Below are 288,358 nucleotides of genomic sequence, written 5' to 3'. Positions count from 1 at the left end.
CATTTATCGCAGATGGTGGATTACGGCATGGGACAGTATGTTGGACAGGTGAGAGATGGTTGTTTTTCAGTTTTGCTATTTACATGAGACCAGAGTTTCAATTTAATTGGCATTAGGTAAGAATTTTTATTGGTTATTATTCTATATTTTTTACAGGGGATGAGGGCTTCAATAGAATGGGTTTTAGGTGAGTATAACTGTGTTTGTTATATTTAAATAAAGTAAAACCGTATGTCTTTTTATTTTGCATAAAGCTCTTTTTTCTTGCTGTGTGTTTATTTACAACATGACCAAAGGATTAGTATGGAGAGGTGTCTTATAGATGCCTTATGGTGTCTTATTACTAACTGTACAAAGGTGACATCAATCTCACAATTATTAACCCCACTTGCCACCGCCACTGGGCAAGTGGGAAGAGCCAGACAAAGCACCAGAATTGGCACATGGATGCACCTTTTCGGGGGCGGCTGTGGGATGCTATTTTTAGGCTGGGGAGGAAAGATCCATAGTCCCTTAATAGCCTGAGAATACCAGCACCAGCTGTCAGCTTTAGCTTGGCTGGTTGTGGAAAAAAGGGGGGAACCCCACTCCATTTTTTAAAATTATTTATTTCAATAATTAAAAAAAAAATGCTTGGGATCCCCACTATTCTTGATAACCAGCCATGCTACAGCTGACAGTTAAGCGTTGCAGCCCGCAGCTGTCAGTTTTTCCTTGCTGTTTATCATAATACTGGGGAACCCATATCATTTATTTAAATTTCTTTATAGCGCAGGCACTGGCTGATGAATACTCTCATCAGCTAGCGCCTGCTCTCACTATTATTAGTGGCAGCAGGCATAAGCTGATGGGATTAGTAGTCCCATCAGTCGACACATGTGACCGGAGGTAAACTTTTTACCTCTGGTTGGGGCCGCCATTATGGTTTTACTACCCTTACTGGTGCATGAAGCCCATGAGCTGGAGGGGCCCAGTATCAGCATTTTCATAAACATGAGTGGTGTGTGTAGGGAGCAGTATGAGGAGCGTCATTGTGACAGACAGCTGGGAGACAGTCAGTGCTGAGCCACAGGAGGGTGGGACTTTCCACCATCCAATCCCTGCTGAGCTCACGCTCCTGCAGTATTATCTCCAGTTAGTCATCACAGAGCAACAGGAGCAGCCCTCGCTGGGTGAGTGCCTGTGCTGGTGGATGGTGTCCTGATAGGCTCCAGTCCAGTCCCTGCACCAGACGCATCATAAGTGATTAAGCTGGGGTGCTCAGTGACAGCGTCAACCATACTATCAGCACAGCAGCTGGCTCACTGAGGACGCTGCTATGTCCCTGTTTTGTCTGTCAGCTAGAGATCCTAAGAGCACAGCGGGGTCTGTGCTGGTGACCCCTCCACCCCCAACCTCCTGCAGAGGATAATGCTGGTGGAGTGCCCCGGCCAGGGCTATCGGGGTACTTGGCACCGGGCCCATTGATCTCAATGGGAGTTGTCACAGAAGCTGTCACCCGGCCCGTGGCCCTGGGGCTCCATGGCAAAAAGGGGGGTGCAAGAACAATGAAGTAGAATTGATGAATAGTTCGTGACACCACCTGTGGTGCTCGGCAAGGGAGATGTTAAGCCGACGCTGCATTCAGATCCTCTGGGACTGGTGGTGTGCTGCAGCCAAGATGGTGAAGCTCCCCACAGGTGGAGCTGTAGTCCCAGGGCAGTGTGGATGTAGGGGTAGCTGAGAGGTGCGGGCAGTGTAGAAGCTGGTACCCAGATGTAGCGGTACCAGGTGTGTTGGCGCAGGAATGAATGGAGGACACCGGGGCTTGTAGTCCAAAGCTTTACTCACAGTCTGTTGTACACACCGGTGCCTGCCTCCGTGCCGTGTCCTCCGGGTCAGAGGCTCAATCAACCTCCAGGCCAGATGGAATGCTCCCTTCCAACGCTCCGCCAACATGTACCTTTCTGAACGTCTCCTCTTATAGCACCTTTAAGTGTGAAGATCTCCTAGTACAGAGTTACACTGGAGTTCCTCCTGACAGATGTTCCCCAGAACTCTACTTGTACGACACACAGCTGTAGCCTGCTTCGGGGACTCCTTACTCCTGAATCCCGGCTCATTATCAATGTTGCTGTTGTGCCCCCAAGTCTTAGATGGGAGTAGTGCATTTACAGCCCACTACTCCACCGGTGTCTGCTGCAGAACCATTAGTGTCCATACAACCTCGGGGACTGGGCCCCAGCCTTGCGCTTAGAACTTCTAGGCAGGGTTCTTCCTCTAACCCACGTCCTCTGTTCCCATTTACTCCTATGTTCCGTACTAGTCTTTCCTTCTTATGGAAGATCAGGTTTCTGTTCAACGTTTTTCTCCTTCTTTCCTTTCCTGTGCCAGCTGGCTCAGATCACTGAGGCAGCTGCAGCACTCCTTCCTCCATCACTCTCTCCGGAATCTTCTTTCCTCACTCCTCTCTGAGTGACTCCCCGACTGACTGACCTGAAATCCTACACCTTCCCGCTCTTTTATGTATTCTAAACTCCACCCGCCTCCCAGCATGTTTCGTGTTCCAAGCAGGGAGCCACCAAAGGTGCTCTGCTACACTCCAAGCAGGGAGCCGCAATGTGGCTTTGCTGAACTGTGTTGTGTGGGATGCGAGTGTTGGAGCATGGTTAGGAGCCTCCAACTCACCTGGATGGTGGGGTACCACACCTCAGGAGGAGGTGCAGTACCTCTGTGACAACAGAACCTTCAGGGGGCCACACTGGCTGTGGCCAATCTTCCCCCTGACAGGACACAGAAGCCCTCCTCTCAAGATTCCCACAGGTGTACTCTCCAAACTGCTCTATAAAACTTCAGTTTTCAGAACTGAGCTGCTGTGTCCTGTCAGGGGGCAGATAGGGGACAGCAGCCTTATCCTTCTCTGGAGGAGAGTAGGGGTCACCAGGATGCTGCTCATCAGGATTTATAGCTGAGTAATACACTCACCTTCCAGAGATGTCATGTAACAGAAACACACACTATATATGTATAGTGTACACATATCACAAGTACAGTATATGTAGAAATATGCGAAAATTTGACAGTATTGCAAAAAAAGTAATTGAGGCCAGACTTCAGCTTGAAAGGCTAATTGGAGAAGATCTGGAGGGGGAATAAATGGTCTTACCTCGCTCACACAAGCGTATAACATGGCCGTGTGCTATCTGATGTTTTAGCTGATAACACTCGGCACAGTGTTATACTACAGGGCAGCACAGATCTGTGATTTTTTTCACAGACCGACTTGGTCAGATCACACTAAGATGACAGTCTCATGAGAGTTTGAGCCAAATGTCAGTAGCCTAATTGAGCCTATTCTCTCGCATGAGAGAATTATCACCAGGGCCGCCATCAGGGCATTACTCCCCTGACTGGCGTTTGGGACCCGCTGAGCAGAGGGGGGCCCGCATCAGGCCCCCTCTGTTCTGCTCACCGGGCACCAATGGCAGGATTCTGCCAGTGCAGGTTCAGTTAAACTCTATTGCCGTGTGACAATGGTGCAGGATCATGTGGCAGGATGGAGGCAGATGGGGCACGATGGTGACACATGCTGCAAGATCATGGGGCAGGATGGAGACAGATGAGGCATGATGGAAACACATGGTGCAAGATGGAGACATGGGGCAGGATAGAGACAGATGGTGCAGGATCATGGGCAGGATGGAGACATGGGGCAAGATCGAGAAAGATGGTGCATGATCATGGCCCAAGATGGGGACAGATGGTGCTGGATCATGGAGCAGGATGGAGACAGATAGGACAGGATGGAGACAGATGGGGCAGGAACATTCCAAAAGGGTTAAAATCACTAATATTGTCCGTCAGGTTATTTTATTCTTGGATCTATTTGTTTTCCCACCTGTATATGGCAGGGGAACATAGGGGAGAGAGGGTCAGCCGCAGTTGAATAGAGGCGCCACATCTTGAACTCTATAGGGTGTCAACCTCTGCTGTCAAGTAGAAGTAGTCCAGGGATACACTTAGGGATCTTATAGGTCTTTCTTCTAATTTTGTCCAAGTATATTATAAAAATATATGCTATCATGCATGGTCTGATCATCTAGCTGTTATTTGTCAGAGTAATCTCATTTTTTTAGTGTTTGTTCACACTGGGTTTTGTTGTTTTTTATACAATATTAATAAAAATTATCATTTTAAGGGACTGCATGTTCACCCACGACTACTTATTCCCCTGCTTTATGACATATGGACTATAAGACTCGCCACCATTTTATTAAAAAATCGCATTTTCCTCTCCAAAATTTGGGGTGCGTCTTATGGTCCGGAGCGTCTTATAGTCCGCAAAATACGGTACATCTTCTGCACTGAAAGTATTTGATGTTAGAATCTGTTTCGTTTGTGACTATCCACCATTTTCTTGTGGTGTTCTGGCTGCTGGTCTTTATCATCTGGTGCTGGGTTTGTCTTGGGTCAGGTGATTGTATCACTCTTTATTACCCAGCACCTGCCTCCCGGCCCTTGCTGGACAACAGTGTTAATCCGCTTGAGTTCTGGCTTGGTGCTTTGCCTTCTGTGTAATTTGTGCAGTGCTGGGACCTCTGGTTCTGCTAGTCTTTGTTTCTGTATTCCGTTGGTTTCTGCAGCCTTCTTTGTGCTATTAGGAGGTCACCCATTTTGTGCCCAGTCCTTAGATCATTCAGGGACCCCCTTTCCCCATATATAGGTCTTCGCTTGAGATTAACCTAGGATCGTCGGTGGGTCTATTCACAAGGAATGGGTCACCTACTCCATCGTAGGGTATCAGCCTAGTCATAGTGCAGGGTCAGTTTTCCCCCATCTTACCCTAGTCATGTGCTGCAGATCCATAACATTTGATTTATTTCAATGGCATCAGGAATTTTTCTTTGTTGCTTGAAATGTGATAAATCTCTATTCCAACATTCCCCGTTCGCTAACCAGGATAGCAATACAATATCATTTAAACAAATGTAGTTCTTATTCAATGGCTTTCAAACAATTTATTCTTTTGGCATTGAATTATTTATGGAGTCACAAATTTTTTTGATGTTTGACTAGGAGTTTTTTCTCCAAACACTGGGTGCCCCGGTTTGTAATAAATTCTCTCCATCTTTAGAGATTTCATGTCATGGTGGGAGGAATTTCATATTTTTTTCTGATAACAAGCCTTTCTTTTCCCATATAGTAAGGGTATGGAAGATATGTGAATGATTTATTGTTGATCCGGAAAGTAGATGTATCTGTGGCGCCCCTGAGGCTCAGTCGCCACAGAGGTACTACACCTCCTCCTGAGGTGTGGTGCCCCACCATCCAGGTGAGTTGGAGGCTCCTGACCACGCTCCAACACCTGCATCCCACACAACACGGTAGTTCAGCAAAGCCACATTGCGGCTCCCTGCTTGGAGTGTAACAGAGCACCTTTGGTGGCTCCCTGCTTGCGCCAACACACTCAGCACCACTACATCTGGGTACCAGTTTCTACACCGCTCGTGCTTCTCCTCTACCCCTACATCTACAATGCCCTGGGGCTACAGCTCTACCTGTGGGGAGCGTCACCATCTTGGCTGCAACACACCACCAGCCCCAGAGGATCTGCACGCAGCGTCGGCTCAACATCTCACTTGCCGAACACCACAGGTGGCGTCATGAACTATTCCATTAATTACATTCCACCATTCAAACTTCCCCTGTTAATTTGGCGCCCAGGGCCACGGACCGGGTCACCGCTGCTGTGACACATCCCGCCGACGCCCCTGGGAGGGTGACCCATATCACTCGTTTTGGACTTTGTACAATATTTGAATTCAAATGAATGCAATCTGGGTTTTACCTTCAATCACCCTTCTAATCAGCTCCTCTTTTTAGATGTATTATTATTATTGGCAAGTCGATTCTACATAAAGTTGAGCCTTCTCCCTTTAGGAAACACAATTCTACTTTCTACTAGCTCTCATCCACGACACACCATTTTAGCTACCCCTCGTGGTGAATTTACAAGGTATAGGCGATAATATTTTTCTTAAGAAAGGTGCAATCATAAAAGGGTTTATAATAAACTCAGCATCAAACCTGAATTTAAAGATACAATAAAAAAATTGATGCATGATTTATTATATAAACAAAAAAGCGGCATTAATTTCTCCAATCGTTTCTTCTCAGTTACATTTTCGACAGCATGTAACCCGCAATTTAAAGGGAATCTGTCACCTCAGTTTTGCTCTATGAGATGCTGCCACCGCCATCAGGGGCTTATCTACAGCATTCTGTATTGCTGTAGATAAGCCCCCAATGTAACCTGAAAGATAAGAAAAACGAGTTAGATTTTATTCACCCCGGGGTCTGATCCAGTTCCGGCGCATGCGTACTTTATCTGCCCTGTTGAGGGCAGAGTAAAGTACTGCAGTGCGCAGGCACCGGACCTCTCTAACCTTTCCCGGCGCCTGCCACTGCAGTACTTTACTCTGCCCTCAACAGGGCAGATAAAGTACGCATGCGCCGGAGCTGCTGCAGAAGTAAGAAGGAGGACGTCATCGCTAGAAGATGGGAGGCGCCGGACCGGACCACGACACCCATCAGACCGGACCAGACCCCGGGGTGAGTATAATATAACTCGTTTTTCTTATCTTTCAGGTTATTTTGGGGGCTTATCTACAGCATTACAGAATGCTGTAGATAAGCCCCTGATGGCGGTGGCTGCATCTCATATTCGAAAAAAGGGGTGACAGATTCCCTTTAATGAAATAATGGAGATTCCTTTAAAATACCTACCTATTGTTAGACAAGAAAATATAAAATCTTTCATGAATTGTGACTCTTATAATGTAGTTTATTGCATAGAATGCCGAACATGCAATTTACGGTATATATGTTGCACAAGAAGGAAATTGAAGAAAAGAATTGCTGAGCATGTTGTCAACATCAATAGCAACAATAGTGGCTGCTCAGGCGCGATAAAACACTTCTCCACGGTGCATAGGGGAGACATGTCACATTTTTCCTTCCATGGTATTGAAAGGGTTACCCGCCCAGTATATGAAGGTGATTGGTAAAAGAATCTTGCCTTTGCGCTAAGCCTTTTGGATCTTACAACTACAGGGTGGGCCATTTATATGGATACACCCAAATAAAGTGGGAATAGTTGGGGATATCAACTTCCTGTTTGTGGCACATTAGTATATGGGAGGGGGGAAACATTTCAAGATGGGTGGTGACCATGGTGGCTATTTTGAAGTCGGCCATTTTGAATCCAACTTTTTTTTCAATGGGAAGAGGGTCATGTGACACATCAAACTTATTGAGAATTTCACAAGAAAGACAATGGTGTGCTTGGTTTGAGCGTAACTTTATTCTTTCATGAGTTATTTACAAGTTTATGACCACTTATAAAATGTGTTCAAAGTGCTGCCAATGTGTTGGTTTGTCAATGCAACCCTCTTCTCCCACTCTTTACACACTGATAGCAACACCTGCTAGCACAGGCTTCCAGTATCCATTGTTTCAGATGCTGCACATCTCGTATCTTCACAGCATAGACAATTGCCTTCAGATGACCCCCAAAGATTAAAGTCTAAGGGTGTCAGATCAGGAGACCTTGGTGGCCATTCAACTGGCCCACGATGACCAATCCACTTTCCAGGAAACTGCTCATGTAGGAATGATCGGACCTGACACCCATAATTGATGGTATGGTGTGGTATATGGGGTACAAAGATAGTGGGGCCATTCTTCATCAATGGAAACCTCAATGCTGCTGGAGTGGGAGGCGAAGGTTTTTCTTGTGAAATTCTCAATAAGTTTGATGTGTCACATGACCCTCTTCCCATTGAAAAAAATAAAGTTAGATTTAAAGCGGCCAACTTCAAAATGGCCGCCATGGTCACCACCCATCTTGAAAAGTTTTCCCCCTCCATACACTAATGTGCCACAAACAGGAAGTTGATATCACCAACCACTCCCATTTTATTTAGGTGTATCCATATAAATGGCCCACCCTGTACACGTGAAGATAAAAAAAATTGTAATATATCATATCAGAGAAATCAACTTCTATCTCCTCCTGGCCTGACATCTCATTCTAAAAATTCTCAATGCACGGGTAAAATCCCATTACTGAGATAAGGGATGGCTATTGGTGCTCATAAAGCTCTATGGAGAACTGTAACTGTCATTTCAGGAGAACTGGCAGCAAAATGTCTGCGTCTGCCTCTCGCTCTTCCCTCCCACTACATAAAACTTCATGAGCACCAACTGTCATCTCCGATCTCAGTAATGGGAAATTGGGAATATTGAAAATGAAAGATCAGTCCAGGAAAAGAAAGAATTTATCTGATAAGATATATTACAACGTTTCTTATTTGTACTATTGATTTACGAATACACATTAAAGAAAACAATAATTATTCTTTAAGAATTGTCAAAGACGTGTTTTGTCACTAATCTCTTTTTCTAGTTAGCAGAGATTCCCTAGTGCAATATGTGGAGATAGGTTAGTCAGACTAATTAGCATTTTATCGCAGCCATTGCTATATATCAGATGATGAGTACTAAAAGAAAATAATTATATTTTTAATAATTTCCCATAAAAATATTCCCAGGTCACATGTCCTCTGGTGGGGAGGTCACCTAATGAATCGACATTGCTATAAACAGAGCAGATTCCCGGTCTCTCCCGGCTGCACAAGGAGCTGCTGCCACACAACAGCAACAGGCATCAAATCCCCGGAATTTCCATCAGGGCGTTTTCACAAAATGAGTATTTACTGCGTATCTTCCGCACGATCAGGAAAAGCTGAAACCTTAGAAATCCCAAATTCTCATACCAAAATTCAATTGGAACCGGCCGGTCCTTACAGCGATCACCATGGGTAGTGGAGAGGTAATAGCCATGAATGATGATTCCTTAAGGGAAGGTTCACACCACACTATGGAAAACTGGTCACAGTTTCATCCTGAAAAGTAGGCGGAGGGTTTTCCCGCTGTCCATGCATTTATTTCAAAAGCTGCAGCTATAAATCATATACAGGAGCACTGGCAGCTTCCTATGTGGCTCTGTATGGCAGACAATCTGTATCCAGGTCATTGTATGTTAGCAATCATAGGATAGTTACATCTGACAGTTTTCTATTAACACTGAACACAAACTGAAATATCTATCATCTATCTATCTATTATCTATCATCTATCTACCTATTATCTATCATCTATCTATCATCTATCTATCATCTATCTATCATCTACTGTATCTATCTATTATCTATCTATTATCTATCATCTATCTATATCTATCTATTATCTACTGTATCTATCTATCTATCTATCATCTATCTATTATCTATGTCACGCTCGCGCCTTGGCTGAATGGCGTGAGCTGGGGGGTTGTGGCCCCACTGTGCCACAAACCAGACTACCCTGGAAGGGGCGTAACTACGGCAGCTTCCTTGGTCTTCACTGGAGCCTCTGATGGTGAGGTTAGGCTTGTGCGGCAGGTAGCTGCCGGGTGCCACTCCAGGGTGGTGTCTGGCTGTGGCTGCTGATCCCACTCGGGAACAGGACACCTTGACAGAGGCTATAGACAGGCAGGCAGGTGGACACGACAGGCACGGCTGAGACACAGGGCTGGCGGGCACGGCTTGGAGACACAGGACAGGCGGGCACGGCTTGGAGACACCGGACAGGCGGGCACGGCTTGGAGACACCGGACAGGCGGGCACGGCTTGGAGACACCGGACAGGCGGGCACGGCTTGGAGACACCGGACAGGCGGGCACGGCTTGGAGACACCGGACAGATTGGTGTGGTATGAGAAGGAGCAGGTAGGGACCTGTTCACACAGCAGATGTAGGCAGGAGGGAGTGGTGTATGCTGGAACAGGATCTGGACCTGTTCACACAGGAGGTACAGGTATGGATCTAGGCAGGAAGGAATGGAATATGAAGGAACAGGTTTGGGCCTGTTCACACAGGAGGTGTAGGCAGGAGGGAGTGGTGTATGCTGGAACAGGATCTGGACCTGTTCACACAGGAGGTACAGGTATGGATATAGGCAGGAAGGAATGGAGTATGAAGGAACAGGTTTGGGCCTGTTCACACAGGAGGTGCAGGTAGACAGAGCCGCAGGAGTGCGGAGCAGGCGGAGCCGCAGGAGTGCGGAGCAGGCGGAGCCGCAGGAGTGCGGAGCAGGCGGAGCCGCAGGAGTGCAGGAGTGCAGAGCAGGCAGAGCCGCAGGAGTGCAGAGCAGGCAGAGTCGCAGGAGTGCAGACCAGGCAGAGCCGCAGGAGTGCAGAGCAGGCAGAGCCGCAGGAGTGCAGAGCAGGCAGAGCCGCAGGAGAGCGGAGCAGGCAGAGCCGCAGGAGAGCGGAGCAGGCAGAGCGGCTAGGGAGCTGTGCAGACAGAGCGGCTAGAGTGCAGATGCACAGATAAAGAGGACACAAGGAAAGACACCGCAGAGAAGGAACCACAAACAAGGAGACTGACAGACAGAGGTAAGACTGAGTTCAGACAGAGGCACAGGGACAAAGACACTAGGACCAGGATATTCAGCCTCCTGGCAGGCAGACAGGGTACAAAGCAAGACTAGAGTAATCCTCCAGAGAAGGAGACACACAGAACAGGGCCTGGCTTCCTCAGCAGCGAGATACTAACTGAGTATAGACATTGCTCAGGCAATGTTTCAGTGGGAGTGGCGAAACTAAATAGTCAAGGGCTCCAGCTGGTTGGTCAGGGACAGATTACCCAGGTGCACCCAAACTGCATAAGAACCAGAGAGTTCAGGCGCCGCCCCCCTATACACACAGTCAGGAAACATGGAGAGCAAGCAGGAAAACAAGAGGCATAGCACATGGAGCTCAGGGCTGGCAACAGACAGATTTCACAGCATGGTTTGAAGGAGAAAGTAAGTTGGTGCGCGAGGGATGGGAGGCCATGCAGTGATGCCAGCAGGGTTGTTACAATCTATTATCTATCTATTATCTATCTATTATATATCTATCTATCTATTAATCTATCTATTATCTATCATCTATCTATTATCTATCTATTATCTATCTATTATCTAGCATCTATCATCTATCTATCATCTATATATCTATCTATTAACTATCATCTATCTATCATCTATCTATCTATTATCTATCTATCCATCTATTATCTATCATCTATCTATGTATCTATCTATCTATCATCTATCTATTATCTATCTATTATCTATCTATTATCTATCTATCATATATCTGTCTATCTATTATATTATCTATTATCTATCTATTATCTATCTGTCATCTATCTATTATCCATCTATCATCTATCTATAATCTATTATCTATCTATCTATCATCTATTATCTATCTATTACACTGTGCAACAAAGTTCAGGGAAGTTCTTGTCTCCTGAGAAAATGTTATTGTATCCTATAGATTTTGATATGCTGAACATGAATATGTGCTCCAAACGTCTGTATCACGTAAGGTTTTTAAGAAACAACAGTTTATAGTCTACATTATGAGCATTATATTAGGTCCATTATTCTGTATGGAGCGCCACACGGGATCCATTATTCGGAGTGGCTCTGTAAGAAGCATTTCAAGGTCCTGGAGTGGCTTAGCCGGTCGTCAGACCTGAACCCAACAGAAAATCTTCGGAGGAGCTGAAACTCCAATTAGATCAATGACAGCCCCGAAACCTGAGAGATCTGGAGACAATCTGTATGGAGGAGCAGGACAAGAACTACAGGAAACGTCTGAGCTCTGTAACTGTAAGCAAAAGGTTTCTGTACTAAATATTAAGCTCTGTTATTCTATTATATCACTTAATTCATGAAATAAAGAGTAAATTAATTATGTCAAAATCATACAATGTTATTTAGTATTATAGTAGTTATATTCTTGAACATAAGAGGCAGTATTATTGTCGCTTTATTCTTTCACTTAGGAGCAGAATTATAGTAGTTATAAATTCATGTACATAGTGGCAGATTTTTCATAGTTATATTCTTGTACATGGGGGTCATATTATAGTAGTTATATTTATATATAGTCAGTGTTATAGTATTTATTTTATTTTACTCATTTATAGTAGTTATATTCTTGTACATAGAGGGAGTATTATAGTAGTTATATTCTTGTATATAGGAGCAGTATTATAGTAGTTACATTCTTGTACATAGGGACAGTATTATAGTAGTTATATTCTTGTACATAGGGGCAGTATTATAGTAGTTATATTCTTGTATATAGGAGCAGTATTATAGTAGTTATATTCTTGTATATAGGAGGTAGTATTATAGTAGTTATATTCTTGTACATAGGGGCAGTATTATAGTAGTTATATTCTTGTATATAGGAGGCAGTATTATAGTAGTTATATTCTTGTACACAGGGGGCAGTATTATAGTAGTTATATTCTTGTATATAGGAGGTAGTATTATAGTAGTTATATTCTTGTATATAGGAGGTAGTATTATAGTAGTTATATTCTTGTACATAGGGGCAGTATTATAGTAGTTATATTCTTGTACACAGGGGGAAGTATTATAGTAGTTATATTCTTGTATATAGGAGGCAGTATTATAGTAGTTATATTCCTGTACATAGGGGCAGTATTATAGTAGTTATATTCTTGTATATAGGAGGTAGTATTATAGTAGTTATATTCTTGTACACAGGGGGCAGTATTATAGTAGTTATATTCTTGTATATAGGAGGCAGTATTATAGTAGTTATATTCCTGTACATAGGGGCAGTATTATAGTAGTTATATTCTTGTATATAGGAGGTAGTATTATAGTAGTTATATTCTTGTATACAGGGGGCAGTATTACAGTAGTTATATTCTTGTATATAGGAGGCAGTATTATAGTAGTTATATTCTTGTACATAGTGGCAGTATTATAGTAGTTATATTCTTGTATATAGGAGGTAGTATTATAGTAGTTATATTCTTGTACATAGGGGCAGTATTATAGTAGTTATATTCTTGTACATAGGGGCAGTATTATAGTAGTTATATTCTTGTATATAGGAGGCAGTATTATAGTAGTTATATTCTTGTACATAGGGGCAGTATTATAGTAGTTATATTCTTGTACATAGGGGCAGTATTATAGTAGTTATATTCTTGCACATAGGGGCAGTATTATAGTAGTTATATTCTTGTACATAGTGGCAGTATTATAGTAGTTATATTCTTGTATATAGGAGGTAGTATTATAGTAGTTATATTCTTGTACACAGGGGGCAGTATTATTAGTAGTTATATTCTTGTATATAGGAGGTAGTATTATAGTAGTTATATTCTTGTACACAGGGGGCAGTATTATAGTAGTTATATTCTTATATATAGGAGGCAGTATTATAGTAGTTATATTCTTGTACATAGGGGCAGTATTATAGTAGTTATATTCTTGTATATAGGAGCAGTATTATAGTAGTTATATTCTTGTACATGGGAGCAGTATTATAGTAGTTATATTCTTGTACATAGGGGCAGTATTATAGTAGTTATATTCTTCTAGATAGGGGCAGTATTATAGTAGTTATATTCTTGTACATAGGGGCAGTATTATAGTAGTTATATTCTTGTATATAGGAGGCAGTATTATAGTAGTTATATTCTTGTACATAGGGGCAGTATTATAGTAGTTATATTCTTGTATATAGGAGCAGTATTATAGTAGTTATATTCTTGTACATGGGAGCAGTATTATAGTAGTTATATTCTTGTACATAGGGGCAGTATTATAGTAGTTCTATTCTTCTAGATAGGGGCAGTATTATAGTAGTTATATTCTTGTACATAGGAGCAGTATTATAGTAGTTATTTTCTTGTACATAGGGGCAGTATTATAGTAGTTATATTCTTCTAGATAGGGGCAGTATTATAGTAGTTATATTCTTGTACATAGGGGCAGTATTATAGTAGTTATATTCTTGTACATGGGAGCAGTATTATAGTAGTTATATTCTTGTACATGGGAGCAGTATTATAGTAGTTATATTCATGTACATAGTGGCAGATTTTTCATAGTTATATTCTTGTACATGGGGGTCATATTATAGTAGTTATATTTATATATAGTCAGTGTTATAGTATTTATTCTATTTTACTCATTTATAGTAATTATATTATTGTAAATTTGAGGCAGTATTATAGTAGTTATATTTTTGTACTTATGGCAGTATTATAGTAGCTATATTATTCTACATGAGGACAGTATTATAATAGTTATGTTATTCTACATAGGAAGTAGTATTATAATTGTTAATTCTTGTACATAGCGGCAGTATTATACTAGTTATATTCTTGTACATAGGAGGCAATATTATAGGAGTTATATTCTTGAACTTATGGGACAGTTTTATAGTAATGTTCTTGTTCATATAGGAGCAGTATTATGGTAGTCATATTCTTGTACATATAGGAGAGTATTATGGTAGTCATATTCTTGTACATAGGGGACAGTATTATATTAGGTATATTCTTGTACATAGATGGGCAGTTTTTCGAATTATAACAGAATGTTATAATGTTTCGTATCATTTCTTAAAAACCTTATGTGATAAGAAAAATCGGAAGTCATTTCTGAAATCAGCATGAAAAAATCTATCAGGAACACTCAAAATTGTCCGAGGGACAAAACCTTCGTAACACAGTATTATCTATCTATCTATCTATCTATCTATCTATCTATCTATCTATCTATCTATCTATCTTTCACATTACTATTTGTATAATCAGTATGTAATAGATGGAATTACAGGTACATATCTCTGTATGTGTCATTATCGGTTCCTCCGTGTTCTTATTTCCTTACCTGGCTGTGACCCGGTGTCAGTAACCAGATTTTGAGGGTTCTGGAGAAGGCCGGTGTTTCTTGTTCCGCTGGCACACTGTGTGACTTTACCACCTTTCTGTCTGTATTTATATTGCATCTCCCCGTGGTAACCGGCTGACACAATGAGCGCTTCATCTCATTCATGGAATTTGCCATTGTCATAGTACGTCTGACGTCTACCTGCTGTTATTCCAGTAACAAACTTACAATTAATTTTTTTGCAACAAGCGTCCTCAGTGCACAATGACCAGTGATTCCCCTCTACTAATGCTCACAGCTAAAACCGATCCATGGAGCTTCATGAATGAAGGCAAAACGAGCCAAGAAGGGGAATCTTATCCCAATACCATCGGCGATGTCAGTGTGTAATCTGATGGGAAGGTCTATGTGCTACATCAAAGTCATCAGATTATCCATCGGTATAAATAAAGCAGGACCAAGGGATGGGTCACACCCATGTCCTGAAAAGTGATGTCCGTCCAGCCCAGGTGTGGAGACAAGTAGATTAAATTATATGTGATACTTGGGGTTTCTGTTATAGATTTGGGTCTCAGAAACTTAAAGCAGGATTCCCATAAATAAATATGATCACTGGGAGCACAAGCGCTTGGACCCCCAACATTCACAAGTACTTGGATCCCATAACACACGTGTGAATGTAGCAGTAAACGGCACTGTATTCACTTCTCTAGATCTATGGACATGGTACTGCGCTTGTGTGACTACCCCTTCCATAAAAAGTGAATGGAGGATTGATCTTGCATGTGCACTATTGCACCACTGAGAATGATGGTCTCAAAGTCATAAATGTGAATGGAGTGGTAGTGAGCATGTGTGACCACTATTCAATTCACTGACACACATGCTCACTATCACTTCATTTCCACTCATAGTAACATAGTAATCAAGGCCAAAAAAAAACATTAGTCCATCCAGTTCAGCATATATTCCATCAGAGTAAATCCCCAGATCTACGTCCTTCTAAAGAACCTAATAACTGTAAGATACAATATTGTTACTCTCCAGGAAGACATCCAGGCCTCTCTTGAACCCTTCGACTGAGTTCGCCATCACCACCTCCTCAGGCAGGGAATTCCAGATTCTCACTGCCCTAACAGTAAAGAATCCTCTTCTATGTTGGTGGAAAAACCTTCTCTCCTCCAGACGCAGAGAATGCCCCCTTGTGACCGTCATCTTCCTTGGTATAAACAGATCCTCGGAGAGATATTTGTATTGTCCCCTTATATACTTACACATGGTTATTAGCTCGCCCCTCAGTCGTCTTTTTTTCTAGACTAAATAATCCTAATTTTGCTAATCTCTCTGGGTATTGTAGTTCCCCCATCCCCTTTATTTATTTTTGTTGCCCTCCTTTGTACTTGCTCTAGTTCCATTATATCCTTCCTGAGCACCGGTGCCCAAAACTGTACACAGTACTCCATGTGCGGTCTAACCAGAGATTTGCACAGAGGCAGTATAATGCTCTCATCATGTGAATCCAGACCTCTTTTCATTGTCCTGTTACATGATCCAGTTTCAACCAATTCTCGATTACTTTGGTATTCAGAGGACTTCATATGTAGGGGGTAGAAGAAGACATTGAGTCAAAAAAAGTTAATGTGAAAAGTGATTGTGACGACATGGAGACATGGGCAATTGTTCGTATGAGTCTGAACTTTTACTCTTGAATTGATGTGGTTTTCTTCGGTGGATCAAGAGACATAGGCCACATGCACACATCCAGTGTTTGGTGAGTTTTTTACGCCAGTATTTGTAAGCCAAAACCAGGAGTGGAAAGGTCAGAGGAAAAACATAATAGAAACATTTGCACCACTTCTGTATTTATCACCCACTCCTGGTTTTTGCTTACAAATACTGGGGTAAAAAACTCACCAAATACTGGATGTGTGCATGTGGCCATAGACTATTGTTCATATAAGTCTGAATGTTGATTCTTGTTGATTGATTTGATGTTTGTGAATTGTTCAACATCTGCTGTTTACCAATGATATCAGCTACTATATGTTATTGTGTTGCTATCTTTGGAGGACATGGACGCATGGAAATTGAACAATCGATGTTTGCTAATATGTTAACCATTGTATAAGTCCATGTAGCTTGATGACCTGCAATCAGTGAAGGACAAACTGTGCAGATTCATTAAATACTCAAACAATGATAGTTAACTTTATCCCACCTTCCCCTTAACCTGTGGATGATGGCCTGGAGGGCAGCTGTGGGTATAAAAAGGAATCTCCCCTATTTCATCATAGATTGTAAGCTTTTGAGCAGGGTCCTTATTCCTCTTGGTATCTGGTGTTTTATGAGACTATGGTTATTCTGTAATGTCTTTTATTGTCTGTACAAGTCCCCTCTAAAATGTAAAGTGCTGCAGAATATGTTGGAGCTATAGAAATAAAATTATTATTATCTCTATCTGTGAAGAATATTGGAGATACTGTATAAGTCCATGTCAATCATTTGTATCCTATTTGGCATGGGATTATAAAAACTCCTTCAGTGTGCAGCTGTAACAGAATTCCAAGCAACTGCAGTGGGGGTTGAGAGTCAGACAGAACTCATACCTTGACCAGCTCAGAGCAGAACAAAAGGCTTGCTGCCATGTGGAGACCATGCAGTCAAAATTGCGTTAAGACCACTGTGATTCCATAGGTCCAGCCCAGAGGGCAGGAGGGGAGTGACTCAGAAGTGCTAAATGCTTGTGTAAAGCATGGCCTACTGATTTTCTTCTGGGGAGATTGCTAAGACATATTGTATGGGAAGACGTCAAGGAACAGAGGGGAACACAAACCTCCTATGTGGCAGTCCCTCCCCTGCAAGTCAGGCCTTTCATCTACTGGTAATGGACCCATATATCCTGCTTACATCTTTTGTACTATACCCTGTATTTGCATATCTGCCCTTTATATATGTATAACCATTGGGTACAGTTGTACATACCCCGGCAGAATTTTTGCTTTCTTGGCCTTTTTGTCAGAGAATATGAATGATAACACCAAAACTTTTTCTCTACTCATGGTTAGTGGTTGGGTGAAGCCATTTATTGTCAGACTACTGTGTTTTCTCTTTTTAAATCATAATGACAACCCAAAACATCTCAATGACCCTGATTAAAAGTTTACATACCCCATTTCTTAATACTATGTATTGCCCCCTCTAACATCAATGACAGCTTGAAATCTTTTATGCATGATTTAAGCAATTGCATCATCAAAAAAAGAATACCGTATTTTTCGGACTATAAGACACACTTTTACTATAAGACGCACCTAGGTTTTAGAGGAGGAAATTAGAAAATATTGTAGCAAAAAATGTGGTCAATTATGTACTAATAACCCTTATCCTGGTATATATGGTCCCCTCATCCCCATCCTGGTATGGGTGACCCCCTCATTCCTACCCTGGTATGCATGGCCTTCTCCACCCTATCCTGGTATGCATGGCCCCCTCATCCCTATCCTCGTATACATGGTCTCCTCCACCCTATCCTGGTATGCTTGGTTCCCTAATTCCTAGCCTGGTATGCATGGCCCCCTTCTCCCCCAGCCTGGTATGCCCCCTCATCCCCATCCTGGTATGCATGGTCCCCCTCATCCCAATCCTGGTATGCATGACCCCCTCATTCCTATCCTAGTATGCATGGCCCCCTCATCCTTATTCTGGTAGGCATGGTCCCCCTCATCCCTATCCTGGTAGGCATGGTCCTGCTCATCCCTATCCTGGCATGCAATGCACCCATCTCCATCCTGGTATGCATGGCCCCATCCTTATCCTGGTGTGATTGGCTCCCCTCACCATCCTGGTATGCATAGCCCCATCATAAAAACATAAAAAAACATAAACCATTGTACTTACCTTCCTGCGCAGCTTTCTGTTTTGATGCCATGATTTATGCTTGTAAGCAGTGCATGGCAGGGACGTCATGCGCCGCTTACAAGTCGAAGACAGCTGCCGGAATACTCATAGCTCCCCACGCCGGGACTATGCGTGTGGACAGCAGCGAGTATTCATTGTCCGCTATTAAAGAAAAATGAATATTCACTGCTTTCCACTCCCATGGGCATAGAATGCAGTGAATATTCATTTCTCTTCAGCAACAGGAGTTAGCCACAGCCGCTGGCTCCTGCTGCCTGTGACCCGCTGCTCCACAGCTGCCGCTCCCCCTACTCCCCACCACAGCCAGAGCAGGTACATCCGGACTATAAGACGCACCCCCAATTTTCCTCCACATTTTAGAAGAAAAAAAGTGCTTCTTATAGTCTGAAAAATATGGTATTTAACTGATGACAACTTTTCATCCACTAAGTCATTTATTAACTGTTTCTGAGGGAATGACAAATGATGCATTAAATGAAACTCACCTGGCTGTATTTTGGGGACAGTGCCTAATGGTAACAACCTAAAATTTCTGGAGGGAAGGGAACTAAAAGAACAATCAATCTTACGTTCAGACAATTCTTTCTGTAGTTTTACACCAACTCTAAAAAATTTCTCACTCAGATGGCAAATTATCTATCCAACAACAGCCTACCCTTTCAAGTCTGGGAATTAAAAAAAATGTAAAAAACTTGTAAAGATGTTAAACAGTAGCTCTGCCATTGATCTGTCTTAGTATTCCTCCAGCCATGGAAACATTCATCCCAGCATCACTGGGGTTTGTGCTCCTTTGAATCAATTGTCTTGAGATACTTGAGGATTGTTTTCTAAAAAGTAAGGGATGTGGGCCACCACAGAAAGATCATTTGTGGTGATAATGACAGTTATTGAGCCACTTACAGTCATGGCCAAAAGTTTTGAGAATGACACAAATATTAATTTTACAAAGTCTACTGCTTCATTTTTTCTTATGGCAATTTGCATATACTCCAGAATGTTATAAAGAGTGATCAGCTTAACAGCAATTACTTGCAAAGTCAATATTTGCCTAGAAAATGAACTTTATCCCCCAAAACACATATCAACATCATTGCAGCCCTGCCTTAAAAGGACCAGCTAAGGCTAATTTCACACTTGCTTTCTTTTGCAGCGCGTTTTTCCCGCAAAAAAACGCATTGAAAAAACGCATACAAAAGCATACAACTGCTGCGTTTTTTTCAAGCATTTTTATGAGCATGCATGAAAAAAACGCAGCGTTTTTATGCGTTTGTATGCGTTTTTAGTGCGTTTTTACCGCGTTTGCGTTTTTTGCAAACATTAGGTGGCCCCTCACACTAACCCAAACCATGACTTTACTAACCCTAACCCTAACCCTGACCCTAACCCTAACCCTGACCCTAACCCTGACCCTAACCCTGACCCTAACCCTAACCCTGACCCTAACCCTGACCCTGACCCTAACCCTGACCCTAACCCTAACCCTGACCCTAACCCTAACCCTGACCCTAACCCTTAACCAAACCATACTTAACCCTAACCCAAACCCTAACTAACCCTAACCCTGACCCTAACCCTAACCCTGACCCTGACCCTAACCCTGACCCTAAACCCCCTTAACTAACCCTAACTCTAACCCAAACCCCTAAATTCCATGGTTAACAAAAAAAACGCATGTGCAAAAAAACGCATACATAAGCATGCCAATGCGCACATATGCGCACCCATAGACTTATAATGGGTGTCTTGCTGTAAAAACGCATACAAACGCGTGTGTATGCGCACATAAGCGCATCCCATGCAAAGTATAGGGAAAAAAAAGCATGCGTTTTTTAGCGCTAAAATCCCGCGAAAAAAAACGCAAGTGTGAAACCAGCCTAGCATCGTTTCAGTGATTGCTCCATTAACACAGGTGTGGGTGTTGATGAGGACAGGGCTGGAGATCAATCTGTCATGATTAAGTAAGAATGACACCACTGGACACTTTAAAAGGAGGCTGGTGCTTGGCATCATTGTTTCTCTTCTGTTAACCATGGTTATCTCTAAAGAAAAACGTGTAGTCATCATTGCACTGCAAAAAAATGGCCTAACAGGGAAGAGTATCGCAGCTAGAAAGATTGCACCTCAGTCAACAATCTATCGCATCATCAAGAACTTCAAGGAGAGAGGTTCCCTTGTTGCCAGGCTCCAGGGCGCCCAAAAAAGACCAGCAAGCGCCAGGACCGTCTCTTAAAAGTGTTTCAGCTGCGGGATCGGGCTACCAGCAGTGCAGAGCTTGCTCAGGAATGGCAGCAGGCAGGTGTGAGTGCATCTGCATGCACTGTGAGGCGGAGACTCTTGGAGCAAGGCCTGGTCTCAAGGAGGGCAGCAAAGAAGCCACTTCTCTCCAGGAAAAACATCATGGACAGACTGATATTATGCAAGAGGTACAGGGAGTGGACTGCTGAGGACTGGGGTAAAGTCATTTTCTCTGATGAATCCCCTTTTCGATTGTTTGGGACATCTGGAAAACGGATTATTCGGAGAAGACCAGGTGAGCGCTACCACCAGTCTTGTCTCATGCCAACTGTCAAGCATCCTGAAACCATTCATGTGTGGGGTTGCTTCTCAGCCAAGGGAATGGGCTCTCTCTCAGTCTTGCCTAAAAACACAGCCATGAATAAAGAATGGTACCAGAATGTCCTCCAAGAGCAACTTCTCCCAACCGTCCAAGAGCAGTTTGGCGATCAACAATGCCTTTTTCAACATGATGGAGCACCTTGCCATAAAGCAAAGGTGATAACTAAATGGCTCAGGGAACAAAACATAGAGATTTTGGGACCATGGCCTGGAAACTCCCCAGATCTTAATCCCATTGAGAACTTGTGGTCAATCATCAAGAGACGGGTGGACAAACAAAAACCTTCAAATTCAGACAAAATAAAAGCATTGATTTTGCAAGAATGGACTGCTATCAGTCAGGATTTGATCCAGAAGTTGATTGAGAGCATGCCAGGGAGAATTGCTGAGGTCCTGAAGAAGAAGGGTCAACACTGCAAATATTGACTTGCTGCATTAACTCATTCTAACTGTCAATATAACCTTTTGTTACTTATAATATGATTGCAATTATATGTCTGTATGTGATAAAAACATCTGACTGTTAGCGTGGGTGGTCAGGAGCGGGAGCTCCGAGAGTGGACCCTCTGGACCGTGGCACCGAGGGACCCCGGGCGAGCTGCCAGGTGGAACCGACCCCTATACAGGGACCGTTAGGAGCAGGCCCAGGGGTTCGAGTACCACGGTAGCCGGTACCGAGAGGGGCGGCTCAGGATGGACCGGAGTAAGACTGAGACTGGAGTAGGACGGCAGGAGCACTGAAGGCAGGACTGGAGTAGGACGGCAGGAACACAAGGCAGGACTGGAGTAGGACGGCAGGAACACGAGTCAGGACTGGAGTAGGACGGCAGGAACACGGGTAGCAGGACTGAGAAGCTGCTGTGAGGAGCAGCCGAGACAGGAACTGCAGGAGCAGAGTGTGCACGATGGAGCGAGGCCAGAGTGTCAGGAAACACACGATCAGGCGCCTCCCTCAGGGGGAAGCGGCCTGATATGGCCCCGTCTGGTCAGCCATTGGTCCAAATGTGCTTCCGGGTCAGGGCACAGCCGGAGCATAAGAAGCAGGAAGGAGGCGCGGCCGCGGCCTATGGCGCATGCGCATAGCATGCAGGGAAGGCATCGGTCGCGGGTCTGTCTCAGGTGACCGCCGCGGCCGTCGGGTGGAGAGAGGCTGCGGCGTGGGAGCGGAGGGCGACTGCGGCGTGGGAGCGGAGGCCGGGTGAGTATGGCGGAGCGGTGTAACAGTACCCCCTCCCCTAAGCCGCCCCCCCCGGAGATTAACAAGAAACCTCTTGAGGATACGGGGAGCATTAATATTCTCCCGAGGCTCCCAGGATCTCTCCTCAGGACCAAAGCCCTTCCAATCAACGAGAAAGAAAGTCCTACCTCTAACCCTTTTCACAGCGAGGATGTCCTGCACTTCAAAAACGTCGTCGGCACCCACCGGCTGAGGACCAAGATCAAGCGAGGAATGGAAACGATTCAGCACCACAGGCTTCAGGAGAGAGACGTGAAAGGTGTTCGGGATCCGGAGCGAAGCAGGCAACCTCAATTTGTAGGCAACTTCGTTAATACGTCCCAGAATTTCAAACGGACCGATGTAGCGTGGACCCAACTTGTAGGAGGGCAGTTTTAGTCGGACGAATTTGGAGGAGAGCCAGACCTTGTCGCCAACACGATATGGAGGAGAATCCAACCTCTTTTTGTCTGCATAGTTCTTCATCTGATCAGCGGATCTCTTGAGTGATGTGTTGGTCTCAGCCCAAATCTTAGAAAATTCCGAGGACAAGGCATTGGCCGCGGGTACCTCAGAGGCAGGGGTTATCGGAAGAGGGACACCAGGATGTCTGCCAAAAACAATGAAAAACGGAGACTTGGCCGAAGACTCACCAGCATGGTTGTTATAAGCGAACTCTGCCCAGGGGAGTAAGCTGACCCAATCGTTCTGGTGGGCGTTAGAGAAGTGGCGTAAGTATCCCGTAAGCGTCTGGTTGGTACGCTCTACTTGTCCGTTGGACTGTGGATGGTAGGCCGAGGAGAAGTCGAGGGAAACGTTCATAAGCTTACAAAGCGAACGCCAGAACTTGGAGGTAAACTGAACCCCTCGGTCAGACACAATGCGTCGAGGTAGTCCATGAAGCCTGAAGACTTGATGAATGAAGATCTCGGCCAGCTCCGGCGCTGAGGGAAGACCGGGCAGAGGGATGAAGTGAGCCATCTTGGAAAAACGATCCACCACCACCAGAATGACTGAGCAGCCCGCAGAGCAGGGTAGGTCGGTGATGAAATCCATGGCGATGTTCTCCCAAGGAACCGTAGGGACAGGCAACGGAAGCAACAAGCCAGACGGAGATCTCCGTGGTACCTTGTTCTTTGCACAGGATGGACAAGAAGCCACAAAATCGAGTACATCTTGGCGAAGTGAGGACCACCAGTAGTGACGTTTGATAAGATCAAGGGTCTTCTTAGTTCCGGCATGGCCGGCCAGTTTGGAGGAGTGCCCCCATAGAAGAACCTTTTGCTTGAGATTCTCTGGCACAAGGGTCTTGCCAGGCGGAGGAGTAAGCCAGTTCACTGGAGCCACGGTGATGATCCTAGTGGGATCAATGATATGTGACGGTTCCTCCGTGGATTCGTGTGGTTGGAAGACCCTGGACAGGGCGTCGGCTTTGGAATTCTTGCTGCCGGGACGGAATCGGAGCTCGAAATCAAATCGGGCAAAAAATAAAGACCATCTGGCCTGGCGAGGGTTTAGTCTCTGGGCAGACTGGAGATAGGCCAGATTCTTGTGGTCCGAGAAGATGACAAAAGGATGGACAGCTCCTTCCAGGAGGTGGCGCCATTCCTCCAAGGCCAACTTGATGGCCAAAAGTTCCCGGTCACCGATCGAGTAGTTACACTCGGATGGAGAAAAGGCCTTCGAGAAGAAGCCACAAGGGTGCAGGCGACCGGAGGCGGTTCTCTGGGACAGCACCGCCCCGGCACCAGTCGAGGAAGCGTCCACCTCGAGTACAAAAGGTCGATCGCTCTCAGGGCGATGCAGGACCGGAGCCGTGGAGAAAGCCCGTTTTAGGGACAGAAAGGCCTCCTCTGCCTCAGGAGACCAATCCTTGGAAGTAGACCCTTTACGGGTGAGCACAGAAATGGGTCTTGTGATCGCGGAGAAGTGGGAGACAAATTGCCGGTAATAGTTGGCGAACCCGAGGAATCGTTGTATCGCCTTTAATCCGACGGGGCGAGGCCATTTGAGGATGGCAGACAACTTCTCGGGATCCATCCTTAGACCAGCGTCGGAGATAATGTATCCCAGAAATGGCAGAGAGGTCTGTTCGAAGAGACATTTCTCGATCTTTGCATACAGACGGTTCTCCCGAAGATGCTGAAGCACCAGGCGGACACTCTTTCTGTGAGATGAGAGGTCCGGCGAGAAGACGAGGATGTCGTCTAAGTACACGACCACACAGGAGTACAAGAGATCCCGGAAGATCTCGTTGACGAACTCTTGAAAGACTGCAGGAGCATTGCAAAGACCGAAGGGCATGACCAGGTACTCGTAATGGCCATCTCGAGTGTTGAAAGCGGTCTTCCACTCGTCACCTGCACGGATACGGACCAGATTGTAGGCTCCTCTGAGGTCCAGCTTGGTAAAGACCCGAGCCCCTCTGAGACGGTCAAACAGTTCCGGAATGAGTGGAAGAGGGTACCTGTTCTTGATGGTAATCTCATTCAAGCCCCTATAGTCAATGCATGGCCGTAGAGTCCCGTCCTTCTTTTTGACGAAGAAGAACCCGGCTCCCGCGGGCGAAGAGGACTTCCGTATAAAGCCTTTGGCGAGGTTCTCTCGGACGTACTCGGACATGGCGGTGGTCTCCACGGGAGACAGAGGGTAGATTCTGCCCCTTGGGGGGGTTGAACCAGAAACAAGTTCAATTGGGCAGTCAAACGGCCGGTGTGGAGGGAGGACCTCTGCTTCCTTCTTATCGAAAACATCGGCGTAGGAGCTGTAAGCTGGAGGAAGACCCGGGAGGTCTGGAGGTGACCGTGGAGCGGCCGCCAGGCGGACAGGAGTCAGACAGCAAGCTTGGCACGGGTGCCCCCAGCGGAGTATCTCCCCAGAAGACCAGTCGAGAACAGGCTGATGAGTCCTTAACCATGGAAGACCGAGTAGAATGGCGTGAGAGAGCTTAGGTAAAACGTAAAAGGCTATCTTCTCTCGATGTAAGGCTCCGATTTGCAATTCCACCTCTTCAGTGACCAAGGTGACGGTCACCTGTAGCGGTTTGCCATCCACGGTGGCAATCTGAATTGGGTTAGATAGAGTGACTACAGGAATTTGGTATTTGTCTACCTCTTCCGGCCGAATGAAGTTACCCGCTGAGCCCGAATCCACGTAGGCCACCTCGGAACCACGCCTCCCTCCTGAAACCAAAAGCACAGAAATCGTAAGGGGTTGAGAGGAATCATCATCATCACCTAGGAAGGCCTCTCTTACCTGACCTAGGTGGAGTCGTTTCCCTGTCTCTTAGGACAGGTGCGGATATAGTGTGACGAATGACCGCAATAGAGGCACAGACCTTGTGCCCGTCTCTCTCTCTGACGTAACTCGGCCAACCTGAGATGATCTATCTGCATGGGCTCACCCGAAGAGAGGGAAGAAGATCCGACTGAACGTGAGCTGGCCGACTGAGTGAAAGGAGGAACTGACCTGGAGGAGCGCCTGTCTCTCACTGACTCCCGAGCGCGCTCCAGGAAGCGCAGGTCAATGCGGGTAGCCAGCGAGATAAGGTCCTCTAAGGTGGACGGGGTATCTCGACCAGCGAGTTCATCCTTTATTTTACTAGAAAGACCGCGCCAGAATGCCCCCACCAAAGCTGCGTTATTCCAGCCGAGCTCAGAGGAAATAGTGCGAAAGCGAATAGCGTACTGTCCGACCGTGAGAGAGCCCTGGTGTAAGTTAAAGAGTGACTCAGTGAGAGAGGCTAACCGGCCCGGCTCATCGAAAACCTTACGAAACGTATCCAGGAAAACCGGGAGACTCGAAACGACCGGGTCGTCACGTTCCCAGAGCGGGTTTACCCAAGAAAGGGCCTCTCCCTCCAGATGGGACATGATGAAGGCCACTTTGGCCCGGTCCGAGGGATATTGCTGCGGCAGCCATTCAAAGTGGAGACTACACTGATTTAAGAACCCCCTACAGAGCTTGGGATCCCCGGTGAAACGAGGCGGCTTGGCGAGGCGGGGCGTCGGATGAGCAGCAGACGCAGGGGGAGGAGTCGGCACTGCAGCGGCAGCCTGGAGGGCCGACAAGCGACTATCAAAGGAGGCCATGTAGGACAAAATGTGGGTTTGAGTATCTTGCTGCTGGCCCAGCTCCTGTTGGAGACTGGCCAGCTGAGTGGCATTTCCAGGATCGGCCACCTGTAAGGCCGACAAACGGGTGTCCATCGACTTCCTGATTGACATAATGCGCCCCTGATTCTCCCGTAGGAATAGCAACTCTTTCTGGGTAGCAGCCGTAGTACCGGCGGAGTCCATGGCCTGATCGTACTGTTAGCGTGGGTGGTCAGGAGCGGGAGCTCCGAGAGTGGACCCTCTGGACCGTGGCACCGAGGGACCCCGGGCGAGCTGCCAGGTGGAACCGACCCCTATACAGGGACCGTTAGGAGCAGGCCCAGGGGTTCGAGTACCACGGTAGCCGGTACCGAGAGGGGCGGCTCAGGATGGACCGGAGTAAGACTGAGACTGGAGTAGGACGGCAGGAGCACTGAAGACAGGACTGGAGTAGGACGGCAGGAACACAAGGCAGGACTGGAGTAGGACGGCAGGAACAGTGAAGGCAGGACTGGAGTAGGACGGCAGGAACACAAGGCAGGACTGGAGTAGGACGGCAGGAACACGAGGCAGGACTGGAGTAGGACGGCAGGAACACGGGTAGCAGGACTGAGAAGCTGCTGTGAGGAGCAGCCGAGACAAGAACTGCAGGAGCAGAGTGTGCACGATGGAGCGAGGCCAGAGTGTCAGGAAACACACGATCAGGCGCCTCCCTCAGGGGGAAGCGGCCTGATATGGCCCCGTCTGGTCAGCCATTGGTCCAAATGTGCTTCCGGGTCAGGGCACAGCCAGAGCATAAGAAGCAGGAAGGAGGCGCGGCCGCGGCCTATGGCGCATGCGCATAGCATGCAGGGAAGGCATCGGTCGCGGGTCTGTCTCAGGTGACCGCCGCGGCCGTCGGGTGGAGAGAGGCTGCGGCGTGGGAGCGGAGGGCGACTGCGGCGTGGGAGCGGAGGCCGGGTGAGTATGGCGGAGCGGTGTAACACTGACAAACACACATAAAAACCAGAGGCCAGCAGATCATGTGAAAATATAAAATTTGTGTCATTCTCAAAACTTTTGGCCATGACTGTACATTGACTCTGATTATATACAAAGCATATACCTTCCTCGTGGAGTTTTGAGAAGAAGCAGCTTGCTTCGGAACATGCCCAGACCTCAGAGACATCATAAGACTTTGCCAAAGTCCTATATTTTTGAACCCTCATTTTACGATGGTTTGAACCATTTTTTGTCTGAAGACTTCATCATATTGAAATCAAGTGTGGCCACTGAAAATATGGTATGCTCCCAAAGTAACATCAACATAGTGGAATAAACCAGAGGATGTTGGCGGTCACCTCAATAAATCACACTAGTGCAGTACAAGAGCCCAATGCCTGAACATATAAATTGAAAGAACAGCGTATATGTCCGGCTGTAGAGCTCTCGTACTGCGCTGCGCTCAAAGGTCCTCTTCGATAGTACACACCATCACTACTTACAGTGGGGAAAAAAGTATTTAGTCAGTCAGCAATAGTGCAAGTTCCACCACTTAAAAAGATGAGAGGCGTCTGTAATTTACATCATAGGTAGACCTCAACTATGGGAGACAAACTGAGAAAAAAAAAATCCAGAAAATCACATTGTCTGTTTTTTTTTCATTTTATTTGCATATTATGGTGGAAAATAAGTATTTGGTCAGAAACAAAATTTCATCTCAATACTTTGTGATATATCCTTTGTTGGCAATGACAGAGGTCAAACGTTTTCTGTAAGTCTTCACAAGGTTGCCACACACTGTTGTTGGTATGTTGGCCCATTCCTCCATGCAGATCTCCTCTAGAGCAGTGATGTTTTTGGCTTTTCGCTTGGCAACACGGACTTTCAACTCCCTCCAAAGATTTTCTATAGGGTTGAGATCTGGAGACTGGCTAGGCCACTCCAGGACCTTGAAATGCTTCTTACGAAGCCACTCCTTCGTTGCCCTGGCGGTGTGCTTTGGATCATTGTCATGTTGAAAGACCCAGCCACGTTTCATCTTCAATGCCCTTGCTGATGGAAGGAGGTTTGCACTCAAAATCTCACGATACATGGCCCCATTCATTCTTTCATGTACCCGGATCAGTCGTCCTGGCCCCTTTGCAGAGAAACAGCCCCAAAGCATGATGTTTCCACCACCATGCTTTACAGTAGGTATGGTGTTTGATGGATGCAACTCAGTATTCTTTTTCCTCCAAAAACGACAAGTTGTGTTTCTGCCAAACAGTTCCAGTTTGGTTTCATCAGACCATAGGACATTCTCCCAAAACTCCTCTGGATCATCCAAATGCTCTCTAGCAAACTTCAGACGGGCCCGGACATGTACAGGCTTAAGCAGTGGGACACGCCTGGCACTGCAGGATCTGAGTCCATGGTGGCGTAGTGTGTTACTTATGGTAGGCCTTGTTACATTGGTCCCAGCTCTCTGCAGTTCATTCACTAGGTCCCCCCGCGTGATTCTGGGATTTTTGCTCACCGTTCTTGTGATCATTCTGACCCCACGGGGTGGGATTTTGCGTGGAGCACCAGATCGAGGGAGATTATCAGTGGTCTTGTATGTCTTCCATTTTCTAATTATTGCTCCCACAGTTGATTTCTTCACTCCAAGCTGGTTGGCTATTGCAGATTCAGTCTTCCCAGCCTGGTGCAGGGCTACAATTTTGTTTCTGGTGTCCTTTGACAGCTCTTTGGTCTTCACCATAGTGGAGTTTGGAGTCAGACTGTTTGAGGGTGTGCACAGGTGTCTTTTTATACTGATAACAAGTTTAAACAGGTGCCATTACTACAGGTAATGAGTGGAGGAAAGAGGAGACTCTTAAAGAAGAAGTTACAGGTCTGTGAGAGCCAGAAATCTTGATTGCTTGTTTCTGACCAAATACTTATTTTCCACCATAATATGCAAATAAAATGAAAAAAAAACAGACAATGTGATTTTCTGGATTTTTTTTTCTCAGTTTGTCTCCCATAGTTGAGGTCTACCTATGATATAAATTACAGACGCCTCTCATCTTTTTAAGTGGTGGAACTTGCACTATTGCTGACTGACTAAATACTTTTTTTCCCCACTGTATATGCAAGGAAAAGGCAGAGAAGAGTAACGTCATAACGTATAGAGGAAACTTGTTCAGAGAACATTTACTTATTTTCCCTCCTTCCTTTTGTGTGCTGACCAGCAGCTAAAGTCCCTCACCATGGTCAGGCAGAAGCCATTACTCAGGATACAGTATGGGCCAAAGTACCAGCGTTTCTTTACACAGCAAAATTATTTTAAAACACATCAAATCGCTAAAACATTTCATTTTCCATCATCTATCAATTAAACAGCCCTTTCAATTATGGGACAACCCCTGCATACAAATGAATGCCCTCATCCTCTCCCGCCTTGACTTCTGCAACACTCTCCTCTGTGGCCTCCCTGCTAACTCTCTTGCACCACTCCAGTCTGTCCTCAACTCTGCTACCCGACTAATCCACCTCTCTCCTCGCTACTCCCCTGTCTCTCCCCTCTGCAAATCCCTCCACTGGCTCCCAGTTCCCCAACGAATCCAGTTCAAACTACTAACACTGACCTACAAAGCCATCCACAACCTGTCCCCTCCCTATATCCCTGAACTAATCTTCCACTATCTTCCCTCATGTAATCTTTAATCCTCCCAAGACCTCCTACTCTCCCCCACAATTATTCATTCCTCACACAACCGCCTCCAAGATTTCTCCCGAATATCCCCCATCCTCTGGAATTCCATGCCTCAACACGTCCGGTTATCCACCACCCTCGGATCCTTCAAATGAAACCTGAAAACCCATCTTTTCAGGAAAGCTTACAGCCTGCAATAACCATTCTGCCGCCTCACCACCGCCTGAGCTGCCGCCTCATCACCACCAGAGCTGCTGCACCCCCGACCTTCTGTCTCGTCCCCACTATCCCGTAGAATGTAAGACCACAAGGACAGGGCCCTCTCCCCTCTGTACCAGTCTGTCATTGTAAATTTGTTTACTGTTAACGATATCTATAACTTGGTATGTAACCCCTTCTCATGTACAGCACCATGGAATTAATGGTGCTATATAATTAAATAATAATAATACTATATACAAAGAATGGTTGAACTCTATCATGCTAAGGCATGTCAATGTGGAATATGTGTAATTAGAATTGCAATACAGCTTTAGAATTATAGAAAAAATATATGAGACTCTTAGCATAAAATTTGGCCAAATATTATCTGCCCACCAGCCAACGTCAAGGCGGCCTCAAATCTGATGGGTACCTACCAGTAGCATAGCTACCAGGGGGGCAGAGGGGGCGGTCGCCCCGGGCCCCGAGCTCTGAGGGGCCCACTGAGCTACGCTACTGTAACTGTATCGGCATGCACAGCGCACCCATAGTTACATTCTGCGGCAGAGCAGGGAGAATCGATCTGTGTGGGCTCAGGATTGGTTTACAGGGTGGATGTAGCAGAGCTGTGTGTGTATGAGGTGTACAGAGTGGAGCCGTGTGTGTAGATGGTGTACGGAGCAGAGATATGCATGTATGAGGTGTACAAAGGAGCGGAGCCGTGTGTGTATGGGGTGAGCGGAGCCGTGTGTACGGGGTGTACAGAGCAGAGCCGTGTGTGTACGGGGTGTACAGAGCAGAGCTATGTGTGCGGCGTGTATGGAGTGGAGCCGTGTGTGCAAGGTGTACGGATTTGAGCCGTATGTGTACGAGGTGTATGGTGCGGAGCCGCGTGTTTACGGGGTGTGCGGAGCAGAGCCGTGTGTGTAAAAGTTGTACAGAGCGGAGCCAGGTGTGTACAAGGTGTACGGAGCGGAGCCGCATGTGTACAGCGTGTACAGAGCAGAGCCGTGTGTGTATAGGGGGTGTGGAGCAGATCCGTGTGTGTATAGGGGGTGTGGAGCAGATCCGTGTGTGTATAGGGGGTATCAGGTGCTGTAATAGGGACACATAAGGCAGCAGAGGCTCAGTATTGGGGTATCAGGTGCAGTAATAGGGACACATAAGGCAGCAGAGGCTCAGTATTGGGGTATCAGGTGCAGTAAAAGGGACACATACGGCAGCAGTGGCTCAGTATTGGGGTATCAGGTGCAGTAATAAGGACACATACGGCAGCAGAGGCTCAGTATTGGGGTATCAGGTGCAGTAATAGAGACACATACAGCAGCAGCGGCTCAGTATTGGGGTATCAGGTGCAGTAATAAGCACACATACGGCAGCAGAGGCTCAGTATTGGGGTATCAGGTGCAGTAATAAGGACACATATGGCAGCAGAGGCTCAGTATTGGGGTATCAGATGCAGTAATAAGGACACATACGGCAGCAGAGGCTCAGTATTGGGGTATCAGGTGCAGTAATAGGGACACATACAGCAGCAGCGGCTCAGCATTGGGGTATCAGGTGCAGTAATAAGGACACATATGGCAGCAGAGGCTCAGTATTGGGGTATCAGGTGCAGTAATAAGGACACATACGGCAGCAGAGGCTCAGTATTGGGGTAGCAGGTGCAGTAAAAGGGACACATACGGCAGCAGCGGCTCAGTATTGGGGTAGCAGGTGCAGTAATAGGGACACATACGGCAGCAGAGGCTCAGTATTGGGGTATCAGGTGCAGTAATAGGGACACATACGGCAGCAGAGGCTCAGTATTGGGGTATCAGGTGCAGTAATAGGGACACATACGGCAGCAGAGGCTCAGTATTGGGGTATCAGGTGCAGTAATAAGGACACATATGGCAGCAAAGGCTCAGTATTGGGGTATCAGGTGCAGTAATAGAGACACATACGGCAGCAGAGGCTCAGCATTGGGGTATCAGGTGCAGTAATAAGGACACATATGGCAGCAGAGGCTCAGTATTGGGGTATCAGGTGCAGTAATAAGGACACATACGGCAGCAGCTCAGTATTGGGGTATCAGGTGCAGTAATAGGGACACATACGGCAGCAGAGGCTCAGTATTGGGGTATCAGGTGCAGTAATAAGGACACATACGGCAGCAGAGGCTCAGTATTGGGGTATCAGGTGCAGTAATAGGGATATATACGGCAGCAGCGGCTCAGTATTGGGGTATCAGGTGCAGTAATAAGGACACATACGGCAGCAGCGGCTCAGTATTGGGGTATCAGGTGCAGTAATAAGGACACATACGGCAGCAGAGGCTCAGTATTGGGGTATCAGGTGCAGTAATAGGGACACATACGGCAGCAGCGGCTCAGCATTGGGGTATCAGCAGGATGAGGGGTTTGTGCAGGTTGGGGATACATGGTGATGGGGCTGGAATGAGAAGTGAAATGTGTCATTGTTGTATTCTCTGTAGCCGAGTCCTGGCTGGAGGAGTTGTCATGTCGGTCTGGGCCAGATGGAAAAGACGTGAAAAGTGACCGATTCCATCAGAAAGAACGTCAGCGGTAAGGCCTCTTTCACACTTCAGTTATTTGCATCAGTTAAAATCCGCCAAAAAGGCAGACAAGCGGATCCGTTCTGAACTGATGTGAACGGATGGCACAGGATCCGTTTTTAGAGGGATCCTGAAAATGAGGAAATTTAAAGGAACTGCTGGCCGGGAAGAGGAGAGAGAGAGAGAGAGAGAGAGAGAGAGAGAGAGAGAGATTGTATGTTAGCTTACTGACCGAGCACTCTGCCCACCATGTGGTGATTTAATCATAGCAGGTCCCTACTTACCCATAAATGCAGGCATTGCTGACAGAGGTGTCCAAATTCACCCCGGAATTCAGACATCAGCCTTAGGCCTCATACTCACTGGCGATAAAATCGGACGATTGCAATCCGATTTTTAATCGGATTGCACTCTGACCCATGTTAGTGAATGGGTGACATCTCACTTGTGATTTTTTTCTCAGCCAAAATCGGTCTGAGAAAAAAAATCGCAGCATGCTGCGATTTGCAACAATTTTTAACAATAGAAGTCAATGGGTGCGATTAAAAAACGGACCAAAAACGGACCATCCGTTTTCCGTCCGTTTTTAACAGTTACATCACCATTCTGTGGTATAGAACATTGTAAATGGTCCTGTAAATGACTGTAGAAAAAGAGTGGCTGGGGAAAAAAACGGATGAAAAACGGATGGAAAACAGATGGAAAAATAAAAAATCGCATAGAAATCGCATGACACTGGCATAACACTCCACCCTTTTTTCCAGTCCAGAAATCGGACCGTTTTTGTAATCGCCAATGGGTATGAGGCCTTAGAGAGCTATTCACACAGTGTAGGTATCCATCAGATTTGAGGCCGCCTTGACGTTGGCTGGTGGGCAGATAATATTTGGCCAAATTTTATGCTAAGAGTCTCATATATTTTTTCTATACTTCTAAAGCTGTATTGCAATTCTAATTATATATATTCCACATTGACATGCCTTAGCATGATAGAGTGCAACCATTCTTTGTATATTGTATATGGGGGTAGCTCCTCTTGGTATGCACCTATTCACATTAGTTTGGATGTGCCAGTTTTTTTTTTTGGTCAATAATAATACTACAGTAATAATAATATCAGACATAGCCCATTGGCAAGGGTGGAGCTGTTTCTGGAAGAAAGCAACAATTATATTTCAATGACACGCAACCCACTTTCAGCATACTGTACTGACCCCGGAAGATGTAGCTAACACACCTAAAACAATAGTGGACTTACCATACGTTTCCTTGACTGTGTCTTTCCAACAAGTCCAGTTATGTACTTGCTTTGTTTAAAGAATATAATAATATCCCATGTACAGTACAAAGTAATTGGGTTGCTAAGCACCCCTACCTGTAGGGAAAGAGTGATAAAGTAAAAGATAAAAGTAACCAATAGGTGCTTGACCGGAACGAACCCAACATATAGGGGCACACATAATGCTATGCATACAGAAGAAAATAAACTCCATTGTGTGACGTGACCTTCTGAAATTCTGAAATGTGTTGCATACAGTGCTCAAGATAAATGAGTACACCCCAACAGATTTGTCAGAAGACCTTTTAGTTTCCTTTTAGAATCCACAGTTTCTATGGAATAAGCATATTACAAAATACTCCCACAAATGTAGGCTATTGATTGCAAGCAAGATTTGTTATTCTACAAACCCAAAAAGTAACTTTCTCTAACAAATTCATTCAAGATCATGATGCAAATTTATACCCTGATGAACGTTTTAGAAGAAAACTTAAAGTTTAGGCTACTAGAAGACAAGATAGGAGAGCGCGCTCCATGGTGAAGTCCTAGTGATACGAAACGGCAAAGAGTAGATTGAATCTGCCCATCTGGTGGAGTTGTGCAGGTCAGGCACAACTCTGATGAGAGTAACAGTGAAGTGATATTCCTCGTATCGACTGCTGCTTCACCTGTTGAAGCCGACAGAACGGTTGATTAAAACAATTGCAAGTCAAAAATTAAGAAAAAAAGTGGTAACTAATGACAAGGATGAGAAGGTATAGAAAAACAATGACCATTCATGAAGGCTAGTTTCACACTAGCGTTTATTCGGCGCAGCACATGGCGCCACTAAGCCCCGCCCCCTGCCGGCTCCCTGCCCGCCCCATCCGGTCATCGCCGCCTACTATCGCACATGGACGCTTGCCGTACGCTAGTAGGATTTTGGCGTGCTCTGCGCACTTTTGAAGGTGTGCCGTGCGCGCCGAAATGCAACATGCTGCGTTCGGCACGCACGGGCGCACCTTCAAAAGTGCGCAGCACACGCCAAAATCCTACTAGCGCACAACCAGCGCACGATCTGCGCACCCTATGCTAAAGATAGGGTGCGCAGATCGCAAGCGTCCGTTTGTGATAGTAGGCGGCGATGACCGGATGGGGCGGGCAGGGAGCCGGCAGGGGGCGGGGCTTAGCGGCGCCGTGAGCTGCGTCGAATAAACGCTAGTGTGAAACTAGCCTTAGACGGCATTTCTTCCTAAGCCTAGCCTGAGGAACAAATCAGATCGATTTTGAAATACTTTGCTGTTTTTTAATAATTGTCCTTTGATTTTCTACACCTTCTCATCCTCGTCTTCATCATGACAGTGCCCACCATAATGTTTGTTTTTCTTATTTCTTTAGTTTAGACTACAAAATTCTAATTAATAAGAATTCAACCACAGGTAAGTCTAATTATTCATTAAACAGGTGTCCAGTTGACTATAAAAGGCCACTACTTAAAGAAAACCAATTCATATTTTGTGCTGTCAGCAATGGCACCACATGGAAGAGAAATGTCACAAGACTTGAGAAATAAAATATTTTCTATACACCAGTAAGGTGAAGGCTTTAAGAACAGCAAAGCTTTACTTATCAGTCCGAATACTGCTGAGAAAGTGATACAAAAGTGTAACAAAGATGGAACTGTGACCATCTCACAGAGACATCCATAAGTTATCACCTAAACAGGAGCGTCTGCTGATGAGAGGTTCCCTGCAATTAGTTAAATAAGTAGAAAGTCAAACCGGGGCGAGTGTTTCCCATTATACAATATGAGAAGGGTTGCCATCTTGACTTTTTCCAAAAGGTAATGTGATTGGTGAAAAAAACAAACACTAGCAATATACTGCAATTATAAATAAAACTTTTTTTTTTTATTTTTGACAAAAATATACAAAGATTACAAATTATACCATACGATTTAAAAACGTAACACAAATTGTAAACATAGGTATTCACAAGAAGAATTAGGTCATATAATTTATCCATCAATTAGTATCCATGAAGATGAGACACATGCATGTGTCCGGATCTGGTGCTAATCCAATTGGATGTCTTCATACAGAATTGAGGGACAATGGAATGAATTATGACAAAGGGGAGGGGGAAGGAAAATGGAGAAAACAAAATCATTTAGTATTTTCAATATATTCAGTCCATCAGGAATCAAAGTGGCCAATTTGAAAATCCAATAAGACTCCCTAATTGATGAGTCTCTGATATGTATTGGGAATGTGGGTATCTGTTCTAACAGGATTAATGTCAGATTAGTAGGGTTCTTATGGTGCCAAAATACGAAATGCCTATAAAGAGTATGATTAGTCAGCCCATTCCGGAAATTGTGACAATGTTTATTTATAGGATAAATAGGATAAATAAATTTCATTTCAAAATTAGCCTAATTGCTGACGATATTTTGCTGACTTTAGTGAATCTGTTGGACTCTATCATTGAGACTCAAATTTTATTGGACAACTTTTCTAGGGCCTCCTAGTTTAAAATTAATGCAAACAAATCGAATATTCTACCCTTTAAAATAGATAATTCATTAATAAATAACAAAAAAAATATATCTTCTTTCAATTGGGTCGACGACTCTATATCATATTTGGGGACTCTCCTTAAAAAGAATCTTAAAATGACTATTATGCTCAATACAAACATGATTATAGACTCCACCTTCAAAGATTTTAATAATTTAGGAAAGTCTGAATTAACTTGTTTGGGGTGAAATTATGGCATTTTAAATGTTTACACTCCCGAAGATTCGTCACTTTTTTAGGACCATTCCCCTCCCATTTACGGTTACTTTTTTAACAAAACTTCAATCAATATTAAATAATTTTGTTTGGAATAATAAAAAGGCCCGGATTACAAAAGGGCATTCTATAGAAAAACAAGGCTAGAGGGGGTTTGGGTCTCCACAACTCATCTAGCTATTAACACTAATCTTATAAAACAAAGTAAACTCTAGTTAAAAGATGATATCTCAAATGCATGGTTGGATCTTGAGTTGACATCCAATGAGTATGCCCAGTTTCAAGAAACACTTATTTAGCTTCTAATTAACCCCACTCTTTTAGAGCATTCCAATGTTATTTTTCAAGCTACTATTCTGGAGTGGAAATGATTCACCTCTTTATTAACGGAGGGTTGTTTGCACCTTCCTGACCGGGCCAATTTTTACAATTGTGACCGCTGTCATTTTATGAGGTAATAACTCTTGAACGCTTCAACGGATCCCGGTGATTTTGAGATTGTTAGATTGTTTTTTCGTGACATATTGTACTTCATGATAGTGGTAAAATTTATTCGGTATGACTTGGCTTAGTTGTGAAAAAAAAAAGGAAATTTGGCAAAAATTTGGAAAATTTTGCAATTTTCCAAATTTGAATTTTAATGCCCCTAAATCACAGAGATATGTCACCCAAAATAGTTAATAAAAAACATACCTCACATGTTTACTTTACAGCAGTACAATTTTGGAACCAAATTTTTTTTTTTGTTAGGAAAAGGTTGAACAGCGATTTTTCATTTTTCCAGCAAAACTTACAAAACCATTTTTTTAGGGACCACATGAAGAAGATACCAAAAACTGACACCATTCTAAAAACTGTACTCCTCAAGGTGCTCAAAACCACATTCAAGTAGTTTATTAGGTGCTTCACAGGAATTTTTTGAAAAAATAAATTAATTAACATTTAACTTTTTTTTCACCAAAAATTGACTTCAGATCCATTTTTTTTTTAATTTTAACAAGGGTATCAAATAGACCCCAAAATTTGTTGTGCAATTTCTCCTGAGAATGCCGATACCCCATATGAGGGAGAAAACCACTCTTTGGGAGCAAGATAGAGCTCAAAAGAGAAGGAGCGCCATTTGACTTTTTGAATGCAAAATTTGCTAGAACAATTTACGGATGCCTTGTCGCGTTTGGAGAACCCCTGATGTGCCTAAACAATGAAAATCACTAACATGTGACTCCATTTTGGAAACTAGACCCCTCAGGGAACTGATCTAGATGTATGGGGAGCACATTAGACCCTCAGGTGCTTCACAGAAGTTGATAACGTGGAGCCGTAAAAATAAAAAAAATCATATTTTCCCCACAAATATGTTTTTAGCACAAAATATTGCATTTTCATAAGGATAATGTCATGGAGTGACTTGCCCAGTGTGACTCGACCCAACGATTGGTCGGTCACCAAACAACACAGTGCCGATGGAATAGGGGAGAGTGAGGGCCTGACAATAGGGAATCTGGAACAGTTGCCTCCTGAGCTCCAACCTGAGCCTGTCCCTGATCTCATCTAACACCCTATGCAGGTCCGTTCTCCTGCCGACGTCAGGATACCTTTGCCCTAAACTGTCACCTTAAACTGCCCTCGATAGTGCACTGGCCGTCATAGGACGCTAGCCTAGCCAATACTGATAAGAAACACAGGGAGAGGGGAACACAGAAGGGACGAGGTAACAAAAATAAAACACTTAGCTTATATGCACCGCTGCAAACCTCCACAATGCAGATATCACCAGCAACAGGACTTTTAACACCAAAAGTGGTAGACACCAGAGAGCTGCTCCTGCTAGGTTGATCTCCAGAAACAACCTGTATAACCAACAGTCAGTTGATGCATCAGGTGACCTTTTAAAGGATGTGGGAGAGGTCAGCAAACCAATTACACCAACAGGCCAGTGGGGGGTAAAACTGACATTAACCCCCGATGGCCTGAAAGGAAAAGAGTTTTAAACTGAGAGGAACCAGAGCTGCCACAAATACAAACATGGATCGTGACAGATAACAGGAGAACTGCACCATACAATTTGTTGTGCAATTTCTCCTAAGCACACCAATACCCAATACGAGGGAGAAAACTACTGTTTGGGTGCACAGCAGGTCTCGTGGAAGGAGCGTCTTTTTTTTTTAATGTAAAATTTTCTGGAATCATTAGCGGACTTCATATCCCATTTGGAGAGACCCTGATGTGCCTAAACAGTGGAACAGTGGCAACCCCCCACATGTGACTCTATTTTGTAAACTAGGCCCCTCAAGGAATGTATTTTGATGTGTGATGAGCACCTTGAACCCCCAGGTGCTTCACAGAAGTTTATAACATTGAGCCATGAAAATAATGAAATTAAATTTTCCTCTCAAAAATTATATTTTAGCCCCAAATTTTGCATTTTCATAAGGGTGACAGGATAAATTGCACATACAATTTGTAGTGCAATTTCTCATGAGTTGGCAGATACCCCATATGAGGGAGAAAACAACTGTTTGGGCGCACGGCAGGGCTCTGAAGGGAAGGAGCGTCATTTGACTTTTTGAATGTAAAATTTCCTGGGATCATTAGTGGATGTCATGTCCCATTTGGAGAGCCCCTGATGTGCCTAAACAGTGGAAATCCCCCACAAGTGACCCCATTTTGGAAACGAGACCCCACAAGGAATGAACTCAAATGCGTGGTGAGCACCTTGAACCCCCAGGTGCTTCACAGACGTTTATAACATTGAGCCGTGAAAATAAAAAAATTACATTTTCCCCACAATAGTGTTATTTTGGCCCCAAATTTAGCATTTTCATAAGGGTAAAAGGAGAAAATGTTCCATACAGTTTGTAGGTGCCATGACCCACGGGGAAATTTTGTTTTAGCCCCAGGTGGGTAAAAATGGCACCGAAATTTGTCTCACAATTTCTACTGAACATGGCAATACCTCATATGTGGCTGTAGAGTAGTACAGTACTGCTTAGGCCTGTTTCACACTTCCGTTTGTCACCATCAGTCAAAATCTGCCTTTTTGCAAAAAAAACGGACACGCCATTTTGCTTGGCGGATCCGTTTTTTTCCTCATTGAGTTGCATTACCGGCGGATCCGCCAAATTTTTGCCGTCCACTGAGATCATCGAACGGAGCCTGTAAATTTTTTTGCCTTGCGGATCCGCATTTTCCCTTTTTAACCCTGAATCTTTTCTGGCTGCTGGAAAATTCTCTCTCTCTCTCCTTCCCCAGGCGCGGTTCCTTTAAATTTTTACCTTCGGCGGATCCGTACATCCACCAATCCGTTCACCCCCGTTTCTGTCAGTCCGCCTGCGGATCCGTTTTCCGGATCCGTTTTCCGCTATTTTGGTGGATTTTGGCTGACAGAAAAAACTGAAGTGTGAAACAGGCCTTAGCCATACGGAGAAACTCAGGAGGAATGGAGAGCTATTTGCCTTCTGAAGCGATTTTCCTAGAACAGTTTGCGGGCTCCATATACAGAGCCCCTAATTGCTAGAAGAGCAGAATCCCCTCTCAAGTGACCCCATTTTGGAAACTATACCCCTTGGGAATTTATCTACAGGTGTAGTGACGATTTTGACTCCATGGTTATTTTACAGAAACAAGCAGCAATGAATGTTGCTTATTGAAAATTGCAAACTGCTGTTGTAGTGACCAGTATGTTGCAGTCACCAGTACATTATGCCCAGTACATGCTTATGGAGGCATGCACCCAGTAAGGCGAGCTCTCATCTCTTCAGAAATGCCAAATATGGATGCATTATATGGTTTAGGTACACTGTGGGGCTCATAAGAGAGGGGGCATTTGGATTTGAGAGCGCAGAATTTGCTGTATTTCTTTTGGCGGGTGAGGAGCCATTTAGCTTTTCCAGAGCCTTTGTACTACCAGTATTGTGGAAGCCCCCTATATTTCCATTAACAGATGACAGAGATGGGGGTGACTTGCTTTTTTTGTGGATTAAGTTGAAGCTTCCATTGGGAACATTTTATATAACGTTTGGGATCACATTATCCAGTGCTCTACGCTGACCACTTTATAGAAGTGCACAAAACTGTGGCCGACAGCACTTTTATGCAATCCTAAAAAGATGGACACCGCCGGATCACAGGACAGACGGCACCCATAATGCCTCCATCTGCCTCATTTCAGGGAAACTTCCACCAGAGGTTCTGTCTGATTCACGTATTTCAGAGATTTACATGGAAATCCCAGTGTTAGTGTTTAGTGTAGAGCTCAGGATAAATGTGCGCCGAGCCTTACTGCGATCTTTGGGAGGCAGAATGAAAAAAATCAACAGCATGTGAAGAATTAGTTTTATTTTTTAAGCCATTCCTCGTGCAGTATAAGTGATTAGGTGACATTATTCTTCGGGTCGGTGCAATTACAGCAATACCAGATTTATAGCGGATTTTTATGTTTAGTTTCTGTCACACACTAAAAGACACTTTTTATTGCAAAAACAAGCATCACCATATTTTGAGAGCTAGAATGTTTCCATATTTTGGCCCACAGAGTCATGTGAGGGCTTGTTTTTATTGGTACCATTTTCGGTTACATTACATTTTTTGATCGCTTTCTATTCTGATTTTTGGGAGGCAGAATGAACAAAAGCCAGCAATTCAGGAAATTTTTTTTTTTGGTGGGGGGAGAGAGGTTTATGCCATTCCGTATGTAGTAAAATTGATAAGGCAGTTTTATTCTTCAGGTCAGTAAGATTACAGCGATACCCCATTTATATCTTTTTTTATGCTTTGGCGCTTTTACACAATAAAAACTACTTTATAGACAAAATAATTATTTTTGCATCATTTTATACTGAGAGTTATAACGTTTTTTATTTTTTTGCTGACAGAGCTGTTTGACAGCTTGTTTTTTTCTGGACAAGATGACGTTTTCAGCGGCATTATGTTTATTTATATCTGTCTTTTTGATCGCGTTTTATTCCACTTTTTGTTCTTATTATTATCTTATTATTTTTTTGCCTTGTTTTTTATTTAGTTTTTATGGTGTCCACTAAAGGGGTTAAATAGTTGGACAGGTTTATAGGTCACGCCGCGGGGTCTCCGATTCAAAGGCAGAGGGGCTGTCAACTCTCTGCTGGCTTTTGATCTCAGCATTTAGGTGTGTGACTGCTTCTGGCACTTAGTGCCGGGTGTCAGCTGTCAGAATCAGCTGACATCCAGAGCTGATCGCCAATGCACAGCCCGTGTGCGCAGGCAATCGCAATATCATAATAATACGTCCCTGATCAGATAGGCCCAGGGCACAGGAACAGATTATTACAACAAAGGTCAGAAAGGGGTTAATGAAACCCTACCAAAAATCACAAAAATTTGATCAAATATTTTTTTCCCCTTTCTTTTATTAACCTTTTGGGCAAAGGAAAAGTCCCTACATATTGGGTCTCTTTAGGAATCAAAAAGATTAAGGATCTTTATGACGGGGAGAGTTTTATTCCTTTTCGAATCCTTAAATCAAAATAATATTTACCTAGTATGGAATTTCTTCATTTCTTTACTGCTAAAGAAGAAATCAAAATTCTTTTAAACAGTAAATATCCTCTTCCCGAGATTATTGGTTTATTGATTGGAAACCTAAATAATAATTTTTTATGGGATACTAACAATTTATATAATCATCTCAATAATGCCACCTGTTTGTAAAAAAACCTCTCATATGATAAAATGGGAATCAGATCTGAAAAAGTCCTTCTCATCAGACCAGTGGGAAAAAGCTTTAATCCCTTTACCACCTTCAACATATAAGTGTCACAATCCATTTTTTGGATCTGTCAAATTCAGGATTCTCTGATATAACCTTTTTTCCTTTCAGGCCCATCGAGGGTTAATGTTAGTTTTTGCCCCTGGTGGGCGCTGGTGTTACTACAACTGTAGTCGCTCTGCTGCTGGTTTTCCCCCCGTTGGCCACTGGTGTTACTAGATGTTTAATTAGCCAGCAGGTGGTGACCTCCCCCCTCCTTCCTATAAAAGGTCATCAGCTGCTGCTGCTTCCTGTTGGTAATACTGGTAATTTGCTTACCAACCTTGGTGAAGACTGGACCTACCTGGTGGAGAGGGGGTTCAGCTTATTTGGAGCAGTGGTGATGCTGCTGGATGCTGATCGGGTGCCTTCCTTTGCTGCTTGGAGCATTAGTAGCAGATAAAGCTAAGTTTGGGTTTTTAGTTGCTTTAACCCTGTGGTGTCTGTTTTATTTTCCCTTGTGTGTTATTTGGTGCAGTTCACTTTATTCCCTGTCTCACCTCCTGGGGAGGGAGTTGTGGGTTAGCTCAGGGCTAAACAGGAGATAGGGACAGGTCAGGGACTTGGGCCTCACTACCATCAAGTGTACCCCCAAGTTAAGGAAAGTCAGGGCACCTCCTTAGCCTGAGGGGAAGTTCAGGGGCCCAGGTTTCACGTCTCCTGTTTTCACACTGCTGCCCCGTGACATTATTACCAACCGACACTTTTTCTTTCTGGTGAGCCATGGCCCAAATGCAGACCTGTGTCGAATTGCTGCAGACCCTCACCGAGGAGCGTGGGGTGCTGCGTGGTGTGGTGAAGCTCAGGGCTAAACAGGAGATAGGGACAGGACTTGGACCTCACTATCATCAAGTGTACCCCCAAGTTAAGGAAAGTCAGAGCACCTTCTTAGCCTGAGGGGCAGTTCAGAGGCCCAGGTTCCACGTCTCCTGTTTTCACACTGCTGCCCCGTGACAATAGGTATGTCAAAGGTGGGTTCCCAGTTTGCTGTCGGCTCCGGCGATGAGCCCATAACTTTTCCGGCACATGTCAGCTGATTTGAACTGATGACACGTGCCCTTAACAGCCGCAGGTGGAATCAAGATCCATCCGTGGCTGCTAACATGTTAAATGATGCTGTCTCTGACAGCGGCATTTAACATGATCTTGCCAGAAGAGCATCACTATTCCCTCCCATCGGCACCTGTGTCAACCAAATGGGTTGGCATGACAACTTAACATCTGCAGGAGACTCCTGTGATTGTCTTTGCCGAATAGCTATGAGCGTCTAATAGAAAACTGATTTTGTCACCTCAAATGACCCTTCTCTCTTGATATGGAAAATCTTATGCCTTCTTCGAGATCTATTATAATACATGTTTTCCTTGTTGTGAAAAACTTGATTGCAGCTTTGTGGGAAAAAAACAGTACCCCCAACTATGTTGATATCGTAGAGAAAATATCGCTGAAAATTTGCTATTGTGAATAATATATTTGAAAATTTCCATAAAAATGGGATCTTTGGAACCAAAGTATTTCATTAAGCTGCCTATTTTAGGTGGTCATTCTGTTATTAATGCTTGCAGCCGTGAAAAACTGTAATATTTTCATATGTATATTTATATTCTTTGTATTAAGGTGTGCTACAATGGCTATATACCGTGATCTGAGTTCTCCTAATTTCTTTCCTCTTCCTTTTACCTTGATTTACCCATGTTTTCCCTCCTTAATAAATATCCCCTTCCCTTTATTTCCCTTTTTTTCCTTCCCTATGTAAAAATGTAAATACACAATAAAAATTATTGAAACACAAATACTGATGAAACACAGTATACTGACGAAATACTGAACGTGTGAACGTGGCCTTAGTTTTATTTTCACTCCCCCTAAAAAAGATGTAAAAACAATGATTTTGTATTTAAATCTTTTAGCCTTTTTAATTTTCACCTTAGGCGCAAAACAATAACAAATACAATAAATCTAATCTAAAGTCAAAATGGCTAAACAAGCACTTAACTGGATGAATCTGGCAGAATTTTTTCCGGTATGGCCATCAAATGACAATCAACATAGTGGCTCAGTGGTTAACACTTGTAACATCCAGGTGAGTGTCTCTGTTTTTCAGTGTTTTAAACCTCTGAACCTCTGACTCTCACTGCCAATTAAATATATTTTCTGGCTCTATCTTGTGCTTTCTTTCCCTGCTTTGCTTCTTAAATTCCTGTCGTCTAACTGCGGTCTTTTTCTCCACCATTCTTTATATGCTGACTTTGTACCTTTGTTGCCCTTCTGGTTCTCACTGTGGCCTGTTTCCTGGCCATTCTTAGTCTTCTGATAATATGCCTTGACTGCCCTCCTGGTTCTGACCTGGCAGGCTACGTTGACTTCTCTCACCCTTGGTTCACTCCTCCAGCCAGTTGCCCTTGTGTGGAAGCAATCTAGTGGACCCCATCTTAAAACCAGACACCTGTGCAAGAGTTAGAGGGCAAAAGCTGGGGTTCCACTGGAATTTGCCTGATGGATAGGCAAGTGCCAGATCTGGCCGAGGTAGCCTTTTTGAGCCTACAGTCTCTAACAGACGTTACAGATCAACTGGCCTACTAAATTATTGATCCCCTCCTTGCAGTGGTGGATCAAATGTAATAGATGGTCCAACTTGTCCAGCATCTTGCCTCTGACAGAAGTTACAACACTACGGACTAGCAGAGCTGGGGTCTTGGGTTAAATACCACTTAGGGCAACATCTGAATGGAGCTTGTACAACATGTTCTGTTTCCTTGTGGGGATATGAAACTCTATATACATAGTTATTGATGGCTATACTCTAAAACAAAGGATCCCGTCAGCTTACAACTGTGACTGCCATTATCCTGTCTATAACTTCATGTCAGTTATCTTTTCAGTACAGGCAGCACTTATACATTTATTGTCAGCGTGTTACCCGCTCTGCTGTACATAATGATAACTTACATTAACAATTCGCGTAGTTTAGGGGCTTAGTAAGAAGTATAATTATCTTACATGATTGGTTTCTGTATGTCGCTTTCAGTTATGTTACGACATAAATGTTTTTGGTTTTTCTGCCATATCTGCAGCTAACAATTCGAATCATGATCAGGACCGGAGGCGAAGCTAAATAATTTTACAGCTATGAGCTACGGTGCTTTGAATTATTCATACTCCGCGAACTTTTCCATGATACACCTACAAATTCAAAATGTATTTTATTTGGATTTTATTTGATATACAGTGGGTATGGAAAGTATTCAAACCCCTTTACATTTTTCACTTGGTTTCATTGCAGCCATTTGGTAAATTCAAAAAAGATCATTTTTTTTCTCTTTAATGTACACTCTGCACCCCATCTTGATTGAAAAAAACATGTAGAAATTTTTGCAAATTTATTAAAAAAAGAAAACCTGAAATATCACATGGTCATAAGTATTCAGACCCTTTGCTCAGACATTCATATTTAACTCACATGCTGTCCATTTCCTTGTGATCCTCCTTGAGATGCTTCTATTCCATCATTGGAGTCCAGCTGTGTTTAATTAAACTGATAGGACTTGATTTGTAAAGGCGCACACCTGTCTATATAAGACCTCACAGCTCACAGTGCAGATCAGACCAGATGAGAATCATGAGGTCAAAGGAACTGGCCAAGGAGCTCAGAGATAGAATTGTGCCAAGGCACAGATCTGGCCAAGGTTACAAAACATTTTCTACAGAACTCAAGGTTCCTAAGAGCCCAGTGGCCTCCATAATCCTTAAACGGAAGAAGTTTGGGACCACCAGACCTGGCCATCCAGCCAAACTGAGCAATAGTGGGAGAAGAGCCTTGGTGAGAGAGGTAATGAAGAACCCAAAGATCACTGTGGCTGAGCTCCACAGATGCTGTAGGGAGATGGGAGAAAGTTCCACAAAGTCAACTATCACTGCAGCCCTCCACCAGTCGGGCCTCTATGGCAGAATGGCCCGACGGAAGCCTCTCCTCAGTGCAAGACATATATGAAAGCTTGCATAGAGTTTGCTAAAAAAAAACACGAAGGACTCCCAGACTATGAGAAATAAGATTCTCTGGTCTGATGAGACGAAGATAGAACTTTTTGGTGATAATTGTAAGCGGTACGTGAGGACAAAACCAGGCATTGCTCATCCCCTGCCCAACACAATCCCAACAGTGAAACATGGTGGTAGCAACATCATGCTATGGGGGTGTTTTTCAGATGCAGGGACAGGACGACTGATTGCAATTGAAGGAAACATGAATGCGGCCAAGTACAGAGATATCCTGGATGAAAACCTCTTCCAGAGTGCTGTGGACCTCAGACTTGGCCGAAGGTACACCTTCCAACAAGATAATGACCCTAAGCACACAGCTAAAATACCAAAGGAGTGGCTTCAGAAAAACTCTGTGACCATTCTTGACTGGCCCAGCCAGAGCCCTGACCTAAACCCAATTGAGCATCTCCGGAGAGACCAGAAAATGGCTGTTCACCAACGTTCACCATCCAACCTGACAGAACTGGATAGGATCTGCAAGGAAGAATGGCAGAGGATCCCCAAATCCAGGGGTGAAAAACATGTTGCATCATTCCCAAGAAGACTTATGGTTGTACTAACTCAAAAGGGTGCTTCTACTCAATACTGAGTAAAGTGTCTGAATACTTATGACCATGTGATATTTCAGTTTTTGTTTTTTAATAAATTTGGAAAAATTTCTACATTTGTTTTTTTCAGTCAAGATGGGGTGCAGAGTGTACATTAATGAGAAAAAAAATGAACATTTTTGAATTTACCAAATGGCTGCAATGAAACAAAGAGTGAAAAATTTAAAGCGGTCTGAATACTTTCCGTACCCACTGTACATTATGGCAACACCTTTTGCTGCAATTACTGCTGCTAGTCTTTTGGGGTCTATCTCTACCAGTTTTGCACATCTTGAGGCTGACATTTTTGCCCTTTTTCTTTACCAACTAGCCCTAGCTCAGTAAAATTGGATGAAAACATCTGTGAACAGCAATCTTCAAGTCTTCCTACAGATTCTCAATGATATAGGTCTGGACTATGACTGGACCATTCACACATGAATATGATTTGATCCAGACCATCCATTGTATTCTATGACAATATGTTTAGGGTCGATTTCCAGGTGGAAGGCGAACCTACGTCCCAGTCTCAGCCTCTAACAGGTTTTAGTCCAGGATTGTCCTATATATACTGTAGCTCCATTCGTCTTCCCATCAACTGTAACCAGCATGATGCTGCCACCAGCATCTTTAACGGTGGAGATTGTGTTTTCTGAGTGTCATGCTGTTAGTTTTCTGCTACACATAATGTTTTGCATTTAGCCCAAAAAGTTATACTTATTCTGACCATAGCACATTCTTCCACATGCTCGCTGTGTCACCTACATGTATAATTTAAAACTGCAAATGGAACTTCTAATGATTTGTTTTCAAAAATGGCTTTCTTCTTGCCTCTCTTACCCAAAGGCCAAATTTGTGGAGTATTTCTCTACTATTTGTCTTGTGGACAGATTCTCCCACCAAAGCTGTAGACCTCTGCAACTACTCCAGAGTCACCATGGGCCTCTTGGCTGATTCTCTAATTAGTGCTCTCCTTGCTAAGGATGTCAATTTATGTGGACGGCTAGGTCTTGGTAGGTTTACAGTTCTGCCACACTGCTTCCGTTTTTGGAATATGGATTGAACAGTGCTCCAAGAGATGTTCAGAGCTTAGGCTATTTATTATTTTATAAGCTAACCCTGCTTTACTCTTCTCCACAACTTTATCCCTGGCCTGTCTGGTGTGTTCCTTGGTTTTCATGCTGCCATTTGATCCTTCATGTTCTCAGACAAACCTCTGTGGTCTTCTGAGGTCTTCACACAAAAAAATTAAGTACACCCCATGAATCAATTACTTGTAGAAACAACTTTTGCAGCAATAACTTGAAGTACTTGTTTGCTGTATGACTATCAATTGCTAACATTGTTTTGGAGGAATTTTGGCCAAGTCTTCTCTACAATGTGACTTAGGTTCACTGCATTCATGTGTGCACAACAGTTTAATTGGATTGAGGTCTAGATTTTCACTCAGCCATTGCAAGACCTTGATTCTTTTCTTTTTCAGCCATTCTGATATAAAATTGCTTGGGATCAACGTCATGTTGCATGACCCAGATTTGGCCATCCTTTATCTTTTGGACTGATGGACTCAAATTTGGCTCTAGAATACTTTGGTACACTGAGAAATTCAGTCAACTCAATGACTGCAATGTGCCAAGGTCCTATAGTTGCAAAATAAGCCCAAATAATCTGCCCTTCACCATCGTGCTTGACAGTAGTTGGTTTGAGGTGTTGGTGCTGATACGCTGTGCTTGTTTTTTGCCAAACATTTCACAGGGCATTATGGGCAAAGCATCTGCACTTTCATCTTGTTTAACCAAAGCACATCATTCTATAAGACTTGTGGATTGTCATATGACACTTTTCAAAATGTCAGCAGCTCTGCATCCTTCCGAACAAGTCATAATAGTTCACTATTTTATATAACATGCTAACTTAGGCCTTCAGACTCAGAGCCTAAGCTGTATCTCATGTTGTTTTTTTTTTTTTTGCAGTTTTTTTGAGCATTGCATACAGAGACCTTGAGGAGAATTTGCCAGGATGTCCACTCCTGGAAAGAGTGCCAGTTGTCTTGAATATTTTCTTCTTGTGAATTGTTTTCCTCATTGTACAATGATGCACTCCAAATTGTTTGGAAATGGCCTAATAACTTCTCCCAGATTTATGAGCAACAACAATTACTTCTCTAATATCATTGATGATCTTTTTTTTTTTTATCTTTGGCATTGTGGTAACACAGGCTTGAATGCTGCAAACTATCAAAACTGCTGCTTTTATATAGCAGGTCACATTTGCTGACAATCAAGGCCACATAATAATCAGCACCTTGCTCTCTTAATTTTTATGGAAGCAGGAAAGGAGTACTTAATTTTTCACATACGTCCTCTTCATTTTGGTCTAGTTTTTGTTAAATTAATGATAATGTAAATCGTTATATGTTAATAATAATTTTATTTCTATAGCGCCGACATATTCCGCAGCACTTTACATTTCAGAGGGGATTTGTACAGACAATAGACATTACAGCATAACAATAATCACAAAGATTATAACATACCAAGAGGAATGAGGGCCCTGCTCGCAAGCTTACAATCTATGAGGAAAAATTGGAGACACGAAAGGTGGGTGGTAACAATTGCCCTGACTGTATGGACCAGCCAAAATGTTAAGTGTGTAACAGTACAGACACAGAGGGCTAATGGATGCATAAAGCATGTGGGAACATGATGCGGGGAACCTGGTTATGGTAAAACTTTTGGCTGTGCCACACAGGGATAGATTAGGTTAATGTGTTGAGGCGATAGGCCAGTCTGAATAAATGCATTTTCAGGGCATGCTTAAAAATGTAGGGATTGGGGACTAATCGTATTGACCTGGGAAGTGCATTCCAAAGAACTGGCGCAGCACGTGTGAAGTCTTGGAGACGGGAGTGGGAGGGCACGGGTAGGGTGATAGACTGAAACAAGGGAGGAGATGTAGGGTGGTGCTGAGCCATGGAGAACTTTGTGGGTGAGGGAAATAACATTTTCCTGGATTCTGGAGTGGATGGGTAGCCAGTGTAATGACTGGCACAAGCTAGAGGCATCAGTGTAACAATTGGCAATATGATCCTGGCTGCAGCATTCAAGACAGATTGGAGGGGGGAGAGTTTTGTAAGAGGGAGACCAATCAGAAGAGAGTTACAATAGTCCAGACGAGAATTAATAGGAAAAACAGTAAGACTGGTTTCACATTAGCGTTTTTTAGTGCAGCGCATCGTGCGCGTCCACGCACATGCGCTCCTGTTTGACATGGCAGGCGCCTGGTCTTGTGCTTGCACGCGTTCGTATGCGTTTTCGTGCGCATGCTTTTTTTGTAGTGTGAGCCTAGGCGCACCAGATGCAACCTGTTGCACTTTTGGGTCCGTCCAACAGCGTCAAAAAAACGCATGCGCACGGAATAGGACAAAATAACGCATTAGTCTATGGGAACGCAGACGTGCGCATGGATATGCGCACGCCTGTGTTTAAAATCACATGCGTTTTAAGGGTTAACATGGCTAGAAACTAGTTAAAACGCATGCGCCTAAAAAACGCAAACGCATGCAAAACGCATGATGCGTTTTTTGCATGCGTTTCTATTGTGCACGAAGCGCAACGCTAGAAAACGCTAATGTGAAAGTAGCCTAAGAGTTTTTGCGGAATCAAAAGTAAGAAAAGGTCGAATTCTAGAAATGTTTTTGAGGTGCAGATAACAAGAGCGCGCCAGTGATCGGATGTGGGGGGGCGAATGAAAGTTCGGAGTCAAGTATGACCCCCAAGACAGCGGGCATGTTGCTGGGGAGTGATAGTGGAACCACACACAGAAATGGCAATGTCGGGTATAGGTACATTAGTAGCTGGAGGAAACACAAGGAGTTCAGTCTTTGACAGGTTCAGTTTCAGATATAGTGAGGACATGATATTAGACAATGTTGTTTTTCATCTGAGGTTGCATTTACCTAATTTTAACACCTTCCAAGCATCAATTTTTTATTTCCTGATACTTAAAAGCAGAGAATTCATAGAAAGTGTACTTCATTTTACTCATTACAGTAAGTGGAAAAATAAAAGACAATGCCTCTCGGAAGGAAGGGCTGAAAAGAGAAAGTTAAAAAAAAAAAAAAATTGCGGAAGAGGTGCAATTAATCCTATGTGAGGTCGTAGTAACTGCCCAGTCAAGAGGCTGAACAGTGGACTTAGAAATTTGCTTGAAATTTGCCCCAACGCATCCTAAAATAAGATAATTGATGTTTCCATTAAGAATTTGGCTAACTCATAACCTAAACAGGCTTGTTAATTTTAACATATGTTCTTTCTTCTCCGCACATTTTACTGTTCCTACCAAGATACGCCTGACCTGACAATAATTTTGCTTCAGCTGCCATCAAGCCTTTCACACTTGACAACTGGATCTTCAGGATTCCTGGACCTGGAAACTATTTTATCAATATTCCAGAGCCACTGTCTTACACCACAGTGTTTATCTTTGACACGTCTGAACTTTTCAGTTTCGCTCTAATTTTAGTTTTGACTTCTTACACAACTTACCAACATATACCAGCAAGACATGTTTTGTTTCTTTGAACCTTTGTATAGATGACATATAAAAGGAATTGTATAAATAATACAGAAACACAAGTGCCTCTCACTAAATTTGATCATCAAAAAGTTAATTCATTTCAGTTCATCAATACAAAAAGTGAAACTGATATACAGTTATGCTCAAAAGTATACACACCCCGGCAGAATTTTAGTTTTCTTGGCCTTTTTTCAGAGAATATGAAAGATAACACCAAAACTTTTTCTCCACTCCTGGTTAGTGGTCGGGTGAAGCCATTTATTATCAAACTACTGTTTTCTTTTTCAATCATAATGACAACCCAAAACATCCAAATGACCCTGATCAAAAGTTTACATACCCTGGTGATTTTGGCCTGATAACATGCACAGAAGTTGACACAAATGGGGATGAATGGCTACTAAAGGTAACATCCTCACCTGTGATCTGTTTGCTTGTAATCAGTGTGTGCGCGCATAAAAGCTGAGTGAGTTTCTGGGATCCACACAGACTCTAGCATTTTTCATCCAGCCACTGATGTTTCTGGATTGTGAGTCATGGGGAAAGCAAAAGATTTGTCAATGGATCTATGGGAAAAGGTAGTTGATCTGTATGAAACAGGAGAAGGATACAAAACAATATCCAAGGAATTGATAATGCCAGTCAGCAGCATTCAAACTGTGATTAACAAATGGAAAATCAGGGGCTCTGTAAAAACAAAATACAAAACCACGGTCAGGTAAACCAACAAAAATTTCATCCGCAACTGCCAGGAAAATTGTTCGGGATGCAAAGAACCCACAAATAACATCAGCTGAAATAATGTACTCTCTGTAAACTAGTGGTGTGGCTGTTTCAAGAGCAAGAAAAATATACATTTCTGATGAGTACATAATATACTCATGTGTTTGCTTAGAAATTACAAGTGATCACATTTTTAGAAAAATGGGCTAATTTAATTATAAATTATGCAGACAAAGGGGTTAGAAAGTCCCGCGAATACTATGTGAAAGAATCTACTCCTACATATGACAAAACTACAAGACCCCGGACAGGATCATTTATGGGTAAATTACAGTTTTTGTTGTAGGTGCATGTGGAGAAAGGGGTTTTCTGAAAGAAGTTTGCTGAGATAGTATTACCTTAAAGAAAGCCCCATGAAACTATATTGAAACTTTCTGCACAAAGTCAGTCAGGGCTCCCGATTATCACTGGGATTACCGGTAATTCATCAGCTGAGTCTTTGTCCTAGGTTCCTTGTTGGTTCTTGAAACCACTATTGAAAATGTGTTCCTTCTTATCGTATGGATGCTATTGATTTTTGGCCACTGATTGAAGTCCTTTAACTGGGAGATAGGTTATAGTTTAGCGAAAATAGAGCCAGGTGTTACGGTGTGGGAAATAAAGGAGGAACCTGGAGGTGGACCCTCTGGATCACGGCTCCAGAGCCCCCGAGGGCGAGCTGACCAGGTGAAACCCACCCCCTATACAGGGAGCGTTAGGAGCAGGCCCCCGAGGGATGGAACCGTAACAGCCGGAGCCAAAGGGACGACCAGGGCTAGAAATATGAGAGTCTGTGGTGAGGAGGGACAGAGTCCAGGCGCACAGAGGGACTGCCGGAACTAGGGAGACATAGAGACAAGCAGAACCGGGAGCATTAGCGGCAGACGGAGGCTGGTGACTGTGGGCGAGAGAGGAAGGAAAGCCAGGTACGGACAACACACAGAGAGGCAGAACGGATAGCAAAGGGTAATGGACCAGAGAGGCACTAGGGACAAGACAGACACTGGGCAGGGCAGGTGGAGCCACAGAGCAGAGAAGCTACCGGAGGCAGCGCAAAGAGAACAGCAGGATAGCGCAGAGGATACAGGGACCTGAGAGGAGCGGAAACGCTAGCGCAGGAACAGCGTCACCGCAGAAGATAATCAGGCATCTTACATGACAAGAGGCCTTGCTGAAATAGCCGGTGGGTGCCGCCATGTTGTGGGCGGAGCCACAGCGTCACTGCTCCCAGAGGTCCGAGCGCCCAGGGAATAGACCGGCGCAGGCGCGCAGGAACGACGACGTGGAGTCCGGATGTCTGGAGCGGGGACGCGACGTGGAGCAGGAGCGCACCGGGAGGCGTGCAGGAGAGCAGCGGGGCCGCGCTGGTAAGTATGGCCCGTAGGGGGCATGACACCGGTAGGGGGCATGACAGTACCCCCCCTTTACTCCCCCTCTTTCTAACGCCGGAGAGAAATCTTTTCATAATACGAGGAGCATCAATATTCTCTCGGGGTTCCCAAGATCTCTCCTCAGGACCAAAACCCCTCCAATCGACCAAAAACAAAGTTTTTCCCCTAACCGTCTTCATAGCAAGTATATCCTTCACCTCAAAGGTGTTGTCAGCACTATTTGGCAGGGGGGTGAGGGATGGAGCTGAGTGGAAACAATTAAACACTGCTGGTTTGAGGAGTGATACGTGAAAGACATCAGGGATATGCAGAGTGGCAGGCAATTTCAATTTGTAGGCCACGTCGTTGATGCGTTTTACAATTTCCAAGGGGCCAATGTAACGTGGACCTAACTTATAGGACGGGATTTTTAGTCTGATGTATCGTGAGGACAGCCAAACCTTATCTCCTGGGCGGTACGGAGGAGCGTCTAAACGTTTTTTGTCGGCATACTGCTTCATTTTGCAACTGGCAGCCTCAAGAGCCCCCTTAGTCTCTCTCCAAATCTGAGAGAAGTCCGCGGTCACGGAGTCCGCCGCCGGCACGCCAGAGGTGGGGGAAACGGGAAGAGGAATGCCGGGATGTTGTCCAAAAACTATAAAAAAAGGAGACTTGGAAGAGGCTTCACTGGGATGATTATTGAAGGCGAATTCGGCCCAGGGCAGAAGAGAAACCCAGTCGTCCTGGTGGGCGTTGGAAAAATGCCGGACATAGGAAGTTAGAGTTTGGTTGACTCGTTCAACTTGCCCATTCGACTGCGGATGATAAGCCGAGGAGAAATCTAGAGTGATCTTCATTAATCTGCAGAGAGCTCGCCAAAAGCGGGAGGTAAACTGGACTCCTCAGTCCGAGACAATATGTTGAGGAAAACCATGGAGGCGGAAGATGTGGAGCAAGAAAATCTTCGCCAACTCGGGGGCCGTAGGCAGACCAGGTAAGGGAATGAAATGGGCCATTTTAGAAAACCGATCTACGACCACCAGGATCACAGAGCACTTAGAGGACGAAGGTAAATCGGTAATAAAGTCCATAGCAATGTGGGTCCATGGGACCGAAGGCACAGGCAACGGGTGTAGGAGACCAGAAGGACGTTGTCTAGGGACTTTGTTTCTAGCGCAGGAGGGACAGGAGGCGAAGTCCACTACGTCTTGGTGAAGCGAGGGCCACCAATAGTGGCGGGAGACGAGAGAGAGGGTCTTCTTGGTTCCAGCATGCCCGGAAAATTTCGAGGAATGGCTCCATCGTAGGACCTTCTGCCTGTCCCCACTTGACACAAAGGTTTTGCCCGGTGGTGGAGTGGCTAGGCTTAGCGGGGCCACGGTGAGAATCTTGGCCGGGTTAATAATATGTGTAGGTTCATCCTCGCTGTCCATGGGCAAAAATGACCGGGATAGGGCGTCAGCCTTGATGTTCTTGTCCCCCGGTCGGAAGTGGAGTTCAAAATCGAATCGCCCGAAGAACAAAGACCACCTGGCCTGCCGTGGATTGAGTCTTTGGGCGGACTGAACATACTCCAAATTTTTGTGATCCGTGAAGATGATGAACGGATGAACTGCCCCTTCGAGGAGATAGCGCCACTCCTCGAGGGCTAGCTTAATGGCCAGCAACTCTCTAACCCCAATGGAGTAATTTCGTTCCGGAGCGGAAAAGGCTTTAGGGAAGAATCCGCAGGTGACTAAGCGACCAGAGGAGGATTTCTGCAAAAGAACCGCTCCTGCTCCAACTGAAGATGCGTCTACCTCGAGGATGAACGGCCTATTGGCATCAGGGCGGTGGAGCACAGGAGATTTTGCGAATTCTTGTTTCAGAGCCTCGAAGGCGACCTCTGCGTCCGTTGGCCAGTGGTTGGGATTGGCCCCCTTGCAGACCAGAGCAGAAATGGGCTTAGTCAGAGTCGAAAAATGGGGGATAAATTGCCTATAATAATTGGCAAATCCCAAAAAACGCTGGATTGCCTTCACCCCAAGTGGACGTGGCCAATCGAGAACCGCAGAAACCTTCTCAGGATCCATCTCCAACCTGGAGCTCGAGACGATGTACCCAAGAAAGGGCAGTGATGATTGCTCAAAAATGCACTTCTCCAATTTGGCAAAAAGGAGATTTTCCCTGAGGCGTTGGAGAACCTGGCAGACATCTCGGCGATGAGTGGATAGATCTGGGGAGAAGATCAAGATGTCGTCTAGGTAGACTACGACACAGGAGTATAGGAGGTCTCGGAAGATATCGTTAACGAGCTCCTGGAAGACTGCTGGCGCGTTACAGAGGCCAAAAGGCATGACTAAATATTCATAGTGGCCATCTCGCGTGTTGAATGCGGTCTTCCACTCGTCTCCTGATCGTATGCGAACAAGGTTGTAGGCTCCTCGAAGGTCCAGCTTGGTAAAGACTCTTGCTCCCCTCAAGCGGTCAAAAAGCTCCGAGATAAGCGGCAGTGGATATTTGTTCTTCACTGTAATGCGGTTCAGGCCACGATAATCGATACATGGACGAAGAGACCCATCCTTCTTTTTTACAAAGAAGCAGCCTGCTCCCGCAGGGGACGAGGATTTCCGAATGAAGCCTCGGGCTAGGTTTTCTTGAACATATTCGGACATGGCCAGAGACTCCGCAGGAGAGAGAGGGTAAATCCTACCACGAGGAGGCATAGTACCAGGAATGAGCTCAATGGGGCAATCGTAGGAACGGTGAGGAGGAAGGACTTCCGCTTCTTTCTTGCTGAAGACATCCGAGAAGGAACTGTACGCGGACGGCAGCCCGGAGAGGACAGGGAGGGAAAGGGGAATACCTACTGGACGAACCGGCAGCAGACACCGAGCACGACAAGACTCCCCCCCAGCAAAGAACATTGCCATTACGCCAATCCAAGGTGGGCTCGTGGAGCTGCAGCCAAGGAAGGCCGAGAAGGACGGGATGCGAAATACCAGCCAAAACATAGAACGAAATTCTCTCCTTGTGCAAGGCCCCTACCTGTAACTCTACCTCCTGTGTTACCAACGTAACGGTCTCTAGCAAAGGTCTGCCATCCACAGAGGCGAGGACCTGAGGCTTTTCGAGGGTCCTAACGGGGATAGACAATTTGGTGACCTCATCGAGCCTGATAAAATTTCCAGCAGCACCCGAATCCACATAGGCCATCAAAGAAACCCGCTTACCACCGACATGCAGGAGGACCGACAAAGTAAGGGGTTGAGCGGTATCTTGACCACCTAGGGAGGCCTCCCTTACCTGACCTAGGCGGAGAAGCTCCAGAACGGGATTGGAGGTAGAAACCCTGGGTCGGGGACTGGGTGATCTGCGGGCGGATGGCATTGGACGAGAAAGTCGTCTCTCGCGGGACCGCTCTTGAAACCGGAGGTCAATCCGCATGGCTAGAGAAATTAGATCCTCCAGAGCGGTGGGGTTATCGCGACCAGCGAATTCGTCCTTTATACGACCCGAGAGCCCCCGCCAAAAGGCTCCTACCAAAGCCTCATTGTTCCACCCTAAGTCGGACGACAGGGTCCAAAATTGGATGGCATACTGACTCACGGTTTGTGAACCCTGAGAAAGGCTGAACAGGGACTCCGTAGTGGAGGCTAGACGACCTGGTTCGTCGAACACTCGCCGAAAAGTGTCCAGAAAGAGGGCCAGCTGGGAAACTATGAGATCGTCACGCTCCCAAAGGGGATTCACCCACGCCAAAGCGTCCTCCTCTAAATGAGAAACAATAAAGGCCACCTTGGACCGGTCAGTGGGATACTGTTGGGGCAACAGTTCAAAATGGAGACTACATTGGTTCAGGAAACCCCGGCATAGTTTATCACCACCATACCGGTGCGGTTTGGCCAAGCGAGGCAGAGGGTGAGAAAGCGCAATGGGAGGAGACGCTGAGGCAGCCGACTGCAAGGAGAGCAATCGAGTGTCCACAGAGGCCATGTAGCTAAGAAAATGCGTTTGGTTGTCTCGCTGCTGGGCCAACTCCTGCTGCAAACCCACCAGCTGAGAAGCATTCCCTGGATCAGAGGATTGGAGAGCAGAAAAGCGCGAGTCCAAAGATTTAATTAAGGACATTATGCGTACTTGATTCTCCCGTAAAGACACTAACTCCTTCTGAGTAACCAAGGCTCCAGCGGGATCCATGGCCTGATTATGCTGTTACGGTGTGGGAAATAAAGGAGGAACCTGGAGGTGGACCCTCTGGATCACGGCTCCAGAGCCCCCGAGGGCGAGCTGACCAGGTGAAACCCACCCCCTATACAGGGAGCGTTAGGAGCAGGCCCCCGAGGGATGGAACCGTAACAGCCGGAGCCAAAGGGACGACCAGGGCTAGAAATATGAGAGTCTGTGGCGAGGAGGGACAGAGTCCAGGCGCACAGAGGGACTGCCGGAACTAGGGAGACATAGAGACAAGCAGAACCGGGAGCATTAGCGGCAGACGGAGGCTGGTGACTGTGCGCGAGAGAGGAAGGAAAGCCAGGTACGGACAACACACAGAGAGGCAGAACGGATAGCAAAGGGTAACGGACCAGAGAGGCACTAGGGACAAGACAGACACTGGGCAGGGCAGGTGGAGCCACGGAGCAGAGAAGCTACCGGAGGCAGCGCAAAGAGAACAGCAGGATAGCGCAGAAGATACAGGGACCTGAGAGGAGCGGAAACGCTAGCGCAGGAACAGCGTCACCGCAGAAGATAATCAGGCATCTTACCTGACAAGACGCCTTGCAGAAATAGCCGGTGGGCGCCGCCATGTTGTGGGCGGAGCCACAGCGTCACTGCTCCCAGAGGTCCGAGCGCCCAGGGAATAGACCGGCGCAGGTGCGCAGGAACGACGACGTGGAGTCCGGATGTCTGGAGCGGGGACGCAACGTGGAGCAGGAGCGCGCCGGGAGGCGTGCAGGAGAGCAGCGGGGCCGCGCTGGTAAGTATGGCCCGTAGGGGGCATGATACCGGTAGGAGGCATGACACCAGGTTTCTACACTTGGATTCCACAAGATCAAACGGTACAGATGGTTAAGAATGTCCTGCATAGAAACACCAAGGATGAACAATGTATGATGTTGTTGTGTGATGCCTTTCAGTTTGTTCTCTCCCACAATGCATTTCAATTCAATCAATAATTGTTTCATCAGCTGTCAAGAACAGTAATGGGGTCTCTGGCCGCAAAAGGAGTTTACAAACCCTTTGGATGGAAAGAACTACACCATAGAACAATTTTTTAACCGACATATAGAACCATAGAATGTTAGAGATGGAAGGGACCTCCTGGGTCATCTGGTCCAACCCCCTGCTCAATGCAGGATTCACTAAACCATCTCAGACAATGTCTGTCCAACCTCTGTCTGAAGACTTCCATTGAAGAACTCACCTCCTCTCGTGACAGCCTGCTCCACTCATTAATCACCATCACTGTCAAAAAATTTTTTAATATCTAATCTGTATCTTCTTCCTTTCAGTTTCATCCCATTGCTTCTCGTGTTTCCATGTGCAAATGAGAATAAGGATGATCCCTCTACACTGTGACAGCCCTTCAGATATTTGTAGACAGCTATTAAGTTTCCTCTTGACCTTTTTTTCAAGCTAAACATTCCCAGATCCTTTAACCGTTCCTTGTAGGACATACATTGCAGTCCGCTCACCATCCTAGTAGTTCTTCTTTGAACTTGCTCCAGTATTTCAATGTCTTTTTAAAAATTTGGTGCCCAGAACTGGACACAGTATTCCAGATGAGGCCTGACCAAGGAGAAGTAGAGGGGGCTAATTACTTCATGTGATCTAGATTCTACACTTCTCACTTTACATTCCAGAACTGTTTGCCTTTTTTTGCTGCTGCATCACACTGTTGACTCATGTGCAGTCTGTGATCTGTTAGTATACCCAAGGGGGAACTAAGAACTGGTACTAAGGGAGGAAGTGTACACTGGCATGTAAACAATTGGGATTTCCTGATCAAAATTACTGTTATTGAGAATGTAAGCAAGTTGAAGATGAAATGATCTCTAAAAGTCCTAAAGTTAAATACGACACATTTATTTTGCAGGTGCAGACGCTGCCCCTTTAAGAGCAAGGGAGTGCGCACTGATAGAAGCCTGTGCAGCAGGAGATGGAGACAGAGGAGCACGAGAACGCTGATGTGGCGTTAAGTATATAGGCGTCCCCGCATGGAAAGAGAAGGGAACCATGCAGGAGGCGCCGGCAGTAGGTGTTAAGAGATGGCAAATTACAAGAAGCAGAATTTACAATTAAGGTGGTACAGACATCACTAGTGCACGCTGTATACGGGAGTATTACTATAATGACTCATTATACTATGTACGGTATACAGTTTACTGTTGGAGGTCATTGCCGACATCAGGTTACTATGCAATTATGTGATCGCATGACATGTACTGAATGCATTACAATCGGGTATTTCATTATTTCAGGTCACATACTCATTCTGATTATCTCATACTTGTTCCTGGAAAATGTGCAGATAGCATCATTCCATTTACAGGATTTTATGTTCCCTTTATGACTTCTTATACATGTATATAATGTGTATGTATATAGTGTACCAAGTCAACCACTCTCCAGACTCAAGAATAAAATATGAACTGAAGAGCATTAGTAATGGACCACTCTGAGCAACACACAGAAAGGCAGAATCCACAAAGGCAATATGTGCACTAATCGGTGCAGACACCGCTGTTTCCGCTGATGCATTGCACGCTACACAGAGTTATCAGGTCTCCCCAATCAGGAAGAAAACTGTCCATCTGATGTCTAACACAAACCCTGGGATGGAGAAGATAACCAGATTTGCCCAGAGATGAAGGAATTCTAGGACTCTTATGTAGATTTATTCCTTTCCTCTACTGGTTAAAGATTCTCCCCCCCCCCACCCCCGAGTTAGGAAAGTCCTGTAAATATACTTTCTAGATAAAAGTATTGGGAAACCTCATAATTAATGTTTTTCATTCAGCATCATTACTATAGAAGTATGACTTTCGCTCCCCTGGCCATGCCGTCTGCCTGTACCATCGTGGGAGAGAATGGCCGGTGGAGCGGAGCTCACAATACTAATCTAGTCCACTTGTCCCTCCTGTAATAATCTTCTCCAGTGAGGACTGGAGTTTGGGAAACACTGATGTAGAATATCACTGGTAGAGGTAAAATTGGATCATGTTAAAGTGATCAGAATCAGCGGATCTGTAAGTGCATTGAGGAAAGAATAAATTACAAATTTGTATAACTGTGGTTATAATTGTTATAGGGAAAAATTTAAATCTATAAAGACATCTCCAGAGAGTGGAAATATCACCCTCACATAGAACATATATGACCAATTATAACTATTGAAGTAGGGACCTCCTTCAGTGACTAGGTACTCACAACAGGATACCGGCTCTGGGAAACAGCCACAAAAGCTGGGATTTGTTTATTCAGAAGCGGAGAAGTACAGGGGATTCCGCTGATCAAACCACTGTTTTGTGACTTTTTGGAGCCAGTGGTCAGTGATGAATAATTGCATCAATCCGATATTTATTGGAGATGTATTTTCGTTGTCGTAGTAAAGGGACGAATATAATGCATTCACATGAACGGGAGGCCTTTCTAACCCCTCCAACTTAATATCTGATGGATGATGCTATCCCTGCCACGTTTCATCACGTTTAGAAAGGTAAAAATCGCAATAGGAAACCTGACAATATCTGCTGCCTGGGACCTCCACGGGCAAAGATGTCCTGTAAGCTTGGGATCTCAATCTACTAAAGCACATCCCACAACTATCCCCATATGAGCTCATCAATGGGAGGTATGTGGGCATAACCTTGAGCTAATAAAACCCAGAGTTTGGGTCTCTGTTCTTGTTCATTCTGGAAGACATAGTTCCCTGTGAGTGTTCCATTTTCCCCAATCAGGACACTTTTCGCCATAACAGATAAGAGCCATTCCTGCATCATCAGGATTAGTACTTGTTCTTTTGTTATTTCTTTTACTAATTGTATACATCACATTGCTTTGTTACCATTTTGTATCATATTCGCATATTTTTTCTTTGTTTTATAAACACTGCCTACCTTTCCGGATTAAATATATAAAATGTAATAGCGCCGTTCCTCTTGCTCTGTAAACCGCACCCCTGAAGCCATACGCTACCTGTAAGGGGTGTCCAATCGGCTTGCATAAACAATTAGGGTGGCAGATAGCAGTTCCCTTTTGTGGAGTTGGCAGTGACCATACCGGGGTATATATATTCTATGCGCTCACTGCGAGTTCCCCAATAAATGGCCTAGTAGTTGAAGCAGCCGAGGCCATCATTTGCCAGTCAACTGCATAATTGTCCCGACGATTGAAGGCAGTGGAGATGGGTTCCCTGAAAAACTAGTGGCAGCTGTGAGATATGCGTGACTCCCCTTTGTTTCCTCCATGACATTGATTATTTTAAAGTATTAAGTCCCTCAAACCGCCTTTACATTTTCTACTCGCGAGTGGACGGTCTCTTCTAGGAAGATCAAATCTTCTATCAAAAATGAAAGACTGATCATTTCACTCACCGACATCAGTGACCTCAAAATCATGCCCTTATGTTTTGAGCAGAGTTTACAATTTGAAAGCAGCGTATTTGTTTGGCAACGTTTTATTTGGTCAAGACATGATACAAATTATGTAATAAAAAAAAAGCTCGAAACTGAAGAACAAATTGTGCAAAAAAACCTCCACGTATCACATTAGAAAAGAAAATAGGCAAATGAAGTTAAAGACTGGCATGCTGGGCCAGGAAAGCCCTTATCCTCTGTAACAGCTCTTTCTTCACACTGTCAGGCACCAAGGCTGGAGAAAAAAAGGGAACAATGATTAGACTGATGCTTGTCTGCAAACATGGAAAATATTCATTCATTGAAAAAAAAAAAAAAAAAAAAAAGAATTTCAGCGATCAGCTCCACTTCCAACTTGTGATGGGCACAGCAGAAAGTTTACTGTGTGGGCATGTCATCAACGCTGTGTGTGAATGGGGCTGGCTGACTGCTTGTTTCAATAGCTAAACTGTCTCGCAGAGAAGGGGCTGACCCGACTGTTGAGTCAGTCAGCCTAAAGTGGAGCTGCCTTACCCATCACAGACACGTGTGTTTCGGACTGTCACATTTAGGCTAAGTGCACTCAGAGACTTTTTTGCTGAGTTTTAAGAGCACAAGCTCAAAAGTTTGAGGAGTTTTGAGAGTTTATGCACAAAGCCTTAACAATTCTTTAGTTTCTCTACCAGAGGAGGAAGATGAGCGGCTGCAGATCTAATCTGCCCCTGATAAGGACTTGTGCCGACTCAAATATTCACAACCGTCTGTATAGGAACGGGAATGGCGCCTACAGGAGCTTAAGGTAACCAATGGGCTGGTTTATTCCTCCATATATTACATTGCACGTCAGAAATGTCGACAGTAAGTCTCCCCTTTTAGCCCTTCAAGTGACAGTCTATTTGCTGCCTTTAGGACAAAGCATTTTTATCATTTTCTTGTCGCACTCCAACAAAGCTTGATTTTTGTGTGATGAGATGTATTTCCCAGTGCCGATATTTAGAGGCACAAACAGTGCCTTGCGAAAGTATTTAACTCCCTGGAACTTTTCCCACATATCGTGCTTCAAACAAAGATACCAAATGTAAATTTTTGGTGAAGAATCAACAACAAGTTGGACACAATTGTGAAGCTGAACGAAATTGGTTATTTTAAATTTTTGTGGAAATTCAAAACCTGAAAAGTGGGGTGAGCAATATTATTCGGCCCCTTTACTTTAAGTGCAGCAGACTCACTCCAGAAGTTCATTGTGGATCTCTGAATGATCCAATATTGTCCTAAATGACTAATGATGATAAATATAATCCACCTGTGCGTAATCAAGTCTCCGCATAAAAGCACCTGCTCTGTGATAGTCTCAGGGTTCTGTTTGAAGCACAGAGAGCATCATTAAGACCAAGGAACGTATGATATATCTCATTAACTCAAATATATATATTATGTCTATATACATAGACATCTATCTCTCTCTCTCTCTATAATATATATATATATATATATATATATATATATATATATATATATATATATATATATTTACACACACACACACTCACTGGCCACTTTATTAGGTACACCTGTCCAACTGTGTGTTAAGACTTAATTTCTAATCAGCCAATCACATGGCGGCAACTCAGTGCATTTAGGCATGTAGACATGGTCAAGACAATCTCCTGCAGTTCAAACCGAGCATCAGTATGGGGAAGAAAGGTGATTTGAGTGCCTTTGAACGTGGCAAGATTGTTGGTGCCAGAAGGGCTGGTCTGAGAATTTCAGAAACTGCTGATCTACTGGGATTTTCACGCACAACCATCTCTAGGGTTTACAGAGAATGGTCCGAAAAAGAAAAAAAATCCAGTGAGCGGCAGTTCTGTGGCCGGAAATGCCATGTTGATGCCAGAGGTCAGAGGAGAATGGGCAGACTGGTTCGAGCTGATAGAAAGGCAACAGTGACTCAAATTGCCACCCGTTACAACCAAGGTAGGCAGAAGAGCATCTCTGAACGCACAGTGCGTCGAACTTTGAGGCAGATGGGCTACAGCAGCAGAAGACCACACTGGGTACCACTCCTCTCAGCTAAGAACAGGAAACTGAGGCTACAATTTGCACAAGCTCATCGAAATTGGACAGCAGAAGATTGGAAAAACGTTGCCTGGTCTGATGAGTCTCGATTTCTGCTGCGACATTCGGATGGTAGGGTCAGAATTTGGCGTAAACAACATGAAAGCATGGATCCATCCTGCCTTGTATCAACGGTTCAGGCTGGTGGTGGTGGTGTCATGGTGTGGGGAATTTTTTCTGGGCACTCTTTTTGCCCCTTGGTACCAATTGAGCATCGTTGCAACGCCACAGCCTACCTGAGTATTGTTGCTGACCATGTCCATCCCTTTATGACCACAATGTACCCAACATCTGATGGCTACTTTCAGCAGGATAATGCGCCATGTCATAAAGCTCGAATCATCTCAGATTGGTTTCTTGAACATGACAATGAGTTTACTGTACTCAAATGGCCTCCTCAGTCACCAGATCTCAATCCAATAGAGCATCTTTGGGATGTGGTGGAACGGGAGATTCGCATCAGGGATGTGCAGCCGACAAATCTGCGCCAACTGTGTGATGCCATCATGTCAATATGGTCCAAAATCTCTGAGGAATGCTTCCAGCACCTTGTTGAATCTCTGCCACGAAGAATTGAGGCAGTTCTGAAGGCAAAAGGGGGTCCAACCCCTTACTAGCATGGTGTACCTAATAAAGTGGCCAGTGAGTGTGTATATATATATATATATATATATATATATATATATATATATATACACATACATACACACACACGCACGCGCGCGCGCCTGGGATCACACTTGGCTGCAATGCTGCACGTTGCAGTGTGAACACGGCTGTACATAGCAGTCAGTTACCGCTGCAGACGGCACAGATCCTAAACCTGCTCCACCAACACGATGTACATGTACATATTGGAACAGAAAATAACACTTTACCGCATTGTGATGGGGAAATTGGTTAAAGAAAGATTTGTCTCGTGCTTCGCTATAGGCATCTATACAAATACCAAAAATGATTAATGATACATCTGGAAAATTACTGTAAACAGTAACACAATGAGACGAACATGTGAGATGAGCACTTCTTCCTTCAATTTTTCTTGGTCCAGTAGTTAAAGAGTTATTTCCCATCTTCAAGATCCGATCCCAATATGTAGTAGATGTAATAATAATATTAGCAAATAACTCCAATTAGAAATGTAGTATAGTTCTTCTAATTCACTGTTCTTTACATTACAGGACATTGCAGTAGCTTAGGTATCCATGGTTACAACCACTAATATAATGACAAAGTATCACTCTGTAGATCTTTAGCATGGAAACATGAAATGTATCAAATTGGAATTGCATTACTGCACTAAAAATAAGAAAAACTGAAGATACTTAGCGCCTACATTGGCCAATTCATGTGTGCCCAGCAGCAACAATAAGGCGATCCTCTTTGCTGGGAACCTATCTAATGCGAATCCTCTCCTGGGCTGATAGTCTACATGTATATGGGTAGGTAGGATCCGGCTGTGATTAAAACCACCACTAGCTGATGAGTGGAGAGCTCGATCAGAGAGCCCATGTGTAAATATACTTACCTAAAATTGTCCGTCATCCACGTCCAGCCGCTCGAATTCCACAATCCACTGCGCCGCACCAGAAGTACGCCGACCGCCATAATGGAATACCCAAGTGATGACCCCCCGCCGGATCCCGCCGCTGTCTGCCCACCCACCTCCGTGCAGTTACAGCCGGCAGGAAAGACAACGGCTTGCGGCCTGTGCTGGAGATGGGGTGCAGGCACCCTCTGTAACAGCGGTGGGACACACACCCCACATACACACTGCCCTCCTGATGCGATAGCATCGGTCCCTCATCTAGTGTATAAATAAAAGACTGACTGTTGCTTACGAACAGAAAACTTGTGTGTACAGGTGCATGGTAAGAGTAGTCATCTCTATTCATACACATATATATATATATATATATATATATATATATATATATATATATATATACATACACACACACACACATATAAACTAGTGTGTGTGTGTGTGTGTGTGTGTGTGTGTGTGTGTGTGTGTAAAGCCACGCCCACTCCACATAGCCACGCTCACTCCACACACAATGCCCCATATATCTAATAAATATACATTTCATAGGCACATCTTCTTGACCACAACAGGTTACACTTGCCTGTGTTGCCCATAGCAACCAATCACTAAACATCTTTCATTTCACCAAGCCTGTTTAAAAGATGAAAGCTGAGCTGTGATTGGTTGCTATGAGCAAGTTTTCCCGCTCCACAACACCTCAGCAGACACTGACCAGGTGGGAGAAATCTAGCATCCCCGGGATCATAAGCTCCCAGCCATTGTCTGCCCCCCAGAAAGGAGAAGAGAGTACATGACAGAAATGAATCCCCCTCCTCTATTACTGCCGCGCTCTATTGTTACTGGTGTAGAAAATCGCATCATCAGCGGCCGCACACAGAACCACACTGCCAGGTTACATTACAGCACACCTCCAGGAACTCCCTGCTCGGGCCTATGGGATGGAGGATATGTATGATGGGTATATGGGCACGGGACTATGGGATGGAGGATATGTATGATGGGTATATGGGCACGGGCCTATGGGATGGAGGATGTGTGATGGGTATATGGGCACTGGACTATGGGATGGAGGATATGTATGATGGGTATATGGGCACTGGACTATGGGATGGAGGATATGTATGATGGGTATATGGGCATGGGACTATGGGATGGAGGATGTGTGATGGGTATATGGGCATGGGACTATGGGATGGAGGATGTGTGATGGGTATATGGGCACGGGACTATGGGATGGAGGATGTGTGATGGGTATATGGGCACTGGACTATGGGATGGAGGATATGTATGATGGGTATATGGGCACTGGACTATGGGATGGAGGATATGTATGATGGGTATATGGGCACGGGCCTATGGGATGGAGGATATGTATGATGGGTATATGGGCATGGGACTATGGGATGGAGGATGTGTGATGGGTATATGGGCACTGGACTATGGGATGGAGGATATGTATGATGGGTATATGGGCACGGGACTATGGGATGGAGGATGTGTGATGGGTATATGGGCACTGGACTATGGGATGGAGGATATGTATGATGGGTATATGGGCACTGGACTATGGGATGGAGGATGTGTGATGGGTACATGGGCACGGGACTATGGGATGGAGGATATGTATGATGGGTATATGGGCACGGGCCTATGGGATGGAGGATGTGTGATGGGTATATGGGCACTGGACTATGGGATGGAGGATATGTATGATGGGTATATGGGCATGGGACTATGGGATGGAGGATGTGTGATGGGTATATGGGCACTGGACTATGGGATGGAGGATATGTATGATGGGTATATGGGCACGGGACTATGGGATGGAGGAAGTGTGATGGGTATATGGGCACTGGACTATGGGATGGAGGATATGTATGATGGGTATATGGGCACGGGACTATGGGATGGAGGATATGTATATGGGCACGGGACTATGGGATGGAGGATAATCATTATAATTTGGTATAACTAACCACAGTTAGTTACTATGCCTGGGTAACGCCGGGCTCTTCAGCTAGTAACAAATAAAGTATTACTTAGTAGCACTAGAATTCATGTTTGCATGCTATAAAGTGCATTACTGCTAGGAGAGGAATCATACTAGATTGTGAGCCCTCGCGGGCAGGGCTCTCTTCTCCTGTACCAGTCGTGACTTGTATTGTTAAGATTACTATACTTGTTTTTATTATGCATACTCCTCCTCACATGTAAAGCGTCATGGAATAAATGGAGCTATAATAATAAATAATAATAAGATTTCCAAAAAGTGGATCGCCTTGTCATGGCTGTTGGCCACACATGAATTGGCCAATTTATATGCTAAGTATCTTCATTTTTCCCTATTATCTAAAGCAGTAATGCAATTCCAGTTTCATGTTTACATGCTATAGTGCTACAGTGTGCAACTTTATTTGTTGGTTCTATATGGAGAGGTCTACTCTTCGTGTGCACCTGTTCACGCTCGTTTTCTGTTTGGAAGGGACGGTCAGTCTTTTGATATTCATATAATGACAGTTAGCTGTTAGTGGTCGTAACCATGGATATGTAAGCTACAACAATGCCCTGCACATGGGGTAAAGACATAGAGAATCAGTAGAACTATACTACATTTGGTATTAATATTATTACACCCACTGCATATTGGGATAGGATCTTGGAGACGGGAATACCCATTTACCTTTTCTCTACTGCAAAAAAAAAAATTGTACGTTTCTGGTCGGCCACAGAACAGTCAATTGTTATCACTCACCTCTGCCCTTGGGAGTAATTTCTGCAACCAGATCATCCACAGTGACGTGCTCAAGTCCTTTCTCATTAATGACATCTAGAACATGAACACACTTGTTAGAGGATCCGGCTGAGCGCAATAGGAAAGAACAACCATAAAGGGACTAAACAGCGCAAATCTCACAGGCAGAAATTTTCTTGACTAGTGGATATGTGAAGGATCAGGTAATGAAACGACATCCATGACATATTACTTGGCATTTCTGTTATTTTTGAAGCCAGAGCTGCAGACGAGGCTATTCTTGCTGTAAAAAATACCATAAAGTCAAAAGTGCAAACACAAACAGAGACCTAAATATATTCAGTGATCTACAGATCAGTCTATAAAAATTGGGGAAGGAGACGGTAAAACGGTAAATTATTTGCTGTTAAAGCAGCAATTTCTAATTTTGCCTATATAGTATTACATAGGCAGGTATTAAAGAATAATGTAATGGTTTTGGAGTATGCCTTGAGTACCCGTTTTGGCTGGGCTGTCTACCATATTGATTCTCTTAATGCAGACTGCGCTCTCCATGATGCCTCTGATGCGGACGTGGGATGTCACATTGCACTTTGCTCAGGATGGAGCCCTGTCTAAGGGCAGCAGTAACAGATCAGTGACATGGGACTGCTGCCCCCTCACACTTTAGACACTCCGTGCATCCTATTGTGAGACATTACATTGACGGTAATTTCTATTTGTATAACTGATTATACAGGGTGTATATATTGGAATATACATGAAAGAAGGGGTTTTCCCCATGAACAAGATTAATTTTACTCAATAGATCTTGGACTAATAATAAGATCCATTATTGGATGTATTTAATTAAAATGTTCCTGTGCCCCTGCCGTGTCCTGTGTAATGGCTGTGTCTGACGATACAGGAACATGGTCTGATCATACTACAGCTCCTGGGCTGGGGAGGAAACAAAAAAGTACACTGCCATTACAGCTGGGGATCGCACCTGATTCTTCAGAGGTAAAACATTATTTTAAAAAGAATCATTTGTGATCCCATGCTGTCCGGTCTGTATGTTCAGTTACTTCCTCCCCTGCCCAGGAGCCGTGGTATGATCAGACCTTATTCCTGCATGGCCTCGCTCAGTTTGTCTAGTCTGAATGTGGCCGGAAGTTTACAAGTCACACACTTGCCCGTCGCCTGACTGCCTGCTCTCGCCTCCGACATTGGAGAACCCTGAGAGCGCACAGGGCGCACGGTGTGGGGATTCCGAAGTCTGCAGTCACAGAGTGCCTACAAACTTTCAGGACAAACCAAAAGTATGAAGAGTGGCTCTCTCGCAAAATGAACTTAGAAGTAGCTACACTTTAAGTCAACATCTGACACTGTTAAGAAGCCTTGCAATATGACCAGGGATAAGTGCCAAGGCAGAAACTAAAGCGGTTTCAGGGCCTTTGCCCATCATCAGTACACGGCAGAAAGTGCGAAGCCCTAAAGGCAAAGTGAGGGAAACTTTTCTACCAGGTAAGAAAAAAAAAAGTTACAAAATTCATCAGAGTTCAGGTATATACACAAAATATAAAACAAACTGCTAAAGAGACAGGAAAACACATCCATTAAGAAGCCGGTATGGAGGCATGAATAGGGCTCAGCTTACTAATAAAGTCCAGCTAAGCCAGTAACAGGAAGCAACACAATATGGTCAGGTAGTAACCAGTGCTGAATCATACAGGCGAGAAAAATCCCATATGTAGCAATAGTACGGACTCCAGCCCTCAGGGGGTGTAATACAATGGGGCTGACATACAAGTACAGGTGCTGTATGAGTTACTATAGTACCAGAGGCTCCAGCGGACTCCACTGCTACATAAGAGATAAATATTACTACATTATGGTTGCTAGCTGTTCACGTAGATACTATTGTGATGTGACCCAGCTCCTCACACTTACAGAATTCTGATGTGTCATTTCGGTTTGCACCACTTTTTTTTTTTTTTTTAAAAAGGGTAATTTTAACCTTCTATTCAAAAACGTGGCGATCTCAACCCTGGGCCTCCACCATCAGCCAATTACTGGGGCAGCGCTCAGCTTTTGGGTGTTAGTGGCATCACCTGATATTGAAGCGCAGTCCTACGTACATGAATGTGCCTGAGAAAATAAGTGAGGGACGCAGCACTCGCTGGAGCACAGGGACCCCTTATATAACAAAACAGACCAAAAAAAAGGGATTTTCTCGCATTAGTTTCAGATTGGGGTAAATCTGTTTTTGGGACAAGCGGGGCTGCAGAGACCGCGCCAGGAAGGGGGTAAGTATATGCGATATTCACCTGTCCCCATTCCACCACTGCGCGCCGCTCTGTCTTCTGGGTCCCTCTGTCAGTGACTGTTCAGGCATCATCGCGCCCTATGACCTGAATGTCACAGACAGAGGACGCAGAGGGCAGAGCCGCACGCAGCGGTGGAACGGGGACAGGTGAATATCGCATATACTTACCCCCTTCCTGGCGCGGTCTCTGCAGCCCCGCTTCTCCCACAGTCTCCAGCAGCTATTCCTTCCTTCAGTGGTCACCTGGTACCTCTCATTAAAGTCATGAATATGCACATATTCATGACTTTAATGAGTGGTACCACGTGACCGCTGAAGCAATGTGCCGGAGACCGTGGGAGAAGCAGGGGGGCTGCAGAGACGCGCTGGGGGGGGGGTAATTATGATCTGACACCCCCGCCGACCCCCTGGCATATAAGACTCGCGTATAAGCCGAGAGGGGGACTTTCAGACCCAAAAAAATGGGCTGAAAATCTCGGCTTATACTCGAGTATATACGGCAGTGTTCCCCAACTCCAGTCCTCAAGAGCCACCAATGGTTCATGTTTTCAGGATTTCATTAGCATTGCCCAGGTGATGGAATTATTGCCTGTGTAGGTACTGCAATTATCACCAGGGCCATACTAAGGAAATCCTGAAAACATGAACTGTTGGTGGCTCTTGAGGACTGGAGTTGGGGGAACACTGATATACGGTATTTATCACCACATGTATCACTGTTAAACGTCATTCAGACCTCTGTGATTTCTCACATACACAAAAAAAGGTCAGTGTCAGTAGTGTTTTTCATCAGTATGATCGGTGTTTGCACCATGTGTCAGTTTTTACCATCAGCGATTTTCAGATATGAAAAATAAATTAATAATAATAATCTTTATTTATATAGTGCCAACATATTCCGCAGCGCTTTACAGTTTATCAGTTTCAAAACACAAGTCATAAGTAACAACGTTAACAATACAATAATTAAAGCAAAATAAGACGAAATAAGACGACCCTGCTCGTGAGAGCTTACAATCTACAATGAGGTGGGGGAGATACAGAGTACAGGTGTGTATTTACAATGGTGGATTTACAATGAAGGTCCAGCCATCTTGAGGGAGTGAGGGATGGATGGATATAGTGAATGGGCTACACAAGCACACTTACACATAGAATGACTTTGATTAGTGAACGTGATAGGCCGCTCTGAACAAATGTGTTTTGAGGGAGCGCCTAAAACTATGCAAATTGTGGTTAGTCCTAATTTCTTGGGGTACAGCATTCCAGGGGATAGGAGCAGCACGGGAGAAGTCTTGGAGTCGGGGGCGGGAGGTACGGATAAGTGCAGAGGTTAGTCGAAAGTCGTTTGCAGAGCGCAGCGATCGGCTAGGCTGATAGACAGAAATGAGGGAGGAGATGTAGGGGGGTGCCGCACTGTGGAGAGCTTTGTGGGTGAGAACAAGTACTATGAATTGGATCCTGTAATGGGCAGCCAGTGTAATGACTGACGAAGAGCGGACACGTCCGAGTACCGATTAGCCAGATGGACGACTCTGGCTGCTGCATTAAGTATGTGTTAGGAACAACGGAAAGCACAAAATAAAAATATAAATAAAGTGCGTTTGCCGCTCGGGGTCCACCGTGCGGTAGGTGGTATAACCGCTGCTAGACGGTGGCAGAGCAATATGGCGGAGGTGCGCACGGGGTTAGCCTTCACCCTGGTGCGCAAAGCAATCGGTTTAGTCACAGAGATGGCAAAAACAAAGTACTGAGCCTGTTAGGGGCACAGGAGCTCAGAGCAATAACACACACGGGAAGCGGTCACAGGAATAGCTCAAGATGGCGGCACTAAGTCCTTCTAGACCTACTGTGTGTGTCCGAGTATATAGCGTCGCAGCCGCGAACGCTCAAGTGGGTTGCTACTGCAGCGCGGCGTGAATACTGCCGCTCAACGACACTGCTATTGCGCAGGCGCAATGTCAGACACTAGCAGCCGAGTATGGAGCAATAGCGCGCTGGCACTGGTAGTAACTCAATCCCTCACACAAGCGTATTATCAAAGGGAAGGGGTTTCAAATGAGTCGTTCACCAGATCATGCATCCATCAAACATTCACTCAGCAGCAAGCATGTCTATACTAGCGCATGGCGGAACAGCCATGCGCGCCTTTTATAGCAGCCGGGACCTTCCGCACACCTCCAGATCTCTGAGATGGACAAATGAGATTTGGAGCAGGACCTGAACACGACTCCCAATCTCCAATGGGAGATCGTCCCATGAGCATGCTCAGCAAGAGGATAGAAGGACTTCGCCTCAGGAGAGATTTGCTGCAAGGCAATCTCCTCTGCAGTGGATAAAGAGCAGGAGACAGCAGAATGTGAGGGTCTGGATTCCTGCATAGCGACCGCAGAAACCTGACTCCTAACAGTATGGACTGGAGAGGGGATAGTCGAGTGACGGGGAGGCCAATTAACAGAGCGTTGCAGTAATCCAGGCGGGAGTGGATCAATGCTACAGTGAGGGTTTTTGTTATTTCCATGGTGAGAAAAGGGCGGATTGTAGAGATGTTCTTTAGGTGTAAGCGGCAAGAGCGGGCAAGAGATTGTATATGGGATGTGAAGGAGAGATTGGCGTCAAACATAACACCCAGATAGCGCGCCTGCTGCCGGGGTGTTATTGTGGTACCCCCCACGGAGAGGGAAATGTCAGATTTAGGGAGGTTAGTAGACGGCGGGAGCAAAAGAAGTTCAGTTTTGGAGAGGTTGAGTTTCAGATAGAGAGTGGACATGATGTTGGAGACTGCGGACAGACAGTCACTGGCGTTCTGTAGTACAGCGAGGGTAAGGTTGGGGGAAGACGTATATAGTTGTGTGTCATCAGCATAAAGATGGTACCGAAAGCCAAATCTGCTGATGATATGTCCAATTAAGGCCGTGTAGAGAGAGAAAAGAAAGGGGCCAAGGACTGAGCCCTGAGGTACCCCGACAGCAAGAGGAAGAGGAGATGACGTGGAACCAGAGAACAAAACACTGAAGGAGCGGTCAGAGAGATAGGAAGAGAACCAGGAGAGAGCAGTGTGCTTAATGCCTAGTGACTGGAGCCTAGAGAGTAGGAGATGGTGGTCAACAGTATCAAAAGCTGCAGATAGGTCAAGAAGAATGAGCAGAGAGTGGTCACCGTTATGTTTTGCTGTCAGAAGGTCATTGGTCACTTTGATGAGTGCAGTTTCAGTCGAATGTAGGGGGCGGAAGCCGGACTGTGAAGGGTCTAGAAGGGAGTGAGTGGAGAGGTAACGGGTAAGGCGGGAGTAAACTAGGCGCTCCAAAAGTTTAGAGATGAAGGGGAGATTGGAGACTGGTCTGTAGTTGTTTGCGCAGGATGGGTCGAGAGCGGGTATCTTTAGTAATGGAGTAATGATGGCATGTTTGAAGGAGAATGGGAAAATGCCCGAGGAGAGGGAGAGATTAAAGATTGCAGTTAGGTGGGTTGTGACGACTGAAGAGAGAGACTGGAGGAGATGTGAGGGAATGGGGTCGGTAGTGCATGTAGTCGGACGAGAAGAAGAGAGAAGTCTGGAGACTTCTTCTTCTGTGAGGGGATCAAATGTGGAAAGTGAGCAAGGGGAGATGCAGGAAGGGATGGGAGTCACAGCACTTGGTGGTTGGGAGCAGATTTCCTGACGGATATTATCTATTTTTTCTGTAAAGTGGGAGGCCAGGTCATCAGCACAAATGTCTGTGATAGGGGCTTGTGCTTTTGGCCTGAGGAGGGAGTGAAAAGTGTCAAAAAGTTTCTTGGGGTTGTTGGCTAGTGAGGAGATCAGGGTGGTGAAGTAGGTCTGTTTGGTGAGGTGAAGGGCAACGTTATAGGTTCTTAACATAAATTTGAAATGGATGAAGTCTTCTGGTGTGCGGGTTTTTCTCCATAGGCATTCAGCACTCCTAGAGCATCGCTGGAGAAGTTGAGTTTGCGATGTGAGCCAGGGCTGTTTTACTCTGTGCTTGGAGGTTCTGAGGGTGAGGGGAGCTACTTGGTCAAGGGTGCTTCTAAGAGTGTCATTGTAGTGATGAACAGCCAGATTAGGACAGGAAAAAGAGGAGATTGGGGACAGTGATGAGTGTAGGGAGTCTGAAAGTGTCTGAGGGTTAATGGCTTGTAGATTTCTGACTGTGTGTAGGTAGGAGTGAGCTGGGGTGGGCGAGGATTTGTGAGTGTGAAGGCGAGAATGTTGTGGTCAGAGAGTGGAAGCGGTGAGTTATTTAGGTGGGAGATTGAAAAGAGCCGGCCGAAGACCAGATCAAGGGTGTTACCGTCCTTGTGTGTCTCAGAGGTTGAAAGCTGCGAGAGGCCTAAAGAGGTGGTTAGTGATAGAAGCTGGGATGCAGATGTGGAAGTAGGGCTGTTAATGGGGATGTTGAAGTCTCCCAGGATAAGGGTTGGAAGTTCTGAGGACATGAAGTGCGGCAGCCAGGCAGAAAAGTGGTCAAGGAAGTGGGTGGGTGAGCCTGGGGGGCGGTATATGACCGCTACTCTGAGGTAGAGGGGACGGAAGAGCCTGATGGTGTGGACCTCAAAAGAAGGGAATAAGAGTGATGGAACTGCGGTGGGGACAGGAGTATGCCGACTCCACCACCACGTCTGTTTGTGGGTCTCGGGGAGTGAGAGAATTGTAAGCCACCGTAGAAAATGGCAGCAGGAGAGACAGTGTCAGAATCCTAAATCCAGGTTTCAGTGAGGGCCAACAGATCAAGAGAGTTGTTCAGAAAGTAGTTGTGTAGGAAAGGAACTTGTTACAAGCAGACCGTGGACTCCAGAGGGCAAAATTAAAAGATGGAGATGAGGGAGTGCAAGTAATATTAATAAGATTATTATGGTTTCGATATGAGGTAAGGTAGGGGTTGAGGTTGGGGGATGGTGGACCAGGGTTGGGGGAGATGTCCCCTGAAATCAGTAGGAGTAGGAAGATAAAGAGCAAATAGTTGTTGGAATTGTAAGTAGTTTTTTTCTGCAATGTGTTTGGGCAAGATGGGCTGAGGATTCTCAGGAATGTGAGGAGTGCATGGGAGCTGTACATGGGAGAGGGAAGTATAGAGGGGCTGATGTGTATGAGTCGTGATGGAGGGGGGATAGGGTGGTGAATGTGGATGGCAGGGGAACACAGGAGGATAAAAATAAAGCACATGGTTAAAGGGGAGAGCAAAGTGTGGGTTACCTGACTCCTGCCCTGATTAACTGCCATGTATAACTGCCGTTTTCCTGATGCTTAGCTTCTGCGATGATTTGATTCTGTGATGCTTTGCTTATGGGATGCTTGCGTGCTGCACCCCACACTGCATGCTTCCCCTTAGGAACTACTATTTACATAGGCCACACTACAGGGTCAGGAGAGAGGGATTGTGGGAGCTGGTTGGGTATAATTTGGTAGCTGGGGCCAGCACACCAGGGGATGGTTAGATGATCAAAGGCACTAGACCAGGCTGTGTCTATATGCTATAGCACCTTCCACCTGATAAGATTTAGAGAGGCCCCAGTCAAGGATCTAAAGCAGTAAAGGGCCCGTTACCCTGCCAGGTATCACTGATCGTGTCGGATCGTCCTAGGCCATTTTTTCATCGCTGGTCTCCCGCTGGCCAGCGCGCATCGCTGTGTGTGGCAGCAGGAGCCAGCGATGAGCGACGCTGCACGCTGGTTGCCAATGTAAACATCGGGTTTCTAAGGGCTGCGGGGCCCTTAGAAACCCAATGTTTACCCTAGATACCAGCGTGCACTGCAGGCAGGGCGGGAGGTGGAGGCAGAGCGGCGCACAGACCGGAGTAGCTCTGCTATCTGCTACTCCAGTCTGTCAGACCGGAGTAGCAGATAGCAGAGCTACGCCGGTCTGTCTGTTCCGTCCTGACTGCAGTGCACGCTGGTATCTAGGGTAAACATCGGGTTTCTAAGGGCCCTGCAGCCCTTAGAAACCCGATGTTTACGTTGGTAACCAGCGTGCTCGCTGGTCCTGATCGCTGGAGGGGCTGTCTATGTGACAGCTCACCAGCGATCAGCTAACAATGTCCCAGCGATCTCATCCACGTCGGATCGTGGGTGGGATAGCTGGGACATCGTTATGTGTAACGGTACCCTAAGTATTACATACAGTGCAACAAATGAATTATAACAAAGCTTTAGCAAGCACATTAAAATATGCAGCAAAATGGTAAAGCAGCACAAGTATGGAGTTGTACCATTTGGATATATTGCAGCAGAAAATAGAAGCAGCAGAGGTGGGAAGTGGTACCATTCAGGCTGCTTGCTAGCAGTGAATGGAGTAAATACATGCAGGGTGGCTCAGTTGATTACCATTCAGGCTGCTTGCTAGCAGTGAATGGAGTAAATACATGCAGGGTGGCTCAGTTGATTACCATTTGGATATAATTGCAGAAGAAAATAGAGGCAGCAGAGGTTGTACCATTCAGGCTGCTTGCTAGCAGTGAATGGAGTAAATACATGCAATGGAGTAAATACATGCAATTGCCAAGCTTCCACTAAACTCTACATTACTTATCACGGACAGCACACCCAATGTCTGATTTTTCCATAGACTTGTATGGTGAATCTTCATCTGACGTGTCTGATTGTTTTGCGGTTACTGTTCACAAAATACATGGACATGTGACTGACACCATAGACTCAGGTGGGTACGTATTTTATCGGTAAAAGCCATGGACAGAACACATATGGAAAAAAATGGGACATGAATGAATGAGGCTTAATACATATGATGTTGGTGAGGGCTGAGTCTTCAGAACTAATCACTTGTGAGAACAAAAGGATCATGCATATCCTAATCCAACATGCCTGACCCTTCTTCAACTAAAGTTTGGGTGGGTAGGGTTGACATTCATCCAATATCTATGCCCACCTTTAGTCCTACAGCTCATTCAGATAAAGGAAACTACCTTTGCAGTGCGCCTTCAGCTGGTCTCTCCATCCGCACTCGATAAGTTTTGCTCTTAACAGATCTTTAAGGCTTTGAATGAAGAAAAAATAATACATTAGAGATGAAACGTAGATTGTAACAATAACGCATTATAGTTTTTAGTCACTTGGTGCTTACTAGTGATCAGTGAACATGTTGGGATAAGGTGCTGTCCGCCATGTTCGTGTTCTAACCGAGTGCCTTCAGCGTGCTCGAATAATATGTTCGAGTCCCCGCGGCTGCATGTCTCGCGGCTGTTCAACAGCTGCAACACATGCAGGGATTGTCTGTTTGTTAGGTAATCCCAGTATGTGTTGCAGCTGTTGACCAACCGTGAGACATGCAGCCGCAGGGACTCGAATATAATATTCGAGCACCCCGAAGACACTCGGTTAGCACACGAGCATGGCGGATAACACCTTATCTGAGCACGTTCGCTGATCACTAGTGCCTACCGATCACATCTGCCACAAATGCCTATTCTCATATCTACCATTTAACAGTGGAACTTAAAGCGGTTGTGTCGACATCGATCGGCGCTCATTTATTGGGAGAAAACAGGATTTTTGGTTGCTTACTGTAAAATCTGTTTCTCGGAGTCTTCACTGGGAGACACAAGAACCATGAGTGTGTGCTACAGCCACTAGGTGGTTGATACTATGCCGTAAAAAAAAATGTTAACTCCGCCTCCGCAGTATACACCCTTCCGACCGGCTGTAGGACAATTAGTTAGTGAGAAAGCAGTAGGAGAAATCATATAAGCCAATCAAATACTCATAACAAGTAATCTAAACATGGGAGGGTGCTGTGTTCCCCAATGATGACTCAGAGAAACAGATTAGACAGTAAGCAACCAAAAATCCTGTTTTCTCTATCGCTTCATTGGGGGACACAGGAACCATGGGATGTCCTAAAGCAGTCCCTGGGAGGGAGAAAACAAAAGCTTCATTCAGGCTGGAGAGCTCACCACTGCCGCCTGCTAAATTCTTCTGCCTAGGCTGGCTTCCGCTGAAGCATAGGTATGGACCTTATAGAACCTTGAAAAGGTAAGAACAGACAACCAGGTAGCCGCCTTGCACATTTATATGGCTGATGCCCTATAGTGCACTGCCCAGGAGGCGCCCACCGCCTTGGTAGAGTGAGCCTTAACCCCAGTAGGAGGCACCTTGTTCAAAACCCGGTAGGCCTCCAGAATTGCCATTCTGATCCAGCGGGTGATTGTTGCCTTAGAGCCCAGCAGGCCTCTTCTCACACCATTAGGAATTACAAAGAGTGAGTTTGTCTTCCTGAAAGGGCAGTCCTAGCCAGATAGACCCTTATCGCTCTGCTCAGGTCTAGCTTATTCAAAGAGCGCTCCAGAGGATGAGTTGGAGAAATTCGGCGGCCTTGTTTTCTATGCCGGGGATGTGAATTGCCGATATAGCCGGAATCAATGCTTCTGCCCAGCTGAAGATTTTGGATACCTCGGCCAGTGCCCGGGAGCTCTGAGTCCCCCCCTGGTGGTTGATGTATGCCACTGCTGTGACATTTTCCGTTTGAATCTGGACTGGCTGTTCCTTGAGGAGTCCTTCCCAATGAAGTAGGGATAGGAGCATTGCCCTCAGCTCAAGAACGCTGATCGACAGCGAAGATTCTCGAGTCGACCAATGTCCCTGGACCGTCAAGTGACGGAATACCGCCGCCCAGCCTAGGAGGCTGTGAAAAATGAGGATGAATGACCTCATGGAGATCAACATCCAACACTGCGGAGACACCATCACATGTTTCTCAATGCAGTGATGCTAGAGCAATGCCCCCATCCCTTATGGGAAATATGCAAAAACATGTAAATCAAAAGCCGCGGAGACACCATCACATGTTTCTAAACGCAAGCAATGACTAGCCAGGTCTTTCACCGGGAAGGAACAACCACGGGAAGGGCAGTCTCCAATGAAGGAAACCACCTATGCCAAAACATGATATCCATCCACAGACAGCTGTTTTGGGGTATTGCCCCTCATCAGTGTGGAGTAGGAAACTGGCTAGTAGGAGCAATGCCTAGTAAAAGACTGTGAAAAATGAGGATGGTGTCTCAGCGGCTTTTGATTTACATGTTTCAGCCTAGGAGGTTGGCATGCGTAGTTATCACCTGCCAGTGGATGGGAAGAAAAGCCCGACCCAGATGAGCAAGATGGGAGGTTAGCCACCACCTGAGGGACTGCTTGGCCTGAATAGAAGGGCAAAAAGGGCGATCCAGAGAAAGGATGAACCTGTCCCACTGAAGGAGAATGTCTCTCTGAAGTATCCTGGAACAGAACAGGGCAAAGGGGATTGCTTCTGAGGTTTCTACCATCCACCCCAGGACACTCATAGCTGGGCGAAATGACAGAAGTCGGGATTCTAGCACCAAGAGAATTCCCTGCTGGAGAGTTGTCTTTTTCCCTTTGGGGAGAAAAATCCTTTACCGACTGGTGTCGAATAGCATGCCTATGAACTCTAGGGTTGCGTTGGCATAAGGCAGGATTTTTCCCTGTTGATGAGCCAACCAAACCGGGACAGAGTGTCGAGGACCACGGATATGTTTTCCTGGGCATGGGTGAAGGACGGTGCTTTGACGAGAATACCATCGAGATACGGGACTAACACTATGCCCTTGACCCTTAAAATGGCTACCAGTGCTGCCATAATCTTCGTAAAAACTCTGGGGGCTGTGGCCAGCCCAAATGGTAGGGCCACAAACTTGGAATGATCCTGCTGGATAGCGAAGAGCAGGAATTTCTGATGTCCCGGAAAAATAGGAACGTGCAGGTAGGCGTCCCAAATGTCTATGGAGCACAGGAATTCCAGATCCTCCATAGAATAAATCACTGAACGAATTGACTCCATCCTGAAGTGACGCAGACAAACCCATTTGTTTAGCATCTTGAGGTCTAGTATCGGCCGAACTGAACCATCCATTTTTGGTATCACAAACAGTTTTGAGTAAAAACCTGTGAAACGCTCTTGTTCGGGAACGGGGCTGATTACTCCCGAGCTGAGGAGGGAGTCGAAAAAACCCGAAGCCAGGGAAGCGTCTCTTTGCGGTTGAGATACGAAAAAACAGTCTCGCAGAAGCGAGTTGAAGTCTGAAGAGAAGACTACCTCCTAGCTTGGGAAAAAAGCTGGGATCCCTGCAAGAGTCAGGCTGAAAAGGATCTACCTGGCCCCGTCCTGATAGAACTGCTGTGGGAACGCCATGAAGGGGCGGCTCAAAAAGATACTTTCTTTTTATCCTTAGGCACCTGCGTTCTCTGCGAGCCCTGGGCATAAGCGTCTGTCGTCGGGAATATGACGAAGGGAACGAAAGGGTTGAGCCTTTCGTTTCGAGGGGTATCGGCAAGTCTTAGACTGAGGAAGAAGAGAGCTTGTGCCCCCCGGTCGCGTCTTTAATGATCTGGTCCAACATTAGACCAAAGAGGTGGGAACCCTGAAAGGGAAGACCAGTCAGGGATTTTTTTGTGGATAAGTCAGCTTGCCAGGCCTTGAGCCAGACCGTCCGCCGGACAGCTACTATGTTACTGGACGCCAGAGCTGCGCAAGACGCGGCGTCAAAGGCTGCTGATACCATATACCTCCCTGCCTGTGAGATCTGGTCCGCGAGATCTGCTAGTTCAGTCGGTGGAGCCCCGGCCAAAATGCCCTGTCTAAGCTGTTTGGCCCACTCTGTAAAGGTACTTTCACATTAGCGTTTTTTTTTTCCACGTTGCGCATGCAAAAAAAACTGCATCATGTGTTTTGCATGCGATTGCGTTTTTTAGGCGCATGCGGTTTAACCAGTTTCTAGCCATGTTAACTCTTAAAACGCATGCGATTTTAAACGCAGGTGTGCGCATGTCTATGCACATGCCTGCGCTCCCATACACTGTAATGTGTTATTTTTTCGCATTCCGTGAGCATGCGTTTTTTGACACAGTTGGACGCACCCAAAAATGCAACAGGTTGCGTCTGGTGCGCCTAGGCGCACAATACAAAATAACCTCATGCGCACGAAAACGCATACGAACGCGTGCAAACGCTAGACCATGCGCCTGCCATGTTAAACATAGGAGCGCATGCACTAAAAAACTCTAATGTGAAACCAGCCTAACAGATTTAGCCACCAAACCTGAGGAAAAGGCCGGACACAATATCACGGCCGCTGCTTCGAAGGCAGATTTTGTCAAGGATTCCACCATCCTGTCATTAGGATCCCTAAGTGGTGCCCCACTGGCAAGTGGAAGGACTGTATTGGTAGATAGTCTTGACACTGGCGGATCCAACGCAGGGGAGGCAGTCCAGTTGGCGTTGAGTTCCGGAGGGAAGGGATATAGGATCCCAAACCAGCTTCCTCTCTGAAACCACCTGGTCGGTTTCTCCTTCTCCCTGGCCAATACTTCCTCAAAATCTCAGTGGGAAGTGAAGATTTTGGAGAGGGACTTGTGCCACTTAAAACGAAAATGCCTGATCATCGAGTTTTGATGAGGAGTCCTTAATGTTAAACTGTGGCAATGAGGCCCTGGACCATATCCTTGATGTCCTGGGACCGCTCTGGTCCGTACCTCATCTGAGTGCGTCTCTGATAACACCTCGCCTGATTCCGGGGAGGAGGATCGGGACGAGGCAGACTGCCAGACAAACTCTGGCGGTGAGATGGAGCGAGAAGGAGACCTGGGCTGGTGGTCCTGTCTGAACTTTTTACGGCCTCTAGAAGACCCAAAACAGGACTCCTTCGGCGTGCCGGAAGCCACTGGAGTCTTAAGTGGCAATTTGTCGAATACCATTACCATGGTCTGTGATACCTTGGGTAAGCTCGGCAACGGATTTAGACAAGGAAGAGGCCCAACCTGGGCAAGGAGTTTCACTGTCCCATGAGGCAAAGGATGCTCGCTGGGCGGCAGGCTAGGCAGCTTCATCAGGCTCCTGGGATAATGCAGGGGTTCTGGCAGGTAGGGCTACTCCTGCTTTCCTGCGTAGGTGATACAGTGGGTTTACTACAGTCCAGGCACAGAGGGGAGGACTGACTAGAAGGAAGCCTGCCATTACATAGGGTACATACAAAATATTTAACCATGCTAGCCGATGAAGAGGAGGAACGAGACCACCCTGTCACGAGCCATTTTTGGATCTGTGTCAGATTCTGGATTCTCTTATATAAACTTTTTTCCTTTCAGGCCATTGGGGGTTAATATTAGTTTTTGCCCCCCCGTGGCCGCTGGTGTTACTACAAGTTTAGTTAGTCTGCTGGTGGGTTTTTGCCCCCGGTGGCTGCTGATGTTACTACAAGTTTAGTTAGTCAGCAGGTGGTGACCACTCCCTCCTTCCTATAAAAGGTCGCCTGAGGCATCAGCTGGTGTTGGTGATACATGTCCTTTTGTTACCAAACGTAGTGAAGATTGAAGCTACCTGGTGCACTGGTGGTTCAGCTTATCAGGAGCAGTGGTGCTTCAGCTGAATGCTGATCTGGTGCCTTACTCTGCTGCTCGGAGCATTGGCAGCAGAGAAAGCTAAGTTTTGTTTTTCAGTTTATTTAACCCCGAGGTGTCTGTTTTATCTTTCCTTAGTTTTTGGTGCAGTTCACTTTTTTCCCTGTCTCACCTCCTGGGGAGGGGGTTGGGGGTTTAGCTCAGGGCTAAACAGGAGATAGGGACAGGTCGGTGACTTGGGCCTCACTACTATCAAGTGTACCCCCAAGTTAAGGAAAGTCAGGGGCAGTTCAGAGGCCCAGGTTCCTTGTCCCGTTTTCCCACTACTGCCCCGTTCCACACCCTCCCTTGGGCATACTGACGGACCCCTAACCGATGCCGGCCGTCAGGGGTTATAGAGCGGTGTGGAGAAAGTAACCGCTGTACTGTAGCGCAGCAACTCACGGTACCGGTGTTCCCGATACCACCGTTAGGAAGATCAGCTGAGTCCCGCTTCAGAGAAAGCACCGCCAACCCGGAGAGAGAGGTGCCCCTACCATGGGGCTTCGGTGCCTGACCTGCTCCAAAGAAAAAGAGGTAAACCTTAATAGCTGTCTACAAATATCTAAAGGGCTGTCACATTGTAGAAGGATCAACTTTATTCTCATTTGCACAAGGAAAGACTAGAAGCAATGGGATGAAACTGAATGGGAGGAGACACAGATTAGATATTAGAAAAAACTTTTTGACAGTTAGAGTGATCAATGAGTGGACAAGCTGCCACGAGAAGTGGTGAGTTCTCCTTCAATGGAAGTCTTCAAACAGAGGCTGGACAGACATCTGACTGGGATGATTTATCGAATCCTGCTTTGAGCAGGGGGTTGGACCAGATGGCCCAGGATGTCCTTTCCAACTCTACGATTCTATGACGTGGACAGCATATGCTGCTGTCCAGAAGCTTTCATATAGACCCCGGAAGCCGGTGGGCGGAACAGGCTCCAGGACTCCTGGAGTCCCAAAAGAAGACGCTAGGGGGCGGAGCCTACCCCGGAAGTTGCTTTTGCTCGAGAGACGCCGGGTACTTGCTGCTGGGCGTGCGCTGGACCCAGTGTGACGCTGTAGCCTAGCGCCGCCAAAGCCCAGTAAAAACAGCGCCGCCGCCCGGAAAAAGGGAGAGGGGGACAGCACCGGAAAGCGGCACTCTGTGGTTTGCTGGAAGGAAGCGCTGGGCTCTGCACGGAGCCAGGATCTCTGGTGCCCCTACCATGGGGCTTCGGTGCCTGACCTGCTCCAAAGAAAAAGAGGTAAACCTATTTTCTTCTTCCTCCCACCTGTGGCTTAAAAATAAAAAGGAGCAAAAGATTTAAAATGCAAAATTCAGAATGCACAATGTAAAATGCTGCAGTCCCTTGCCTCCTTCACACCCTATGAAAGGGAGCAGTTTTTACCTGGAAGAAAAATGATTGCTGCCCTAAATCTGTTCTGCAGGGCGTCTCCCTCAATCATCAGGCTCTGGTGGGCGAGTGATGGAGGACGGAGGTCAGGACCGGGTCCGATCACCTAAACACGGTTCCGTGTTAGGCGTTAAGGTCCTGCCTATGGGAACTATGAAGATACGGGGTGGCAGTACACGCTGTACTCAGCCCCTGTGCGGGACTACAGTAGTAACAGATCTACTCTGTATCCCTCCAATGGTTACCTGAAAAGGAACAATGCACATTTAAGTTGGCATGGGTTTGGCAAGAAACCCCTGTCCTCCTCCTGCTGACACTAAGCAAAACTGATTGTCCTACAGCTGGTCGGAGGGGTGTATTCCGCAGAGTTAACATTTTTTTCACGGCATAGTGTCAACCTCCTAGTGGCAGCAGCACACACCAATGGTTCCTGTGTCCCCCAATGAAGCGATAGAGAAATCTGGTCGTCCTTTAGTGCTCATTGTGTCCGTGCACTTAGCTGAACACATGCGGTGATGTCACTACCTGAAATGTCCGCGTGCACTTCACCTTACTCTACACTTTAAATGTGGATAGTATTCTTAACTTCTGTCCTTTCCGGAATAAAACGTTACTATACCAACATTTCTAGAAAACCTTTCCATGATGTTACATGAAATGTTCAGATCGTGGTTACAGACAGCTCAACTTTCACCCATGAACCAGGAAAGATTGCAGGTGTTATCATAGGGAATAATAGGTTGTCACCGCTCCGGCTGATGCACAGAGATAAGACAAATCACATTTCTCACAGCTACAAAGGTTCCACAGAAATCCTTGTAAGTCATGTAAATCACAGCAAATATCAGATTCACGCTCGCGGGACAGCAAATGGAAGGCATGATAAGTATGTGTGTGATGGGGGCCGGAGAACGACTCCTCACAATGCCAAGATGTCGCCTCGTTCATTCAGGCTCAGAGGGATCATTATTTCTGCACTTACAACATGATGAGAGCAATCAAAGTGTTCCCACCCCATAGATAGCGAGCCTAACTCAGGGCACACCCCTACTCACATGCACTGGACGGTTTCTATACGGCTCTTTGGATGTGGGTGGGAAAAAAAAAAAAAAAAGAGCCCGAAAACGTGTATAAAAAATATATATATATATATATATATATATATATATATATATATATATATATATATTTTGATAGTTTTTTTTAAATAATCTCATTTGAACATTAGGTCATTTCCTGATGATAGCTTCCCTTTAAGGCGACTATATGTTTCCATTACAGATGGAAATCCAGCATGTTTTTTCCAAGATTAAACTGCGAGAATTAGCCCCATTGTTTTTTTTTTTTTTCCCAACCGCATCCAAAGAGCCGTATTTTCATCATTTGCCCCTTGGGCTTCTTTAGACTTCCTGTTTCAGGAAACAACACATGAACCTAGCCACAATGCTCGGACCTATCTTTTGTATTGAAGCATCTAATGAGTGTGCTGCAAAGGTCATTGTGAAAGGAAGGGGGACCTGTGACATTGACTATTGTGATTGGTGAATCCTGCGTTATCAGCTCAGTATTGCCATCCTGCCCCTGATAACGAGCCTGCTAAAAACTTCCTGAAAAGGGCAGGATGTACGAGTCTAAAAAAAATCCCCAGTGGCCAGTGTGAGAACTGCAAGATTATTATTTTCTTTTTCTATATAAAAACATAGCCAATTTAAAAAAAAACCAAAAAAAAAACAACAAAGCAACAGGTCATTATTTTATGATTGCATCCCTTTAAAAAAGTTTTCCAAGGTTTTAACAGTATGCAATGGTACAAAAAAAACCTAAGGAGCTGCAGTTCTTTATCAATCTCCTGTGAGGACATTTCCCTGGCGCCCCACTGGTCTAGATTTACTGGGCAGAAGCCGGTGGAACTGTGACCAGAAGGGGACAAGGAAGCACTGGTAAAGTATTACTCCTTTTATTATTTTACACCATTGTCAGCTGTTTGTAGAAAAAAAAAAAAATCCAGGGGGCCGAAAACCCCTCTTTAATGGTCTCATGAAACATCTCATCCCCTGCTCGGTCAGCACAATAAGCAGGAATTGGATAGTTTGTGAATGTCTCAAAAATATAAAGATTTTGCAAGAAAACTGCTCATTTTTCTTGTCAAAAATAAAAAAGGGGGAAAAAAAATACACAGGTATAGTTTTTAGAAGAACCTAAAAATAGTTGATCAAAATCCCCCACACGAGCCAACAGAGCCTGAACGATATGGCATAAAAGGATGAGGAGCCGATGACAGAAGAATGGACAGAAGGAATGTGACGAGATCTGAGCTCTGATAAGTCCTCCGATATGTGCTGCAGTGACGTCACCTCCCGCCTGTCCCCAAACCCGACCAAGCGGCACATTGCTCACATTCTATGGATGACCTTGTAGTCAGGTACATAGTATTGCTCAAAAAAGGCAGAAATCGGCAGCGAGAGCCAGAAGACTTTGTCGTGGGACAAGTCACCTTCATACACGATGCAGACTGTACAATGGCAGCTACTAGGTAACCCAGCGATGTGATCATGGGGCACTGGTGGGGTGCCCAGCATCACGGTCTAACCTCTGTCTTATCACATAGACGGTGGTTGTTAGATGTTAGTTGGTAGTTGTTATATGTCCAGGATCAGTTGTCTCAGAATATGACTGGTACAACACGAGTGCTCATACGAGTGCAGCCACCGAGCCCCGCGATCACAGCGCTCTAAAATATTTAGCTCTAGGCAATGTATATTAGTAGAGTTGGAGGGCTTCAAGTCACAGGACTCAGTCCATCAGCCACTTCAGCAACCTGTGGCTGCTAGATGGGACCACAGCGAGCCGACCCCTACATAATGAAACGATTCGCAACACCTTCAATTGCTACCTTTACCCGCAGTATAATGTGAGTGTACGTAGGCTGCCGAATGCTGAGAGTTTGGAAGTTTGGAATATACTCCTGGTCAGCATTCTGCATGATGTCCGAGATATCACACTTAGTCATGTGAGCAGCTCTCTCCTGATTCTGGAGGAGCTGCTCACTCACAACCTAGAGTTTTCCGGTCAGGCTCAGACAGGCCATAACTGCCTCCAGTCTCTTCCAGACCCTCCACCTCCTCTCCAGCCTCCCGCTGCAACACACAGTGGGAGGCAGCAGGGGAAGGACTCAGCTGATTGGATGACACAGGAAGAAAAAGGCTTCTACATAGGCGACTATAATGTGATGTGAGCAACCATCCCTCCACAGATCACTATAGACTGAGGTTCTGCAGCAGCTGAAGTGTATTATGTGGTATACAGTGCCTACAAGTAGTATTCAACCCCCTGCAGATTTAGCAGGTTTACACATTCAGAATTAACTTGGCATTGAGACATTTGGACTGTAGATCAGCCTGGAAGTGTGAAATGCACTGCAGCAAAAAAGAATGTTATTTCTTTTATTATTTTTTTTTTTAAATTGTGAAAAGTTTATTCAGAGGGTCATTTATTATTCAACCCCTCAAACCACAAGAATTCTGTTTGGTTCCCCTAAAGTATTAAGAAGTATTTCCGGCACAAAGAACAATGAGCTTCACATGTTTGGATTAATTATCTCTTTTTCCAGCCTTTTATAAGACCCTCCCCAAACTTGCGAACAGCACTCATACTTGGTCAACATGGGAAAGACAAAGGAGCATTCCAAGGCCATCAGAGACAAGATCGTGAAGGGTCACAAGGCTGGCAAGGGGTACAAAACCCTTTCCAAGGAGTTGGGCCTACCTGTCTCCACTGTTGGGAGCATCATCCGGAAGTGGAAGGCTTATGGAACTACTGTTAGCCTTCCACGGCCTGGACAGCCTTTGAAAGTTTCCACCCGTGCCGAGGCCAGGCTTGTCCGAAGAGTCAAGGCTAACCCAAGGACAACAAGGAAGGAGCTCCGGGAAGATCTCATGGCAGTGGGGACATTGGTTTCAGTCAATACCATAAGTAACGTACTCCACCGCAATGGTCTCCGTTCCAGACGAGCCCGTAATGTACCTTTACTTTCAAAGCGTCATGTCAAGGCTCGTCTACAGTTTGCTCATGATCACTTGGAGGACTCTGAGACAGACTGGTTCAAGGTTCTCTGGTCTGATGAGACCAAGATCGAGATCTTTGGTGCCAACCACACACGTGACGTTTGGAGACTGGATGGCACTGCATACGACCCCAAGAATACCATCCCTACAGTCAAGAATGGTGGTGGCAGCATCATGCTGTGGGGCTGTTTCTCAGCCAAGGGGCCTGGCCATCTTGTCCGCATCCATGGGAAGATGGATAGCACGGCCTACCTGGAGATTTTGGCCAAGAACCTCCGCACCTCCATCATGGATCTTAAGATGGGTCGTCATTTTATCTTCCAACAAGACAACGACCCAAAGCACACAGCCAAGAAAACCAAGGCCTGGTTCCAGAGGGAAAAAATCAAGGTGTTGCTGTGGCCTAGTCAGTCTCCTGACCTTAACCCAATTGAAAACTTGTGGAAGGAGCTCAAGATTAAAGTCCACATGAGACACCCAAAGAACCTAGATAACTTGGAGAAGATCTGCATGGAGGAGTGGGCCAAGATAACTCCAGAGACCTGTGCCAGCCTGATCAGGTCTTATAAAAGACGATTATTAGCTGTAATTGCAAACAAGGGTTATTCCACAAAATATTAAACCTAGGGGTTGAATAATAATTGACCCACACTTTTATATTGAAAATTTATTAAAATTTAACTGAGCAACATAACTTGTTGGTTTGTAAGATTTATGCATCTGTTAATAAATCCTGCTTTTGTTTGAAGTTTGCAGACTCTAACTTATTTGCATCTTATCAAACCTGCTAAATCTGCAGGGGGTTGAATACTACTTGTAGGCACTGTATATGAAGATATAGACATCACTATAGACTCTTCACAATACTCGTATGTCAGGGTTAATATGGAGACATGTGGATATGATGTGGGGACTTGTGAAGCTCTATCACCACTGTGGATGTGATGTGAGGACATGTGACGCTCTCTCACCACTGTGGATGTGATGTGGAGACATGTGACGCTCTCTCAGCACTGTGGATGTGATGTGAGGACATGCAACGCTCTCTCACCACTGTGGATGTGATGTGGAGACATGTGACGCTCTCTCACCACTGTGGATGTGATGTGGGGACATGTGAAGCTCTCTCACCACTGTGGATGTGATGTGGGGACATGTGAAGCTCTCTCACCACTGTGGATGTGATGTGGGGACATGTGAAGCTCTCTCACCACTGTGGATGTGATGTGGGGACATGTGAAGCTCTCTCACCACTGTGGATGTGATGTGGGGACATGTGAAGCTCTCTCACCACTGTGGATGTGATGTGGGGACTTGTGACGCTCTCTCACCACTGTGGATGTGATGTGGAGACATGTGACGCTCTCTCACCACTGTGGATGTGATGTGAGGACATGTGACGCTCTCTCACCACTGTGGATGTGATGTGGGGACTTGTGAAGCTCTATCACCACTGTGGATGTGATGTGAGGACATGTGACGCTCTCTCACCACTGTGGATGTGATGACATGTGACGCTCTCTCACCACTGTGGATGTGATGTGAGGACATGTGATGCTCTCTGATCACTGTGGATGTGATGTGGAGACATGTGACGCTCTCTCACCATTGTGGATGTGATGTGAGGACATGTGATGCTCTCTGATCACTGTGGATGTGATGTGGAGACATGTGACGCTCTCTCACCATTGTGGATGTGATGTGAGGACATGTGATGCTCTCTGATCACTGTGGATGTGATGTGGAGACATGTGACGCTCTCTCACCATTGTGGATGTGATGTGAGGACATGTGATGCTCTCTGATCACTGTGGATGTGATGTGAGGACATGTATGAAACCAGCCGCCTGTAGTCACCTCCATGCTTACTGACTCCATACTTACCGCTCCCTCTCCCCTGTTTCGATGAGCTTCTGGTTGATCACCGCTCTCATCTGAGCATCTTTATTCATGGTGAAGACACTTGGAGGGAGAAAGAAAAAAAAATTCTGAAAACTGACACAAAGAAAACTGTAATCATGCCAATAACATTGCTGTGTACATTCACCTATAGGTCTCTTTCATGCACACAATTCTCTCTGCGTTTCAAAAAAATCTGAGAATTTTTTTTTTCCAAGCAATTTTGGATGCTATTTTTTTTGCATGTGCTTTCTACAAGTCAAATACAGGGGAGCGCTACTTTATTGCTGAAAAATGGGACTTGTCAGGAGCACTCAAGGCAGGAGGGTCTGCAGTGCCAAGATAAAAATGAGTGCTGCCTGCTTTGTGTGCACCTGACCAGCCCCATTTTTCAGAGATAACGAACGACTTCCATGAATATTATTTTTCATTAAATGTTTGTGTATATGGCATGAAATGCAATGTGACTGTATTAATATAGTCACCTACCGCCGTCTTCTCCGAGATCCATCACCGTTCAGCTCCTCTTCTCAGTGACATCACCGCTCTTCAGAGTTTCCCCCGCACTCTGTGTGTGAGCGGGAAATCTCTATTACCATGAGAGTCTATGGAGCCGGGTTCCGATGCTCCTTAGGCCTCTTTCACACTTCCGTTTTTTTACAATCAGTCAAAATCCGCCAGGTTTTGAAAAAAACGGATCCGCAATTTTTTTTTGCGGATCAGTTTTTTTCCCCATTGACTTTCATTATTGGCGGATCTTGACGGATTGCTGTCCGTTGCATCCGTTTTTGTGCGGATCCGCCATAATGTTGCTGTCCGTCAACATCCTCAAAGATTTCCAAACGGAGCTTGCAATGTTTTTTTTGCCGGGGGATCCTCCATACACTGATTTAACCCCAAATTCTGGCTGGCTGGCGGAAAAAAAACCAAAAACAATTCATTCTCTCTCTCGGCCAGCGGTTCTTTTATATTTCCTCATTTTCCGGATCCGTCAAAAAACGAATCCTGTGGCATCCGATCACATCAGTTAAGAACGGATCCACTTGTCCACCTTTTTGGCGGATTTTAACTGACACAAAAAACTGAAGTGTGAAAGAGGCCTTAAGCCCCCGTTACACACTGCGATATCGCTAGCAATATCGCTGTAAAGTCACCGATTTTGTGACGTTGCAGCGATATTGCTAGCGATATCGCTGCATGTGATACCTCCGACCGGCTCCCCCGCTGGTTATCGCTAATCGCGCGAGAAGCTGCTGGACCATTCCTTGTCGGCCACTTCCTGCAGCTCTTCCTGCGACGCGTGGAGTCGGGCGGGAGGACGCAGGATCGCCGCGTCTGACAGGTAAGTAGCGATCCCTGTCCCCAGCGATGTCGCTGGTGAGATCTGCCTGTGTGGCAGCTCACTAGCAACCACCTAGCGATGCACCAGCGATCCTGACCGCGTCATATCGCTGGTGCATCGCTAGGTGTAACGGTACCCTTAGACTCGCATTGTACGAGCCACCTGGGAGGTCTTCTTTACTGTCTCAGACCTCTGCTGGACATCAGCTGACTGATAAGTGTGGAAAATAGCACAGACTTCCAGCACAGCTCTGCTATCCTGTGCTCAGCTGCGTTCACCACGGATAGTAGGTGTATCATCAAGCAAAACTTCAAGGAGATGGAAGGGGGCGCACACCGTCCTATAAACACGTCTTATTGCCGTATCACTAATACAATGGATGCAGGTGCAAGAGACAGCTGATGGACGTTTCGCACACAATGGTGCTTCAAAGGGTCCAAATACAGCTGTGCTTGGACCTGTTGAAGCACTGTTGTGTGTGAAACAGCTGTAGTGCGTCCCTTGCACCTGCATTCTCCTACATCCATTTTTTTAATGATTCTGCAATAAAAGACGTTTTTATAGGACAGAGAGTGCCGCCTTTCTTCTCTGAAGTTTCACAAAAATCGTTCTTTTTGTGTAGCACCCGGGAGTTCCCGAATAGTCACGAGGTGTGTGCTTTCAAGTCGTCTGAGTTACGAATAGTGACTTCTTTTGTAACTATCATCAAGCTAATCTTAATGTTTACAAGAAACCGCCCCAAAAGAGGATTATCCAAGCCTAGAAGACACCATGTCAGTGCTGGGAGGCAGCACTCCCCGGGCATGAGTGACCAGGAGCACCGGTACCCCTGGAGGGGCATCCTAAACAGCGTGGCATTAGCAAAACATGGCCTATTTAACAGTGTCACACCGGCATCAATAAATAACTACGCATGTATAGTATTAGAAGATCATATTGTGATTTGCGGAACAACGCTTTAAAGGGAACTTGTCATTTCGCCAAACATGAGCACCTGGCAGATATTTATTTTACTCATTTATATAGCGCTATTAATGCCACAGAGCTTTACAGACATATATAGAGTTAATCTGCACGTTAGCAGTGTTACAATGCAGTTCGGCCGCCGCACTGAAAGTAAGAAAATCAACTTTATTCAAATTCACTGCTAAATAAATTGAATCAGTATCTCCAAAATGAATTGACTAATCTAAATAAAATGTCACTTTTAATGTGTAGCTTTAAAATTAACATTTATCACTATCTTAACAATTTTATCTCCATCAAAATCAACCCACTAAAGAATGGGGCGGAGCGGCTACAGCCACCGCTCAGTGACCAGAGGCTGTAAGCAGAGAGTGTATTGAGCCGTCGGTCACAGCGCCGGGGGTGGAGCGCCGTCGGTCACAGCGCCATTGGTCACAGCGCCGGGGGAGGAGGGCCGTCGGTCACAGCGCCGGGGGTGGAGGGACGTCGGTCACAGCGCCGGGGGTGGAGGGACGTCGGTCACAGCGCCGGGGGTGGAGGGACGTCGGTCACAGCGCCGGGGGTGGAGGGACGTCGGTCACAGCGCCGGGGGTGGAGGGACGTCGGTCACAGCGCCGGGGGTGGAGGGACGTCGGTCACAGCGCCGGGGGTGGAGGGACGTCGGTCACAGCGCCGGGGGAGGAGGGACGTCGGTCACAGCGCCGGGGGAGGAGGGACGTCGGTCACAGCGCCGGGGGAGGAGGGACGTCGGTCACAGCGCCGGGGGTGGAGGGACGTCGGTCACAGCGCCGGGGGAGGAGGGACGTCGGTCACAGCGCCGGGGGAGGAGGGACGTCGGTCACAGCGCCGGGGGAGGAGGGACGTCGGTCACAGCGCCGGGGGAGGAGGGACGTCGGTCACAGCGCCGGGGGAGGAGGGACGTCGGTCACAGCGCCGGGGGTGGAGGGACGTCGGTCACAGCGCCGGGGGAGGAGGGACGTCGGTCACAGCGCCGGGGGAGGAGGGACGTCGGTCACAGCGCCGGGGGAGGAGGGACGTCGGTCACAGCGCCGGGGGAGGAGGGACGTCGGTCACAGCGCCGGGGGTGGAGGGACGTCGGTCACAGCGCCGGGGGAGGAGCGCTGTGTGCGGTGACTGTAGTCGCCAATGCTCCGCCATGACAAAGCCAGCGGCTCCCTGGAGGAATGAAGCTCAGTGCTGGACTGTTAGCACAGCAGCCGAGAAGCATCCGGACACCATTAACCTAAAGATTAACCCTACAGCTGCCAGTTAATGTTTGGGGACGTGACCGGGTCCCTTTAATTTCGAGAAAGAGTAATAAGAATGAACCAGTAGGCGGATTTATGCTGCGGAAACAACAATACTCCGCCACAATGCCGCCCCGTCTGTACAGCACACATGGCGGCGGTTTTCTCCGGTGCTCACAGTCCCCTCATCACTCCTATATCGCACATTACCGCACACACACACTCCTCACCAGGCCTCACACCAACTCACCGCCAAGTCCGTCAGCCGGAAGTCCCCTCCTGTTGCTTGGCAACCATCTCTAAAGCGGTGCGTTACGTCCCCGGAAGTCGCTCTTGTCACGTGACCGCACACTTCTTGTTTGTCCGTAGCAGGAACGCAAAAATCTTCTATTGTTCTGACTAATGGACGAGCTATACAATCTCTCCACCCCAGAGAGTGATGGGGATAGTTAAAAAAATCACAAAGGTTCAAAAACCGTCTGAGCTTAAAAAGAAACAAACTACAATTCCCGTCATGCTTAGTTCCTGTGGTCCTGCAGGGAATGAGACGCTTCCGGTTGTAGCCACAGTGAACGTGGTGTAAAGGTTCCGGCTCCCTCAGGGCTGGTGACAAGGCAGACTGGGACAATATCATGGAAGCGGCCAACTGTTCCCTGCGGGTGAACCGGCTCCTGCTGGACCCCAAGTTCGAGAGCTACAAGCTGTCACTGGAGCCGCTGCCGTGTTACAGCGTGGAGCTGGACGCTGGTGAGTGGCGCTGACACGTGTGGTCCGGGGGACAGCCTGCTGCCGGGCACCAGGGGTCTCTGAGCGGCACTGACTCATAGCGGAGACTCTGGGGGGGCTGAATCCTGCAGCTTGTAATGTGTGACTGACCAGAAGTGTCGGGCTGTGTGCACACGCTGCGGATTCTGCTGCGGTGTACAGTACCATTATTCCCTATGGGAATAAAAAACCGCAGTGCAGACGGTGCGGATTTTTCCGCGTGGTTTTTCTGCGGTTTTGAAACCGCAGAAAGAATTGACATGTCAATTCTTTCCGCTGCGGTTTGCCATCTCCTCCATTGAGATGTAAAACCGCAGAGCAATCCGCAGGTGAAACCGCAGAGCAATCCGCAGGTGAAACCGCAGAGCAATCCGCAGGTGAAACCGCAGAGCAATCCGCAGGTGAAACCGCAGAGCAATCCGCAGGTGAAACCGCAGAGCAATCCGCAGGTGAAACCGCAGAGCAATCCGCAGGTGAAACCGCAGAGCAATCCGCAGGTGAAACCGCAGGTCTTTTGACCTGCAGATTTACCTGCGGACTTTACAAAATCCGCGCGGCCAAATCCGCACCCCAATCTGCAGCGTGTGAACGTAGCCTCAGACATCCCCGGTGCAGCCCACCTGTCACTCATGGCGGAGCCCACATTACCAGGTTGTGACAGGAACTGAGGCGCCACCGGCGCGTGACCCTGCGAAGCGAGGAGATGCCGTTTGTAGGTATTGCTGTGGAGTAGATGAGGCAAGGAGAGGAGCTGAGCGCTGTCCCGGCTGGCGACAGGCGCTCCATGTGGCTCTACCGGGCAGGCGTGGATGTTCAGGTGCTGCGGTCGAGTCCTGTGGTAGGATGGTGACCGGAGATTGCAGGTACGAGTCTCCGTAAGGACCAAACTTATCCTACACGTTTCGGAAATCAGTGGTTTCCGTCATTTATTTATTTATTTTTTGTTAAAGATTTGTTTGAGAGCCAGATGCAGCCATCAAAAGAGCCACAACTGGCTCCCGAGCCATAGGTTTCCTACCCCTGTGTTAGATGGGAGTGAAGATGTTGCTACTTGCAACTACTTTTCCTGACTTGCATAGGACTACAGCGCAATTACCTCTTTGTGTTAAGTTTTGTAAAGCACTGGCAGCAGTATAGGAGGCACATCCCGCGGGAGGCGCTGGGGCTGGAGCGTAGGCATCCCGCGGGAGGCGCTGGGGCTGGAGCGTAGGCATCCCGCGGGAGGCGCTGGGGCTGCAGTATGCTGTTGCCCACTAAACCTCCACCCTCTTATTCTGCCCCCCAAAGCACCGTTGTCTGACTCGGAATTGTCCCTCTGCTTTCTGACGATAGATATCCTGCTGCTGACTGCACATTTTGGCAGGTGATGGCGTGACTGACCCTTTAAGGTCGAGTTAACACGTCGGATATTGTGTGCAGATTCCACTTGTAGATTTCCAAACTGAAATCCGCATCATTTCTGCATCTACAACCTGCACATATTCTCCGCACTGTTTTGTGCTTTTTTTTTTTTTTTTGTTGCAGAAAATAACTAAAATTCTTAAAAACAATGCTGGGCCAGCGGCATAACCTGCGGATGTAAAGGGAACTTGTACCCAAACGCTATTAACTTGCAGATATAGGGTTAATCTGCAGTTACTTTGGGCTGACCGGCTGCTGAACCTGAAGAACCTAAAAACGTGAATGGGATTTGAGTTGAAACTCGCCCCCTTTGCTGGTTCTGTAAAATCCGCAACAATTCTGCAACGTGTGAAGCAGCAAAAGGACACGTGCACGCAGAGGATTTTGGGAAGTTTTTCTAGATATGTGTTCAGGATTTTGACTTTTTTTTCCCACTTTGGGTTTTGAAAACAACCTGGTGGAAGAAAAGAGCATGTCACGTGTCCAGAGAGCACCCCAAACTAGGCACCGTCCAGTCATAAGACTAAACCAAGCTCCAGGAAAACAAAACTCTCTGACAAGGCTCTATAGACTCTTCACAACTGCTTCAGGAAATGGAGACGGTCCTCCAAAATCTAGTCAAAGAAATGGCATTTCCTGACATTTTAAAAACTCATAGTTTTTTGATCTCCGTGAAAAATTTCGGTGTGCACATTACCTAACGCAATGATGGCGAACAGAGACAGAGTGCCCAAACTTCAACCCAAAAGTGAAACTGTATCCCAAAACCCCCTTATGATCGCAAAGTGCCAAGCAAATTAATCTGAGTACTGAGGTTTAAACAGGAATTCCCTGTATCCTGACTCCTTGGCTCCAGCACAAGTCACTCTGGGGATCTCCTACTAGGTAGGGAGCAATAACCTCTCATTCTTTGGCCATTTGACTACTGAGGCCGGTTACAGGTCATCAGCAGAAGCCTATCTGGTGATGTTTTGTTCTAGTCACCTGAAGTCTTAGTGGTCAGGTGATTAAAGAATGAGAAGTCATTCCTTCCTGCCCTGCCAGAGACCAATATCTTGTGCTGCAGCAGGGGTGAGGAATCAAGAGCCGTTTGGATAGTTATAACTATATTATCAACTTGAAAATGATCCTTTTATATTTGGTAACATTAACTCACACCGAATGTGATGGCTGGAAGTACTTCTCTTTTGTGCGGCTGTGATGTTAGATGGTAGTGAAGATGTTGCTACTTGCAACTACTTTTCCTGACTTGCATAGGTCTACAGCACAATTGCCTCTTTGTGTTGGTAAATTTTGTAAAGAACTGGCAGCAGTATAGGAGACACATCCCATAGGAGACACTGGGGCTGGAGCATATACATCGCATAGGAGACACTGGAGCATATACATTGCATAGGAGACACTGGTCCTGGAGCATATACATCGCATAGGAGGCACTGGGGCTGGAGCATATACATCCCATAGGAGGCCCTGGGGCATATACATCACATATCAGACACTGGGGGTGGGGCATATACATCACATAGCAGACACTGGGGGTGGGCATATACATCACATAGCAGACACTGGGGGGTGGGCATATACATCACATAGCAGACACTGAGGGTGGGGCATATACATCACATAGCAGACACTGAGGGTGGGGCATATACATCACATAGCAGACACTGGGGGTGGGGCATATACATCACATAGCAGACACTGGGGGTGGGGCATACACATCACATAGCAGACACTGGGGGTGGGGCATACACATCACATAGCAGACACTGGGGGTGGGGCATACACATCACATAGCAGACACTGGGGGTGGGGCATACACATCACATAGCAGACACTGGGGGTGGGGCATACACATCACATAGCAGACACTGGGGGTGGGGCATACACATCACATAGCAGACACTGGGGGTGGGGCATACACATCACATAGCAGACACTGGGGGTGGGGCATACACATCACATAGCAGACACTGGGGGTGGGGCATACACATCACATAGCAGACACTGGGGGTGGGGCATACACATCACATAGCAGACACTGGGGGTGGGGCATACACATCACATAGCAGACACTGGGGGTGGGGCATACACATCACATAGCAGACACTGGGGGTGGGGCATACACATCACATAGCAGACACTGGGGGTGGGGCATACACATCACATAGCAGACACTGGGGGTGGGGCATACACATCACATAGCAGACACTGGGGGTGGGGCATACACATCACATAGCAGACACTGGGGGTGGGGCATACACATCACATAGCAGACACTGGGGGTGGGGCATACACATCACATAGCAGACACTGGGGGTGGGGCATATACATCACATAGGAGGCTCTGGGGGTGGGGCATATACATCACATAGGAGACACTGGGGCCGGGGCATATACATCCCATAGGAGACACTGGGGCATATACATCACATGGCAGACACTGGGGCATATACATCACATGGCAGACACTGGGGGTGGGGCATATACATCACATAGCAGACACTGGGGGTGGGGCATATACATCACATAGCAGACACTGGGGGTGGGGCATACACATCACATAGCAGACACTGGGGGTGGGGCATACACATCACATAGCAGACACTGGGGGTGGGGCATACACATCACATAGCAGACACTGGGGGTGGGGCATACACATCACATAGCAGACACTGGGGGTGGGGCATACACATCACATAGCAGACACTGGGGGTGGGGCATACACATCACATAGCAGACACTGGGGGTGGGGCATACACATCACATAGCAGACACTGGGGGTGGGGCATACACATCACATAGCAGACACTGGGGGTGGGGCATACACATCACATAGCAGACACTGGGGGTGGGGCATACACATCACATAGCAGACACTGGGGGTGGGGCATACACATCACATAGCAGACACTGGGGGTGGGGCATACACATCACATAGCAGACACTGGGGGTGGGGCATACACATCACATAGCAGACACTGGGGGTGGGGCATATACATCACATAGCAGACACTGGGGGTGGGGCATATACATCACATAGGAGGCTCTGGGGGTGGGGCATATACATCACATAGGAGACACTGGGGCCGGGGCATATACATCCCATAGGAGACACTGGGGCATATACATCACATGGCAGACACTGGGGCATATACATCACATGGCAGACACTGGGGGTGGGGCATATACTTCACATGGCAGACACTGGGGGTGGGGCATATATATCACATAGCAGACACTGGGGGTGGGGCATATACATCACATAGGAGGCACTGAGGCTGGGGCATGTACATCACATAGGAGGCACTGGGGCTGGAGCATATACATCGCATAGGAGACACTGAGGCCGGAGTATATACATCCTGTAGGAGGCACTGGAGTATATAGCATAGGTGACACGTGCTGGCATATATACATCACAGAATACATTGCGACTGGAGCACATACATCACAGGAGACATTTGGGTCTGGTGCTACAGTTAGTATTGACACCTCTGCAATTCTGTCAGATAATACTCAGTTTCTTCCTGAAAATGATTGCAAACACAAATTCTTTGTTATTATTATCTACATTTAATTTGTCTTAAATGAAAAAACACAAAAAGAATTGTCCTAAAGCCAAATTGGATATAATTCCACACCAAACATAAAAAAGAGGGTGGACAAAAGTATTGGCACTGTGCGAAAAATCATGAGATGCTTCTCTAATTTGTGTAATTAACAGCACCTGTAACTTACCTGTGGCACCTAACAGGTGTTGGCAATAACTAAATCACACTTGCAGCTGTTGACATGGATTAAAGTTGACTCAACCTCTGTCCTGTGTCCTTGTGTGTACCACATTGAGCATGGAGAAAAGAAAGAAGACCAAAGAACTGTCTGAGGACTTGAGAAACCAAATTGTGAGGAAGCATGAGCAATCTCAAGGCTATAAGTCCCTCTCCAAAGACCTGAATGTTCCTGTGTCTACCGTGTGCAGTGTCATCAAGAAGTTTAAAGCCCATGGCACTGTGGCTAACCGCCCTAGATGTGGACGGAAAAGAAAAATTGACAAGAGATTTCAACGCAAGATTGTGCAGATGTTGGCTAAAGAACCTCGACTAACATCCAAACAAGTTCAAGCTGCCCTGCAGTCCGAGGGTACAACAGTGTCAACCCGTACTATCCGTCGGTGTCTGAATGAAAAGGGACTGTATGGTAGGAGACCCAGGAAGACCCCACTTCTCACCCCGAGACATAAAAAAGCCAGGCTGGAGTTTGCCAAAACTTACCTGAAAAAGCCTAAAACGTTTTGGAAGAATGTTCTCTGGTCAGATGAGACAAAAGTAGAGCTTTTTGGGCAAATGCATCAACATAGAATTTACAGGAGAAAAAAAGAGGCATTCAAAAAAAAAGAGCACGGTCCCTACAGTCAAACATGGTGGAGGTTCCCTGATGTTTTGGGGTTGCTTTGCTGCCTCTGGCACTGGACTGCTTGACCATGTGCATGGCATTATGAAGTCTGAAGACTACCATCAAATTTTGCAGCATAATGTAGGGCCCAGTGTGAGAAAGCTGGGTCTCCCTCAGAGGTCATGGGTCTTCCAGCAGGACAATGACCCAAAACACACTTCAAAAAGCACTAGAAAATGGTTTGAGAGAAAGCACTGGAGACTTCTAAGGTGGCCAGCAATGAGTCCAGACCTGAATCCCATAGAACACCTGTGGAGAGATCTAAAAATGGCAGTTTGGAGAAGGCACCCTTCAAATATCGGGACCTGGAGCAGTTTGCCAAAGAAGAATGGTCTAAAATTCCAGCAGAGCATTGTAAGAAACTCATTGATGGTTACCGGAAGCGGTTGGTCGCAGTTATTTTGGCTAAAGGTTGTGCAACCAAGTATTAGGCTGAGGGTGCCAATACTTTTGTCCAGCCCATTTTTGGAGTTTTGTGTGAAATGATCAATGTTTTGCTTTTTGCTTCATTCTCTTTTGCGTTTTTTCATTTAAGACAATTTAAATGAAGATAATAACACCAAAGAATTTGTGTTTGCAATCATTTTCAGGAAGAAACTGAGTATTATCTGACAGAATTGCAGGGGTGTCAATACTTTTGGCCATAACTGTATAATGGGTGGCCCGTTATACTGTATGGAGCTCTATGTGGGGCCCATTATACTCTGTAGGGATCACAGCTGGGGAAACATGTTGTGTTGCTGTCACTATACTTAACTGGTGGTACAGTAGGGTCATCATACCGTGTGTGTGGAGAATACTGTGGCGTATCATACAGTATTTGGGGGGCACTTTTGTTGCCACCATAGTTTATTATCTGTATTATTTATTCAAGTTTTTTTTTTTTTGCTTTATTTCATATTTAAATTAGGCCATTGTGCCGTATGCATTCTACTGCTCTTACATAACTGAAGTTATTGCACTATGCCTCTGTCATGATCCAGGACGGGGTTTTGTTTTTATTCCGTCCTGGTCAGACAGGGGTTAATTGTAACTGCCTCTCTCTGGTGTTTAGGCGGCTAAGCACCTAGGTCCGGCGTCGGTGATAGTTCCGGTCCCTCGGCTAGAGCAGCTGACCTAGGTTACTCTATTGTAATCGTGTTTCTCTGTATGCGTGCCCGCTATGTGTGTATGACCCGGCTTGTTCCCTGACCTGAGTTTCTGTCATTTTGGTGCTGTTTGGCTTGCTCTGGTTTCTGATCCCGTGGCTTGTCTCTGATTACTCTTCCGTTTTCCCCCCCTGTACCGCGCGCCCGTCTGGTTTTGACCTATTGGCTTGTTCCTGACCACGCGCTTGCTGTGACCTCTGGTACTTCGTATGACTGCTTGTTTGACATTTTTGCTGCCACCTGGTGGTCTTTTTGGCTGCTGCGGTGCAGGCCTGCCCTGGGAGTGTGCTATCCCTCTGCCCTTCTGTTGCCAGCAGGTGGCGCACACACACAGCCTGCATTGCAGCTGCATGACAGCCCCATCTGTGATTGTGTTTCTTTTAGTCTGATGTCTATTAGTTACAATGTGCTTTGTCAGCAGGACAGCCCAATTAAGTCTATTTCCGTATGAGAAGATTCGTTATATTTGATGATAAAGGAAAACTTCCTCAATTGTGGACAAATACCGAGGTCGACCTGCTACCTTGTCCAAGTTTTTACTTCTTTCCCTCTGTGTCTTCGCGTCTGATGTCCCTGATCTATATATCGTTCTCCAGCATCCACAGCTTTTAGTCCTCCTGTGGTCGTAGCCATGACGCCTTGTTTTTCTCTGTTCTTCTTTTGTTTTCTTCTTTTTCGCACTTTCGCTGTGCCGGTGCTATTACTGTCTATGTTGGTGCGTATGCCCAAATCTCGACGGCGCCCTCAAACGGGTGTCAGAACCCAGTGTGAAGGCAGCCTTACTATTGTGCCCTTTCTCATGGTTTCTCCATGCAGAGCCGGGTGTGTGACCCTTTAGGGTCTCTGCTGTGTCCCCCATAAGGGTAAAGGGCTTCTCCGCTGTGCGTTCAGCTGAACAGGGAAAAACCTGATAACAAATCTGTGCTATCGTTTAGCATGTTTAGATGAAGAAGGTAATGTTTTGTTTCTTTACTATTGCTCTTACTCAGTGAGTTTTCTTTAGCTGACTCACGCTCTTGTAATGTCATTTTTTTGTAGGAGATAATATATATTTTTATGATGCAGCGGCAGTACTAATTTTTCACCACCAGGTGGCAGTAAAGGACCAACTACTCTTTTCTAGCCTTGGCTGAATTTTCCGAAGTTAGGCGAGTTCTCAGGGAAGGAAGGTAACACAAGGACCGCAAGAGAGGTGGCTATCCTACAGCTCAAAGTGCGACGCTTTATCTCCTTCATGATCGAGGAATTATTAATTTTTGCACTTTGATTTTTTTTTTTTTTTTCTTCCCTTCTTACATGAGCCAAAACTTAATTTATTTTACTTTTCTGACCATGAAGTTATATGAGAGCTTATGTTTTTTATGGCATAAATTGTACCTGTCAACATAATTCTGCAGGTCAGTACGATAACAGAGATATCATGCTTGCAAATATTTTATTATTAATTCAAAACATTGAAAGAAAAAAACCAAAACAAACTTCTTTTGCTGTTTCACCATTTTCTGAGATCCGTAACTTTGAATTTTCACCAGTGGAGACTTGTGACGGCTTGTTGTTCTTTAAGTGGAGAGCTGATGTTTTTATTGGTACCGTTTTGATCACCTTTTATTGTGTGTGTGTGTGTGTGTGTGTGTGTGTGTGTGTGTGTGTGTGTGTGTATATATATATATATATATATATATATATATATATATATATATATATACACACAGTTGAAACCAGAAGTTTACATTCACTATATATAAAGACACAAATTCATGTTTTTCTCAATATCTGACATGAAATCAGAATAAGCTTTTACCATTTTAGGTCGCTTGGGATTACCATAATTTTTAACATTTGCCACATGCCTGAATAGTGAGAGAGAGAATGTTTTAAGGCATTTTTATTACTTACTGCAAAGTCAAAAGTTTACATACATTTCGTTGGTATTTGGTACCATTGCCCTTAAACCCATGTTGATGCAGTACTCGTTTTACTGTGGATAATGACACAATCTTACCAGCTTCCACCATCATCCTCACAAGGTCTTTTGCTTTGTCCTTGGGTTGATATGCACATGTCGGACCAAAGCACGTTCATCTCTGGGACACAAAACCAGGCTCCTTCCTGAGCTGTATGATGGCTGGGCATTCCCATCTTGTTTGTACCTGCATATAACATATAAACCCAGGTATAAGCCGAGGCTTCATATTAAAATATGCCCCATATGCCGCTGCTGCGATAAAAAATGACATACCTCTTATTGTTGGGGGCCAGGTGCCGGTGTCCTGAGCAGGCGGGGACATCGGCACACTATGGGGGCTAGGTGCCGCCGCTGGCCAGGCCCCCGGCCCCGGCTATCTTCACCTGTCCCCGTTCCACCGCCGCGCGCTGCTCTGTCTTCCAGGTCTCTGCAGTGACTGTTCAGGCCGCGCACTAAACATGTCATTGCGCCCTCTGACCTGAACGTCACAGCCAGAGGACCCGGAAGACACAGCCCGGCGGTGGAAAGGGGACAGGTGAATATCGCATTGCTCACCCTCCCCCAGTCCTATTCACCCTCCTGGCGCGGCTACATTTCAGTCTGGGATGGGCGCCGGCATCTGTCTTCCTGTCTTCATTCCATTGCTGAGCGGTCACATGGTACCGCTCATTAATGTAATGAATATGCGCTCCACGCCTAAAAATGTGCTGAAAATCTCGGCTTATACACGAGTATATACAGTAATTATTTGTACAGATGAACAAGGCACCTTCAGGCATCTTGAAGCCCAGACTTGTGCAAGTCCACAATTGTCTTCCTGCTCATATCTTGGCTGATTTCTTTAGACTTTCCCGTGATGCTACTCACAGACGCAGTGTGTTTCTCACCTGTGGATGTGTCTCTAATTAACTTCGGGGATTTTTGATGTTTTTGTTTATGGCTCGTTGACTAGATTTCGTCCTTGAGTCTGGTGGCGGTGGTCGAGCGTGCACAGCTCTTACAAGCTCATTCTACTAGGTCTTATAAGCGCTGATTTAAATCAGCTTGCACGATCCCGGCAAGATTTGTGCCACTTTGCTCCTCCTCCAGTGCAAAGCTGCCCCTGCCTGCAGCATTGTAGAGCGCACCGCTCCGTCCAGCAGCAATGCCGCTAGCCCGAACTGTTAACTTTTAGGAACGCACCTCCCAAACCCCATGACAATCAGGAAGTTGGGAGGCAAGATGGCACACTTAAAAGGAATCGTGAGAAAGGTGGCGGGTGTCCATTCTGCTTACAGAGAGGGGGTCCCGAACAGACGGACCCCATTCTGTGATGTTCACGTGTCCTTATAGGGCCTAAACACAAAAGGAAAAAACGTTATTTCCATAAGGTGTTAACCCTTACTGGTTAACCCTTTACTGATGGACGTTAGCTTTGATTTTCCTTGCAGCTTTCTTCTTGCTGCCAAAACTGCCGACTTTGCTGATCTGGAGCAAGAGACCGTGCCCCTTTATCAGGACGGAGTCTCTACTGACAGCAAGCAGAGATCTTGTTAATGCCGAGGTCATGTTTGCATTATATCAGCAGTGTATAGAGCCAGTTCTGTAACCCTCTGGGCGCTGTAGAGCAGTATACGGCACGTTGGCTGCACGCTTCGTCTCAGCCGTTCAGTTGTCACCACCTGCGGCACTCCGGTACGGTACTTTTATTTGGATAAAAAAAATGTCCCCCTCGAGGCTGACTCTGATTGTTACTGGACCCGGTCACGTAATTAGTGGGAATGTCTGCGCATCCCCTTCTGCATGATCTACCGTGACCCAGGGCTGATTGGAAGCGTTAGCTGCAGACATCAGCGACTCTTTCTTTTCCCGGGCGAATCATTATCTTGGCGAGTTTCCATGGTAACTGATTGCCATCTGCAGATGATAATGTGTAATTCTGGTTACTAATGTTTAATAAAGTTCTCAGGAAATTGGAACTATATCCGTCCCGGACACCAGGCCGCGACCAAAGGGGGTGTGGCTTCACCCGGACCCCGGAGTATGGACGGGTGCTCGGCACAATATGAGGAGCCCATGACCACAAATCACCTGACGGCTCCACACTTATCACCATTGTCGATGCAAGTTAGGGTTTTGGCCGGACATTTTTTCAGGAATCTAGTATTTATTTTTGGTAAGTGGGCAGCATTGGTTTACAGTAATCTATGAAAGGTCTGTAGCGGGGCTCTCCAGAGAACCAAAAAGGGTCATGGCCGGGGCCTCAGACACCCTCTCCAGCGTCACAGGGTAGTGATGGCATATTCTTTAGATGGCAGGAGAACCTTTTACGTGTATCGTTTCTCCTCAGAATAGGTTGGCATTTGATGAGCGGTGGGTGTTAGACCACTGGGATCCGGTACGATTAGCGGGACGGAGCGCTGTTATACCTGTGAGCATGGAGCTGCTGTGCACACGCCTGACCGCCGCTCCAGTAACTGGGGCTGCTGAGCGCTCTGCTCGCCTTTTACCGGCAGCCCATTAGAGAAGCAATATTGTTTGGTCCCATCAGTCGGACCCCCACCGATCAGTGAGTTATCACCTATCCAGGGGATAGGTGATAGTTTGTTTTCACTAGACTCCCCCTTTAAGTGTCAAGCATTTTTTTTTTTTAACCAGAAAATCTGCCCCACAAATTTGAGTCGCTTTTGGTACTTTAACGGTTTGTGCACACGACACCTTTTTAGCCGCCGGCGTACGTCTTTTGCCGCTGCATTTTTAAAAAATTCATTGTGATGGCTTTTGCATGAAGAATGGTCGGGTGACATCTCTTGATCTCAAAGAATGAAGCTGTGAAGGCCACGTGCACACGTTGAGTATTCGGGGGAGTTGACCTCAGTATTTGGAAATCGAGAACAAAACGTGGATTTTCGGCACTGCTGATGAGTAAGTAATGAAGGCCAGGATACAAGAACCTTACTAAATGCGTTTTTTTATTACCAACGCCTTTCGATCCTTCCTAAGGAATAAGTATGTCTACTTTGAAACGTGTGTGCACATACCTCTAAAATACTTTTTTTTTTTTTTTCTGCCTTCTGTGGCCAAATTTGTACCCTTTTTTTCCCCAGACAGAAAGGCCTTCTTTTTACGTGACTTCTGAAGACGATCCACTTCAAAATCCACATTAGAGAGTATGAAGAGTATGTAAAGCTGGTTTTCCTGTGGATTTTGAAGTGGATCCACTTCAAAAACCAAATAATGATGAGATGACTCTGAAGAATGTCTCAGTCTACACGGTAAAGCTGAACAAAAAAAAAAAAATGAAATGGAAAACAAAACAAATATGGAAATGTCAGACTCTCTGGATGTTCTGGTAACTTGTATTTAGAATTAAAATATTTTGTGTTCTGTTTGAAAAGCCACAAACTTAGTAAATTATCCTTTTGGTTATAATGGTTTTTTTTTTTTTTAAAAAAACTATAACTTTTTTATTGGAGTTGACGTCTGTAAGATTTGTCCAGTTGACCTTATTCTGGTTTATTATTACATTTCTGGACCCTGGGAAGATAAAAGGTTATTGAGATGAACTTGTTAAATTGAGTCTGCCTTCCAATTTGTATTCCCGACTTGAATGATGCGACTCTGTCGCGCACCCTGGTATATAGTGTAATCCAGCGTCTCAGCTCCTGCCGCCGCAGTGGATTGAACAGCAGGAAAATCCATTATAAAGATAATTTACAAAGTTTCCAGGCAAGATAAAAAAAAAAAAAAATACTGTATAAAAATAAATGGATTAAAAAAAAAAAAAATGTCTTCTCTTATGTTCCAGTAGTGGCAGAAGTGAAGCTCCGGGAGGATCAGTACACGCTGGACCACATGCGCGCCTACGGCATGTATAATTACCTGCACTGTGACGCGTGGTCCTCCGATAGCGTCTTCTATGTGGATCAGCTTGGCAGAGTCATGAACATCCATGTGACACTGGTAGGAATGATACAACCTTTGCATTATGTTAGTAGTTTAAGGTCTGACTTCAAATCGTTTCCTCCCCTGAATTATATGTTATCACCGTTAAATTAATAAGCACACACCCCGAGGTACCAGAGTAACAGATTACTGTAATCAAAATGTATCACAGTCACACATCACTGGAATCAGGGTATCTGCCCTTACATCGTGCTGCTCTCAGATTACATAGAAGAAACCTGCTGACAGATAATTCCCTTTTACCCCTTACCGACATACGATGTTACCATCATATGCCAGCTCCCTCACTTTGATGCAGGCTCTTTCCCTGCACATGATGGCTGATTTAATCAGCCATCATGTGCCTCTGACAGCCACGGGTGGAGTGGAGCTTTGCCCGAAGCTGCTTACCTGTTAAAGCCCTCTGTCAATGTCTGATAGCGGCACCCAACACGAGCCGACAGGGGGCCAGTCATTCCACGCTCTCATTTGATCGCTGGGCCCAGGGGTCTGCTGAATCCCCCTTCGTCCGTCATTATGATCATCCTGTGAAAGCCAGCATTCATAGGAAATTGTGATTTTCGCTACTGCTATGTACAAAGCAAGCGATCAGGCAATAGCAGCTTCAAGCCCTCTGGGGGGACTATTAAATACAGTAAAAAGTAGAACAAAAAGCGTTTAAAATATGAAAAAAGTACATTAAAGTCTGATCTATCAAAATATGCAACAAGATAATCCGATCGCTAAACGACGTAATGAGAAAAAAAAAATCCAAACCGAAGAATTATCAGGAATCGGCATTCATAGGATTACTCTTTTTCCAGATACCGTATTTTTGGATTATAAGACGCACTTTTTTTCCAATCATAATTTGGGGGGGAAAATGGGGGTGCTTCTTATAATGTGTACATACCTTATCGGCATGCTGGTGCTGCGCTGTGTCCCCGGTGGCGGTGCTGCGCTGTGTCCCCGGTGGCGGTGCTGCACTGAGATGAGATTTCAGCACTGAGGTCTCCTCTCCCGAGATCTCGGTGCCGAGATCTCCATCTGCACGTGCGCCGCCTCCCGGCTGCCATTTTCCCAGAGTCCACCGCACAGGAAACCATGGAAGAACTGACGGGGGCTCTGGCCTTTCACAAAATGTCAGCAGAGAACCCTGCAGCACCGGGGACACAGCTCAGCACCGCAGCAACACCGGAGACCTACAGCGGCGCGCCGCACACCGGAACACCCCCTCATCCCAGCCTGCGTCCTGCAGAAACGCTCCACTCTTGCCTCCTCCAGCAGCGACATTGGGAACCCGCTTCACTGCAGCCACCACCATTTTATTAAAAAAAAGCTTTTTTCCTATTTTTCTCCTCAAAATTTGGGGTGCGTCTTATAATCCAAAAAATACGGGTAATTGTGCAGTGTGAACAAGGTGCTGCTCGCCCAATGAACAAGAAAAATGTTCGTTCATCAAGTGAAATGACCTTTTGAATGTCTTTAAAAAAAAAAGAAAAACACTGGCAAAAAGATCCATTTCTGATTACGTGCACATCGTTAACGTGGTCGGCCGGTCTCAACAGAATATTAAACGACCAACGACCAGCTTCTATGTAGCTGAATGGTGATAATTTTCAGACACCAATTGTATAGTAAATGATGTGAATAAAAATGGCGTAATTGTGTTTTTGTTTTTTTTTTTTTTGTTTTTTTCCATTTTCTGTATAATAAAAGATAATGTAGAAATATAACCCTTGCACGGTGGGTTTTCTAAAAAAAAAAATGGGTTGGCTTTTAGTTGTTCCTTTACCTTAAGTGAAGAATTGCAGGAAAATCTATGCCACTTAGTGATGTTTTTTACCTGTGCGTGTAAGACTTTGCTCCAAGCTGCATGGCTCTGTATGTGTGTGTGTGCTGTACTTGTGTAATATGCATGTAATGGGTATGGGCATATTTTATATATGTGTGTGGAATGTGGAAAACTGTTCGCTAACTGACATTTGTAGAGTGACTCTGCTGCATTCTGAGGCCACCTTTGATGGAACATCGCAGAACTCCCTCACCACTGCCTTTGTCAGCTGACAACCACTTTCCTTTATGACCATGAGAAACCTGAGAGCCCGGCTATCTGAGGTGGCGTCTGTCACCAGGTTTTTGCTATGCAATCTGAGAGCAGCATAATATAGTGCAAGAGAGCCTGATTCCAGGGATGTGTCACTTATTAGGTTGTTTGTTGTAGTTTTGATACAATCAGTGTTTTATCAGCAGGAGATTATGACCGATGATTGGCAGTGCACACAGGCAGCTGACAATCAGAGGTGTGGGCAGGGTTATACACAGTTCAACATTCTGAGCACTACTACATTTATAACAGATATTCTTTCAGACTGCATCAACTAGTCCAGTAAAAGATTAATCACTGGATTCAGGCTCTGTTCCCCTACATTATCGCACCAGAAAAAATTCCTCACAAATAACTAAGATCCCTTCAAAAGTTAAATGACCCAAAAAGAGCAAATTGAACGACAAGGATCAATATATAAAATCGCAAATTTTATTATGTCACATATAAAAACTACATAGAACAACACAGTAGTCTGAAGTACCATATAATAAGGGCCGATATACAGAGAAGCATACAGGGGGTGTAGCCCGAGTAAGGTTATATACAAAGGTATGTGCCAAAATTTAGACTGCATAAATACCTAAGTTGCCCCATAAGCATACAAAGGGATATAAGGTATACCTCAAAAAGCATTCGTCAAAAGAAATGAATAGCTGTGGCATCTAGTTCGAATGAAAAAACGCCATGAAATAGAACAATGTGAATGCGATATCCCTAAGATAACCTATGTCCATAGCTGCTTAAAGTATCATATCACAGTATATCAAAAGGATGTTTACCTACAGTCATGGTGCCAATATGGGATGACCGCCTGTGAGAACACACCTCTCTTCCCCTACACTATGCTGCTTTCAGATTACATAGCAAAGCCCTGCTGACATATTCCCTTTAAGATGCTATTCCTATCTTCTTAATCCTCCTTGTAGAGCTAGCTCATTGAAATATAATAGATTCAACCATTTTATTCCTATTCCCAATGCTCCCTGTTATAGATCTAATGGTGAAATGGGATACAAATCCATAAAGTCATCTCTTAAGAAGGGATGTGTCCCCCTCACATTGTGCACTGACACATCAATTAGCTATAACTTGGGAAAGGAACAAGAGCTAGCACTTCATCTGCTTTATGGCCTCCTGCTGTGAACAGGTAATTGAAGTGGGTTATCTGCTGGAGAGCCCCTGTGCTCAGTGTATATAAGAGGCTGGGACGTGGGACTTTTCTCGCCGGGGGGAAATAAGTTTCCTCTCTCCAAAGCCATAAAGAATATTAGACACTAGGGCTCCGAGATCCAGGTATGAATATTCCCTTTTTATGTGTACGGCATAGGTCCTACAGTTATAGGAGACTTATTTTGGGCGTCGTGACAAAGTGGCGTAACAGATATCTTATGAAAGTATAAAATTGTTTAACACCTATAATAAACAGAATAAAGGAAAAAAAAAATTCAGATTCCAGCATTGCTATTTTTCGGTAAAAATTTCACCGCTTACAAAAATGCAATAAAAAGAATAAGTTATCAAAATATAGTATATACTCTACATGGGGCAAACTCCCTCTCGCCACACAAGAAATAATCCCTCATGCAGCTTCATGAACAAATAAATAAAAGAGCAGTTGCAGGTCTCAGAAAATGGCGGCAGAAGCCAAATTCGTTTTTTCTTTTTTTTTTTATAACCACTAAAACAGGAAACACAGTCTTCAGATTTGGTCTCGCTGTAATCGCACTAATCCAAAAAACCACAAAGTGAACACCAGAAAAAAAAAACCTAAAAACAATGCAGAAATTGCTTTTTTTTTTCTCCACTTGGTATTACCACGTTTTGGAATTTTCCCCCCCCCCCCCCCCCATTTTTCAGTAAATCGTATGGTAAAATAATTGGTGTCGTTCAAAACTGCAACTAGCGTTGAAAATGCCTAGCCCCTGACACAGCTGCACACACTAAATAAAAAGGTTAGGACTCTTGAAAGAAGGACTGGAGCAAAGAAAAAAAGTGCAAAAGCGAAGAATTCTAAACAAATGAAAGCACTCCAGCCTCATCAGGTCTAATGGATCTGTTTCATTATTTTCACTAAGTATAGTAAAATCTACTGACAGATCTGCTATGGGGGAGGATAGCGGGAGTCTGTTTTTATGTTGCGCCGTCACTTTAAGGCATGCAGCCCGAGCAAAATAACATGTTTGTTTTTCCTAATAATTGGAAGACTAAGCGTAACATATCTATGGGCAGAAAGGATGTACTCGAGAGTAAGGCTGCTGAAGGGTCTTAAAAGCCAGCACTTGATGCGCACTCTCGTTTCCCCTCGGCAATAATCTTGCCTATTTTGTGCTCCTTGTTTTGTGCTGCCTCCCGGTATCGCGCAGCGGAGATGTAGCGTGCCTACCGTAATACAGGTTCGGATGTTCTCATAGAGATGAGACTCCCGGCTAATGGGGTTTTTTTTTTTTTTTCCCTGTAAATGTACTAGTAGATGTGCAGAGCGTGTGCCGTAAGCGAGTCCCGGTGACTCTACTCTCGGTGGTCATTAGACGATAATCAATCTTTTACCGTCTCTTCCTCACTTTGTTGCAGATCTTGCGTTACAAAAAAAAAATGTTTTTGTTTTTCTTGTTTTTTTTTTTCCTCATCATTGCGTAGAGCTTCTAACACACTATCAAGAAAATATTGTTTGTTGGTCTTTGGCCGCTAGATTTGAGATTTTAGAAAAACTAATTGTTGACCTCGTATCGAAAGCTCCTCAAGAAAACGTGGAAAAATAGAATTTATTGTGCAGGATTTTTTTTTTAGTTTTAGTTCATCCTTTAATTCGACCTGAAATTTTCTCAACGGGCGAAACATTGTAGAGTGGACCCAACTTCGAGGTGTTCTTTTCCTGCTAAATAGCTCATTGGTGTTTTTTTTTTTTTTTTTTTTTTTTTTTTCTTTTTTGTCATGCCGAACAACTTGAACAATTGGGCAGAGGGGAACGGTAATTTGTAAAGTGTCGCCTGTAAAGACAATGCTCTTCTTTAGAAGTTTCTATTCTTTAAAGAGCTTGTTTCCAAGACTCGTCCTCTTCCAGCCTTCTCCTTTGAGCTTGAATGTTCTCTTAGACCTAGTCCTTCCAGTAGCGTGCCAAGAGGTTGACACTGAGGAAAGTTTTAGGAATTTGGCCACGTGTGGACTGAGACAGAAATGCAGCTAAAGAAAAGGCCAGGGGTCAGTCAATATTGGGGTTGGAACAACTTCCACAAGATAAGACAGGTTTGTAATGAAGGTGTGACCCTCACCCACAAAGCCCTCCATGGCTCAGCACCACCCTACATCTCCTCCCTTGTTTCAGTATACCACCCTACCCGCGCCCTCCGTTCTGCTGATGACCTGAGGTTAGCATCCTCAATAATCAGAACCTCCCACTCCCGTCTCCAAGACTTCACACGTGCTGCGACAATTCTTTGGAATGCACTTCCCAGGTCAATACGATTAGTCCCCAATCCTCACAATTTTAAGCGTGCCCTGAAAACGCATTTATTCAGACTGGCCTATCGTCTCAACACATTAACCTAATCTATCCCTGTGTGGCACAGCCAAAAGTTTTACCCTAACCATGTTCCCCGCATCATGTTCCCTCATGCTTTATACATCCATTAGCCCTCTGTGTCTGTACTGTTACACACCTAACATTATGGCTGGTCCATACAATCAGGGCAACTGTTACCACCCACCTTTCGTGTCTCCCTCTTTCCTCAAAGACTGTAAGCTTGTGAGCAGGACCCTCACTCCTCTTGGTATTTGTTATAATCTACTGTATGTGATTATTGTTATGCTGTAATGTATATTTTCTGTACAAATCCCCTCTGAAATGTAAAGTGCTGCGGAATATGTCGGCGCTATAAAAATAACATTTATTATTATTATTAATCCAAGGTCAAAGTCAAGATCAGAAGCAAAATAAAAATGAATAGTAATTATAGCCAAATCAAAGGGTGGAACCTTAGTTGAGATACCATGTGAAAAGCTGGAGTCCCTTTTTTTTATAGATTACCAGGATTGGCACCAATCGAACACAATGGTTGCTTTGGCAACCTGAGGCAACTTGCCTTACAGAGGAGGAAAACCACAACTGGCTCCAGCAAGGCACGCCATAGAACATAATACATCGCCAGAGTGAAGGCCAAGGTGTAGCAGGTGCTGGTGGAGATCAGCCGTTGTAACGACGCAAGGCGATCAATACATTGACTTGAATCAGAGTGCAGCTACCCGTATGCTGTCGATGGCGATTGGCTGAACCATCGTTCGGCTGTCCGCTATGTATCCCGCCTCCACCATACACAGGAATGCTGAATTTTGCAACGCTCCTGTGTTCTCTATGAGAGATCACATTCATGAGTCATCTGGAAATCCCTGATCTCCCCTGCAAATAAATAGGATCGGGTGATTGATTTCCAGCCGCCAGCTCCTTTTGTTCTCGACATAACTAAATGCTCAGATGATCATGCCGAAATCGCCGGCTTCATGCAGCATTTTTCTAATTCTCACTACACTTTATAAGCTGTGCAGCCCCTTGAACTTCCCTTTTGATGGTCTATGATGGCGCCCTGGAAGACCACACACTAGTAATCAATGGAGAATGACGGAAATATAAAAAAAAAAAATTTCTAGCCAAATATTCTGTATCTGAAAAGTGTTAAGTTTATTTATAGTTTTGTTATTATCTGGTACAATGACCCGTCCATATGCAGCGTTTTGTGTGCATCTGCGTTCTGCTCGGCATGAGAGCCTATCATGGAAGCGATGCTTCAGAGCGTGTGCAGTACAGGGCAGCGCGAGCGTCTCCGGAGCCATATGCGTCTGCAGCGGACGATGAAGAGCTGCTGACAGCTTGGGCTCGTTTGCCATCCTTATCTTTTTCTGGCTATGTGGCTTTTTGTTTATTGTGATGTGACTTGGAGCTTATGAATATTCAGACGTCATCTTCTGTGTGCAAAGCTTTGTTTTTCTTCCAGTTAGAGGTCCATATTAACTCACAGTGGTCTAGGCTTTCTGGTTTTAAATCTGATTTTTTCTGTTAAAGGAACATGTTGATCCCTTTTGGAATTTGGCCACTTACCTTTAAAAGTAAATAGATATGAGGTATTATGTGGTCTTTGCCCGGTGTAAACCTGCAAGTTTAAATGTTTTTCCACAATTAGAAGCAGAAATTTGTGATACTTCTGAAGCAGCGCTGCCTCTTGTATTAGATCAGATGGATGGGGTGGACAGAGGCGTAGGCAGACTCTTCTCACCTTAGCAATCCTGGTATCTCCAGTATTACATCAGAAAGACAGGATGGACAGCAGTGTGAGCAGCCTCTTCTTACCTAATCACCCCTGGCATCTTCAGATCAAATAGATATGGTGAACAGCAGTGTAAGCAGCGGCTTGGCTCAGCACTCCTGGTATCTTCAGTATTAGATCACAGAAACAAGGTAGGCAGCAGTGGAAGCAGTCTCTTCTTACCACAATACCTCAGTTTTCTCAGGTATTAGATCAGAATTTCCACAGGGAGTACATTTTCAGACACATGAACTTAGGGGGCTAAGATTCCTACTACACATTGTATTTCTAGAACAAGAGCCTCCTCTCCTGTTTTTCTCTCTTTAACTCTCTTCTTCCTCTTTATCTCCTTCCTCTCTCGCCCTCTCTCTCGCGCTCGCTCTCCTTCCTCTCTCGCGCTCGCTCTCCTTCCTCTCTCGCGCTCGCTCTCCTTCCTCTCTCGCGCTCGCTCTCCTTCCTCTCTCGCGCTCGCTCTCCTTCCCCTCTCGCGCTCGCTCTCCTTCCCCTCTCGCGCTCGCTCTCCTTCCCCTCTCGCGCTCGCTCTCCTTCCCCTCTCGCGCTCGCTCTCCTTCCCCTCTCGCGCTCGCTCTCCTTCCCCTCTCGCGCTCGCTCTCCTTCCCCTCTCGCGCTCGCTCTCCTTCCCCTCTCGCGCTCGCTCTCCTTCCTCTCTCGCGCTCGCTCTCCTTCCTCTCTCGCGCTCGCTCTCCTTCCTCTCTCGCGCTCGCTCTCCTTCCTCTCTCGCGCTCGCTCTCCTTCCTCTCTCGCGCTCGCTCTCCTTCCTCTCTCGCGCTCGCTCTCCTTCCTCTCTCGCGCTCGCTCTCCTTCCTCTCTCGCGCTCGCTCTCCTTCCTCTCTCGCGCTCGCTCTCCTTCCTCTCTCGCGCTCGCTCTCCTTCCTCTCTCGCGCTCGCTCTCCTTCCTCTCTCGCGCTCGCTCTCCTTCCTCTCTCGCGCTCGCTCTCCTTCCTCTCTCGCGCTCGCGCTCTCTAAGCTTATGTCAACCCCTGAAGAAGAAGTGGTTCACACTTTGAAACGCGTAGGAAATTAAATGGTCAAATTTCTCACATTGTGGTGATTTCATTCCGGTCAAGCAGCGCACAGCAAGCCCGAGAATAACTTTATATCCTTAAGGATTTGCATTGGAGGTTACGCAGTGGACCTTCGGGCGTGCAGCAAGCTGACGGCGAGTCTATATGCTTATACCTCTCCTGGAAAGGGTGAGTAGACTTTTTTCATATCTATTCCATTTATCACCAGATAAGACCCTATTGCGCTCTTTTGTTTCCTAGTTTCATTATATTAGTCCTTCCTCTCTCGCGCGCTCTCTCTCCCTCCTCTCTCGCGCGCTCTCTCTCCCTCCTCTCTCGCGCGCTCTCTCTCCCTCCTCTCTCGCGCGCTCTCTCTCCCTCCTCTCTCGCGCGCTCTCTCTCCCTCCTCTCTCGCGCGCTCTCTCTCCCTCCTCTCTCGCGCGCTCTCTCTCCCTCCTCTCTCGCGCGCTCTCTCTCCCTCCTCTCTCGCGCGCTCTCTCTCCCTCCTCTCTCGCGCGCTCTCTCTCCCTCCTCTCTCGCGCGCTCTCTCTCCCTCCTCTCTCGCGCGCTCTCTCTCCCTCCTCTCTCGCGCGCTCTCTTTCCTTCCTCTCTGGCGCGCTCTCTTTCCTTCCTCTCTGGCGCGCTCTCTTTCCTTCCTCTCTGGCGCGCTCTCTTTCCTTCCTCTCTGGCGCGCTCTCTTTCCTTCCTCTCTGGCGCGCTCTCTTTCCTTCCTCTCTGGCGCGCTCTCTCTCCTTCCTCTCTGGCGCGCTCTCTCTCTCTCCTTCCTCTCTTGCGCGCTCTCTCTCTCTCCTTCCTCTCTTGCGCGCTCTCTCTCTCTCCTTCCTCTCTTGCGCGCTCTCTCTCTCTCCTTCCTCTCTTGCGCGCTCTCTCTCTCTCCTTCCTCTCTTGCGCGCTCTCTCTCTCTCCTTCCTCTCTTGCGCGCTCTCTCTCTCTCCTTCCTCTCTTGCGCGCTCTCTCTCTCTCCTTCCTCTCTTGCGCGCTCTCTCTCTCTCCTTCCTCTCTTGCGCGCTCTCTCTCTCTCCTTCCTCTCTTGCGCGCTCTCTCTCTCTCCTTCCTCTCTTGCGCGCTCTCTCTCTCTCCTTCCTCTCTTGCGCGCTCTCTCTCTCTCCTTCCTCTCTTGCGCGCTCTCTCTCTCTCCTTCCTCTCTTGCGCGCTCTCTCTCTCTCCTTCCTCTCTCGCGCGCTCTCTCTCTCTCCTTCCTCTCTTTTTATGTCTGTACAAAAGGTGAAAGTCACTAGTAATTTGATTTTTATTTTACTTTTTTTTTCTATTCTTGTTTAATGCAAGTTTCATGTTTGGAAAAGTCAATAATGGCGTTTATGTCAGCTCCTCATGAGAGGACCAGAATGATTGATTCTGTTACAGGTGACATGATGTCTTTCTGCAAATGTTTAAAACCTGTTTTGTGCTCCCATATCGGGTCAGCGAGCACGGGGTCCTTCTGGTGGATTACACATGGTGACGTGTAGCCATTGCGGCTGAGAGGACTCCTATTGTTAATTCCCGGCTGACCACTGCGCTATTGATTTGTCAGACAATCTTGGAACTGTTTAAGAGCCGCGGAGAGAGAAAGTTTTGCCTGTCATCATTTTGCATTTAGAGATGCCCCCGCTCATCCACAGCTGGGGCGAGCGACTAATGGGTCACAGAATGGATTGGGGAACATTAAGGCTTATGTGCACACGCTGCGGTTCCGCTGCGGTTTTGGCTGCAGCAGTTCTGCAGACAGTGTACAGTAGCATGTTATCCTATGGGATTTACATTCTGCTGTGCACATGCCGTGGATTTTTATCTGCGGAAAAGCTGCGGTTTTGAATCCGCAGAAAGAAATAACATGTCACTTCTTTTCTGCGGATTCTGCTGCGGTTTCCTATCTCCTCCATTGTAGGGGTGATAAACAGCAGGGAAAACCGCAGCCTTAATAGCCAGCACTTTCTATGGCCCGGCATGTGAATACTTATAAAGCCCAAGTTTGCCTTTTTGCTTATCTCATTTTTAAGGGATTTATTTTTTTTGGGGGGGGGCTACTAAAACCAGTGTTCTGTGTAGGAAAGGAAAAAGAAGTTCCAGCGCCAGGAATGGAAAATTAAAAATCCATTCTATTGTGCCATTGCATATTAAAATTCCAGCAGGTACAGCATATCTGTCAGATGACTACAGAACAACGCGTTTCGACGCCTCAGGTCTTAAGATAATAAAATGGATTTTTAATTTTCCATTCCTGGCGCTGGAACTTCTTTTTTCTTTCCTATTATTGATTGACTGCCTAGTCAAATCCGTGCGCAGGATCTGGATCCTACCAGCAAGGCAGTGCGGTGAGCTGGATTAATTTCTCTTTTTTTATTTATAGTGTTCTGTGTAGGTGTAGCAGACATTATTTTTTTATTTTAGATTTTGTAGCTCAAAAAATGCCAGGGATTATCAGAGTTTACAGAGCAAGGATCAGACTGCGCTCATACTCTATATTGTGCGTAGCGTTCCCAGTCTTGGGGACCATGATGGACGGACTTGTCAGATTACCTAATTTCACTTAGTCACCTTAATTTTGGATTTTTTTCACCCTGTGAGCCACAACCCCTTTACCACCTACCCACAGGATAGGCGATAACTAGTGGTGAGTGAACGTGCTGGGGTAAGGTGTTATCCGCCATGTTCGGGTACCAACAGAGTGACTTCGGCGTGCTCGAAAAATATGTTTGAGTCCCCGCGGCTGCATGTCACGCAGCTGTCAACCAGCCAGATCTCTCTTATCCCTGTCTATCCATATGTAAAACAGGTGGCATACAGACCGCACATGGACCAATATAAGTCAAAGTGGTTTACATGGACTTTTTTTACACACTGACCAATGGAAATAAATCGCAGCTTGTATTGCTTTGAACAGTTTATTTCAGATCCGATTTCTCCCATTCTAAGTCAATGGGTGCCCAAAAAATGGATCCCACATACAGGTCACCATCCGTATGGCATGCGCACTTCTGCTCCATTTTAAAGGGGATAAAAGTGCCCTGTTGGGAATAAAAATTCCCAATTCTTCCAATTGGTGAATTAGACTGCCACGATCAATAAATAATCCTGCGGATAGGGACCTGGTCTGATCATCTCCTGGCGGGGAGTATACAGACATTACAGCACGGGATCACTAGTGATTCTTTCTTTGAGGTAAAACATTGTTTAAAAAATAGTCATGGAAATGTTTTACCTCCCATGAAGAATCTGCTGTGATCCCGGCTGTCCTGTCTGTATACTCTCTTTTCCTTCCTCCCCTCCCCAGGAGCTGTGGTATGATCAGACCAGGTTCCCATACGGTCAGACACGGCCATTACACAGGACACAGCAGGGACACATTTATAAGATTATCTCGGCACAGGAACATTTTATTTAAACACATCCAAGTGTGGAAATTTATTATTATTCCATGATCTATTGAGTAACATGAACTTTTGTTTGTGTGAAAACCCCTTGAAGTTATTACATTGCGCCAGCAGTGCTCAGCTCCCTACACTTCACACACTGGAGCAGCACAGCGGAGGAGCGGGGCTAGGTGGATAGCTTTATTTTTTTTTAAAGTGTCAGTACTTATTGGAAACTATGGGCACATCATACTGTGGAAGGAGAGAGGGTGGCTCTGCGAGGACATCATGTGGTTTGGAATGGCTGGGAGGAGACATCATGTTGTGTGGGACCATCATACTGCATGTGTGGGGTTATCACACTGTGGGGGGCTTTGTGAGGACATCATGTGGTTTGGAATGGCTGGGAGGAGACATCATGTTGTGTGGGACCATCATACTGCGTAGAGGGGCTGTGTTGGGTTATCACACTGTGGGAGGCTTTGTGAGGACATCATGCTGCGTGGGGGGCTTTGTGAGGACATCATGCTGCGTGGGGGGCTTTGTGAGGACATCATGCTGCGTGGGGGGGCTGTGTGAGGTTATCACACTGTGGGAGGCTTTGTGAGGACATCATGCTGCGTGGGGGGCTTTGTGAGGACATCATGCTGCGTGGGGGGCTTTGTGAGGACATCATGCTGCGTGGGGGGCTGTGTGAGGTTATCACACTGTGGGAGGCTTTGTGAGGACATCATGCTGCGTGGGGGGGCTGTGTGAGGTTATCACACTGTGGGAGGCTTTGTGAGGACATCATGCTGCGTGGGGGGCTTTGTGAGGACATCATGCTGTGTGGGGGGGCTGTGTGAGGTTATCACACTGTGGGGGGCTTTGTGAGGACATCTTGCTGTGTAGGGGGGCTGTGTGACGTTATCACACTGTGGGGGGCTTTGTGAGGACATCATGCTGTGTGGGGGGGCTGTGTGACGTTATCACACTGTGGGGGGCTTTGTGAGGTCATCATGCTGCGTGGGGGCTTTGTGAGGACATCATGCTGTGTGGGGGGCTGTGTGAGGTTATCACACTGTGGGGGGCTTTGTGAGGTCATCATGCTGCGTGGGGGCTTTGTGAGGATATCATGCTGTGTGGGGGGCTTTGTGAGGTCATCATGCTGATTGTGAGGACATCATGCTGCATGTTGGGCTTTGTGAGGTCATCATGCTGCGTTGGGGCTTTATGGGGGCATAATACTGCATTGGAGAGGCTGTATAGGGACATTTTACTGCGTGGGGTCACGTATGGTGACACACTGTATGGGGACATCATACTGTGTGGGAACGCCAAATTTTGTGGGGACATCATACTGCATGGGGGAGGCTGTTTGCACACCATAAGGTGTAGATTATATTGTGTCGGTGCGCTGTGTGGGACATCATACTTTTTGTGAGGTCATCATGCTGCGTGGGGGGGCTTATCATACTGCATTGGAGAGGCTGTATAGGGACATTTTGCTGCGTGGGGGGCCGTATGGTGACACACTGGATGGGAGAAGCTGTGTGGGGACACAGTAATGCGTTGGGGGCTGTATGGGGACATCATACCGCATGGTGAGGCTGTGTGCACACCATAAGGTGTGAGATACTTTGTGTAGATCATCCTGTGTGGTGGGCGGAGGGGAACATCGTACTTTTTGTGGGGACTTCATTCTGTGGAAGCTGCTTTATGAGGACGTCATAGTGCATGGCGGCTGTGCGGGGACATTGTGATGTTTGAGATATTGTGTTGGGAGCCGTTGATCAAGTTTCAAGAGTTTAATAATGGGAGATTATGATTTATAAACTTTACTAAAAATCATTAAATTATATGGTGTTTTATTATGGTTAAATGTAAGACTACGGTTACCATAAGCTGCATTGTGACATGCATTAGCAATAGCGGCGAGTCCTCAGAACTAATGCTGCTCAATGTGTAAATGAATATGAAACAACAATAATAATGATTATAATAATAGAATATAATAAATCTGCCGTCGGCTTGTCCCTTCTTCGGCAGTCACTGTTTCTCCCGTAGGCCCTTGGGACGATTAATGACCCCCGCCTCTATTTAGAGGGGTTGTCCAGGCCTACAGTATTGATGATATCGTTTGGGGACGCCGGTTGTCTGCCCCCCTCCGATCAGTTGGTGGCTATATGTAGAGTATACGGGGCGGGAACATCGCAGCGCCGTTCTATCGGCAGTGTCTGTTTCCGGTTCACTACCATGACACTTATGCGAGACTCTTCTCGGCAGAATCTGTGAGATGAATGACTATTTTTTTTTTTTTTTTTCTATGCCAAATACAAAAAAGTGAGGGAGAAAAAAAAGGAACAAGAACTATTGCACTTGCAGATTTTCTGAAACTGTCTAATTCCGATGACAGCGGAGGTTATAATCCGCCTCTGGGGACAGCTACTTCGTGTCCGTGCCCCTGGGTTAGGACTATGGGTATTATGTAATGGTCGTGCTGCGATCTCTGTGCAGTGACTTATTGATTTGCTCCTGTCTGGAAGACCCTTTATTATCTGTATCCTGAAATCGTCTTATCTGCCATCCTGAGATACAGAAGGCGATGGAGGGGAATTGAGACGCACACACCTCTATGATCCTTCAGATTCTATTACCTTCTCCTACCTTCCTTGCTTTTTTTTAACCTGAACATAAGTCACAGAAGCGTAGTCATTGTGCTTACCATGAAATAATTTTGCTTCTTGTACAATTTTAAGGATACAGCTTTGGGGAAACCAATAGAAGTCTTCAGATTTCCGAGTGACGTAAGCTCCTGCGACCAGCGACTTTGCTCCTCCATGCATTTCACGTCGCCCGATTGGGTGACCCTTTCTGATGGCACGGGAACCTTATATGTCATCCGCAATTCCAGGAATGATGAATGCGCCTCGGTAAAATGGGAAGTGAGTATTCTCCTCCATGTACAAGATGTCTGGTTACATAAAATACAGCCCTCGGGGTGTCCTGATCCCACAAAACTGCCCCCAAGAAAATTTTTCCAAACTATTTGATCATCATGCAACTTAGATAAGAACTTCAGATGCTCACGCCAGGCGAGTATCATTATCAGTCGACTAATGCGAGTGTCCAGCTCAAATGAAAATTCTTAAGATTGGAGTAAAATAACTAGTTGTACAGGTTACTAACATATTTTAAAATCAGAGTATCCCCAGTCTAAAGATATTGGCGCTTTCCTGGCTCTGTAGTTTCGGGTTTGATACAGAGTTATTTCTGTGCCTCAATTTACCAATTCTGTGGATGAAGGGGGCTGGCTGACTGCTCACTTACATAGCTGTAAATAGCCGTTCCTACGGTAGAAAAGAAAGTTGGCTTAGGCTACTTTCAGATTTCCGGATTTTAAATCCGGCGGGCTGCGGCGAAAAGTTGTCAAACTGGATCCGGTAGAAGTCGCAGCCCGCCGGATCATCTGTTTTTGCCGGATACAGTGCAGGAGAGGGAGAAAGAGTCTTCGCGCATGCACTCTGCAAAAAAGCGGTCCGGCGCTGTCAAAAAACGTTGCATGGAACGTTTTTTTGCAGACGCCGGACAGGCATTTTTTGCTGTTTCCGGCAAAAGCCAGACACGCCGCATGGCCATCAGGCGCAGTGCGGTGATAATGTAAGTCTATGGGGAAAAAGCCGGATCCGGTGGCAACAGGCGCCGGATCCGGTTTTTACATTTTTCGCCGCATCGCGCCTGATGCTTCAAAACGGAAATCTGAAAGTAGCCTTAGCTATTCCTATGAGCGCAGTCAGCCAGCCCCCTTCACACACCACACTGGTCATGTGCTGACGTATGTTCTCTCCGATGTTAGGCACAAACCAGTAGTAGGGCTGTCAAAACCCAAGACTTCTTTATATAGCTTATGTAGCCCAGTGGCTTTGCAAAAATGTTACAAATTCTTCATAGTTCCCGGTTCTGATGGCTCTTTCTGCTCTAGTTCTTGTTTTAGAAATGTCTGCAAGGAAGGTGGAGGGAGTTGTACATGGATTTCTACAGCATGGGGAGTAGAGAAAGCGTGTACAGTCTTGGGGAGGGTGCAGAAAACCAGCTACAGAAAAGGAGGAAGGCACAAGGAGAGGAAATGGAGCTGTGCTGATACATGCAAGTGAAGCCCGCAGCATTCTAGATACGCATAGTGCTTACTTCCAGCCTATATTACTGGGAGAGACAATCTGACGAGAAAAATTTGAAACTTGGATCTTGCTGCAAACTAGTGATAACCAGTAATATATTCATATGAAATCTGCATATTGCCAACTCTACTTTCTCTAAAAGCGTAATTCAATATGGGATGGGTCTTTATTTGCATAGGACTAACCTTGCCGTTAAGATAAGCATCTGCTGATCACGCCTCTGGTCACCACGCAGTACATTGTATTAGCCTTCACATTGATGACTATTGTCTCATTCTTTTATTTTCACGTTCATTGCAGCTGAAGTTTAATGAGGAGCTGGGGGACCCGTTCATCGTTCTTCACAGTATTGTGTACGCCCGGGATGAGGTGCAGATCATCGATACTCTAGTATTGTCTATTGAGAGAGATGAGCTGGATGATAAAGGCAGCGGTTTCCATGTCTCCTTGGAGTGGATATCTATAGTGTGCGGCCAAAATATCGGTAACTACTTCTCCTTCTGTAAAGCAGATATATCTTTCTTTAGTTTTGGAGCTTCTGTGGCCTTGTGTTCTCAATGTTTAAAAGGGTATTACCTAGATTGAAAATGGGTAAGGGATAATTTGCCAATTTCTGGGGATCTCTCTGCTGGGTCCCCAACGAGAGCGGGACTCTGGATCCTGCAGAACCCTGTCTCTGTGAAGCAGAGATGTAATGGCACAACGGCTATTCCTTTCATTGTTTATGGGGCCTCTGGAGAAAGCGGACTTCATCACTTTTCTGTTTTCGTTGAAAAGAGAGGGTAGGGAGCACCACTACCGGGCAGGAGAATAACCAATTCCACAATATAATATACAAGGGGTGCTGCACAATGCACAGGGGGGGGGACAATAATCAAAAAAAGAAAAAAGACCAAGCATATTAGGTGCACACCCAAAACAATAAGAATATATGTACAAATATATATAAATTTTATTGAAAGACAGAAAAAACTCACAATATAAACATTTAAAAGGCAAAGCACACCCCTAATTGTCCCAAATGAGTCTAACAATAGATACTAGTAGACAAGAACCAGGTAGATAAATAATGACCCACACTGCCTTCTGATCTGAGAAGAAAGTCCAAGGACGGGAGGGTTGGCTCCACTTTCTGTTGCATTGTACATCAGCCTTATTGGGGCTCACAATTTAGATTCCCTATCAGTAGGTCTTTAGAGTGTGAGAGGAAACCGGCGGAGAACCCGGAGGAAACCCCCACAAACACAGAGGTAACATACCAACTCCTTGCAGACGTTGTCCAATTTGAATCCAAGACCCCAGCGCTGTAAGACTACCGTGCTAACCACTGAGCCATCGTGATGATTTTGTGAAGTAAGGTGGCGGATTTCGCCGATATCAACTGGTTTAGCTCAGTGACTAATGTGTATGGGTGTCTGTTGTCTGATGATCGGGAGAGATGTCGATCACGCGTGTCCAATGTCAGACTGCAGATTGCATGGTTTTTCTGGAGATAAGCGGCCGGCCAATGTGTCAGCTTTCAGGTTTCTCATAGAAAGCACAAGCGCTCTGCTGAACGAGCATTACTGTGTATGGGACAGTTGGCTGAGATGGATGTTGGCTGAAGAATCTTAGACTCATGGAATCATAGAATGTTAGGGTTGGAAGGGACCTCCTGGGTCATCCCGCTGCTTAATGCAGGATTCACTAAACCATCTCAAACAGATGTCTGTCCAGCCTCTGCTTGAAGACTTCCATTGAGGGAGAACTCACTACCTCTCGTGGCAGCCTGCTCCACTCATTGATGATCCTCCCTCTCAAAATGTTTTTTAAACTATCTAATCTGTATCTTCTCCCTTTCAGTCTCATTCCATTGCTTCTCGTGTTTCCATGTACAAATGAGAATAATGATGATCCCTCTACAATATGACAGCCCTTCAGATGTTTGTAGACCACTATTAAGACTCCTCTTAGCCTTCTTTTTTTGTAAGCTAAACATTCTCAAATCCTTTAACCATTCCTCATAGGACATACTTTGCAGTCCGCTCACCATCCTGGTAGCTCTTCTCTGAAATTGTGCCAGTTTTTCAATCTATCTGCCAATAGCCTTCTAATGTGTATGGTCAGCCTTAGTGAGTAGCTTACAGCCATGTTTTGAATATAAAGTATATGTTTATAGTGAAAAATCATATTTGTACTTCATCATGATTTCTTTCAACCTTATTTTCTCCTTTACTCAGCAGAGGAATCTCCTCTACAAGTGTAGCGCTAAGTGATCTTATGCGTAGGGCCTCGTATTTCACAGCACTTGGTGATTCTGGAGAGTACAGACCCATACGTGCTTTTCTAATTTATCTCATGTATCTGTTCATAGATTCCTCCACATTTGACAGCAAAAATATCACTGTGTGGCATGTAGTCAGAAATCATCACCTCTCTGGATGTAAGCTTTTTATTGCCAAATGTCCAACTAATGAAACAATTTAGTTTGTGCTAAAAGTCTGCAGTGACTCCGACTATTTTTGTTTTTTAAGTCACCACCAGTACTCTCCTGTCCCCTAGCATTTACCATTCTTGGGCTGCTTCACTTATGCACTCACTGGTTGTATTCTAGAGAAGAAGCTAGCTGGTAGAATTGCTGCTGCTGTGCAGCTCCTCTTCCCAGATTCTCTCGGGTGCAGCCACTCAGTGCATGGCTGGAGGTACTCTAGTACAGTCAATGTTTTAATTGCTTTTTATATTTTTGGGGGAGGGCTCGGTGGGAAAAAAAAAATTGTCCGTTTAGAGTTGGGGAAAAAAATGTCCTAATCTATAGAATCAGGCTTTGGTACACAAAACGCAGCAAAACCTGATACCTGCATTTTTCACCACACATTCATTTCAGTGGATGAAAAACGCTGAAAAAATGCTGAAAGAAGTGACATGCTCCATTATGCAAAATGTCATGCAAAGCACAAAATCCTGATGACCAAAAATCCAAGCTGTGTGCATGAGATTTCTGAAATCTCATAGGCTTTGCTGGTACTGTAAAACGCAGCTGAAAATTTGCATTAAAAAAGCAGCAAAAATGCCCAGTGTGAACTTAGCCTTAACCTGTGATTTGTGATCTGTTGTGCAATATACTAGAAGAGTTAAAGGTAACCGGTCACCAGGTCTTCTCAATATAAACTCCGGCCGCCACTTTTGCAACAGTCTAGTAACCTGGATATAAACCCCCAATCCCTCTGCATATCCCAAAGAATCCTAAAATACCACATTTTTTCCCCCTGTGTGCAAAGTCACCAATTACCATGTAACGCTAGTTGCATATGCATAGGTCATGTTAATAATAGCAGTGCACACCTATTGCTGATAGGTGTTAGTCTACATAAGCCCAAGTAAACAATAAAATGTTATTTACCCATTTGAAGTCCCAGGAGCATGCCAGTATTTATCCCCAACGCGCGTTTCGCCTGTGTAGCTTCCTCAGGGGGAAATGGCAGCTGCTACTGATCAGATTCTATGTAGATAGAAGATGGAGGAGTTGGAGCCCTGCCTTCTTCTAGCTACTTAGACTCTCATCAGTAGCAGCTGTCATCTATCTCAGTGATGGTAAAGTCTGTCAAGAATCTTGAGAATGACCGTTCAGTCCTGGCAGAGAAAGAAGCAGATTTCTATGGTAAGATATATTACAAAGTTGCTTATTTTCACGTGTTTTATTGATTTGTGAAATAAAAAAGTTAAACGGTGGTTACCCTTTAAGTACTGTACTCCTGCTGTGTGTAGAGCAGGCTCAGCTTCTGAGCCCCCTGCATAAGCGCGCACTCGACATACGCCCGCACCCGAAATACATTTGCTGCATGTTTTGGGTAAGGGTTAAAAGACAGACAGATTTGCTAACATATGAAGGTGATGAGCAATTTCTCAGTATTCCCCTGCATTAATCTCCGGTGTTTCTCTGCTCTGTGCCCTGACCCAACCCACGGCAGATGCAACTTCAGCTTATTCTCCCACTAAACCGTCTTTCTTTCTCAGTAACTTTCCCGTGAGTCATCCGTGTCTCATCCCTCTATTTTCCTCCCACGCGTTCGCTTGCTTAAATAGTAATCCAGTGCGCTTACCTGCAGTCATATCTTTCAGCCTCGCTCGCTATTCTAAGATGAAGTAGAAAAAAATGATCAGCTTTTTCCTTTAGTTTCTGGAGAATATTATTCTCTGCAGGTACAACGCGTTTCACGGTTAAAAGAAGAGTGACAGAACTCTATAAATGTACAATATGTGCCGACTAATGGACACATCTGATAATGGAGACAAAAGCGCAGCTTTTCTTTCTTTTCTTTTTGATTTATTAAATATTTGCAACATGGAGCCATCATTTTTCTCCCATAAATCTTTGGTGCATTAATAGGTAATCCGCTTTGTACTATATCTAACTAAAGAAAAATCCCTGCCTCTATATGTACAAGCACTGCACTGTAACTGTGGGGTCAAAGAAGCTCTGCACTACTCACAGGTCCCCTATATACTGCACCACACGGGACACTTCCCTTATATACTGCACTGCATGGGACACATCCTCTCTATAGTATACCAGATGGGACACATCCCCTATATACTGCACCACACGGGACATGTCCTCTATATACTGCACCACACGAGACACTTCCCCTATATACTGCACTACATGGGACACATCCTCTCTATGGTATACCAGATGGGACACATCCCCTATATACTACTCCACATGGGACATGTCCTCTATATACTGCACCACACGGGACACTTCCCTTATATACTGCACTGCATGGGACACATCCTCTCTATAGTATACCAGATGGGGCACATCCACTATATACTGCACCACACGGGACACTTCCCCTATGTACTGCACTACATGGGACACATCCTCTCTATAGTATACCAGATGGGACACATCCCGTATATACTACTCCACACGGGACATGTCCTCTATATACTGCACCACACGAGACACATCCCCTATGTGCTGCACCTCACAAGACAGATCCTCTATGTACCACACCACACAGGAGAGCTGACGGAGAGTAGTCAATTCACAGCTGCCGTCATTTATCGTACAGTGATTCTGATTAACCCCATATAAAGTTGTTGCTCATATAGTAGTTTGATATTAACATTGACTTTACCTAGAACTGGAAGTCTCTAAACAATTGATGAAAAGACAAGAAGAGAATTGATCCAATAGGTTGGTAAGAGGCCTACAGGAACATTAATGCAGCTGCAGGAATTTCTGTCAAGTAATGGTTCCATACTGTATAACAATCTTATGTATACTTCATATCTGTGGCCTGCGAAATAGGGTGACAAGACAGAAGCTTTTTCTTACAAAAAAACAAACATCTAAGCTTGGTTATATTTTGCCAAAACCTACATCAAGTCTGACAAAAGCATGTGGGAAAATGTGTTTTGGTCTGATGAGACCAAGGTTGTCATTTTTGACCATAATTTCAAAAGGTATGTTTAGTGCAAAACCAAAACTACCAAAAGAACTACATACCCACAGTGAAGCATGGTGGAGACATGCTTCTTTTCATCAGCTGAAACTGGGGCTTTAGTCAACGTGGAGGGAATTATGAAGACTTCCATATATCAGTAAATTTTTCATCAAAACCTTCAGGTCACTAATAAAAAGCTGAAGACGAAAAGGAATTTCATGTTTCAGTACGACAATAACCCAAATCATGCCTCCAAAATAATGCCTTGGCTGGCAGAAGGTCAAAGTTTTGTAATTGCCCTGCTACAGCCCATATCTGAATACAGCTGGAAATCTGTGGGTGACCTAAAGAGGGCGCTGTACACAGGAGGTGCCCTAAAAATCTGACAGATGTGGAGCCACTTTAAGAAAGAGGGCGGCAAAGAGTGCTAATTCTAGATGTGCCATGCTGATTGACTCCTACCCAAGAAGACTGAATGCTGTGATGTCTGACCTCCTATCTGTTGTGAATGTGTTCATGTTGGCTATGTAGCTGGGCACAACGGACTTGGAGCAGGAGTCTTCAGCCTACGCTCAGGGCTGGAGGTCAGCAAAATACAAAAGTGGTACTTCTATTCTATCTAACATGACAAATGAAATGTTTGCTTATATTATTTATTTTTATATCGTCTGTATGAAGCAAAAATAAATAAAAGGACATTCTTACATAGCCCGCATTGCACATTAATACGAGCTCTGTCGGGTTGAAACCTCTTCTTCCGGCTGCTATTTTCTGCAGTTCTAAAGCAGTTTAGAAAACTTCTTACAGACAGAAATCTCTTTTGCATCTACCCCGGTAGTCTTTCTTTTTATTCCTATTACAGAAGCTTCTTGGTTTATGTTCCGCGAATAGCAGTAACCTAAAAAACGATTGCGTGATCAGAACATGCGGCTCAGAAGTTTGGTGTGGAGGAGTCGGCACACTAAATAATCTTTATACCATTTACTTAGTCTTGTTTCTTAGTATAATGTTTTTTTTTTTCTGAATTTAGCTAGCTATCCATTCTACATCACCCTCTGAGCTCTGTTATCTGGGTTCCCTAGAATACCCTAATATTAGACCCTTTTATTCAGGAATGGACCTAAACCCTTCTGAGCTTTGAAACGTTGGGACAATTCAATTTCCTTTTCTTAGACCAGTTCTGAAGATGTTTTGAAGGCGTCACCTAGAATCTGGGGTACAGTGGTAGACCACCTGAGCATTGTCAAGTCGGTGTATCATATACTGTCATAATGTGACATGGCCCATGAGGTGCAGGTGGCAATAAACCACACTTGGAGCTGGCATGAATAGGAATCGTCTTTTAAGTTTCTAGATAAATAATCTTAAGGGAATCTGTCAACAGGTTTTTTTTTTTTTTGTGTATTCTAAGAGCAGCATAATATAGGGCAAGAGACCCTGATTCCAGTGATGTGTCACTTACTGGACTGCATGGTGTAGTTTTGATAGAATTCATGTTTTATTTGTTGTGGATGCAGCAGTGAATCAGAGTGCTGAGTATAACCCCGTCCACACCACTGATAGTTTCTTGTGTAGTTTCCAATCAGTGGTGGGGGCGGAGGTACACAGGCTGGCCTGACTGGCCTGCACATGACACCTAGTCAGGCAGTGATAATCTCCTGCTCATAAAATACTGATTGTATTAAAACTACTACAAACAGTCTATTAAGTGATACATCCCTGGAATCAGGATACCTTGCTCTATATAATGCTGCCCTCAGATTAAATGGCAAACAGCTACTGACTGATTCCCTTTAAGAGATAAGCGTTCCCCTAGTCAATTCTTGACAACCCCTCACCTGTCCTTATTGTTATAGTGGCTGCTACACGGAGTGCAGTTGATGAAAATCTGGATCCACATCAGTTTCCAGATGTTGGAATGTGAATTTCTTGTCTCCTTGTGACCAATATTTACTACCTACAGCAAGTCTCTTCTGAAGTGGTGAGCTGCACTTCTATTTGCCATACAGTACACTTCCTCAACATGCTTCTTTTTAGGTCCCTTGTTTCACAGATGACAAATTTACAATAAGCGGAATTGCTACATGATCACGGCTGATGTGGGTGTGTTTCAAGCATGCTTCAGACTCACACCAATATTAGCCATTTCCTCGGTAGCGTAGCCAGAGTCCAGTGGGATCCAGGTAATTTGGATCTGGGTCATCGACTGCCACAAGGCGGTTGCTTAGATGCATGGGCACACGTGGCGTTGCTTTGGGTCTATAAATTTATATTGACCTTTTCAAAATAAATGATAGTTTACCTGTGAATAACACAAGCATTCAGTTAACAAAAAACAAATATCACAATACTGTTACTAAGCATAACACCAATATAGCCAATAATATGACAAGGCGGCCTAAGGTGCCCCTATTTTTGTGCCCTTATTAGAATCATAGAATCGTAGAGTTGGAAGGGACCTCCTGGGCCATCTGGTCCAACCCCCTGCTCAAAGCAGGATTCGCTAAATCATCAAATATTGAATGATACTAGAACACATTGTGGCCACCTTACAGTACTGATGGCTCCATATAGTAATATTCTTTACGTACACTAGTCTTCTAGTTAATATCTTGCACATTTTAGTGCTTTGGTAAATCTTTGTACTCTCCAAATTTAAAGGGGTTGTGTGGGTGAAAACAAGGTATACACCTGTCTGCAAGATGATCGGTGGGATTCCGGCTTCTAGGACCCGCAACGATCAGCAGAACAGGGAACTTGTGTTTTGATTACAAAATGGAGACAGGTCAGATGCCCGACTACCACTCCTTTCATTCTCTGTGGGGCTGCCGAGTGTGGCACTTGACTTTTGGTTGAGTTGTGGAGTGGTGGTTGGGCATCCAACCTGCCGCTTCCTTTTATAAAGGGTGTACAAATTGCTCAATTGGTTCTGGTCCCACCACTCGGAACCCCACCAGTAAGTAAATTATGACCGATCCTACAGTAAGATGAGGACTTGTTTTAACGGACTACTTTTAATGGTGCCCTCTACACAGTGGTCTTATTTGTCCACCCCTTCATCAATAATTCCGCCAAACCAGTGCCCCATTTATCTTACTAATAAAGAGAAAAAATGAATCCCCGCTCAAATGTTGAACGCTAGATCATCTTCCTTTCTGTGGTGCAGGCAACGCAATTTCGTTCTTGCTCTGCCTGCAACAGGATGTTGATGTCCTCGGCCGTGGTCCTCCGTGGAAGTCTTCTCCGTTATAGTTTTCAACTAAATCTATGTCCTGCGGACGGAGATGCAGATGAAAATGGCCTGAGCCACCATAGGGCACCTCTCCTTTCCAGGCCCAGTTGTGGTCTCCTCCTCATGTGATCATGACTCCCTACACTCATGATTGTCATACAATGGTTCTAGTCCTCTGCTTATCTGATCACTCCACTGCACTTGGGTTTCATTAACTTCTTCACTCCGAAGCCTGTTTTCACCTTCCTGACCAGGCCAAATTTTACAATTCTGACCAGTGTCACTTTATGTGGTAATAACTCTGGAACTCTTCAACGGATCCCACTGATTCTGAGTTTTTTTCGTGACATTTAAGGAAGTTAGAAGAGTTAAAAATGTATCAGCAATTTCTAATTTTTCTAACAGAATTTACCAAACCAATTTTTGTAGGGACCACGTCACATTTGAAATGACTTCGAGGGGCCTATGTGACAAAAAATACCCTATTGTGACATCATTCTTAAAACTGCACCCCTCATAGTGCTCAAAACCTGACTTAAGAAGTTTATTAATTCTTTAGGTGCTTCACAGAAATTAAAGCAATGTGGAATGAAAATTTTACTTTTTCCCTCAAAATATTGCTTTAGTTTCAAATCGTGCATTTTCATATCAGTAGTAGTAGAACATGGACCATACAATTTGTGCAAATTCTCCTAAGTATGCCAATACCCCATATGCGGGGGGAAAACTACTGTTTGGGTGCACGGAAGGGCTTGAAAGGAAAGAAGTGCCATTTGAATTTTGGAACGCAGAATTGGCTGGAATCGAGAGCGGATGCCATTTCGCATTTGAAGAGCCTGTGATGTACCTAAACAATGAAAACCCCTCACAAGTAACCCCATTTTGGAAACTAGACCACTCAAGACTTTATCTAGATGTATTGTGAGCACCTAGAACCCCCTGATGCTTCACGGAATTTTATAACATTGAGCCGTGACAATGTACACATTTTTCCCACAAAAATATTGCTTTAGCCTTAAATTTTTTCATTTTATTCGGTCGTCCATGACAGCACCACCTGAGAGAGAGGGATCCGCCCTTCCTAGGAACAGGAAAACCTACAGATACAAAAGGGCGGCATCTCTCCCACGCATCAGTTGGTTTCCTGTTCCTAACAAGGACAGAACTCCCTACAGATCGTCCGTCATGGATAACCGAATTCCCAGGCCAGCGGACCGACTCAGGTAGCGAGGGGTTCTCCTACCTCGGTCTCGCTGGGGGCCCTGGATGCGCCACGGTGGGTCCGGGTAGGATTTCCACGGCAGTGGTAAGAGCAGGCGGAGACAGGGTCCGGTGGGCGCCTTCTCCATGGGGCCGGTGAGGTAAGCGGTGTCCCCCTGTGTCTCCTTCCCCCGGGGGTGCGGCCCATTCGGGCGGGCGCCGCCGGCGGTGTCCCACAAAGGGAGCGGCGGTTCCGAGCCAGCGGCGCAGTGCTAGCCCCTTGCCGCGCGTCCCCGTGGCCTCTGTCGCGCGGCGGAAGTGACGCGGCGGAGGGGGCGGGGCCTAGCGCCGAAACCGGAAGTCGGATGCCGGTCGACTTCCGGTTGTTGTGGACACGCGCCGATGCGCGCCCGCCGCCTGAGGGGGCCGGGCAGGCCTGAAGGGGAGGGGGAGGATCGCGAGGAGCGGTCCAATGGGGGGCCCGAACACCGGACGGAGTTCCTGCTGATCCGGAGGGGAAGCCTTCTTAAGACAGAAGGCATTGCTGCTGAGGTGCTTCTGGAGGCCCAGCGATGGACACAACAGAAGCCCCCATGGACCCACAAGAGGTGCAGCCCGTGGCAAAGCACCCCAGTGACCAGCCTAAGAGGCGGAAGGAGGTACGTTCGAGTGGACAGAGCCACAGTAGTTCCTCTAGGCCAAAGGATCCTCCTGCAGCCCCCCATGATCCGGTACCTGTCCTCATCTGCAAGGGTAAGAGATCTGCGAGAATGTACCCTAATGCAGTGTCCCCTTATGTGTTTGATTCTCAGGGGAAGAAGGCCACAGGGAAGCAGAAGCACAAGGAATGTGCCCTCTGTAGTTGCCCCTTACCAGATGGCCACCCTAAGAGATTGTGTCAGTCTTGCGTGAGACAGACGGTAGGGACGGAGATGAGGGGTAGAACGTGAGTGGAGTATCAGACTCTTACACTCTTCCCTATTTATGCAGGTAGCGGAAGAAGCTCCAAGCTTCGCTACAGACCTGAGACAATTAATCAGGACTGAAATAAAAGCCCTATCAAAACAAGATTCTTCTAAAAGAAGACGGGCTAGTGTTTCAGGCTCAGAATCTTCAGTCGGCCCTAGGAGGGAAGATATCTCCTCAGAGTCCTCGGCCTCCTCTTCTTCTTCCGAAGAGGATTCCAGCCGGTTCTGTTTTCCCTTGGACCAAATGGATAAATTAATTAAAACCATAAGGTCAACCATGGGGGTAGAAGAAAAAAAGACAGAACTGTCTGCTCAGGACATTATGTTCGGGGGTCTAGACCCCAGAAAGCAAAGGACTTTTCCATTAAACGAAAGAGTCCAGAGCCTGGTAGACAGGGAGTGGAAAAAAAACGGAAAAAAGGGGTTCTATGCCGCCTGCTTTCAAGCGAAGATACCCCTTTGAGGACCCAATAGTAAGTCGATGGGATAAGGCCCCCAAGCTGGATGCAGCGGTAGCTAAGGCCTCCAAAAAGTCATCTATACCCTTCGACGATATGGCCTCCCTTAAAGACCCCCTAGATAAAAAGGCAGATTCCTTTTTAAAGGGCACATGGGAGATGTCAGCAGGCGCCCTAAGGCCAGCAATAGCAGCCACGTGCGCAGCCAGATCCATGATGGTTTGGCTGGATCAATTGGACTCCCAGCTAAAGGATGGAACCTCGCGAGCTTCCATCCGTAAGTCTCTTCCAATTATCCAGAATGCTGCTGCCTTTCTGGCAGATGCCTCGGCAGACTCAGTAAGAATGGCGGCCAGGTCTGCAAGTTTGTCTAATTCGGCCCGAAGAGCCCTCTGGTTAAAATGCTGGCCGGGAGATATCCAAGCCAGGTCCCGTCTCTGTTCTATCCCCTGTGAGGGTGAATACTTGTTCGGCCCCGTCCTAGACGAACTGTTAGAGAAAGCCGGGGATGAGAAAAAGAAATTTCCGAGTCTGCCGAATACATCCTGGAGACGTCCCTTTTCTAGGAAAGGGTATTCCCGCAGGAGGCAGGCCAGAGATCAGAACAGATGGGACAACAAGAAAACCAGAGGTACGGGCTTCATGTTCGGAGGAGGGGGGCGCCAAGAAGGTCCATCACGGGATAATAAGAAGCCGCCCCAATGACTAGTGGCTCCGGTAGGAGGAAGATTATCTGCCTTCTACCCGGCCTGGGCCAGAATCTCAAATAGCAGCTGGATACTGGGGGTGATAGCTACAGAACTGCACCTAGAGTTCTCCTGCGTTCCCCAAGATCGGTTCAGGGTAACTCCGCTCAAATCTTCCCCGCTAGAACAAGCTGCCCTGGAGACCGAGGTCCTCGAGCTACTGGACAAAAAAGTCCTGACGAGAGTTCCAGAGGAAGAGAGGGGGAAAGGCTTCTATTCCCCCCTGTTCTTGGTCCGTAAACCGGACGACTCATTTAGGGCTATATTTAACCTCAAAGCCCTCAATAAATTCCTGGTCGTACGTCCGTTTAAAATGGAAACAATTAACACCGCAATAAAGATGCTGTTTCAAAACTGCTTCATGGTGGTCCTAGATCTGAAAGACGCTTACTACCATATACCCATATGTCTAGCACACCAACCTTTCCTTAGACTGGCGGTTCAGTTGGAGGGGTCGATCCAGCACTTCCAGTACGCGGCCTTACCCTTCGGGGTGGCAGTTGCGCCCCGAGTATTCACCAAAGTGATGGCAGAGGTGATGGCCCATCTGCGCGAGCTAAACATTCTAGTCGTTCCCTATCTAGATGACCTCCTTATAATAGGCAGTTCAGCCGAGCAGTGTTTAGAACAATTACAGAAAACAACGGCGGCTCTAGAGCGGTTGGGATGGCTACTTAATATCAAAAAATCCCGTTTGCAGCCATTAAAAATTCAACAATTTTTAGGCCTAACCCTAGATTCTAAAAAGCAGGAATGCCGTCTGCCCCCAGAGAAGCTGCTGCACCTGCATGGCCGGGTCCTGAACGCTTCCAACAACCCCTCCATGTCCCTCAGGAAAGCCATGTCCCTGTTGGGTTCCCTCTCATCCTGCATTCCCGCGGTCCAGTGGGCCCAAGTTCATACGAGAACTCTACAGGGCGAAGTTTTATGGTATCAGAGGATTCTTGGGGGTAACTTAGAAGGTCGACTGACCTTATCCAGAAACACAATAAAGTCCCTGGAGTGGTGGCTAGAAAGAAATAACTTGTCTAGAGGGGTCCCTTGGGAGTATAACATTACCCGCGTGGTCACCACGGATGCAAGTCCTTCCGGTTGGGGGGCGTATATGGAGGAAATTCTGGTCCAGGGCCTATGGGAACGGGATCAGATACAAATGTCTTCTAATTTGAAAGAATTGACAGCGGTAGTACACGCAGCTAAAGAGCTCCTTATGTATCTACAGGGCCATCACGTATGAGTTCTCTCGGACAATCGAGTGGCCGTGGCCTATATCAACCACCAAGGCGGAACTCGATCCAAAACTCTGATGAATGTGGCAGGACAGTTGTTCCAGCTAGCAGAGCGGCATTTTTTATCTCTCACGGCTCTTCACATAAGAGGAAAAGAGAACGTCGCGGCAGATTTCCTAAGCCGCAATCTGTTAAAACAAGGAGAGTGGGCCTTAAACACCTCCATTTTCGTTCAGATCGTGCAGAGATGGGGTCAACCAGAGGTGGATCTATTCGCCACCAAGGAGAACTCGAAAACGAGACAGTTTTGCTCCCTAAATCCCAGGGAGACTCCTCTGGCAGTAGATGCGCTACTGATAAAATGGGACTTCAGGCTAGCCTACGCCTTTCCTCCCCTAGCTCTACTTCCTCTGGTGTTGAGGAAGATCAGGAAGGACAGGGCAAGGGTCATAGTCATCGCCCCGTTCTGGCCCAGAAGAGCATGGTTCTCGAACCTCAGGATCATGTCGGTAGACGATCCTTGGGTTCTCCCGGACATCCCGGACCTTCTGTCCCAAGGCCCGGTCTTCCACCCTCAGGTGGCTGGCCTACATCTCACGGCGTGGAATTTGAGCGGTCACTGCTAAAAAGTAAAGGCTTCTCCCCAGACCTAATTGACACTCTACTAAAAAGTAGGAAAGTGGTGACAACTAAGATTTACGTCAGAATTTGGAAAAGATTCCTCCAAAGCTCAAATATAAATACTGATGATTCCGTCCCTATAGGCCAGATCTTGGAATTTTTACAAAAAGGGCTGGACCTGGGTCTCTCCACCAGTACCCTTAAAGTACAGGTATCCGCCTTAGGGGCTCTCTTTAGCTGCAACATCGCGGCTAATTACTGGGTCAATAGGTTTATCAAAGCAGCGAGTAGATCCAGACCAATAGTAAAGAATAGACTCACGCCATGGGATTTGAACCTAGTCCTCACAGCTATGACAGAAGTGCCATTTGAACCCATCTCGTCAGCCTCTATTAGGAGCCTGTCCCTCAAGATAGCTTTCCTGATAGCCATAACGTCAGCCCGTAGGGTAAGCGACATTCAGGCATTGTCTAGGCGCCCACCTTTTCTTCAGGTAAAAGAGGATAGGGTAATACTTAGACCTGACCCAGCGTATTTACCAAAAGTAGCCTCCAGCTTTCACAGGTCGCAGGAAATAGTCCTTCCATCCTTCCTCCCTAAACCAACTAATGAGAAAGAGGAGAAGCTACACACTTTAGATGTTAGGAGATGCCTCTTGGAGTATCTAGCGGCTACCGATCCCTGGAAGAAGGACAATGCCCTCTTTGTCTCCTACCAAGGCCCTAGGAAAGGTCTTAGGGTGTCCAAAAGTACACTAGCCAGATGGATTAGAGAAGCAATCTCGTTAGCTTATACCTCAAAAGGTAGAGTAGCTCCGGAGAAATTGAAGGCGCATTCCACCAGAGCCGTGGCGACCTCGTGGGCCGAGAGATCGGAAGTCTCCATCGACCAGATTTGTAAGGCGGCCACTTGGTCCTCTCCGAGCACTTTTTATAGTCATTATAGGCTAGACTTGGGTGCTTCTGCAGACCTCTCCTTCGGTATCAGGGTTCTGCAGGCTGTAGTCCCCCCCCCCTAAAGTAGTGATTACTCTCTGTAATTCTCTCAGGTGGTGCTGTCATGGACGACCGAATAAAGTCTTAGTTACTCACCGGTTAACTGTATTTTTCGGAGTCCATGACAGCACCCATAGATTCCCTTCCCTTAGTCAATTTGGGTGTGCACGTCTTCCCTTTGTACATATCCACGGGTGATAAAAATTTAAGTATTAATATTGTTGTACATATAATCATGCATTAACCTTGGAGGTCCTCTTTTATGCTCTGTAATCCAACTGATGCGTGGGAGAGGTGCCGCCCTTTTGTATCTGTAGGTTTTCCTGTTCCTAGGAAGGGCAGATCCCTCTCTCTCAGGTGGTGCTGTCATGGACTCCGAAAAATACCGTTAACCGGTGAGTAACTAAGACTTTCACAAGCATAGCTGGAGAAAATGGCCCCCCAAAATCATTGCGCAATTTCTTCTGAGTATGCCGATACCCCGTATGTGATGGTAAACTACTGTTAGGACACATTGCTAAGCTCTGAAAGGAATGAGTGACATTTTGGAACACAGACTTTGATGGAATAGTGTACTGACGCTATGTCGTGTTTGGAGAGCCCCTAATGTGCCTAAACAATGGAAACCCCCCCCCCTACAAGTGACTCCATTTTGGAAATTAGTCTCAAGGAATTTATCTAGAGGCATAGTCTTAGTTGTGATAATGACGCTTTTGGTTTTACTGGTGCATGAATTTATATTGTGGTTGTATGTGTAAGTTGTGCTGAGTACATCTAGAACTATATAAAAGGGTGTTATTTTAAAGGGTTAATCCAGAACCCAAAAGTAAATTAATAAATCTTTAAAAACTAATATATTCTGTAATTTGTCATGTTAAAATTCAATACCATTCATTCTGTACTGCAACTTGGGGCTCTGTTTATGTTGCCCACCTGCTATGATGATTCGTTTGAGTATCAGGATGCATGAAGGGATGCTCAAACAAATTTTCATATGCTAGCTGAAGCTGCTGTCACTCCCCTTTGCGCCCTGAAACAGTGTCATCAGGGGGAGGGCGGTAGCTGGGACATCCCGACACTCCCCTTGCTTCGTTTTCCGCTTTGCAGGCACATTGTTGTTTTTTTAACTTTATTGTTAAAATGCCATGATTGGCTGATTAGAATTGATTGGCCAATCAAATCAATGGCCGACGCGTTAAAGCCCCCCCAGGGGCACTGTGTAGGGAGCGTCTGCTGTCCGGGACAGGAGTCACCTTAACTCTGTCACCCCATGGTTCAGTGCGGTGAACGGAACTAGCTGCACGCCGCACACGTACGGTGGACAATGTGAAAGTGTTAAGTTTTGCACCATATTTAATGTGTGGAGGACATGATTTGTGGCACGTACTATCATACAAGTAGGACAGGTTCTCCTCCTACACTTCTTACTGCAGCTTTCCTCACAGACTCCACAAGTCTCCAGTCCATAAAATGGCAGCTAGTGGAGTCCAAACCTGTCCTTCAGTTTCTTCCAGTAGAAAACCTCATCTGAGAAAACTGCTTCTCTATAGAAGGAGACTGATGGACAGGTCTTGTCTTATGCTCCTCCACTAGCAGCCATTTTTGGACTGGAATTGGTTTCTGCACTTGAAAGATGACAGTCCTGTGTGGAAACACATTATGGAATAAAAAACACATCTTTATATTATTGGATCAAGGCGTTTCATTTCTGATAACTTGGCCCAAAACCATGAATTGCCGTTTCTTTGTCTGGTGATGGTCAACTTTTTGGGAAGCATCAACCACAGCCTCCCACACACTGTTCAGAGAGGTGACTGTTTTCCTTCACTGTAAATCTCGTTTAAAAAGAGCCCGCAAGTTCTCAGTAGGGTGTAGGTCTGGTGAGGAAGAGGCCGTGTCATTATTCTGTCATCTGTATGAACTTTACTGGCAGCCGAACAGTGGAGACTTCGATGCTGCGATTGAGCACTGTCGTACAGAAAAATAATGGCTTTCTTGAAAGATGCAGACTTTTTCTGGTACCACTTCTTGAACAAAATATCTTCTAAAAACTTGCAGTAGGTTTGGAAATTTGCATTAGAGTCCACCTTGAATCAAAAAGATTCAGCTAGTTCATATTTAATACCAGACCCCACCACCTTGTTGGCATCTGAGTGGAAGTGAAGGTCTGTGCTCGTTACCGAACCAACCATGGGCTTATTCATCTGGTCTGTCAGAGTCTCTCTCATCAGTCCATAAAACCTTCTTAAAATCTGTCTTCTGATATTTGTTGGCCCAGACTTGATGTTTCCACTCATAAGTTTTGCTCAGTGGTGGTTGAGTTCAGTTTCCCTCACCTCGGCCGTGTCGCTGAGCACCTTGTACTTCTGTGTCTTGCTCGGTGGTGGTCGGTCTCGGCCTTCTCACCTTGCCTGTGTGTCTGAGCACTAAACACCTTGTACTTCTGTGTCTTGCTCGGTGGTGGTCGGTCTCAGCCTTCTCACCTTGCCTGTGTATCTGAGCACTGAATACCTTGTATTCTGTGTCTTGCTCGGTGGTGGTCGGTCTCAGCCTTCTCACCTTGCCTGTGTATCTGAGCACTGAACACCTTGTACTTCTGTGTCTTGCTCGGTGGTGGTCGGTCTCAGCCTTCTCACCTTGCCTGTGTATCTGAGCACTGAACACCTTGTACTTCTGTGTCTTGCTCGGTGGTGGTCGGTCTCAGCCTTCTCACCTTGCCTGTGTATCTGAGCACTGAATACCTTGTACTTCTGTGTCTTGCTCGGTGGTGGTCGGTCTCAGCCTTCTCACCTTGCCTGTGTATCTGAGCACTGAATACCTTGTACTTCTGTGTCTTGCTCGGTGGTGGTCGGTCTCAGCCTTCTCACCTTTCCTGTGTATATGAGCACTGAATACCTTGTACTTCTGTGTCTTGCTCGGTGGTGGTCGGTCTCAGCCTTCTCACCTTGCCTGTGTGTCTGAGCACTAAACACCTTGTACTTCTGTGTCTTGGTCGGTCTCAGCCTTCTCACCTTTCCTGTGTATCTGAGCACTGAATACCTTGTACTTCTGTGTCTTGCTTGGTGGTGGTCGGTCTCAGCCTTCTCTCCTTGCCTGTGTATCTGAGCACTGAACACCTTGTACTTCTGTGTCTTGCTCGGTGGTGGTCGGTCTCAGCCTTCTCACCTTGCCTGTGTGTCTGAGCACTAAACACCTTGTACTTCTGTGTCTTGGTCGGTCTCAGTCTTCTCACCTTTCCTGTGTATCTGAGCACTGAATACCTTGTACTTCTGTGTGTTGCTCGGTGGTGGTCGGTCTCAGCCTTCTCTCCTTGCCTGTGTATCTGAGCACTGAACACCTTGTACTTCTGTGTCTTGCTTGGTGGTGGTCTCAGCCTTCTCTACTTGCCTGTGTGTCTGGGCAATAAACACCTTGTACTTCTGTGTCTTGGTCGGTCTCAGTCTTCTCACCTTTCCTGTGTATCTGAGCACTGAATACCTTGTACTTCTGTGTCTTGCTCGGTGGTGGTCGGTCTCAGCCTTCTCACCTTGCCTGTGTGTCTGAGCACTAAACACCTTGTACTTCTGTGTCTTGGTCGGTCTCAGCCTTCTCACCTTTCCTGTGTATCTGAGCACTGAATACCTTGTACTTCTGTGTCTTGCTCGGTGGTGGTCGGTCTCAGCCTTCTCACCTTGCCTGTGTGTCTGAGCACTAAACACCTTGTACTTCTGTGTCTTGGTCGGTCTCAGCCTTCTCACCTTTCCTGTGTATCTGAGCACTGAATACCTTGTACTTCTGTGTCTTGCTCGGTGGTGGTCGGTCTCAGCCTTCTCTCCTTGCCTGTGTATCTGAGCACTAAACACCTTGTACTTCTGTGTCTTGGTCGGTCTCAGCCTTCTCACGTTTCCTGTGTATCTGAGCACTGAATACCTTGTACTTCTGTTTGTTGCTCGGTGGTGGTCGGTCTCAGCCTTCTCTCCTTGCCTGTGTATCTGAGCACTGAACACCTTGTACTTCTGTGTCTTGCTCGGTGGTGGTCGGTCTCAGCCTTCTCTACTTGCCTGTGTGTCTGGGCAGTAAACACCTTGTACTTCTGTGTCTTGGTCGGTCTCAGTCTTCTCACCTTTCCTGTGTATCTGAGCACTGAATACCTTGTACTTCTGTGTCTTGCTCGGTGGTGGTCGGTCTCACCCTTCTCACCTTGCCTGTGTGTCTGAGCACTGAATACCTTGTACTTCTGTGTCTTGCTCGGTGGTGGTCGGTCTCACCCTTCTCACCTTGCCTGTGTCTGAGCACTGAATACCTTGTACTTCTGTGTCTTGCTCGGTGGTGGTCGGTCTCACCCTTCTCACCTTGCCTGTGTGTCTGAGCACTAAACACCTTGTACTTCTGTGTCTTGGTCGGTCTCAGCCTTCTCACCTTTCCTGTGTATCTGAGCACTGAATACCTTGTACTTCTGTGTCTTGCTCGGTGGTGGTCGGTCTCAGCCTTCTCTCCTTGCCTGTGTATCTGAGCACTGAATACCTTGTACTTCTGTGTCTTGCTCGGTGGTGGTCGGTCTCAGCCTTCTCACCTTGCCTGTGTGTCTGAGCACTAAACACCTTGTACTTCTGTGTCTTGGTCGGTCTCAGCCTTCTCACCTTTCCTGTGTATCTGATCACTGAATACCTTGTACTTCTGTGTCTTGCTCGGTGGTGGTCGGTCTCAGCCTTCTCTCCTTGCCTGTGTATCTGAGCACTGAATACCTTGTACTTCTGTGTCTTGCTCGGTGGTGGTCGGTCTCAGCCTTCTCACCTTGCCTGTGTATCTGAGCACTGAACACCTTGTACTTCTGTGTCTTGCTCGGTGGTGGTCGGTCTCGGCCTTCTCACCTTGCCTGTGTATCTGAGCACTGAACACCTTGTACTTCTGTGTCTTGCTCGGTGGTGGTCGGTCTCAGCCTTCTCACCTTGCCTGTGTATCTGAGCACTGAATACCTTTTACTTCTGTGTCTTGCTCGGTGGTGGTCGGTCTCAGCCTTCTCACCTTGCCTGTGTGTCTGAGCACTAAACACCTTGTACTTCTGTGTCTTGGTCGGTCTCAGCCTTCTCACCTTTCCTGTGTATCTGAGCACTGAATACCTTGTACTTCTGTGTCTTGCTCGGTGGTGGTCGATCTCAGCCTTCTCACCTTGCCTGTGTATCTGAGCACTGAACACCTTGTACTGCTGGGCGGCCTCCAGGAAGGTCGCAGTTCTGGAATATGACATTACTGGAGGATAATGGCTTCCTGGTCCCTTCACGTTTGATTCTTCTCAAATATTTGGTAGTTTGTGGCTTTTTTTCGTCAACCCTTTTTTCTTACCCTGTTCATTATTTGCAGTAAAAATGTTAATGGATCTGTTATCAATGTCTTAGAAATTTAAGACTTCTGCATCCCTCTGTAAGACTTGTACCAATTTTTGACTTTTCAAAATAAAATCTTTTTTAAGCCCATTTTGCCTGCGGAAAACAAGCTGCCTAATAATTCTGCGCACGTTGATAAGGGGCGTTGTATTCTCAGGTCGCACCCTCCTCATTACACACATACACGACACCTAATCTGCTCCATCCAATAAGCATAAAACGTTCTACAGCGCGGAGTGGGAAAATCTTAGAAAAATGATGGTATGGTCTAAATACTCGTCTAATAATTCTGCACTCGGTATATAGGGATTAGCTGTATGGAGCATGAGTAGAACATTTGATACAGCAAATTACGAAAGTGGTTAGGGATGAAAAATAGATTCTTATACAGGCCATTTTAGGTATCAGACAACCTCTTTAATTTATTCTACAGGTCAAAATGGTTATGGTGATCCTAAAAATTAAATCACTTGCTTTTGTGTTGCCATACCCTGGGAGACAAAAGTTAATCAGTTTTCCATCAACTTACGTAATATGAAGACTATTTTTTTTCTTTTTTGCGGGTCAAGCTGTTTTTATGGTTATCATCTTTGGGTATATACAGCGCCTTGATCACTTTTAATTGCAATTTTTTTTTTTTGGAAGAGATAAAAAAAACAGCAATTCTGGCATTCTTTTCATTTTTTTTTTTTTTTTTTTTTGGGGGGGAGCTGTTTAAAGTGCAGAATAAAGATATGAATCTTCTGTCTTTCAGAATGTTGCTCAAGATTACTTTTCAATTAATGATGATTAATTTTTGCAGCTCGTTTCCAACCACCTCCATATTTTTCAAGTTACAGTCTAGTGGTCGAGAGGTGTAATATGTTCAGTAGGTATTTTCTACCTCCCGTTACTGATTTCTGAGGATTCTACTGTGTATAATATTCACAGAAAGAGGAAAAATGACGGCACTCCAAAAGTAGAAAAATAAAGTTTATTTGGCAAATCAAGCCATATTAAAAACAGGAAGCCTGACGCGTATCGAGTGCGTCACATGCACTCTTAGTCATGACTAAGAGTGTTTTGACGCACTCGAAATGCGTCAGGCTTCTTGATTTTAATATGGTTTGTTTTGCCAAATAAACTTTTTTATTTTTCTACTTTGGAGTGCCGTCATTTTTCCTCTTTCTGTGATTGCTACACTTACTAGTTTGGATGTACACCCTCCTGTCTCGTGTTTTGGCTCAAACAATTTGGACATATGGACTGACTTCGTAGCGGCTCCAAGTCTCCCTTCCTTGGGTATAATATTAATCATTTTCAGTGTTGTCTTAACATGCTTTACCCATTCCATTTAAGGATGGTCTTGAATGCCTCCACAATAGGAGATGCTACCGGCAATTATGGGGCAAACAGCAATTTTCCTACAATCTTTATGCGAAATGAGTTTTGCTTCTAGCATAGGTGTCGTAATTGAGCAACATACCTAAACCTTGTGCGGCTGTAATCGGTTCTTTAGTATGATATGAATGTCTATAGAAGATATTGCTTTTTTTTTTTTGTGTTCACAGATGAATGTAAAATCTTGAAACGTAGGAAGCTTCATGGCAAATCTGTCCCGCATTATGCGGCTATTGAACCGGCGGGAAATGGTTTGACGATTATCTCTTACAAACCCTTCAGATTCATTGTAGATGAGGAAAATCAACCAGAAGAGGAGAGAATGGAAGAAGAGAAGAAAGGTAATGTTGACACCGGTGTTCCCTTGATCCAATTTCCTTCTAATGTGAAAATTTGCATGTGAAATACAATTTATTTTTTCCCTGCACCCACAGAAATAACTTGTAGAGAGAAGGAAGATCCGGCACTGGAGACTTAGTAAAATCCACGATAAGTTTTATTCACATAATTTCATGATAAAACCATAAAGGGGAAAACAGACCCCCCACGCCTGACGCGTTTCGAACCTTACACCAGGTTCTTCCTCAGAATGTCTCTGAGGAAGAACCTGGTGTAAGGTTCGAAACGCGTCAGGCGTGGGGGGTCTGTTTTCCCCTTTATGGTTTTATCATGAAATTATGTGAATAAAACTTATCGTGGATTTTATTAAGTCTCCAGTGCCGGATCTTCCTTCTCTCTTCATGTTTGCAACACATGGTGGTCAGCCATTTGATCCCTAGGCACGACCGGCTTACAGGACTATTTTGGTGAGCACAAATTTCCCTTTCCCCTTCCTAATTTTAGAAATAACTTGTGGCAGTAGCGGTTTATCACACAATAAAAGTAATAAAATATTTTTATGGAGCAGAATTTGTAACAGGTAAAAATATTTTAGAATGGAAACAGCTTTTCATGCAAATATAAATATAATATTCTGCATTTCAAATATATGTTGTATGCCACATTTTATTTTTTCTTTATCTGGAAGTTTACATAGCAGAAAATGAGGATAAAGTTTGCAGAATTTCTTCCGCATAAAGTATAATCACCAAAATTAAATAACTTTAACAGATGGGTATATACAAATTAGTACCGTACATTTTATTCCTGGTGGGTTGTGTAGTGAAGGAGTTGCTTACATTTTCCTGGTAGTCTTGACTTGGAGACTAAGAACTTACTGTCTCCAGATCATAGCAGCCACTGTGCATTCAGAAACACAGGGTGGACAGCAGTATGAGCAGTCTGTTTTTTATTTCAGCACCCTTGGTATCTCCAGAATTAGATTAGATAGGGTGGACAGCAGTGTGAGCAGCCTCTCTTAAGCCCCCATTACACACTGCGATATCGCTAGCAATATCGCTGTAAAGTCACCGATTTTGTGACGTTGCAGCGATATTGTTAGCGATACCGCTACATGTGATACTTGCGTCCGACCGGCTCCCCCGCTGGTTATCGCTGATCGCGCGAGAAGCTCCTGGACCATTCCTCGTCGGCCACTTCCTGCTGGGCTTCCTGCTGTGACGACGAGCGACGCGTGGAGCCGGGCGGGAGGAAGCAGGATCGCCCCGTCTGACAGGTAAGTAGCGATCCCCGACCCCAGCGATGTCGCTAGTGAGATCTGCCTGTGTGGCAGCTCACTAGCGACCACCTAGCGATGCACCAGTGATCCTGACCGCGTCATATCGCTGGTCGGGATCGCTGGTGCATCGCTAGGTGTAACGGTACCCTTACATCCGTACCCCTGATATCTCCAGTATTAGATCAGACAGACATGGTGGAGAGCAGTGTGAGCAGCCTGTTCCTACCACAGCACCCTGTTATTTCTGGTATTAGATCAGGTAGAGAGGGTGGACACCAGTGTGAGCAGCCTTTTCTGACTTCAAAACTCCTGGTATCTCCAGTATTAGATCAGATAGACGTGGTGGATAGAAGTGTGAGCAGCTTCTTCTTACCATAGCACCACTGATAACTCCAGTATTAGATCAGATTCGCAGGGCATACAGCAGTTTGATCAGCTTCTATTTACTTCAGCAGTATTAAATTAGATATATATGATGTACTGCAGTGTGAGCAGCTTCTTCTTAACACTGCATATTTGGTATCTCCAGTATTAGATTAGAATATCCACTGGGAGCCCATCTTCCTACACATGAAAAGGAGCAGATCTTCCTACTACACATGCTCATAGGCACTAGTTCTGTTAACATTATATGACAGGTCTTTGTCAGGGCAGAAAGACAGCAGCCAATTTAATACCCAGTGAACAATGACAAATTGAGTTTGCAAATTTAAAGATATTTAGAAATTTATTTGTAATGACATTTTCTTTCATTCTTTTTTTTTTTCCATTTCCTGAACACCTTTAAATACACAGTATACACAATACCTCTTATTGTTTTGAAATATACAGTATATTGAGGCTTGTTTGTATTTTACAAGTTCAAAGTTTATTCTAATATGTAAAATTAAAAACACACAAAGGGTTCACGCTATAATGAATTTTTTTTTTTAATATACAGTACAAGCACAACATAACCTTTCTTTGTCTTTTTTTTTTTCCATCTCATTCTGCCCCTCTTTGCATCCAGCTTCATAGAGTTGGGCAGCCTGTCCTAAGTGTATCTGCTAAAACTACATTTCCCAGCAGCACCCTGCTTCTCTGCAGTGCTCCAGGCACCTACCTCTGCTTTTTCCACACTGACAGAGATAGATGGATCTCAATATGGGAACTTTTTATTTTCAGATTAAGTCACAAATGATGATTTTGAATGTAGTGACTGACCCACTACTTGACTAACATTGATTACTGTATACAAGCTCTACATGCCATTAGCGGATCATAAGGATCTTCAGAGTGTGATCATGTTTTCCACTGTATGCGTAGCAGAGCTGAGCATAGAATAACTGAGCTGTGATATAACATGGTTGTTAGGGCTATGAGGATGTCATAACAGTGTCCTATGTTTTATTAGACAGGTGTCTAGGATGCAGTTGCTGACAGCTCAGCCGTCCAATCAGGTACAGGGGCATGCTGAAGCTCTCAGTACTTTGACAGCTCATTTGTCCAGTATGGCGCAAGGGCATGTGAGCTGTTGGTGTTTTGATTGACAGGTCGGCCGTCCAGTTTGAGACTGGGAAGTGCTGGGCTGTCTTCAGGAGTTTCCTGCTCCAGGTGATTGCCCGGCTACTCAGCTGGGCGGTCAGTCTCAGAACTCTGCCAGACGTAGCTTCAACTAAGTGTGGTTGGTTTTCTATGTGCCTAGTGTTTTGCTTGATCACTTTTTTCTGCCTTACCTTTGACCTTGTTTTGACCTTCCATCTGTTTAACCACTTTGCTTTGATTTGCTATCCTGGTATTCTAATGTTAAACCCCTTACCTTACTACGCCTGTCTCTTCCCTCCATTTATGACATACCCTCCTGGCTTTTGACCTCAGACTCCTTAACTATTTTGACTCGCTGCTTGCCCGTGAGAAGTGACTCCGCATCAGATAATGTGTGGCCTGATTTTTATGAAGGGTAGGAAAGAAGCCACTTCTCTCTAAGAAAAAAAGAGCAGGACAGACTTACATTCTGCAGGAAGTCCAGGTAATGGACCGCATATAGCTGGTGTACAGTTGTGTGTGTGTGTGTGTGTATATATATATATATATATATATATATATATATATATATATAGACCATGGCGGCGACTCCCTCAAAATTTTGCCTAAGAATTTGGCCATGAATAAAGAATGGGGTCTAAATATCCTCCAAGAGCAGCTTCACCCAACCATCCAGGATCAATTTAGTGACGAACAATGCTTTTTCCACCATGATGGAGACTATGTTGTGACCCCATTTTTTTTTTTTTATTCATGGCCGAGTTCTTAGGCAATATTGTGAGTGAGCTCCTTCCATGGATGAAAAGCAACATGACACATGCATGGTCTCAGGATGCTTTACTGTTGGCATGATATAAACCTCCTGGTAGCGCTCACTTTTTACTCTTTGTTCAATAATTCTTCCAGATGTGCCAAACAGTCTGAAGGGGGCTTTATAAAAATACTAAAAAAAACTTTCATGTCCTATGCGGTCTAATCCCTGTACTTCCTGCAGAATTTCAGTCTGTCCTGTTCTTCTTATTTTTCTTAAAGAGAAGTGGCTTCTTTGCTACCTTTCTTGCCACCGGGCCGGACGAAATGGGACACTGAGTCACTTCTCATGAACAAGCCATGAGTCAGGATAGTCAAGGAGTCCATGGTCAAAAGGCTGGAGTGTGTCATAAGTAGAAGGAAGAGACAAAGGCTTAGTCAGGTAATGGTCTGAAGTCAAAATACCAGGAGGAAAGGGGATCAGAGCAAAGGGATTAAACAGACGGGAGGTCCAAGGTCAGGCAACGAAAGATCACTAAGCACAGAGAGAAAACCAACCACGCTAAACCTATGTCTGGCAGACATCTTAGACTGACAGCCCTGCTTAGCTGGGCAATCACCAGGGACAGAGAACACCTGAAGACAGCCCAGCACCTTCCAGTCTCTGATATGACGGCTGTGCTGTTAAACAAAACACTGACCGTTTCAGCATGCTACTGCACCAGATGGAACTGCTGTACCTTCAGTAACTGCATCCCAGACACACTGAGGAGTGGAATAATGACAACAGGTTCATAGGTGCATCATAATTTTATGAATTAGACTGGATCAGTTGGTGCTAAAGCATCTGATATAGATAAAATTATCAACATAGCATAGCTGAGCTGTACTACACCACAGCTAACAGCTGATGGTTTTTAAGTACATCTGAACATGCTCAACCAGCAGCATTAGAACTACTGGAGGATGCATCCTGTAGCAGCAGAGAGTGAAGAGAGCATGGGGGGGACAACATTAGAGGGGTGATGACTGCAAATACGTTCAGAAATAAAAATAGGCTGCATTGGCACATGTGATTAATACTATGTATACAAAAAGCAGAGAACACCTTATGATTTTACTAATAACCCTTTACAAACCTTCCCATCCTCTCCCACCACGACCATTAGCTCACCACATGCTGCTGAGTACTCCATAAATGTGTACACTTGTGCAGTTTTCCGTAGCAAGACCCCTCTGGCAACGGAAACATAGCCTTAGGCTTAGGCTGTTTGCATTTCAATGTCATGGATCATTCTTTCTCCAAAATTTGCTTTTGCGTGTTAGTACATCATCATCATCATCATCATTCACAAAAGTTATGCCACTGATCATCTGAAATTCTTCTGACTTTGCTCCTTTGCGTATGGTAAACTTTAGTTTATCCATTTTTAGTTATCTTTTTCTAGGAAACCCATTCCCTATGGAGGGGTTAAAACTTGTTTACCCGTACTGTATTGGTCCTGGCAATCATGTGCCAAATTAACAGGTGCATTGCAGCTGTTTTTAGTATTAATTTATATACTTTAGAAATGTATACAGTTGTGTGGAAAAAGTGTTTGTCCCTTCCTGATTTCCTATTTTGCATGTTTGTCACACTTAAAAGTTTCAGATAACCAAACAAATGTAAATATTAGACAAAGATAACACAAGTAAATACAAAATGCAGAAAGGAAAATAAATCCAAACCTACAGAGCCCTGTGTAAAAATAGATTGTCCTTCCCCTAAAACATAAATTAACTGTGGTTTATCTCATCTTTGGAAAGCGGAGTTCAAATTCTCTAGCCACACCCAGGCCTGATTACTGCCACACCTCTTCTCAATCAAGAAATCACTTAAAGAGGACCTGCCTGTCAAAGTAAAGTAGACCAAAAGATCCTCAAAAGCTAGACATAATGCCGAAATTCAAAGAAATTCTGGAAAAGAGACACAGTAATTGAGATCTATCAGTCTAGAAAAGCTTATAAAGTGATTTCAAAAGCTTTGGGACTCAAGCAAACCACAGTGAGAGCTATTATCCACTAATGGCAAAAACATGAAAGAGTGGTGAACCTTCCCAGGAGTGGCCGGCCGACCAAAATTACTCCAAGAGCACAGCGATTTACTTATCCAAGAGGTCATAAAAGACACCACAGCAACATCCAAACAACTGCATGCCTCACTTGCCTCAGTTAAGGTCAGTGACTGGGCAAAAATACCCTGCATGGCAGAGTTCCAAGACAAAAACCAGTGCTGAGCAATAAGAACATAAAGGCTCTTCTCAATTTTGCCAGAAAACATCTTGACGATCCCCAAGACTTTTGGGAAAATACTCTGTGGACTGAGAAGACAAAAGTTGAACTTTTTGAAAGGTGCATGTCCCATTACATCTGGCGTGAAAGAAACAAAAGTAACGCAGCATTTCAGAAAAGAAACATCATACTGACACAGAAAATGGTGGTGGTAGTGTGATGGCTTGGAGCTGTTTTGCTGCTTCGGGACCTGGAAGACTTGCTATGGTAAATGGAACCATGAATTCTGCTGTATATCAAAAAATCCTGAAGTTGTCCGGCCATCTGTTGTTGACGTCAGGCTGAAGCGCGCTTGGATTATGCAGCAGGAGAATGATCCAAAAGACACGAGCAATCCACCTCTGAATGGCTTAAGAAAAACAAAATTAAGGCTTTGGAGTGACCTAGTCAAAGTCATGACCTTAATTTGATAGAGATGCTGTGGTATGACCTTAAAAAGGCTTTTCATGCTTGGAAACCCTTCAATGTGGCTGAACTGCAACAATTCTGCAAAGCTTAGTGGGCCATAGTACCTCTAGAGCGTTGTAACAGACTCATTGCCAGTTATCGCAAACGCTTAGCTGCAGTTGTTGCTGCTGCTAAGGGTGACCCAAACATTTATTAGGTTTAGGGGCAATCACTTTTTCACACAGGCTCCTGTAGGTTTGGATTTCTTTTCCCTTAATAATAAAGACCTTCGTTTATAAACTGCGTTTTGTGTTTACTTGTGTTATCTTTGTATAATATTTAAATTTGTTTGGTGGTCTGAAACTTATGTGTGACAAACATGCAAAAGAATAGGAAATGAGGAAGGGGTCAAACACTTTTTCACACAACTGTATATATAACTTAATGGGTTAATGAATAAAAATGTCACATTGCTTACTCAATTTTGCTCCAAAGAATGAAATGTCAAATGTATCTGTACTGCATTTTTAAATAATAACTAAGCCAGATTCATCTTTCGTGTTGCGAGGGATTGACCCATTTAGCAGTGTCTTGTCCTGTTTGCATAATTACTCATTACCATGTGAGCCATGCACAGGCCTGTTACATTGATAGAAAAATTTGCGTAAATGTATTTGGTTTTGAGCAGTGATCATGGTGATGCATGACGGCTGTGTCTGCCGTTCCTCAGGATTTGGGCATTGCATTTTCTCTCCAAGCCCTTGTCGTTCTGGCTCAGTGAGCCTCTTCATTTCATTGCCATCACTTTTCTCCTTTGTTTATCGTCTTCCATCCAATCATTGTGTTTCCTGCAGTAATGAAATCTATCTACATTGTCAACTGTGGGATTCTTCTCCCTGTGGTCATTGGTTCCTATAAACATTAATTCCACATTTTGAACATGTTGGACAGATTGGAGTGGAAACTATCAGTGTGTCCTAAATCCATGATGGCATTCGCAGTCTATTAGAGTCATTATACTAATGTGGAATTTAATTTTTAAGTTTGCAAAGTAACTCTTCGGTATCCTAAATTTCATCACAGAATTTTGTTTCAAGAACTACAATGGCCTTTAAAGGCATTGTCCACTACTAGGACAACCTCTTGTCATTCCCCATGTTTAGCTCCGTTAAAATGTAAAAAAAACTATACTCGCGTCCTGGGGCGGCGCCGTACCAGAGGAACGCGTTCCCTGGGATTACATGAGGTTATTATGTCACGAGCCCGGCACCCAATCAGCGTGTCATTGTCCCCACCTTGGGACATATACTTAATCAAGAAGAACTCACAGCTGCTGCTGGCCGCTTACTACTTCTAGATTACCTACACGTGCGGAGACAGAGGCCAACGCTAATTGAGAGCCGGGCTCAAGTGACCTAACATCCTCACATGGGTCCCGGGAACGTGAGTGCCGACACCACTAGAACGGTGTCGGCACGGGAGGCGAGTATAGGTGTTAATTAGTGATGAGCGAACGTGCTCGGACAAGGCATTATTCAAGCATACTCAGAGATCCGTCGGCGTGCTCAAATAATATGGTTGAGTTCCCGCGGCTTCATGTCCTAGCAAACAGGCAATTGCTGCAAGTCATGCAGCCGCGGGGACGTGAACATATTTTTTCGAGCACGCCGAAGTTACTAGGTTAGCACACCAGCATGCTCGGCTAACACCCTATCCCAGCACATTCGCTCATCACTAGTGTATATATTTTAACGGGGCCAAGCATGAGGAATGAGAAGAGGTTGTTTTAATAGATGACAACCATTTCCGACAGCGGCGGGTGTAGTTGTATAGAGCCTGCGCCATACCCAGATGTTCGCTGTTGTTCTCCCCTGCTACTATCTCTGATTGCATTCAATTCTGGAGGTCCCGTTTCAGACACCCATAGCCCTCTCCCAGTCCTCCCCATCGGGGAGTGCCGCTGGATTACCACGGCAACCAGTGTCCTACGTAACGCAACAGCTCTGTAGTGTCCTAACAAGACTGACACACACGGAGGAACAGCGTCGTGTTCCCTGGCAACAGCTATAACGACTCTGCACTTTTACGGGCCCAGTCCTGCGACGTTAACACTATTCACCAGCTTGTTCCATATCAGTGCGTAGCCCATGAAGCGTCACGTCTGTACACCCGGTAGCTTTGGTCTCCATGACTATGCTAGACTTCCACACCTGTAATGGAGTTCTGTCTCCATGGCAATGTAGGCCACTACCCCGAAGATCCTTTTTTTTTTTTTTTTGTTCTTTATAAAATTGATGTATCACAACTTTATCACTTTTTATGTTATTTCTTAATAAATCCCCAATTCCAAAAATGCTGGGACGCTGTATAAAGTGTACAGAAAACGAGAATTCAATGATTTGGAAATCTCTTATTGCCATATAACAAAATATAAAACACAGATCAGAAGTTGGACATTTCGTTTGAAAAAATTACCGTAACTCCTTTAGAAATTGATCACAGCAGCATAGCAGCCTCAGGAGCCATTTTTATTTATTTATTTATTTTAAATACACCGTGTTGGGGGGGGGGGATAACTTTTTTTTTTTCCCCCTAAATACCTGTAATACCTAATTTAAGCAACAGGTCGTTTCTGATTATTCATTTCCTTGAAAGCTCAATTTTTGGAGATTTTTCTGGCAATTACATGAGCAAAATCTGCAAGCCCACAAAAACAACAAAACACAATAAATGGAAACAAAACATAAAGACAAGAAGCTTCTAAAGTTTTAAAGGTAATCTTTCACCGTGTTTTTTTTTCTGTATCCTTTCTGAGAGCACAGTGAAGGGATCTAGAACTTGATTCTGGTGATGTCGCTTTTTGAGCTGTTAGCTTTTATTTTGACAAAATCAGATTTCTCTGTTGTAGGTCTAGCAGTGCTCAGAATGCTGCACTCTGTATAACCCCGCCCACACCACTGATTGGTAACTTTCTGCTTATGCACAGATAGCTTCCAATCAGTAGTGCGGGTGGGGTTATAAAGATCACATGAATATGGAGCACTACATGACAGCAGTCCTACAAGTTCTCTAGTGATAATCTCCTGCTGATAAAATGGTGATTTTATTAAAACCACAAAAAGAAGTAAGTGACACATCGCCGAAATCAGGATCTCTGTCTTTACATTATGCTGCTCTCAGATTAGATGGCAAAAAGCCTGGTGACAGATTCCCTTTAAGAGTATGTGCACACATCCTCTCTTTCAGGTGGATTTTTGCCTTAAAAAGCTCTTAAGCAATGTTAAAAAGAATTACATATGCACCGCAGTGTCAAAATGATTTACTGCTTATATGTTCAGACTTTTTGGGCTTCTGCTTGGAAGCCGCAAAGTAGTTTATATCAAAATGTCCCGAAAAAGAGAAAATGCCGTCAAAAGCTCAAAAAACAGATTATAAATACTCCAGAAAAAGACACTTCAAGATAAAAGGTGCCGGAGAACCTGCTGTGTCTTGCCAGAGGAAGTCGCTGTAGGACACCAGGGCATCTTTTGTCCTGAAGTGTCTTTTTCTGGAGAAATTTTGATCATTGTTTTATCATTTTCTCTGGCTTTTTTTTTTTTTTTTTTTTTTGGGTGGGGTACGTTTTTGATAAAAACTACTTAGCGGCTTTCAAGGAGAATCTAAGAGGCGTCGTTCGCACACACCAAGCAGCTTTTCTGTGCCGGCAGATCCTCCTCCTCACATGTTTTTGGTTGAGCAAATAGGTGCAGATGACGGCAGAGGAGGTGATGGACTTTTGTGCATCGCATTGTTGTGTTTTCTAATTTGTCTTCTGTATTATTTTACTTTTGTATTGTGCATAATCACAACATTTATTGGGTAATAAAGAAAGAAATAGGGTGGTAAAGAAAATAATCCCTTTTTTTGTTCAGAATCCTTATTACAGGACTGGTATTACTTTAAACGAGCCCCCCGTCCCCTGCCGTATTGCAATGTTTTTCATTGCAGCTTTTCACCATCAGACCCCGTTCTAAGAGCAGCTAATTGTTAATCACGTACAGTTGTGATGTCACCGCAGCCGGGTATTTACACCGTTCCTTTCATTGTGAAATTACACCGACAATGGTGGCCATCGCAGAGAACGATTATTCCAATGTCATTAAAAGTAACCCGTGGCTTAAACCCTTGTGCTTTGTAGGTAGGAACAAAAGGAACGTTTGTGGGGTTTTTGGTGGCTGTTCTTATATCTTTGTTTCTTGACAAGATATCATGTTTATTAATGTTTTCTCAGGAAGACCACTGGTCTTTACCTGCCCTTCCCATGTTACATAACGTAGAGGAGGGGGTCTCCCCATAGATGAGTTCACTTTCCATTAATGGGGTTATCCAGGACTTTTGTATTTTTCTTCTTAGGCTGTGTTCACACTTTCAATATTTGTTCCGCTCCTGGTTTTGGCTTACAATCAGAGGAAAAGTGTAATAGAAACACTTCACCACTTCTGTATTTTTCACCCACTTCTGATTTTGCCTTACGAATACTGATGTAAAATACTGACCGGGTGAACATGGCCCATCGGAGTCAAGAACTTATAAATAAAGGAATACACCGCGCTATACTGGGAGAAAAAAAAAGGAAGAATCCGGTTGCCGGATACTCACTTAGTGGAGTAGGAAGAATCTCGCAGTCAAAGATGTGTTCTCAGAATCAGAGATGTTTCACACTGTCGTAATGACCATGAATCCGTATATAAAAAACTGCTGGATAAAGAGTAAAGAGTCAAATTAAATTAACCTGTTTTGCATAATTGTGAGCAATGCAACTGGGCCTGTAGCACTCACTTGAGTTTGTCTGTCCAGTCCAGAAAAAAAAAAAAGGGTTCTGTGGCCGATACAACCAATGCTGAAGCAACAGGATTAGGGGTGTTTAGAATAGAGATTTCTGATAGAGGGAAAGGGTAATAGTAAATGTTAAAACAATGACAAGAGAAGATAAATAAGGGCTGCCTTGCTGGCAGATATAAGCTACACTTGCTGCAGAATGAATAGAAAAAACACTGGATCAAGGTTGTTGCTTTCAGATAGGGAGCAACTTAAGGGCCTGTCACACTGAGCGATATTTCTAGCGATATCGCTGTGTCTGATACTTACCTCCGACCGCTCCCCCGCTGGTTATCGCTGATCGCGCGAGAACATCCTGGACCGTTTCTCGTCGTCAGCTTCCTGCTGGGCTTCCTGCTGTGGAGACGAGCGACGCATGGACGCGGGCGGGAGGACGTCAGGATCGCCTCGTCTGACAGGTAAGTAGCGACCCCCGACCCTTGCAATGTCGCTGGTGAGATCTGCCTGTGTGGCAGCTCACTAGCGACCACTTAGCGATGTACCAGCGATCCTGACCGCGTCATATCGCTGGTCGGGATCGCTGTTGCATCGCTAAGTGTGACAGTACCTTTAAGCTCAGACACTGTGGATTAAATGGATGTGAGTAGCAGCGTGTGCTCGCGGTTAAACAAGGTGCTAGACCTGGTGCACTTACTTGTGATGACTAGTGCTCGGTGAGGTAGGCTAGGTGCTGGTGCTCAGCAAGGGGCTGCTGCTGGGTCTGCACGAGGAGGACGCCGATGCCTCACGCGCTCCGGCAGGAAGCAAGGCTGAGGGAGGCGGCGTGGTATGGGGGCGGAGCTTGTGTGACGTCACACTAACACTAGGACGAGTGCATGGAAGGGGCACAAAACCAAAGCGTTTCAAGGGAAAGCTTCCCTCTTCATCAGGGTAGTGCCCAATGATCAGCATGCCGTCCATTTATAGCAGCGTTTGTTCCACTTAGTGATCACCTGACCCCAATGCCTAATTGGATTCCACAACTGCCCGTGTTTTATAGCAGTAGTAAATCTTAGTGAGCTGAATGAATATAGGACTCTGCAGTTGGCCATTGCTACGGAGCATTGACTGAACACACAAATTAACCCTTCTTTATCCAGGAGTTTTTGTGTGCCTATAAAATATAACTTTTATTTCAATCTTAATAAAATATGTCTGTGTATAAAAAAAAAAAAAAAAAAAAAAAAACTACTTGGGCTTTTATAAAAAGTTGTAACACATTGCTAACAAGCCCTCATAACAGTTGGATGAGTACAAGACTCTGAAATATCCTGATGATATCCAGGCTGATGATCCTGAGAATTAGAGATTAATAAACGTTGCTTGCCCACCATGACCGATTCCCAGAATGTCTGCACGAGTAGTGTCCTTGCTACTCTCGAGAGATGAAGTCATGATGTGAAATGACAGCAAGGGAATATTAAGGCTAGAGTCTTCACCTTGGGATTCTATTAAAGCCAACAAGTTTAATTTTGATATTTGAGTTACAATATTCTGAGTGCTTTATTGCTCATTTGGAAATAAGTAGCAGCACGAAAAGTTCATCAGTGTTTGGCCAATGTGTCACTTTTTACCGTCAGTTTCATTGTTTTTTTTTTCACATGCAAGAAAAAGCAAACAGTGAAAAATGAGCCGCACACCGATGACATCCGAGTGCTGTCTGATTTTAATTTTTCACACACCCCTAGGCAAGTCTGTTTTTCATGATTTGAATAAAAGTGGGACATGTCTCTGTGTTTTGGAGCGGACGACTTGATCCCTTACACTATAGTAGGTTCGAGCTCTATCTATGAAAAACATGGATGAAGAGCTGACGTCTGAATGAGCCCTGTACTGCAGTTTTCCTCTGTACTGTAGTTTCCCCCTGTACAGCGGGCAGCTGCCTCAGCTGGGAGATACAAGAACCTTTTTTCATGTTGACAACCCTCTTACCTTTCAAAGAGTGTGACCTCCCTGATTGTGGGGTGATTGTTTTGGGTTTATTTTACTTAAGAGTGAGGATATGAGCGCTTTCACATCTAAGGCTGTGTGCACACGCTGCGGATTTTGCTGCGGTTCCGCAGCGGTTTTGGCCGCTGCGGACCCGCAGCAGTTTCTGCTGCGGTGTACAGTACCATGATTCCCTATGGGAATCAAAAACCGCAGTGCAGACGGTGCGGAATTTTCCGCGCGGATTATCTGCGGTTTTCAATCCGCAGAAAGAATTGACATATCAATTCTTTCTGCGGATTCTCCTGCGGTTTGCCATCTCCTCCATTGAGGAGATGAAAAACCGCAGGGCAAAACCGCAGAGCAATCCGCAGGTAAAACCGCAGGTCTTTTGACCTGCGGTTTCACCTGCGGATTGTACAAAATCCGCGCGGATGAATCCGCACCTTTTCCGCAGCGTGTGCACACAGCCTCATGCTGCTGATGTGATTCATCTGGACTTTGATCCTGTACCACATAACAGCCTTAGGCTGTGTGCACACGATGCAGATTTGAAGCGGATCCGCAGCGGATTTTACCGCGCAGAAACGTTGCATATCCGCATTGTGATGTACAGTAGCCTTAAAATCAATGAAAAAAAAAAAAACCCGCTGTGCAGACGCTGCGGATTTTTCCACTGTACAAAATCTGCAGCATGTTACTACTTTTGTGCGGTTTTCCATCTCCCCTGTCACCAAATCCGCAGGGGGAAACCCGCAGTGGAAAACCGCATGAAAAATGGAAGAAATCCGCAGGAAAAATGCAGGTCATTTGACCTGCGGATTTCTTCCATTCTGCGCGTAAAAATCCACAGGGCCAAAAAGTACGTCTGCACTCAGCCTTATACTGAAGCTAGTAGCAAGGACTGGGGTAAACTATATACATATGTGCAAGAAATTGGCTATATGACAGGAAACAGAGTCGTCATAAATGGTGCTATCTCTAAATGGAACATAGTCAGCAGTGGGGGGACGGCAGGGATCTGTTCTGGGAGCAGTGGGGACTGCAGGGACCTGTACTGGGAGCAGTGGGGGGACCGCAGGGATCTGTACTGGGAGCAGTGGGGACCGCAGGGATCTGTACTGGGAGCAGTGGCGACTGCAGGGATCTGTACTGGGAGCAGTGGGGACCGCTGGGATCTGTACTGGGAGCAGTGGGGATCACAGGGATCTGTACTGGGAGCAGTGGGGACCGCAGGGATCTGTACTGGGAGCAGTGGGGACTGCAGGGACCTGTACTGGGAGCAGTGGGGGGACCGCAGGGATCTGTACTGGGAGCAGTGGGGACTGCAGGGATCTGTACTGGGAGCAGTGGGGATCGCAGGGATCTGTACTGGGAGCAGTGGGGACCGCAGGGATCTGTACTGGGAGCAGTGGGGACTGCAGGGATCTGTACTGGGAGCAGTGGGGACCCCAGGGATCTGTACTGGGAGCAGTGGGGATCACAGGGATCTGTACTGGGAGCAGTGGGGACCACAGGGATCTGTACTGGGAGCAGTGGGGATCGCAGGGATCTATACTGGGAGCAGTGGGGACCGCAGGGATCTGTACTGGGAGCAGTGGGGACTGCAGGGATCTGTACTGGGAGCAGTGGGGACCGCAGGGATCTGTACTGGGAGCAGTGGGGATCACAGGGATCTGTACTGGGAGCAGTGGGGTACCACAGGGATCTATTCTGGGAGCAGTGGGGTCCGCAGGGATTTGTGCTATGACAGATTCTTTTTAACCTCTTTATTAATGACCTTGTGGATGGGATTGAGAGTAAAGTGTCAGTCTTTGCTGACGACATCAAACTACTTAGGATATTAAAATCTGACCTTGACATTACAATATTGCAAATCGATCTGAATAAGATGTCTGAATGGGCAAACACTTGGCAAATGAGGTTTAAAGGGAATCTGTCACACTTTTTTTTCGAATATGAGCTGCCGGCACCGACATCAGGGGCTTATCTACAGCATTCTGTAATGCTGGATTAAAAACACACATGTGACATTCACAATGTGAACAAGTCTGTTGGACCATGTTCACTCCACCCTGACTGAAACACAAACAAAAAGCACAGAATGACAAATGTGCAAAAATACCTTGCAATAAGACATATAACAGTAGTCAGCAAGTGCTGATAAAAGGTAATAACAAACACAGGGTATTTAGTTATACGTTTTTTTGCAAAAAAAATGTATACCAAGCTGCCTCACCAACGTCAAGGTAACCCGTATTGAAGCAGTCCCTATCTAATGTATTTAATACCTGAACATATGAACTGTGTCTAAATGAGCAGGATTAAGACAGGCGCTTTCTGGTATGGGCACGTGATGCAAGACAGCTCCTTATGTGCATGTCACACAAGAGAGGGAAAAACGTATAGACTAAATACCCTGTGTTTGTTATTACCTTTTATCAGCACTTGCTGACTACTGTTATATGTCTTATTGCAAGGTATTTTTGCACATTTGTCATTCTGTGCTTTTTGTTTGTGTTTCAGTCAGGGTGGGGTGAACATGGTCCAACAGACTTGTTCACATTGTGCATGTCACATGTGTGTTTTTAATCCAGTTTTTTTCATGCTTATGCATGATTTGAGAAGACCCCACCCCTCTCTTGTGTGACATGCACATAAGGAGCTGTCTTGCATCACGTGCCCATACCAGAAAGCGCCTATCTTAATCCTGCTCATTTAGACACAGTTCATATGTTCAGGTATTAAATACATTAGATAGGGACTGCTTCAATACGGGTTACCTTGACGTTGGTGAGGCAGCTTGGTATACATTTTTTTGCAAAAAAACATATAGACTAAATACCCTGTGTTTGTTATTACCTTTTATCAGCACTTGCTGACTACTGTTATATGTCTTATTGCAAGGTATTTTTGCACATTTGTCATTCTGTGCTTTTTGTTTGTGTAGCATTCTGTAATGCTGTAGCTAAGCCCCCTATGTAACCTGAAAATGAAGAAAAAAGAGTTAGATTATACTCACCGGGGGGGGCGGTCCGGTCCAATGGGTGTCCCGGTCCGGCGCCTCCCAGCTTTATACGATGCCGTCCTCTTCTTTCCTTCCTGTTGTGGCTCTAGCGCAGGTGCACTGCTGTGCCCTGTTGAGGGCAGAGCAGAGTCCTGCAGTGAGCAGGTGCCGGGAGAGGGTGATGGTGAGCATACATACCAGGATTGGGGTTTGAGGAGACCATGCATACCAGCAAAGGGGGGTGAGGGGACCATGCATACCAGGACTGGGGGTGAGGGGACCATGCATACCAGGATTGGGGGGTGAGGAGACCATGCATACCAGGATTGGGGGGTGAGGGGACCATGCATACCAGGAAAGGGGGGTGAGGGGACCATGCATACCAGGATTGGGGGGTGAGGGGACCATGCATACCAGGATTGGGGGGTGAGGAGACCATGCATACCAGGATTGGGGGGTGAGGGGACCATGCATACCAGGATAGGGGGGTGAGGGGACCATGCATACCAGGATAAGGAGGGTGAAGGGACCATGCATACCAGGATTGGGGGGTGAGGGGACCATGCATACCAGGATTGGGGGGTGAGGAGACCATGCATACCAGCAAAGGGGGGTGAGGGGACCATTCATACCAGGATTGGGGGGTGAGAGGACCATGCATACCAGGAAAGGGGGGTGATGGTGAGCATACATACCAGGATTGGGGTGTGAGAGGACCATGCATACCAGCAAAGGGGGGTGAGGGGACCATGCATACCAAGAAAGGGGGGTTAGGGGACCATGCATACCAGAATTGGGGGATAAGAGGACCATGCATACCAGGATTGAGGGGTGAGGGGACCATGCATACCCCGAAAGGGGGGTAAGAGGACCATGCATACCAGGATTGGGGGGGGTGAGGGGACCATGCATTCCAGGATTGGGGGGTGAGGGGACCATGCATACCCCAAAAGGGGAGTAAGAGGACCATGCATACCAGGAAAGAGAGGCGAGAGGACCATACATACCAGGATTGGGGGGGTGAGAGGACCATGCATACCAGGATAGGGGGTTGAGGGGTAGCATGCACATCAGGATTGGGGGTGAGAGAACCATACATAACAGGATTGGGGGGTGCATTATTGCATTATTATTAAATCTTCAAAAATAAACTGCATAAATATTCTAGAATACCCGATGCGTTAGAATCGGGCCACCATCTAGAATACAATAAATGGGAGTATACTGGGGACTACAGAACAGGAGAAGGACCAGAGTATTCTAGTTACAAGTAAGTTAAGCAGCAGTACTCAATGTCAGGCAGCAGCCGCAAAAGCTAATAAGATTTTAGAATGTATAAAAAGAGAGAAGAAATCCCGCGATCCCAACGTACGGTTACCTCTTTATAAATCACTGGTGAGGCCACATCTAGATTACAGGATCCAGTTTTGGGATCCATATTTTAAAAGGATATTCAGAAGTTAGTAATTTCAAAGGCAGCAACTAGATTATTACAAGGGATGGAGGCCTCTCACATGGTGAGAGGTTGGAAAAGTTGGGCTTATTTAGCTTAGAAAAAAGACACCTCAGAGGGGATCTCATTTATATGTATAAATATATGTGTGGTCAGTACATAGGACGGCACATGACTTATTCCTTCCAAAGACCATACTAAGGACCAGGGGGCACTCATTATGGGTGAAAGAAATGTGATTCCGGCAGCTAAATAGGAAAGGGTTCTTTACAGTTAGAGCAGTCAGAATGTGGGATGCCGACCACAGGAGGTAGTAATGGCCGACACCATAACAGCTTTTATACAAGGGCCGGATTATATCCTCAGTACACATAATATTGTGTATAATTGGTGGAGAATGGACCTAGGTCTTTTTTCCAGCCCATGTAACTATGTAATCTCACCTTCTGCTTTGGTGTCTGATGTTTGAATCTAACATGGACCTACAAAGCCGTCCATAATCTCCTCCATATATCTCCGAACTAATCTCCCAATATCACACGTAATCTTTGGTCCTCCCAGGACCTCCTTGTCTCCTCCACTCTTAAATGTTCCTCACTTATTTGCCTCCAAGTCTTCCCCCGAGCATGTCTGATTATCCACTAAATTCGGAACTTTCAGGCGGAACTCGGGAACGCATCTCTTCAGAAAAGCATACAGCCTGCAATGATCCACCTGATCCCTATTAGAACCGCCGCCTGACCACTAGCAGAGCTACCTCAACCCCTACTGTCTATAAGCTGCGAAGGTCCTCGCCAGCTCTGTACCTGTCTTAGTTTCTCTGCCCTCTCCAGCTGTGTACCCATCTGTCTGTGTTAGTTTCTCCGCCCTCTCCAGCTCTGTACCCATCTTTCTTAGTTTCTCTGCCCTTTCCAGCTCTGTACCCATCTGTCTTAGTTTCTCTGCCCTCTCCAGCTCTGTACCCATCTGTCTTAGTTTCTCCGCCCTCTCCAGCTCTGTACCCATCTTTCTTAGTTTCTCCGCCCTCTCCAGCTCTGTACCCATCTGTCTTAGTTTCTCTGCCCTCTCCAGCTTTGTACCTGTCTGTCTGTCTTAGTTTCTCTGCCCTCTCCAGCTGTGTACCCGTCTGTCTGTCTTAGTTTCTCCGCCCTCTCCAGCTCTGTACCCATCTGTCTTAGTTTCTCTGCCCTCTCCAGCTCTGTACCCATCTCTTAGTTTCTCTGCCCTCTCCAGCTCTGTACCAATCTTAGTTTCTCTGCCCTCTCCAGCTCTGTACCAATCTTAGTTTCTCTGCCCTCTCCAGCTGTGTACCCATCTTTGTTAGTTTCTCTGCCCTCTCCAGCTGTGTACCTTTCTTAGTTTCTCTGCCCTCTCCAGCTCTGTACCAATCTTAGTTTCTCTGCCCTCTCCAGCTGTGTACCCATCTTTCTTAGTTTCTCTGCCCTCTCCAGCTGTGTACCCATCTTAGTTTCTCTGCCCTCTCCAGCTGTGTACCCATCTTTCTTAGTTTCTCTGCCCTCTCCAGCTGTGTACCCATCTTTCTTAGTTTCTCTGCCCTCTCCAGTACTGTACCCGTCTGTCTGTCTTAGTTTCTCTGCCCTCTCCAGCTCTGTACCAATCTTTCTTAGTTTCTTGCCTGTAATGTACATTTGTGTTTTGCATGTAACCCCTTCTCGTGTACAGCACCATGGAATCATTGGTGCTCTAAAAAACAAATCATAATCATTTTTCATTATCTCCAGTTTTTGGGTCTATCAAAAATGTGAAAGATGTCCTGGCATTGAACTGGTTAAAGGTTGCCGCACTATATGTGGTGCTGCAGTATTACTCTATTCTCTTTACAGGACCTGCGCTGCAGTACCACACACAACCTGTGGCTAGTAGCGGCACTGTTTTTTTTTGGAAGAATGTATGCCTGTTTCTCAAATTCTGTACATCCCCTTTAATGGTTTTCAGAACTTTTATTTTCCTCACCGCGATATAGCTTTTGGTCGCGTTCGGTAATTCTTCGCTTCCAGATTCCAATTACGAAAACTGCACGTTTTATTATTTTACATAAATAAGAAAACAAGTGCAGAGGTGTGAATAAAATGTGTGAACGCACGTAGGGTGTGCTCATAAATAATCCTATATATCCCACTGTTTCCATAGTTTCTAGTAATATTTAAGACCTGCGCTCGCTGTATGATAACTCAGCAACGCAAGACACCGCGACCGTACAGGAAAGCCTGCGAGTGCTCAGGGACCGATATGTTGTCGTGTTTCTTGTTAGGTCGATGAGATCTTTTTACGGCCGTCTTCTTGTAGGAAACTCATCAAGTAAAGTGCAGAGAGAAGCCATTATGGCTTTTGAATACACCGGACCTGTAAACTTTTCTGACATTTTTATTTTTTTATTTTTAAAGTAAATATTTGTATTATTTGAATGTTTTCTTAGGACTTTAGACTGTGCCATTCCTCTGTTATTCTTCCAGGAAAATTATTATAGGTAATCTGTCGGCAGAGTCTTGCTATTTAATCTAAGAGCTGCATAATGTGGGGACAGAGACCCTGACTCCAGCAGTGTGTCATGTGCTCAGCAGGTTGCTGTAGTTTTGTTTCGTGTTTTATCAGCAGAAGATTATCACTGCAGAACCAGGTGTTTGTGTGCCAGGATGTTCAATAGTATTTGTAACCCCGCCCACACATGTGATTGGCAGATGGCTTCCAATCAGGGATGTGGGCGGGGTTATACAGAGCTCTGCATTTATAGTACTGCTATATCTACAGCAGAGAAAACAGGGATTTTATCAATGCACCAAGCCTCCCTGTAAAAGATACATCACTGGAATCAGGGTCTCTGCCCCTACGTCATGCTGCTCTCCGATTACATTGCAAAAAAAACCTCTGACAAATTCCCTTTAAATGGAACTCTACTCATCATCTTTATGGCAGGACAATGATGCTTTACAGTTAATTCTAGCAAAGACATCACCATCCTTTACCCATATACACCATCCATAGCACTTATTATATTCAGTGTCTGCTCTTTTTTCTGTGCATCTGAAGAAGTTGTTAGATTTCTTGAAATTCCAAACTTTTTGCATTGAATCCACGGATAGACGTAGGGAAATCCTCGATGAATCTATAAATCATGAATGTTTTGCTGCATATTCCCACCCCCCAACAAACCCCCTCCCCCAAAAAAAGAAATCTGTATACATGTCACAGCTGGGGCTAGTATACAGAGGCTGGAAGGCAACCACACAAGTGCCAGGGATGTTAGTGCTGTAAATATCCTGCAGATTTTGTAGCAGATTCACAGATAATCAGCATCAAAATGCTCAACAATAGGATTTAATTGCATTTTTTTTTTACTTTCCGATTGAAGTCAAGGAACAAAATTTTAATCCTTGCTGCGGATTCACACACATTTTTAAAATTCCATTAAAACTTTCCCTTATGTTTAATCGTCACATAGCTACATTTCACTTTACTGTATGCTGTAAAATTACCATAGTTTTTTTTTTTTCATTTTTAATTGTCAATCTCGTATAGCACATGTTTGTAAAATTGCCATTTTATATCATGTATTTTTACGTGTTTGGACATTACATTTTCTGCTCCACCAAAATAATATTTAAGAAATCTCATTCTGATGATCATATCCCTTTAAATGAATAACCTGACCTATTGCATATTTCTTGTATATATGGTTTATTTTTATTTTTTTATATATTTTTTTTTTATAGAGCCCCTTTATATTTGGCAGCAGACGGCAGAGGATGTGACCGTCACTTTCCGCCTTCCCGATGATATAACCAAAGAGCACGTTAATATACAGTTTTCTCCCGATCACGTCAGCATTTCATTAAAGGAACAGGATCCATTTCTCAAAGGACAGCTTTACTCCAGGATTGATCATGAATGCAGCACTTGGATTATAAAAGATGAAAGAAGGTAGTCTAATGTTCTAGTGTTCTGTTTTTTGCTTTCATAGCTCAAGTTGAAATTTATCTGAAGATTTTCCTTTCCTTACATATTAGAGTTGTGCTCAAGAGTTTACATACCCCAGCAGAATTTTTGCTTTCTTGGCCTTTTTTCAGAGAGTATGATTGATAACACCAAAACTTTTTCTCCGCTCATGGTTAGTGGTTGGGTGAAGCCATTTACTGTCAAACTACTTTGTTTTCTCTTTTTAAGTCATAATGACAACCCAAAACATCCAAATGACCCTGATCAAAAGTTCACATACCTTGGTGATTCTGGCCTGATAACATGCACAGAAGTTGACACAAATGGGTTTGAATGGCTTCTAACGGTAACATCCTCACCTGTGACCTGTTTGCTGGTATAATCAGTGTGTGTGCATAAAATCCTGATTGAGTTTCTGGGATCCAGACAGACTCTTGCATCTTTCATCCAGCCATTAACGTTTCTGGATTCACTAACTAACCATGAGAGGAGAATAAGTGACGATGCTGCGGCCTGGTGTCTACGGTGAGCAGAGGCAAGTGCATCATTGGTTTCTCGGTGGCCATTTTCCTGAAGCCAAGGGCCGTCGAGATCTCAATCTGCGCACGCGCGGCCTCCGTTGGCCATTTTCCTGAAGCCGAGGGCCACCGAGATCTCAATCTGTTTACGCACACCCTCCAGTGGTCATTTTCCTGAAGCCCATAACCTCAGGAAAATGGAGTTCGAGAGACCCAGCCGAGATCTCAATCCGCGCACGTGCGGCCTCTGGCGGCCCACGGCTTCAGGAAGATGGCCGCAGGGAAACCAATGATGCACTCTGCACTGCTCGCCGCCGACCCCGAACTTCAGCATCGCCACATTTCTGCCGCCGCTGGTTCCCTGAGGAAAGGACGCTGCTACACCACTGCTGCAACCCCCCGGTAAGCCAGCGTTCCGACTGTAAGACGCACCCCCCATTCTCCTCCCAAATTTTTTTGGGGAAAAAGTGCATCTTACAGTCTGAAAAATACGGTACCTTCTGTATGTACGGAAATGAGAGCACGGACGGTATCAATAGATCTTGTAGCCTACTGACTGCAAACAATGATCTTGAAAATGGGGAGGAATAAAAAGTGTCAGACAGACCATGTGACCACTAACGGTGTCATCCGTAGTCACTGCACATGTGGGAACATCCTGTGGAGCGCTGCATTTGTGGGCGGCTGCATTAGGACACACCTCAGGTGCAAGGATCTTTTTGGTACCGCGCACATTCAGAAAACACTTCTGATGCCCTCTACACTGTGTTCCAAATTATTATGCAAAAAATATTTCCTCATATTTTCTGTAAATTACCTATATGAATTGCAGTCATTGTTATTTTCCAGTCATCTAATATTCTAGTATAATTGCAATGTTTTTGAACAAACTGTCTATGAAAACAGTATATTTTTAAAAGTAAGAAACACTCAAAATGCATGTTCCAAATTATTATGCACAGCAGAGTTTTCAACCTTTTTATTTTGAACAAAAAAATGGTCAATTGTGAAATTATAAGCATTATCAGCTTATTACAGAATGAAAGCAAACAGTTTTCAAGTCAAAACTTTATTATAGGTGATGTTACATTTGCACATAGGACCCTTGTTGGAAAGAAGCTTCTGAACTCTCTCGTCCATTGAATTTGTCAGTTTTTGGACGGTTTGTGCTTCAATTGTTTTTCATGTGGACAGAATCCCCTCCCAGAGCTGTTGCTTAGATGTGAGCTGCCTCCCGTCATCATAGACACTCCTTTTGATGATGCTCCAGAGGTTCTCAATGGGGTTGAGGTCAGGGGAAGATGGTGGCCACATCATAAGTTTGTCCTCTTTTATGCCCATAGCAGCCAGAGATGCAGATGTGTTATTTGCAGCATGAGACGGTGCATTATCATGCATGAAAAAGATCTTGCTGCGGAAAGCACGGTTCTTCCTCTTGAACCATGGCAGGAAGTGCTGTTTTAGAAATTCCACATAGATTATGGAGTTCATCTTTACCCCTTCAGGGATCCTAAAGGGGCCGACAATCTCTCTCCTCATGATTCCAGCCCAAAACATTACACCACCTCCTCCTTGTTGGCGCCTTAGCCTTGTTTTCATGGGGTGTCCATCAACCAGCCATCCTCCACTCCATCCATCTGGACCATCGAGCGTTGCACGGCACTCATCGGTGAACAAAACAGTTTGGAAGTCAGTCTTCATGTATCGTTTGGCCCACTGGAGCCGTTTCTGCTTGTGTGCAGTGGATGTGTGCAGTGGATAGAGGTGGTCGACAGGATCAAACCTCTGAAGGACCCTGCATCTTGTTGTTCGGGGGACGTTGGAGGCACCAGCAGCTTCAAAAACTTGTCTGCTGCTATGACAAGGCATTTTTGCAGCTGCTCTTTTAACCTGATGCAATTGCCTGTTGGAAAGAGTCCTCAATTTTTCCTTATCAGCACGCACACGTGTGTGCTGGGAATCAGCTACATACTTCTTGATTGTGCGATGATCACGATGAAGTGTCTTGGCAATGTTGATTGTAGTCATGCCTTGACCTAAATACTCACAATTTGTTGCTTCTCAGCAGCCGACACATCCTTTTTCTTTCCCATTTTGGCAAAAAATGTAGGCTGCTTAATAATGTGGAACAGCCTTCATAAGTAGTCTTGCCTTTATTTTGACACACCTGCCAAACTAATTTGCACAGGTATCTGCAATTGCTTTCAGTGATATAAAGAGCCCTGACACACGTCACCATCAATGAGTTTAAATGACAGACACAAAAATTCTAACCTTATCACTCCTAAACTCTTTTTGCATAATAATTTGGAACACAGTTTAGTGAATGGGGAACGCCTTTTGGGGCACTCTACTAAGTGGGAAACGCCATTTGTGCCACATTACCAAGTGGGGAACACTTTTTGGGGCAATGCACATGCGGGAACTTACTTGAGGGGGAGGCATATGATGGGACAGTCTGTGGTGCACTGCACATGAATGGACTCCCTTGGGGCACTGGACATATGGAAATCCCCTTCAGGGCGCTTGTAATCGCAGTGTAGAGGGGATACAAACTTCTTTTTAATCATTATACTAAGAATATACACTTAACCGGGGGTGGGGAATCTTTTTCCTGTGAGGAGCCATTAGGATATTTATACCATCCTTTGGGGCCATACAAATTGTGCTCTCCTCCCCCATAAAGTACGTCTTGACGCTGGCACTGGTGTCGGGATGTAATCTTTCATTGCACGTGTTTCGGCAGTCAGTAGTGAACATTGTGTTCCTGTGGCCAGAGCAAGAAGAAAGTAATGGGCCCGCGACCATCAAAATACATCTGCTGACCCAAGCCCTGCGGTACCCAGGAATCTGCCTGGGGGACGGATAAAGGGTCATCGAGGGCCATAAAAGGCCCCCAGGCCTGAGCTTCCCCACTCCTGCACTAAAGTATATTTAATTTCCTTTCCAGTTCTTCTCCTTGTTGCGGTCAGCAGTTTTGCAGGGTCAGGTCTGCTGACAATCTCGCTTTTAAGATTTGCTTGCAAAATACTGAAACCCTTTTAAGCATTTCTTTTTCAATAAAATTAAATATTTATTTAATGCTGTTTTTCTGTAGTCACCTTAATAATCATATCTCTTGGTTATAGCTTTCTGGGAATGCTGGGGGCAGTCAATATATAGTGGCCACTTTTCCATGTTCCATAGGAATGGTCACACAGCTTTCTGAGACCCCTGAATGTTATCCCGTTCTGCGATCATAGGAGGATAGTGGGAGACGTCGCTCCCAGTGACTTGTGGTAAAAATATAATGTTCTGTAAGATCTTTGCCTTCACACTCCAGAAAGTTCATGGTGTCAAAATCTGAAGTCTTCAACTCATAGAAAGTTCTATCAAAAGCTCTAAGACGTCTCTCATCCACCTCTGCATGGAGATGTAGCCATCAATCAAAGGAAGCTGCTGTGGCTCGTCCTCCTACCTCTATGTGAACTGCCATTACTTCCTGCAAATTGTCTCTGTACCAGAGGCACAGGTAGTGGAAGGGCACAACCTCGATAAAAACGAAGCGGCTGAAATATGGGGGAGGATCAATCAAATTCGGGGGGTCACCTGTCTAAGGCTAGTTTCACACTAGCGTTTAAGCCCCACCCCCTGCCCGTCTCCTTCTGTCATCTCCGCCTAGTATCGCACACGGCTGCATGCGATCTGCACACCCTATCTTTACCATAAGGTGCGCAGACCGTGCGCTAGTAGAATTTAGCGTGCACTGCGCCCTTTTGACGGTGCGCGCCGAACACACCATGTTGCATTTTGGCGCGCTCGGAGCACCGTCAAAAGGGCGCAGCGCACGCTAAATTCTACTAGCGCATGATCAGCGCGCACCCTATGCTAAAGATAGGGTGTGCAGATCGCATGCAGCCGTGTGCGATACTAGGCAGAGATGACCGAAGGGCGGGGTTAAGCGGCGGCGTGCGCTGGTGGCAAAAAACGCTACTGTGAAACTAGCCTAACTAGGTTTTCCAGGTCACCACCTGACAGCACGATGGAGGACGTCCTTCTTAACCACAGTGGGACAGGAAACCACGAGAGCTCAAAAGGACCCTCCCCTCGCCATCCTTCAGTGTTTTTCCTGTCCCACTGCGGATAGGAACGACGGGAGAAATCCGACCGTTCCGAGCAGATGGTGAGGATCGGGGGGCCCAGCCTTTCCCTTCCCGCCTCAAGAATTCTGCAGGCTGACACCCACCTGAGGGTCTCTCAGCAGACCCAGTGTAGCGCTGCTCCTGGGAGCCGGAGTCGCTTCCCCTGAGGGGGCTCTCGACTCCAGGCATTGCCTCTGATGTCCCTCTTCCGGGCCGCCTCTACAGAGCCGCATCTAGTAAGCGGTCCCGACACCATATTACCGCCGCAGGGCATCTTTGCAGACCACCGAGGCATCGGATCCACAGGTGAAGGGGCAGGCTTGGGGGGACCGCGCCGCTCCGGGCGGCGGCGTCCCAGGCCCTGGCGCCACTTCCGGGTCGCGGGGTCCACGTCAATTCCGGTCTCTCCGGCGGGCCGGATTGCGTCCTGGGGCTGCGTCACTTCCGGGGGACGGGCCCGGGCGTCTGCAGTACTTCCGGGTGGTGGTTTAGTCACGGCCGATTCAAACTGAACCGCGCGCTCCCGGAGCTGGAAGCCGACAGGCGACGCCCCTCCAGGAGGATTCGGAGCAGGTCGGACATCGCGCGCACCAATTCAGGTGCACGGACTAGCGGCAGGTGGGCCCACACAGCCGTTCCTGCACAGAGATGGAGGATCAGGCGAGAACCGAGACAGGGCCTGATGGCCAGGGTCACGTGAGTACCTCACCAAAGGTTACTGCAGGACCCTAAGTAGGCAGATCCCACAGGACACATATTCTGTGTATTCTAGGGGACCCCAGCGGAGAAGGAGTCTAAGAAAAAGGAGAAAAAGTGCCCAATCTGTGCCAAAAAAATAAAGGACACATGACATAAGCCCTTATGTGACGCATGCACCAGACGGATAGTGGGGGATGAGCAAGCCAATATCATGGCTAACATGAGATCCATTATAAGGGAAGAGGTACAGGCTTCAGTATCAGGCCTGAGATGCCCCCAGACTCCGCAGCCGATCCCCCAGGTATCCGGTAAAAGGCCAAGGGAGTCGGACTCCTTTCGGAGGAGGACCCGTCCGAATCATGGCTAGAAGAGGAGGAGATGAGAGAACCCACAGAGAAGGGGAAGAGATGTCTCTTTTGGTCCGGGGATACGGACGAACTGCTGGGTGCAGTAAGACACACTATGCAGATTGAGGAACCCCCAGAGACACTATCGGTACAGGACGAGATGTTTGGGGGGCTGTGATCGCAAACCTCGATGGTATTCCCAGTAAATACGCATATACGAGCGATGATCTTGGAGGAATGGGAAGAGGTGGAGAAGAGACTCACTGTCCCTAGAGTCTTTAAACTGCGCCTACTATTTGACCCAGAGGAAGTAAAGGTCTGGGAGGAAATCCCAAAAATGGATATCCCAGTTGCGAAGGTGTCTAAAAAGACAGTCATTCCCTTTGAGGACTTTTCCAATCTGAAGGAGCCCATGGACCGGAAGGCAGACGGCCTCTTAAAGAGAGCGTAGGATAGTTCGGCCGCGGTCATACGGGCTAATATAGCAGCAACGTCTGTAGCGCGTTCAGTGCACCTCTGGATAGATGACTTAGAGGAGCACCTTACAGATAGAAACCCAAGGGAGGCTATTCTAAAATCCCTTTCCCTGTTAAAATTAGTCACCGGGTTTCTAGCTGATGCCTCAGCGGAGACCGTCAGATTTACGGCCAGGAATCAGTCTCTGACCAACGCGGCCAGGAGAGCCATCTGGCTAAAAAGCTGGTTGGGGGATATACAATCCAAAAATAAGCTCTGCTCAATGCCTTTTTCGGGAGGCAAGGTGTTCGGGCCTGTGCTCGATGATATTTTAGAGAAAGCCTCTGACGAGAAAAAAGGTTTCCCGGAAGAGAAACGTAAAAAATATCAGCCCTTTCGTAGGCCCCGTTTTAACCAAAGGACGGACTACAGAGTGAAGGGGAAAACTGGAAGATGGCGCTACCCCAAAGGGGGAGAGAGCAGGGGTAGAAATAGGGACTCCATCTTCTCTGGGTCAAACTCCCGAAGGAAATGACGCCACCAGAGTAGGGGGGCGATTGCTCGGGTTCCTAGGAGAGTGGCAGCAAATTTCCAGCAGCCCCTGGGTGCTACAGGTGATCTCGCAGGGGTACAGGATAGAGTTCGACTCCCTCCCTCCAGGCCGATTTCTGATAACCAGCTCCCACCTCCATTCTGCCTCCCCCATGTGGCGGGACATTCAGAACCTCCTGACAACGGCTGCAGTCATCCCAGTACCCGCGCGAGAGGAAGGCAGAGGGCACTACTCGAGCCTTTTCTCAATAAGAAGCCGTCAGGAGAGTCCAGAGCTATAATAAATCTCAAACCCCTAAACAGGTGGCTAAGATACAAAAGATTCAAGATGGAATCAATAAAATCTACAATTCCCCTCCTAGGGAAGGGGGTGGTAATGTGTACTTTAGATTTAAAGAGTGCATATTACCATGTCCCCATCTATCCGGACCATCAAAAGTATCTCAGGTTTGCATTGAGGAAAGGGGGCAGGATCTACCATTATCAGTTCCGCTGCCTCCCCTTTGGTCTAGCATCAGCCCCAAGGGTCTTTACGAAGCTGATGGTAGAGGTAGTGGCCTACCTAAGAATCAGAAATATCACGGTGGTCCCTTACCTGGACGATTTCCTCATCATAGCAGATTCAGTGGCCCGGCTCAGGCTCGACTGTCGGTCTTTGATTTCCACGCTGCAGAGCTTGGGCTGGATTATAAACTGGCAAAAATCAGATCTAATGCCTAAGCCAAGAATAAAATTCCTGGGAGTAATATTATACTCAGAAGAAAGAATGTCTTACCTTCCAGAAAGAAAACAGACCAGCACGAAGGAAAGGATTCGCCAGTTCGCCTTCCCGCCTCTCGCTCTCATACCGCGGACTCTCAGGAATATCAACGAAGACAAAGCCAGAGTCATACTAATAGTGCCATTCTGGCCAAAGAGGAGTTGGTTACCCTTGCTCAGGAAGACGGCAGAGGAAGAACCCATTCTTCTTCCAGAAAGAAGGGACCTCCTCCGCCAGGGTCCGGTTTGGCACCAGAAGCCAGAGGCACTTCAATTGTCCGCCTGGATCCTGAGCGGCAGGTCTTAAGATCAAGAGGCCTATCAGACGACGTCATCTCTACCCTGCAGGCGAGTAGGAAACCGGTAACCGCCGGAATATACAACAAGATCTGGAAAAGATTCTGCAGCTTCTGTGGAGAGACGACAGTTGAGACTGACCGCCCCAATATCCCAAAGATTCTGGACTTCTTGCAAGCAGGGTTCAAAAAGGGTCTTAGACCCAGTACGCTAAGAGTACAGATCGCGGCCCTTAGCGTGTTCTATGACTGCGCCCTATCAGCACACCCCTGGGTAGCCCGTTTCTCCAGGGCGGTTCAGAGGCTGAAGCCCTTAATAAGGAAGTCTGTTCCCCCCTGGTACCTTAACCTAGTCCTCAATGCGCTATGCAAGCACCCATTCCAGCTAGTGGCAGACATAGGGATTGGTAATCTCTCGATCAGAACGGCATTTCTGGTAGCGATCACGTCAGCAAAGAGGCTAGGAGAACTTCAGGCCCTGTCTATCCAGGACCCGTATCTTCAGGTGTTTGACGATAGATTAATCTTAAGACTTGACCCGGCTTTCCTTCCAAAGGTGGTCTCAGATTCAAACATGAATCAAGAGGTAGTACTCCCTTCATTCTGTCAGTTCCCTAAGAATAAAAAAGAGAGCGCCTACCATAACCTAGACGTCAGGGAGTCGGTTCTCAGGTACCTAGACGCAACCAGGCCTTGGAGAAAGGATAATAATCTCTTCATTCAGTACAGTGGTCCGAATAAAGGGAGGAAAGCAGCTAAATCCACAATCGCAAGATGGATTAAGTCCACAATTAGTCTAGCCTATAGCACACAGGGGCAGAATCCCCCAGGGAACCTTAAAGCCCACTCAACCAGGGCCATGGCCACGTCATGGGCAGAGAGGGGGGGATCCTCGGCGGAACAAATCTGTAGGGCCGCATCCTGGTCCAGTCTGAGTACCTTCTCTAGACACTATAAATTAGATGTGGTATCCGCACAATTGGCATTTGGCAGAAAGGTACTCCACGCAGTAGTCCCACCCTAGGATCAGTCTCCTTTGGTACTACTCCATCGTGCTGTCAGGTGGTGACCTGGAAAACGGTAATTAGACCTACCGGTAATTGTGTTTCCAGGAATCCATCCTGACAGCACTGTTAGTTCCCTCCCTAAGATATTCATCCGTACTATTGTGATGTAACATGTGTATGTGGAAATTTGTTGAATAAAAACCTTCTTGCATCCATCCAGATGTGTTACTTTGAGAAATCACTGAAGGATGGCAAGGGGAGGGTCCTTTTGAGCTCTCGTGGTTTCCTGTCCCACTGTGGATAAGAAGGACGTCCTCCATCGTGCTGTCAGGATGGATTCCTGGAAACACAATTACCGGTAGGTCTAATTTCCGTTTTCTCTGTTATGGCATAATAACAATCTTCCAGAGTTTATGACGTTGGGATGTTTGTCGGAATTGCTGGCCAGGGGGATACGGTATGTCTTTCTATGTCTTTCAGATATTAGAGCAGCGGGAGTTGAAATCTTTTTCCAGGCTGCAGTTGGAATATGGTCTTAAGGCCTCCGGGGAATATCAATATGCTCAGATGAGGCATGCGTGCAGAGCTCAAAACAGAGATGATTGCCTTAAAATTCAGGGCGACCTAGTGCTGGAATATGTTTGTGTGGGGGGGGGGACTACGAAGGGGGGGGATCTCCTCTATATATAGAGACCTAATACATACTCCTTTACTTGGATATCCAATCAATGCAAGGGCTAAGTGGGAAAGAGATTTGGGTCACTTGGATGATGAAACATGGGAGTTAGTTCTGGAGTGGATACCAAAACTGTCACTGAGTGAGCCGTACAGACTCTCTCAGGTTTATATTTTACATAGAGTACTGAATATACTCGAGTATAAGCCAACCCCCCCCTAATTTTGCCACAAAAAAACTGGGAAAACTTATTGACTCAGGTATAAGCCTAGGGTGGAAAATGCAGCAGCTACTGGTGAATTTAAAAAATAAAAATAGATACCAATAAAAGTAAAATTGAGATATCAGTAGGTTAAATGTTTTTGAATATCCATATTGAATCAGGAGCCCCGCATATGTTCCATACAGTTCATGATAGCCTCATAAGATGCTCCATACAAAATACACCCCATATAATGCTGCACAAAGGTTAGTAATGGCCCCATAAGATGCTCCATAGAATAATAAGCCCCTTATGCTGCTCCATAGATTGCTGCCCCCATAAGATGCTCCATAGATTATGCCCCCATGTGCTGCTGCTGCTTTTAAAAATAAAAAAAAAATGGCATACTCACCTCTACGTCGCTGGGGGCCAGGTACCGGTGTCACTGCTGGCACCTAAGATATTCACCTGTCCCCCGGTCCATCGCTGCTTGCTGCTGTCTGGCACGTCATCTGTCATTGACGTTCAGACTGCAGGGGGCGCGGTGCGCACTAACCACGTCACCGTGCCCTCTGCTGCCTGAACGTCACTGACAGATGACGTGCCAGATAGCAGCACAGGTGAGTATCGCTATACTTACCCATCCTGGCTCTGTCTCTTCAGCTCCCAGCTTCTCCGCAATCTCCCTTCCTGCCTTCAGTGGTCACGTGGCACTGCTCATTAAAACTCATGAATATGCGCATATTCATGAGTTTAATGAGCGGTACCATGTGACTGCTGAAGGAAGGATGGGAGATCGCGGAGAAGCTGGGGGCTGAAGAGACAGCGCCAGGACGGGTAAGTATGACCTGACACCCCCCCCCCTCCCCCTCCGACCCCCCGGTGTATATGACTCGAATATAAGCCGAGAGCGGGACTTTCAGCCCCAAAAAAATGGGTTGAAAATCTCTGCTTATATTCGAGTATATACGGTGTATAGGTTTCTGGAAGGTATGTATAGGGCTGGATTACGGTCTAACTCTGAGTGTCCTTGGTGTAAGAACGAAAATGCTGGATTATTTCATATGCTGCGGACGTGTCCAAGATTGGCTGCTTTTTGGTTAGTGATCCTGAGTCGTGTGGATGTGGCTTATTGGTGCGTGGTCCCAAGAGAGCCAGTGGTTTGCTTGCTGGGATATGTGGAGGAGATAAAAGTCGAAAACAATCTGAAGGTGGCAATTGCTAGATTATTATATATGGCTTGAAAGGTAATAGCAAGGAACTGGATAAAGGAGGATCCACCTTCAAGGGGAGAATACCTTGCCTGTGTGAAGCATGTCCTTAAGGGAGAAGGGGGGTGTACAAGAAAAGGGGAAAACTGGTGATGTATGACAAACTGTGGACGCCTTGGGTGGAATTGGGATGAGTGGATAGGTGAATGAAGAATGGTCTCGGGGCTACGTATATGCGGGTTGCTTGTCTACACTGCTATAACAGATGATGTTGTATAATGCAATTCTATATACATGTACAGGTGGTGTTAAAGGGATATTACGATCTGTCTATAGGGGGAAGGGCTGGGGGTGGAGTGAGTTTGCATTGTTGAGGGAGGGTGTTTTATGGGAAAATAAAAAATGCTTGTACCACTGTTGTATGCATACTGTGATGTTCTTAATAAAAATCTATTTGAGTTATAAAAAACAAAACAAAAAAAAAACAGCGGCTATTATCACAGCGTCTGCGGCATCTAGTATCTGCCATGTTCAGTTAAATGAACACACAAACTAATATACAAAAATAAATCTATGTTTAAGGCGGAAATAAAACTGAAATGGACAGTTTAATATAAAATTTTGCTGTTGTACAGATTTAAAAAAAACTAAAAAAAATAAAAGATGTGTGTATATACAATGTATTTGTGTGTGTATACACAGTGCCTTGAAAAAGTATTCATACCCTGTGAATTTTTCCATGTTACACCCACAAACTTAAAGGGAAGGTGCCATGTTTTTTCATAATTTAATGTAAAAAAGAAAATAGTATAAAAAAAATTGTCCCCTAAGCTTGACTCATTGGTGTGTATATTATTTTTTTTTTTTTTTACTGTATTAATGCAGCCACTGGGGGCTGCCATCTTACCTCTCTGGCTGCTCAACAACACTTTCCATGCTCATTTACGGCAGTCCCTGGGCATAAGAGACAAGAGTCGGCTCCCGACCCTATCTCTATCATTGCAGCAGCATCAGCTGTGAACTGGGCACGCCTCTGTGGGCAGCTCAATTCACAGCTGTAGGTGTGGCCAGGCGCCATCTTATTAGAGCCCAGTGCTTTCCTTTTAGCTCCATTTACACTCTATTGCAAACCCTGGATGCTGTACTGTTCCAGCATAACAGGGCTTGGATTTTCACTCTGCACATACCAGCTGCAGGAGAGGAACCAGGACGAGCTGCTGGAGACCGAGCTGCTCTTTCCAAAACACCCGACCAGCTGCTGCCCCTGCTCTTGCAAAACATTGGAGGAGCTGCTCCCTGCTCTTTCAAAACACTTGGCCATCTGCTGGACATCTAATCCTCTCCTGTGTGATACTGACTGCTGAGCCGTGTATCTAATCCAATCCTGTGTGATATTGACTGCTGAGCCCTGTATCCAATCCTCTCCTGTGTGATACTGACTGCTGAGCCGTGTATCTAATCCAATCCTGTGTGATACTGTCTGCTGAGCTGTGTATCTAATCCTCTCCTGTGTGATAGTTTGCTGAGCCGTGTATCTAATCCTATCCTGTGTGATATTGACTGCTGAGCCCTGTATCTAATCCTCTCCTGTGTGATACTGACTGCTGAGCCGTGTATCTAATCCAATCCTGTGTGATACTGTCTGCTGAGCTGTGTATCTAATCCTCTCCTGTGTGATAGTTTGCTGAGCCGTGTATCTAATCCTATCCTGTGTGATACTGACTGCTGAGCCGTGTATCTAATCCTATCCTGTGTGATACTGACTGCTGAGCTGCGTATCTAATCCTATCCTGTGTGATACTTACTGCTGAGCCATGTATCTAATCCTATCCTGTGTGATACTGACTGCTGAGCCGTGTATCTAATCCTATCCAGTGTGATACTGCTCTCCTGAAATAATCTGTGCTGCTGTCACCCTGCTGGTTTTATGTGTGATCTACATGGTGGTATTATGTATGATCTATATGGCAGTATTATGTGTGAAGTATATGGCGGTATTATGTGAGAACCCTATGGCAGTATTATCTGCTAAACGGAGACCCATTCTACGGTGGTTCTGGCTGAGCACCTGCACACGGGTCAGGGGTAATAGGTGCAGTCAGGGGAGGGCTGGTGAGTCAGCTGAAGAGAGGGGCCTCATTTTAATCGTTACTGTATGGCTACATTTCCCCCCAGCCTGCTTTCCAGCGTCACCCCGGACTGCGCCTGTCGCCTCGCTTTCACACATCGCCAGGACAGGATCTGAGGAAGGGAATGGGGTCTTTGCATGCAAAGTCTAGATCGGAACAGGCCATCAATCAGCAGAAATGTTTCCTGGATTTCTGTGGTGCTGTCACCCTGCTCCTCCCCCATATATCTCCCTCTGTGCCCCCCCCCATAGACCAGTACACTGCTCTCCTGAAATACTCTGTGCTGCTGTCACCCTGCTCCTCCACCATATATCTCCCTCTGTGCCCCCCATAGACAAGCACACTGCTCTCCTGAAATACTCTGTGCTGCTGTCACCCTGCTCCTCCACCATATATCTCCCTCTGTGCCCCCCATAGACAAGCACACTGCTCTCCTGAAATACTCTGTTCTCCACCATATATCTCCCTCTGTGCCCCCATAGACAAGCACACTGCTCTCCTGAAATACTCTGTTCTCCTCCACCATATATCGCCCTCTGTGCCCCCCATAGACCAGCACACTGCTCTCCTGAAATACTTTATGCTGCTGTCACCCTGCTCCCAGAATCCTTGCTGCCTGCCATCCTCAGTGACCGAAGACCCCACTCCCCTCCTCAGATCCTGTCCTGGCGATGTGTGAAAGCGAGGCGACAGGGGCCTGATATATGGTGGAAGGAGCAGGGTGACAGCAGCACAGAGTATTTCAGGAGAGCAGTGTGCGGGTCTATGTTGGACACAGAGGGAGATATATGGTGGACGAGCAGGGTGACAGCAGCACAGAGTATTTCAGGAGAGCAGTGTGCGGGTCTATGGGGGCACAGAGGGAGATATATGGTGGAGGAGCAGGGTGACAGCAGCACAGAGTATTTCAGGAGAGCAGTGTGCGGGTCTATGGGGTACAGAGGGAGATATATGGTGGAGGAGCAGGGTCACAGCAGCACAGAGTATTTCAGGAGAGCAGTGTGCGGGTCTATGGGGGCACAGAGGGAGATATATGGTGGAGGAGCAGGGTGACAGCAGCACAGAGTATTTCAGGTGAGCAGTGTGCTGGTCTATGGGGGGGCACAGAGGGAGATATATGGTGAGGGGAGCAGGGTGACAGCAGCACAGAGTATTTCAGGAGAGCAGTGTGCGGGTCTATGGGGGGCACAGAGGGAGATATATGGGGGAGGAGCAGGGTGACAGCAGCACAGAGTATTTCAGGAGAGCAGTGTGCGGGTCTATGGGGGACACAGAGGGAGATATATGGTGGAGGAGCAGGGTGACAGCAGCACAGAGTATTTCAGGAGAGCAGTGTGCGGGTCTATGGGGGCACAGAGGGAGATATATGGTGGAGGAGCAGGGTGACAGCAGCACAGAGTATTTCAGGAGAGCAGTGTGCGGGTCTATGGGGGACACAGAGGGAGATATATGGTGGAGGAGCAGGGTGACAGCAGCACAGAGTATTTCAGGAGAGCAGTGTGCGGGTCTATGGGGGACACAGAGGGAGATATATGGTGGAGGAGCAGGGTGACAGCAGCACAGAGTATTTCAGGAGAGCAGTGTGCGGGTCTATGGGGGCACAGAGGGAGATATATGGTGGAGGAGCAGGGTGACAGCAGCACAGAGTATTTCAGGAGAGCAGTGTTCTGGTCTATGGGGGGCACCCTGTTCGGTGCCAGGGATTGTACATAGAGCGCTGTGTTTTATACACATGGATGGACCGCCTTCTTGTCTGCTCCACAGAAATCCAGGAAACATTTCTGCTGATTGATGACCTGTTCTGATCCAGACTTTACATGCAAAGACAGTCAGTAACTTTGCAGGCCCCATCAAAATGGCTGCTCACTGTGTTCCTAAATGTCATCCTCTCTTTTTGGATGGCACCTTCCCTTTAAAATCCCCCAAAAATACGTTTACGTGGTATACCAACACCATGCAGCAAGTATTAGTGAAGTGTAAAATAAGTGATACATGGGGTTTTCTAAGGATTTTAAAAATACAGATCTGACATGCATTTGTTTTCATCCCCCCTGATTAACCCCTACTGCTGTGTCTTTTGGTTTCAGTCTCTAGAGACTGAAATTTTTCCTTATTCTTCTTTGCGCACTCGCTCAGTGAGATTGGATGGAGACGTCTGTGATCACAGCTTTTAGTTCTCTCTCCCGCTCAGTCAGCAGCAAGTAGGAAAAAATAAATTGGGCAGCTTGATTAACTTGTCCTGTATTCTGCAGGTTTAATAAAAGAAGGTATATTCAGATCAACCTTTTACAATAAACGGTGATATTCCTGGGGAGTGCACAGAAAGAAATCCCAATTGGACAATGATGAATATAAATCCAAGCTAAGAAAAATATCCAGCACTTGATCTCCAATGTCAAATAAAAGCAATAACATTTATTAGTACATCCAGAAAAAAAAAGTAATCAAACTTCACACATTTTAAAACCAGACATCCTGATAAGAGTAACCCTAGCCTACACTTTTCGAACCAACATCGGTATGCAGTTGTCATTCATGGCATGAGACTGCTGTATACATCACATATGATACACTGAGACTGCTGTATGTACATTGCATAGGATACACTGAGAATGTTGTATGTACGGTGAGCTCAGTGGTTAGCACTGCAGCCTTGCAGCGCTGGAGTCCTAGGTTTGAATCCCACCAAGGACAACATCTGCAAGGAGTTTGTATGTTCTCCCCATGTTTGTGTGGGTTTCCTCCGGGTACTCCCGTTTCCTTCCTTATTCCAAAGACATAGGGAATTTAGATTGTGAGCCCCATTGGGGACATTGATGATAATGTGTGCAAACTGTAAAGCGCTGCGGAATATGTTATTGCTATATAAAAATAAAGATTATTATTATCACCACATTATATAGGATACACTGAGACTGCTGTATGTACATTACATAGGATACACTGAGACTGCTGTATGTACATTACAAAGGATACACTGAGACTGCTGTATGTACATTACATGGGATACACTGAGACTGCTCTATGTAAATTACAAAGGATACACTGAGACTGCTGTATGTACATTACATAGGATACACTGAGACTGCTGTATGTACATTACATAGGATACACTGAGACTGCTGTATGTACATTACATAGGATACACTGAGACTGCTGTATGTACATTACATAGGATACACTGAGACTGCTGTTTGTACATTACAAAGGATACACTGAGACTGCTGTATGTACATTACATGGGATACACTGAGACTGCTCTATGTAAATTACAAAGGATACACTGAGACTGCTGTATGTACATTACATAGGATACACTGAGACTGCTGTATGTACATTACATAGGATACACTGAGACTGCTGTATGTACATTACATAGGATACACTGAGACTGCTGTATGTACATTACATAGGATACATTGAGACTGCTGTATGTACATTACAAAGGATACACTGGGAATGCTGTATGTACATTACAAAGGATACACTGGGAATGCTGTATGTACATTACAAAGGATACACTGGGAATGCTGTATGTACATTACATAGGATACACTGAGACTGCTGTATGTACATTACAAAGGATACACTGGGAATGCTGTATGTACATTACAAAGGATACACTGGGAATGCTGTATGTACATTACATAGGATACACTGAGACTGCTGTATGTACATTACAAAGGATACACTGAGACTGCTGTATGTACATTACAAAGGATACACTGAGACTGCTGTATGTACATTACATAGGATACACTGAGACTGCTGTATGTACATTACATAGGATACATTGAGACTGCTGTATGTACATTACAAAGGATACACTGGGAATGCTGTATGTACATTACAAAGGATACACTGGGAATGCTGTATGTACATTACAAAGGATACACTGGGAATGCTGTATGTACATTACATAGGATACACTGAGACTGCTGTATGTACATTACAAAGGATACACTGGGAATGCTGTATGTACATTACAAAGGATACACTGGGAATGCTGTATGTACATTACATAGGATACACTGAGACTGCTGTATGTACATTACAAAGGATACACTGAGACTGCTGTATGTACATTACAAAGGATACACTGAGACTGCTGTATGTACATTACATAGGATACACTGAGACTGCTGTATGTACATTACATAGGATACATTGAGACTGCTGTATGTACATTACAAAGGATACACTGGGAATGCTGTATGTACATTACAAAGGATACACTGGGAATGCTGTATGTACATTACAAAGGATACACTGGGAATGCTGTATGTACATTACATAGGATACACTGAGACTGCTGTATGTACATTACAAAGGATACACTGGGAATGCTGTATGTACATTACAAAGGATACACTGGGAATGCTGTATGTACATTACATAGGATACACTGAGACTGCTGTATGTACATTACAAAGGATACACTGAGACTGCTGTATGTACATTACAAAGGATACACTGAGACTGCTGCATGTACATTACATAGGATACACTGAGACTGCTGTATGTACATTACATAGGATACACTGAGACTGCTGTATGTACATTACATAGGATACACTGAGACTGCTGTATGTACATTACATAGGATACACTGAGACTGCTGTATGTACATTACAAAGGATACACTGGGAATGCTGTATGTACATTACAAAGGATACACTGGGAATGCTGTATGTACATTACATAGGATACACTGAGACTGCTGTATGTACATTACAAAGGATACACTGAGACTGCTGTATGTACATTACAAAGGATACACTGAGACTGCTGCATGTACATTACAAAGGATACACTGAGACTGCTGCATGTACATTACATAGGATACACTGAGACTGCTGTATGTACATTACATAGGATACACTGAGACTGCTGTATGTACATTACATAGGATACACTGAGACTGCTGTATGTACATTACATAGGATGCACTGAGACTGCTGTATGTACATTACAAAGGATGCACTGAGACTGCTGTATGTACATTACATAGGATACACTGGGAATGCTGTATGCACATTACAAAGGATACACTGAGACTGCTGTATGTACATTACATAGGATACACTGAGACTGCTGTCTATATGTTATAACACCAGGGCAGTACCTGTTGGCTGTAGGGAGCTGTGTGCATAGTCTGCTAAATAGCTGCTTTTCATTTGTTATTTTTTTAATGTTCTCCCCAGGGAAGCTTTAAGTCATGAATATAGATATAATAAAGCTAATTAGTAGAAATTGTTTCCATTATTTTCTGTTGTTAATGTATTGTCATTAACTTTGCTCAAAATTAAATTAATGGCACTTTATAAATCCTTGGAAATTACGCTTATAATAAAATTAACTTGCACATTATTTATCACAATGATCCAATAATTCAGAGAATGGAACTCGACTTCTTTCCCATGGGAGGTAAGATGCTGCTTATAGGTATGGCAGCATTTTATTCCTATCTCAATTAGGCTATGTATATCTTCGCATAGATTTTTTTTTTCTATAAATTGTTCATTGGTTTCTTCACAGTTGAGCAGGTTTCTTAATAGGCTTTATTAATGTGGCACCGTTTTGCTACTGCAGAATGCAAATCCTTTTTCTTGCTGAGTGCTCTTCAGAAATGTTAAAAATCTATCAGCTCTCCCTCTCCTGAGGGTTTGCTTTCTGCTCTTCCCTCAGTGTTAGAGATAGCAGAAGGGAGGAGGAGAAAATTCACAGGGGAGAAAGTATCTACAGTCTCGGGAGCGGCAGAGAAAATAGACTGTAGAAAGGAGGAAAGCACATAAACATGATAAAATGCAAAATCAAATCTGTGCCGATATATAGCTAATGAAGTCAACAGTACCCTACATACACTCACACTTCATATCCAGCCTATATTACCGGGACTTGGAGCAGGCTTCAATCTTTGTATTAGGTGTAGTGTTGAGCGATACCATCCGATACCCTAAAATATCAGATCGGATGGTATCGGCCCGATACAAAAAATGTATCGGGTATCGCCGATTCCGATACCAGAAGTCCCATTCAAGTCTATGGGACTTCCGGTATCGGAATAAGAAAAACCCTTTTCTCTCCTTGTACAGCCTCTCGGGGGGGTGTATGGACCTTCCGGGGGTCTGTGCCGACTGCCCGGGGGTCTGTACCGACTGCCGGTGGTCTGTACCGACTGCCCGGGTGTCTGTGCGGACTGCCGGGGGGCTGTGCCGGCCTGCGGGTGGTCTGTACCGACTGCCCGGGTGTCTGTGCAGGCTGCGGGGGGTCTGAGCAGACTGCGGGGGTCTGTGCAGGATCGTCCGATGGGACTACAAGTCCCATCGGGCGATGCCTGCTACCATGACGGTGATTGACACATTAGCCAATGATGGGACTGTAGTAGTCCCATCATCCGGCTAATGTGTTGAATGTACAAAAAAAAAAAAAAAAATACATACTACATGCTACATACATACTACATACATACTACATGCTACATACATACTACATACATACTACATGCTACATACATGCAAACATACATGCAACATATATACTACATGCATGCAACATACATACATATATTCTGCATATATACCACATGCATGCAACATGCATACTACATATATACCACATACCGGGGGGCTGTGCCGACTGCCCGGGGGTCAGTGCCGACTGCCCGGGGGTCTGTACCGGCCTGCCGGTGGTCTGTACCGACTGTCCAGGGGTCTGAGCGGACTGCCGGGGGTCTGTGCCGGCCTTCCGGGGGTCTGTGCCGGCCTTCTGGGGGTCTGTACCGGCCTACCGGGGGTCTGTGCGGACTGCCGGGGTCTGTGCCGTCCTGCCGGTGGTCTGTACCGACTGCGGGGGTCTGTGCAGGCTGCGGGGGTCTGTACGGGCCTGCCGGGGGGCTGTGCCGGCCTGCCGGTGGTCTGTACCGACTGTCCGGGGGTCTGTACCGGCCTGCCTGGGGGCTGTGCCGACTGTCCGGGGGTCTGTACCGGCCTGCCGGGGGCTGTACCGACTGTCCGGGGGTCTGTGTAGGCTGCGGGGGTCTGTACCGGCCTGCCGGTGTTCTGTACCGACTGCCCGGGGGTCTGTGCGGACTGCCGGGGGGCTGTGCCGGCCTGCCGGTGGTCTGTACCGACTGTCCGGAGGTCTGAGCGGCCTGCCGGGGGTCTGTACCGGCCTGCCGGGGGGCTGTGCCGGCCTGCCGGTGGTCTGTACCGACTGTCTGGGGGTCTGAGCAGACTGCCGGGGGTCTGTACCAGCCTGCCGGGGGGCTGTGCCGGCCTGCCGGTGGTCTGTACCTACTGTCCGGTGTCCGGGGGTCTGTACCGGCCTGCCGGGGGGCTGTGCCGGCCTGCCGGTGGTCTGTACCGACTGTCCGGGGGTCTGTACCGGCCTGCCGGGGGACTGTGCCGGCCTGCCGGTGGTCTGTACCAACTGTCCCGGGGGTCTGTGCAGGATCGTCCGATGGGACTACAAGTCCCATCGGGCGATGCCTGCTACCATGACGGTGATTGACACATTAGCCAATGATGGGACAGTAGTAGTCCCATCATCCGGCCTATGTGTTGAATGTAAAAAAAAAAATACATGCATGCAACATACATGCATACTACATATATACTACATGCATGCAACATGCATACTACATATATACTACATGCATGCAACATACATACAACATACACTCACTGGCCACTTTATTAGGTACACCTGTCCAACTGTGTGTTAAGACTTAATTTCTAATCAGCCAATCACATGGCGGCAACTCAGTGCATTTAGGCATGTAGACATGGTCAAGACAATCTCCTGCAGTTCAAACCGAGCATCAGTATGGGGAAGAAAGGTGATTTGAGTGCCTTTGAACGTGGCATGATTGTTGGTGCCAGAAGGGCTGGTCTGAGAATTTCAGAAACTGCTGATCTACTGGGATTTTCACGCACAACCATCTCTAGGGTTTACAGAGAATGGTCCGAAAAAGAAAAAAAAACCAGTGAGCGGCAGTTCTGTGGCCGGAAATGCCTTGTTGATGCCAGAGGTCAGAGGAGAATGGGCAGACTGGTTCGAGCTGATAGAAAGGCAACAGTGACTCAAATTGCCACCCGTTACAACCAAGGTAGGCAGAAGAGCATCTCTGAACGCACAGTGCATCGAACTTTGAGGCAGATGGGCTACAGCAGCAGAAGACCACACTGGGTACCACTCCTCTCAGCTAAGAACAGGAAACTGAGGCTACAATTTGCACAAGCTCATCGAAATTGGACAGTAGAAGATTGGAAAAACGTTGCCTGGTCTGATGAGTCTCAATTTCTGCTGCGACATTCGGATGGTAGGGTCAGAATTTGGCGTAAACAACATGAAAGCATGGATCCATCCTGCCTTGTATCAACGGTTCAGGCTGGTGGTGGTGGTGTCATGGTGTGGGGAATTTTTTCTTGGCACTCTTTGGGCCCCTTGGTACCAATTGAGCATCGTTGCAACGCCACAGCCTACCTGAGTATTGTTGCTGACCATGTCCATCCCTTTATGACCACAATGTACCCAACATCTGATGGCTACTTTCAGCAGGATAATGCGCCATGTCATAAAGCTCGAATCATCTCAGATTGGTTTCTTGAACATGACAATGAGTTCACTGTACTCAAATGGCCTCCTCAGTCACCAGATCTCAATCCAATAGAGCATCTTTGGGATGAGGTGGAACGGGAGATTCGCATCAGGGATGTGCAGCCGACAAATCTGCGCCAACTGTGTGATGCCATCATGTCAATATGGTCCAAAATCTCTGAGGAATGCTTCCAGCACCTTGTTGAATCTCTGCCACGAAGAATTGAGGCAGTTCTGAAGGCAAAAGGGGGTCCAACCCCTTACTAGCATGGTGTACCTAATAAAGTGGCCAGTGAGTGTATATACTACATGCATGCAACATGCATACTACATATATACCACATATATACTACATGCATGCAACATACATATATACTACATGCAAAATGCATACTACATGCATGCAACATGCATACTACATATACCACATATATACTACATGCATGCAACATACATACAACATATATACTACATGCATGCAACATGCTTACTACATATATACTACATGCATGCAACATATATACCACATGCATGCATCATGCATACTATATATATACCACATATATACTACATGCATGCAACATACATATATACTACATATATACTACATGCATGCAACATATATATAATACATATATACTACATGCAACATGCATACTACATATATACTACATGCATGCAACATACAAACATACTACATACAGTGGGGCAAAAAAGTATTTAGTCAGTCAGCAATAGTGCAAGTTCCACCACTTAAAAAGATGAGAGGCGTCTGTAATTTACATCATAGGTAGACCTCAACTATGGGAGACAAACTGAGAAAAAAAAATCCAGAAAATCACATTGTCTGTTTTTTTTTCCTTTTATTTGCATATTATGGTGGAAAATAAGTATTTGGTCAGAAACAAGCAATCAATATTTCTGGCTGTCACAGACCTGTAACTTCTTCTTTAAGAGTCTCCTCTTTCCTCCACTCATTACCTGTAGTAATGGCACCTGTTTAAACTTGTTATCAGTATAAAAAGACACCTGTGCACACCCTCAAACAGTCTGACTCCAAACTCCACTATGGTGAAGACCAAAGAGCTGTCAAAGGACACCAGAAACAAAATTGTAGCCCTGCACCAGGCTGGGAAGACTGAATCTGCAATAGCCAACCAGCTTGGAGTGAAGAAATCAACTGTGGGAGCAATAATTAGAAAATGGAAGACATACAAGACCACTAATAATCTCCCTCGATCTGGTGCTCCACGCAAAATCCCACCCCGTGGGGTCAGAATGATCACAAGAACGGTGAGCAAAAATCCCAGAACCACGCGGGGGGACCTAGTGAATGAACTGCAGAGAGCTGGGACCAATGTAACAAGGCCTACCATAAGTAACACACTACGCCACCATGGACTCAGATCCTGCAGTGCCAGACGTGTCCCACTGCTTAAGCCTGTACATGTCCGGGCCCGTCTGAAGTTTGCTAGAGAGCATTTGGATGATCCAGAGGAGTTTTGGGAGTATGTCCTATGGTCTGATGAAACCAAACTGGAACTGTTTGGTAGAAACACAACTTGTCGTGTTTGGAGGAAAAAGAATACTGAGTTGCATCCATCAAACACCATACCTACTGTAAAGCATGGTGGTGGAAACATCATGCTTTGGGGCTGTTTCTCTGCAAAGGGGCCAGGACGACTGATCCGGATACATGAAAGAATGAATGGGGCCATGTATCGTGAGATTTTGAGTGCAAACCTCCTTCCATCAGCAAGGGCATTGATGATGAAACGTGGCTGGGTCTTTCAACATGACAATGATCCAAAGCACACCGCCAGGGCAACGAAGGAGTGGCTTTGTAAGAAGCATTTCAAGGTCCTGGAGTGGCCTAGCCAGTCTCCAGATCTCAACCCTATAGAAAACCTTTGGAGGGAGTTGAAAGTCCGTGTTGCCAAGCGAAAAGCCAAAAACATCACTGCTCTAGAGGAGATCTGCATGGAGGAATGGGCCAACATACCAACAACAGTGTGTGGCAACCTTGTGAAGACTTACAGAAAACATTTGACCTCTGTCATTGCCAACAAAGGATATATCACAAAGTATTGAGATGAAATTTTGTTTCTGACCAAATACTTATTTTCCACCATAATATGCAAATAAAAGGAAAAAAAAACAGACAATGTGATTTTCTGGATTTTTTTTTCTCAGTTTGTCTCCCATAGTTGAGGTCTACCTATGATGTAAATTACAGACGCCTCTCATCTTTTTAAGTGGTGGAACTTGCACTATTGCTGACTGACTAAATACTTTTTTGCCCCACTGTATATACAACATGCATACTACATATATACTACATATATACTACATGCATGCAACATACATATATACTACATGCATGCAACATACATACTACATATATACCACATGCATGCAACATGCATACTACATATATACTACATGCATGCAACATACTACATATATACCACATGCATGCAACATGCATACTACATATATACTACATATAGACTACATGCATGCAACATACATATATACTACATGCATGCAACATACATACATACTACATATATACCACATGCATGCAACATGCATACTACATATATACTACATGCATGCAACATACATATATACTACATACAATACATTCATACAATACATACATATAGACATACAGTACATATAACATAGAGTACATACTCACCATCACTTGTCACTTTGATCCCCGAAGCCATTGTCATTTTTGGAATAAATATTAAAATAACAAACAAACAATATACTCCCTGATCCGCAGAAATCCACGAGAGTCCCACGACGATCTTGCGTGGAGAACTGCAGCATCAGCTGATGCTACCGTTCTCTACGGGGCCCAGGAAACCAGTGTCGGAAGGTAGGTATCCTTCCGCCCTGTATTCCTTCGCCAGTGTAAAAAAAAAAAAAAAGTCCCTAGTCTCACTTTATGGCAAAAGCTGCATGGGAAATTTTTCACACAGCAATGCCATAAAATGAGACTAGGGACTTTTTCTTTTTCTTTACAGTGGCGGAGGAATACAGGGCGGTAGGATACCTACCTCCCGACACTGGTTTCCTGGAGCCCGTAGAGAACGGTAGCATCAGATGATGCTGCTGTTCTCCACGCAAGATCGTTGTGGGACACCCGTGGACTGCTGCGGATCAGGGGTGAGTATATTTGTGCTTTGTTATTTTAATCTTTATTCCATAGACGACAATGGCTTCGGGGATCAAAGTGACAAGTGATGGTGAGTATGTACTCTGTTATATGTACTGTATGTCTATGTATGTATTGTATGAATGTATTGTATGTAGTATATATGTATGTTGCATGCATGTAGTATATATGTAGTATGCATGTTGCATGCATGTGGTATATATGTAGTATGTATGTTGCATGTAGTATATATGTAATATATATATATATATATATATATATATATATATATATGTTGCATGCATGTAGTATGTATGTTGCATGTAGTATATATGTATTATATATATGTTGCATGCATGTAGTATGCATGTTGCATGTAGTATATATGTAGGATGCATGTTGCATGCATGTGGTATATATGTAGTATGTATGTAGTATGTATGTTGCATGTAGTATATATGTATTATATATATGTTGCATTCATGTAGTATATATGTGGTATATATGTAGTATATATGTATGTTGCATGCATGTAGTATATATGTGGTATATATATATAGTATGCATGTTGCATGCATGTGGTATATATGTAGTATGCATGTTGCATGCATGTGGTATATATGTAGTATGTATGTTGCATGTATGTATGTTGCATGCATGTAGTATGTATGTTGCATGCATGTAGTATATATGTGTGTTGCATGCATGTAGTATATATGTGGTATATATGTAGTATGCATGTTGCATGCATGTAGTATATATGTTGTATGTATGTATGTTGCATGCATGTAGTATATATGTTGTATGTATGTATGTTGCATGCATGTAGTATATATGTGGTATATATGTATGTTGCATGCATGTAGTATGCATGTTGCATGTAGTATGTATGTATGTTGCATGCATGTAGTATGTATGTAGCATGTATGTAGTATGTATGTAGCATGTAGTGTGTATGTAGTATGTATTTTTATTTTTTTTTACATTCAACACATAGGCCGGATGATGGGACTACTACTGTCCCAGCATTGGCTAATGTGTCAATCACCGTCATGGTAGCAGGCATCGCCTGATGGGACTTGTAGTCCCATCGGACGATCCTGCACAGACCCCCGCAGCCTGCTCAGACCCCCGTAGAGTCGGTATAGACCACCGGCAGGCCAGCACAGCCCCCCGGCAAGCCGGTACAGCCCCCCGGCAAGCCGGTACAGCCCCCCGGCAGGCCAGTACAGACCCCCGGCAGGCCGCTCAGACCCCCGGACAGTCGGTACAGACCACCGGCAGGCCAGCACAGACCCCCGGCCAGTCGGCACATACCCCCAGGCAGTCGGCACAGACCCCCGGGCAGTCGGCACAGACCCCCGGGCAGTCGGCACAGACCCCCGGGCAGTCGGCACAGACCCCCGGGCAGTCGGCACAGACGGCCGGCACAGACGGCCGGCACAGACCCCCGGCAGGCCGGCACAGACCCCCGGCAGGCCGGCACAGACCCCCGGGCAGTCGGCACAGCCCCCTCGGCAGGCCGGCACAGACCCCCGGGCAGTCGGTACAGACCCCCGGGCAGTCGGTACAGACCCCCGGGCAGTCGGCACAGACCCCCGGGCAGTCGGCACAGACCCCCCGGCAGGCCGGCACAGACCCCCGGGCAGTCGGCACAGACGGCCGGCACAGACCCCCGGCAGGCCGGCACAGCCCCCCCGGCAGGCCGGCACAGCCCCCCCGGGCAGTCGGCACAGCCCCCCCGGCAGGCCGGCACAGACCCCCGGGCAGTCGGCACAGACCCCCGGGCAGTCGGCATAGAAAGCCGGCACAGCCCCCCGGAAGGCCGGTACAGACCCACGGGCAGTCGGCACAAACCCCCGGGCAGTCGGCACAGACCACTGGCAGGCCGGCACAGCCCCCCCGGCAGGCCGGTACAGACCCCCGCAGCCTGCACAGACCCCCGGACAGTTGGTACAGACCCCCGGGCAGTCGGCACAGACCCCCGGGCAGTCGGCACAGACCCCCGGACAGTTGGCATAGCCCCCCGGTATATGTGGTATATATGTAGTATGTATGTTGCATGCATGTAGTATATATGTTGCATGTATGTAGCATGTAGTATGTATGTAGTATGTATGTAGCATGTAGTATGTATATTTTTTTTTTTTTACATTCAACACATAGGCCGGATGATGGGACTACTACTGTCCCATCATTGGCTAATGTGTCAATCACCGTCATGGTAGCAGGCATCGCCCGATGGGACTTGTAGTCCCATCGGACGATGCCTGCACAGACCCCCGCAACCTGCACAGCCCCCCGGACAGTCGGCACAGCCCCCCGGCAGGCCGGTACAGACCCCCAGCAGGCCGCTCAGGCCCACGGACAGTCGGTAAAGACCACCGGCAGGCCGGCACAGCCCCCCGGCAGGCCGGTACAGACCCACGGCAGTCCGCACAGACCCCCGGGCAGTCGGCACAAACCACCGGCAGGCCAGCACAGCCCCCCCGGCAGGCCGGTACGGACCCCCGGCAGGCCGGTACGGACCCCCGGCAGGCCGGTACGGACCCCCGGGCAGTCGGCACAGATCCCCGGCAGGCCGGTACAGAACCCCGGGCAGTCGGCATAGACCCCCCCCCCCTCCAGAAGGCCCGAACTAACGGCGCATCATGATGACGTCATTTCGGCAGCCAATCAGAGCCACAGCAGTGGCTCTTTGCATTATGGGAACTTCCGATTCCGATATTGAAAAAATATCGGTACTCGGTATCGGAATTCCGATACAGCGAATATTGGCCGATACCCGATATTTGCAGTATCGGAATGCTCAACACTAATTAGGGGTTTAAAAACGAATAAGAGAATGAAGATTGCAGACTAAATGTCAATACAACTTTATTAAATAAAGGAAATCACTAACCTATGTAAAATATTTATCTATATTAATGGTAGCTTTTAATCCACTGCTTTTGATGATGGCCAATGAGTTGATGACGGAAGCGTATCCATTTTTTCTTTTCAGTGTGATATTCAAGTCTTTAAACAGATTTTTCCCTGATTAATCTTTTTTTTTTTTCTGTTAATCTGCCACTTTCTTATATGGTGCAGCTGCCTTTTTCTCAATTCGTGGATGTCCGTATGTCCTTAGCCTCTGGTCTCACGATATACAGTCTAACCACAAAATGTGTACTGCACAGGAGACAGATTATTTGCAGGTTGGAGTTATTCAGTTTTCTTTATGGTGCCGGCACCAGAGGTGAGTATGTGTTATTATTTTATTGGGCGCAAACATGCAGATTTGAGATTGTCCTGGGGGTGTGCAGAGCTCACAGTTTGTAGCCACAACAACATGCTATAGATTAGGTGCATGTAGGGGAAATCGGTGCTGGATAGAAGCTGTACTGATTCATAGCTATTATAGGCAGCAGGACCTGGAATATGCAAGGACCTCACATCCCCCTATCTGTGGAAGAGACCAAGGCCTGGAAGAGTGAAGATTAGCCTCTAAGAGTGCACCCTCACGTGGCTTGGAGATCGTCGCCCCTTTTCCTCTGGGAGGGGTCTTGACATGGGCCGAATTCTTCTTCTAAACACATTGCAATTTAAATGAAGAAAAAAAAGAACCCAGCAGTAATGAGTATCTGCCACAATTTCCAAAACTATTGATCTAAATCCCCTCTTCTTCCATATGAGTAGTGAATAATAAAATTTTCTTTTGCCTCTGGCTCTGCCGCTCAGTTCACAGCAGACTCCAAAATTGTGAAATCATAGCAAGGAACATTTTACTATCTTTCTGTTTGGTGTTTCATGTATAATGCAGCATGAAAGGGAACACATCCGAAAATGACAGGGATAGAGCCGCTTAATGATTCCTTCCAGTGAGGAATCCTCCGTCGCTCCCGAGATGAAATGTTTTTGTTACATCTGGCAAATCGCCGTGATCAGCTTAGAGAAGCGGCAGATTGTACTTTAATTGGGAATTTGGTTATTGACCTTTCACTTTATGATAAAACTTGTTATTGATCCAGACAGCCTTTTGTTCCCACTCCTCCACGTCCTCCCTTTTTTGATCACAGGCTCACCGTTTTCTCCTTGCTGTAAAGCAAGCCTTAATCTGGTGTCATCGCTCTAGTGCCTCATGTCGGTGGCACTTCTTTATTTTACACGTTAATTTAAAGGGCTTTCAGTTCATTTCATTACATGCAATCAGAGTCTTTAGATCTCCGTCCACTCTGCCCTTAAAGATCGGTAAGGTCTTCCTTCATTCGCAACGTCTTCCTTTCCTTTCGCAGCCACTTGTGGATCTATAAAAAGGCAGCAACAGCAGTGCCGCTCCCTTTAGTCACATTGCCATGACATCTGAGAGCCTGTCATCTTTTAGTTCTCTTTGATGAAATCCAATTCTCCCCTATTAACCTGCCAAGGTTCCGATGCAGTGTTTTTATCTATTGATCCCGAGCTTCACGTCTTCCTTCTCCAGTGTTTTGAAGTCGACAGGCACCAGTCGGCAGACAATGAAGAGGAAGGCGCGCTCTTCAGTGAACTGCAGATCCATATTGTCTCGTGGAGATCTAAACAACGCGCCCTGTGGAGGCATTGATGTGATGTTTTTGGATTTTCAATAAATCCTCCTTTTGCCGCTTTCTGCATTTGTTACGATGCTGCAGAATGTTGCAGAATGTATCTCATCCCTTTCAATTAAAATCAACTATAGGATGGAATGCCGGTGTAAAAAAAAGTTGCAGATTTTGATGCTTTCCTGTAATGTTTTTCAAGCAAAATTATGCAACATTTTAGGGGGAACTTACCAAGACCGGCATTTCATTTGCCAAATATAAAGGGGTTGTCCACTACTCGGACAACCCTTTCTCGGTTAGTATACTCCCCCATGTAAAATAAACAGAGCTTTACCGGCAATGCCTGCACTGGGACTCTCAGTGCCCAACAATGGCTGCAGAGCTCGCAAGACGAGCAGTGGTCACCACCCTCTCACTTCCTTTGGACGAAACTGACTAGTGGATTAAGTTAGAACTGCTGCTGCTTTTTCACTTCCTTCCGATATCCGTTTTGTCCAAAGGAAGTGAGAGTTAACCTGCCCATTAACAGATGCTGATTGGCTTCATGGCTCATGTGAATGGCGCCAGCATCGGTTGCTGTTATTATTTTACTTGGGGGTGGGGGGGTATAGTAATTGAGAAGGGATTGCCCGAATAGTGGTCAACACCTTTGCTGTTACATGGGTAGTTCACTACTCTAACAATCCCTTCTGAATCCTTGTGTTTCCCCCCAGTAAGTGACAACACTTATACCCCCCTTCAGTGTTGGCACTGTTCCATTTGTCACGCTATCCCTGCAGCCAATCAGCTCTGGCTCCACCCTCGCCTCTTTCGGACAATTCAAGCCATCCGAAGGAACTGAGAGCTGCTGCTGCCCTCTCACTTCTTCCGGATGTCGATTACGGACGTTTTTGTAGGGGAGAGTGAAGCCAGTGCTAATTGGCCACAGGGATCATGTGACATATAACAGTGCCCCGGGAGAGCCAGTGCCGACACCACTGGAACGACGCTGGAGGCAAGTATAAGTGTTGTTCTTTTATTGGTCGCAACATATGGATTCAGAAGAGGTTGTCAGAGTAGTGGACAACCCCTTTAAATAGCTGATGTTCAGCTATATGTAAACTGAATGGCAGTCACTTAATGACCTGTTCATTTATGTAAGTGTACAGTGGGGTGAGAAAGTGTTTGCCCTCTTCCTGATTTCTTATTCTTTTGCATCTTTAACACACTTAAATGTTTCAGAACACCAAACAGATTTAAATATTAGACAAAGATATGACACAAGTAAACATAAAATGCAGAAATGAAAATAAATCCAAACCTACAGCGCCCTGTGTGAATAAATGATTACCCCTCACCTTAACCTCTTCACGACATGTGAGGAACATGTACTGTGTGTGTTGTGTCTCCCCCTTTGATATGGGCTCCAGCGCTGAGCCCACATATTTTCTGGCACATGTCAGCTGTTTTGAACAACTGACATGTGCCTCTAAAAGCCACGGTTGGAATCGCGATCTACCCGCGGCTGTTAACCTGTTAAATGCCACTGTCAATCTTTGACAGCGGCATTTAACTCGCGCTTCCCGGAAACGCGCAGGAAATCCTGCTCATCGGTGACCCGGATGGGTTGGCATGACAACCAGATGTCTCCTCTATGGTTGTCATAGCCGGATTGCCCGATGGTCAGCGCTCATAGCAAGTGAGAATTTCTGCTACACACAGGTGATCTGATCATCGCCTGTGTGTAGAAGAGGTGATCGGACAACTGTAGCTTCTAGTCTCCCTTGGAGACTATTGAAGCATGCAAAAAGTATTGCTGCATTCCAAATTCTTTGATCTATCAAGCTATAAAAAGAATTAATCCGATTGGCAAACGGAGTAGCGAAAAAAATGTCAAAACCCCAGAATTGCAGGGTTTTTTTGTTGTTGCAACATTGCGTTAAAATGCAATAGCGGGCAATCAAAAAGATTGAGTACACACCAAACTGGTATAATTAAAAGTGTCAGCTCGGCACGCAAAACATAAGCCCTCACCCGGCTCCAAATCCTGAAAAATAGAGACACTACTGGAAAATTAAGCACCTTTTTTAAACAAATTTTCAAATTTTTTCACCACTTAAAAAAGAACCTAGACATGTTTATTGTCTATTAACTCATAATGGCGTGGAGAATCATAATGGAAGGTCAGTTTTAGCATTTGGTGAACATGGTTAAAAAAAAAATCCAAAAAACAGTTGTGGAATTGCACTTTTTTTTGCAATTTCACCACTTTTTTTTTCCTGTTTTCGTGTACGTGATATAGGAAATTGAATGGTGTCGTTCAAAAGTACAACTCGTCCCACAAAAAACAAACCCTCACATGGCCATATTGATGGAAAAGTAAAAAGGTTATGGCTCTGGGATGAAGGGGAGCATAAACCAGAAACGCAAAAACAAAAAAGGGCTCTGTCGTGAAGGAGTTAAAATATAAATGAACTGTGATTTATCATACCTTTTGGAAACTAAGTTCAAACTCCCTAGTCACACCCAGGCCTGATCACCCAGGTCCCCACACCTGATGTCAATTAAGAAATCACTTAAATAGGTCCCGCCTGACAAGTGAAGTAGACCAAAAGACCCTCAAAAGCTAAACATCATGCCGTGATTCAAAAAAATTCAGGAACAAATGAGAAACAAAGTAATTGAGATCTAGCAGTCTGGAAAATATTATAAAGCCATTTCTAAAGCTTTGAGACTCCAGTGAACCACAGTGACAGCCATTATCCACAAATGGCAAAAATATAGAACAATGATGAACCTTCCCAGGAGTGGTCGGCCAACCAAACTTGCCCCAAGAGCGAGGTGACGACTCATCCAAGAGGTCACAAAAGACCCCACAACAACATACAAAGAAATGCAGGTCTCACTTGCCTCAGTTAAGGTCAGTGTTAATGATTCCACCGTAAGAAGAAGACTAGGCAAAAATGGCCTACATGGCAGAGTTCCAAGACGAAAACCACTATTGAGCAATAAGAACATAAAGTCTCGTCTCAGTTTTCCAGAAAACCTCTTGATTATCCCCAAGACTTTTGGACGAATACTCTGTGGACTGACGAGACAAAAGTTGAACTTTTCAGAAGGTGTATGTCCCATTATATCTGGCGTAGAAGTAGCACCGCATTTCAGAAAAGGAACATCATACCAACAGTAAAATATGGTGGTGGTAGTGTGATGCACTGTGGCTGTTTTGCTGCTTCAGGACCTGGAAGACTTGCTGTGGTAAATTAATTCTTCTGTCTACCAAAAAATCCTTAAGAATGTCTGGCCATCTGTTCATGACCTCAAGCTGAAGCGCACATGGGTTATGCCGCAGGACAATGATGCAAGACACACCAGCAAGCCCACCTCTAAATGGCTTCAGGAAAACAAAATTAAGACTTTGGAGTGGCCTAGTCAAAGTCCTGACCTTAATTCGATTGAGATACTGTAGCATGACCTTAAAAAGGCGGTTCCTGTTCGGAAACCCTCCAATGTGGCTGAGTTGCAACAATTTTGCAAAAATGAGTAGGCCAAAAATCCTCCAGAGCATTGTAAAAGACTAATTGCCTGTTATCGCAAATGCTTGATTGCAGTTGTTGCTGCTAAGGGTGGCTTAACCAGTTATTAGGCTTAGGGGGCAATCACTTTGTCACACGAGGCCCTGTAGGGTAGGTAGCGTTAATGTGGGTGAGAGGAATTGGGGTGGATGTTTTTGTGGGGTGCATTTACTTAGTACAAAGCAGCTCATCTGACCTAATAGTATTGCCGTGACCAATAGGTTGTAAGCTGGCATGGTGCATTACATGTATCAATGTGACTGGCGCTTTATACAAGCCTTTTCCAAGTTACTTAATCGCCTCCTTTTAGGTTTTTAGACTACTCTTGACACTTTACAGATGGGGCCTCCTCTTCCAAACACATATGACATAATTCACCGCAGGAACTTGTATACTTTATGCCCGCTTACTGCAGATATAGTTTTGTATTGGGTAGTTTATGCCTCCTTAATAAATGTGCCACTTTTTGCTCACGCCAGCGTGTGCTGAACAGCGGCCGGTATAAGCAACGCGGGTCTAATTACATTCCCCACATACCAGTAAAAATATAGACATATTTATAGGCAAAGCTACAGTACATGAACTCTCCTGGATTCAACAGGTATGCTTTCTTCCCAGGCCATCTCTTTTTCTTCTTCCCGGGCCATCTCTTTTTATTTCTTCCCGGGCCATCTCTTTTTATTTCTTCCCGGGCCATCTATTTTTATTTCTTCCCGGGCCATCTCTTTTTATTTCTTCCCGGGCCATCTCTTTTTATTTCTTCCCGGGCCATCTCTTTTTATTTCTTCCCGGGCCATCTCTTTTTATTTCTTTCCGGGCCATCTCTTTTTCTTCTTCCCGGGCCATCTCTTTTTATTTCTTCCCGGGCCATCTCTTTTTATTTCTTCCCAGGCCATCTCTTTTTATTTCTTCCCGGGCCATCTCTTTTTATTTCTTCCCGGGCCACCTCTTTTTATTTCTTCCCGGGCCACCTCTTTTTATTTCTTCCCGGGCCACCTCTTTTTATTTCTTCCCGGGCCACCTCTTTTTATTTCTTCCCGGGCCACCTCTTTTTATTTCTTCCCGGGCCACCTCTTTTTATTTCTTCCCGGGCCATCTCTTTTTATTTCTTCCCGGGCCATCTCTTTTTTTATTTCTTCCCGGGCCATCTCTTTTTATTTCTTCCCGGGCCATCTCTTTTTATTTCTTCCCGGGCCATCTCTTTTCTTACCAGGCCTTCTCATTTCTTCCCGGGCCATATCTTCTCCCTTCAGATACATAGTGTGAAGTATTAATATTTGTATTGTCTCTTGGTGTTCAGCAATCTCTATGTACTATTTTGTCTTCGGGCAGTGTGGAAGTCACGTTGGTGAAGAGAGACGATGGCTGTATGTGGCCAGAAGTCATTGTCGGCGATAAACAAGGAGAATTTGTTGCAGATTCGGCACAATGTGCAGCAATAGCCGAACAGCTGATGCATCTCACATCTGAGGACTTGGTAAGGAAACCAGTTCTTAAATCTGCCAGTGATCGCCGCCTTGATCATCGAATATAAGTTTTCCATTTCTTAAAGAAGCACAGCACTGATGAATCACTCGCACAACAAACCCTAACAACTTATTATGAGGTTCTGCTCAGTCTCCCTTTATTATCCTCTTAATGATGGGGCAGAGCACCCAAGCGTCCTGCCTGGTCATACATATATACAGTATATCACTATGATCGGTGGAGAGGGAGGGGACAGGAAAGCTCAATATTGAGTGCTTGGCTTTGGCCCCCCGAAACAGTCTGTTGTTGAGTTTCTGGCTTGCCACTCCTCTTTGGTCATGTTGCAAGGCTGGTAAGAGAGTGAGGCATTGACTTGCAAGATACTTTCTTTCATTCTGCGAGAAAGCTAATCTGCGTACTTTTCCCTATGGAGCATTGCTTATAAGACTCCATGCTAAGCCCATCTCTGTAAAGGGATTTTCTTGCCTCAGGCTACGAGTCAGGCTTGTGAATCCGCACGTCACACTCACTGCAGACTGTCAGGAGTCTTCAGTGCCAGGACCAGCGTGTGACCCCCAAGTATGTGATTTGCATGCATGCGGTGACGTGCCGACCAGACACGTCTAGTCGGAATGTGGCCCGCGGTATGAAAATCGCATACTTGTCATCACATGACCATTGACTTATGGAGCCGACCCATTGCACGCTGGGAGGATTCACAAGTATGCAGTCACATGGAGCGACTGCAGACTTGAAGCCTAAGACCGGACAACCACTTTAACCCTTTCCCTCCATATGACATACCAACATAAATTCCAGTTTAGTTGTGCTTGTGTGTAGGGATGGCGTCCCACACTCAGATCAGTATAAAAGACCGACATGTGCTTGAATGCGTAAATTGTGATGTCTATTCCGTATTCTTCATCAGTGTGTACAGTATTCAAAAACGTGGCTCGTTCCGGCCAAGCACAAGCCTTTCACAAACCATTACAAATAAATTAAACCAGTTCAGGATCTCGTCCCGCACCATAACTTACAGCAAACCTCTGCATATAACAGCAGCAAATCTTATTGAAAATAAAAATGTATGTGTATCAAAAAGTTGTGGCATAAAGCAATTTTTTTTTCACTGATGTCATCATCAGCTGAAAAATTCCAATATTTGCCAATTAAGTTTGAGAGGTATTTTGGGGCAGCGATGAGTGATCGTTCATCGGGCTGTTTTTATCGGTTGTGTACTGGTGCATTGCCGGCAGTTGCTTGGCGTTACATTGACAGCTGGTTGATTTCGGTGGTCCCGGTGTTATGCTCCATTTCCTTGTTTGTAAATTGCTCAGATCTCTGTGTGAGTTAATCCTGTGGTAATGGAAACAAAATATTATGATTTTACATATTGATAATTTCATGCATTCCTTTGTCAGAACCCAGACCCGGAGCGAGAGAAGCCTCCGTGTAACGCTCAGGAGTTGGAAGAGTGCGACATGGCTCTGGAGGACAGTACAACTTTGTGCAGATTTGATGGAAACACTATGAAAGCTACACATGTGGTAAGATGCTGCCATTACTGAGGAATGCAGAATATATCTAACAGTTGTGTTCATTTTAGAGGACAACTACTAGAAGATACATTAACGCCCCGCTCTGGTTCAGCTCTTGTGTAGGTGTCTCAGATGTTTCCTGCCCTTCATCTATGACCATAAGGACACTGGTCCTAATTACTATCACACTTTCTCATTTGGATCTGTTCTTTTTCATATAGGCAGGAAATCCAATATTTTTTTTTTTCTCTCTTTAGAATGGGCCCCAAGAGTATGCTTATCACAAGATCTCCCGATGCTCAGCCTCCCGGCGAGCACCTGTAATCTGTAGCCTCTTCCGATACGTAAATGTACATCAGATGCGGGTGTCTGGAGCGGGCTCACCCTACTGCATGTTATAGAGCCTGCAATCATAATGGCACAGATTTCTGCTGTTAACCCCTTAAATGCCACTATCGATCTACAATGGTGATCATTGCAACTTGCCGTTTTGAGTGACACCCCCCCCCGACACGATTTGGGATGCCAATGGCAGACTGCTGATGTCTGCATTGTTGCCTTCTACGTACATCTGTGAAAATCCAATGGTGCCAATGAAAACGTTGAATCACCAAGCACACTGCTCCAGTGGAAAAGGGAAAAAAGTTAACTCAGAAAATTTGCACACATGCCTATTTTTTTTTTTCTTTAGTTTCTGAATTTTTTTCACCGTTTTACATAGAAGAAAAACCTTTAAAAGTTTGATATCGCCGTCCTCTTGATCTGGAGAATTGTGTTGACAGTTCGCCTTTACTACACATTGAACCCTGTGAAAACAAAATCCAGAAATCACTGAGGTCAGTGATTGATTGCCAACTTCACCTGGGGTATATCTGGCCGTGATGTCTGCAGCTGATGTAAATAGTATAACATCAGGGAGGTTTTAGCATTGTCACACATAGCGACTCACCAGTGATCCCGACAGCGATATGAACTTTCAGGATCGCTGGTGTGTCGCTACAGGATCGCTGGTGAGCTGCCAAACAGGCAGATCTCAGCAGCGATCAGCACCATCGACGACGAGCGCGCGTGTCGCTGTGTACCTTAGATACCAGCGCGCTGGTGCAGGGAGCCGCGCGACGCTTAGAAACCCGCTGTTTACCTTGGATACGAGCTGGGAGCTCGCTGATCGTTGTTCTCCCGCCTGCTACTCGCAGCGATGCGTGCTGGCCAGCGGGAGACCAACGATCAAAAAAAAGTCCAGGGCTTTTGAGCACGATCAGCGATACCCGGCAGGGGGGCCGGTCGCTGATACCTGTCACACAGCGATTTCGCTAGTGAGATCGCTGTTGTGTCACAAAACTTGTGACTCAGCAGCGATCTCACTTGCGATCTTGCTGTGTGTGACGGGGGCTTAACAAAGGGTGAGCATGTATCATTTGTTTTCACAGTGCAGCTGCCTCACTGCAGGATTTCACATAAATTGGGCAACCCATTTAAAGAGGACCTTTCACCAAATTTTTCAACTGGACTTACTATGTAATATTCGCTGCAGGGCAAAATGAGATGTTTTTCTTTATTTTGTTTTTTTTTGTTTTAATTTTGCTTCTCTCTTGTGGAGATAGTAGCATGAAAGTATTTGGCACTTAATAAGTTTAACTTTTTGTTAAGTACAAGTTGGTGTTATCAGATATTTTTCTTTGGGGGGGTGTACTTTTTTTTCCTGTATGATGCTGACCAATCATAATCAGGCAGTAACACTCAAGGGAAACAAGGGCTTGCCCCTTAATAGCTTACAGTAGGTTTCTCAGCTTGTGAGGTGCGTGACAGACAGCTCTGATCTCCTGGTCTAACCTCCTGCATGATTAGAAAGTGCTGAGAGTAGAAAACAGATGACTCGCATCTTTCAGATAAGGTATCTATGGGGGTCGGGGCAGCACAGCTGAGTTTAGTTGTCATATTACTCACTCTTCTATCAGCTCTCCTCCTCTCATAGCATTGTCAGCTTTGCTGTACTGCACCTTCTCTACACTACCTGTCTGGAGATGAGTCAGTAATGAGTCTGCTGTGAGCACAGAACCTCACTTGCTCTGCAGTGAGATCATAGGGTGTCATTACATCTCACACAGGAGTATCCCGGAATAGACTCGCCTTTGTTGTGAGATGTAATGACAGCCTGATCACAGAGCAGACATAAGTGTGATTACATCTCACACACTGGGAAAAATGCATTCACTTATGATGGGGGCGTGTTCATCTTTCTACATGGCTGCCTGCTTATAATTGGGCAACATTATATAGGGGAATAAGTAAACTCCCCCAGAGAAGCATCTGATAACACTCACTTGGTCCTAACAAAAGTTAGCTTATTATGTGACAGATACTTTGATTGATATCCAAGAAGTATCATTTCTCCTTGCGGAGAATGACATTCTAAGCATGTCGAGGTGAGGAGACTTAAAGCCGCAATGCTCCTCTGGGAAATATGCTAATTATGCAAATTGTCTCTTCACAGAGGAAGAGGACTGGAACTCTAGTGCCACCTATTGGAGGTAGCAATCCTAAAAGTCAACATTGACTTTTAGGATTGCTACCTCCAATAGGTGGCACTAGAGTTCTAGTCCTCTTCCTCTCTGAAGAGACAATTTGCATAATTAGCATACTTTGATTGCTAATATCTCTGCAAGGGAGAGATATTAAAAAAGGTTTTATTCTGCTCTGCCGCCACTATTACATTGTGTGTCCAGTTCAACAATAAAAATGTGGTGAAAGATCCTCTTTGTGTTCAGTTTACCTGCACTGCCCCCAGAAATAAAATGAAGCATTGCACAATTCACCTTCAAATCTATAAGTTGCCTATTAAATACATAAACATGCCGAGTCCTTTAGAGTAAGAGACGCTGTTCGCTCCTCTTGTTCCACCTCATATATGAGCTCTGCGTGGGAGACTCCCAACTATTAATGGGGAGATTGATAGGGGTGCTGAGTATCTGACCCCACCGATTTGTTATCGGTGCGCCATCCTGAGGATATCTCCTCAACATTACAAGTCATCTGTCAGTTGTAAGGTAGCGCTTATCGTTAGTGTTGGGGAACACTCACCTGGCTGCGATATTGATGCACACAGGAAAACTTTCACTTAATATAGTCCAATGGAGTTTATTGTACCATCATAAACCGCACCATAAGCCATGTTATACTTCACAGGCTCACACATAGTCCATAACATTGCATAGTACACGGCTTGAGTACGCTGTCACTAAACACGCTGGACCTCTTTCTCCAGTTATCGTGGGTGACCGCACGCCGTACACTTCATTAGTGTCCATAGAATATCACAGGCACCAACAGTTATATCCCCGTGTCCGGGGTTACCTCGCAGGAGCTCCGGCTCCAGATGACGACTCTTTGTCAGTCCTCTCTTTCCCAGGGAAGCTGCCGAACTGCGATCACCCTCCCGGATAACGTCTTGCTCACCAGGCCACCTGGCAGTCCAGATCCACAGACGGACAGTAGCTCCCCCAGTGCAGTGCCGTCACTGACTCTGCTAACACACAGGCCTCACCGGGTGCTATTCAGGGATCCGACCCTACTCCCCAGGTCTCCCAAGATCGGCCACCAAGTCCAGGGCCTCATCGGGTGCTAATCAGAACGTCCGTCTCCTCCTGAGACACTCACACCTCACCAGGTCCAAGGTCGCAGGATGTGCTCCAGGGATCTGATCCTTCTAGCAGAATCTCCCAACACTGACACTCCAGGACCTGGCACCCTGAACCACTCAGGTACACACTCTCCCTCCATGTGACCAGACCTCAGGCACATTATATGGTACATAACCACACCCACAGGTGAGGTATGGATCACATGGTCATGACCTCACTACAGGTCCTATTCCACACACAGCCACACACATACAGGCTTTACATTGGGCGTTCATACACATGCCCCTGGGTGGGTTTGTAGGTGACTGGTCCCACCCATCTCGCCAAGCCACCTAGAAGCTTTCCCAATACACAGCAACAAACCATCAGAAGTATTATCTGCTGATCAGCACACGTTCAAGCTTCCACCACAAGGCACCCACCCTTGTGATACATATCGGCCATTTACAATCCTGCCGCTCACCATTTCCCCATCACATTAAAGGAAACGCCTGCATGCATGTCCTGGGAAGCCCATACAGTGCCGCCTAGCTGTCACAGGGGTCACTGCATCACACAGTGAAGAGTGAGGAGGACTCTTGAGATGAACAAATCGACTCACAGTGGCCACATCCATGGCAGCCTGATGGATCCTGTGAGCCGCTTCCTGCCTGCGGGCATTCCTGACTACTCTTCTGATTAGCCGGCCTGGTGCAACTTTGCGCGTGTGTCACTGTAGAACGATGATATTGTGTCAGGCTGGCTAATCAAAAGAGGAGACTGTGAATCTGGCAAGGAGGAGGTGGGTAACGGGCTCACGTCCGGCTATCACAACATACTGATTTGGCTACTGGACCAGGATACTGCGATTTAATTTGCTCATCTCTACTCCATACACATAATAGGAGAGGCTGGGGGCAGCACAGCGGGACACTGGACATCTGGACACAGCTCTGGATATAGAACTCCTTAAACACCTACAGGTAATTAATTAACCTACTCATAGCTTTTTTTTCATGCATATAAGAAAACCATATATCCAAGCCACTTGGCATTTATTTTATCAGAATATATCTTCTATGCACATGCACTTATAATTTAATTGAACTGTAATCTGCCTCTTGTCCATCAGAGTCTCAGCAGCAGTTTCTCTTCCTGTTCAGTGGGCGGGCTGCTGGTGTCAAGCTGATTGACAGCCGGCTTCCCCCAATTAGGAAGTGGGAAGCCGGCGGTCAATCAGCATGACACCCGTAGTCCTGCCCTGTCAACCGGAAGAGAAATCTCTGTTTTGTTGACTTGACATCAGCGGAATTCTGTGACCGCTCTGTGCCGGCGGAGAACGGTGTCAGGCACCAAAAGACATGTAGGTAGCAACTACTTGTCCGATAGTGCTTAGGCACACTTTTTTAAAATCCTGGATATCCCATTTAAGTGAACTTCCCCCACGTTACATCTATGTTGAGGCTTTCATGTCTCCCTCCTTCTTTCTTCTCCTTCCTTTTTAGAGTGTTTTTCCTACCATAGATATAAACATCCATGCGATAAACCACCTCTTACTGATCAGTGTGCATTCAGTTACTGGGGGAAGTCCAAATTTCCTGTGTCAAAGGCAATGCGAGTCCAACAGGGAACTGCGGTATAGCCCTAGTCTCTTGCCCATTGACGAGTGAAGAGTTGCCAAAGGGACTCCATGCTCCAGATCGGTGAGAGTCCCAGTGGGTGGCACGTGCCAGAGGATGCCCCAACATTACAGGATGGGAATGCCCCAATAATCAGTCTTGTTAGAGAGGACAGTTGGTGCAGTAATGTAGCCTTGGGAATATAATCATATACATCACATGCATTTGTATAGACCTCCACCATAAGTTGGGTATCAAAAATAATTGGCTGGAACTTTGTGGCTGCCAACCCTCATTTTTCAGTGATAGAATCAATGAGACGTGAAATGCTTGAGTTGTTTTCCCTCCGTTGATGAGTGGTTTTCATTATTTCTATTCACAATCTTCTCAAGTAAATAACTTGTAGTAGGAAGCACCTGAGGCTATGAGAAGTTGAGGAGTTTAAGGGTCAAACTGCACAGAAATATCAGAATAATATGACTTTTTAGAAAAAAAAAATCTTTCATTGCAAATGACCTGTAAATTAAAGTCCGTATTCAGAGTGCGTATATGCCAAGCAAATATGTATGCAAAGAGTAACTAAACTTTATTTTTTAATTTCATGATCCTCCAAGCATTGCAGTGTTATAGGTTGTAGTGTACTTCATTATCTTATTTTGCTTCCTTCTCTACCAAATACCTTGCTAAATGGCTGTTTCAATGTCTCGTGTATGCTCCTTTAAAAGCTGCTTTCAACTGCTGCTCAGCAAGATCTGTATGCTGTGGCCCTGTCTGATCTTTAGAGCGCTTTATACATTTTTTTTTTTCTTTGTATTGTCTATCTTTTGGTGCTGGCGGACTTTGTTCCACATTCATCAAAAAGGCGCACAATGTTTTGGGGGAATTCATTAACCCTTTTAAGCCAGAAAACTTACTGTATGTTAAAAATTTTCTGAAACTTTTTGGCTTGCTTAGCTAGAGAGGGATGATTGTCGTCCTCCTACTCTGATTGACGTGGATGACGCAAAAATAAAAACTGTGTCAAAGATTGTACTCCACTAGATTAACGGACTACAGCTGCGCAAAAATGTTGCGATCTTTCAAAAAGGTTCAAATTAGCCAACGTTTATATAATGGAAACCAAGGCCATATTGTTGAGCAAGCCTAAAAGGTGATGAGGACTGAAACAACGAACATACAAATGGTACAAAAGTCATAATGAATCTGCCGCGAGCATAAACATGCCTAAAAATATATATATATTTTAAAAAAAAGTTTTAAAAGAATGATGATTTCTGCTTATGTTCAATTAAAGTATAGGAGTTTTCCTACCGGAGTTCAGCAGGGAGCAGTGAGGCTCAGACAGGGAAAGTCCCATACACAGTATGCTGATGTAGTGTGCTGATTTAGCTGAGCAGCAGTTGAAAGCAGCTTCTAAAGGAGCATGAACTGGACTGCACTGCAGCATAGTAATGGAAGCAAAGAGAAGGAAGCAAAATAAGATAATGAAATGCAAAACTTAGCAATGCATGTAGGATAATTATAGAAAAAAATAACATTTAGTTACTTTTAAAAAAATAGAACTTTTTGATTGTTCTTTTTGTGAATCAAGATCTATGCTTGTTGTGATTGAATGGGGATGGACATGTATCCTGAGCATGTTATTGGGTTCATAAGACTACCGCTAACAGAGCTTAGTCATAACTCCCGTATCTATATAAATAGTACGTGACCAGGCCGTGGGGGTACGAACCCACGCACATAAACATTAGACATCCTGCATGGCACAAACATATTCTGTCCAGGCATCAGGTGTAGAAGCATCCGGGCCTTAGCTGTTTTTGTGCCTACTTTCAATCATTTTTGTAGCAGTACCTTCATTGTTTATTGTCCGTGTATAGAGGCTGTGTACAAGGTTACAGGGGTTGAAAAACAAGAATGCTTTTTTTTTTCTTTAAAGGAAAAAAAAAAAAAGCGACCGTTTATTTCAGCTTCTCATTAGGCCTCATTCAGACTTCTTATTTTTTTCACATACAAGAAAATTGGACCGATTATACTAATCAGACTTTGATCAGAGTGTGATACGAGTGTCATCCAATTTTTTTTTTTTTTTTTTTGTCTTGCACATGAAGAAATTCAAAAAAATAATTTCTTCATTCTGACAGTCCATGAAAATCGGATCGCACTCGGATGTCATCCAAGTGTAGTCAGATTTTTTCTTTTCCCCATTGAATTGCATTGCAGATTTTGATCCAATCCTCGGATCAAAATCCGATATGTCGCCGATATTTTCTGCAGACCGCTCTGTTCAGGGAATAAAATCACAGGTATCTTAGAAAAAACATGTCTAAATGAGGCCTTATAGTACTGCATCGGTCAGTGTGCAAAATTAAAAGGAGTCCGTCATCCCAAACCGACAATATAAACTGAGCACATAGCCTTGTAGATATTACGGCCCCTATAAAATCGCCCCGTTGGTGTTCATTAACTACCTCTGTTTTGCAGAAACTAAAATGTAATGAAACATGCTAATTCGAGTAGTTGGTGCACCCTTGGTGTGGCCAAGCTGCTCAGTTCACTGCTACGCCCACTGGTTTTGCATGTCCCCGCCTACATGACTGGTGACTCTCCTAATTGGCTTGCCTCACTCCAGCACTGTCAGTGAGCACGCTAATTAGCATATTGGATTAAACATCATTTTCTGCAGAACGGGGGCAGCGATTCGAGCACTGACGGTGGGATTTTTATTGGGGCTATAATATCTACAGTGTTCCGTGCTTAGTTCACACTGTCAGATTGAGCCGTCGGACCCCCTTTAAAGGGATTTTACTGTACCCTTGATCTTTTCTACACTTTAATGAGTTGTCGGCAGCAGTTCTATAGCTGTGAATGTTATTTTTGGTACATTATGTATAGATTTTCTTCCTATCCCTTATTATATCTGCGTGTTATATAACATTTTATCTTCTTTGCTCCATCCCCCGTTTCTGTTCACACCCCCCACACTGCCAGCTATTTTTTTTTTTATCCCTTGTCTCCTCTCTGTTCAAGAAAACAATACAATCTTCACACCTCGCTGCTGTAGTCTCCACACGAAACCAGTATGGAGGCGCTCCGATCTGATAGGGATGACGGCCAAATATTAATGAGGAATGTGTCACATTGTGTATGTGGGAGATGGGGCATGTGAGATCTGGATTCTGATCAGACTTTATCCGGCAACTATGGTAATTATTCCGCACACATTTAGCAATTAAGTTCCTGCAATACCAAATGTGGACTGCGAAGTATTTTCTGCCCCTTTTTTTTTTTTTTTTTTTTTTTTTTAGAATTTTATCTACAGAATGTTGAGATTGGGTAAATAAGCAAGTTCATTCCATAATCTCAGCAGCTCCCGGTTCTCTGAGCACCACGCCGCATAAACCCCTTCCAGCCACAGCCAACTTTCATTTGTGCGCCTTAGCTTTATGTTGTTTTTGCCCTTTTTTTTTTTTTTTTTTTTTTTTTTAACCTGCTCGTATGTCAAAGAATGGTGAAAATAAAAACACAATTCCTTTTTGAGTGTTGTTACTACGGCATTCGTTGTGCTGTAACATTCACCTGCCAATAAGATTCTCCACGTGAGTGTAATTCCGACAATGCCAAACTTTGAGTATTTTTGTGTTTGTTTGTTTTTTTAAGTTCTAAAATATGTGAAAAAAAATGTGTCCCCATTTTTCCATACCCATAACAACTTTATTTTTCGAACAGAGGATATGTGAGCTTGTTGAGGCATGTGAGCTAGCCCACCACCTGCCTGAGATGTTTTAAACATTTTTTTGGACCAATAAAGTTTGGACTTCATTCTGGCAAGTGCCACTTCTTTTCATTTCATTTGGGTTATGCATCTTGTGTCCTGAGCTGACTTTTTTTTTGGTACAATTTTTGGGTACATGCAACTTTTTGATCTCTTTTTATTTCGTTTTGTGGTTGAGAGGCAGTGACTGAGAAATGGCAGTTTTGAGTTCTTTTTTTTTTTTTTTCCCTCTTTACAGTAGTTACTGTACTTGTAAAATAATTTTGTGTTTTGGTTGGACTTTTCCAGATGCAATAATACTAAATATGGTTACGTTTTTTATTTATTTTTTAAAAGGGGGTGTGTGATTACAATTTTTACATATATTTTTTTAAATCTCTCTATATATTTTTACTTTTTTTTTTTTTTAATCACCTTAGGGGACTTGAACATGTGATCCTGTAATTGCTTAATTTAAATACCACAGTATTGAAGGATGCAAGTAAAATATTTGGTCTCCTATGAAGCTCAGCCTATAGCTGGGCTTCCCAGGAGTACTGACATTTCAGCTATGGGGGCTTTCAGCAGGCCCCTCGGTGCCATCACAGTCTTAAGCAGAACCCTGCCTGGCACGGCAATGCATCTGCACCCTGTGATTGCGTATCAGGAGAATCATGGATGCCTGATACGCTGCACCACATTAATCGTGCTTTCTAAGCACTGTTATCAGAGACTGACAGTGGAATTTAAGTGGTTATCAACAGTTATGAGAGCTAGCTCTAGTCACTATTATTAGAAGCAGATGCCGGCTGTATAACACCGCTGACATCTGCTCTGTGTGGTGCGGGCTCAGCTCGTAAGCTTGTTCCATATAATGGCACTCAACCTGTGACATGCATATACATCACAAGTCAAGGAAGGAGTTGAAACCAGCTGCCCAATATTGTTTGTGTTGGTTCCCCTATTGCCAACAAATTATTGCGGCTCAGACACAAGATCCCTGAATGGGTCCTGCAGTATCAAACACTAAGACATTAGCAGCAGATCTTATAATAGTCAAGTGGGAGGTCTCCATGAACAGGATGGTCATTAATGAGCCTTGTCGGCCCATGTTGTACTTCCTTGAACAACTTTTGGTCAGGGCAAACAATGCACATTTTGAACACCTCCCAAGACCTAGCTGTTTTGGAGATGTTCTCATGAAGTTGTCTGACCTTCACGGTTAGCTCTTTGTGTAAATCAAACAAGTCTTTGCACTTGCTTATTGTTCATTCTTCAAAAACAACTTCAGAAATTGTTCACTTTCTGCCAATTATATAACAATTGTCACATGATAATCATTATTTACATTACATATTAATTATTTTAATAATCTGTTTGGTATATAAATAGATATAAAGGTGAGGGACACCTTTAATAAGAAATTACAGACATGTCGATGTGATACTGAGATGCGGACTGTGTGATCACTCCCCCTCCAGACTCTGCCTTGGCTTCATCACACACCGTACAGGCTATAATATCCCTCCTCCTGAACACTCTGCCATGGCTTCCTCTCTCACTGTACAACTTATACTGTGCTTTCCCCTGCAGACTCTGCCATGACTCCTTCTGTTACTGTACAACTTGTACCCTCCTTTTCCCTTCAGACACTGCCATGGCTGCTTCTGTCAATGTACATCCTGAACTGTCCCTTCCCTTGCAGACTCTATCATGGCTTCCTCTCCGTTTATAGCCTATACTGTCTCTCCCCCACAGACTCTGCCATGTATTCCCATTGCACTGTACAGCCTGTTCTGTCCCTCCCCCGCAGTCTGTCATGTATTCCCATTGCACTGTACAGCCTGTACTGTCCCTCCCCCGCAGTCTGTCATGTATTCCCATTGCATTGTACAGCCTACACTGTCCCTCCCCCCCAGTGTCAGCCATGTATTCCCCTTGCAGTGTACAGCCTGTACTGTCCCTCCCCCGCAGTCTCAGCCATGTATTCCCCTTGCATTGTACAGCCTGTACTGTCCCTCCCCCGAAGTCTCAGCCATGTATTCCCCTTGCACTGTCCCTCCCCCACAGTCTCAGCCATGTATTCCCCTTGCACTGTACAGCCTGTACTGTCCCTCCCCCTAAGTCTCAGCCATGTATTCCCCTTGCACTGTACAGCCTGTACTGTCCCTCCCCCGAAGTCTCAGCCATGTATTCCCCTTGCAGTGTACAGCCTGTACTGTCCCTCCCCCGAAGTCTCAGCCATGTATTCCCCTTGCACTGTGCAGTCTGTACTGCTCCTCCCCCACAGTCTCAGCCATGTATTCCCCTTGCACTGTGCAGTCTGTACTGTCCCTCCCCCGCAGTCTCAGCCATGTATTCCCCTTGCAGTGTACAGCCTGTACTGTCCCTCCCCCGCAGTCTCAGCCATGTATTCCCCTTGCAGTGTACAGCCTGTACTGTCCCTCCCCCGCAGTCTGTCATGCATTCCCATTGCACTGTACAGCCTGCACTGTCCCTCCCCCGCAGTCTGTCATGTATTCCCATTGCATTGTACAGCCTGCACTGTCCCTCCCCAGCAGTCTCAGCCATGTATTTCCCTTGCAGTGTACAGCCTGTACTGTCCCTCCCCCCGCAGTCTCAGCCATGTATTCCCCTTGCAGTGTACAGCCTGTACTGTCCCTCCCCCGCAGTCTCAGCCATGTATTCCCCTTGCACTGTACAGCCTGTACTGTCCCTCCCCCGCAGTCTCAGCCATGTATTCTCCTTGCAGTGTACAGCCTGTACTGTCCCTCCCCTGCAGACTCTGCTCCTCTTCTCCCTCTTCCGTAGCTTGCTCTGCCATGTAAAACCAGCTCTATCCTTTTAAACCAGTCTGCCTATAAGAGCTGTCCCCCATCGCTCTTTCACCTATCACGTCCCATCCACACACATGCACGGTTAACTTGACTGAGCATGTTAGTTGATTTTAATGAGGAATGGGAAATAATCTACTAGGCATGACTATTATCTAAGGGGTTAAAATTGGAATTGTGAACAAAACCTTAAAATGTTACAGGAAACTATGAGATTAACAACGTGACTGAGACAAAGATTTTACCTGTATTTCTGTATTTTGAAAGCAAAATTGAATGAGAATGACAATAGTTTAAAGAATGGTGACCGCGCATCTTCCGTTATTCTTGCGTTATTTTACTATTGTCTGCTGAAATTTGAGCAAAACTGCAAAGGGATATGAAAATCACAATTGTCCCTTCCGCACAGTGGCATTACTCCTGACTTGTGTATTTTTACTAAGCTACCTCTACCCATTATGAGAATTCTGCGTTATGCGTTCTTCTTTTATTCTTTCTAGAAATTTATGTACAACTTGACATTTGGACGTTACCAGTTTGGGGGATGTCTTTGCATTGTCTAACATTACCCAATCAGTGGTGGCTGTGTCAGAATGCGATGGGACACTCCCCTTTGTACAAGGGAATGGTAACACCCAGTTGTAAATTTATTCATACATTTTTCAGAGGAATGGAGCAGCACGGAGTTTGAAGTGAAGATGTTTCAGAGCTGGCAGCTATTTGTTTTTACCTTCTGTGCGCTGCCTGTTGTCGGGTGTAATCACAGCAGCAGAGATGAACTACAGGAGGTGGAGGCGGAGCTATGATTCTCTCTGCTCCTGCTCTCCTGTCTGTTACACTGCATACAGGCATAAGAGAAAGGTGGACTTTCATGATGGCCAGTCTTTTGCACTATGGCAAAAAAGTGCATTTTGGGGAGTTAGAGAAAGAAAGAAGTTTCACCTGTAAGCCCTGATTCATCATTGTTGTTTCTTCAGTCTTCTGAGATAATTTGTACTTTTTTTTAGTGGCTTTAGTATATGTGCCTAAAGCATAAGATACGTGCGTAAGGATAAGAATTGCATCATTTTTTAAGTTGTCTTTCTTTTTTGTCTTTTTTTTTTTTTTTTTTTTTTTTAATTTTTCCTCTACAACTTTTTGTTTATCTAGATTTTTAGGACAGATTCACGAAATGCAACTTTTGCCAAATGTCGTGTTCTTTTGCCCCATCTCATTCCAGTCCCTGACTGGAGTAAGCTTACTTGCAAGCTTTTTTTTTTAATTTAATGAATTTTTAGCCAAACTTGCGTCGTCTTAAAGGATTTGCAACTTTTCTGCTAAAAAGTCACAAAAAATCATTTAAATGTAAAGTTAAGCATTTTTTTTAAAATTATTACATCAATGAATCCCACAAGATAAAAAAAATAAGTGACTTCAAGAAATTGCAAGTGATGTATGAAAGCCATAGTGTTAGCAGAATGTGGATTAAGACAAACAACCCACTTAAAAAAAAAAAGGATGGCAGACTGTATACAGGCATCACAAGAGAGGCAGGCTACCAGATGAAACAGGCAAGCCATTGGGCAATGTCCGTAGCGGTGCATGCTGGTAAGAGAAGAAAAGGACCTAGCTATTACAGGCTTCTTCTATGTCGTTCTATACATAGAGCACTGTTTTCAGCAATTTTATAATATGTGACGTAGACATGGGAGAAAAGTTTTATTACCTCCGTTTCCATTTTGAGCCAAGTCCTTTAGGTAATTCTGCGGCCCTTAAGGTAACACACGCCGTTTCTTTTTCTGAAAAGGCTCGCTATCATCAGATGTTTCTCCATAGAAATATCTCAAAAAAGTATGAACTATTAGTTTATTAAAATCTATCCACAACAGCTCTAGTAGGAGCCGAGCATAATAAAAGTCCTCACACAGCTCATGACAAATAGACCCTCGTGTAGAAAAAGTAATCCGATGTATTTTCTTTTCTTTTTTTCGTTCTGAAGCTTTGTGTTAATTGATTTCAATATATAATAGTTTAATTGTTGGAGTAATCAATGTTCACTTAGATTCTATGCCAGACGTCGGATTAACCGTTATGCGACCTATAATGAAATGGTCTATGTGGGCAAGCCTGTAATTGACTCGTGTAGACATCTTGGAGATCACCGGACTAACGGGCAAGACGCAAGGGACCACCTTCTCCTAAGATATCCGTATGCGCTAATTAGCATTCAGTCGGATTGGTTACATGCAGGATTGGTGATGGCTTATTGATCAGTGGAGATCCAACCACCGGGACACTTTTATTCCAGTGAGAATAGAGCGGCACATGCTCAACCTCCATTCCATTCATTCAATATGGAGCTGTCGAGCGCTGCACTTGACTTCTTCCGACATCGCCAAAGAGAATGAATGGAGCGGCAGTCAGGCATCTGACCTAGCATAATTTATCGCCGATCCCGTGGATAGGTGATGACTTATTTTCACCAGTCAACACTTGTAAAGGCCTCTTTCACTCACCTTTTTTGTGACTTTGGGTGGGAGGTTGGGCAGGATGGAAATGCCATGAGTTTCATGAATTTTTAAGAGGGTGGGGTGCCTTTTTTTTTTTTTTTTTTTTTTTTTTTTCTTCCAGAATGTTCTATTTTTTTTTTCACATCTTTAATTCATATAGTGAAATCTGTGGGAACGCTTGAAAAAAAAAGTACGAACCTAGTGAATACTGTGTTTTGTCCAAAGAATGCCCTGTACTCAATAGGGAAATTGCTACAAGGAGTTATTTGGCTGCCGTGTAGGCTGGTGTGCCTATCCATTTTTGCAATTTGTGCATAGATATTATACCTCTCCTTGTGATGGCTTCTGTACGGGGAGTGGGAACTAAAATAAGTCATATGTGGCATGAAAAAATAGCCTATTGTATTGCATCCAGAAGTTTTGTTCACATTTCTAATAGAATCACATCTGTGAATGTAACTTCATGTTCTCATGTAGTGGTCACCTAGACAAGGAGTCAGATGATGATGGGTGGGTTTTCATCTGTTTGGTTGGGTTGAAAACCTGAAATTCTGCTTGGTTGTAGCTGTGTAGAAGAAAAAAAGGGTGGACTCCCCCCTCCATCCAGTCTAATTAGGCTTGTTAGGAGCCTACTTTGGCTCCGATAGACATTCACTCGATGCTACTGTATTAAGAGAAGCATCGAGTCTAGATCATGTTAAGTCATTATCCCCTCTTTACTCCTCCTTGGTCAGGCCTCATCTGGAATACTGTGTCCAGTTCATTTTAAAACAACATTGAAAAACTGGAGCAAGTTCAGAGAAGAACTACCAGGATGGTGAGCGGACTGCAAAGTATGTCCTACGAGGAACAGCTAAAGGATCTGGGAATGTTTAGCTTGCAAAAAGGAAGGCTAAGAGGAGACTTAATAGCTGTCTACAAATATCTGAAAGGACATCACAGTGTAGAGGGATTATCCTTATTCTCATTTGCACATGGATACACAAGAAGCAATGGGATGAAACTGAAAGGGAGAAGATACAGATTAGATATTAGAAAAAAAAATTTGACTGTGATCAATGAGTGGAACAGGCTGTGAGTTCTCCTTCAATGGCAGTCTTCAAACGGAGGCTGGACAAACATCTGTCTGAGATGGTTTAGTGAATCCTGCATTGAGCAGAGGGTTGGACTAGATGACCCTGGAGGTCCCTTACAACTCTAACATTTTATGATTCTATCGCAGGGCTATAGAAGTAAATGGGGTCACATTTCAACACCTGCATAAAAAATCTGCTGCAGATTTCTTGCTGTACCCTTCTTGCCACTTGCTTGTCGTATCCTCAAGGTCGCAATGCAACTCCATTTATAGTGCTGCAATGTAGCCACGAACCTACCTCAGTCGTGTGATAGGTGTCGCCTCCAAAGTTGCCTTGTAGCCCTATCCTTGTGGTGGGTTCATACTGGCCTACCAAGTCAGAAATTGTGGATGTTACTGGATTTGTGTGCTTTCGTGTCTCCACATAGTGGGATTAACACAGATGCTGCTTACTGTTTACATTCACTAGGCCATAAAATAGAACAGACTATGGTGCATACTGCGATTATTCATTAATTTTTTTTCAAATGGATCAATGGTCCATGTGTAAAATCGCTGATGAACATTGGGCCACAAAGTATAGCCTTAAGGCCCCCATGCACATTAGACTAAAGTCGATGTATATTAGGGAGTCTTCTAACTGTGCTCTGACTGATAATGTTGAGGGATACAAGGATCTGGTATACTTGATTTCGGACTGCTGATAGCTGCCGCTAGTGGAATCTGGCAGCTGCTCTTTCTTAGAGAACACGGAACGCTCGGCAGAGCATTTAGGAGCTGCATGCCCATCCATTGCCCAAACCGTAAGCTATCCATTGTATGTAATGCCCCTTGCTGTCAGGCTTGGCTCCTTGTCTGGCAGAGGATAGGCTGCGTTGAGGCATGTGGAGGTCATCACAATGAGATGTGGGATGTCCTATGGTGTTTTGAGTTTGGACTGCTACGGTTCTCTACCACGTCTAGTCAGCGGCTAGACGGCCCCAGATTAATTTTCCTCTATGATGTACTTGCTTTCTGTATGAAGATAATCTCATTTCAGACAGATTTGACCCTTTTCCAGTGTGAGGGAATGAAAGCCCTTTGTGTGCCAGCCATCTATCCCAGAAGATGGCGACCCCAAAAACAAATTGAATATCGTAAGATACTAATGTTGAGTTTAGCTTTAATACTAACCACAATAATGACTATAATGTGTGGAGCGCTGAGCGAGTATTGTCAGCCACAGCGTCGTCCTCCGAGGGCGGCTTCACTTTGCTTGTACTGTTCTAGTATTAGAATATTTATGTGCTCGTCCTCCACAGGCATCTGAGTAAGAATTTTGTGCCTTTGATGTTCCGCAGACTTGTGCATATCATAAGGAACAATGTGGGAAATCTGTACTGTATAATTTATACGCAATAGGTTTTAGGAACGCCATTAACCCCTTAACACAACATGGCGCTGTATCCATAATTAGCGCTCCGCAATGACTATATTCATCGCAAGCACTGCTGGCTTCCTGCAAAAACTGGGGGAACACAGTCCCTCTGTTTAACCCCTTAGATGCCACTGTCAGGAGCGACTGCAGCGTCTAGGTGGTTAGACACGGGGGGGAAGCTTCAAGGGTTGGAAAAAACAAGTGCATAAGTTTAGTTCTGCTATGTACAGTATGTATATAGAATGAGTTATATCTTACGTTGCTCAGATTTTCTCGTCAGCACACTAGATTTCCATTGCCATTTTTTTAGAGCATTATATTGAGGTTTACGCCTCTTCTTTGCTTTGTGATCACCCTATATTCAGTAGCTTAGCCTGCAATCCTATAAAAAGCATGGTGCATTATGCTAAACCAAGGGAAAATACCTGCTTCTGCTCGGAATATTACAAGCCCTTTTACATATAATATTAACTTCAATTCTTTCTTTATTCTTTTTTTTTTTTTTTTTTGTCCCATTTTCCATGTTGCTCTTTCTACCTTTCTAATCATTATCTTGGGGATCAGTATGTCGCGTGCCTGAGGATAAACCTGGCTGTCAGACACATCACCCATGAACAGAGCGCTGCCGCACTTCTCTTTTCATCACCACTGTCTTTGACTATTAATATTTAATTTGTGAGATGCCATGCAGAATGACACTTAAAAGATACACGGGCATTGTAATTTATTCAGTAATTCTCTAGTGGACCTTTCCTGGATTTGAAAAGCTTGAGAACGTAGAATATGGCACTCGTAAAGAAAGTCCTTCTGCTGCACGCCAAGATCACTCATCGAGATATCACCTCTGATATGAGACAGCGCGGCAGATGCTGAGCTAGATGCGTGCAGCGCGAACTGGAGGAGCGCGCCTGGAAATATCAGGCCCCCATCTCTTAATTTTACGGGACAAGTTAGCAAAAGTTTTACAAGGAAAGTATTCTAAAATTAAATCTATTTCTTGCCTTAAAATAGGTCATTGATAGATGAGCAGTAGAGTCCATTCCAATTATCAGAAAAAAGGGTCATGGCTTTGCCTAGAAGAGTGCCAATCACACTCATGTGGAGCGTCCAGAGCACCGCTGCTCTTCATTTCACTCATCTTAGAACACCCGTCATATCAATAACCTATGCCGAGTACGGGCCATCAGTGTAAAATCCCAGATGGTGAAAAGTTCTGCAAGTTTCTGTTTTACTGCTTCTCCGCCCACTGGAATGGCCTCTTAATTTTGGAATGAAATAGTGCAGTCAATCGTCACCATGGGTGCACATTATGTCCAGCCAACACCGTCTGATATCAACACTGCCACAGGCGCGGTTGTTCTACGTGCAAAATTCTTAGAACTGCGAAATGATGAAAGAAATAAAAAGAAAGTTCTACTGAGCCATACGACTGTATAACTTGTGCGATAATCGCGTCGCACTGCACGGACTGGCCTGGCACCTCTCCTGACTAGTGATGAGCGAGTATACTCGTTGCTCGGGTTTTCCCGAGCAAGCTCGGGTGAGCTCTGAGTATTTTGGCGTGCTCGGAGATTTAGTTTGTGTCGCTGGAGCTGCATGATTTGCGGCTGCTAGACAGCCTGAATACATGTGGGGATTGCCTGTTTGTTAGGGAATCTCCATATGTATTCAGTCTGGCCAGCAGCCGCAAATCATGCAGCTATGGCGACACAAACAAAATCTCCGAGCAATTCCAGATACTTGGGAGATCACCCGAGCAATGAGCATACTCGCTCATCACTACTCCTGACCTGAGCAAGACAGGATGATGTACTTCTATGCAGCAATCAAGCTCAGGTCAGGAGAGCCGACAGCCAGTACGAATTTTACGATGCGATTCTCGCACGAGAAATGCGGCAGTCTGTTTCTGCCCTAAGAAGTAGCAGTGCTAGCGTGGAAGATTTGGGGCAGTGCACATGCCTCAGACTTCTACCCCGGTGCCCTGGATCTCCTGGCGAGAGCCACAGTTTGATTCTGCAGTCCAGCAGGTAGTCTATGGCTCTGCCCCTTCACTCTCCATCCGGTAGACAGCAGATGGCTATAGGCTTATATCTTTAAAAACATGAGCGTTTTTATCTGACCGTCTTCTGAACTGGAAGTGATGACCTCCAGACCATCCGTCATCTGAACTTGCAGCCAAATAGTGGCCTCAGTGGTCAAATGGCTGATGGTTGTGAAGTCCTCTATTCTAGTTGTGCAGAGGACAGATTATGGGGTCAATGTCTTTTTTAAACTGCCTTACTATTCTCTTTGACACCTCTGTATTATTCACTTTAAGCAGCAATCCGGAGTAACTTGGATGGAGGCACATAAGGAATGTGAAACCTTGGATGTTGAATATTTATAGTTGCTTATCATTTTGTTTGACGACTCCTGTTTCCCCTGTTGTTTCTAGCGACATACGGATAGTGTCTTGTGACACTTACTACTGTCCTGCTTCGGGTGATTATATTCTGCTGCTTCCCTTCATATTCAGATGCTATGCGGCGTGTCTGTTGTCTACTTACCTGGATGGATGTGCTGACACTTCCTTTGCCTCCGTCATTTTTTTTTGTTTGTTTCCACCTGGGCTGTGGACCTGTCATAATTGTCTGTCTTGTGAATTGAGACCGTGGGGGAGTTCGAGTATCTTTTTAAGAAAAAATAACTTTATAGAAGGTATATAAAAAAGTGTAATTGAATTTTATTCAGGATACTTAAAGAAAACCGATCACCAAAATTTTACTTTCCAATTTGAGAGCACTGTAAAACAAGGGCAGATACCCTGATTTCACCCCTGAGTCACTTGCTGTGTTTATTGATGTAGTTTTGATGAAATCATCTGCTGCAGCTCTGCTAGTATTCTCAGTGATGAGCTCTGTCTCACCTATTCTGCACTGCACATAGACAAAAATGTGACAATCAAGGAATAAACATCAGGAGCTCATCACTGAGAAGACTAGTAGAGCTGCAGTAGATAAAAGTGTTTTATGAAATCTGTAGCAAGAAGTTCCATAAGTGACCCAACATTAGAATAAAGGTTTTTCACTGTTCTCGGATGGGGCAGCAAACACTTGGTGACAGTCTCTTTACGTTTCTGACCCCAATGACAATGTCAAATCTGAACCCTAACTATTTTCCCACAGGTAAATCTTGGCGGCAATCAATTCCTTTTCTCACTTGTTGCTACTCCACAAATGATGCCGTGCTTTTCCTTGAGACATGATGTGGACGCTCTTCTGTGGCAGCCGGTTTTGAACCAAGAAGACAATTTATGGGAACATGCAGCGACATTCAATGCTCTCGGTAAGCTGTCAAGGATGAGCACTGGGGAGTGTGTAGGGGCGATATTTAAGGACAATGTGTTGTGCAGCTACACAATATACCGGTAACTAGTCTACTGTGGGTCAAAAATATGCTCGACCTACTCTGGTCGGGGTTGGTCCATCGACTACGATAGTGGATTTCTATCAGACCGTGCCACTTATGCAGCAGCCCCATCACCACATTAGTCTTACCACTACAGCAGTGAGCATGCCATCCCTGGCGATCTATTGGTCAGTCTGAAAGATGAATGTTTGGTAAACTGCTTTATATTACAGTTTTTCATGGAAGTCCTTCTACAAACATTTGCTAGAACTTCCTCTTTAAGGCCTCATTCACATGTTGCGCAAACGCTGCATTTTTTCCGCCATTATTTTATTGAGAAAATCTGCGTTTAATGGGAATTTGTCAGCAGGATTTCACTCCTCAAACTATTTATATGTGCACACAGCTTTTTCAGGGACAAATCCACAATACCATTACATGGCCAATCTGTTCCTCCATTACTGAATAATCCAATTTGAATTAAAATTCAAATAAGGCTGAAGAGTCATTGAAAGATCTGAAGCCTCTGTCACTCCAGCTCTATTCCCCGACCAGCACCACCTCCTCTACTTGACGGAGAGCTCCTTTGCCTGAAGTCAGCATAGATGATGTCCGTCAAGCAGGTGGAGGTGGCACTGGGTGGGGAATAGAGCTGGAGTGACAGAGGTTTACGATCTACCATTTGCATAGCAACTTAGAAAAAATTTGCATCTATGTAACAGAGAACAGACAAGTGGATGTGATTTCCTGAAAATTCATTCCCACTTCATTTAAAGATGCTTCTTAACTATGCTTTTCTGGTGTCATTTTTCCTATAGACTTCCTGATGGAGCCTGAAATAATGATTCCAAAAATCTAGTTGTGTTTTTAAGTGCAGAATCCCAATGTTTGTGCACTAAAACTTGCATCAAATTTAAATGACGCATCAAATGTGCGCTAAAGAAATGCCTAAAAATGGGGAAAATGAATCAAAAAGATGGAGCAAAATTGCAATAATCAGACTAGATTGCGATCACTTATTTTTAATTAATGGGTAAAAAAAGCACTATTTTTGCATGTGGGATTATGGTCTATCGGGTCCTTTTGAGTACATCCAGATGCAACAAAAACTGAAATGTGTTTTTTCCTTAATAAAAATAATAAATCCGCCTCTGACCTGGACATACCACAGATATAATGGGACTCTGTCACCACATTAGAAGTGCTCAAACCAAGTACAGGCGCTCGGTGTACCCTCTGCGTGGCCAAATATTTAAGTGCACCTTCCTCCTCCTTGTTTTATCTCAGTCTCCACCAACCCTCTTTCTTTCATTGACCACTCTGGCTTTATAGAAGGGCAGAGGTATTTGGCCACACCAAGGGTGCACCGAGCTTCTGTACTTGGTTTGAACACTCATTTTGTGCTGACAAGCCCCTTACAATTATTCAGCGCAGGTTAATTTCTTGCTTGGGAAAATTTTGCCGCACATGGATAAGGTTTCTTCAAGTCTCATTAATTAAGTCCCCCATTAGAGCAAGAGATGAATTGCTTGCTATACCACTGCTGCAAATTCCAATGGACTAATTATGCCTGTCCTATGACTTTGATTAGACAAGTATTGTGTTTGCTTGGCATCTACTTTTTCAAGTGTGGGGGGCTCAGGGGCCTATTCTCCTGACCAATAATGGTCCCAGTGGGGGGAACCCTAATGGTCAGAGACTTATCCTCTATCCTGTGTAAAAGGTGGACACTGCCCCCGCAGGCCCTATGCATTCATAACACAAGGTGTAGGTTTTGTCTGGTGTCTGTATTGCCCCCATATCACAGGGATGTGGATTAGATGCGATTTTTACAAGCCGTATGAGTGCACTTCTCTCTTGACTTCTTTCTTTAATGTTTGCTGTATATATTATTACGTCTTCACACTTTCTATTGGCTTTGTCACACTGGGTTTATTGCCCAGAAAATCTGATCATTAATTTTAATGCTGCACATTTCGCCATAAACTTGCACATTAGCCGATGCCGCTCCTCCATCCATAATCGGGCGTGTACAAATGAAAGTGTTTAAAATGGTGTGAAAATAAAATTGGTCTTGTGAGCCGAGGTTGTGTTAGATTAGTGGACCGCTGCGTCCAGGCTTATAGCGTTAACACACGGATGTCTCACAGGTTCTAGCACCGGTACAAGAGCCAACTAATGCCAGGAGCACCTAGGGGGGGGTCGTGACTTATAAGCCTGCAGTATAACGGAATTCTGTTTCTATGGCAACAGAACTTTGGAATACGTCGCAGTTTAGTATACAAACATCAATACCGTCCTAGTGCAAGATAAGACCGCAGAAATATCCCTATAAAATGTGTATGATTTATAGCTCAGAAGGATTGCATATAACGATCCATCACTTTACTCTGCGGTCTGACCGGAAAGAAATGGCTGGCAACATCCTTAAATCATATGGTAATTACTAAGTTTCCAAATTATCCCAGAACATCACTGAGCCCTCTGGAAAGATAGAGAACTTACGGTGTATGTGTGTGTATGTATATATATATATATATATATATATATATATATATATATATATATATATACACTCACTGGCCACTTTATTAGGTACACCATGCTAGTAACGGGTTGGACCCCCTTTTGCCTTCAGAACTGCCTCAATTCTTCGTGGCAGAGATTCAACAAGGTGCTGGAAGCATTCCTCAGAGATTTTGGACCATATTGACATGATGGCATCACACAGTTGGCGCAGATTTGTCGGCTGCACATCCCTGATGCGAATCTCCCGTTCCACCACATCCCAAAGATGCTCTATTGGATTGAGATCTGGTGACTGAGGAGGCCATTTGAGTACAGTGAACTCATTGTCATGTTCAAGAAACCAATCTGAGATGATTCGAGCTTTATGACATGGCGCATTATCCTGCTGAAAGTAGCCATCAGATGTTGGGTACATTGTGGTCATAAAGGGATGGACATGGTCAGCAACAATACTCAGGTAGGCTGTGGCGTTGCAACGATGCTCAATTGGTACCAAGGGGCCCAAAGAGTGCCAAGAAAAAATTCCCCACACCACGACACCACCACCACCAGCCTGAACCGTTGATACAAGGCTGGATGGATCCATGCTTTCATGTTGTTTACGCCAAATTCTGACCCTACCATCCGAATGTCGCAGCAGAAATCGAGACTCATCAGACCAGGCAACGTTTTTCCAATCTTCTACTGTCCAATTTCGATGAGCTTGTGCAAATTGTAGCCTCAGTTTCCTGTTCTTAGCTGAGAGGAGTGGTACCCAGTGTGGTCTTCTGCTGCTGTAGCCCATCTGCCTCAAAGTTCGACGCACTGTGCGTTCAGAGATGCTCTTCTGCCTACCTTGGTTGTAACGGGTGGCAATTTGAGTCACTGTTGCCTTTCTATCAGCTCGAACCAGTCTGCCCATTCTCCTCTGACCTCTGGCATCAACAAGGCATTTCCGGCCACAGAACTGCCGCTCACTGGATTTTTTTTCTTTTTCGGACCATTCTCTGTAAACCCTAGAGATGGTTGTGCGTGAAAATCCCAGTAGATCAGCAGTTTCTGAAATACTCAGACCAGCCCTTCTGGCACCAACAATCATGCCACGTTCAAAGGCACTCAAATCACCTTTCTTCCCCATACTGATGCTCGGTTTGAACTGCAGGAGATTGTCTTGACCATGTCTACATGCCTAAATGCACTGAGTTGCCGCCATGTGATTGGCTGATTAGAAATTAAGTCTTAACACACAGTTGGACAGGTGTACCTAATAAAGTGGCCAGTGAGTGTGTGTGTATATATATATATATATATATATATATATATATATCATACATATGCATATGTGTGTATATACAGTGGGTACGGAATGAATTCAGACCCCTTTAAATTTTCACTCTGTTTCATTGCAGCCATTTGGAAAATTCAAAAAAGTTCATTTTTTTCTCATTGATGTACACTCTGCACCCCATCTTGACTGAAATAAAACAGAAATGTAGAAATTTTTGCTAATTTATTAAAAAGGAAAAACTAAAATATCACATGATAATAAGTATTCAGACCCTTTGCTCAGATATTCGTATTTAAGTCACATGCTGTCCATTTCCTTGTGATCCTCCTTGAGACGGTTCTACTCCTTCATTGGAGTCCAGCTGTGTTTGATTAAACTGTTAGGACTTGATTTAATTCAGACCTCACAGCTCACATGTCAGACCAAATGAGAATTATGAGGTCAAAAGAACTGGCCAAGGAGCTCAGAGACAGAATTATGGCAAGGCACAGATATGGTCAAGGTTACAAAAGAATTTCTGCAGTACTCAAGCTTCCTAAGAGCACAGTGGCCTCCATAATCCTTAAATGGAAGAAGTTTGGGACCACCAGAAGTCTTCCTAGACCTGGCCGTCCAGCCAAACTGAGCAATCGTGGGAGAAGAGCCAAGGTGAAAGAAGTAAAGAAGAACCCCAAGATCACTGTGGCTGAGCTCCACAGATGCAGTAGGGAGATGGGAGAAAGTTCCACAAAGTCAACTATCACTGCAGCCCTCCACCAGTCAGGCGTTTATGGCAGAGTGGTCTGACCGAAGCCTCTCCTCAGTGCCAGACATATGAAAGCCTGCATAGAGCTTGCTAAAAATCACATGAAGTACTCCCAGACTATGAGAAATAAGATTCTCTCTTCTGATGAGATGAAGATAGAACTTTTTGGTGATAATTCTAAGCGGTATGTGTGGAGAAAACCAGGCACTGCTCATCACCTGCCCAATACAATCCCAACAGTGAAACGTGGTGGCAGCATCATGCTATGGGGGTGTTTTTCAGCTTCAGGGACAGGACAACTGGTTGCCATTGAAGGAAACATGAATGTGGCCAAGTACAGAGATATCCTGGCTGAAAACCTCTTCCAGAGTGTTCTGGATCTCAGACTTGGCCTAAGGTACACCTTCCAACAAGACAATGACCCCAAGCACGCAGCTAAAATAACAAAGGAGTGGCTTCAGAACAACTTTATGACCATTCTTGACTGGCCCACCCTGACCTAAACCCAATTGAGCATCTCTGAAGAGACCTGAAAATGGCTGTCCACCAACGTTCACCATCCAACCAGATGGAACTGGAGAGGATCTGCAAGGAAGAATGGCAGAGGATCCCCAAATCCATGTGTGAAAAACTTGTTGCATCATTCCCAAGAAGACTCATGGCTGTACCAGCTCAGAAGGGTGCTTCTACTCAGTACTGAGCACAGGGTCTGAATACTAATGAATGACTGTGATATTTCAGTTTTTCTTTTTCAATAAATTTGCAAAAATTACATTTGTTTTTTTCAGTCAAGAATGGGGTGCAGAGTGTACATTGATGAGAAAAAATTAGCTAGTTTGAATTTGCCAAATGGCTGCAATGAAGCAGGCTGAAAAATTTAAAGGGGTCTGAATACTTTCCATACCCACTGTATATATGTGTGTGTGTGTGTGTATATATATATATATATATATATATATATATACACACACTCACTGGCCACTTTATTAGGTACACCTGTCCAACTGTGTGTTAAGACTTAATTTCTAATCAGCCAATCACATGGCGGCAACTCAGTGCATTTAGGCATGTAGACATGGTCAAGACAATCTCCTGCAGTTCAAACCGAGCATCAGTATGGGGAAGAAAGGTGATTTGAGTGCCTTTGAACGTGGCATGATTGTTGGTGCCAGAAGGGCTGGTCTGAGAATTTCAGAAACTGCTGATCTACTGGGATTTTCACGCACAACCATCTCTAGGGTTTACAGAGAATGGTCCGAAAAAGAAAAAAAATCCAGTGAGCGGCAGTTCTGTGGCCGGAAATGCCATGTTGATGCCAGAGGTCAGAGGAGAATGGGCAGACTGGTTCGAGCTGATAGAAAGGCAACAGTGACTCAAATTGCCACCCGTTACAACCAAGGTAGGCAGAAGAGCATCTCTGAACGCACAGTGCGTCGAACTTTGAGGCAGATGGGCTACAGCAGCAGAAGACCACACTGGGTACCACTCCTCTCAGCTAAGAACAGGAAACTGAGGCTACAATTTGCACAAGCTCATCGAAATTGGACAGTAGAAGATTGGAAAAACGTTGCCTGGTCTGATGAGTCTCGATTTCTGCTGCGACATTCGGATGGTAGGGTCAGAATTTGGCGTAAACAACATGAAAGCATGGATCCATCCTGCCTTGTATCAACGGTTCAGGCTGGTGGTGGTGGTGTCATGGTGTGGGGAATTTTTTTCTGGGCACTCTTTGGGCCCCTTGGTACCAATTGAGCATCGTTGCAACGCCACAGCCTACCTGAGTATTGTTGCTGACCATGTCCATCCCTTTATGACCACAATGTACCCAACATCTGATGGCTACTTTCAGCAGGATAATGCGCCATGTCATAAAGCTCGAATCATCTCAGATTGGTTTCTTGAACATGACAATGAGTTTACTGTACTCAAATGGCCTCCTCAGTCACCAGATCTCAATCCAATAGAGCATCTTTGGGATGTGGTGGAACGGGAGATTCGCATCAGGGATGTGCAGCCGACAAATCTGCGCCAACTGTGTGATGCCATCATGTCAATATGGTCCAAAATCTCTGAGGAATGCTTCCAGCACCTTGTTGAATCTCTGCCACGAAGAATTGAGGCAGTTCTGAAGGCAAAAGGGGGTCCAACCCCTTACTAGCATGGTGTACCTAATAAAGTGGCCAGTGAGTGTGTGTATATATATATATATATATATATATATATATATATATATATATATATAAATATGAGAGAATTGGGATCCAGCAAAAACATGAAAGTTCACCAGAATTATAAAATCTTCTTCTTTATTTATCCATTAATTCATATAAAAAATGTATGAGGAACTCCAAACAATTGGTAACATTCCAGCAAAGGGACTACATGTTTCAGCACTATGTGCCTTCTTCAAGGACCGTGAAGAAGGCACATAGTGCTGAAACATGTAGTCCCTTTGCTGGAATGTTACCAATTGTTTGGAGTTCCTCATACATTTTTTATATGAATTAATGGATAAATAAAGAAGAAGATTTTATAATTGTGGTGAACTTTCATGTTTTTGCTGGATCCCAATTCTCTCATATTTCTATTTGTTGGGGCACACTCCCTGCCTGGATCCGTGCAGAATATAAGGTGAACACCGATGAGGAACTCCTTTATGGTGAGCTGGCTATATGTTCTTTACATTGTTTGAAAATATATATATATATATATATATATATATATATATATACACACACACACACATTCAAAATTGTTGGTACCCCTCGTTTATTAACAGAAAAATCCACAATTGTCTCAAATAACTTGAATCTGACAAAAGTAATAATAAATTAAAAATCTATGAAGATAGACAATTGAAAGTCAGAAATTGCTTTTCAACCATGCTTCCACAAAATTAAAAAAATAAAACTCATGAAATAGGCCTGGATAGAAGTGATGGTACCCCAGAAAATAATGTGACAAAAGGGACATGTTAAATCAAGGTGTGTCCACTAATTAGCATCACAGGTGTCTACAATCTTGGAATCAGTGAGTGGCCTGTATAGAGGGCTACAGATACTCACTGTGCTGTTTGGTGACATGGTGTGTATCACACTCAACATGGACCAGAGGAAGCAAAGGAAAGAGTTGTCTCCGGTAATTAGAAAGAAAATTATAGACATACATGTTAAAGGTAAAAGTTATAAGACCATCTCCAAGCAGCTTGATGTTTCTGTGACTACAGTTGCACATATTATTCAGAAATTTAAGCTTCATGGGACTGTAGCCAACCTCCCTGGACGTGGCCGCAGGAGGAAAATTGATGACAAATCAAAGAGACGGATAATACGAATGGTAACAAAAGAGCCCAGAAAAACCTCTAAACAGATTAAAGGTGAACTTCAAGCTCAAGGAACATCGTGTCAGATCGCACCATCCGTCGTATGAGCCAAAGTGGACTTCATGGGAGACTTACAAGGAGGACACCATTGTTAAAAAAAAAAAAAAATAATAAGCTGGAGGGAAATTTGCCAACCTACAGTACAGACCAAAAGTTTGGACACACTTTCTCATTCAAAGAGTTTTCTTTATTTTCATGACTATGAAAATTGTAGAATCACTCTGAAGGCATCAAAACTATGAATTAACACATGTGGAAATATATAATTAACAAAAAAGTGTGACAACTGAAAATACTGTATGTCTTACATTCTAGGTTCTTCAAGGTAGCCACCTTTTGCTTTGATTACTGCTTTGTACACTCTTGGCATTCTCTTGATGAGCTTCAAAAGGTAGTCACCGGAAATGGTTTTCACTTCACAGGTGTGCCCTGTCAGGTTTAATAAGTGGGTTTTTTTGCCTTATAAATGGGGTTGGGACCATCAGTTGTGTTGTGCAGAAATATGGTGGATACACAGCTGATAGTCCTACTGAATAGACTGTTAGCTGCTTTTTTCTTGCCATAATACAAATTCTAAGTATAGAAAAACGAGTGGCCATCATTGCTTTAAGAAATGAAAGTCAGTCCGAAAAATTGGGAAAACTTTGAAAGTGTCCCCAAGTGCAGTGGCAAAAACCATCAAGCGCTACAAAGAAACTGGCTCACATGAGGACCGGCCCACAAAAAGACCAAGAGTCACCTCTGCTGCGGAGGATAAGTTCATCCGAGTCACCAGCCTCAGAAATCGCAGTTTAACAGCAGCTCAGATTAGAGACCAGGTCAATGCCACACCGAGTTCTAGCAGCAGACACATCCCTACAACAACTGTTAAGAGGAGACTTTGTGCAGCAGGCCTTCATGGTAAAATAGCTGCAAGGAAACCACTGCCAAGGACAGGCAACAAGCAGAAGAGACTTGTTTGGGCTAAAGAACACAAGGAATAGACATTAGACCAGTGGAAATCTGTGCTTTGGTCTGATGAGTTCAAATTTGAGATCTTTGGTTCCAAAAACTGTGTCTTTGTGCGACGCAGAAAAGGTAAACGGATGGACTCTACATGCCTGGTTCCCATCATGAAGCATGGAGGAGGAGGAGTGATGGTGTGGGGGTGCTTTTCTGGTGACACTGTTGGGGATTTATTCAAAATTGAAGGCATACTTAACCAACATGGCTACCACAGCATCTTGCAGCGGCATGCTATTCCTTCCGGTTTGCGTATAGTTGGACCATCATTTATTTTTCAACAGGACAATGACCCCAAACACACCTCCAGGCTTTGTAAGGGCTATTTGACCAAGAAGAACAGTGAAGGGGTGCTACGCCAGATGACTTGGCCTCCACAGTCACCAGACCTGAACTCAATCAAGATGGTTTGGGGTGAGCTGGACTGCAGAGTGAAGGCAAAAGGGCCAACAAGTGCTAAGCATCTCTGGGAACTCCTTCAAGACTGTTGGAAGATCATTTCAGGTTACTACCTCTTGAAGCTCATCAAGAGAATGCCAAGAGTGTGCAAAGCAGTAATCAAAGCAAAAGGTGGCTACTTTGAAGAACCTAGAATATGACATATTTTCAGTTGTTTCACACTTTTTTGTTAATTATATAATTCCACATGTGTTAATTCATAGTTTTGATGCCTTCAGAGTGAATCTTCAATTTTCATAGTCATGAAAGCAAAGAAAACGTTGAATGAGGTGTTTCCAAACTTTTGGTCTGTACTGTATATGTTGACTAGCCACAAAGCTTCTGAAAGAATGTCATATGGACAGATAAGACAAAAATGGATCTTTTTGGCAAGGCACATCAGCTCTATGTTCACAGACTTAAAAATGTAGCATATCAAGAAAAAAACACTCCCTACTGTGAAACATGGGGGAGGGTCTGTTATGTTCTGGGACCGCTTTGCTGCATCTGGTACAGGGTGTCTAGAATCTGTGCAGAGTACAATGAGATCTTAAGACTATCAAGGGATTCTAGAGAGAAATGTGCTGCCCAGTGTCAGAAAGCTTGGTCTCAGTCGCAGGTCATGGGTCTTGCAACAGGATAATGACCCAAAACACACAGCTAAAACACCCAAGAATGGCTAAGAAGGAAATATTGGACTATTCTGAAGTAGCTTTCTATGAGCCCTAACCTAAACCCTCTTGAGCATCTTTAGAAAGAGCTGAAGCATGCCGTCTGGAAAAGGCAACCTTCAAACACGAGACAACTGGAGCAGTTTGCTCTTGAGGAGTGGGCCAAAATACCGGTCAAGAGGTGCAGAAGTCTCATTGACAGTTACAGGAATCATTTGATTGCAGTGATTGCCTGAAAAAGTTGTGCAGCAAAATATTGAATATTAACTTAAGGGGTACCATCATTTCTGTCCAGGCCTAGTTTCATGAGTTTCATGTTTTAAAAAATTCTGTGGAAGCATGGTTGAAAAGAATGTCTGACTTTCATTTGTTCATTTTCACAGATATTTGATTTACCATTACCGTACTTTTGTCAGATTCAAGTTGAAGATAACATTGTGGGTTTTTCTGTCTTTATTCTAGGGGTATATGTTTGCATATATATATATATGTGTGTGTGTGTGCGTGTGTATGTGTGTGTGTATATATATATATATATATATATATATATGTATATGTATATACAGTGGGGGCAATAAGCATTTGATCCCTTGCAGATTTTGTAAGTTTGACCACTGACATATATGAATAGTCTATAATTTTAAGGGTACGTTAATTTTAACATTGAGGGATAGAATCTAAAAAAATATCCAGAAAATCACATTGTATAAATTTATTTGCATTTTGCAGTGAGAAATAAGTGTTTGATCCTCTACCAACCATTAAGCGTTCTGGCTCCTACAGACCAGTTAGACGCTCCTAATCAACTCGTTACGTGCATTAAAGACAGCTGTCATTCATAGTCACCTTTATAAAAGACTCCTGTCCACAGACTCAATTTATCAGTCAGACTCCAACTCTTGACAATATGGGCAAGACCAAAGAGCTTTCTAAGGATGTCAGGAACAAGACCATAGACCTGTAGAAAGCTGGAATAGGCTGCAAAGACATAATTAAGACGCTGGGTGAGAAGACAACTGTTGGGGAAATAGCAATAGTATGAAAATGAAAGAAATACAGAATAACTGTCAATAGACATCGATCTGGGGCACCATGCAAAATCTCACCTCATGTGGTATCCTTGATCATGAGGAAGGTGAGAGATCAGCCTAAAATTACATGGGGGGAACGTGTTAATGATTTCAAGGCAGCTGGAACCACAGTCATCAAGAAAACCATTAGTAACACATTACGCCGTAAAGGTTTAAAATCCTGCCCCCAAGGTCCCCCTGCTCAAGAAGCCACATGTGCAGGCCCATCTGAAGTTTGCCAATGAACACCTGGATGATTGAGTGATTGGGAGAAGGTGCTGTGTTCAGATGAAACAAAAATTGAGGTCTTTGCCATTAACTCAGCTCGCTGTGTTTGGAGGAAGAGAAATGCTGCATATGACCCAAAGATCACCATCCCCACTGTCAAGCATGGAGGTGTAAACATGTTTTGGGGGTGTTTCTCTGGTAAGGGCACAAGACTACTTCACCGCATCAATGGGAGAATGGATGGAGCCATGTACCATAAAATTCTAAGTGACAACCTCCTTCCCTCCACCAGGACATTAAAAATGAGTCGTGGCTGGGTCTTCCAGGAAGACAATGACCCAAGACATACAGCCAAGGCAACAAAGAAGTGGCTCAAAAAGAAGAACATTAAGGTCATGGCGTGGCCTAGCCAGTCTCCAGACCTTAATCCCATAGAAAACTTATGGAGGGAGTTGAAGCTCCGAGTTGCCAAGCGACAGCCTCAAAGTCTTAATGATTTAGAGATGATCTGCAAAGAGGAGTGGACCAAAATTCCTCCTGACATGTGCGCAAACCTCATCATCAACTACAAAAAACGTCTGACTGCTGTGCTTGCCAACAAGGGTTTTGCCACCAAGTATTAAGTCTTGTTTGCCTGAGGGATCAAATGCTTATTTCTCACTGCAAAATGCAAATAAGTGTATATAATTTATACAATGTGATTTTCTGGATCTTATTTTTGATATTCTATTTCTCAATGTTAAAATTAACCTGCCCTTAAAATTATAGACTGTTCATGTCTTTGTCAGTGGGAAAACTTACAAAATCAGCCAGCGATCAAATACTTATTTCCCCCACTGTATATGTGTGTGTATGTATGTGTGTGTGTGTATGTATATATGTGTGTGTGTATATATATATATATATATATATATATATATGTGTGTGTGTATGTATGTTTAATATAATATATGTGAAAAAAACACAATTCCGCCACGGTTAATGGGTTACATTCGTTCATATATATATTATCCTTAGTTAGTCATGCTGCCAGGTAATTTTTTACCGTATAATGAAAGTTGTAAAAATGTAACCCAATACCAGTGGCGCAATTGTTTTTTTTTTTTTTTCACCGTATCGCCCCATTTGAAGCTTGTGGTTTTATTCCGCATTTTTTGGTTTCATTATATTTCAACATGAATAATGTCATTCAAAACTACAACTCATCATGCAAGAAAGCGAGTTCTCATACGGATACGTTGATGGAAAAAAAAAAAGTTATGGTTCTAGGTAGAAGAGAAAAAAAAATTAAATTGCCCTTGATTATCAACTCGTGGTGATCGGGTTCAGGAAAAATATTGAGTATTCAGACAGTTGGGACAGGGGAGGGTCCGGATCTGAGGTTTCCCTCTATGACACCTATATGCCCTTGTAATCAGTTGGCTACTACAGTACAGGAACTACACCTCCAGGCAATCACATTCGAGTGGGGGCTGCATTCTATATAATCTCTTGCTAATAGAGGGGTCCTGATGGGAGAACTATTGTATATTGTCATAATCGGGTATATAGATCGTGGTTTTCCTGAGTCTTTTCATATGCCTTTTTGTTTTTTCTTGTTATTTGTGTTTTTTAATACAACCTTTTGTGTTACATTATCTACACACTGTCTTCAGATAATTCTATTTTTAAGATGCAGTAGAGCAGTTTGTCACGTACCATTAGTCAACCCTATATAACTCCGCTCTGCTACTTGTACAGAAAACCATATTCTCAGCTTTAACGTTTTTGTCTCTTTCCAGGATACGTCCAAGCATCAAAGCAAGACAAGAAGTTTTTCACCTGTGCTCCAAATTTCTGCTACGCTGCCCTGTGCGAGTGTGTCCGGCGGATATTTATCTATCGCCAGCCAACCCCTATGTCCACGGTATTGTACAACAGGAAAGAAGGAAGGCACGTAGGACAGGTTGCTAAGCAGCAGGTAGCGAGTCTGGAGAGCAGCGACCCCATCTTAGGATTTCAAGCTTCCAACGAGCGACTGTTTGTTTTAACCGCAAAGAAGTTATTTGTTATAAGGGTAAATACTGCCGGCTAATGAGCCATCCCCCCGCGTCTTTCATCTCTGCTCACTGCCGGTCACAATACTCCAACGTGAGCCTTTGAAGTTTCGTGTTCAGGCGGCTGCATTTTATAAATGGTTTCATAATCTTCTTATTCACCAATAAAATATTAAAAGCCAATGTATCCCGTATGGCATATAATCGAATAGAAATGCTGTGAATCTTATAATTTTCTACATGAATGAACAGAACTCCAGTTGCTGCAGTGAAATGGCGGGCTACCACATTGGATGACCTCTAGGTTTGATATCGTGCCTTATGATCATACTGACTGGTTGCACATCACCAGCAGATTTTCTGTTACAGAGAAACATTTAGGGCCCTCAAACACATTAGATAAACATCTGCCAAACCGATGAGTTCTGCAGGATCAGCCGAACATTTAATGTATACGGGGCCTTCCAACTGTCCTCCAATTGATGATGTCAGGAAAGGTAAGAATCGGAGAGTAGACGGGGGGGTTTGAATTCCTGGTCCATTTGTTCTGCAGCAGAGGAGTCTGCTCGACCACCGCTTCATTCATTCCATAAGCTTGTCTTGGAGGCCCCATAGAGAATGAATGGACCGGCAGTTGAGCCAACCTGCTGCACCATTTTGTAGTAATTATAAAAATTTCCCATTTTGCCAAATGGTCCAGGTCCCAGTGGTGGGACTCTCACTGATCAGCAAGTTATCACCTATCCAGTAGATAAATGATAACTTGTTTTACCTGGACAATCCCTTAAAACCCAAAGATCCATTTAAACCATAACGTTATCATAAATGAGCATTCCTAAGATTGCTAGTTTCACGTTTATCTCTGTAAACAGGTTGCCAGCCACCCTCCAGTGAAATGATCTTTAGAGTTGCACAAAAGATCATCGTTCTCAGATGTTTATCGTCCTTCTTGTTTAACCAGGACTCGTGCTGCCGAGAACAGCAGCAGCCTATGTGCACTAAGTGATCTACTGCAAATCCTGTAGTGTACTTCGTTATAGTGGTCTATCTGTGTGAGCAGGCTTTTAAAAAACTAATGTTCAGCAAAACAAGTTGCTGATCGATGGTCATTTAGTGCTATCAGTAGGTTTCTGTCAGCCATCAGTGGCTTACAGAAACCGACTGGCACTAAACGACCATCGAAAACTATATGACCATTGAAAACGACCTATGGCCCTTGATAACCTTTTCTCCAGACCCCGGACAGATTCTTGGGGGTCACAGAGCTCGAGCCAGTGGTTTCGTTTTGACGGCTACCAGCCCTTTATTTCCTCCTTGCACTTCAAGCACACTTACGCAGCGTTCACTATTGAACTCTGTGGTGCCTGCATAGAATGATTACATCCTCATGCTGGCCAGTGGAGGTACTCTGTAGGCGTAGCTAGCCCGCAATATGCACCCTTCCACAGGGGAAAGCAGCATTCTCCGTGTCTCATGTTATGTACATGCTCCAGCCCCACTGTCTCCTGTGATGTACATGCTCCAGCCCCACTGTCTCCTACGTGATGTATGAGTCAACCCCAATGTCTCCTAGGTGATGTAAATGCTCCTGCCCAAGAATCTCCTACGTGATGTATGTATTCCAGCCCCAGTGTCTCTTATGAAATGTACATACTACAGCCTCAGTGAGATGTATATACTGCAGATATTCTACTGTTTGAGTTCTATAAATGTTAAGTGAGCAGTGATGAATTTCCCACTGTGAGAAGACATTTACTGTAATATACATCTGTGTTCAGAAGAACTTACTGCTGTGAGTTCTTTACAAAACTTATCAGCACAAGGAGTTGACTGTGCTCCAGACCAACGCAAACCTAAAAAAGCATTTGCAAGTAGCATCATCATCATTGCCACCTAACATCACACGTCTCACCAAAGAGAAGCAATTCCAGACATCCCATTAGGGGTGAGTTACAATATTTGATCAAACAAATAAAGATAAATTTCAAGTTGATTTTGTACGGCCTCTAACCTATGGAGAGAACCTGTAGCAATTTTCGATGCCTTGTAATATTTCCATCACCAGTTCAGTACTAAGGAAATCGTAAAACATGACCTGTGACTGTGAGGGCTGGAGATGAGAAACCCTGACCTATATGACTGCTGTAGCCAATCTGTGGCCTAAACAGTACATCAGAGATAACATCTCCACAGCACAAAATACAAAGATTGACAGGGATTGAACGTACTGGTGTAATGGGTCCTTTATTAACTTATGACATTCCTTCCCTGTGACCAATTTTTTCTAATTCGTTTAATAGAGAAACCACAATGCAATGCCTAGATGGACGTCATTTTCATGCAGATTTTTTTCCCCTGCATAAAGTTTTAGAAACAAGAAATTGCCTGGAACCCAAACATACTTGCTTTAACAACCACAAAACCCTCTTCCCTTCACATATGAGCAATCAATCGGTGGAGCGTATAATTCTTCATCACTGATGTGTGGGATGGAAGGGGAGGAACTCCTGTTACTATGGTAACTTGGTCACGTGTTTACACTCCCCCCCAATACCAGAGATGACTGGATAAGTGTCACAGTACCTGGAGGATAGGGTACATGCTCCTGCCCTGAGTCCTGGAAGTGATGTATGTGTATCACGGTGTCTGGAAACTATGCGGACTTGACACTGGAAATGACGCAGGCGCGGTTCGATGCCAGGAAATGATTGCCTACTCGACAAGCAAGATTGACAAAGGCCAAAAAAGAAAGCGAATTGCGTGACATGGAAGTCAGCCATTTACACTCCCTTTTTTAATAGGGAAGTGAGGAGCCATCAATAACAGCCACTAATGCGGCTTCATTACCCCTTCAGTTGGCTATTCGGCTGGGATATCACCTCAACTTAGAATTTTGTTACCTCGCCTGATGAATCTGATCTGAGGAAAGGTGTAGGTAGGTGACTCGGCAAGAGATCCTTTTGGACAGGGTGAACTGTGGATATCAGATGGATTCCTCCCCAAATTGTCTGAAGGATCAGACTTGGTATGTCATACAGTATATTGGATGTGGATCTGGGTGAGATTGTCACTATTTCTATAACTATAATAATGATGATATGCGATACTATCGTCATTACATTATCCCCTATATTTATGCCCGCCTAGTCGTGATAACTCTTCAGGTGTCCCAAAATGTAACTGATGCTGGATAACCAAAGAGGGATACTTTCATTTTGTCTGCAAGTTTCTTTCTCGATATACCACTTATTCATTTAACCATGAGTGACATTTTGAATATTTGATTAAAAATTAAATCTTCTTGACAGTGAGGGTGATTAATGGGTGGAACTGGCTGCCACGAGAGGTGGTGAATTCTCCTTCAATGGAAATCTTCAAACATCGGTCTGAGATGGTTTATTGAATCCTGTATTGAGCAGGGGGTTGGACACAATGACCCTGGAGGTCCCTTCCAACTCTAACATTCTATCCTTCTATTCTAAATTACGTTTTCTCACTTTTTTTTCTTTTAATTATTAGTGGGTTCCACTTCATATCTGTATTTTAACATTTGCCATCTAATTTGTTTTAATTATACTGGGCATTGCAGAGTTTTTTTTGTCTTCTGATATAGATACTGACCATTGGTTGGCAGAGGCTAAAGATGTATTCTCAGATCATAATTTTAGACAAAAACTATTTTTCATCATTCAGTGCGGCATTCAAAGAATTGACCAAGACTTATAAAAATTGTCTCCCATTGTTTAAGAATTATTCTGACACTAGATGTCCATTTTTAAAGCTCCAGCCTTATGGGAGAGAGGGGCCACCAACCTTTCACTTTGACTATGTCAAATTTAAATAACAAAATTAAAAGAACAAATTGATTTAAAAAAATTGTTCTTCTAAGCCAGATTTTACATCAAGAGAAATAAATCTACAACATGCACCTTTTGAACGCTTTCAGTTTTATTTAAAAGAAAGGAAAGATGAACATTATACTAGAGTTTTACAGGACTTCGGAGAAAATAAAGCGTATAATAATCCCAATAATAGAACTTAAAATGAAAGATATATAGGTGAATCTGTCATCTACAGATTTAGAGGTTTCTGATACATAGTCGGAATAGAACATAATGGGACAGACTGAGGATTCATGGGGGAGGTGTAACGTCAGTCGACTCAGGGGGGACACTTTTTTGGAGCACACAGAAACACACAGATCATAAATCTTTCCTCGAAACATTTGTGTGAAACTGAAATAGGAATTCTTAGGAAAGGTCTAATATTTAATATTTTTGAATGTATCAAAAACATCAACGTTTTTGCACGTAGACTCAAGTGGCATAAACTTTTTGTGAGAGAAGACAGATGAACCTGCTTAAATCTAGGTGTCCTGAGGACACCTTATTACTGGATATAAGAGTATTATGTGATCTATCAGAATAAAACTCCAACAATAGGGAAGAAGGTCTCATTACTAACGTAAAAGAAGTTAAAAAATGGCTCTTGTTCAAAGTGATGTGCTTCCTATTGATAATTTTGTCGATCTGCTATCTGAAGACTTAGAAAATCTTGAGAGAGAAAATGGCTGTAGGCTACAAGCTTACAAGACGAGAAATGCGCATTCTATGTAAACTGGAACATGACCACCATTTTACCATAAAACCCTGTGACAAAGGAGGTAATATGGTGTTTATGGACACTGTCCAATACTGTAGGACATGCTATGGCCTTCTGGGCGATAAAGAAGGCTATCAAAAACTCATCACATCTGACAACTGTTAAAGTGAATTAAAAACCCTTTTAGAAGGTTCATCATCTGGGATAATTGACAAAAATGCATATGAATTTTTGTTACCACGTCATCTGCTACTTTCTATTGCTTGCCTAAAATACAGGAAGGCTTGAACCCACTGGGGGCGGTAGATCTATAGTTTCGGGGATTGACAGTCTCTGACAAAATGTGGGTATTTATGTAGCTATAATACTGAGACCATTTGTTTCAGTTTTGAATTCATATACCACAGATCTAGTTAGAAAGAGATTTACTGTGGAACCATAAACAATACTTGCAAGTATAGACGTGGATGCTCCTTATTCATCAGTTCCTCATAAAAAGGCCAATAAGTCATTGAATACTCCTTAAAATGTGGGCTATGCCAGTTTCAGAAGCATAATGAATTGGTACTCAAGATTTTACAGTTTTGTCTTGCTAAAATTTTTTTTTTTTTAAATCAAAAGTCCTTCCACCAGCTCAGGGGTACAGCTATGGGGAGCCCTTGTGCTCCATCATATGCAAACCTGCTTCTCGGCTGGTGAGAGGAAACTATTGTTTTTTTTTAGGACAAACCTACTCAACGCAGAAAAGATTGTGTTATGATCATGCTACATAGATTACATTGTTGTGATATGGAAAGTTGACATTACGCAATTGACAGAATTTGTGGCAAGATTGAGTAGATGACGTCAGTCTATATTTCCTTTTTTAAACAAACATGTAAAAAATACCATTTTGTGATGTTTTAATCTGGATAATTGGTGACACGCTTAGCAAACCAACAGCCACCAACTCATGATGGGAGAGCAGTCACCCTTTTTCCATCAAGAAAGGTATCACTAAGGGCCAATACCTTTGAATTCGTAGAAACTGTTCAATTAAATTTTTAAAAGACACGCAGAGGACTTGGATAGATTTTTTGAGGGGTACCTCAAAGGAAAGCATTTGTTGAAGCTGCAATGAAGGACAGAATCTACTTACACCAAACCCCCCCAAAAAATAGGAAGAATGAGATGAAAGTCCATAGAATGATCTGATATGATCAAACAGGTTCGGTAATAACAAGAGATGCAGGGCTAACGGATCAAGAAATTGAAGGAACTGTCAAGTTAGATGGAGGAAACCTGATCGTATGGGGTTGTTTTATATCCAGAGGCGTTGGATACTTGACAAGGATTCATGGTCGTCTTAATGCTGAGCTATATGAATATCGTACAAAACAAAGTTACTTCATACACGCGAGTACTATGGGTATGAAAAGAACAATATAGTGTTCCTTCAGGACAATGACCCGAGATTGGAAAATAAATTGTTCAATGATAATGGAAGTAGAGGTGCTGTATGGGTCCCCACACCTCAACCCGATCGATCACTTGTGGGTAGAGTTGAAGAAAAAGCTGTATACATACCTAAGTGAGCCGACCAGTATGCACCAACTTTGGGAACGTGTAGAAGAGCTCTGTGATCAGATATCGGTTGAGACATGTTTGAATCTGATTGATATCATGCCGAGAATGATTCAGGCAGTGTTGAAAGCCAAGGGAGGATTTACAAAATACTGACAAAATAATACAAATACAATTTTTGATTTTTAGAAGCAAAACTGTAACAATGCAGTGACATCAATAAGAATCTATGTACCTAATTATATGCTAAATAGCTGCAATTCAAATTAATGTTTTAGGCAGCCAAGATGATTGTGGATAAAATGATGGTAGTCTCACATTCGAAGCAGTACTGGATGGTGAGATATGGAGCCTGAAAGTCAAAAGTTCAAAACAATAACCTTTTGTTCCTTAGTGTATAATGACATTGGGCACGTTATTACTCCTTACAATCGGATAACATACCTCAGGGGGAGATCCCTGACAGATAGACTGGTATACAGTGCCTACAAGTAGTATTCAACCCCCTGCAGATATAGCAGGTTTGATAAGATGCAAATAAGTTAGAGCCTTCAAACTTCACACAAGAGCAGGATTTATTAACAGATGCATAAATCTTACAAACCAAAAAGTTATGTTGCTCAGTTAAATTTTAATAAATTTTAAACAAAAGTGTGGGTCAATTATTATTCAACCCCTAGGTTTAATATTTTGTGGAATAACCCTTGTTTGCAATTACAGCTAATAATCGTCTTTTATAAGACCTGATCAGGCCGGCACAGGTCTCTGGAGTTATCTTGGCCCACTCCTCCATGCAGATCTTCTCCAAGTTATCTAGGTTCTTTGGGTGTCTCATGTGGACTTTAATCTTGAGCTTCTTCCACAAGTTTTCAATTGGGTTAAGGTCAGGAGACTGACTAGGCCACTCCAATACCTTGATTTTTTGCCTCTTGAACCAGGCCTTGGTTTTCTTGGCTGTGTGCTTTGGGTCGTTGTCTTGTTGAAAGATGAAATGACGACCCATCTTAAGATCCTTGATGGAGGAGCGGAGGTTCTTGGCCAAAATCTCCAGGTAGGCCGTGCTATCCATCTTCCCATGGATGCGGACCAGATGGCCAGGCCCCTTGGCTGAGAAACAGCCCCACAGCATGATGCTGCCACCACCATGCTTGACTGTAGGGATGGTATTCTTGGGGTCGTATGCAGTGCCATCCAGTCTCCAAACGTCACGTGTGTGGTTGGCACCAAAGATCTCGATCTTGGTCTCATCAGACCAGAGAACCTTGAACCAGTCTGTCTCAGAGTCCTCCAAGTGATCATGAGCAAACTGTAGACGAGCCTTGACATGACGCTTTGAAAGTAAAGGTACCTTACGGGCTCGTCTGGATCGGAGACCATTGCGGTGGAGTATGTTACTTATGGTATTGACTGAAACCAATGTCCCCACTGCCATGAGATCTTCCTGGAGCTCCTTCCTTGTTGGCCTTGGGTTAGCCTTGACTCTTCGGACAAGCCTGGCCTCGGCACGGGAGGAAACTTTCAAAGGCTGTCCAGGCCGTGGAAGGCTAACAGTAGTTCCATAAGCCTTCCACTTCCGGATGATGCTCCCAACAGTGGAGACAGGTAGGCCCAACTCCTTGGAAAGGGTTTTGTACCCCTTGCCAGCCTTGTGACCCTCCACGATCTTGTCTCTGATGGCCTTGGAATGCTCCTTTGTCTTTCCCATGTTGACCATGTATGAGTGCTGTTCACAAGTTTGGGGAGGGTCTTAAATAGTCAGAAAAGGCTGGAAAAAGAGATAATTAATCCAAACATGTGAAGCTCATTGTTCTTTGTGCCTGAAATACTTCTTAATACTTTAGGGGAACCAAACAGAATTCTGGTGGTTTGAGGGGTTGAATAATAAATGACCCTCTGAATAAACTTTTCACAATTTAAAAAAAAATTTAACAAAGAAATAACATTCTTTTTTGCTGCAGTGCATTTCACACTTCCAGGCTGATCTACAGTCCAAATGTCACAATTCCAAGTTAATTCCGAATGTGTAAACCTGCTAAATCTGCAGGGGGTTGAATACTACTTGTAGGCACTGTATATCCACTATACATCTACAAAATCTACTGCTTGGTGATCTTCCGATGCTAAGTTATGCCACTGATGTGAATGTGCAGCATGCCCTTAACAACACGTAAAAAAAATTCAGAGGTATGTCCACAAAAGAAACCTTTAACATTAGATCTATAATTAATTGCTACACAAGAGATAGTTATCTACAAGCCAGTGTGTTGTGGCTGCCTTGAATATGTACGTTAAACTGTACGGGAGTTCAGAAGAATTAGTGAACACTTAAAGGATATTGTAAATAATTGAGATTCTCCACTGGCAAGATGCATAAATATTATGCACGGAGGCTCGAGTTCATCCATCAAGTTTATGGGTATAGATAAGGTTGATATGCCACCAAGCGGAGGTGATTGAGATAAACACCCCACCGCGAGAAACTAATTGGATTTTTTTTTTTTTTTTTCATTTAAACCACCTCTCCATTATTTTTTAATTTTACAACTGAAGTAGTGCCTCCAATTTCAACTTCCCTGCCCCTAGTTTCATACTCCTCTCTGTAGTCGTCTTATATTGGCACCACTCTAGTCAGTCTTATGCAGGGTATGACCAGCCGGATTACTCCAGTGTCTGCTGGGCGAATCGGGGGTTACTTCTCAATGTACAAGTGCTTCTCACTAAATTAGAATATCATCAAAAAGTTAATTTATTTCAGTTCTTCAATACAAATAGTGAAACTCATATATATTTAGTCATTACAAACCGTGATCTATTTCAAGTGTTTATTTCTGTTAATGTTGATGATTATGGCTTACAGCCCATAAAAACCCAAGTCATTATCTCAGTAAATTAGAATACGGTACGTTATAACACCAGCTTGAAAAATTATTTTAAAATCCGAAATGTTGGCCTACTAAAACGTATGTTCAGTAAATGCACTCAATACTTGGTCGGGCTCCTTTTGCGTCAATTACTGCATCAATGCGGCGTGCCATGAAGGCGATCAGCCTGTGGCACTGCTGAGGTGTTATGGAAGCCCAGGTTGCTTTGATAGAAGCCTTTAGCTCATCTGCATTGTTGAGTCTGGTGTCTCATCTTCCTCTTGACAATCCCCCTTAGACTCCCTATGGGGTTAAGGTCAGGCGAGTTTGCTAGCCAATCAAGCACAGTGATACTATTGTTTATAAACCAGGTATTGGTACTTTTGGCAGTGCTGGAGAATGAAATTTCCAACTCCAAAAAGCTTGTCGGCAGAGGGATGCATGAAGTGCTCTAAAATTTCCTGGTAGACGCCTGCGCTGACTTTGGTCTTGATAAAACTAGAACAACATGGGAAGGGAAGCAAAAGACCAGAAAAAGCCATACACCTGACAAATGCTATTGAGAACTCTGCTATTAGAAGTGGAAAGGAAGAACAAAGACGAAAGAATCTAATTAATAAAAATATTGGAGAAAGAGAAACCAATCACAAACTAAAATGTTTCTATACTAATGCACAAAGCATGGGCAACAAACAAGGAGAATTGGAACTACTAACACAGGAAAAGAAATATGATGTCATTGGAATCACTGAAACTTGGTGGGACAATACACATGATTGGAATACAAGACTAGAAGGATACAACTTATTTGCAAGAAACAGACTTGATAAACGAGGAGGGGGTGTCGCATTGTATGTTAGAAATGCGTATATCTGCACAGAGATTGAAGCTTCAGAGACTGGGAGTTCTGTGGAAACTGTTTGGGTAAGAATACAAGGACAGAACAATGGCAAGGACACCATTGTAGGCATTTACTACAGGCCGCCTGTGCAAGCTGAAGATATGGATGAACTCTTTATGCATCAAATGGCCAAGTTCTCCAAAAAATATGACATAGTTGTCATGGGAGATTTCAACTATCCAGACATTTGTTGGGAATCTCTCTCAGGCAAAACTAACAGGTCAAGGAAATTCTTATCCTCTCTTGCTGACAACTTTACCAAAAGGTAAAGGAGAAAACAAGGGGAACTGCTACCTTGGATCTAATCCTTATAAACAGGGAGGAAATTGTTGAGGAGGTAAAAGTGGCTGGGACCCTAGGAGGTAGCGACCATGCTATTTTAGAATTTTGGATAACTAGAGGCGGAAGACCTGTGAAGACTCAGACGTCAAGGTTAGATTTCAGAAAGGCAGAGATTTTAAGGGATTCAGAAAGAGAATTGGAGGGATCCAATGGCTGGATATCCTTAAAGACAAAAATGTCCAGGAAGGATGGGAAATCTTGAAAAATGAAATTCTCAAAGCACAGTTGTTAACAATTCCGAAAAGAGGGAAGAATAGGAAGTAGGAAGCATTTAAGGAAACCAGGATGGATGAACACAGAACTTAAGCACATGCTAAAAAGGAAGAAAAAAATGTTTATAAAATGGAAAGAGGGAGGCATATCTAAAGAAGAATATAATGCTGTCTGCAGAACCTGCAGGGCACAAATCAGATTATCTAAAGCTGAAAATGAATTGAGGCTTGCAAGAGATGTCAAAAGCAATAATAAAGGATTTTGGGGATATGTCAAAAGTAAAAGAAAAGTCAAAGATGCTATAGGATTTTTACAGGATGAAAATGATGAAATGGTAAGACAGGATGTTGAGAAGGCTGAACTTTTAAATTCCTATTTTGCATCTGTTTTCTCTCAGAAAGGAAATGTAACATCAACTGTTATTCACTGTCCTATTAAGGGAATAGAAGAATCCAGGATATCTATAAACAGAAAGATAGTGAGGAAACACTTAGCTAACCTAAATGAATTCAAGTCTCCAGGTCCAGATGAATTACACCCCAGAGTACTGAAGGAGATGGCAGAAGAAATTTTTGAACCCCTCTCCATAATCTTTGAAAATTCTTGGAGAACAGGAGAAGTGCCAGAAGACTGGAGAAGAGCAAATGTTGTTCCTATCTTCAAAAAGGGGAAGAAGGTGGACCCAGGCAACTATAGGCCGGTGAGTCTGACTTCTATACCAGGAAAGATCTTTGAACAAATTATTAAACAACATGTATGTCAATACCTGGATAAGAATGAAGTGATTAAACAGAGTCAGCATGGGTTTGTAACTAATAAGTCATGTCAGACTAATTTAATTTCCTTCTATGACGGTATTACTGATTGGGTGGATCAAGGAAATGCTGTAGATATAGTATATCTTGACTTCAGCAAAGCATTTGACAAAGTCTCTCATACAATCCTTATTGAAAAAATGACTAAGTATGGAATGGACAAGGCAACTGTTAGGTGGATTCATAACTGGCTTAGTGATCGGACCCAAAGAGTGGTCGTAAATGGCTGCACATCCAGTTGGAAGAATGTCTCAAGTGGGGTACCACAGGGCTCTGTCCTGGGCCCTGTATTGTTCAACATCTTTATCAACGATTTAGATGAAGGAATTGAGGGTAAACTGATTAAATTTGCTGATGACACAAAGCTAGGAGGGATAGCTAATACTAGAGAAGAGAGAGAGAGGATTCAAAAAGATTTAAATAAACTGGAGAAGTGGGCAGCAACTAACAGAATGGTTTTTAACAGGGAGAAATGCAAAGTACTACATCTGGGCAATAAAAATGAAAAAAGCATATATAGAATGGGAGGAATAGGGCTAAGTGACAGCACATGTGAAAAAGACTTGGGTATACTAATAGATCACAGACTGAATATGGGTCAACAGTGTGATGCAGCAGCAAAAAAGGCAAATGCAATTCTAGGATGTATTAACAGAAGCATACAGTCTAGATCACGTGAAGTAATTATTTCCCTCTACTCCTCTTTGGTCAGACCTCATCTGGAATATTGTGTCCAATTTTAGGCACCACATTTTAAAAAAGACATCAACAAACTGGAGCAAGTTCAGAAAAGAGCGACCAGAATGGTGACCCGTCTGCAAACCCTGTCTTATGAGGAAAGGTTGCAGGATTTGGGAATGTTTAGTTTGCATAAGAGTAGACTGAGAGGAGACTTAATAGCTGTCTACAAATATCTAAAGGGCTGTCACATTGTAGAAGGATCAACTTTATTCTCATTTGCACAAGGAAAGACTAGAAGCAATGGGATGAAGCTGAATGGGAGGAGACACAGATTAGATATTAGAAAAAACTTTTTGACAGTTAGAGTGATCAATGAGTGGAACAGGCTGCCACGAGAAGTGGTGAGTTCTCCTTCAATGGAAGTCTTCAAACAGAGGCTGGACAGACATCTAACTGGGATGATTTAGCGAATCCTGCTTTGAGCAGGGGGTTGGACCAGATGGCCCAGGAGGTCCCTTCCAACTCTACGATTCTAAGATTCTATGATTCTATGAAAACACAGTGGACCTGCTCCAGCAGATGACATGGCTCTCCAAACCTTCACGGATTGTGGAAACCTCACACTAGACCTCAAGCAGCTTGGATTGTGTGCCTTTTCAATCTTCCTCCAGACTTTGGGACCTTGATTTCCAGATGAAATGCAAAATTTACTTTCATCTAGAAACAACACCTTGTACCACTGAGCAAGAGTCCAGTTCTTTTTCTCCTTGGCCCAGGTAAGACCCTTCTGGTGTGTTGACACAAGAAATGCAACACTTGTGGCCCATGTCCTGGAAGCGTCTGTGTGTTGTAGCTCTTGAAGCAATTTCTCCAGCAGCAGTCAACTCCTTGTGAATCTCCCCAAAATTTTTGAATGGCCTTTTCTTAATAATCCTTTCAAGGCTGCAGTTATCCCGATTGCTTGTGCACCTTTTTCTACCACGCTTTTTCCTTCCACTCAACTTTCCATTAATATGCTTGGATACAGCACTATGAACAGCCAGCTTCTTTAGCAATGACCTTTTGTGGCTTAATCTCCTTGTAGAGTGTGTCAATGAATGCCTTCTAGACATATGTCAGGTCTGCAGTCTTCCCCATGATTGTGGAGCCTACCGAAACTGACTAAAGCCCCCGTTGCACACTGCGATATCGCTAGCAATATCGCTGTAAAGTCACCGATTTTGTGACGTTGCAGCGATATTGCTAGCGATATCACTGCATGTGATACTTTCCTCCGACTGGCTCCCCCGCTGGTTATCGCTGATCGCGCGAGAAGTTCCTGGACCATTCCTCGTCAGCCACTTCCTGCTGGGGCTTCCTGTGGCACCGACGAGCGACGCGTGGAGCCGGGCGGGAGGACGCAGGATCGCCGCGTCTGACAGGTAAGTAGCGACCCCCGTCCCCTGCGATGTCGCTGGTGAGATCTGCCTGTGTGGCAGCTCACTAGCGACCACCAGCGATGCACCAGCAATCCTGACCACGTCATATCGCTAGTCGGGATCGCTGGTGCATCGCTAGGTGTAACAGTACCCTAAGGGACCTTTTTAAACGCTTAGGAAGCCTTTGCAGGTGTTCTTTGTTAATTCTAATTTACTGAGATGACTTTTGGGTTTTCGTTGACTGTAAGCCATAATCGTCAACATTAACAGAAATAAACACTTGAAATAGATCACTCTGTAATGACCCTATATAATATGAGTTTCACTTTTTGTATTGAAGAACTGAAATAAATTAACTTTTTGATGATATTCTAATTTTGTGAAGAAGCACCTGTATGTCTGAGAGCCAGAACAAGGCTCTTGTAACCTTACCTTGAGAACTTGTGATGTTTACCTGTGACTTCTGGTTTAGGACCCAGGCAGCGCCCGGAATAGCTGAAGACCTGGTAAGTATATCACTAGGAGCAGGGAACTTAGATTCGTAGCACTACTCCCATTCTGAAATTTAAAAAAAAAATGTTGGAGTGGTGCTTGAGGACAGTTATGTCTTGAGGTTTGAATGAAAATCTTGTATATGGTTGTTTTCTCTGGTGGAGTATATTAGTGTGAAAGAAAGATGAGGTGCTATTGCGCAGGATATTAGAGTGCCAAATGCTGTGATTAGTTAGGTGTAAAGTATATAGGGATATATTGTCAAAGCTTAATGACATCAGCTATCCCTGGTTATTTAACTTCATATTCCCTTAGGAATTTTCTTCTCCCAACTTAAAATGTAACAAACACTAATAATACCCGCTCCAAATACACTTCTTTTCCCTGATGGCTGGAAGTGATGTATGCGTGTCACAGTGTCCAAAAACAATGAGGAAACATCGGAGATTATATGGGTGGGATTCAGCTCCCAGAAAAGATGTGGGCCTGCTTGGCGCATATGATTGACAAACGCCCAAACAGGAAGCGAGTGTCGAAACCTGGGAGTCAACCATTTACATTCCCTTTTTAAACACTATTTTGTAGTGAGGAGGCATCAGTAACATCCGCTAATGCGGCCTCATACCCCTTTAGTCGGCTATTCGGCTGGGATATCACCTGAACTTAGAATTTAATCTATAACTCCATGGATGAATCTGATCTAGGGAAATGCTTCGGAGATATCGTAGCAAGAGATACTTTTTGGACAGGGTGTTCTGTGGATATCAGACAGAGCCCACCCCCAGATTGTCTTAAGGATCAGACTCCACATCTCATCCCATCTGGTTGTGGATCTGGCTGACATTTCCTGTTTTTAAAAATAACAATGATGAGAGTACTGGTGTGATGGGACTTTTATTAACTTATGATATTCCTTCCTTCTGCCCATATTTTTCCAACTCCCTTAATACAGAAACCACAACGCAATCCCTAAATGATTGTTGTTGTCGCAGGTAAAATATTTTTATCGTGAAATATAACATGAACTTTGATTTAAAAGGAGCAAAGACTCTGATTCTAGCCCATGCCAGATTTCTGATTAGGGATAGTAGGCACCGGCCTATGGGCCCCTGAATCTTTTGGAGGCCTCATGCATCGGATTAATAATATAGATTTGATATTGAATGAAATTTACAATTGGCATGCCAGCCTGGCCAGCTGACAATGGAGGCCAGAGGGAACTCTGGTGTGAACATTACAGCAAATAGTAGTTAAATGATCTTTCCATGGTTGTCTGGTCTAGTCAAGAATTTATACGTATTAGGGGGTATCTATGTGACCAGGCGTGACAACTGTGCAATTGGCCAGAATGGGTAGGGGGAGTGGAGGAGAGGTAAATGGCGCAAGTTTTTGCCAACTCTAGATCATAATAGAACATTTGTGAGATGAAGCTTCTGGAATGCAGATGAGTATTTTAATAGACCTACACCCAAGGAAGATGTTGACTCATTACCTATTGAGTAACTTATTATTCTGTTTAATAAAATCTAATTGTCTTTAAAATTGTTAGTAAATGTAAAAATGTATAAGAATCAGTTGACTGAAGGGGCACCAAGATTTCGACTGCCAAGGGGCGCATACGCAGGGTTTAATTTGACATTGATTCCAGTGATGTCACTTAAGGACTTTTTTTTGCTGTAGCTTTGATGAAAACACTGTGTCTCCTAGTCTTCTTAAAGAGTTCCTGTTATGTATTCCTTGATATTTATGAGTTAAAGCTAACCCTTCCCTTCCTGTTAACTGACAGCTTTATTACTTTAATTAAAAAAAAACATGGGTTTTTCAAGAAAATGCAGAATTTGCATGAAGGAAGCAAGCGCATGTCATACATTCACAGAATTGAAAGTGATTAGTTCTTTGTTGTAATGAAATAGAATGTGAGACCATGACAATAGAATTATGTATCACAAAAATAGAATCAAGAACGCGATAACCGAAAACGAATTACATACCTTCTAATGTAGAAGAAGTTGGAGAAACCTGTGATTCCTACTCAATCAGAAATACAAGATAGAAAGATACAGTTCTCAGACAAATGTGAGTTTCATGAGTGGTTGGGGGAACAATAAAAGGGTAAACGTAATTGTAATGTTCCACGCCGGAAAGTTGATTATTGGACAACAGGCGCAGACTTTAGAATTTCTGTGCTGATCTCTACTCTCCAAGGCCTTGTTACTAACGCAGGATCGCAAACATCTCCTAATGCAGTTGACCAGAGATGAGACCCCTGCTCTAGCGGACGCGTCTGTATTCCAATATTGCTAGCTCTGACCTGCTGGCATCACGCCACCATGATCACGTTGCACTAGACACTGGCTAATCAAAAGAGGAGAGGAGGATGCCAACAGGTAGTTAGTGGGTCGCAGGAGTACTGTCCAGCAATCTCAGAGTGCTAATGTGATCGCTGAACCAGGGTAATATGAATTTATTTGCTCGTGTCTAATCCTTTAAGAGGCGCATTAGTTGGGGGAGAAGAAAAAATAAAACGATAAAGGAGATTGAGCCAGAAATTAAAACAAGTCATCTGGAAACAAATGAGGCCTTTGGAGTGGATTCTGATTGGTAAATCTTAAGAACACAAATTTGGAGATCAGGACTGTTTAACACTTTTAGTCAAGGCCCTGAGTTTTGGAATATGGGACTGTTTTATCTAGTAGAATTTGAAATTGATCTGTTTAGTGCAGTATTTCCCAAAACCTGTCCTCACAGCCCCCAACACATCAAGTTTTCAGCATTTTCTTAGTATTGCACAGGTGAGAGAACCTGTGAGGCTCTCTCCCCACGATCAGGAGATAGCAGCATTTTGGACACAGTGTATTTTTGCTGCATCCAAAACACGGCATTCTAATCACGTAGGTAAATCCGAATGCGGATCCCCCCAGCGGGGGAGCCGGTCGGAGGTAAGTATCACACACAGCGATATCGCTAGCGATTATCGCTATAATGTCACAAAATCGTTGACGTTATAGCGATATCGCTATGTGTAAAACCCCCTTTATGCCTTTGTCATTTCCCTTGGACATCTGTACGTACTCTCTCAATATTGACCCAGGAATGTCTGACTCTTCTGCTTCACGTCCTGTCTGTGATTAGTGATTAGCGCCACATTACGTCTGGCCCTATGCTTTTTTTTTTTCTGAACAATGGACCTAGTTCGTGCACTCTGTGATCAGGTGACGAATCTCACCCAGATGGTTCAGGATCTGGCCTGGAATCACCAGAGGCTAGAATCATCAGTCCCAGCTGCATGTACTCTGTACTTTAGTACTCTGGGTGGTTCCCAAAGCGCTCCGCTATCGACAGTAGTTATGTCTCTTGGACTCACTGACGTACAATTGACCTCCCCCGTACAGTTGTGGCACTTCCTGACAGATTTTCAGGGGGGGAAGGATCAATTTAGGGTATTTAAGGAGAGCTGTAAATTATTTTTCACTCTACGATCCTGGTCTTCTGGGGATGAGTCCCAGTGGGTGGGTATAATTATGTCCCTATTGCATGGGGGTCAAGATTTGGGCATTCTCTTTGTCCCCACTAGCACCAGAACGCTCTTCTGTTGACTCCTTTTTTGACGCTTTAGGGATGATTTATGATGAACCTGATAGGTTTCAGGTCGCAGAGGCTAAGATCCTGAAACTGACTCAGTGGGGCCGCACCGCTGAAGATTATAGTTCAGAGTTCTGACAATTGTAATCTGAGATTCTATGGAACAATGCTGCTCTCAGGCGTCTGTTTCGTTGTGACCTTACGGATGCTCTTAAGGATGCTCTGGCTTTGCATTCTCCACCCTGTTTTGCGGAGGCCATGACTCAGGCCATTTGTATGGATTGTAGAATTCGGGAGAGAAGTGATGAGCAGAAAGGGGTTTTCGTAATTCTTTCCGAGTCAGTTTCCTTACCTGAGAAGGTACCAATGGAGTTTGGAACCACCAGCTCTCGGGCCATGGAGAGGAGACGTCAGCCTGTTCTGGGACTTTGCTTCTACTGTGGTCGCGCTGGATATTATCTCAAGGACTGCTCGATTTGCCCTCAAGCAAACAAGCCATCGGGAATCTCCTAAGTCTGAGTGATATTCGAGGAGGTCACCCCGACTTCGTTTCTCTTTTACTCCTCACATAAAGTGCTGTTTTATATGTTTTCAAAACTTGTGGTTATCTGCACTTGCTTTCATTGACTATGGGTCTGCATTGAACTTTATTGATTCTGGACTGGTTCTTAAATTAGGATTAGGGACAGTTAGATTGGAAAGATTATTGCTATTGACAAAACACTGTTACTCCAGAACTTTGTCCAGCTGGTAACAGTGGATTTCACACTAAAAGTCAATCTAGTGTTATGACTTGGATAATTTACCTGCCGGGTTTGTGTTGGGGTTTCCTGGGCTGCATGTTCACAATCCTGTAATTGATTGGTGGCAAAAGGATCTTGTTAAGCGGGGCCCCAACTGTCATAAAAAGTGTCTTCATTCTGTGCTACCTCCCCATCATCCTTATAATGGTATTATTGATCTTATTCCTAATTCCAAATTGCATAAAGCTCGCCTGTATAACTTGTCAGGAACGGACCACTATGAAAGATTATGTCAATGAAAGTTTAGGAAAGGGTAATATCTGTCCCTCCTCCTCACCTGTAGTGGCTGGAATCTTCTTTGTGAAAAAGGAGGGGGGGCTCCACCATTGCCTCGATTTCCATGAGCTAATCAAAATTACTGTTAAAAATACCAACTTTCATCCCTGACCTATATTAATCAGCTTGCTGGGGCCAAATGGTTTTCTAAGCTTGACCTTAGAGGGGCATATAATCTGATATGGATCCGGGAGGATGATGAGTGGACGACAGCGTTTTTAACATCTGAGGGTTTATTTGAGAACCTGGTCATGCCTTTTGTTTTAACCAATGCACCTGCTGTCTTTAAGAACTTTATGGATGATATTTTTTATGATATCATTGGAAGGTTTATTGTGGTACACCTTTATTACATTCTAATTTTTGCATCTGGTCTGGATTCGCACTATGAGCACATTCGTTATGTTTTACAAAGACTCAGAAAATTCTTTGTTTACCAAATTAAAAAAATGTACTTCCTCTGTTTAAGAAATATCATTTCTGGGGTTCCTCATACTGTATTGTTATGAATGAGTCACCGGAGGAGGAGAAAACAAAAATGCAAGCTAAGTCCAGAAAACCGGAGAGGTTGGTAGCTATCGGATTGCAGACCCCTGATCCTATTCACCACCACTAACAGTAGCCATGGGGGGTTCCTACAGTGCCCTAGACACCTCGTCACAGCCGGAGAACTACATAAGCCTAAAGAAAAAAGGGGAAATCTAAACTGCCCCAGAGCAGACCCCAAAGCAATAGACAGCCCCCAACATTTATTGTCGGTGAAAAACAGATGAAAACACAGACAGAAAGACAGGCTGAGCAAACGATGGGGCCCAACTAACTAGATAGGACAGGACAGAAAAGATGCTGGCTGCAATCCGCAAAAAACCCTACAAAAATGTCACAACCGTCTGATAGGAAAAAAGGCCTTGAAGTCGCTAGACTTCAAAATCACTATATCAGCACTCAGGTATATTCTGAAAACAGAGCAAAGAGATCAACTGATCAGAGACAAAAAATGGAATTCAGCCAGTCCCAACCTGGACTGGCTGAATACAAACACTAAGGAAACGAGACAAAATCTCATGGAATAATAGCAGGGCAAAAACTTAGCTTTTAGTAGACAGGAACTAAAACTGGATGCCAGAGCTCAGAGCAGAAAGGATCACCAGCAAACCCTGCAGGGCGTCGGCTGCCTTATATCCACTCAGAAATTCCAGATGTCCAATCACACTCTGCCTGTTCAGATGACAGGTTCTTCCCATCCCAATCTATTTCACTACCTCTCTTCACCAGCAGAGGGAGTTCATCAGACATCAAAGGTGAAGGGGAAAAATGAACTCACATCACTGTATGTGCTGAAGGGTTTAAGATGGATCTTGGGAAGGTGCAAGCTGTAATTAATTGGGTTCAACCTCACAACCATAAAGCACTACAGTGTTTTTTAGAATTCGCCAATTATTATAGAAAATTTATTAGGGGTTTTTCACAGATTGTTAAACCTCTTACCGATCTCACAAGTAAAGGGGCGGATCTAAAGGTTTGGTCATCAGATGCCATTGAGACCTTTAATAGACTAAAGGAATGCTTTGTGTCTGCTCCAGTTTTGATACAACCTGATCTTCAGAAACCGTTTATCGTAGAGGTGGATGCTTCAGATGTTGGGATGGGGGCGTCTCAAGGTCCTAAAACCGTGAGGAACTTAAGGCCTTGTGCTTTTTTTCTAGGAAATTTTTATCTGCTGAGAGAAATTATGATGTTGGAAATCATGAACTGCTTGCTGTCAAGTTAGCGTTTGAGGAATGAAGGCATTTTTTGGAGGGAGCTGCTCATGAGGTCACGATTGTGACTGATCATAAAAATTTGGCTTATATTGAATCTCCTAAACGTTTAACCCCTAGACAGAACAGGTGGTCCTTATTTTTTTTCTAAATTCACCTTTCTGCTGTCCTGAATCCCAGAGTATCTATCAGTCATATCCTCCTCCTCCTCTCGCTTCCTCAAACTCAATGTGGACAAATCCGAACTCATCATCTTTCCTCCATCTCACAGATCTTCCTTACCTGATCGATCTATCTATCACAATAAATTACATTACGCTTTCCCCATACCGAAGTTCGCTGCCTAGGAGTAACCCTTGACTCTGCCCTGTCTTTCAAACCGCACATCCAAGCTCTTTCCACCTCATAAATCACTGGTAAAAGAATTTGTGCCATCCGTTTTGGCTCCTTCATCTCCACCTCCACTGGTTTTTGTCAATGACAGTTTTGAGTTTGAAGTTCAAGAGATTGTTGATTCCCGGAAAGTCTGTAATTCACTCCAGTACCTCATTCATTGGAGAGGTTACAGACCGGAAGAGAGATCTTGGGTCCCTGCTCAAGCTGTCAGGAGAGAGGAGAACAAAAGGATTCAACATGAAATATCCTTCTGTAATCGGGAGAGAGTCAGAAGGCCCCCAAATGCATTGGATCACCAGCCTGACTGGCTGAAAACACTTTTCTGTAATGTGTATTGGGCATTAATTAATTGTGCAGTGAACTAATCGGAAGTAACATAATGACACTTGATGGACATGAGCCATCCTCTTTGGATCAAGCTATCAAATAGAGATTTCTCGCGTAGTCATTTATCACCACCAGTAGCCGTCCTCTGCTCAGTACTTTGAGTGATGAATGAAAGGCTTCAGCAGTGGCATTCACATCTAATGAGAGGGCAGCTTAATTGGCACACCAGCTCATGACTATTATTACCAGATCACTTGGGCATACATTAAAGTTTTCTTTTTTATTTTTCAATTATTTTCACTTATTTTACTCTCAACACTTAAACTTCTCTCCAGGCGTCTTTTCATCTCTTAATGTATGCCCTGAACAAGAGAAAAAAAACACCACTCAGTGCCTACACAAAAAGGAAAATGTTTGGAGTTTGAGCACTTAAGCAAATGAACAAGAGATCCTTCTTCTACTCTTTTCTTTAAGTAGAAGAATTGCTATAATTTGACATTTTGAGAGTAGTTGTAGTATAATAACACTGACTTCAGTGTCAAAGCCTTCTCTTCTGTGCTTATGCTTAAGCATATGTTCATAGATGTTTTATGTAAATTTGTCCTTTTGTGTTCCGGATATAACCCATACCAAATGCAGTGGTGCATCTGTCATGGACTACTGTATGGGGTCAGTGTGATCGGAATCACTTGGTTTGTTATAAAACATGAACTGGAGTAATGTCTAACAATCCACTTCTTCTTCCATGAGGATGCTTCCCTTGTTCCTCTCCTGTCTCGGTTTTACCTACTACATGACATCCTTTAGGTCACCACCGCTAGAGCTAGAGTTGGCTGCTTCAGTCACATGTGCTAACGTAACACTAGAGCAGCAAGAAAAGAGACTGCAGAAACCTCAGCATGGAAGCGCTGGGGAGTTGAAGATTATTACTTCCCCCCCTCCTTTTACCAGTGACCTACTTCTATTGATTATATATGCATATTAGAAATTAGAAAAAAATATCTAAACTATCTTAATCTGGTGTCCAGTTCAGTTCTTGGTGACTGCTGAAGCAGGACGGTCTTCACCTCTGTGAGTATCCTAGCCACCTTACTAGGCCCCATAGTTAGGCCTTATGGAATGTCATGACGTGAGTCATACGTCCGTTATGATGTTGCAGTGACCTAGTAAATCGCAGAAGCTAATGGACAGAGGACTGGCTAGGCTTCAAGATGTCGTAGCGATCTACGAAGCGGAAGATGTACCCATGATGCCAGCAGAAGATTGCCAAGGTAGAAGTGAACATGGCGCTGGTCTGACTGCCATGGAGTGATGCATTGGACTGAAGTATTTTGAATTTTTTTGCTAATCTCTAATGCTGATACAAAGCTGTAAGTCACTGCTGGGATGATGGATAAAATCAAATCTTCATACAACTTTATCGCCCAGCAATCAAGTATGTAATCCTCTTCACTGTATAGTTATAGTATTGCGTGGGGCACTGGGTTTTCTACAGGGAAAGTGGCTCTTTGCAGTGACTCATTCATGGATGTTCATTATTTCTCCATGTAATACGGTACCTAATTCAAGGAAATGTTATTTTCCAGTATATTAGTCTAGAATATGTAAATTGCTGGTCGTGTTCCATCCCTGTGACATGATAAACAGTACCTTTCTTCTTGTCTCCCTTAATATCAGCATTACATCACTTATCTTACTAAACAACCCAAATTTCAGCACATTAGACCTCACGGCGGATGACTAAACTTTGTCAAAACAAACAAGCCCCAGTGATTCTGAGTAAATGAGCTGAAAGCTTTCCTCACCCTCTGATCTTTTATATCATTGGAAAGGTAAAATGAACTTGTCACGCTGACCGTGAAGTCTCATCGGAAGCAGCCGGTTATACACTACAATTCGCTGAGTAAAATAACCACTTCCCAACACGCCCCAAACATCTACTGGCGCACGCATGGGGAAGCGACTCCGATTGTTGCTGTTTAACCACTGACAAGTCACTGACTGGCATTTAAGTGGTGCAATCCGATGTGAGGGTCCATTCTAATGCACCGCGACACTGGCAATGGTTTTCTAGAGGTTCTCCCCATAAAGGTTTTTCTTCCCTTGGGTGTTGATTAATGATTTTTTTTTTCATGATTTGGAGTTTAGGGTATTTTATCAATAATTGCCAAATTGTATTTTGAAATTTATTTCAGGCAAATAAATAAAAATGTAATTATTAAATGAGAATCTATTTTAATGAAATCCCATTGGTGTATTACTGTCACAGCTTTGATGTTACGGCTATAGAGTCAGGTAGAATTATCCGGCATGTTACAGGGGACTAATGGTAGTGAATTGTTTGAGCTTTGGTGACCGGCCCGAAGGATGTGATAATGGTAGCGTTATCCATGTTTGACACAGGAATGAAGATTTTTGATAAAATCATTGGACCCTTGAAGTGGACTGGCTTTGCTGGTGTGGCAGGTCAGACCATGCCGCCCTTGGATGGCTGCCTGCCCATTGCTGTATGTTAGGCAGATCAGGGATCTCCCGTTATCTACGAATCTCAGGATATACTCACTTAACTCTTGGGGTAGTTTCACTCGAGCGTATAAAAACATTGTCAATTTCATCCAGAAAGCTCAAATTTTTTTTTTTCTCACTAGTCATCCAATACGTTATTTTTTAAGGCAGCAGTTATTAATCATTTACCAGACCATTTACAGTTTCCTATGTTACAGAATTGCAATGTACGCATAAAAATCGGATGCCGTACTTTGTCTCTGTGGGACATTTTTTTTTTTCTTGTGCAGACAGAGTTGAGTGGACGAGTTTCATCCCATTTATGGAAGAAGAAAGTGTGTGCTGTGATTTCTTTTCGCATGCAGATTCATCATTGGCCCTAACAGTGACATGTAACATAGATAGCAAGGCCGAAAAAAGACACTTGTCTATCCAGTTCAGCCTATATTCCGTCAGAATAAATCCCCCGATCTACGTCCTTCTAAAGAACCTAATAACTGTAAGATACAATATCGTTACGCTCCAGGAAGACATCCAGGCCTCTCTTGAACCCCTCGACTGAGTTCGCCATCACCACCTCCTCAGGCAGGGAATTCCAGATTCTCACTGCCCTAACAGTAAAGAATCCTATGTTGGTGGTAAAACCTTCTCTCCTCTAGACGCAGAGTATTGTAGTAACTGAGTAAAGTATGTAGTATTGAATAAAGCTGTGGTCATATAAGACCAAAATAGTGTGTTTGAGTATTTCATTTTGTTTGGATCATATCGTTTTAGTAGTCTGGGCTCATCTACTAATAAATGAGCGTCCATCCCATATCAAAGACTCATAGTACCAATGACGCTGTTGTAAATAATGCCTAAAAGCCAATAATACCTACTAGATTTTTTTTTTATTTTACCGAAATGTTCCATTCTTTGAGCTGGACATTACGCGTATATACCGTAGCTTCCCATTTGATGGGTATTCATACTAGGGAACCGGTCCTGCTCAGCCCTTATTCACTTTGGCATCACTTTGACGCTTGGTAAGGTTTTAATACCAGAGGTTAGGACCGTCCCGACAGGTTACACCTTGTCGTTGGATGGATGGCTTTTACACTTTTTTGATCAACAACGGTGTTTACGAAGTACCCAATGTTATTTATATGCATTGTTGCTTTTGCTTATTTATTTGCAGTGGGGAATATGTTCATTTTGTTTCTGTTTTAGGTTTTGTTTTTATTTAGGTTATTTTAGCAAGAACTTTGAAAAATATAGTAAGTCATCAAGTTATAATCTCCATCTACAGCTCAAAATTCTGATGTGAGCACATTTATACTGTGTATTACACTCATCTGTACGACCTCTGCCAGCGTTCACAGATGCATCATCTTTTTTTTATGGACACTGGAAGAAATGATCTTTATTCTTAGCGTCTGTCCCGGAAATTGTGGACAAGATGATGACCCTGCTGAGAAGACACCAGTACGATAGATGTCACATGTCATTGGAGGGCTATGAGGCTTCATATGACGCGTGCAAGACACATACAAGGTTTACACAAATCACAAGTGTCATCCTTGCTTAATTATAGGCGAATTCGCCACAAATATGGGCCAGTTGGATGATGCACAATGAGAGATGTATATATCAGCACTAGATGACGAGTTAATGTATGCAGAGCTCTGATAGACGAGCAGCACTGCATAGCTTACACTATAACGATATCTGACATCCAGATGCATCGGCCTAAAGGGAGAAATTCTGCAAATCATTGGAATTCTGAGACGTGTGGGAGGATGTCAGAAGGTGAACTAGATTTTTATAAGGAAAGAGGACAAAAAAGTGTCTATAGATTTCATGATTCTCATGTAGCTCATGGGCAATGTGTTTTCTGTTGAGATTAACACATGTGAATAGTCACATAAAATAGATACAGACAGGTGTCGTTGTAGTTGTCCATTCTGCATTCATTGGCCTATCCTTTATGGGAACTATTTCAAATACTCTGCTTATAGAAGGGAATCTTTTGTTCAGGTTTCTCTTCCACTAGGAGTAACATAATATCGGATTCCTAGTTTTTGTCCAATCCCCACCCCTGAGGAGCGTTAAAAAGTACCTGTTTTTTCTCCCCCCACCCTCCCTTGTAACCTGCAGATATATGATTAATGTGAAGTTTAATAGCTTTACAAAGCTGCTCGGCCACTTCACTTAAAGTTTGGCTACTGGGCTAAAAATAACATTTTTCTTCCCATGAGCCTCCAGCTTCCAGTTATAGAGGTGTGCTGGAGCTGCTGCAATCACCACTGGGAACGGCAACTATAAGCAGATTTCTGCACTGTGATTGACTTTGACAATCCAACATTAGTGAAGACAATCTGTTGAGGAAACCAAAGGTAAGACGATTTAGTAAATTTAACACATTCATTCATGTGTTTCTCTAGGAGTTGTGCTCCCTCAGTCTCTAAAATGAATCTGCCATCAGGTTTATCCTATATAATGTCCCCCAGAAGAAGGCACATTAGCCGAAATGCACGTAAAGGTTGTGGCACCGCAGGTCAAAGGTATTCACTATTTGAATTTGTCCCTCCATCTCCTCCCAATCTATTGGTGTTGTTCACTAGTGGGTCTGTTTATTCCAAATGGTCTGATATTTACCATATATACTCGAGTATAAGCCGAGACCCCCCTAATTTTGCCACAAAAACTGGGAAAACTTATTGACTCAAGTATAAGCCAAGGATGGTGCTGCACAAGGGATAATGGTGGTCCAAAAAGATGCTCCATAGAAAAATACCCCCCATAAAATGCTGCACAAGGGTTAATGGTGGCCCAAGAAGATGCTCCATAGATAAATACCTCCCATATATTGCTGCTGCAATTAAAAAATTGACACCTCTCCGTCGCTGGGGGTCAGGTGCCGGTGTGCTGAGCAGGCGGGGACACCTGCGCACTATGTGGGCCAGTTGCCGCTGTCGCTGCTGGCTCAGGCCCCCCCGACACTGGCGATATTTACCGGTCCCTGTTCCACCGCCACGCGCCGCTTCATCTTCCGGGTCCTCTGCAGTGACGTTCAGCAGAGGGCATGCACTGACTACGTAATCGCGCCCTCTAGCCTGAACGTCACAGTCAGAGGACGCACAGGACAGAGCGGCGCGCGGCAGTGGAACGGGGACAGGTGAATATTGTTCTGCTCCCTGTCCTCTCCCCGTTATACTCACCACCTCCTGGCGCAATGTCTCAGCAGCCCTTGCTTCTTTCATGGTCTTGGTGGTGCAGCTCTTCCAGGTTTCAGTGCATATTCATGACTTTAATGAGCGGTACCACGTGACCGCTGAACGCAGGAAGATCTCGGGCGCTGAGACAATGGGAGAAGTGGGGGGGTTGCAGAGACGACCCAGGAGGGGGTGAGTATGATCTCTGACACCCGCGCTCCCCCTCCCTCGCCATCCCCAGTATCACTCGAGTATAAGCCGAGAGGGGCACTTTCAGCCCAAGAAAATGGGCTGAAAATCTCAGTTTATACTCGAGTATATACGTTACCTATGATACACATATATATTGGATGTTTTGGTGTGGCATTTGTACTAAACTGTTAATTTATTTGCCTCTGACCTGTGATTCCACATTGTTGGTATTTTTCATTTTCGTATTTCTCTATGTTATGGATTTAAAATTTTAATTTAATGTACAATAAAATTTAAATTTTAGTGACTTTTGGTTCTGCATGTGCAATTTTTCTCTATATGGTATACCTCCAAAATCTCGTAGAAGCTGTTATAGCTGCTCCATATTTGTACCTATGTTTGTAGAATGAGATGTAATAATAGCTCCTTTAGGTGTTTTACGTGTAGCTGTCCCAATACTTTTGTCCATTTAGTGGATTTCTCAAAAAAATCTAATTAAATAAAATCAGTATTCATTTCAATGCGCCCTAAAGGTCAGTGACATTATCAATGTTTTCCATTCTACAAAACTCCCATAACTATTCTGGCATAACTAAGATTTTTAGCAGATGTAGTTCCAGGCATATAAATGAGTTGTGTGCGAAATCAGAACTAATCAGAAATTACTGAAGAAAGATGCAAATATAAATCTTGAGTTATGGGGAGAGATGAGTACGATGCTGATAAGACGTTAATTAACCTTTTATGTAGCAGTGGGTCTGCAATGTTATGGCTTCTCATCACTTCATAATTCATAGAGTCCATATTTAAGTTGTCTAAAAGCTTCATTTTCTATTTTCTTTATTCGCAGCTGTGTAAAAAAAAATATTTATTTTTGTGAGGAGACCGACCTACATAGACCATGTAATGTGGATGGATAAAAGAAGGGCTACGAGAAAATGTTCCATTTTTTTCAGGATCGTAGAAATGTTGAGTCTAGTTTTGTGACTTAACATAAAAAGGCAGCAATACTATGTAGAATCCATAGGATTAATTTTTATGTATCCTCAGGGGTGGGCATTGTGACTGTATCTTACAGCAGCTTGTCCCCAGCAAGAACAAAAGGATTAGGCGTGCTGAAATCGGCCATGTCCGATCCTTCTTTTCCCAGTCATCTGTTGACATGGAAAAGTTGGGACCCTACATAGAAATAAAAATCGGCTGAAATTCATAAATTTTACATGGTCACTTTTGGAAGTATGGTTCTGATACCTGAGCAAGTAATATCCATAAACCATCAATCTTATGTGTATCGGGGTCTCCAAACTCTCCAACAGTAGATGAATAAAAACTGTTATGCAAGGCACCAGATAGTTCCAAAACCACCTTTATTATATCCTCATTAAAAAGCAACAAACATGACAAAGCAGCAACATTTTTGGAAGCCTAACAATTAGTGTTGAGCATTCCGATACCGCAAGTATCGGGTATCGGCCGATATTAGCGGTATCGGAATTCCGATACTGACTTCCGATACTTTTGTCATATCGGATTCCGGAATCGGAATCGGAAGTTCCCATCATGCTATGAGCCTGCTTGCTTTGATTAAGCCAATGGGAATCCTCCGAAGTGTGGGCACATCCTGTTAGGCATGTAGGCATGTTAACTATTGGCATGGCTGTGATTGGCTGCCGAAATGATGTCATGATGCACTATAAAAGCCACCGCAGCCGCCATTTCTGGTTCACTCTGCTGTGAATTCAGTTAGGGACAGGCTGCTGTAGAAGACTGTGAGGGACAGTTAGAAATAGCGATTCCACCAAACATCTAGTGCTTTACCCAGGCTACATAAACCACCACTGTAGTCTTCTTTGCCCTAGCAGCAGTGTTCACAGCTGTCTGCAAGGGCTGTGTGAGTGCAGCTCACGCTGTGGAGTGGGTCCTGCAGCCACGTCAGGTTGTAGGCTGCCCAGCGTGCCTCACTGCTGCCTCATACATCTTTTAATTTTTGAGCTGCATTTTTTACATAATTTCAATCTAGTGTGCTTCCATCCGTATCCATATACGTTGGTTGCAAACACTAGTAGTAGACAGCGGAGCCTTTCTGCAGCCTTTCAGTGCTAGTGTCCACTTTGCTGCACTGTTCACGGCTGTCTGAGAGGTCTCTGACTGTGTGTGAGTGCAGCTCACGCTGGGTAGTGTGTCCTGCAGCTACGTCTGGTTGTAGGACGCTCAGCGTGCGTCAGTGCCTCACACATATTTTTAGTTGAGTGCAGCTCATTTTTTCTTCTATTAGTGTGCATCCATCCGTCTCCATCTACGGTGGTTGCAAACACTATATAGGAGTACACAGCGGAGCCTTTCTGCAGCCTGTCAGTGCCAGTGCCCACTTAGCTGCACTGTTCACGGCTGTCTGAGAGGTCTCTGACTGTGTGTGAGTGCAGCTCACGCTGAGTAGAGTGTCCTGCAGCTACGTCTGGTTGTAGGACGCTCAACGTGCGTCACTGCCTCACACATATTTGTCTTTGAGTGCAGCTCGTTTTTTCTTCTATTAGTGTGCATCCATCCGTATCCATCAACATTGGTTGGTTGCAAACACTATATAGGAGTAGCTAGAGGAGCCTTTTTTTCTGGCTTGTGCCCTGCCGGCGCAGCCAGATTAGTATTACCCAATTTTTTTGGAGCCTCATCTTTTGCATTGTAGGTTACCTGCCTGCATTGTAATAGCTCCAAAAAGTTGGTGATACTATCAGTTTCAATTCTTTGTTCACATACTTTGAGTTTGTTTCCAACAAAGAAACCACAAAAAAAGTTCACCAAACACTACATTTGGAACTTGTGTAGGCCACATCAGCTCCTATTAAAGTGTAGTCCACACACACACACTTCATAAAATTAGTGTTTCTTGTACCTGTAACCAGCTGTTCAGGAATAAGCACACTAAGGCCCCCCTTTGTACTTTTCTGCCTATCTTAAGCAGTCTAGCAAGATGAAGAAGGCAGGGAGTAAGGCGCGTGGGCGTGGAGTTTCAGCAGGGAGAGGACGTGGGGATTCTGCAGGGAGAGGACGTGGGGATTCTGCAGGTAGAGGACGTGGGGATTCTGGGCCTGCTGCGGGCACCAGTGGATCAGCATCCCCCAGTTTTAGCAGGCAACAGTCCTTTATGCGCAGCTTTGTAGGACCTCAACGTACCCCACTGCTGCGGGAGGAACAAATTGAAGCCGTTGTCGGATGGATGGCAGCTAACGCATCGACTTCAATTACTTCCACAGCCTCTCAGGACCAGAGCACCGAAGAGCAACCATCTGTCTCTTCACCACCTGCCAAAGTGCCCAGGCAGTCAGAGAGACATGGACAGGAGCCATCACAGTCTCTCCTTCTGTTCTCGGAATCTGTTGGCTTGGAAAGAGGGGGCCAGCCAAGCAGCATTCCTGAATGTGAAGAAGAGGGAGTATGCAGTGATGCGCAACTTCTTTGTCCCTCTGAATCTGAAGAGGCGACTGGGCCAGTGCCTATGGTCAGCACACCTCAGTACGCATCAGATGATGACGAGACTCAGTTGCCACTTTCTGGTGCGTACGGTGCTGGCGAGACAACCCCGGAGAAGCAGCTGTTTGAAGAGGGGAGGGAAGATGATGAGGTCCTTGACCCATCATGGCGTGAGGAACAGGAAGGTGGTGGGAGCAGCTCGGAGGAAGAGATTCCCCTACCGGCCAAAACAGGAGGCAGAGGGAGGGGGAAGACTTGGTTGCCTGTACCCTCCACTTCGGCACCCGTTAGGAGCATTCCTCATTCCAAAGGCAAAACGGGCGCTCCCAAGACTTGCAGTGCATGGTCCTTTTTTGACACAGTTGCAGATGACATTTGCTTTGTCAAATGCAAGCTGTGTCATCAGAAAGTCAAAAGAGGGAGAAATGTCAGCAACCTCAATACCACAAATATGTGGAAACGTGCGCACCAAGCACGAGTTGGAGTTGCAGAGACACCCTGAAGACGTAGGCCAACGTACAGCACCACCTACCACCTCTTCAGTTCGTGTTGGGGCCTCTTCCTCCAGCTCACACACTGCTGGTTCGGCTTCCTCACAGGATCGCCAAGGAAGAAACTCTGCCACTGTTGTCCGGAGACCCTGTCAGATTCCACCCATAGCAGCACGTTCCCATCCATCACAGCCATTGGTAGCACAGGCATGGGATAAAAGGCGCCCTTACTCGGCAAACCATCCCCGAGCACAGTCTCTGAATGCTGGCATTGCCAAACTTCTGGCAGTTGAAATGCTGTCATTCAGGCTGGTGGACACTGACACCTTCCGGGACTTAATGGCATTGGCAGTCCCCCAATACAACGTGCCCAGCCGCTTTTATTTCAGCAGGCGAGCCGTCCCTGCCCTGCAGAAACATGTTGAGGGCAAAATAAAACATGCGCTACTAAACGCCGTTAGTAGCAAGGTCCACCTGACCACCGATGCGTGGACCAGTAACCATGGACAGGGACGATACCTTTCCCTCACTGCCCACTGGGTCAATGTTGTGGAGCCGGGTACAGATCTGGAGAGTGGCGCTGTACGTGTTCTTCCAACGCCACGGATTGCAGGACTCCAGTCTGTACACATAGACTCCTCCTCCTACTCAAGTTCCTCAGAAACAGCAGAGCAGGAGCCTGTTACGACCGATATGAGCACAGCCGTGGCCAAACGTCAACAGGCTGTACTCAAATTAATTTCTTTGGGGAATCGAAGCCACACAGCGCAAGAGCTCTGGAATGCTATCAAGCAGGAGAGCGATGTGTGGTTTGGGCCAGCGAATCTCCAGCCGGGCTTGGTAGTGTGTGACAATGGCCGAAATCTGGTGGCAGCTCTTGGCCTAGGCAACCTCACACACATCCCATGTCTGGCACATGTGCTTAACTTGGTTGTGCAGAGCTTTCTGAGGGACTATCCGGATCTTGATGCACTGTTGCACAAGGGCCGCATAGAGTGCGCTCACTTGCGGCGTTCCAGCACGGCAAGATCGCGCCTCGCTGCTCTGCAGCGACGATTTGGCCTTCCGGAACATCGCATCATATGTTACCTACCCACCCGGTGGAATTCAACGTTACATATGTTGGAGCGGTTGTGTGAGCAGCAGGCAGCAGTCATGGAGTACCAGCTGCATCAGGCGCAAACAAGTCGCACTGTGCGCCGTTCACACTTCAGCACCATTGAGTGGGCCTCTATGAAGGACATCTGCCTCGTTTTGCGTGCCTTCGATGAATCCACGCGGATGGCGAGTGCAGATGATGCACTAGTCAGCATGACTGTCCCCCTTATCTGCCTGCTTCAACAAACACTGCAAGCACTAAGGGATGAGGTTTCGGAAGAGGTGGAGGAGTCCCAAATGCCATCTGCTTCTGGACAGTCTGCGCTACGTTTTTCCTCACAAAGGCCTAGGCAGGGGACACTTTCTGAGGAGGATGAGGAGGAGTCGATGGAGGAGGAAGACATCTCTCCAGAGGAGGGAGGTACACAAACCTCTACTCAGTATGTACAGCGAGGGTGGGGTGATGCAGAGCAGGCCGAGGTCACGCCTCAAACAGGGGACAGCGGTTCTTTGGCAGTTGGGAGTCTGCAGCACATGGTTGATTTCATGCTGCAGTGCCTGAGAAACGACCGCCGCATCGCCCACATTCTCGTCTTGGCTGATTATTGGGTGTACACCCTCCTAGATCCTCGCTACCGGGACAGCGTACAAAGGCTCATACCAACGTTGAACCGGGAGCGTAAACTGCGGGAGTACGAAGAGTCACTGGTGCAGTCCATAATGTTTTCCATTCCACCCGACAGCATTGTTGCTAGTGCTTTACAAAGCAGCTCTGTGCGTCGAGGCAGTGGAGGAAACTCTGCACAAAGAGGGAGCAGAGGCAGCGCCGCAGCACAAGGCAAAACCACTATGGCCCAAATGTGGCAAAGTTTTGTGTGTCCACCACAATTGTCTACACCATCAGCGACGCCTCGAGTCAGCAGGAGGCAACGCTTCCGTCAGATGGTGTCAGACTACATGTCTTGCCCTGTCACTGTACTCCCAGGTGGCTCTTCCCCCTTCAAGTTTTGGGTCTCTAAGCTGGATACATGGCCAGAGCTTAGCCAGTATGCATTGGAGGTGCTGGCTTGCCCTGCTGCCAGTGTATTATCGGAACGCGTCTTTAGTGCCGCAGGTGGTGTACTAACAGACCGTCGCACGCGACTATCTTCCGATAATGTTGACCGGCTGACTTTTCTGAAAATGAACAAGGCCTGGATCTCCAAAGACTTTGCCATTCCTCTTACAGACTAAATTAGTGGTTGGCAACTGTATCCAGGTCTACTGGTGTGTTCATTTTTCTACCACCTGAACTATAATCCCTGTGCTTCAACACAGCCAGTTGTCGCTCAGATGTGTCGTCTGCACAGAGAAACACACTAGCTCCTGTGTTAGTGGGGTTCAGTAACGCCAGCTGATCCCCTGCTGTGTGGACGGCAAAGTCAACAGCTCCATCAACATTCAAACCACTACTGATTTTTAACCGTGCCCAACTTAGGTCTCTGGCTCCACTGTCTCTACTATTTCCCCTGGCCTCCAACCCCGCCATCTACATCTCTGAAGTGGCGTCAGCACAATCTACACTTGTTCCTGTGTTCCTGTGGCTCAGTCCCATCAGTTTATCCCCTGATGTGTGTCCGGCAAGGTCTCCTGCTCTGTCTACATTCCCATAACCAGTAGTGGGAATGAGGACAGAGCTGGCGAACTTGCCGGACAAACATCAGGGGATCAACTGACGGGACTGAGCACCAGTAACACAGGAGCAAGTGTAGATTGTGCTGACGCCACTTCAGAGATGTAGCTGGCGGGGTTGGAGGCCAGGGTAAATAGTAGAGACAGTGGAGCCAGAGGCCTAAGTGGAGCATGGTTAGAATCAGTAGTAGTCAACAACCTCCATAAAAACCGCTGCCCATTGGCCTCTGCATGCGGCATGCGTAATCCTGGGCTCCAACAGCGTCAGTTGGTGTTCAGAAGTGTCATCTCCACAGAGCCAAACACATTCGTTCAAGGGTTAGTGGGGTTCAGCACTGCCAGCTGTTCCCCTGCTGTGGAGATGGCAAGTCTCCTGCTGCCTACACCTGCCAAAATCCAGTAGGACCCAGCCTGCTCCACGCCTGATCCTGTGCTCCAACAGCGTCAGTTGGTGTTCAGAAGTGTCGTCTCCACAGAGCCAAACACATTCGTTCAAGTGTTAGTGGGGTTCAGCACTGCCAGCTGTTCCCCTGCTGTGGAGATGGCAAGTCTCCTGCTGCCTACACCTGCCAAAATCCAGTAGGCCCCAGCCTGCTCCACGCCTGATCCTGGGCTCCAACAGCGTCAGTTGGTGTTCAGAAGTGTCGTCTCCACAGAGCCAAACACATTAGTTCAAGTGTTAGTGGGGTTCAGCACTGCCAGCTGTTCCCCTGCTGTGGAGATGGCAAGTCTCCTGCTGCCTTCACCTGCCAAAAGCAACAGGCCCCAGCCTGCTCCTCGCCTAATCCTGGGCTCCAACAGCGTCAGTTGGTGTTCAGAAGTGTCGTCTCCACAGAGCCAAACACATTCGTTCAAGTGTTAGTGGGGTTCAGCACTGCCAGCTGTTCCCCTGCTGTGGAGATGGCAAGTCTCCTGCTGCCTTCACCTGCCAAAAGCAACAGGCCCCAGCCTGCTCCTCGCCTAATCCTGGGCTCCAACAGCGTCAGTTGGTGTTCAGAAGTGTCGTCTCCACAGAGCCAAACACATTCGTTCAAGTGTTAGTGGGGTTCAGCACTGCCAGCTGTTCCCCTGCTGTGGAGATGGCAAGTCTCCTGCTGCCTACACCAGCCAAAATCCAGTAGGCCCCAGTCTGCTCCACGCCTGATCCTGGGCTCCAACAGCGTCAGTTGGTGTTCAGAAGTGTCATCTCCACAGAGCCAAACACATTCATTCAAGTGTTAGTGGGGTTCAGCACTGCCAGCTGTTCCCCTGCTGTGGAGATGGCAGTCTCTCCTGCTGTCTCCGCATTCCAAAGACAGTAGGCCTCTGCCTACACCCTCCTATTTCCTGGGCTTCAACACAGCCAGTTGTAGCTCGGAAGTGCCGTCCACACGGAAAGAGACACTTGCTGCCGTGTCTCAGTGGGGTTCAGTAACGCCAGCTGTTCCCCTGCTGTGCGGATGGCAGTCTCTCCTGCTGTCTCCGCATTCCAAAGACAGTAGGCCTCTGCCTACACCCTCCTATTTCCTGGGCTTCAACACAGCCAGTTGTAGCTCGGAAGTGCCGTCCACACGGAAAGAGACACTTGCTGCCGTGTCTCAGTGGGGTTCAGTAACGCCAGCTGTTCCCCTGCTGTGTGGATGGCAGTCTCTCCTGCTGTCTCCGCATTCCAAAGACAGTAGGCCTCTGCCTACACCCTCCTATTTCCTGGACTTCAACACAGCCAGTTGTAGCTCGGAAGTGCCGTCCACACGGAAAGAGACACTTGCTCCCGTGTCTCAGTGGGGTTCAGTAACGCTAGCTGATCCCCTGCTGTGTGGATGGCAGTCTCTCCTGCTGTCTCCGCATTCCAAAGACAGTAGGCCTCTGCCTACACCCTCCTATTTCCTGGGCTTCAACACAGCCAGTTGTAGCTCGGAAGTGCCGTCCACACGGAAAGAGACACTTGCTGCCGTGTCTCAGTGGGGTTCAGTAACGCCAGCTGTTCCCCTGCTGTGCGGATGGCAGTCTCTCCTGCTGTCTCCGCATTCCAAAGACAGTAGGCCTCTGCCTACACCCTCCTATTTCCTGGGCTTCAACACAGCCAGTTGTAGCTCGGAAGTGCCGTCCACACGGAAAGAGACACTTGCTCCCGTGTCTCAGTGGGGTTCAGTAACGCTAGCTGATCCCCTGCTGTGTGGATGGCAGTCTCTCCTGCTGTCTCCGCATTCCAAAGACAGTAGGCCTCTGCCTACACCCTCCTATTTCCTGGGCTTCAACACAGCCAGTTGTAGCTCGGAAGTGCCGTCCACACGGAAAGAGACACTTGCTGCCATGTCTCAGTGGGGTTCAGTAACGTCAGCTGTTCCCCTGCTGTGTGGATGGCAGTCTCTCCTGCTGTCTCCGCATTCCAAAGACAGTAGGCCTCTGCCTACACCCTCCTATTTCCTGGGCTTCAACACAGCCAGTTGTAGCTCGGAAGTGCCGTCCACACGGAAAGAGACACTTGCTCCCGTGTCTCAGTGGGGTTCAGTAACGGTAGCTGATCCCCTGCTGTGTGGATGGCAGTCTCTCCTGCTGTCTCCGCATTCCAAAGACAGTAGGTCTCTGCCTACACCCTCCTATTTCCTGGGCTTCAACACAGCCAGTTGTAGCTCGGAAGTGCCGTCCACACGGAAAGAGACACTTGCTCCCGTGTCTCAGTGGGGTTCAGTAACGCTAGCTGATCCCCTGCTGTGTGGATGGCAAAGTCTCCTGCTGCCTACACAGTCCTACTACTACTGATTTTTAACCGTGCTCCAATTAGGCCTGTGGCTCCACTGTCTCTCGTATTTCCCCTGTCCTCCAACCCTGCCAGTTACAGCTCCGAAGTGGCGTCTGCACAATCCACACTTGTTCCTGCGTTACAAGTGTTCAGTCCGGTCAGTTAATCCCCTGATGTGTGTCCGGCAATGTCGCCTGCTCTGTCCACATTCCCATAACTAGTTATCACTGACATCTATCTAAAAAAACTGAAAATTAGTTTTCCAGCTGAGTCCAATTAAAAGAAAACTATTTAAGAAGGATTTTCCAAATTATTATGCAGCCACAGGTTTCAAGCAATATAAGAAAGAATATTAATCTCCCTGCTGTCGTTAAGCATCAAATTATGCAATGCCTTGGACAAGGTTTGAAAACATTGCATATTTTTCAAGAAAACTTAAATGTGATCATCGTACTTTGAAGAGATTTGTGGCTGACACAGAGCACAGATGGGTTTGTGCAGATAAAGGCATAATGAGGAAGGAAATTCGTTGACTTAAGGGAGGAGCTACTAAAATACCAGTTCAAAGAAGCAAACAGGTATTTGTACCTGCTGGTGCATCTGGAGTCCCGCGAACCTCAAGGTATAGATCATCCAGAGGCTTGCTGTTGTGCATAAACCTACTATTTGGCCACCCCTAAACAGTGCTCACAATCAGAGACAGTTGCAGTGGGCTGAGACATTCATGAAGACTTATTTTAAAACAGTCTTCTTTACTGATGAGTGCTGTACAGCCCTGGATGGTCCAGATGGATGGAGAAGTGACTAGTTGGTGGATGGCCACCATGTCTCAACAAGGCTGCAACATCAGCAAGAACCTGGTGGAGTTATGTTTTGGGGCAGAATCATGGACAGAGAACTCATAGGCCCATTTTAGGTCCATGAAGTTTTAAAAATGACCTCGGAAAAGTATATAGAGTTTCTGACTGGTCACTTTCTTACATGGTACAAAAAGAAAAACTGTGCCATCTGTAGCAAAGTCATCTTCATGCTGACAATGCACCATCTCATGCTGTAAAGAATACACCTGGGTCAATGGTTGCTATTGGCATAAAATGAGAGAACCTTCTGTGATTGAAAAAGCTTTTGATTTCAGTAAATATGATCTCTTAATGCTGCAAATTTAAAAAAATAACAATTTCAGGTCCTATAAAATGTTTGGAAACTCTGTTGTACATAATAATTTGGAATGCAGTGTGTAAAGTCAGATGACTAGTTTTGCATCAATTCTCCAATATCGTGATTCTTTGTGATTCCACCACAATCGCATCAAAATGATGAGTGACCTCAAAGTGTAGACGCGGCCTTATTCTTTACCTCGTGTATCAAACCTGAAATGCGCTCAGTATGTAAAGACCTGTTTTTCAGCAGCAATAAATTGCTGTAGAAACACATTGCATCCACTGTTCATAGAAATATGCTCAGCAATTTTCTACCTTGAGAACATTTCGTTAAATAGTGAAATAATTAAATGTCACTTTGCTATGAACGCAAAGAATAAACAGAGGAAAAGACGAATAAAAAGGTCCAAAATAAGGTGAAAACATAAAGTTTTAATTTTATTAATATCATGAGTAAGTGAGGTAAAGATGGGGGAACACCAGAAAAAATGGACACATCACAGGGACAAAAGGGGACATGCACAATGTATCGAAGATTTGTACAAAATATAGCAGCAAAAAGATAGATATAAAATATACTTAGATGAACAATAAAATGCCTATGTGCAAAATTGCAACCATATGGCCTGAAAGTTTCAGAAGGTAAATATATAAGGTGAAATAAATGTCAAGATGCTGCTGGAATGGAGTAATACAAGATCATAAGTATGTGCGGGCAAATGGAGAGGACATAGAGATCATAAAAATAAAATGCTGTGTGCTATGAGTGGCAGGAGATGATTAGCCACATGTACCAAGATGACAAGATTATATAGGTGTCATAATTCGGGAGGTTAATTCTCCATGATTACCTGCAAACATTTGCCAGTGATTCCTTGGATCCGCCCTCCCCGACGCACATTTCGGCATCAGACATGAGGCACGTCTAGTGAGAACGGCGCCACACGACTGAAGAATCCTGACGCCGTGCAGTGTGCAAGCTGTGAGGATTTAGAAATTTGCAGTCATATAGATAGAATGACTACAGACTTTCATCACAAACCTGAACATCTCCTTTAATTATAAAACTCAGCACTATAGCATGCCCAATTCTAACAGCATGTAATATACTCATTGTTAGGACTCTGCTCTGCTTGCCAGTTCCAGGCGTTATCACTAGCTTCTCTTCTTGCTTCTCTCAATGAAGGAGGGGCTGTAGGTCTTTACTAAATATTGAGAGAATGATGAAGTGTAGCAAGCCAGTACATGACTGTAATTGTGCAAATTGCATGAGTGGTCGCATAAATGTAAAGGTACTGGAAGCCAAGGTCGTTGGATGCAGTGAAGAGCCGGAGGCAGAGAAGGGGTTAGCAGAATTTACTTAAACAGTTTATTGACGTACAAGGGATACTCAGCACAGGGAGATGAAATCAACAACGAAATGGCACAGGAATACTGAGCGCAACAACAGAATTTGAACAAAAACACAATATTTGGGGGAAGGGGTGTCCGAAAGAGGTAACCTATCGCTTGAAGTTCTTGTTGGGGAGAGGCTGAAATATTCTCCACTAGCGTCATAGATCGTGGGCAATGTCTCTGGCTCTGTTACGGAGGAATGAAATGCAGGAGGGGGCGCCTCCTGACGAAGGTGTTCCGAAACGCGCATTGGGGTGGACACAGGGACCCCTTGTCTGCCATCTGCTTTTGTGTCCAGGTATTATACATTGTCTATATGAATGTTTTTTGACTTTTGCCTGATTTAGTTCTATTCAGGCTGGCTATTTATCAGTATATCATGTGCATTATAATATGTAACATTATCTGCTGGGTATATACTATTGCCATGTGACTATTAATACACTTATGTGCAGTACTGGCTACAAGGGCCTCTGCTTCCCTATTTGCTGATTTTATCATTTTTTATGGCTCTTTAGCATGTTGTGTTTGTGCCTTGTCTCACTATGTCGAATAAAGCAATTTTACTATGACCGTTAGTTGTATTTTGGATTCGTCCTCCCCCTTTGTGTATGTTTAATAATAATAATAATAATAATAATCTTTATTTATATAGCGCCAACATATTCCGCAGCGCTTTACAGTTTAACAGTTTCAAAACACAAGTCATAAGTAACAACGCTAACAATACAATAATTAAAGCAAAATAAGACGAAATAAGACGACCCTGCTCGTGAGAGCTTACAATCTACAATGAGGTGAGGGAGATGCAGAGTACAGGTGTGTATTTACAATGGTGTATTTACAATGAAGGTCCAGCCATCTTGCGGGAGTGAAGGATGGATGGAGATAGTGAATGGGCTACACACGCACACTTACACAGAAAATGACTTTGATTTTGAGGGAGCGCCTAAAACTATGCAAATTGTGGATAGTCCTGATTTCTTGGGGTAGAGCATTCCAGAGGATAGGAGCAGCACGGGAGAAGTCTTGGAGTCGGGAGTGGGAGGTACGGATTAGTGCAGAGGTTAGTCGAAAGTCGTTTGCAGAGCGCAGCGATCGGCTAGGCCGATAGACAGAAATGAGAGAAGAGATGTAAGGGGGTGCCGCACTGTGGAGAGCTTTGTGGGTGAGAACAAGTACTTTGAATTGGATCCTATAATGAATGGGCAGCCAATGTAAGGACTGGCGAAGAGCGGACGCGTCCGAGTACCGATTACCCAGATGGACGATCCTGGCCGCTGCATTAAGTATGGACTGGAGAGGGGATACTCGAGTGACGGGGAGGCCAATTAATAGAGCGTTGCAGTAATCCAGGCGAGAGTGGATCAATGCAACAGTGAGGGTTTTTGTTGTTTCCATAGTGAGAAAAGGGCGGATTCTAGAGATGTTCTTTAGGTGTAAGCGGCAAGAGCGGGCAAGGGATTGTATATGGGATGTGAAGGAGAAATTGGTGTCAAACATAACACCCAGACAGCGCACCTGCTGCCGGGGTGTTATTGTGGTACCACCCACGGAGAGGGAAATGTCAGATTTAGGGAGGTTAGTAGACGGCGGGAGCAGAAGAAGTTCAGTTTTGGAGAGGTTGAGTTTCAGATAGACAGCGACATGATATTGGAGACTGCGGACAGACAGTCACTGGCGTTCTGTAGTACAGCGGGGCTAAGGTTGGGGGAAGACGTGTATAGTTGTGTGTCATCAGCATAAAGATGGTACTGAAAGCCAAATCTGCTGATGGTCTGTCCAATTGGGGCCGTGTAGAGAGAGAAAAGAAGGGGGCCAAGGACTGAGCCCTGAGGTACCCTGACAGCAAGAGGAAGAGGAGATGAAGTGGAGCCAGAGAACAAAACACTGAAGGAGCGGTCAGAGAGATAGGAAGAGAACCAGGAGAGTGCAGTGTCCTTAATGCCTAGTGACTGGAGCCTAGAGAGTAGGAGATGGTGGTCAACAGTATCAAAAGCTGCAGATAGGTCAAGAAGAATGAGCAGAGAGTGGTCACCGTTACGTTTTGCTGTCAGAAGGTCATTGGTCACTTTGATGAGTGCAGTTTCAGTCGAATGTAGGAGGCGGAAGCCGGACTGTGAAGGGTCTAGAAGGGAGTGAATGGAGAGGTAACGGGTAAGGCGGGAGTAAACTAGGCGTTCCAAAAGTTTAGAGATGAAGGGGAGATTGGAGACTGGTCTGTAGTTGTTTGTGCAGGATGGGTCGAGAGCAGGTTTCTTTAGTAATGGAGTAACGATGGCGTGTTTGAAGGAGGATGGGAAAATGCCCGAGGAGAGGGAGAGATTAAAGATTGTAGTTAGGTGGGTTGTGACGACTGGAGAGAGAGACTGGAGGAGATGTGAGGGAATGGGGTCGGTAGTGCATGTAGTCGGACGAGAAGAAGAGGAGTCTGGAGACTTCTTCTTCTGTGATGGGATCAAATGTGGAGAGTGAGCCAGGGGAGATGTAGGAAGGGATGGGAGTCACAGCACTTGGTGGTTGGGAGCAGATTTCTTGACGGATATTATCTATTTTTTCTGTAAAGTGGGAGGCCAGGTCATCAGCACAAATGTCTGTGATAGGGGCTTGTGCTTTTGGCCTGAGGAGGGAGTGAAAAGTGTCAAAAGGTTTCTTGGGGTTGTTGGCTAGTGAGGAGATCAGGGTGGTGAAGTAGGTCTGTTTGGCAAGGTGAAGGGCAGCGTTATAGGTTCTTAACATAAATTTGAAGTGGATGAAGTCTTTTGGTGTGCGGGTTTTTCTCCATAGGCGTTCAGCACTCCTGGAGCATCGCTGGAGAAGTTGAGTTTGCGATGTGAGCCAGGGCTGTTTTACTCTGTGTTTGGAGGTTCTGAGGGTGAGGGGAGCTACTTGGTCAAGGGTGCTTCTAAGAGTGTCATTGTAGTGATGAACAGACAGATTAGGACAGGAAAGAGAGGAGATTGGGGACAGTGATGAGTGTAGGGAGTCTGAAAGTGTCTGTGGGTTAATGGCTTGTAGATTTCTGACTGTGTGGTAGGTAGGAATGAGCTGGGGTGGGCGAGGATTTGTGAGCGTGAAGGAGAGAATGTTGTGGTCAGAGAGTGGAAGCGGTGAGTTGTTTAGGTGGGAGATTGAACAGAGCCGGCAGAAGACCAGATCAAGGGTGTTACCGTCCTTATGTGTCTCAGAGGTTGAAAGCTGTGAGAGGCCTAGAGAGGTGGTTAGTGATAGAAGCTGGGATGCAGATGTGGAATTAGGGCTGTTAATGGGGATGTTGAAGTCTCCCAGGATGAGGGTTGGTAGTTCTGAGGACATGAAGTGTGGCAGCCAGGCTGAAAAGTGGTCAAGGAAGTGGGTGGGTGAGCCTGGGGGCCGGTATATGACCGCTACCCTGAGGGAGAGGGGACGGAAGAGCCTGATGGTGTGGACCTCAAAAGAAGGGAATAAGAGTGATGGGACTGGGGGGATGACCTGGAAAGTGCATTGTGGGGACAGGAGTATGCCAACTCCACCACCAGGTCTGTTTGTGGGTCTCGGGGAGTGAGAGAATTGTAAGCCACCGTAGGAAATGGCAGCAGGAGAGACAGTGTCAGAATCCTGAATCCATGTTTAACATTACAACTGGTCATATACAGTCCTTGGGTGTTCATGTGGGTGGCTAATTATATAAAATTGGATTTGTGGATCTCTAGACTTCCCTACATGTCATATACACCGGGTTTCATTACCCTTTTTTCTTATCCACCATCTGGAATATCGCACGTTGCAGCCTTTCATTAATTTTTCTCTGCAGTCCATGTCTATGGAGATTAGCTATAGTGCCATAGCTTGTAAACTCCTTAATTATGACGCACACCGTGGACAAAGGAACATCAAGATCACTGGAGATGATCTTGTAGCCTTAAGATTGTTGATATTTTTCAACAATTTTTGTTCTCAAGTTCTCAGACAGTTCTCGTTTCATCTTTCTGTTCTCCATGCTTAGTGTGGCATCAGACACAAAATGCAAAGACTGAGTCAACGTCTCCCCTTTTTATCTGGTGTCAAGTGTGATTTTTATACTGCCCAATCCTGTTACTTGCCACAGGTGAGTTTGAGCACACATCATATGCTTGAAACAAAGGTGTTTCCCACAATTTTGGAAAGGTGCCAATAATTTTGTCAGGCCCATTTAGGGGTTTTGTGCAAAATTATGTCCAATTTGCCTTTTTTTAATCAGTTTTGTTTGTGTTGTTCCAATGCACACAAAGGAAATAAATATGTGTTCTGGGAGAAATACTTCATTTTCTGGAACATTTTCAAGGATGCCAAAACTTTTGGCCATTGAAATTTAAAGATTTTTGCTTTTGCTAGTTTTTTATTTTTTATTTTTACCCATGCTGTATTTTTCACAGTTCGTCATAATTTCTCTCATCACTAGAAGAAAAATAAAGAATAAATTAATCACATTCAATAAGTACATGGGGTTGCATTGGCCACTTGTAGATCTTTATTTATATTTTATGCAATCACCATTTCTTCAGAATTTGTTTTGCATAGTAGACTATTTTACTTTCCAATTTTCTTTCTTTTATTATTTCATCCAATCAAATATGATTAGATTTGTCTGTCTTTCTGTAAATGTTATGTAATCTCCATCTCCACATCCAGTGTAATTCCAGTTATTCATCCTTCAGATATCTACACATTATAGTTTTATTTTCAGGCTGCTGCCATTCTGTGAAAATCTAATATAAAAAATCTGGATGCAACTATACTTTGAGATCTACCTTATTTTCACAGTGTACCTTGATATGTCAAACATCATTTCCTGCACTTTGATTTCTATATTTGTGAAGAAAAGATTTTCACTTTTCTATTCAAATTTAATTTTGCAGAAAAAAAAATTAAAAGTGGAAAAAATATATTTTCTTATTCTGGTAGGGGGGAAGTGCCTTAATATATGATGCTTATATATATCATGTATTATATACTATAACTCTTATTGATTTTATATTTTGTATATTTTCTCTTACCAGATAGCTTTTTTTTACTTTTTATTTTATACTTTTATTTTTTTTCTTAATATTTATTAAAAAAAAATGGAAAATATGATTAAAAATAGGAAATAGTGGGTAAAAATTAAAGGTGCTTTCCAAATTAGTTTTAGCAGTCTTGACTTAAACCTGAACCAGAAATGCCAGGCACTGCCATATTCACCCTGGTGTGGCGTTTGTGGCAGGAGATGTCTTTAGTACTGGAAGGCTCAGGTGGTGTTCAGAGATACTGTGGTTATTAAGACCTACTTATTATGCCACCTAGTCAGCGAAAATGTGTGTGTGTCTACTGTCCAGCAACTCACCAGGTGTACTTAGCTCCATGCTGTGGCCGGTGGAGCATTACCACACCCTACTTAAACTCCCAGCTGTTGTGGCCAGTTATTGCTTAAATTCATCCCCGTAATCTTGTGCTTTTTCCATTTCTGATTATCCTAATCTTGACCCTGCTTGTTTCTGACAACATCTGTCTCTGTAAACCCTCCTGATGTCCAGGGATCTGACCCTGGCTGTACCTTAGCTTAAGATTTTGCCTTCTGTTTTTGTTAAAGGGAATCTGTCACCTATTTTTAACCCTATCAGCTGCCGGCACCGCCATCAGGGGCTTATCTACAGCATTCTGTAATGCTGTGGATAAGCCCCCGATGTAACCTGAAAGATAAGAAAAACAAGTTAGATTATACTCACCCAGGTGTCCGGTTCGGTCCAATGGGTGTCGTGGTCCGTTATGTCGCCTCCCACCTTCTAGCAATGCCATCCTCCTTCTTACTTCTGTCGCAGCTCCGGCACAGGCGTACTTTCTCTGCCCTGTTGAGGGCAGAGTAAAGTACTGCAGTGCGCAGATGCCGGGAAAGGTCAGAGAGCTGGCGCCTGCGTAGTGCAGTACTTTACTCTGCCCTCAACAGGGCAGATAAAGTACGCCTGCGCTGGAGCTGCCGCAAAAGTAAGAAGGAGGACGGCATCGCTAGAAGATGGGAGGCGCCGGACCAGACGGCGACACCCACCGCACCAGACCGCGCCCACCCGATAAGTAAAATCTAACTAGTTTTTCTTCTCTTTCAGGTTACATTGGTGGCTTATCTACAGCATTACAGAATGCTGTAGATAATCCCCTGATGGTGGTGTCGGCAGCTGATAGGGCTAAAAACAGGTGACAGATTCCCTTTAATGACTTGGGTCCTCTTGATAATGACCCAGCTTTTTGTGACCATCGTTGCTTCCTGCTTGCTCCTCCGGCCAGCTGGTACTCTGTGACACAGCCCAAGGGGTCCGATTGTAGGTCCAGATCCATATGAGTGAAGGTCCTAATTCCAAAGTTCTTTTTATCGGTACTGTGAGAGAAATAAGAGTAATCTGCAGCCGTTAATTCCATTGCTTGTCATAGAAAATATTAAAAATCCTTAAGGTTCCTCATACCCCCCTTGCTATTTTTTCTTTCCCCTCTCCAATTTGCCATAAGGAAATAGAAGCTAGCACTCAAACCTATAATCCTACAAGATTTGTTCAAATATTAAGCAATGTAATCATTATTCTTTAAAAATAAATACATTTTTATTTGTACAATAATTAAAACAACACCATTAAAAACTTTTAGCGGGAATCAGGAAAAGATAAAAATAACACAAGAAGGGTTAAATGAACAATGGGTTTTTTCCAGCAAGATTCGTTTGACCTTAATATAATAGCATAATGGGACTGCATCTATAGTGGCACGATGTTTTGTCTTTTTCTTTTATTTGGCAAATATCTTACAGGAGGTATCCTTTTGGATTCCTCACATTATCCATCTTTTCCCTATTCCCTCCCTCATCCTCTTTTTTTCCCCACCTACCCTTTTTTCACCTTTTTCCTTTTTTCCTCGCTTGGGGAAATGCGTATTTGTTGCATGCGGCGCCCGATAATGTGACGTCCCTGATTGCAGGTAAAATCAGCTGTGTAGACCCTATTTAAATGACTCACTCCCTCTCCACCTCACTCCCTGACGAAGTGGAAGCGAAACGCGCGTTGAAGTTGGTGGAGGGGGACGTGGTTTGCTCCACTTGGTTAGTATGTATCCATCTTGGACCTGGTATATTATATACGTTCCTGAGTTGTCCACTGCCTTTTCTATAGGGATTACGTTCTCCACTGATGGCATTTGAGCCTCATGTAATCGGGTTGCGTGCAATATATTGAACTACCTCCTGGTCAAGTGCTTAAGTTCATTTGGTCCTATTTGGCACAGAGCCTTCTATTTATTATCATCAGCACTTGAGTAGGTGACATATAATCATTTAATTTGTTACACAAGCACTTTTTCATGATTTACGGTAATTATGTCCTAGGCTGTATATAGTGGACCCTTTTCTTTTTTTCCTATGTATTTATACCGGATGTAATTTAATATATTCTATATGATGGACCACAGGGTTATTTACTTATTTTCATATTCTTTAATAAGTTGATCTTCGTGTTCATATTATGCACATCCGTTCCCCCTTCCTTGTGTTATTATTTTTTATCTTTTCCCGATTCCCCCTAAACTTTTTTAATGGTGTTGTGTTTTAATTATTGTGCAAATAAAAAATGTATTTATTTTTAAAGAATTTAAAGAATATTGATTACTTTGCCTAATTTTTGAACAAATCTTGTAGGTTTTCCATCTGCATGTTTATAGGTCCTTAATTGTTTTTGTTATTTTTTGGTTTTTCCTTCTATGTAGGTTTATATACGAGCATTCAAACCAGCCTTTATGTAAAATGCCGTGCGCAAAGAGATGTGAAGCAGCATAATTGGCATGCAAGGAGCCCTCTTTATGCCTAGACAATTGAAGAGAAGTCTATTGTCCATACACCAAGATACAGGAATAGGCTATTAGGTTCTGAGTGGATTAAAGGAAGAGGTCACACCCTTTAACAAATAGCCATGGTCCCTGCAGTTACAATAAGCCGTGCAGACAGTACGTCTTTGAAAGAAAATATAGACTATTGGAATTTCTATCCATCCAATATTAAGGAGACATACATTGTCAGCACCGGGGTTAACCAAGCAAACAGATGTATATTTTCTCATGATTATAACCCCTACCAAGAGGCCCCAGTTCCATAGGGGCCATATAACTGTCAGCAGCTAGGCCATGTTTGGTCTCTAAGCGTAGATAAAATCCGGATACAAAAGATGACATCAGTGTCAAACTTCTGTGATCACACTATGAGGAGTTCGAACATAAGTTGTGATTTCCTAAAATCATGAAGGGTGGAGACACAGCCCACAACCGGGACCTTGTGAGGTCATCACAGGGGAGTGGGTGGGTGGAACTCAGGGTCTGATAAAAGATCAAGCTCCTGCAGAGAAATACATATCCTGTATGCAGGGATCCCGCTTATTGAATGGTGTCAAGCAAAGCGCTCTCCTTCGGCTAAACTGAATTATCTCTGCGATCGGGGTAGTAAGTTCTCCTGTTAATCCACTGAAATGGTCACACAGGAGCACAAAACCCTACTAAACCGTTCAATCCTCAGCTGCTGGCAATACGACAGGGATAGTGCCAGAACCTGTCAATTAAGTAAAAACCATATATAGCTAAAAGTGAAACCGCGCTTGAGGATAGGTTTCTAGGTACACCTTATACATGTAAATGAGAAAGTGCAATCCTAATCCCAATAATGGCCTCCACTGAGAGCTGCTGTCTGTACTATGTACATGCCGCGTAGGTTGCAGCAATGAAAAGCCCATGCAATCTGTAGTAAACTGTCTGTGGAGGAAAAAAGAGTTACCACATAGTTGAAATCAGCTTGCTCAGAGGCTGAGGCGGCTCTTCTTCGTCAGCCCTGACAAAGAAGAGCGAAGCTCTTTGAAACGCGTTGGTTGGCCCCCTTGAGTTCGGTGAATGTCTAATCGTTCAGCGAATTGAACTGAACCGAGCCTTGAAAGGTTCGCTCATCTCTAATACTGACTCACAGAATGGAGTTTTAATATCAGGTATACTGCAGAATAAATGTAAAAAAAAAATCTCCAAAAGAATAATGGCAAAATTGCTGTTTTGTTCCAATTCCATCCCACAAATTGCGACTATGTCAACAGTAAAACAAGAGCAATAAAATTACCGTATGTAAAATCTGCTAAAGAAAATAGTTGTCGGGAAAGGGTTAATGTTCACACCTTAAATTCTTAGTAAAAGAAATATTTTTTAATACTTTTCTAAATTAGCCTTCAGTCCAGAAAAGCTACCTAATTAACAGCAAAATGAGAACTTCCGTAAATAACTTTTCAAGAAGTTGCTTTATTTTTTAAATGAGGTCACGTCTTGTTTGCTAATGAGTACTTTATTACTTCTCAGCTATTCTCTTCACTTATAATTGCTGGTAAGGCAATGCACTTACAGTGCCTCAGCCTCCTCACGCTGTATTTCCTGCCATGCATCAGAGCCAACACCACCTATCAATCAACCGGTGGATAGTGGCGCTAGGCAGGGAATATAGCAGAGGCCGAGGAGCTCTAAGAGTATTGTACTTCCAGACACTAATGTACAGAACTTCAAAATGTGATTTCCTGCTGCCGGAACATCACTTTGAGGCCATAAAGTAATCAACTTTCCTATAGTTTAAAGGCTGCACAATCATGAATGGTTTGGGGATGTATACATTTCCGTTAAGTTACCTTTAAAGGGTTTATCCTACTAAGTATCAGCAATGAGGGCAATATTGTCCCACTAGGCATCAGCCATCAGAACGGTATTGCCCCACTAATGCAGGGGTGGGGAACTTTTTTTTCTGCCAAGGGCCATTATCAACTTGAAAATTACCCTACTATATTTAGTCAAATATTGAATTTACTAACCCCTACTATGACAGCTGGAGCTGCTTCTCCTTGTGGGCTGTGATGTTTGGTGATATGGATGATTTGCTACTTTTAACTGGTTTTCCAGATTTGCGTTAGTCTGGAGTGCGGCGACTCTTTGCGATGATAAGTTTTATAACTTATGCGGCCCTGAGTTACTACTGTTGTTCGTGTTATTTAGTTTAAAATTTGTTTAACCCCTGGTTGGCTCCCTGTGAGGAGAACCCTTATTGTGTTAATTAAACCGCCCCTTGTTAACCCTTGCTCTGCTCCTCTGTATTACTGCATCCTTTTACCTGCTTTACACATGATCATCACCACTCCATTCACTTCCATAGGACAAACACGACTTGTTAGTCCCATAGATGTGGATGGAGTGATGGTCATGCATGGGCATTACCACTATATCCCCAGTGGGAACTTCAAGACCCTATTGTCAGAATCAGTAGAAATCCCAGTGGTCAGACCTACAGGGAATATACATTTATCACTTTTCATGGGGCTAGGTGGTAAAGCTACTTAGTGGAACATCCTCCTTGAACTTCTCCCTGACACTCATAACCCACTGCAAATGCTCTTCTAGCCGCTATTTGCCGAGACAGTTGGAGATAGCTGATTACAGTACTTGGTTATCTCCAGTAATCCCCCCAAAAAAGAACAATGTCGTGACATTTATGTGCACTCATTTCCCAAATGTGACATGACATTTCTGAGCCGCATTCTCAAGATTGATGGTGTTTCCAGTAGTTGCACAACCACTGATCTGAAAGTCATTGCCCATCCTGTGGATAGGTGATCATTTCACGTGTCGGGCATAACACTTTAAGTAATTATTTTTCCCGTTTACACCACAAGACACACTTTCAGCATAGTCTTCCTTTACCTTGGTTTTTCTTATTTATGCCTAAGTGGGTTCTGCCATGGGTTAAATCTGCACAGCCCATACCCATGAATGACACTGTTTCTGGAAAAAAAGACAAGCCCTTTTTAAAATCTTATGCAGCTCTTTCATTCTATATTTATTCATTAGTAATCTTCTATACTATATTGCAACAAGATTTGTTTCTAGGAAGAAGTAGAACGTGCAAAATGTGTAGGAATGCGCGGTATGCAGACAGATGTTCCTCCATGCCATGATGTACCAGGTAACCTAGAAGGAAAAATTATTAAAGCTATTTTGTATTCCAAACATGGATTTCTTCTGTATTCCTGACCATTAATGCAATGTCTGCGTATAGTCATGTTGTGCATAATTCGAGAGGTGTATATCACATTCTTGCCTGCCAGAAAAATAATTCTGGCCATGTGAATCTTTTTAGCTAGATTCTATATATGCCCAAAATTGTGAGAAAAATATTCAGAATTGAGAGTTCTCAGTGGTTGATACCTTTTAATGGCTAACTGAACATCTTTTCAGTTGGCCATTAAAAGGTATCAACCACTGTGGACTCTCAATTCTGAATAGTTTTCTATCTACTGGCTAACACGGTACAAAGATATATATACATCTTTCCTGTATCAAAATTGTGAGGACATTTGACCACGAAACCCATATGTTGGACGTCTCATTTCAAGATCAGGCATGATAAGATGATGATGGTTTTTCTTTTGAGGCTGTTACTGTTTTCACTCTTCTGAGGGTCTATTGGAATTTGTGCTTATTCAGCAAAAAAATTCTTTTTGCATAGGCCAAAGTAATAATGGGACGGGTAAGAGCCAAAAAATGGTTACGATATTGGAAGTACCTTTAATAGGGCTGAGCTGTAATTCCAGGCAAAAGTCATAGAGAAAGGAGTCACTATTTCTATGAGCAAACTGCTGGGGTTGTTATATCCAGCTCATTAAATCAAAATCAATTAATACACGAAGAATCAGCTAAAACCATTGTATACACGTTTTGTTGGCTATCTTCATAGTAATGTAGACATGAAACAATTGTGTTCATGTATACAGAAAAAAATGAAGTTACTGTTCAAATCAAGCACAGCCACTCGGTACACCTCTGATGCTGCCAAACGGTCCAGTGTCCTTTCCCACCTACTTATTTTAAGTTCATTTTTACCCCACAGACAATATAAAAAAAAACTTCTTGTTGCTACCTGATGTTGACAGTTATGCAGAAGATATGCTTAAAGGGAGTCTATCAGCACAGAATATCTGTTCAAACCAAGCATAGATGCTTGGTACACCTTCGGCGTGGCCGAACAGTTCAGTGCACCTTCCTACCTACTTG

At 44.8% G+C, this 288,358-nt stretch overlaps 2 protein-coding genes across 6 annotated transcripts; one reads left to right on the top strand and one right to left on the bottom strand.

Annotated features, from left to right (window-relative positions):
• Positions 1–62,877: 62,877 nt before the first annotated feature.
• ENY2 (ENY2 transcription and export complex 2 subunit) lies at positions 62,878–95,500 on the bottom strand. 4 transcript variants are annotated; one of them, XR_012234917.1, is made up of 6 exons: positions 95,097–95,500; positions 91,297–91,374; positions 78,476–78,546; positions 69,410–69,530; positions 69,248–69,322; positions 63,040–63,087 (listed from the first exon to the last, which is right to left on the bottom strand). XR_012234917.1 is itself a non-coding variant. In XM_073590194.1 (5 exons), exons 2-5 carry the CDS (start codon positions 91,362–91,364, stop codon positions 63,011–63,013), a joined length of 291 nt encoding a protein of 96 aa, XP_073446295.1. In that variant the 5' UTR covers positions 91,365–91,374; positions 95,117–95,255; the 3' UTR covers positions 62,878–63,010. The 4 variants fall into 4 exon arrangements, 3 of the variants coding, with proteins under 3 accessions (XP_073446295.1, XP_073446294.1, XP_073446296.1); XM_073590194.1 differs by lacking the exon at positions 69,410–69,530 and having other exon boundaries at positions 62,878–63,087; positions 95,117–95,255; XM_073590193.1 differs by lacking the exon at positions 69,410–69,530 and having other exon boundaries at positions 62,878–63,087; positions 95,097–95,157.
• On the top strand, positions 95,481–237,526 carry NUDCD1 (NudC domain containing 1). 2 transcript variants are annotated; one of them, XM_073590191.1, is made up of 10 exons: positions 95,481–95,613; positions 108,389–108,543; positions 123,067–123,252; positions 124,786–124,969; positions 146,280–146,450; positions 167,697–167,904; positions 202,108–202,252; positions 203,664–203,789; positions 223,753–223,912; positions 237,089–237,526. In XM_073590191.1, exons 1-10 carry the CDS (start codon positions 95,499–95,501, stop codon positions 237,379–237,381), a joined length of 1,743 nt encoding a protein of 580 aa, XP_073446292.1. In that variant the 5' UTR covers positions 95,481–95,498; the 3' UTR covers positions 237,382–237,526. The 2 variants fall into 2 exon arrangements, with proteins under 2 accessions (XP_073446292.1, XP_073446293.1); XM_073590192.1 differs by lacking the exon at positions 146,280–146,450.
• Positions 237,527–288,358: the final 50,832 nt, after the last annotated feature.

This window comes from Dendrobates tinctorius, unplaced genomic scaffold (assembly GCF_039654945.1).
Source record: "Dendrobates tinctorius isolate UK_male_01 unplaced genomic scaffold, ASM3965494v1 ptg000116l, whole genome shotgun sequence".
NCBI classification, from domain to species: domain Eukaryota; kingdom Metazoa; phylum Chordata; class Amphibia; order Anura; family Dendrobatidae; genus Dendrobates; species Dendrobates tinctorius.
This window is presented reverse-complemented; position numbering and strand designations above follow the sequence as displayed.

Coding starts and splice junctions, on each gene's coding strand:
- ENY2 (XM_073590194.1), bottom strand. CDS start 91,364: ATGAATAAAGATGCTCAGATGAGAGCGGTGATCAACCAGAAGCTCATC. Junction 69,323..78,475: donor GCTGAAGGCGCACTGCAAAG/GTAGTTTCCTTT, acceptor TTCATGTTCTAG/ATGTCATTAATGAGAAAGGA. Junction 63,088..69,247: donor AATTACTCCCAAGGGCAGAG/GTGAGTGATAAC, acceptor TTTTTTCTCCAG/CCTTGGTGCCTGACAGTGTG.
- NUDCD1 (XM_073590191.1), top strand. CDS start 95,499: ATGGAAGCGGCCAACTGTTCCCTGCGGGTGAACCGGCTCCTGCTGGAC. Junction 123,253..124,785: donor GCGCCTCGGTAAAATGGGAA/GTGAGTATTCTC, acceptor CGTTCATTGCAG/CTGAAGTTTAATGAGGAGCT. Junction 223,913..237,088: donor AGCGACATTCAATGCTCTCG/GTAAGCTGTCAA, acceptor GTCTCTTTCCAG/GATACGTCCAAGCATCAAAG.